Source organism: Callithrix jacchus, chromosome 9 (assembly GCF_049354715.1).
Source record: "Callithrix jacchus isolate 240 chromosome 9, calJac240_pri, whole genome shotgun sequence".
Lineage (NCBI taxonomy): Eukaryota > Metazoa > Chordata > Mammalia > Primates > Cebidae > Callithrix > Callithrix jacchus.
Genome location: NC_133510.1, coordinates 115,107,311 through 115,365,545, shown reverse-complemented (window position 1 = coordinate 115,365,545; position 258,235 = coordinate 115,107,311). Strand labels below are relative to the sequence as shown.

The window sequence follows — 258,235 nt, the reverse complement described above, 5'->3', positions numbered from 1 at the left end:
CTAAACTACTTCTCAAAAATAAATAAAGGGCACAGATTTAGTGAATGGCAGAGCCATAAGTTTAACCCATGTCTACATAGCTCCAGAATCCTCATTTGTTTAATGCTTGTCCATTACATTCACATACAAATAACTCTCATACTGTGTGCTAACTGCTTCAGCACTCATGCTCCTGACAAAGATCACTTTTAATATATGCCAATTTAATTCACATAATAGCCATTCAACAAGCATTGTCCCTCTCCCTGAATCCTGGCCACCTAGATGGCAAGCAACATTTAACTGATCTCAGGCCTGCAGGCCTAAACTTCCTAATCCAATCTCCCCATAGTAGCCGGAGTAATCTAAACTACAAAACAAGGCCGGGCACATTAGCTCCCGCCTGTAGTCCCAGCACTTTGGGAGGCCAAGGTGGGTGGATCATCTGAGGTCAGGAGTTTGAGTCCAGCCTGGCCAACGTGGTGAGTTCCAGTCTCTACTAAAAATACAAAAATTAGCCGGGCTCAGTGGCAGACACCTGTAGTCCCAGTTACTTGGGAGGCTGAGGCGAGAGGATTGTTCGAACCCAGGAGGCGAAGGTTGCAGTGAGCCAAGATTGCACCACTGCACTCCAGCCTGGGTGACAGAGCAAGACTCCATCTAAAAAATAAAAAAATTTTTTAAAAACTGCAAAACTAGTCAATTCCTGCATTGAATTTGTCAATGGCTTCTCCTTGCTTTTACAATGAAGTCCAGAAATAAAAAGGTTTATCCCCTTCCCCGGCCCCCACCCCCATGTGGTGGCTCACATCTGTAATCTCAGTGCTTTGGGACTCCCAGGTGGCAGGATTGCTTGAACCCAAAGAATTCAAGACAAGCCTGAGCAACATTGTAAGACCCCTGTCCCTACAAAAAAAAAAGGGGGGGGTTTTGTTTTGTTTGAGTTGAGTCTCACTCTGTCACCCAGGCTGGAATGCAATGGCCTGATCCCAGCCTACGGCAACCTCCACCTCCCAGATTCAAGTGTTCTCCTGTCTCAGCTTCCCAAGCTGGGGTTACAGGCATGCACAACCACGCCCAGCTAATTGTTTTTGTATTTTTAGTAGAGACAAGGTTTCACCATGTTGGCCAGGCTGATCTCAAACTCGACCTCAAGTGATCCACCCACCTCGGCCTCCCAAAGTGCTGGGATTACAGGTGTGAGCCACCATCCCCAGCCCAAAAAAAAAAAAGTTTAAAAAAAGATTTTTTTTTTTTTTTTTGAGGCAGAGTCTTGCTCTTTTACCCAGCTGGAGTGCGGTGGCACAATCTAGGCTCACTGCAACCTCCGATGCCCAGGTTCAAGGGATTCCCTTGCCTCAGCCTCCCGAATAGCAGGGACTACAGGTATTGTGCCACCATGCCCAGCTAATTTTTTGTATTTTCATAGAGACAGGATTTCACCATGTTGGCCAGGATAGTCTCAATTTCCTGACCTCATGATCAGCCCACGTCAGCCTCAAGTGCTGGGATTACAGGCTTGAGCCTCTTAAAAAAAAAATTTTTTTTTTAAACACAAGGTCTTGCTATGTTGCCTAGGCTGGCCTTGAACTCCTGGCCTCAAGCAGTCCTCCCGCTTTAACCTCCCAAAGCCTTAGATTTACAGGCTTAAGCCATTTTGGCTGGTAAAGCCCAGAGGGGTTTTTGTTTGTTTGTTTGTTTTTGTTTTTTTTGTTTGTTTTTTTGAGACAGAGTTTCACTTTTGTGGCCAGGCTGGAGTGCAACGTCGTGATCTCAGCTCACCACAACCTCCGCCTTCTGGGTGCAAGCAATTCTGCCTCAGCCTCCCAAGTAGCTGGGAGTACAGGAATGTGCCACCACACCTGGCCAATTTTTTTGTATTTTTAGTAGAGACAGGGTTTCTCCATGTTTATCAGGCTGGTCTCAAACTCCTGACCTCAGATGATCCACCCATCTCGGCCTCCCAAAGTGCTGAGATTACAGGTATGAGCCACCTCGTCTGGCCAAGCCCAGAGTTTTTTAACTCTGGTCCCCACTCACTTCACCAGCCCCTCTCCCCACTACTCACTTCATTCTCTGTAACCTAGCCATGCTGAATGACTTTCACCTCCTCTCAGTATGCCATCTTCTTTCACAGCTTAGAGCCTTAAACAATCAGCTCTCTTTCCCCCAGAGGGTTCTTACTGACTCTCCTCCACAGCAACTCTAAGCCTCTGATTTCAGACTGAAAGCCACTTCCTCTGTAATAGAAGCCTCACCTAATTCTCTAGTCCAGGTCTGATGGTCACCAAGATACCTATCCTTAAAACCTAACACACTACACTAGTAAATCTAAGAGCCTATATCATATGGGAAGCATTCAGTTAAGTTCTTTTTCTGGATGAGATGGTTCACACCTGTAATCCCAGCACTTTAGAAGGCCAAGCCGGGCAGATTACCTGAGGTTTGAGACCAGCCTAGCCAACATGGAGAAACCCCATCTCCACTAAAAATGCAAAATTAGCATGTAATCCCAGCTACTCAGGAGGCTGAGGCAGGAGAATCGCATGAACCCGGGAGGCGGAGGTTGCAGTGAGCCGAGATAGTGCCATTGCACCCTAGCCTGGGCAACAAGAACAAAATTCCATGTCAAAAAAAAAAAAAAAGAAAGAGAACTTAATTGTTTTCTGTTTTTTGTTTTATAGCCTGCAAAAAAAAAAAAACAACTTTTTGAAGGTTGCAGGCTCACTTCAACCTTCGCCTCCCGAGTTCAAGCCTCCCAATTCTCTTGCCTCTTTGCCTCAGCCTCCAAAGTAACTGGGACTACAGGCATGCGCCACCAAGCCCAGCTAATTTTTTTGTATTTTTACTAGAGATGGGGTTTCATCATGTTGGTCAGGCTGGTGTTGAACTCCTGACCTCGTAGGATCCACCCACCTTGGCCTTCCAAAGTGCTGGGATTACAGGCGTGAGCCACTGTGCCTGGCTGATCTTCTAAAATACAAATCTAAACATGTTACTCCACTGTTGTATGAAAGAGGTTCAAACCCTCTAGTATTAAGTAGAACTCTTTCCCTTAGCACATCCGTCCCTTCTAGATATGTCCTGTGTCAACACCCTCACATAATCTAGCAGTTTCCAAAGGGTTCTAGCTGTTTCTTGCATCCCTGCCTTCCAAAATGTAGTTCCTACTGCCTGGAATACTCTTCAAACCCTTCTCCATCTGGAAAACAGTCATGCAAGTTCAGTTTCAACTTAAGCAGCTCCTCCAGAAAACATTCTTTCACTTTTTGAGAATAAAAGAGAGACTCCCTTCCTATGCTCCTGGGGCTGCCTGTTCATGCTTCTATCGCACGTAACACACTTCAACATCATTGTTGGTTCTGTGTCTTCCTCTAGATTATGAGCTCCTTTTAAGACAAAGTCATTGTCTTCCCTTTTTGTTTTTTTGAGATGGACTTTCACTCTTGTTGCCCAGGCTGGAATGCAATGGTGCAATCTTGGCTCACTGTAACTTTCGCCTCAAGCAATTCTCCTGCCTTGGCCTCCTGAGTAGCTAGGATTTTAGGCACCTGCCACCATGCTCATCTAATTTTTTTTTCTTGTTTTTTTTTTTTTTTTTTTTTTGTGGTATAAGCAGGATGTTTAGACATATAATTTTTTTTTTTTTTTTTGTATTTTTAGTAGAGACGGGATTTCACTATGTTGGCCAGGCTGGTCTCAAACTCCTGACCTCAGGAGATCCGCCCACCTCAGCCTCCCAAAGTGCTGGAATTACAGGTGGAAGCCACCGCGCCTAACCTTTTTTTTTTTTTTTTGAGACAGAGTTTCACTCTTTTGCCCAGGCTACAGCGCAGTGGTACAATCCCAGCTCACTGCAACCTCCGCCTCCCAGATTCAGGTGATTCTCCTGTCTCAACCTCCTGAGTAGCTGAGATTACAGGCATGTGCCACCATGCCTGGCTAATTCTGTACTTTTAGTAGGGACTGGGTTTCTTCATGTTGGTCAGGCTGGTCTCAAATTCTGAGCTCAGGTGATTGACCCACCTCAACCTCCAAAAGTGCTAGGATTACAGGAGTGAGCCACCACACCTGGCCCATCTTCCCATCTTTATATGCCCAGAGTAGTGCCTGGCATGTTCGTTTATGTGATGGGGCATGGTAGCTAACAGGAGGATCTTTTGAGGCCAGGAGTTTGAGACCAGCCTGGGCAACATAGCAAGAACCTATCTTAATTTTGAAAAGAAATTCAAATGAAGTAATGGCTATTATCTGAATTAATCTCTAAATGAATAATTTAGAGATTACATTATTCTGTAATTTAATAGCAAATTTCTGCGTTCCTTAATGCATACATCCTCCATATCCCAGCCTCCAGCAGTATTAATGGTGTATGTCTTTCCACACTTCTCTATACATATACACACACACTCATCCCACACACAGGCTTACACGCATAACACGTATAAAGTTTTTATTATTACTACTATTTTGAGACAGTCTCACTGTGTGTCCCAGGCTGGAGTGCAGTGGCATGATCTTGGCTCCCTGCAACCTCTCCCTCCCAGATTCAAGTGATTCTCATGCCTCAGTCTCCCAAGTAGCTGGAATTATAGGCATGCACCACCATGCCCGGCTAATTTTTGTATTTTTAGCAAAGACAGAGTTTCACCATGTTGTCCAGGCTTAAAAAGATTTATAGTCTAACAAATAAACAGAAAATATAGCTGAGGCAACATAGTGAGACCCCCATCTCTGCAAAAAATGTAAAAAAAATTAGCCCGGCATGGTGGTGTGCACTATATTACCAGCTACCCAGGGGGCTGAGGTGGGAGGATCGCTTGAACCCAGGAGATCAAGGCTGCAGTGAACCATGATCTCACCTTGCATTCCAGCTTGGGGAACAGAGTGAGACCCTGTTGCAGAAAAAGAAAAAAAGAAAAAATAAATAAAAAGGCCAGGCACAGCAGCTCATGCCTAGTAATCCCAGCACTTTGGGAGGCCAAGATGGGTGAATCAACTGAGATCAGGAGTTTGAGATCAGCCTGGCCAACATGAGGAAAACCCATCTCTACTAAAAAGACGAAAATTAGTCAGGTGTGGTGGTGCAGGCCTGTAATCCCAGCTACTCAGGAGGCTGAGGCAAGAAAATCACTTGAACCCAGGAGGCAGAGGTTGCAATGAGCCAAGATGGTGACACTGCACTACAGCCTGGGCGATAAAGCGAGACTCTGTCTCAAAAAAATATATACTAAAAAAAAAATGAGGCTGGGCAAAGTGGTTCATGCCTGTAATCCCAGCATTTTGGGAGGCCAAAGTGGGCAGATCACCTGACCAGGAGTTCAAAACCAGCCTGGCCAACATGGCGAAACTTCATCTCTACTAAAAATACAAAAAATTAGCCGAGTGTGGTGGCAGGCGCCTGTAGTCCAAGCTACTTGGGAGGCTGAGACGGGAGGATGGCTTGAACCCAGGTGGCAGAGGTTGCAGTGAGCCAAGCTCACACCACTGCCCTCCAGCCTGGGCGACAGAGCAAGACTCCATCTCAGATTAAAAAAAAAAAAAAAGGCCAGGCACAGTGGCTCAAGCCTGTAATCCCAGCACTTTGGGAGGCTGAGGCGGGTGGATCACGAGGTCAAGAAATCGAGACCATCCTGGTCAACATGGTGAAACCCGGTCTCTACTAAAAATACAAAAATTAGTTGGGCATAGTGGCGCATGCCTGTAGTCCCAGCTACTCAGGAGGCTGAGGCAAGAGAATTACTTGAACCCGGGAGGTGGAGATCGCACCACTGCACTCCAGCCTGGGTAACAAGAGCAAAACTCGGTCTCAATTAAAAAAATTTTTTTATATATAAAAAAAAGATTTAGTGTCTGCAAAAATGTCTGCTTTACGATTAAAGTGCACAAATTTCAGAGCATTTTATATATGGCAAAACTAAGCTTAATAAAAATATTTATAACACGATATTTTACCCAACTAATGAATTGTAAATTTTGCAATACCACAACAAAACACAAGAGGGGGTTCATCTATGTTTTTATTTTATTTATTTATTTATTTATTTATTTATTTATTTATTTAAAAAAATTTTTTTTTTTAGGCCAGGCGCGGTGGCTCAAGCCTGTAATCCCAGCACTTTAGGAGGCTGAGGCGGGTGGATCACGAGGTCAAGAGGTCGAGACCATCCTGGCCAACATGGTGAAACCCCGTCTCTACTAAAAATACAAAAAAAAAATTAGCTGTGCATGGTGGCATGTGCCTGTAATCCCAGCTACTCAGGAGGCTGAGGGAGGAGAATTGCCTGAACCCAGGAAGCGGAGGTTGCGGTGAGCCGAGATCGCGCCATTGCACTCCAGCCTGGGTAACAAGAGTGAAACTCTGTCTCAAAAAAAAAAAATTTTTTTTAAAGACAGGGTTTCACCATGTTGGTCAGGCTGGTCTTGACCTCCCGACCTCAGGCCTTGGCCTCTGAAGAGCTTGGATTACAGGTGTGAGCCACCATGCCCAGCCTATGTTTATTTTTATTTTATTTTATTTTATTTTATTTATTTTTTTTTGAGACGGAGTTTCGCTTTTGTTACCCAGGCTGGAGTGCAATGGCGCGATCTCGGCTCACTGCAACCTCCGCCTCCTGGATTCAGGCAATTCTCCTGCCTCACTCAGCCTCCTGGGTAGCTGGGACTACAGGCACGCACCACCATGCCCAGCTAATTTTTGTATTTTTAGTAGAGACGGGGTTTCACCATGTTGACCAGGATGGTCTCGATCTCTTGACCTCGTGATCCACCCGTCTCGGCCTCCCAAAGTGCTGGGATTACAGGCTTGAGTGTTTTTATTTTAATGACAGGTCATTCAACAAATATTTCTGGGCGTTTACTAGGTGAAATTATCTGAGATTGTCAGAATTTTTGAGGGGCCCATCTAAGCAACTGTGCATTTCCTTCACTCATTGTGGTACATTATCTGCAGTTGAAGCTTCATTACGTTCGAGTAGCTGGCATTACAAGCACTTGCCACCACGTCCGGCTAACTTTTGTATTTTTAGTAGAAACGGGATTTCACGATTTGGCTAGACTGGTCTCGAACTGTTAACCTCAGGTGATCCGCCTGCCTCCGTCTCCTAAAGGGCTGGGATTACGGCCTAGGATTTACTACTTTTTTCTTAATGCGGAAAAACTACATTCCCCATGATGCCCCAGATCCGGAAGGAAGTGAGACTCACACTTCCCGTTACTGCTTATAGACCGGAAACTGGGGCCTTAGTTCTCTTTCCCATCTTGCAAGGTAGGAACGGTTGGTTTTTCTGCAAGACTCGAGTTCAGCACTGCCAATCCTTCGCCATCCGAACCTAGAGGGCATCCAGTCGCCACCTACAGGGGTCCGACGTACCCACGGCTAACTGAGAGGCCTTCCCGGCGCTTCATTTTTGCCGTTTGGGTTTGCGGCGGGGCACTGTAGAATGCCATAGTGTCTTCTACCGACTGTTCGCCAGTCTCTTGGGCCGGGAGGAACGAGGACCTTTCGGGGACCCGTAGCGGACTGGTGGGTTAGAGGAAGCGGGACGACGGTGCGTGCACTGAGTTCTCGGCTCCTGGGTTCCAGAAAATGACACTGAGCTAGTCTCAGCCACGTTGGGGTTCCGGAATGAAGCCAAAAAATTTCGCGTCTCCCAGCGTCCGCGACCGGAAGTGGTCTCTTGGTCTTTGAGTTTTTTTTTCTGTTTGCGTTTGATATGGGCTGATGGTGTTTGTGTCCACAATTCCTAAATCAAGTTTCTTGAGAAGAAACGGTCGTGGTAAGGGTTAAGAGGAAAGGTACTGAAAGGAAAGGGTTTCAAGTTTTGGTCTTGCTGCTTTCTACATGTGGACACATTCTGGATTTAAGTTTTCTAATTCGCAAAACCGTAGTAAAAAATAATGACAGTAACTGGCCGCTCAATATTTGGCAAAAACCTAATAGATGTGAGATACCTGTTCCAAAGCCTCAAAAAAAGAGTTTATAGTGTATTGGGGAGACAGCCCCCAGGTGAACCATAGTGAAGACTGGAGTGGAATGGGTAGAATTTGAGAGGAAAGCCTGTATCTTATCGCAGGAGGGGTTGTAGTCTGGGGAGCCCAGCCCATCCATGTGCAGTTTGATTATTGCCTTGTTAAGAGATGATTATAAAGTGCCTTTTTTATCTACAAAAAATATTTGCAGATGGCCGGTGAAAAAGTTGAGAAGCCGGATACTAAAGAGAAGAAACCTGAAGCCAAGAAGGCTGATGCTGGTAGCAAAGTGAAAAAGGCTAGCCTCAAGGCTAAAAAAAAGCCCAAGAAGGGGAAGCCCCATTGCAGCCGCAATCCTGTTCTTGTCAGAGGAATTGGCAGGTATTCCCGATCTGCCATGTATTCCAGAAAAGCCTTGTACAAGAGGAAGTACTCAGCGGCTAAATCCAAGGTAAGGGAAGAGGGGACCACTGATCATTATGTCTTAACCTTAATTGGCATCCTCTAATGGTTGATATATTTGTGTCCTTGTAGGTTGAAAAGAAAAAGAAAGAGAAGGTTCTTGCAACTGTTACAAAACCAGTTGGTGGTGACAAAAACGGCGGCACCCGGGTGGTTAAACTTCGCAAAATGGTAAGATGTGGGGACTGTAAATTGGATTTTCGGTTGATGCTTGAGTACTGTGAAGGTGTTTTTGAATACCTTTTTTTTTTTTTTTGAGACGGAGTTTCGCTCTTGTTACCCAGGCTGGAGTGCAATGGCACGATCTTGGCTCACCGCAACCTCCGCCTCCTGGGTTCAGGCAATTCTCCTGCCTCAGCTTCCTGAGTAGCTGGGATTACAGGCACATGCCACTATGCCCAGCTAATTTTTTTTTTTTTTTTTTTTTTGTATTTTTAGTAGAGACGGGGTTTCAACATGTTGACCAGGATGGTCTCGATCTCTTGACCTCGTGATCCACCCGCCTTGGCCTCCCAAAGTGCTGAGATTACAGGCTTGAGCCACCGCGCCCAGCCTGAATACTTAGGTACTGTAAGTTTCTGCATACCAGAGTTTCTAGCGGAAAGTAAAGGGTTCTGGGTTTGCAACTTGGCTTCAACATTTACTGTTAATCTTAAATAATTTGTTACTCTTCTGTGTTTTGTTTCTTTGCATGTAAAATGAGAATAAGGAGCCTGGGGCAGTGGCTCAGGCCTGTAATCCCAGCACTTTGGGAGGCTGAGGTGGGTGTGGGTGGGATCACCTGAGGTCAGGAGTTGGAGACTAGCCTAGCCATCATAGTGAAACCCTGTTTCTACTAAAAATACCCAAAAAAAATTAGCTGGACATGGTGGCGGGTGCCTATAATTCAAGCTACTCGGGAGGCTGAAACAAGGAGGCAGAGGTTGCGTTGAGCCGAGATTGCACCGTTGTACTCCAGCCTGGGCAACAAAAGCAAAACTCTCTCTCAAAAAATAAAAATAGGCCGGGTGTGGTGGCTCATGCCTATAATCCCAGCACTTTGGGAGGCCGAGGCGGGTGGATCACCAGGTCAAGAGATCCGAGATCATCCTGGTCAACAAGGTGAAACCCCGACTCTACTAAAAATACATAAGTTAGCTGGGCATGGTGATGCACGCCTGTAGTCCCAAGCTACTCGGGAGGCTGAGGCAGGAGAATTGCTTGAACCCAGAAGGCGGAGGTTGCGGTGAGCCGAGATCATGCCATTACACTCCAGTCTGGGTAACAACAGCAAAACTCCATCTCAAAAAAATAAAAATATTATTTTAAAGGATTTTTTTTTTTTTTTTTTTTTTCATAAAAAGAAGAAAGTAATAAATAATTTAAAAATAAAATGGACAGCCAGGCGCAGTGGCTCACGCTTGTAATCCCAGCACTTCGGGAGGCCGAGGCAGGTGGATCACGAGACCAAGAGATCGAGACCATCCTGGTCAACATAGTGAAACCCCATCTCTAGTAAAAATACAAAAAATCAGCTGGGCATGGTTGCGTGTGCCTGTAATCCCACCTACTCAGGAGGCTGAGGCGGGAGAATTGCCTGAACCCAGGAGGTGGAGGTTGTGGTGAGCCAAGATCACGCCATTGCACTCCAGCCTGGGTAACGAAAAATAATAACAATAAAATGGAAATGAGGCTGGGCGTGGTGGCTTATGCTTGTAATCCCAGCACTTGGGAGGCCAAGGCAAGCAGCTCACTTGAGGTCAGGAGTTAAAGACCAGCCTGGCCAACATGGTGAAACCCTGTCTCTACTAAAAATAGACAAATTAGGGCCAGGTGCTGTAGCTCACACCTATAATCCCAGCACTTTGGGAGGCTGAGGGGGTGGATCACAAGGTCAAGACATCAAGACCATCTTGGTCTGCATGGTGAAACCCTGTCCCTACTGAAAATAAAAAATTAGCTGGGCGTGGTGGTGCGCGCCTGTAGTCCCAGCTACTCGGGAGGCTGAGGCAGGAGAATTGCCTGAATCCAGGAAGTGGAGGTTGCGGTGAGCCGAGATAATGCCATTGCACTCCAGCCTGGGTAACGAGCAAAACTCGATCTCAAAAAAAAAAAAAAATAGACAAATTGGCCAGTTGCATGCTTGCAGTCTCAGCTGCTTTAGAGGCTGAGGCAGAAGAATTGCTTGAACCCAGAAAGCAGAGGTTGCACCACTGCACTCCCGCCTGGGCAACAGAGGGAGACTCCATCTCAAAAAATAAGATGGGAATGAGAATTTGCCTCAAAGAGTTACATTTCTCACTAGAGCAGTGTATCTTGGCCCCCTTTACCACACAAAAACCCAAGTCTCAGGACTTGCTCTGTAATTTTAATTATGGGAACATTCCCAAATATGTTACACCATACAGTTTCACAGTTGAAGATGATTGCATGAGAGGGAAGATGACAGTTGCCTTGTGAACTGGTTTTCCTATTAGGTGATCACGTTTGTGGTGAAAGTGAGAGTGCACTAATGATATGGTATAGTAAGAAATAGGTTATTAAAAAAAGAAATAGGTTATTGTGAGATATTTGTAGTCATGTCTTTAATTGCCCTTGCATGGTATCTAATTTTTCCAGTAAATAATCTGCCCGTCCTAGTGTCTGGTTTTGTGCAATTCGTTTTCCTTTGTGGATGAAGTGGGAGTAAGACTTGCTGCTGTGAGAATGGGATGAAGTGGTGAGGATACGAACACACTTTACTCGAATTGGAAAACAAGCCATGTGTCTCTAACCTGCAAAATGTGGCATGTCACACATGTGTAATCTCTGAGGTTTAGTTTTTGCTCAAGATTACAAAGGTGACTTGCTTGATGGTTTCTTTGTTTGAGCATCAGCTCATTCATTAAATGGTTTCGGTAGGGTACGGTAGTGTGCACATGTAATCCCAGCACTTGGGGAGGCCGAGGCGGGCAGATCACAAAGTCAGGAGATAAAGAGCATCCTAGTTAACACAGTAGAACCTTGTCTCCACTAAAAATACAAAAAATTAAAAAGGCATGCTGGCACGTGCCTGTAGTCCCAGCTACTTGGGAGGCTGAGGCAGAATTGAAGGAGCTGGAGGTTGCAGTGAGCCCAGATTGCATCACTGCACTCCAGCATGGTGACAGCAAGATTCCATCTCAAAAAAAAAACAGTTTGTCTTGTTTTGCAGTCAGAGGATGCAGAAGGATTAGATTTTCCAAGTTTAAAATCTAAGCAGAAATGAAAATGGAATAGTATGAATACAGTGTTGTGCTTTCAAATAAATTAAAAGGCTATATCAAAAGTTTGGCTGACATAGCTCGCCTCTACTAATCTGAATGGCTTATTTTAAATAAGTTGGATCTATGGACTCTCCCCAGCCTAGGTATTATCCTACTGAAGATGTGCCTCGAAAGCTGTTGAGCCACGGCAAAAAACCCTTTAGTCAGCACGTGAGAAAACTGCGAGCCAGCATTACCCCCGGTACCATTCTGATCATCCTCACTGGTCGGCACAGGGGCAAGGTAAGAGTGTCTGTGCTTGTCGAGCTTCACTGTAGCTGCCTGGGGTGCCTGATGGCAATGCATTTGCATGCTAGGTGTAGTTTTCTTTTATTTACCTATGTTTGGGGCAAGGGGAAATGATATGCAAGATACAACTTAGTTGTTGAAAATAACAAGTTTAATCCATGGTGATTTATTAGCCATTTTCTGCTGTTGATTATGTTACATGTGTTCATTTGCTCAAAAACGTGTTTATGCCTGAGTGCTACCTTGTAGCTTGCTGTGGTTGCTTCCGGAACTGCCAAGCTGTATAAATATACATGTAGAAATTGCCTGTGATTTGATTAATTCAGAAGTCAATTTTTAATTGCAGAAAATTACTTTGTTTTTAACTTACAGAGGGTGGTTTTCCTGAAGCAGCTGGCTAGTGGCTTGTTACTTGTGACTGGTAAGAAAATCCTTGACACTTCTTAATACCACAAGTTTCTGAGGCCCATTTCATGGCCTTGTGTGCATATGGGTTAAACAGAGGTGGTTGTTTAAATTTAGTTTAGCAGCGTATCAAGAAATGGTTATATATTGTAGGATGATGATTGGTCCTCATTGAAATAATTTTTTCCCCCTTAGGACCTCTGGTCCTCAATCGAGTTCCTCTGCGAAGAACGCACCAGAAATTTGTCATTGCCACCTCAACCAAAATTGATATCAGCAATGTAAAAATCCCAAAACATCTTACTGATGCTTATTTTAAGAAGAAGAAGCTGCGGAAGCCCAGACACCAGGAAGGTGAGATCTTCGACACAGAAAAAGAGGTAAGTTTCTACTTAACATCTCTTATGTTAGCACTGGCCCTTCTACCTGGGAGTGAAAATAAACATGCCTAAGCATTGTTGCACAAAAAGAAGAAAAATGAAAGGTTAAATAATGAGGAATACTGGGAAATACTTAGTATTCCAGATTTTTATTTTTAATTTTTTTAGATGGAGTTTCACTCTTGTTGCCCAGGCTAGAGTGCAATGGTGCAATCTTACTGCATCCTCTGCCTCCTGGGTTCAAGTGATTCTCCTGTCTCAGCTTCCTTGAGTAGGTGGGATTATAGGCTCCCGCCAACACGGCCGGCTGATTTTTGGTATTTGCAGTAAAGACAGGGTTTCACCATGTTGGCCAGGCTGATCTCAAACTCCTGACCTCAGGTGATCTGCCCGCCTCCTTCCCAAAGTGCTGGGATTATATGTGTCAAGCCACCGAGCCCAGCCCCAGATTCTTCTAAATTGAGTAGTTCTTTTAGCAGGCTGGGAGCTCAACTTAGACTCCTGAGGTTTTCGGGGAATTGTGTGGGAATTAACTGCTACCGTTGTATTGAGAATGTATCCTTCCTTATCCTTGATGGGTACTATAAAGCCTACAAAAGCATAAGAGCTGTTTTTATTACATTAAAAACAAGTTGTATTTCACATCATTCCAAGGAAAGGATTGTCAGAATTTACCTTTAATATTTGCTAAATATTCTTGGGGATTAGTACTTGTGAGACAACTCCTTAGTTGACTTAGAAGTAATTTTGTAAGTGCCTGTTTTTAAATGTTTAATTTTCTTTTTATTTAGAAATACGAGATAACAGAGCAGCGCAAGATTGATCAGAAAGCTGTGGACTCACAAGTTCTACCAAAAATCAAAGCTATTCCTCAGCTCCAGGGCTACCTGCGATCTGTGTTTGCCCTGACAAATGGAATTTATCCTCACAAATTGGTGTTTTAAATGTCCTAATAATCTAATTAAATAACTGATTGCCTTTTGTTTGTCTCTTTTTTGAAAATTTCTGGTTTTTAAAAAAAATTCTTACCTGCCTAAAGGTATGATTTGACCATGCCAGCTCACCTGGTGGTTTTCCTTTGTAGAGAATGGTTTGGAAGGGAGTGGTGTCTGCAAGAGAGCTTGTTTGTTGGCTTTGCATCAGTGATCTTGGCTTCAAATTCGTTTTTAGTGCTTAGCTAATAACTTTTTCACCTACCCTCTACCAGTCTAAAGCAGTAGGATTTTTCCACCCATCCCTGAAGAAGTCAGTGCTAAACTGTACAGGGATGAGAGAATACCAACTACTCAGACAACAAACTTCTATTTCTTCCCCATGCGCTTAATTCTCAACTCCTCCCCAATAATTAGGAGGCCATGCTTTGTTTCCCAGGCTGGTGCAGTGGCTATTCATGAACACATTTCCCACATACTACACCCCCAATTCCTCTTGCTCGGCTGGTTCAACTCCTGAGCTCTAGCTGTCCTCTCACTTAGGCCTCTCAAAGTGTGGGGATTATAGATACATGTCACTGTACACTGCCAGATCTGTGCATCTTAATTTTGGCAGATGTCCCAAATGCTCTTCCAAGTGTTAGACCAGTGTATTTGCTCTGGTAATGTATGAGAGTGCCCATGTTCTCGTAAGTGGGTTCTCAAACTTGGGTTTCTGCCAACAGATGAAAAAGTGAGCTGGGTGTGCTGGCTTCCACCTATGACCCCCACGTTTTGGGAGAGGGGGCCAAGAGGCTCACTTTGAGCCTAGGAGGTCCAGGTTGCAGTGATTTACTGCACACCAGCTGGGGTGACAGACCCTGTGGCCAAAAAAAAAGGGTCACAGTTGTTCAAACCTGTAATCCGAGCAACTTTAGAAGGCCGTGGAAGGCCAAAGCTGTCAGATCACCTGAGGTCGGGAATTCAAGACCAGCCTGGCCAACATGGTGAAACCCTATCTCTACTAAAATGCAAAAAAAATTAGCCAGCGGTGATGGTAGGTGTCTATAATACCAGCCAGTCGGTAGGCTGAGGAAGGAGAATCACTTGAACCTGGGCAGCAGAGGTTGCAATGAGCTGACATACTGCCCTCCAGCCTGGGTGACAGAGCCAGACTCAAGAAATATGGAAGATTTTGTTTACATGGGTTATTTACATCTTTACATTCACCATATTGAAACTGAGAGGTTATTAGAACATTTTTATTTTTTTTTATTTTTTGAGACGGAGTTTTGCTGTTGTTACCCAGACTGGAGTGCAATGGCACAATCTTGGCTCACCACAACCTCCGCCTTCTGGGTTCAAGCAATTCTCCTGCCTCAGCCTCCCGAGTAGCTGGGACTACAGGTGCGCACCACCATGCCCAGCTAATTTTTGTATTTTTAGTAGAGACGGGGTTTCACCTTGTTGACCAAGATGGTCTCGATGTCTTGACCTCGTGATCCACCCACCTTGGCCTCCCAAAGTGCTGGGATTATAGGCGTGAGCCACTGCGCCTGGCCTTAGAACATTTTTAAATGACGTGTTTATATAAATACCATTTTTTTAAAAAACAAATTTAGGCCAGACACAGTGGCTCACACCTGTAATCTCAGTGCTTTGGGAGGCTAAGGCAGGAGGATTGTTTGAGCCTAGGAGTTTGAGATTAGCCTGGGCAACAGCAAGACCCTGTCTCTACAAAAAATAAGCCCAGTCTGATGGTATACACCTGTGGTTCTGACTAATTGGGAGGCTGAGGTTGGGGGATGGCTTGAGCCTGGGAGTTCTAGTCTGCAGTAAGCTATGATTGCACCACTGCACTCCAGCCTGGGCAACAGCAAGACCCTGTCTCTCAAAATTTTTCAAAACAAGTTACAAGGACAATGGTTTTACATTCCTGTAAATGTCTGCCATGTTTGGCTTCATAGGAGACAGATTCTCATATCCACTTCTGCATTCAGTCTCTTGCAATATCACATTATATATTACCCCTTGGGAAAACTCCATTCTACAGTTAAGTTAAAGGGACAATGGCTTAACAGTAGTATGACAATTTTGTTTTTTTTTAAATTTGGAATCTTGCTGTCACCCAGGCTGGAGTGCAATCTGCCTCCCGGGTTCAAGCAATTATCCTGCCTCAGCCTCCTAAGTAGCTAGAATTACAGGCGTGTGCCACCATGCCCAGCTAATTTTTGTGTTTTTAGTAGATGTGGGGTTTCACCATGTTGGTCAGACTGGTCCTGACCTTGTGATCCTCCCGCCTTGGCCTCCAGAAGTGCTGGGATTACAGGCGTTAGCCACTGCACCCGGCTGACAAATTGTTTTAACTTCACAGGTCCCTTTTTTAAGGATCTCTGGGACATCTAAGGATCCCTAGATCCTGCTTTGAGACTCATTGCACTAGCCTCTGCATCGTTTCAAAGGTGGAATCAAACCGATTTCACCCATTTTGTTTTGACCAATAAAATTTGGCATAAGAAATGTGGACCAACCAAGCCTAGGCCTTGTGCACCTGCCTTTCTTTCCTAGGACACTGCTGCGGCCATGCATAGAAGCCAGGGCTAGCCTCCCTGAGGGTAGATGAGGCCATGTGGAGAGAAGGGCCCAGACAGGAGTGAGCTCCAACCATCAGCTATGTGAGTGAGGCCAGCCAGTCACAGTCAAACCTCCATACGCCCGCAGCTACGTGAATGACCCCAGGCAGGACCAGCAGAACTGCTCAGCAGAGCCCAACCCAAAATGCTGACCCACAGAATTATAAGCACATAAAACAGTTGCTTTAAGCCACGGTTTTTTGCTTTTTGTTCTGTTTTTTTGAGACAGTCTTGCTCTGTTGCCCAGGCTGGAGTGCAGTGGTGCTCTCTTACTGCTCTTTCACTTTTTTTTTTTTTTTTTGAGATGGAGTTTGCTCTTGTCATCCAGGCTGGAGTGCAATGGCACAATCTTGGCCCACTGCAACCTCCACCTCCCAGGTTCAAGTGATTATTTTGCCTCAGCCTCCTGCATAGCTGGGATTACAGGTGCCTGCCACCACTCCCAGCTAATTTTTTTTTGGATTTTTAATAGAGACAGGGTTTCACCATGTTGGCCAGGCTGGTCTGGAACTCCTGCCTCAAGTGATCCTCCTGCCTCGCCCTCTCAAAGTGCTGGGATTACAGGCATGAGCCACCATGCCCGGCAAGTGTCTTTATTTTCTTTTGCTTAGCCACATGAGCTAACTTTCTAAAAGCACATCTACTGCTTTTATAACAAAAGATTATTGTTATTTTAAAAAGCAAATTGCAGAAATTTATGTAAAATACAACTTCTAAAAAAGTATAGGTGGGAGTGTATATTCAGGGCAACTTGAATCTATGCTCCCAGAGGGAATAAAGAAAAGAAAAAATATGTAAGTTTAGTTTTACAACTATATAAAAATGTGTGTGCATAAATACAAAAGTTAAAAAGGAATACAATGTATGCATATGAATTGAAAACATGTCTACACAAAACCTGCACACAATTGTTTATAGCAGCTTTATTCATTATTGCCAAAATTTGGGAGCAATTAAGATGTCCTTCAACCAGTGAATGGATAACCTGTGGTATATCCAAATAATGGGACATCATTTAGTGACAAAAAGAAATGAGCTATCAAGCAACAACATACATGGAGAACTTTAAATACATATTACATTTTTTTTTTTTTTTTTTTTAGTAGAGACTGGGTTTCACTATGCTGACCAAGCTGGTCTCAAACTCCTGACCTTGTGATCCGCCTGCCTCAGCCTCCCAAAGTACTGGTATTACAGGTGTGAGCCACCACGCCCAGCCTTAAATACCCATCGCTTCTTTTTTTTTTTTTTTCTAAATATGGAACACTCAGTCGGCCGAGGTGGCTCATGCCTGTAATCCCAGCACTTTGGAAGGCCGAGGTGGGTCGATCACCTGAGGTCAGGAGTTTGAAACCAGCCTGACCAATATGGTGAAACCTCAACTCTATTAAAAAATAAATAAATTGGCTGGGCGCGGTGGCTCAAACCTGTAATCCCAGCACTTTGGGAGGCCAACGCGGGTGGATCACGAGGTCAAGACATCGAGACCATCCTGGTCAACATGGTGAAACCCCGTCTCTACTAAAAATACAAAAAATTAGCTGGGCATGGTGGCGCGTGCCTGTAATCCCAGCTACTCAGGAGGCTGAGGCAGGAGAATTGCCTGAACCCAGGAGGCGGAGGTTGCGGTGAGCCGAGATCGAGCCATTGCACTCCAGCCTGGGTAATAAGAGCGAAACTCCGTCTCAGAATTAAATAATTAAATAAATAAATAATTAAAATTTAAATTTAAAAAAATTACGAAAAACGCTTCACGAATTTGCGTGTCATCCTTGAGCAGGGGCCATGCTAATCTTCTCTGTATCGTTCCAATTTTACTATATGTGCTGCCAAAGCGAACACTCTTACTTTTTTTTTTTGAGACAGGGTTTTGCTCCGTCACCCAGGCTGGAGTGCAGTGGTGAGTTCTCAGCTCACAGTAACCTCCGCCTCTCGGGTTCCGAATACCTGGGATTACAGGCGCTCGCCACTGCGCGCAGTCAATTTTTGCATTTTTAGTAGAGACGGGGTTTCACCATCTTGGTCAGGTTGGTCTTGAACGCCTAACCTAATGGTATGCCACCTTCAGCCTCCCAAAGGGCTGGGATTGCAGGCGTGAGCCACCACTTCTGGCTTTCTTTTTTTTTTTTTTTGAGATGAAGTCTCACTCTGTTGCCCAGGCTGGAGTGCAGTGGCAAGTTCTTGGCTCACTGCAACCTCTGCCTCTCAGGTTCAAGAGATTCTACTGCCTTACCCTCCCAAGTAGCTGGGACCACAGGCATATAGGCATGCACCACCACGCCTGGCTAATTTTTGTATTTTTAGTAGAGAGGGAGTTTCAGTATGGTGGGCAGGTTAGTCTCAAACTCCTGACCTCAAGTGATACCTGCCTTGGCTTCCCAAAGTGCTAGGATTGCAGGAGTGAGCCACCGTGACTGGCCCTTACATGTAGTTTCTTTTTTTGGTTTGAGACAGAGTCTCGCTCTTTCGCCAGGCTGGAGTGCAGTGGCATGATCTCAGCTCACTGCAATCTCCAACACCTGGGTTCAAGCCATTCTCCTGCCTCACCCTCCCCAGTAGTTGGGATTAAAGGCATGTGCCATCACACACAGCTAATTTTTTTTTGTTCCCCCTTTTTCTTTCTTTTTTTTTTTTGTCTTTTTTTTTCTTTTCTTTTTTGTTTTTTGTTTTGTTCCCCTTCTTAATGACTTTCTTTTAACAGCATTTTTTGTATTTTTAGTACAGACGGGGTTTCACCATGTTGACCAGGATAATCTCAATCTCCTGACCTCATGATCCACCCTCCTTGGCCTTTCAAAGCGCTAGGGTTACAGACGTGAGCCAACCAGGCCCAGCCTGTTATGGTGTCTTAAAGGGTCAAATAATATTAAATAATATTTGCTAGGTGCAGCGGCTCAAGCCTGTAATCCCAGACCTTTGGGAGGCCAAGGCAGGAGGATCACTTGAACCCAAGAGTTCAAGACCAGTCTGGGCAGCATGGTGAGATCCTGTCTATGCAAAAATATACAGAAATTAGCTGGGCGCCTGTGGTCCCAGCTACTCAGAAAGCTGAAGTTGGAGAATAGCTTGAACCCAGGAGGCAGAGGTTGCAGTGAGCCATGACTGCACCACTGCATCCAGCCTGGGCAACAGAGTGAGACCCTGTCTAAAAAAAAAAAAGAAAGAAAAAAGAAAATTAGTAGCCACTATGAGTTTCAGTCTGTTAAACTCAAGACGTGCCAGACATAATGTTTCAGTTTTTATTTATTTTTATTTTGAGACAGGATCTCGCTCTGTCGCCCAGGGTGGAGAGCAGGGGCATCATCACGGCTGCTCACTGCATCTTTGACTGCCCTGGCTCAAGTGATCCTTCAGCTTTAGCCTCCTGAGTAGCTGGGACTACAGGAGCTTACATGTCCATCTCATTGTTGTTGTTGTTGTTAGTCTGTTTTGTTTTGTTTTTGCAGAGACAGGGTCTCACCATGTTGACCAGGCTGGTCTCGAACTCCTAGGCTCAAAGCAATCCTCCCATCTCAGCCTCTCAAAGTACTGGAATTATAGGCTTGAGTCACTGTGCCTGGCCCGGTTTTTAAAATTCAACTTCTGACTTTTAAAACCCTGTAGATAAAACTTCAGGTATTCTTAATTTTTTTTTTTTTCTGGAGACAGTTACACTCTGTCATCCAGGCTGGAGTGCAGTGGCACCATCTCAGCTCACAACAACCTCCCCCTCCTGGGTTCAAATGATTCTCATGCCTTAGCCTCCCAAGTAGCTGCAACCACAGGCGCCAGCCACCAAGCCTGGCGAATTTGTGTATTTTTATTAGAGATGGGGTTTCTCCATGTTGGCCAGGCTGGTCTGGAGCTCTTGGCCTCAAATGATCTGCCTGCCTCGACCTTCCAAAGTGTTGGGATTACAGGCATTCACCACCACACCCGGCCTACATTGGGTATTCTTAGGGCTTGAGGTAGATCATATTTCTCAAAAGATGGCAACAATATTTCCCATCCTATTTGGTATTTTTTTAATTTTTAATTTTTTTGTTTGTTTGTTTTTGAGACAGAGTTTCGCTGCTGTTACTCAGAGTGGAGTTCAATGGCACAATCTTGGCTCACTGCAACCTCCGCCTTCTGGGTTCAAGCAATTCTCCTGCCTCAGCCTCCTGAGTAGCTGGGACTACAGGCACACACCACCATGCCCAGCTAATTTTTGTATTTTTAGTAGAGACGGGGTTTCACCTTGTTGACCAGGATGGTCTCAATCTCTTGACCTCCTGATCCACCCGCCTCAGCCTCCCAAAGTGCTGGGATTACAGGCATGAAGCACCGCGCCCGGCCCATTTTTAATTTTTATATTTTTTATTAGACTTTAATAATAAAAGTATTATTGTAATAATAAAAGTATTACTCCCCTTGTCCTTAAACCCTGACAGGCCTCCATGTGCAATGCTCCCTTCCCTGTGTCCATGTGTTCTCATTGTTTAACTCCCACTTATGAGTGAGAACATGTGGTATTTGGTTTTCTGTTCCTGTGTTAGTTTGCTGATGGTTTCCAGCTTCATCCATGTCCCTGCAAAGGACATGAATTTCTATGGTTGCATAGTATTCCATGGTGTATATGTGACACATTTTCTTTATCCAGTCTATCACTGATGGGCATTTGGGTTGGTTCCAAATCCCTGCTATTGTAAATAGTGCTGCATTAAATATACGTGTGCATGTATCTTTATAGTAGAATGATTTATAATCCTTTAGATATATACCCAACAGTGGGATTGCTGGGTCAAATGTTATTTCTGGTTCTAGATCCTTGAGGAGTTGCTACACTGTCTTCCACAATCGTTGAACTAATTTACACTCCCACCAACAGTGTAAAAGTGTTCCTGTTTCTCCATGTCCTTTCCAGCACCTGTGGTTTCCTGACTTTTTAATGATCACCATTCTAATTGGCATGAGATGGTAATTCATCATGGTTTTGATTTGCATTTCTTTAATGACCAGTGATGAGGAGCTTTTTAAAATATGTTTGTTGGCCACATAAATGTCTTCTTTTGAGAAGTGTCTGTTCATAATCCTTCACCTACTTTTTGATGGGGTTCTTTATTTTTTTTCTTGTAAACTTAAGTTTCTTGTAGATTCTGGACATTAGACCTTTGTCAGATGGGTGGATTGCAAACATTTTGTCCCATTCTGTAGGTTGCCCATTCACGCTGATGATAGTTTCTTTTGCTGTGAGGAAGGTTTTTAGTTTAATTAGATCCCATTTTTTAATTTTGGCTTTTGTTGCCATTACTTTTGGTGTTTTAGTCATGAAGTCTTTGCCCATGCCTATGTCCTGAATGGTATTGCCTAGGTTTTCTTCTAGGGTTTTTATGGTTTTAAGTCTTATGTTTAAGTCTTTAATCCCTCTTGAGTTAATTTTTGTATAAGGTGCAAGGAAGGGGTCCAGTTGCAGTTTTCTGCTTATGGCCAGCCAGTTTTCCCAATACCATTTATTAAATAGGGAATCCTTTCCCCATTGCTTGTTCTTGTCAGGTTTGTCAAAGATTAGATGGTTGTAGATGTGTGGTGTTATTTCTGAGGACTCTGTTCTGGTCCATATATCTATTTTGGTACCAGTACCATGCTGTTTGATTACTGTAGCCTTGTAGTATAGTTTGAAGTCATGTAGCATGATGCCTCCAGCTTTGTTCTTTTCGTTTAGGATTGTCTTGGCTATACAGGCTCTTTTTTAGTTCCATATGAAATTTAAAGTCTTTTTTTTTTTTTTTTTGAGATGGAGTTTCGCTGTTGTTACCCAGGCTGGAGTACAATGGCATGATCTCGGCTCACCGCAACCTCTGCCTCCTGGGTTCAAGCAATTCTCCTGCTTTAGCCTCCCAAGTAGCTGGGACTACAGGCGTGCACCACCATGCCCAGCTAATTTTTGTATTTTTAGTAGAGATGGGGTTTCGCCTTGTTGACCAGGATGGTCTCGATGTCTTGACCTCGTGATCCACCAGCCTCGGCCTCCCAAAGTGCTGGGATTATAGGCGTGAGCCACCGCGCCCGGCTGAAGTCTTTTTTTCTAATTCCATGAAGAAAGTCAATGGTAGCTTGGTGGGAATAGCATTGAATCTATAAATTACTTTGGGCAGTATCAATATCATAATATTGATATTTCCTATCCATGAGCATGGAATGTTTTTCCATTTGTTCATGTCCTCTCTTATTTGCCTTCACATCCCTTGTAAGTTGTATTCCTAGGTATTTTATTCTCTTTGTAGCAATTGTGAATGGGAGTTTGCTCATAATTTGGCTATTTGTCTATTGTTGGTGTATAAGAATGCTTGTGATTTCTGCACATTGATTTTGTATCATGAAATTTTGCTGAAGTTGCTTATCAGCTTAAGGAGATTTTGGGCTGAGACAATGGGGTTTTCTAAATATACAATCATGTCATCTGCGAACAGAGACAATTTGATTTCCTCATTTTCTATTTGAATACCCTTTATTTCTTTATCTTGCCTGATTGCCCTGGCCAGAACTTCCAATACTATGTTGAATAGGGTGGTGAGAGAGGGCATCCTTTTCCTGTGCCAATTTTCTTTTCTTTTTTGAGATGGAGTCTTGCTCTGTCACCCAGGCTGGAGTGCAATGGCATGATCTCAGCTCACCGCAACCTCTGCCTCCCAAATTAAAGTGATTCTCCTGCCTCAGTCTCCTGAGTAGCTGGGATTACAGACACGTGCCACTACACCTAAGTTTTGTATTTTTAGTAGAGACAGGGTTTCACCATGTTGGCCAGCCTGGTCTCGAACTCCTGACCTCGTGATCCGCCCATCTAGGCCTTCCAAAGTTCTGGGATTACAGGTGGGAGCCACTGCACCCAGCCTTGTCCTGGTTTTCAAAGAGAATGCTTCCAGCTTTTGCCCATTCAGCATGATATTGGCTATGGGTTTTTCAAAAAAGGCTCTTATTATTTTGCGATATGTTCCATTGATAACTAGTTTATTGAGTGTTTTTAGCATGAAGGGGTGTCAAATTTTATTGAAGGCTTTTTCTGAATCTATTGAGATAGTCATGTGTTTTTTGTCATTGGTTCTGTTTAGGTGATGGATTATGTTTATTGATTAGCATATGTTGAACCAGCCTTGTATCCCAGGGATGAAGCTGACTTGATTGTGCTGGATAAGATTTTTCATGTGCTGCTGGATTCAGTTTGCCAGTATTTTGTTGAGGATTTTTGCATCCATGTTCATCAGGGATATTGGCCTGAAATTTTTTTTTTTTTGGTCATGTCTGTGCCACGTTGTGGCATCAGGATGATGCTGGCTTGAAAAAATGAGTTAGGGAGGAGTCCCTCTTTTTCTATTGTTTGTAATAGTTTCAGAAGGAATGGTACCAGCTCCTCTTTGTACCTCTGGTGGAATTCGGCTGTGAATCTGTCTGGTCCTGGGATTTTTTTGGGTTGTAGGCTATTACTGCCTCAATTTGAGAACTTGCTACTGGTCTATTCAGGGGTTCAACTTCTTCCTGGTTTAGTCTTGGAAGGGGGTATGTGTCCAGGAATGTATCCATTTCTTCTAGATTTTCTAGTTTTTTTGTTTGTTTGTTTTTGGTTTTTGAGATGGAGTTTCACTTTTGTTGCCCAGGCTGGAGTGCAATGGTGTGATCTTGGCTCACCACAACCTCTGCCTCCTGGGCTCAAGCAATTCTCCTGCCTCAGTCTCCCAAGTAGCTAGGATTACAGGCATGCACCATGATACCAGCTAATTTTGTATTTTTAGTAGACAGGGTTTCTCCATGTTGGTCAGGCTGGTCTTGAACTCCTGATCTCAGGTGATCTGCCCACCTCGGCTTTCAAAGTGCTGGGATACAGGCATGAGCCCCTTTGCACAGATGATTTTCTAATTTATTTGTGATGAATTTATAGTATTCTCTGATGGTAGTTTGTATTTCTGTGGGATCAGTGGTGACAACCCTTTATCTTTTTTTTTTTTTTTGATACAGAGTTTCACTCTCGTCACCCAGGCTGGAGTGCAATGGCACGGTCTTGGCTCATTGCAACCTTCGTCTCACAAGCAATTCTCCTTACTCAGCCTCCCGAAGTAGCTGAGATTACAGCAGCCCAGCTAATATTTGTATTTTTAGTAGAGACAGGGTTTCACCATGTTGACCAGGCTGGTCTTGAACTCCTGACCTCAGGTGATCCACATGCCTTGGCCTCCCAGAGTGCTGGGATTACAAGCTTAAGCCACTGACTGTTCCCAGCCTCTTTATCATTTTTTATTGTATTTGATTGCTCTCTCTTTTCTTCTTTATTATCCTGGCTAGTGGTCTGTTAATCTTTTCAAAAAACCAGCTCCTGGATTTATTGACTTTTTTTTTTTTTTTTTTTTTTTTTTTTTTTGAGACGGAGTTTCGCTCTTGTTACCCAGGCTGGAGTGCAATGGCGCGATCTCGGCTCACCGCAACCTCCGCCTCCTGGGTTCAGGCAATTCTGCTGCCTCAGCCTCCTGAGTAGCTGGTGTTTGGAAAACTCTGCCCCTACCGCAAAATCTCTCTCTCTTTCCCTCCCCCACAAAGAGGCTCCCTTATCTCTCACTTTACATACCGGCCCTAGCCCTCCCGCCGCCCAGCTTCCCGCCCAGCAGTTCAAACTGACCAACAGTTGCCCACCACCTCGGCTTTTGGCTTCCCCACCCCCCAGCCCTTCAGCCCCCTATAAAACAACCCTGCCCCTCTGAGCAGCGCGGCCATTTTTCCTTTTCGTCCCGGCTGGCCTGCCCGGAGGCTCTTTCCTCTCAATAAAGCCTGAACTTAAGGAATTTCCTCTAGCCTGCGGTCCGGTTTTTTCCGAACGAGCTCAGTCTTCCCGCAGAGGGTAGGTCGGACAAATGGTGCCGGAAACCCGGGACGGGAGCTGAGGCTGTTGGCCCGGCCACGGCCCCCCTCCCCGACCTACCCAACACTGGCCCTGCCACCTCCACATTCCGATTAAGGTAAGCCAAGTTTTTCTTGCTTTGCCTTCCCCCGCTTCCCGTCTCCTCTTCCTACGGCACGGTGCAGTTGCTCCCTCTCCGGTGTTCCGCACGGACTCCTTGCCTAGTCTCGGCCGAGCCAAGGTAGTCTTCCGTTCCGGCTCCAGGAGCCTTCCGAGGGACAGCCGCCAGACGGGGGACGCCCCTCTGACCGCTTCCCTTTCTGTACTTAATTGTACTCCGGGGAATTTGCAACGAACGGGGACGCCTTTTCGTTGCATCTGCCCATCCGCGCTGGAGAGTCTGTAGCTGCGCCTGCCATGGGAAATTCGGAGTCCAAAATACCTCTGAGCACCCCCCTTGGGTGCTTGCTGCGAATTTTACCAAATTGGGATATTCCCAAACCCTCAGAAAGAAAAAGCTTATCTTCCTGTCTCAGGTGGCTTGGCCCCAATACAAACTCAGTAACCAGTCACATTGGCCCCCGACTGGCACTTTTGATTTCAACACCCTCCGAGATCTCGACGATTTTTGTCGCCGCGCGGGCAAGGACAATGAAATTCCTTACGTCCAGGCTTTTTGGGACCTCCGTACCCACCCCGACCTATGTTCTTCCTGCTCCACCTACCAAATCCTCTTATCTCGAACCCCCCGTAAATCTTCCTCCACTACCTCTCCCCCTCCCTACTCCTCACCGGAGGATCTGCCTGAACATCTGTCCTATCCTGCCAATCTCAGCAACCACTCGCCATCAACGGCACGCCCTTCCCCCACTCCCTCTGCACCTCCTACCTCAGAGGCCATGCCTCGCTCTTCCTCTACTCCCTCCGAGCCCCCTCCCTCAGAGGCCTCACTTCCTCTTGCCTCTCTGGTGGCGGCCCACACCCGCTCTCACCAGCCAGCTATCCTGGCCCCACTCCGAGAAGTAGCAGGCGCAGAAGGTTTAATCAGGGTCCATGTTCCTTTCTCACTCCAAGACCTGTCCCAAATTGAGAAACGTTTAGGATCCTTCTCAGCCAACCCATCCACCTATATTAAAGAATTCCAATACCTCACTCAAGTATAAGAAGCCCTAGTTCGGTACACTCAACTAGATCCAGCCTCCCAAAACGGGGCCACTGTATTAGCCTCCCATTTTATCTCCCAATCAGCACCCGACATAAGAAAGAAACTAAAGAAAGCAGAAGAGGGGCCAGAGACTCCCATCCAAGACCTGGTAAAAATGGCCTTTAAAGTATTCAATGCCAGGGAAGATGCGGCTGAGGCTGCCCGCCAAACTCGCATGAAGCAGAAGGCTGCCCTCCAGACCCAAGCCCTAGTGGCGGCTCTAAGGCCGGCAGGGAACCAGAAGCCCAAGGCCGAAACCCATGCCCCTCCAGGGGCATGTTTCAAATGTGGAAAGGAAGGACACTGGTCCCGAGCCTGTCCACAACCATGGCCACCAACTAAGCCTTGCCCTATCTGTCGGCTCCCGGGACACTGGAAGTCAGACTGCCCCAGCTTCCCCAGGGTGCCGGTTCCTCAAAACAGACACACTGGCGTTACGCAGCCAGCGGTCACCCTCAGTAGGGAGGAGCCTGCTTGCCAGGAGCCGACCTCCGAGGGAGCTCCGTTCCCCAGTCTACTAGGGCTGCTAGATGACTAGCGGGGCCCTGGCTTTCCGACTCCGGTTACCCTCGCCGAGCCTAGGGTCACAAGACATGGGGGCTACCTACTCCGCTCTTCCTTCTTATTCTGGCCATCTCACCCCTTCCCAGGTCTTAGTCATGGGAATCGATGGGACCCCAAGTATCCCCTACCAAACCCCACATTCCCTAGGCCGAAACGTCCCTAGCGATGGGACCCCAAGTATCCCCTACCAAACCCCACATTCCCTAGGCCGAAACGTCCCTAGCTGTAACAGAACTATACGGGTAACCACTAATATAACAGCCCCACGAGGAACGTTTTTCGGGTGTAACAAGACCTTAACAAAAACTCTCTACATTGGCCTTTCCTCATCTCTTTTATGCCTCCCAGTAACCCTAGTCCCTCGACTCACTATATATTCCCCAGCCGAATTCCAGATGCTGCAAACTCCCCATCGCTGCACCCGATGAGCTGCCTTCCTACCCATTGCCGTTGGAGTCTCCCTTGCTGGTTCAGCACTTGCAGCAGGATTAGGAGGAGGGGCACTAGTCCACTCTCACCTGGCCATAGCCCGACTGACCTCACAACTCCAAGCGGCTATTAATGACTCTACTGAGTCTTTAGCATCACTCCAATGACAGATCACCTCAGTTGCCCAAGTTGCCTTGCAGAACCGAAGAGCCCTGGACCTGCTCACTGCTGAACGAGGAGGGACCTGTATCTTCCTACAAGAAGAGTGCTGTTACTACATCAGTGAATCCGGCCTAGTAGAAACCCGAATCGAGAGCCTCCAGAAACTCAAAACTAACCTGTAGAGTCAGAAGTTCTCGGCTGAAGCCACAGCGTGGTGGTCTTCCTCTATGTATACCCTCTTGTCACCATTGCTTGGGCCCCTAATAGCCGTTTGCCTAATCTTACTTATTGCTCCTTGCTTTCTCCAGTTCCTACAGCGGCTCTTTCAAGAACTGACTGGAGTCACCATCCACCAGATGCTGCTCCAACCCCACCCTGAACGAGTGCAAGAAACAGACCTCTCCCCAAACCTCCAGGCTCCTTAGGAAAAGAAACCTCTTCAGAACCCCCCGTCGACCCTTGTCAGCAGGAAGTAGCCAGAGAGACAACCGACGCCCCTGACCCCCTCTTTTTCTTTTCTTTAAGGAGTCGGGAATGTTTGGAAAACTCTGCCCCTACCGCAAAATCTCTCTCTCTTTCCCTCCCCCACAAAGAGGCTCCCTTATCTCTCACTTTACATACCGGCCCTAGCCCTCCCGCCGCCCAGCTTCCCGCCCAGCAGTTCAAACTGACCAACAGTTGCCCACCACCTCGGCTTTTGGCTTCCCCACCCCCCAGCCCTTCAGCCCCCTATAAAACAACCCTGCCCCTCTGAGCAGCGCGGCCATTTTTCCTTTTCGTCCCGGCTGGCCTGCCCGGAGGCTCTTTCCTCTCAATAAAGCCTGAACTTAAGGAATTTCCTCTAGCCTGCGGTCCGGTTTTTTCCGAACGAGCTCAGTCTTCCCGCAGAGGGTAGGTCGGACAGCTGGGACTACAGGCACGCACCACCATGCCCAGCTAATTTTTTTTGTATTTTGAGTAGAGACGGGGTTTCACCATGTTGACCAGGATAATCTCGATCTCTCGACCTTGTGATCCACCCGCCTCGGCCTCCCAAAGTGCTGGGATTACAGGCTTGAGCCACCGCGCCCGGCTTTTATTGACTTTTTGAAGGGTTTTTTGGTGTCTCTATCTCCTTCAGTTCTGCTCTGATTTTAGTTATTTCTTGTCTTCTGCTAGTTTTTGAAATGTGTTTGCTCTCGATTCTTTAGCAATTTTATTTTTAATTTTTTATTTTGAGACAGAATCTCATTCTGTTGCCCAGGCTGGAGTACAGTGGAATGATCTTGGCTCACCACAACCTCTGCCTCAGGTTGAGCCATTCTCCTGCCTCAGCCTCCTGAGCAGCTGAGACTACAGGTGTGCACCGTCATGCCCGTCAAATTTTTGTGTTTTTAGTAGAGACGGGGTTTCCTTGTATTGGCCAGGCTGGTCCCAAACTCCTGACCTCACGATCTGCTCACCTTGGCCTCCCAAAGTGCTGGGATTACTGGCGTGAGCCACCACACCTGGCTTTCTAGTTCTTTTTTTTTTTTTTTTTTTGAGACGGAGTTTCGCTCTTGTTACCCAGGCTGGAGTGCAATGGCGTAATCTCGGCTCACCGCAACCTCCGCCTCCTGGGTTCAGGCAATTCTCCTGCCTCAGCCTCCCAAGTACAGGCTCAAGCTACCACACCTGGCTAATTTTTTTGGTATTTTTAGCAGAGTTGGGTTTCACCATGTTGGCCAGGCTGGTCTCAAACTCCTAACCTTATGATCTGCCCGCCTCGGGATCCCAAAGTGCTGGGATTACAGGCATGAGCCACTGCGCCTGGCCAAGAACAACTTTTCTTTTTTCTTTTTTTGAGACAGAGTTTTGCTCTTGTTACCCAGGCTGGAGCGCAATGGCGCGATCTTGGCTCACGGCAACCTTCTGGGTTCAAGCAATTCTCCTGCCTCAGCCTCCCGAGTAGCTGGGACCACAGGCATGCGCCACCATGCCCAGCTAATTTTTGTATTTTTAGTAGAGACAGGGTTTCACCATATTGACCAGGATGGTCTCGATCTCTGACCTCGTGATCCACCCGCCTTGGCCTCCCAAAGTGCTGAGATTACAGGTGTGAGCCACAGCGCCTGGCCTCAAGAACAACTTTTTCTTTTTTATTTTTTTGGGATGGAGTTTCGCTGTCGTTACCCAGACTGGAGTGCAATGGCACGATCTCGGCTCACTGCAACCTCCGCCTCCTGGGTTCAAGCAATTCTCCTGCCTCAGCCTCCCGAGTAGCTGGGACTACAGGCGCGCATCACCATGCCCAGCTAATTTTTGTACTTTTTAGTAGAGACGGGGTTTCACCTTGTTGACCAGATGGTCTCGATGTCTTGACCTCGTGATCCACCCGCCTCGGCCTCCCAAAGTGCTGGGATTATAGGCGTGAGCCACCGCGCCCTGCCCAACTTTTTCTTAATCTAATTTTTTTCGGGAGAGGAAGGTTTGCAAATTTCCAAGTCAGAACTGGAAATCCCAGTGCAACAATGCCTGTGATGCACACAAGGTGGCGCTGGAGGACACAGCATCTTTCAGAACGCCCTGGTACTGATTTTTTTCAAATGAGAAACATTTAATGCTACTTCATCTTCTGGCTTTTCATCAATGTGGAGGCCCACCCTATAGTTTTAGCAATTCAGTGGTGCTCGAAGGAGAATTTCCCCCTCCTCGTTTTCAAATATCTATTTCATCTGATTTCTTTTCCCTGCTGCCTCATAGATCCACCCATGAGCCAAAATAATCTTCTTTGAAATAAAAATATGAACAGAGCCTACCAGAACACTTGGAAAAAAGATTTTGAGTAGGTGTGTGTGTTTCCTCTTTGAGGCTGTAATTAGGAGATGGAAATAATCTCCCCCATAGGTTCTGTGTGTGTGTGTGTGTGTGTGTGTGTGTGTGTGTGTTATTTTTTTCCTTGGTGTTTTGAAAGGCCTTGACATGGATGCCTCATCTAAAACCATCTTTGAGCCCTAATAAAGTCTATCAAGGACCACTTATTTTCACACCACACTTACATATTTTTGGATCCAGGAAGGATTACAGAGTCATTTTAGACAAGTCAGCTGGTATAGAAAAGCCAGAAGGGAGAGATACTGCAAAATCCCACAGGGGCCCCAGCTTGAGCCAGGGCCAGCAAGTATCATGTCAGCAGCTGGGGCAGGAGGGAGATGATCTCCATCAGCAACCCTGCTCCCTCTTGGGAAGATGCCTCCCAGGGGTAACTGAGGTCCAGCCTAGTCATAGCTATTCATCCTGCTTTCCTCATGTTTCTTCTCTGCTTCTAACTTAGGGTTGCCCAGCCAACACTTTCTCTTGCTCCTTTTCCCATCCTGATCCCCCATTCTCAACTAGAAGAGTAGAAAAGACAATTCCAAAGAAAAGAAGTTGGCTGGGCGTGGTGGCTCACTCCTGTAATCCCAGCACTTTGGGAGGCCAAGGCAGGCAGATCATGAGGTTAGGATTCGAGACCAGCATGAACAACATGGTGAAACCCCGTCTCTATTAAAAATACAAAAATTAGCTGGGTGTGGTGGCGCACACCTGTAATCCCAGCTACTCAGGAGGCTGAGGCAGGAGAATCACCTGAACTCTGGAGGCAGAGGTTGCAGTGAGCCGAGATCATGCCACAGCACTTCAGCCTGGGCAACACAGTAAGACTCTGTCTCAAAAAAAAAAAAAGAAAGCGGTGGCTCAAGCCTGTAATCCCAGCACTTTGGGAGTCCGAGGCAGGTGGATCACAAGGTCAAGACATCGAGACCATCCTGGTCAACATGGTGAAACCTCGTCTCTACTAAAAATACAAAAAATTAGCTGGGCATGGTGGTGAGTGCCTGTAATCCCAGCTACTCAGGAGGCTGAGGCAGGAGAATTACCTGAACCCAGGAGGTGGAGGTTGCGGTGAGCCAAGATTGCGCCATTGCACTCCAGCCTGGGTAACAAGAGTGAAACTCTGTCTCAAAAAAAAAAAAAAAAAGTTATAAATCTTTCCTTCCTATATAAATGAATGTCTTGTGTGTGTATTTGTGTGTTGTGTAGACTAGATAGGGATTCTCTGCCTCCTAACTTCCAACCCAAAGTTCTTTTGGCCAGGCATTTTCTTTGTCTTGCTGATCTGTCCTAAAAATCCCTACTAAATGGTATTTTTCCAGAGGGGGTTATGTAAATATTAATTCATCAGCTGTCTCATCATGGTGCAGTGGCAGCCATGCAGTCCTATGACTAATTAATTACTGTTGCTAAAATATTAATAACTATTCATTATGCAGTCTAAAGACTTTAAGCCCTAGATCTGTATTGTTTTCATCTCTTAGGGTGAAGGACAGGAGTTCCTGGGCACCTTGACTCCTGATGTTGAAATATCATTAAGAGTAGAAGAAATAAGATTAAGAGTAGAAGAAATTTTATCTGAGCTATTTAAGATGGCTAGAATCCAGAATCTGAGCATTTAAAAATTGTGATGGGCTGGTTATAGTGGCTCATGCCTGTAATCCCAGTGCTTTGGGAGGCCAAAGTGTGAAGATCACTTGAGGCTAGAGTTGGAGATCAGCCTAGGCAACATAGGGAGAGCCCATCTCTACAAAAAAAAATTTTTTTTAATTAAAAATACCAGCTTGGCCAACATGGCGAAACCCTGTCTCGACTAAAAACAGAAAATAAATTAGCTGGGTGTCTGCGCCTGTAGTTCCAGCTACTCCGGAGGATGAGGCAGAAGAATTGCTTGAACCTGGGAGCCGGAGGTTGCAGTGAGCCAAGATCGTGTCACTGCACTCCAGCCTGGGTGACAGAGCAAGACTCCGTCTCAAAAAAAAAAAAAAAAAAGTTGTCATTAGGTTTGGAAAAGGGAACGAAGGAGTTTCCTTATAGCTAAGGAGGCTGGAGTTGTAAAATCAGACAGACCTGGGTTTACATCTGAGCTTTGCTTTTACTGGCTTTGTGACATTGAGCAAAGTATCTAACTGAGCATTGGTTTCCCAGCTGAAACCAGCTATTATTAGGAATAATAATGCTCCTCTCCCCTTCTCAGACAGTTGGGAGGATTTGATGAAATGGCCATTCCATTACACTTGCCTGTTTTATTGTGTCCATGGTTCTGATCATCTCTGAACTGCTGAACTTACTGTTTTCTTTTTCCTCTTCTCTTTTTTTTTTTTTTTTTTGAGATGGAGTCTCACTCTGTCGCCAGGCTGGAATGCAGTGGCGCAATATTGGCTCACTGCAACCTCTGCCTCTGGGGTTCAAGCAATTCTCCTGCCTCAGCCTCCCAAGTAGCTGGGACTACAGGTGCATGCCACCACGCCCAGCTAATTTTTTGTATTTTTTAGTAGAGATGGGGTTTTACCATGTTGAACAGGATGGTCTCCATCTCTTGACCTTGTAATCCACCCACCTCAGCCTCCCAAAGTGCTGGGATTATAGGCGTGAGCCACTGCACCCGGCCTTCTTTTTTTTTTAAGGCAGGGTCTTGCTCTGTTGCCCAGGCTGGAGTGCCGTGGCATAAACTCTGCCTTCTGGGCTCAAGCGATCTTCCTGCCTTGGCCTCCTGAGTAGCTGGGACTTCAGGTGTGCACCACTACACCCAGCATATTTTAAGGTGTATGTCAATTCGTGTGGAACACTGATGGAATTAACATAGCACTAATTAGAACTGCCACTCACGGAGTACATATTAAGTGCTGGGCATTGTTGACAAACCGCTTTATTTTCACCAGGTTTTGAGTGCTTACTGGGCACTAGACTTTTCAGTAAATATGAATCACCTACTCTGCGATTCTCCCAAGTGCTTATGAACAAGGGTGCAGCGCCGATTCTGCGCCAGCCTTTTGCCTGCATCTCATTTAAACGTGAAAACAAGGCGTGATCTCTATGCTCTGCCCAGGGTAGGGGCGCGGGCCCGAGCAAAGGGTGCACACCTGAGTAGGGACAGGAAGGGGGAGGCGGGGTCCTCTTTCCTGGTGCGCTGCAGAGCCAGGGCGATCCTGAATGGCCTCGGGGAGAAGGGGCCGGCGGAGGTCAGGCTGAGGGCAAGTAGCAGCGAAGGGACAGCCAGAGGTCCAGGCCACTCGGGCGGCGGGGTCCGCGGAACGGTGGGCGGGGCGGCGGGCGGGGCCTGTATTGTCCGCTCCGCGGGGCACGCCGGGAGCCCCGCCCCCAATATGGCGTCTCACTGACAGTTGGCTACCTAGCGGCAGAGGCGGATCCTGCTCTTGAGGGCGGCGGCGGCTGCGGCGGCGGGGCCGGGGTCTCCCGTACTGAGGTCGGGGGGATGGCGGCTCGGACCGCCTAGGGCGGAGCTGCACCGGCGAGACGGCGAGCGGGGCGCCGCTGGCGGGCGCGGAGGCCGCTGCCATGGATTGGTGATCGCGGCAGCTCCTGCTCCGTCTCCCCGGGCCGGGCGTCTGCGCCTCAGCGCCAAGCCCTCGGTTGGGGCCATGGGCTCGTCGGCGGCCGCGGCGGCGGCGGCGGCGGCGGCCGCGGACTCGGCTCAGTGGCTCTCGGTGAAGGAGGAGACCATATTCCTGCACGACGGGCTGATCCGGGTCACCGACCTGGCCGAGCTGCCCAGCGAGATCCTCGGGGCCCCGGAGGCCGCCGACACCGACCTGGAGGTAAGTGTGGCGGCCCCCGGACCCCGCCATCAGACTGGCCTACCGGCCCAGCTCCCCGCGGTCGGGCCCCAGCCGCGGGCCTTACCTCCCGGGGGCTGCCGGGGCAGGTGTGTGGGGGCGCGGGGCGGGCAGGTGGGGGCCGCGGCCGCAGGTCTGCAGACCGCCCGCGCGGCTTTCTCTCCCTTCCTCCCTCCCCCGGGCCTGGTGCTCGCCCGGGGATTTCATTTGTGGTTTCCTTTTGAGCGTTCCGACACCCGGCATTTTATTAGACTAGCTCCTGGCTCGGCCTTCATGCCCCGGAGTAGCCGCCGCCACCACCCGGGCCCTCCCTCCCTTACCCCACGAGCCCCCTGGACCCACTTCCAGGGCACATTCAGGTTGCTTAGCTTTAGGAACATTTTCATTTTCACGCTGTGCACCCTCTCACCCTTTTCTTCCCCAGTTCTGTGTTTTTTTGTTTTTTTTCTGGGAGTGGATAGTGGCAGCTGCGGGTCCGCGATGGGCAATCCAGCAACTTCTCTGTGTAGTGCCTCGGATAGATTGACACGGGGCCTTTGTCAGGGAAGCGGGTGGTATGGACAACGAGAGGGATGCTCCAGCGGCCCTCAGTGCACTCTCGGCGAAGGGTCAAGGGCGTGTTAGGCCGCAGGGCTTGTTTGTGCGCCAGGGGGTCGCCGAGCATCCCGGGTTCAGAGCTGTGGCAGGTGCAACAGCAGATCTCATTTGAGGTGCTTGGCCTTGGGGACAGAAGGGAACCAAAATGCCTGGTTGGTGGGAACTTTCCATCGGCTTCACTTGGGTTCGCGTTTGCCCAGAGGTGGGAATACTGGAGTGTCATTTCATGGAGGCCAGCGGATGCTGACACCGCTCCCCCTCCACTTTGTGGGATGACATTTTGATGTGTAGGTAGCATGGGGTGTCATCAAATTTTTACTGCCTTAAGGAGGGCTTTCTGGGGTAGGGCGCAGAGAGGATGGCCTATCTTCTGGCTACAAACGGAATGAGAGGAATCTTTTGTGTTTGGCGGTTTTGCATGCAGTTTGTCTTTCCGTACAACGAATATTTATAGAAATGAATTAAAAGCCATTACTGTATGTTTCTGGAAACGGCAGTGATCCGGTCGTGGTGGCCGAGACATTTGGACGTGCTTGAGATGCGAATACGTTCCACTGTATTTTTGTGTCTGGATTTGAGGTTGCTTCAGCACTTCCGTTGTGAACTCTTAATTGACTTATTTTACAGTCTAGTCACCAAAAAGAGGAGGATATAGTTGGCAGGGAATTCCTGACATGGAATCATCGTTTTATTGTGTCTCATTTGGGCCTGTTCTATAAAAAGCAAGGTGTGTCTTAGTGTCTTATCTACCTGAAAACTCAAGGGGTATTATGCTATCATAGTGGAATCTTTTGATTTAATTGGCTGTGTTGTGTGTGAAAGGTGGGAAGTGGATGCTCTTTGTTTCTTTTCTTTTTTTTTTTTTTTCCTCAGATGGAGTCTTGCTCTGTCCCCCAGGCTGGAGTGCAGTGGTGCGATCTCAGCTCACTGCAACCTCCACCTCCTGGGTTCAAGTGATTCTCCTGTCTCAGCTTCTGGAGTAGCTGGGATTACAGGTGCGTGCCACCACGCCGGGCCATTTTTTGTATTTTTAATAGAGACGGGTTTTCACCATGTTGGCCAGGCTGGTTTGGAACTCCTGACCTCTTGAACCACCTGCATCAGCCTCCCAAAGGTCTGGGATTACAGGCATGAGCCACCACACCGGGCCTATGCTCTTTGTTTCTTAAAGACTAATCCAAGTTCACGGAACCAATATATATGTCATTTATGTAATTTCTTTTTAGGATTAGAAAGAGTAGGATTAGTTAAAATAACTGTGCTGTTAAGTTGGTTTTCCTAAAATGTTTACTGTATACATGTATTGGCATGAATTTGTCACCTATTTCCACAGAATAGGTGGTTTTAAAAGGAAAGAACCTCTCTGGCCTGCTAGATTTTTTTTTTAATTGCTTTTTAAATTTATGGTCTGATTTCTCAGAAATTAGTGTATGTATGGGTGATAAACATTTATGACTGGTAGTAGTGAATAACTTTTTCATTCTTTCCATGGTATATAGGCTCCATGGTATCAGGAGAAATAGATAGCTAAGAATGTTTTTTGTGGCTATTAGATTTGTATTTGTGTGAGTGTATTCATATATTCATATATCTATATATATAATTTTTAAATTTTTATTTTATTTTATTATTATTATTACTATTTTGAGATGGAGTTTCCCTCTTGTTACCCAGGCTGGAGTGCAATGGCACCATCTTGGCTCACCGCAACCTCCACCTCCTGGGTTCAGGCAATTCTCCTGCCTTAGCCTCCTGAGTAGCTGGGATTACAGGCACGCACCACCATGCCCAGCTAATTTTTTGTATTTTTAGTAGAGACAGGGTTTCACCATGTTGACCAGGATGGTCTCGATGTCTTGACCTCGTGATCCACCCACCTTGGCCTCCCAAAGTGCTGGGATTATAGGCGTGAGCCACCGCGCCCGGCCCCCTAATTTTAATATTTTTATGTTCTGAAAGAGAGTCTCTCTCTGTTGCCCAGGGTAGAATACAATGGCACCATCTCAGCTCACTGTAACCTCCGCCTCCTGGGTTGAAGCAATTCTTCTGCCTCAGCCTCCCAAGTAGCTAGGATTACAGGCATGAGCCACCATACCCAGCTAATTTTTGTATTTTTGGTAGAGACAAAGTTTTATCATATTGGCCAGGCTGGTCTCGAACTCTTGACCTCAGGTGATCCGGCCCCCTTGGCCTCCCAAAGTGCTCATATTTAATTGCTTAATAATGTTCATTAAATGTATCTTACATGTCAGTCATTATCTTATTAAATTCTCAAAAGAGTTTAACAACACACAACAACAACAACAAAAAAGAGTCTAACAATTGGAAATATTGCACTCATTGTACCGATGGAGGAAGTAAAGTGCAGAGTAGGTATTCGACTTGCTCAAGAGCTTGTGCGTTAACCTAGTTCTGTTTACTGCGCATCTGCTCCTCATTGTAATACTTTACTGCCTCCAACAATGTATAGTATTTGTATTTACAATTATTTTAAATTTCATAACTGGCAACAGAAGGAGGAATAAACAGATATCTCTATTTTCTTTTAGTAACTGTTTCTTTTTCAAATTTGAGGAAGATTTGTAGTTTATTAATTTTTTAAAAGCTATCTTTTGAAATACCACCACACCTATGAAGTACAGTTTTCCAAGCCTCTTCTTCCAGTGGACATCTGAATGAATAATGGCCATTTTCCACAGGGTTTTATAATATGTAGAATCCTTCAGTTACCACTTTTGGATTATGAGGGATGGGATTCAAGTTGACTAATTTATGACTGGCAACCTTATTGCAGAAGATTGCAATGGAGAGTCTTAGAATTTTAGAGCAAGAAGAGATTTTAGAGATAGTAACTTCCCTCATTTTAGAAAAAAGTTCTCTGAGATCAGGAGAGGTTATGACTTAGTCACTATAGCATAGCTAGTTGTGGCAGGGCAATGACTAGACCCTGGCTTTCCTGCCTTTGGATTTTAGTGTTCTGTTCACCCTGTAAGCACTGCTCAAAGTCAATCTGAACAAAGAATTCTTTCTAAGAAGTAGATCAACACTGACAGTATTTTAATTTAAGCAGTTGCAAGTATTTCAATTAAAATTTTTCTTCCCAGTAAATTCTTTTTCTTTTTCTTTCTTTCTTTTTTTTTTTGAGACAGTTTCATTCTTGTTGCCCAGGCTGGAGTGCAGTGGCATGATCTCATCTCACTGCAACCTCTACCTCCCGGGTTCACGTGATTCTTCTGCCCCAGCCTTCCAGTTATCTAGGATTAGAGGCATGTGCCACCATGCCCAGCTAATTTTGTTTTTCGTTTGTTTGTTTGTTTGTTTGAGATGGAGTCTCGCTCTATCGTCCAGGCTTGAGTGTAGTGGCATGATCTCGGCTCACTGCAACCTCCAACTCCCTGGTTCAAGCAATTCTCCTCCCTCAGCCTCCTGAGTAGTAACTGGGACTACAGGTGTGCACCACCATTCCTGGCTAAGTTTTTATATTTTTAGTAGAGATGGGGTTTCATTGTGTTAGCCAGGATGGTCTCGATCTCCTGACCTCATGATCCGCCCACCTCAGCCTCCCAAAGTGCTGGGATTATAGGCATGAGCCACTGTGCCCAGCCAATTTTGTATTTTTAGTAGAGAATGGGTTTTACCATGTTGGCCAGGCTGGTCTTCGACTCCTGACCTCAAGTGATCCACCTGCGTCAGCCTCCCAAAGTGCTAGGATTACATGCATGAGCCACTACACCCAGCCTCTGCCCAGTAAATTCTAAACAGGTTATTATTATTATTGTTGTTGTTATTTTAAGATGGAGTCTCTCTCTGTAGCCCAGGCTAGAGTGCAGTGGCACAATCTTGGCTCACTGGAACCTTTGCCTCCTGGGTCCCAGTTCAAGCAATTCTCCTGCCTCAGCCTTCTGAGTAGCTGGGATTACAGGCACAGGCCACCATGCCCAACTAATTTTTGTATTTTTAGTAGAGATGGGGTTTTACCATGTTGGCCAGGCTGATCTTGAACTCCTGACCTTGTGATCCACCCACCTCAGCCTCCCAAAGTGCTGGGATTACAGATATGGGCCACTGAACCTGAACCTGGCCTTTTTTTTTTTTTTAAAGCAATAAATAATGTTTAATCAATGAATTCATTCAACAAATATTGGTGGAATTTAGAAGTAAGCTTGGCAAACCATCCTGGATGCTGGGGATATAGCAGTGGATAAAATAAGATTCTTGTCCTCAAAAAGCTTATAATATAGTGGGATGATATTGACAATGACAAATATATAACATGGCATATAGGCAAATGATAAGTGCTAAAGAGAAAAGTATAGCTCAGTAAAGAGATGGAGAGCATTGGAAAGGGGGCTCTGTTTTTTAAATTTTTTCTTAAATTAGAGATGAGGTCTTGCTATATTGTCCAGGCTGGTCTTGAATTCCTCCTGGCCTCAAGTGATCCTCCCACCCAAGACTCCCAAAGTGTGGAGCATGAGCCACTGCACCTAGCCAACTGTCCTGTTTTATTTTATTTTATTTTTAATTAATTAATTTTTGGGAGGCCGAGGTGGGTGGATCACGAGGTCAAGAGATCGAGACCATCCTGGTCAATATGGTGAAACCCTGTCTCTACTAAAAATACAAAAATTAGCTGGGCATGGTGGCGCACGCCTGTAGTCTCAGCTACTTGGGAGACTGAGGCAGGAGAATTGCTTGAACCCCGGAGGTGGAGGCTGCGGTGAGCCAAGATCGTGCCATTGCACTCCAGCCTGGGTAACAAGAGCAAAACTCCGTCTCAAAAAAAAAAAAAATTAATTAATTTAATTTTGAAACAGAGTCTCTCACTGTTTCTCAGGCTGGAATGCAATGGTGCCATCTCCATTCACTGCAGCCTCCACCTTCTGGGTTCAAGCAACTCTTCAGCCTCAGCCCCCTGAGGAGCTGGAATTACAGGTGCGCACCACCATGCCTGGCTGATTTTTGTATTTTTAGTAGAGATGTTTGTCAGGCTGGTCTTGAACTCCGGACCTCAGGTGATCCTCCCGCCTCCTTGGCCTCCCAAAGTGCTGTGGTTATAGAGCCACTGCACCCAGCCTGCCCTGTTTTATATAGGGTGGGCACGAAAGGAAAGCCCAGGATGGCTTTTGAGCAGAAACCTGAAGGGAGGGAGGGAGTATACCATATGGCTACCCAGGAAAGAACATCCCATACGGAAAGGACAGCAAGAGCCAAGTCCTTGAGAGGGGAGTATCCTCAGCATATTTGGAGCTCTGAGCTCAGTAAGCTAAAGGAGAGAGAAGAGACGGGGAACACGGGATGCAGAAAAAGTAGATCCTTGTTGGTGAGGGCTTTGGATCTTACTATGAATGAATTAAGAATGCAGAGTGGGCCAGGCACAGTAGTGTAATCCTAGCACTTTGGGAGTCCAAGACAGGCGGATCACCCGAGGTCAAGAGTTCGTGATCAGTCTGGCCAGTATGGTGAAATGCCATCTCTACTAAAAATACAAAAATTAGCCGGGCATGGTGGTGGGTGCCTATAATCCCAGCTACTTGGGAGATTGAGGCAGGAGAATCTCTTGAACCCAGGAGATGGAGGTTGCAGTGAGCCAAGATCGCCATTACATTCCAACCTGGGTGACAACAGTGAAACTCTGTCTCAAAAGAAAAAAGAATGCAGAGTGAGGCTTTTTCATGTCCTTTAAAATAGCCATTTGTTAGAATATGTGAAAAAAGTCAAAGAGAAAAAAAATAGCTCTTTGTATTTAATTTTATGTTGCTGGTGGAAAGCAAAGGCATATAGGATTTTTTTTTTTTTTTGACAGGAGTCTTGCTCTGTTGCCCAGTCTGGTGTGCAGTGGTGCAATCTCAGTTCACTACAACCTCTGCCTCTCAGGTTCAAGGGCTTCTCCTGCCTCAGCCTCCTGAGTAGATGGGATGAGAGGTGACCATCACTCCAGATAATTTTTTTTTGTAATTTTAGTAGAGATGGGGTTTCACCAGGTTGGCCAGGCTGGTCTCAAGCTCCTGACCTCAATTGATCCACCTGCCTGTACCTCTCAAAGTTTTGGGATTACAGATGTGAGCCGCCACGACCGGCTTAGGACATTTTTTTAAAACATTGAAATAAATATACATTTAAGAGAAATAAAAAAGCAATAACTCAAAAATGACATCTCAAATGTTATTGCATTTTGCATTGCATTTCATAGAACATTATTCTTTTTAAAATAAAGGGATTTTAAGATGAGAAAAAAAAGCAGTAGCTTACTTGTGGGAATTCCAAAAGCTTTCTGCTTCCTATCCCATTTTTCTTTACAAACTGCAGTTGGGAACAAGCAGGCATTGTATAAAAGGGTGTTGAAAGAGAAGGTGATTGACTTACCCAAGGTGGCTAAGATAGTTCTTACTCCATGGTTGAGGTTCATTTTAAATTTAAGCATTTTGGTTAGTGCTTCTCATATTTCATTGTGTTTGCTTGTAAGTACTCCCCCTCCACCCTGCCTCACACCACACAAAGACTTGAACATTCATGTTCAGGTCAGCTTTATTTGTGACTGCCCAAAGCTGAAAACAATCCAAATGTCCGTCAGCAGGTGAATGGATAAACAAATGTGGTATATCCATACAATGGAGTATTACTCAGCAACAAAAGAAATGAACCGTTGGTACTCACAACATGGATTTATGCTGAGTGGAAGAAACCAGACAAACAGGAGTACATACTGTAAGACTCCATTTATATGACATTCTAGAAAGGCAGACTAATCTATAGTGGCTGCCTGGGGATAGAGGCAGGAAAGGAAGAGAGGGACGAAGTATAAAAGAGCATGAAGAAACTTTTTGGGTGATGGATATTTCTCTATTTTGATTGTTTTACATTTGTATGTGTGTCAAAACTTATTAAATCACACACTTTTAATATGTGCAGTTTACTGTATGCCAATTATATGTTAATTAACAAATGAAACCTAAAAGACGCAAAAGGATTTTTATTATTTTGTTTGTTTTGCCAAATAAGGAAATAAGGAAAGGAGCATTTGGGTTTGAAGTTGATCAGCTGAAATAATCAAGGCTTTAAATACTTATCATACACTCAAGTGGAATCTTCACTCAAGTGGAATCTTTGAGATGATATTCTGGTTTATGTTGAGCTATTCTAAGAGGACACTGCTAGCCTGTGTTTCCTTTGAGCAAAATTTATGTACTTTTATAGAATTCTAGATTTGAAAGAGTTAATGAGTAAGTGAATAAACTACCCTTGTTCACCAGTAGTGTTGATTACCATGCAGTTAATGAGCACTGTAATAGGAGTCACTGAATCTTGGTGCAGTGTTCTGTGAGCTTGGGCAAAAGGCCCAGCAGGCTCTCAGGCTTGTCTAGCTCAAGCTGTAAAATGAGAATAAAGTATTTGAGGGCTGTGGGAGACAGTATTGCCTTGAAGTTACAGTCAGGTTTAAAGAGTCAGACTGGGATTGAAATTCTAGCTCTGCTCCTTGCTTGCTGTGTGACCTTGGGCAAATTCCATACCTTTTTTAAAACATATTTTTCTAGAGACAGGATTTCACTCTGTTGCTGGCTGGAGAGCACTAGTGTGATCATAGTTCACTGCAGCCTCACACTCCTGTGCTTTAAGTGATCTTCCCACCTTAGCCTCCTGAGTAGCTGGGACTACAGATGTACTACTAATTTTTTAATGTTTTATAGAGAGGGAGTCATGCCATGTTGCTCAGGCTGGTTGTGAACTGGCCTTGAGCAATCCTCCTGCCTCAGTCTCCCAAAGTGCTGGGATTACAGGTGTGAGCCATCACACCTGACCAAGTTCCATACCTTCAGAAATCTCAAGTTACTTTTCTTTTTTTTCTTTCTTTTTCTTTTTCTTCTTCTTCTTCTTCTTCTTTTTTTTTTTTTTTTTTGAGACAGAATCTTGTTCTGTGTCACCCAGGCTAGAATGCAATGGCACGACTGCAGCTCACTGAACTTCCACCTCCCAGGTTCAAGTGGTTCCCCTGGCTTAGCCTCCCGAGTAGCTGAGATTACAGGCATACACCATCATGCCCGGCTAATTTTGCATTTTTGGTAGAGACAGTATTTTATCATATTGGCCAGGCTGGTCTCAAACTCCTGACCTCAGGTGACCCGCCTCAGCCTCCCAAAGTGCTGGGATTACAGGCGTGAGCCACCATGCCCAGCCCCTAGTTACTTCTTCTGGTGCATCTTCTTAGTCATCATTGTCACCATCTCTACCACTGCCATGACAACAGTGCCAGCATATTGAGTGGCAGATTCTGTGCTAAATACTTCACATCCATTATTTCATTTAATCCTCACAAAAAACATGAGGTTGATACTAGATTATCTTTATTTTTATTATTTTTTTGTTTGGTTTTGTTCACGATGGAGTCTTACTCTGCCACCCAGGTTGGAGTGCAGTGGTGTGATCTCGGCTCGCTGCAACCTCCACCTCCTGGGTTCAAGCAATTCTCCCGCCTCAGCATCCTGACGCCCATGCCACCACGACCAGCTATCTTTTTTATTTTTAGTAGAAACGTGGTTTCACCATGTTGGCCAGGCTGGTCTCAAACTCCTGACCTCAAGTGATCCACCCTCCTCAGCCCCCAGAGTGGTGGGATTACAGGCCTGAGCCACCATGCCCAGCCAAAGATTATCTTTATTTCATGAATGAGGAAACTGGCACGGACGAAAGTTAAGTAACTTGACAATGGTCAGATAGTTAGTGGCAAAGCTAAGGCTGAAATAGATCTGATTCCAGCCCTGAGTCCATACTCTTGAACTATTATGTTATACTATCATCATCTATAAGAGTGTGATAATGCTAGGGCTAATATCAGAATGAAAAAGATGGATGTGGACAGATGTAGTGTTTCATGCCCGTAATCTTAGCACATTGGGAGGCCAAGGAGTGGATTGGAGTTTAAGACCAACCTGTACAACGTGGCAAAACCCTGTCTCTACAAAAAAATTAGCTGGGCTACTGGTAGCATGCACTTATAGTCCCATCCCAGCTAGTCAGGAGGCTGAGGCTGAAAAATCGCTTGAGCCCAGGAGACAAAGGTTGTAGTGAGCCAAGATTGCATTACTATACTCCAACCTGTCTTAAAAAAAAAAAAAAAAAAAAAAGATGGATGTGGGCTGGGTATGGTGGCTCATGCCTGTAATTCCAGCACTTGGGAGACCAAGGCAGGAGAATTGCTTGAGGCTGGAAGTTCAAGACCAGCTGAGGCACATAGTGAGAACCCATCTCTACAAAACATTTTAAACTTAGCTGGACATGGTTGGCTAATTGGGAGGCTGAGGTGGGAGGATCACTTGAGTCCAGGAGTTGGAAGAGGCAGTAAGCTATGATTGTGCCACTGTACTCCAGCCTGGATGAAAGTGTGAGACCCTGATACCAAAATATTTTAAAAAAAATTATATTTAGAGTATGTTTAAAGTGTATTAACTCTCTTTATTTTTATTTTTTTTCTTGTTATTATTTTTTGCCACCCTCTGGAGACTCTCTTTAAAAGGTGCTGTGTTGTTTGGAAGTTGTTTTATGCATATTCAGTCAGCTGCCCATTGTATATGAAAGCAAAACTATCCCATCAGCATAACTTTTTCTAGAGTAGTGGAATAGTTTTTTGTTTGGTGATCCCTGTGGAATTTTCTTTTTTTTTTTTGAGACAGAGTTTTGCTCTTGTTGACCAGGCTGGAGTGCAATGGTGCGATCTCAGCTCAGCTCACTGCAACCTTCACCTCACGGGTTTAAGCAATTCTCCTGCTTTAGCCTCCTGAGTAGCTGGGATTACAGGCATGTGCCACCACACCTGGCAAATTTTGTATTTTTAGTAGAGATGGGGTTTCTCCATGTTGGTCAGGCTGGTCTGGAACTCCTGACCTCAGGTGATTCTCCCACCTCGGCCTCCCAAAGTACTGGGATTATAGGTGTGAGCCACTGCGCCTGGCCGGAATTTTCTTTACTTTTTTTTTTTTTCCCCTGGAGATGGAGTTTTGCTCTTTTTGCCCAGGCTGAAGTACAATGGTGTGATCTTGCCTCACTACAACCTCCGCCTATTGGGTTTAAGCAATTTTCCTGCCTCGGCCTCTCAAGTAGCTAAGATTACAGGGATGTACCACCATGCCCAGCCAACTTTGTATTTTTAGAAGAGCCTGGCTGGAATTTTCTTCCTTCCCAATTTGTTTGTAATATGGCTAGGCAGATGAGATAATAGTCTCAGTTTCAGTTTTTCTCTAACTGTATAGCTAAGGTCTTGCTAAATAAATCAACTTTGATTATTACCTGTCTTCTTGGCTTCCATTTTGACTACCACCTGTTGTCTAGAGATGCTGGGTGGGTAGGTCTGAAGGTACCTGTGGTGATAATTATTAAAGGACTGTCAATTGCTGAAAGTGCCCCTACTTTCTCCTCCCTGCCTTTCCATCTTGTTTTACAACAGTGGTTGCGGGGTGAACACAAGGAGTGCAGTCTGTTTTATAAGATATGATGTACATAACAGCAGGTGATCAACTATGGGACAAATGCATAGTTATTTCAAAAGGAGAGAAGATTGCAAAAACTATGTAATGATTATTTCGATCCTGTATTTAAGCACAGCTTATGTATCTAATAAATTTTTAAAAACCAAGTATGAGTAGTACCTGAATACATTCTTGGACAAAGTGGAAATAACAGGTAAAACTGAAGTCCCTTTTGAGTACCAGCTCTAATCTGGGTCTCTGTGTCCTTCCTACCGTGGCTAAATTAGTGACAATTTTTTTGTGTGTATTCTTCAATACCATTTTAAAATTTTGGTGTGTATATAACCCATTCTGTTTTTTTCCTTTTTACATAAAGATGTCATGCTACACATATCTTTCTGTAACTTGCTTTTAAAAAAAAAACCTCAAGGATATGTTTTGATCATTCTGTGTCTCCATATATATATCTACCACATTATTTTTAAGTGCTGCACAAGACTCTAGAAATGCCATAGTTTTATTTAGACATTCCCTATTGATGAGTATCTTTTTCTTGTTGCCATGCTAACAGATTATCACAAATTTTGTGGTTTAAGGCTACACAGATTTATTATCTTACATTTTTGGAAGTCAGAAGTTTGAAATGAGTCTCACTGGGTTGAAAGTCGAGCGTTGGTAGGTCTGGTTCCTTCTGCAGGCTCTAGGGGAGAATCGGTTCCCATGTCTTTTTCACAGCTTCTTGTGGCAACTTGTATCCCTTGCCTTGTTGCTATTTCCTCCATCTTCAGAGTACCTCACTGCTGTCTCTGATCTGTCGTCACATGCTTTCTCTGACCCACTCTTCCTGCATCCATTTTGTAAGCATCTTTGTGTGTACATTTAGGGCCCACCCAGGTAATCTAGGATAATCCCCCCCATCTCAAGATCTTTAACTTAATCACATCTGCAAAGTCCCTTTTGCCACCTAAGGTCACATTTACAGGTTCCAAGGATTAGTAGGTGGACATTTTGGTGAGTGCCATTATTTAGTTGAGCATGATGGGTATTTTGGTTGTTTTCAGTTTTTCTTTAAATTTTTTTTTTTTTGAGATGGAATTTCCCTCTTATTGACCAGGCTGGAGTGAATGGTGTGATCTCGGCTCACTGCAACCTCTGCCTCGGGTTCAAGTGATTCTCCTGCCTCAGCCTCCCGAGTAGCTGGGATTACAGGCATCTGCCACCATGCCCGGCTAATTTTGTATTTTTAGTAGAGATGGGTTTCTCCATGTTGGTCAGGCTGGTCTTGAACTCCCAATCTCAGGTGATCTCCCTGCCTCAGCCTCCCAAAGTGCTGGGATTACAGGCGTAAGCCACTGTGCTCGGCCTAGTTTTTCACTCTTAAAAACAGTCCTTCAGTACAGATTCTTGCATACCTGCTTAGGCATACCTGGGATTATTTCTCTAGGGTAAGTGGAATTGCTGGGTGACAAGTTAATTTTAATAGATTCTACCAAATTGTCTTCCCACATGACTACCAATTTATAGTCCTGATATTAGTGTTTGATAGGACCTCTTTTCCACACACCCTTGCAAAGGCCATTTTAGAATTTGTAGGTTTGCTTAATTTGGCTGGGTGCAGTGGCTCACACCTGTAATCCTGGCATTTTGGGAGGCCAAGCCAGGCAGATCACTTGAGGTCAGTAGTTTGAGACCAGCCTGGCCAACATGGCAAAACCCCGTCTCTACAAAAAATACAAAAAAAAAAAAATTATCTGGGCTTGGTGGTGGATGCCTGTAACCCCACCTACTTGGGAGACTGAGGCAGAAGAATTGCTTGCACCTGGGAGGCAGAGGTCACAGTGAACCAAGATCATGTCACTGCACTTCAGCCTAGGTGACAGAGCAAGACCCTGTCTCAAAACAAAACAAAACAAAACAAAAAAACTCATAGGTTTGCTTAATTTATCATTCGTGTAAGCCAATAACTTTCACTCCAAAAGTTGCATCCAATGGATGTAACTGGGTACCTAGAAATGTGTGCTGAACCCTGGTCAGCCAAAAAAAGCCAGAATTTTCTGTCAGTGCCATCCCACTCTTATGACTTCACTTCAGAGAATCTCTCTTGTGGCTTGATCACTTTCTCATCCAGGCATAGGCTCATTTTGGTCAGTAATCCAGTTAATACAGATCATGTCCATATATAGGTAGGAGAGAAATGACGACTTCTTACTCCGTGATGGTTTTTGGATGCCGCCAGAGACCACTAGGGCGAGGGAGTTGCACATACCCGGAAGAGAAGCATCGGCTCCCAAAGTGTGCTCAGAATACACAGCAGTTGTTAGGCCAACTGTTCGGACTCAGATCCGCTGAAAATTTTCTCTCTTACATGCTAATATCATAAGTGATTCCACATTTTTTGACCTATATGAAAAATACTGATAATAAGTGGATTCTATTTTCATGCTATATAAAACCTTTTTGATTATACATAAGTAATACAGGGATGTTGTTGAAAATAGAGAAAACATCTAAAAGTATCAGAGAGACAATAAATACCCTGGGATTATACCATTTCACTGGAACAAAGTTAATTTTTTATGATTTGCTTCTTCAGCTCATATTTTTATATAGATAAAGTTTGGATTATATGCTGTTTGAAGTTTTGGATCCTGTAATTACTTACTGGGAACATTTTGTTGAATAAGATTTAAAGATATAATTTTTAATGTTTGCATAGTAAATTATGCATATACTATAATTTCTGCTGTTTCTTCAAATCTACTATTCTAAAAATCTGCTATTTAAAGATAATTTATAGGAAGCAAAATAATTTTTAGTATTTAAACTGTTATCTGTTTAATAGAGTTTGGTAAATTATAAATTTGTAGTGATTTTTAAAGTGTTTCTGTGACTTCTTACTGCTAATACTTTATAATTTAAAGGGATTTTAATAGTGCTGTATGAATCCTCTCCCAATAATGTTGAATATTTGCATGGAGCTTATAGTTTAAAAAGTGCTATTAAGCACATTTGGTGAATAATTAATGTTCATGATGGGACACATTGGAGTGGACACGTTTGGATCCCTAGAGCTTTTACTGAAACCTGTGGTTGGCTGAATTACTAGGTCAGAGCACATTGTGTAGCATTTTTAGATTAACAATAAGGCATATTGTAGCTTTAGTAATGCTAATAACTACAGGTTCAGCATTCAAGTAGTGGTTTTATACTAACAAAATATTAATGTTCAGTTTGTATTTGTAATGGATCTTTTTTGTGTTTATTATATTTGCTTTGTGTTCTGTAGTTTGTGTTACTGATTTCAAGCATGTAACGTCTAATACAATCGATGTAGCTAGTTATGGGGCAGAGTAGAAAATCTGGACCTTCTATCTCTATGGCATGTTTGCTTTTTTTTTAAACCATTGAAATAATTAAGAATGTTGGCCAGGTGCGGTGGCTCATGCCTATAATCCCACCACTTTGGGAGACTGAGGTGGGAGGATTGCTTGAGCCCAGGAGTTCGAGACCAGCTTGGGTAACATAGGAAGACCCTGTCTCTACAAATAATTTAAATATTAACTGAGCATGGTGGCACAAGCCTGTAGGCCCAGCCAATTGGGAGGCTGAGGTGGGAGGATTGCCTGAGCCCTGGGAGGTTAAGGCTACACTGAGCCTTGATCGTGCAACTGCACTCCAGCCTGGATGACAGTGAGACCTTGTCTCAATTTCAAAAAAAAGAAGAATGTTAAAGGAGAATGTGTGTCTATATATTTGCATTAAAACAGTGGTAGGTAATAGAATTTCCTTCTTTGTTTATTGATACTAATTCTGTTATAAGTAGAATTTTCGGTGCCACAGAAGAAGTAGCACTTGAATATAAATTTCCTCAGCAAGGCAATTTACTTCTATAGAAGGATGTGGCTCATAGATGAAACAATGGCGAGTACATCTGGACAATAGAGAAGGGATACTTATGCCTAATGGGGGTTGCCCTACTGCTGTCATTCTCTTATTGGCTAGGGTTAGACTGCACAAGCTAGACTAATCCCTATTGGCTATTTTAAAGAGAGCAGGGGTTCGAGCTGGAGTGGCAGGGTGGGTGGTTTGGTGGGAAGGATAGTTACAGAAGGGTGAGAGCAGGTAGCCAGGGGTGACCTAGGTCAAAGAAGGTGACCAGAACAGGTGTCTGAAGAAGGTGACTGGGATGAGTCAGGGCAGAGCCAGGGGCCAGGGGAACAGATGTGAACTACTGATTAGAACTGGTGGAGAAGGTTGTTTACTGAAACTACAAGAAAGTTAAACTTTAAAATAGAGAAAGAATAAGAGAGCTGTACATATTGACATTGATTCTTTGAAGAGAAACTTGGGGTTCACTGTATCTAACAATTCCTTCTTAATTATTCAGTTACAAAGTAGCTGAAAAACAACTACTTTTTTTTTTTTTTTAATCTGGAAAGGAGAAAATGAATGAAAGGTAAAAATACAGTTGGGGAACTTAGAAGGAAGCTTTTTTTTTTTAGACAGAGTTTGCCCAGGCTGGAGTGCAATGATGTGATCTCTGAATACTGCAACCTTTGCTTCCCGGGTTCAGGTGATTCTCCTGCCTCAGCCTCCCCAGCAGCTGGGATTACAGGTACCACCACTATGCTTGTCCAAATTCAGATATTTTTACTAGAGACAGGGTTTCACCATGTTGGCCAGGCTGGTCTGGAGCTCCTGACTTCAGGTGATCCACCCGCCTCAGCCTCCCAAAGTGCTGGAATTACAGGCTCGAGGCACTGTGCCCTGCTGGAAGCATTTTTTCAGTTAGTTTATAAGTAAGTTTCCTTTCTCTCAGGGGTTCTGAACCTAAATGGGATTCAGAGGTGCATGGGATCTATGAATAGAATTCACGGCATCTGTGACCTTAGATAGAAAAATCTTTATTTTCATATACCTTTAGCTGAAATTGAGCATTTTGTTTTGTTTTCTTTTTTCTCTCCACCTCTCTGGTTGAAGCAATTCTGCTTCAGCCTCCTAAGTAACTGGGATTACAGGTGTGCACCACGACACCTGGCTAATTTTTGTGTTTTTGGTAGAGATGAGGTTTCACCATGTTGGCCAGGCTGGTCTCGTACTCCTGACCTCAAGTAATCTGCTTGCTTCAGCTTCCCAAAGTGCTGGGATTACATGCATGAGCCACTGCACCCAGCCAGAGTTCACCGTTTTCTTCCCACTGAAGGCAGTCAACAAACCCAAGTAGTATTGGCAGTGTTCCCACATGTACAATACTAAAAAAATAGTAACAAGCAATTTTTTCAAAATAGAAATTTTGAAATTTTTTCAAAATAGAACAATGGTTTTTTTTTTGTTGTTGTTTTAAGTACAAGGTCTCAATCTGTTGCTCAGGCTGAATGCAGTGGTATAATTATAGCTCACTGCAGCCTCAGTTTCTTGGGCTCAAGCGATCCTGCCATCTCAGCTTCCCAAGTAGCTGGGACTATAGTCTCACACTACTGTACCTGACTAACTTTTTATTTTTTAAAAATTTTTGTGGAGATGGGGTCTCACTAAGCTGCCCAGGCTGGTCTTGAACTCCTGAGCTCAAGTTATCCACCCACCTTGGCCTCCCAAAGTGCTGGGATTACAGATGTGAGCCACCGTGCTCTGCCAAAATAGAACAAATTTTTTTGTTCACCGAGTATTTTGGGTTTTTCCCCTCTTGTTTGAGGAGAATGTTGGTCAGCTGAAAGTATGTGAATAAAATTTAATAAAATTTTGTTAACATTGGTATCTAATGCTGCTAATCATTTTAAAGAGGTAACCTCAAACAGTAACCATTGCCTGTAATCCCAGCCCTTTGGGAGGCCAAGGTGGGCAGATTGCCTGAGCCAAGGAGTGTGAGACCAGCTCATGGGAAGCATGATGAAATCCCATCTCTACTAAAAAAAAAAAAAAATTAATTAACTGGGTGTGGTGGTACACACATGTAGTCCCAAGTCCTCAGGAGGCTGAGGTGGGAGGATCAATTGAGCCCAGAAGGCAGAGTTTGCAGTGTATTAGCCAAGATCATGCCACTGCACTCCAGCCTGGGCAACATAGGGAGACCCTATCTCAAAACAACAACAACAAAGAAGATGCACTAAACAGTTGTTATCGCAGGAGAAACATTGTTTTTAGAATCTGAAATGCATTTTTGCTTCTCTCTTCTTTATAGAGTCCAGTTATATGCCTGCAGTTTCTTTTGTTGTTCATATTGTTGTTTTACATTAGTATTGTCAAAGTTTAGGAGTTTTACTTAAGTAGCCTCCAGAACTGCACCGTCCACTTGGTAAACATCACCCACATGTGGCTACTGAGCATTTCAACGTGGCTGGTCAGAATTGAAATGTGCTGAAAGTGGCCGGGCGCGGTGGCTCAAGCCTGTAATCCCAGCACTTTGGGAGGCCGAGGCGGGTGGATCACGAGGTCAAGACATCGAGACCATCCTGGTCAACATGGTGAAACCCCGTCTCTACTAAAAATACAAAAAAATTAGCTGGGCACGGTGGTGCACGCCTGTAGTCCCAGCTACTCAGGAGGCTGAGGCAGGAGAATTGCCTGAACCCAGGAGGCGGAGGTTGCGGTGAGCCGAGATCGCGCCATTGCACTCCAGCCCGGGTAACAAGAACGAAACTCCGTCTCAAAAAAAAAAGAAAGAAAAAGAAATGTGCTGAAAGTATAATGCACACCGGATTTTTGAAGACTTCATGCAAAACAAAAATGGAAAATATCTCAGTAATATTTTTTATTTTAATTTACATTTTTAGAGACAGGGTCTCACTCTGTCCCACACCAGAGTGCAGTGGCACTATCATAGCTCACTGTAACCTTGAACTCCTGGGCTTAGCTTCCCCAGTAGCTAGGACTACAGGCATATGCCACCACACCCAACTAGTAATATTTCATATTGATTAAATGTTGAAATGATGATTTGTATATATAATGGGTTAAGTAAAATATACTATTTAAATTAAAAATACAAAAATTAATTTTATCTATTTTTACCTTTATAACATGGCTTCTAGAAAATATTAAATTAGATATGTGTCTCACATATTTCTATTAGACAGTGCTCTTTAGAGGCCAGTAAACTGTGGCTCTCATGGTCATATCTAGCCAACTATCTATTTTCATAAAGTTTTGGGTTTTTTTTTTGAGACATAGTTTCATTCTTGTTGCCCAGGCTGGAGTACAATGGCAAGGTCTTGGCTCACTGCAACCTCAGTCTCCAGGTTCAAACGATTCTCCTGCCTCAGCCTCCCAAGTAGCTGGGAATACAGGTGCCCACCACCACACCTGGCTAATTTTTATATTTTCATTAGAGATGGGGTTTCACTGTGTTGGCCAGGCTGGTCATGAACTCCTGACCTCCTGACCTCAGGTAATCTACCCACCTTGGCCTCCCAAAGTGCTGGGATTACAGGCATGAGCCACCGTGCTTGGCCTGTAAATAAAGTTCTATTGGAACATAACCAGCCAATTTTTTTTTTTTTTTTTTTTTTTTGAGATGAAGTCTAGCTCTGTCACCCAGGCTGGAGTGCAGTGGCTCCATCTAGGCTCACTGCAACCTCTGCCTCCTGGGTTCAAACCATTCTCCTGCCTCAGCCTTCCAAGTAGCTGGGACTACAGCCACATGCCACTGTGCCTGGCTATTTTGTTTTGTTTTGTTTTCATTTTATTTTATTTTTTATTTTTTTAGAGAGGGTCTCACCATGTTGATCAGGCTGGTCTTGAACTCCCAACCTCAGGTGATCCTCCTGCCTTGGCCTCCAAAGTGCTTGGATTACAGGCGTGAGCCACCAGGCCTGGCCTAATTTTTGTGTGTGTTTTTAATAGAGACGGGATTTCACCATTTTGGCCAGGTTGGTCTCGAACTCCTGACCTCAAATGATCCGCCCACCTTGGTCGCCCAAAGTGCTGAGATTATAGCTGTGAGCCACTGTGCCCGGCCCCTTTTTTGTATTTTTAGTAGAGATTGGGTTTCACCACCTTGGTCAGGGTGGTCTCGAACTCCTGACTTTAAATGATCCACCCACCACGGCCTCCCAAGGTGCTGGGATTACAGGCATGAGCCACCACACCCAGAATTTTATTTGTTTCCCTATTGTCTCCCTTCATACTACAAAGCAGAATTGAGTAGTTGTGACAAGATCTTATGCCCAACAAGCCTTCTAGGGCTCTGTGATCAAATAAGATCATGAGTTGAGAATACATGCCAGGAAAAGTTCACTAATGGAAAATAAATAAGAATAGGTAGTTATTTTTGATGAAATGAAGTAGTTCAGGTGAGACTCTAGGAATTGCAATTACAGTTCCGTAAATTGTAATTTACAGTGTAAATGCAGTTACACTTTGCATTTTTCTTTTTCTTTTTTAAATTTCTATTTTTTTATTGAGACAAGGTCTCACTTTGTTGTCCAAGGCTGGAGGGCAGTGGTGCACAATCATGGCTCACTGCAGTTTGGACCACTCGGGCTCAGTTGATTCAAGCACTTCAGCCTCTTGAGTATCTGGGGCTATAGGCGTGTGCCACCACACCTGGCTAATTTTTATATTTTTGTAGAGATGGGGTTTCATCATGTTGTTCAGGCTGGTCTCAAACTCCTGGGCTCAAGCTATCCACCTGCCTTAGCCTCCCAAAGTGCTTGGATTATAAACTGCATCTGGCATACATTTTGCATTTATTTTATTGTATTTTATTTTATTTTTTTGAGAGAGAGAGTCTTGCTCTGTCACCCAGGCAGCAGTGCAGTGGCGCCATCTTGGCTTGCTGCAAGCTCTGCCTCCTGGGTTCAAGGGATTCTCCTGCCTCAGCCTCCCGAGTAGCTGCGACTACAGGTGCGTGTCACCACGCCCAGCTAATTTTTGTATTTTTAGTAGAGATGGGGTTTCACCATGTTGGCCAGAGTGGTCTATATCTGTTGACCTCGTGATCCGCCTGCCTCGGCCTCCCAAAGTGCTGGGATTACAGGTGTGAGCCACCGCACCCAGCCACCCCTCTTTCTTTTCTTTCTTTCTTGACGAAATCTTGCTCTGTTGCCAGGTTGGAGTGCAGTGGCGCAATCTCAGCTCACTGTAACCTCCACTTCCTGGGTTTAAGTGATTCTCCTGCCTCAGCCTCCTGGGTAGCTGGAATTACAGGCGTATGCCACCATACCCAGCCTGATGTACCCGCTTTCTCCCATCCCTCCACTGCAGCCTCCATAACTACCTTCTGTTCCTACAGAGGAGACCTGCAGATTGTCTTCCTCAGGGCCCTTACTCTTCACTCTGGACAATATTAACTTCCATAAGGCAGCAGTGGTATTTTGGAGAATATTAAAGTATGAAATACTCAGAAACTTAGCATGTTAGAAAAAAAAAAAAAGCAAGGATATTACCCGTGGCAGCTTCAGCTCTGTTAGCAGATCAATGGGGGCAGCTTTGAAACAACTGAAACAGTGAATCTTTTCAAACAAATGTATACAGTTGTGTACATAAACACAGTCCCAGTAAATACAGATAGATACTTAAGTATCACAGCAATAGAGACAGAGGACTTGTAATGAATTCAGGGGCCCTCTGGTTGCAAGTCTGTTTGATAATTTCCATGCACATTGTAATTGGGAACCTACAGTGTTAACTAGAAGAGTGCTCCCAAATTCTGATAATCTTTCTTCAAGTAGTTCATCTTTCTTCAAGTAGTTCTATTTGGTGCTTCAATGTCCTTTCTGCTTCTGGAGTTAAGCAGGTACTTACACGAAAAATAAGTATATGTCTTGCTCATGACTGGCTTTTAAATGTAAAGTACTATATTGTAGAGTTTTTTTGTTGTTTTTGGAATACAAGTTAAGATGCAGGGCCATACAGAATATTGTGCCCTGTGGGATTTAAAGGAGGATGGTCTGTGGAGTCAGTGACAAATAAATAACCTGGGACTTCAAAACGCAGGATCCTTCAGGGGATGCTTATGGACAGAGTAAGCCTAGTGGTTAAGACTGTGAGCTTAGGCATTGACATATCTCGCCAGCTGTTATCTTGGCTCTACTATCTATCAGAGTTTCAATTTCTTGGTTACAAAATGCTCCCCTTCAAGGATAAATAAGGGTTGGGTATGGTGACTCACACCTGAATTCTTAGCATTTGGGAGGCCAGGGTGGGAGGATTGCTTGCGCCCAGGAGTTCAAAACCAGCCTCGGCAACATAGTGAGACCCCAGCTCTACAAAAATAAGATTAGAAAATTAGCCAGGTCTATGCAACAATCTTGTATGCTCTTCACATGTACCCCCAAACCTCAAATACAATAAAAAAAAAAGAAGAAAAGAAAATTAGCCAAGCATGGTGGCATGCACCTGTAGTCCCAGGTACTTGGGAGGCTGAGGTGGGAGGATCACTTGAGGCTAGAGGTTGAGGCTACAGTGATTGCACCACTGCACTCAAGCCTGGGAGACACAGTGAGACTCTTGTCTCAAAAAAAAAAAAAAAAAAAGGGTCAGGCGTGGTGGCTCACGCCTGTAATCCTAGCAATTTGGGAGGCTGAGGCAGGTGTATCATGAGGTCAAGAGATTGAGACCATCCTGGTCAACATGGTGAAACCCCGTCTCTATTAAAAATACAAAAAATTAGCTGGGCATGGTGGTGCGTGCCTGTAATCCCACCTACTCAGGAGGCTGAGGCAGGAGAATTGCCTGTACCCAGGAGGCGGAGGTTGCGGTGAGCCGAGATTGCGCCATTGCACTCCAGCTTGGGTAACAAGAGCGAAACTCCGTCTCAAGAAAAAAATAAAAAATAAAAAAAAGGTAAATCAAAAACACTAAATGAGATAAATGGGGTAACACACCCGGAATAGCAACTAACACATGGCATATAGTAATGAAGAAAATATAGATGGGAGAAGAGCTTTTCTGTTAAAACACCCATTATAATTCAAGTCATGTATTGTTATGAGTGAACGACATTATCCTTCAGGTTCTTTAAAGCCGGAAAAAATTAGATGCTTGTCTTTATTCTATAGTTGAATAATAATACGATCTTGATCTTATTTTTAATTAAAATAATGTTGTTATTTTTGCTAGAGACATATGAAGCCAGTTTAAAACCAAGTAGACTAAGTAGACTTGGACATATGTAGACCAAGTTTAAAACATTTTTGAAAAAGGGCATCTTAATGATATATTTTCTCATATATATTTTAATACTTTCTGTTCTCTGTATTTCTGTTTTATTTTTTCACTTTGTTGGAGATACGAGATCAAGGTACTTAATTCTTGAGAATTGCTACTCAAGGAGAACTGCATTCTTGGGATGATGGACGCTTCCAATGGAACCTCTTTTGATATATAACTTGTTTGATAAAAAAATTTGTGAATGGTAAAAATAGTATTTTGCTACTTTATAAATTTTATTTATTTATTTACTGAGAGATAGAGTCTCACTCTGTTGCCCAGGCTAGAGTGCAGTGGCTAGTCACAGGTGCAGTCATGGCACACTGCAGCCCCAGACTCCTGGGCTCGAGAGATCCTCCTGCCTCAGCCTCCCAAGTAGCTGGGACTATAGATGCATGCCACTGCCCCTGACTATTTTGCTACTTTTATGTGTTTAAACTTACACCTAGATACTTTCTAGAAATACTCCAGCTTTCTTCTAATTAGTAAGAAAGATACTTTCTAGAAAATGGAGGAAAGATCATTGCAGATTCTTGTCCATGTGATTGTCGTCCAAACCATAAGATAACTCTGTTGCATCAGTTGGAAAAAGTCCATTGTTGTGTTGCACCTGTGCATATTACTCCCTCTTAATTCTCTTTGGGCTTTGTAGCCCCTCTTCTTAAACTTTATTTATTTTTTATTTTTAAATTTTTATTTATTTATTTATTTTGAGACAGAGTTTTGCTCTTGTTACCCAGGCTGGAGTGCAATGGCACGATCTCGGCTCACCGCAACCTCCGCCTCCTGGGTTCAGGCAATTCTCCTGCCTCAGCCTCCTGAGCAGCTGGGATTACAGGCATGCGCCACCATGCCCAGCTAATTTTTTGTATTTTTAGTAGAGATGGGGTTTCACCATGTTGACCAGGATGGTCTCGATCTCTTGACCTCGCGATCCACCCGCCTCGGCCTCCCAAAGTGCTGGGATTACAGGCTTGACCCACCGTGCCCGGCTTCTTTAACTTTAATGTGCATACCACCTGAAGGTTTTGTTAAAATGTAGAGTAAGCCTGAATGTGGTGGCTTATGTCTATAGTCCCTGCACTTTAGGAAGCTGAGGCAGAAGGATCAGTTGAGCCTAGAAGTTTAAGGTTGCTGTGAGCTACGATTGTGTTGCTGTACTCCAGCCTGGTGACAGATATCTTGTCTCTTTAAAAAAAAAAAAAGAAAGAAAGAAAGAGAGAGAGAGGGAAGGAAGGAAGGAAGGAGGGAGGGAAGGAGGGAGGGAAGGAGGGAGGGAGGGAAGGAAGGAAGGAAGGAGGGAGGGAGGGAGGGAGGGAGGGGAGGGAGGGAGGGAGGGAGGGAGGGAGGGAGGGAGGAAGGAAGGAAGGAAGGAAGGAAGGAAGGAAGGAAGGAAGGAAGGAAGGAAGGAAAACAAACATGTAGGCCAGGCAAGGTGGCTCATGCCTATAATCCCAGCACTTTGGGAGGCCGAGGTGGGTGAATTGCTGTAGAACAGGAGTTGAAGACCAGCCTGGCTAACATGGTGAAACGCCATGTCTACTAAAAATACAAAAATTAGTCAGGCATGGTGGCCGGCACCTGTAATCCCAGCTACTCGGAAGCTGAGGCAGAGGAATCGCTTGAATCTGGGAGGCAGAGGTTATAATGAGCTGAGATCACGCCCTTGCACTCCAGTCTGGGCAACAGAGTGAAACTCTGTCTCAAAAATAAAATACATAATAAAATAATGTGTAGAGGTAGAGTCTGGTGTAATGGTTGCTGGGGAAGCAGGGAGATCCTCAGAGTTTGCAATTCTTTGTGCATTTCTTGTTTGTTTGTTTATATTATTCTTTTTTTTAAAAAAAGCATGGTTCACATGATAGAGAAGATTCTGCATTTCTAACTGGGTCCCAGGTAATGCCGATGATGCTGAGGGCCCAGGACCACACTTTGAGTGGCAGTTCTTTTACTACAGGATTTAGGATATGTGTTTGTTGAGAGTAAGCTTCTTTCTGTGTTGACAATGACACAAATTTATTTCCTTCCTTCCTTCCTTCCTTCCTTCCTTCCTTCCTTCCTTCCTTCTTTTCTTCCCTTCCTTCCTTCCCTTCCCCTCTCCCTCCCTCCTTCCTCCCTTTCTTCCTCTTTTCCTTCTTTCCTTCCTTCCGAGTTTTATTCTTGTTGCCTAGGCTGGAGTGCAATGGCACAATCTCGACTCACTGCAACCTCCACCACCCAGGTTCAAGCGATTCTCCTGTCTCAGCCTCCTGAATAGCTGGGATTATAGGCAGGCACCACCACGCCTGGCTAATTTTTTATATTTTTAGTAGAGATGGGGTTTCTCCATGTTGGTCAGGCTGGTCTCAAACTCCTGACCTCGGGTGATCCACCTGCCTCGGCCTTCCAAAGTGCTGGGATTACAGGTGCAAGCCACTGTACCTGGCCTTTTTTTTTTTTTTTTAAGACAGGGTCTTGCTCTGTTGCTCAGGCTAGAGTGCAGTGGTGCGATCTTGGCTCACTGCAACCTCTGCCTTCCCAGTTCAAGCGATTCTCCTGCCTCAGCCTCCCAAGAAGCTGGGATTATAGGCGCCTGCCAGTGCACCTGGCTAATTTTTGTATTTTTAGTAGAGACGTGGTTTTGCCATCTTGGCCAGGTTGGTTTTGAACTCCTGACCTCGTGATTCACCCACCTCAGTCTCCCAAAGTGCTGGGATTACAGGTGTGAGCCACCCCAGCCCAGTGACACAAATTTCTTTTTAGCAAATGTAGTTTTGGATCTCTGTCTCTTGTAGCCTTATGAGTTTTTCTGGCATTATTTACAACTGAGAAACAGTATCTCCTCTAAATTTTCTTGATACATGTTTTGAATGAATCTTTTTGATGTCATCAGTTATGATTCAAAATGTTAGTTTAAAGTTCCTTTCTTTGGTCATAATCTGTCATTTTTGCTATGGTCATAGACGGGCACATTTATTACCACCTGAATAATAACTATTCTGTCCTTGAGATCATACTGTATATGCTATTTGTACCTACTACTAAACAATACATATAAGGATATTTTTCATATTGATAACATAAACTTTCCATAATTATTTTTTGGCCTTTTTTTTTTTGAAATGAGGTCTTGCTATGTTGATCAAGCTGGTCTTGAACTCCTGAGCTGAAGTGATCCCCCTGCCTCGGCCTCCTGAATAGCTGGGCTGACAGATGTGTGCCACTGCGCCCAGCTCATAATACTTTTTAATAGGTTATAATATTTTATTTTATGGATCAATCATATTTTGTTTAACTGACAACATTATTTTATTCCTCTAGGAATAAACTTGTGGGATAGATACAATGGGAATTATTATTATTTTTTTGAGACAGAGTCTCACTCTATCACCCAGGCTGAAGTGCAGTGACACGATGTTGGCTCATTGCAACCTACACCTCCTGAGTTCAACCTTCTTGTGCCTCAACCTCTGGAATAGCTGGGATTACAGGTGCCCACCACTACACCTGGCTAATTTTTGTTTTTTTAGTAGAGTAGGGTTTCACCATGTTGACCAGGCTAATCTCAAACTCCTGACCTAGAACTCCTGATCCGCCTGCCTTGGTCTCCCAAAGTGCTGGGGTGACAGGCATGAGCCACTGGGCTCAGCTGGAATTATCTTTTAGATATGAGAACATGGAGGTTTCTGCAATTAAAGAATAAAATACATGGTAGTAGCAGTTTATTGAGCCTAGAAGCCTAGAATTGTATTAATGCCATTCATGCCATACATTAGCATTTTGTAAGTAATATAAAACTAATACTGTGCAATAGAGATGCTGAAAATCGTGAATCTAAGAGTCTTTTTTTTTAATGCTATGTAATCTTTTTGATATGTCTTTCATTTATTACATACTTCTTTGCTTTGGTAAACAAGGTTCTTAAAGATATTTTAACCTGGCCAGCATGGTGGCTCATGCCTGTAATCCCAGCACCTTGGGAGGCAGAGGCGGGTGGATCACCTGACGTTGGGAGTTCAAGACCAGCCCAACCAATATGGAGAAATCTTGTCTCTACTAAAAATACCAAATTAGCCAGGCATGGTGGCATGCGCCTGTAATTCTAGCTACTTGGGAGGTTGAGGCAGGAGAATTGCTTGAACCCAGGAGGCAAAGTTTGCTGTGAGCCGAGATCGTGCCATTGCATTCCAGCCTAAGCAACAAGATGGAGACTTCATCTCAAAAAAAAAAAAAAAAAAAAAAAGATATTTTAACCTTAAACTTAATTGTTAAAATGGCCAATTTTCAGAGACTAATTTGTGAGAGCTTCATCTCCTACCCTGAGTGTTTGGAAGTAATTGCTGTAGGTTTTTTTTTTTATTTTCCCTTCATCCTTCCTCCCACCCTCCCTCCCTCTCTCCTTATCATCACCGCTCACTGTAGCCTCAATCTCCTGGACTCAAGCTTATCTTCCCATCTTAGCCTCCCCAGCCAGTAGCTGGGTAGATGGGGTTTCACTGTGTTGCCCAGCCTATTGGTATTTTATCTGTCTTACTTGAGTTACATCTCCTTACTGTCAGTATCTACGTCACAGTTAAATTCTTGCTCTTCTCTGAGTTTATTTTCCCCCGCTTTTTTTATTCTCACGTTTCCTCTTTCAGCTACTCTGTTGCTATGACAAAAATGTCTATCATTAGGCAATGAGCGTTTTACTCACCAGTCAAATCAGATCTTTAGCTTTAGGATCATAGAACTTGTGGGACTGAAAAGGATCTTGAAATCATTTAATCCTGCATGTTTTTCAGAAGACACCGTGTTCCTTTGGTTTATTGTAGTCATTACTGTGAACTTGGAGGCCATTAAAATTACTCTGGAAAATTAAATAGGTTACGTATAGAACAGTGCCTTTCAAAGTGTGGTCCACATACCATGAACTGTCTATTACTGTAATGACAAGATAAGTACAAAAATAGTAAACATTTAGAGACTTCATAATAGTTTGCTAGTGTAATTTTATATCTGTTGAGCACAGTAATAAAATTGGGACTTGTATTTCATATATCTTATTTTTCACTTTATTTTTGTAATATTGATTTTTGTATTTTCTAAAAATATTGTTCCACAATGCGTTGGAAAAAAACAAAACAAGAAAGTTGGTCTTTCATTACAAATCTTTTGAGAAGCACCAATATGGAATATTTAATGCAATGTCCGTTGCATTGAAGACTTTCAACAACTATGCTGGTTTTCAAATACAAATAACTCCTTTTCTTTTCTTCCCTTTTTGAACTTAGCCTGAACTCAGAAGAGAGATTTGCACACAGTAGAAATTTAATACATATTTCTACTGATTCTTGGAGATACTTCATAATATTTAATGTGCCACTATACCCCCAGCAAGGTTGATGGAACTTTTTATAATTCTTTTTAATCAGGAAGCCTAAAAGGTCAGAAAGACCTTAAACTCTTTTGTAGCTATTCCTATCCATAACTGTTTGAATACATCATGGCAGTTTTTGTATGTTACTTTCTTGGTTAAGAGAAGGAAAGGGGCTTGATGTGATGGCTCATGCCTGTAATTCCAGCACTTTATAAGGCCAAGGCAGGAGGATCACTTGGGCCCAGGAGTTTGAGACCAGCCTGGGCAACATAGCAAAACCCTATCCCTATCAAAAATACAAAAATTAGCTGGGTATGGTGGTGCACGCTGTAGTCCCAGCTACTTGGGAGGCTGACGTGGGTGGATGGTTTGAGCCTAGAAGATGGATGTTGTAGTGAGCCGAGATCACGCCACTGCATTCCAGCCCTGTCTTTCAACAACAACAACAATAAAAAAAAAAACCAGAAAGAAAATGAGAAGAAGATCTAATGAGAAGTACTGGGGATTTTTCAGTTTTCTTTTGTCATTCAGTTTTTGGAAAGTACATAGTTGTAATTATTTAGTGTTCATTCCCATTTTGATACAATTTAGTGCCATTTACAATATCCCCTTTATTGTTAGCAATTATTTGATTTTTTTTTTTTTGGATTAGAGTAGCACTGTACTGTTTTTTAAATCGAATCAAATTGTAGTTGAGCTTATCTGTGACACAATAAATATAGACCTTCAAAGGCTGTTAGCTTACTATGGTGCTTGTATGTTTGAGGGACATATTTTTTATACTATTTGGGGTCATGAAATTGCCACTCTTAATTTAAGGATAAAGGAAGGTCAGTGACTGAGCCAAGTAACTCTCCCCAGATGTCACCCCTTTAGAAATTTTGTTTATAATCCAAGAGTCCTTAGAAATAAGATCCCTTTGACTTGTTAGATTTCATTTTGGCAAATTAAAAACAATTATTTGAATATTAAGAAACATGAAGGGATTGCTTTTTGCTTCCTAATACTGTTCACATCTGTGATAGCATCCACACAATGTGATTGAATAAACCTTTATATAATGAAATTGAATGGCACATTTTATTTATGTATATATTTCTTTTCTTTCTTTTTTTTTTTTTTTGAGGCAGAGTCTTGCACTGTTGCTCAGGCTGCAGTGCAGTGGCACAATCTCAGCTCACTGCAACTTCCACCTCCCGGTTTCAAGCAATTCTCCTGACTCAACCTCCCGAGTAGCTAGCATTACAGGTGCCCACCATCATGCCTGGCTAATTTTTATATTTTTAGTAGAGACAGGTTTTCGCCATGTTGGTCAGGCTGGTCTCAAACTCCTGACCTCAGGTGATTCACCTGCCTCAGCCTCCCAAAGTGCTGGGATTACGGGTGTGAGCCACCGTGCCCGGCCCACATTTAATTTTTTTAAATCCCATTTGGCAGCTGGGCATGGTGGCTCATACCTATAATCTTAGCACTCTGGGAGTCTGAGGTGGGTGGATCACCTGAGGTCAGGAGCTCTGCCCAACATGTCGAAACCCTGTCTCTACTGAAAGATACAAAAGTTAGCTGGGTGTGATAATGGGTGCCTGTAATCCCAGCCACTGGGGAGGCTGAGGCAGGAGAATGGCTTGAACCCGGGAGGCGGAGATAGCAGTGAGCTGAGATTGTGCCACTGTGCTCCAGGCTGGGTGACCAAGTGAGTCTCCGTCTCAAAAAAGAAAAAAAAAGATCCCGTTTAGCAAACCCTTACTTAACCTTATGCTTATTTAAATATAGCATAGAATAAATATTTGATCTGTAGGGGAGCACTCATCTTTGTTTTGAGCCTAGTTTTTATTTGTACAAAGGCTCAAATTCTTAATATTCATCATGTTTGAAATTGAACTAGTATTGGAATAACCATCATAGACCATGGTTGAGAATATAATTTTGTAGTGATGACCCAAAATAATTTGAGATTTGAAGTGTTGCTCTGTGTGTGTATGTGTGTTGTTGTTGTTTTTTAAGACAGTCTTGCCCCATTGTCCAGGCTGGAATACAATGGCGCAGTCTTGGCCCACTGCATTGTCTGCCTTCTGGGCTCAAGCAGTCCTCCTTCCTTAGCCTCCCAAGCAACTGGGACTATAGGTGTGTACCACCCTGCCCAGATAATTTTTTTATCTTTTGTAGAGATCAAGTTTCGCCATGTTTGCCCAGACTAGTCTCAAACTCCTGGGTGCTCCTTGGTATTAATAGAAGCATTCTGAATAGCACACCCAGGTTTTTCCCTCTCTCTGTCTCTTTTAGGAGCCAGAGTGAAGGATTTCAAACCAATGGATTTAAAAAAAAAACAAAAAAACCAGTGTTGGGTGATGGCTCACGCCTGTAATCCCAGCACTTTGGGAGCTGGAGGCAGGAGGATTGCTTGAACCTAGAAGGTCAAGACTAGCCTTGGTAACATAGTGAGATCCTGCCTTTACAAAAAATTTAAAAATTAGCTGCTCATGGTGTTGCATGTCTACTCAAGAGGCTGAGGTAGGAGGATTGCTTAAGCCTGGTAGGTCATAGCTGCAGTGAGCTATGTTCATGCCTCTGCACTCCAGCCTGGAAAACAGAGTGAGACCCTGTCTCAAAAAATTAAAAATTAAAAACTATTGTTATTATTATTATTAGAGATAGCATCTTGCTGTTACCCAGACTGGCCTTGAACTCCTGAGCTCAAGTGACCCTCCCACATCTGCCTCCTGATTAGCTGGGCAACAGGCATGCACCACTGTGCTGGCTAAAAACCACTATTATTAATCCTGTCAAGCACATATTCCATTTTGGCAAATGTTAGCTGATGAGCTTAAAATTACCTTTGACATTAATAAGGTTATATTTCTATAATATTTTTAGCAAGCAGGTGGTTCCTAGGAGGACAGGAAATGATTCTTCTATGCTAACTTTTCTTTCTTTTTTTTTTTTTTCTTTTTTCTGTTGATGTGCTACACATATCCTAACTTTTCAAAGCTGAAGTTTAGAACTTATTTGGGGTTTTTCTTTGATGCATGAAAGGATCTGGTTGTAGTTTCTTAAAATAACTCATTTTATCTCTGTTCAACCAGTCATTGTTGAAACTCAAGAAAGAGCCACATTTTAGAAAATATAAAAGACAGTAAGAAGCTGGCCTTTTTTTTGTTAGTAATATATGTTCTTCTATAAGGGAAATGACAAAAACAAAATAGTCTGTACATGAGTTAATAATTTTAGAGCCTTTTCTCTCAGTAGCATGTTTAGAATTTAGGGAAATGGGACAGGTTTGATAACATATCCATTAGCCTAGAAAGATACTTAGAAAGAATCCCTCACCTGTTCTTTAGGTTGGCCCTTGACTGTATTGAAGCCATATGCTCATTCTTGGAACTGCAGAGCTGTCAAGAAACATCATTAGACATAGTTTTAACCTGGTAATCGTGGCTGCCAGTCAGGTGGCTGTCAGTTAGCTCCTTGGTTCTTATGAAATTCTTCTACTGGTTTCCACAGAGTTGAAGCTCTGTTTTGGTCTGGGCTAGAGCAAGGACTTAGTCCTTTTCACAGATGTTTGCTAACAGGAAATCAGTGATGCTTCTAGCCTTGTAGCCACTGACGTGTAAGAATTCTGAAGTTTTCTTCATTTCATTTCACAAGCCAGAATGATTGTTGTCTTAGTTTAAAACACTTTTGTTGGCTGGGTGTTGTGGTGTCTCATGCGTCCAACCCCAGCACTTTGGGAGGCTGAGGCAAGAGGATCGCTTGAGCCCAGGAGTTTGAGACCAGTCCTGGCAACATAGTGAGACTCTGTCTCTACAAAAATCAAAAAATTAGCTCGGCGTGGTGGCATGTACTTAACGGTTTCAGCTACTTGGGAGGCCAAGGTAGGAAGATTGCTTGAGCCCATGATGTTGAGGCTGCAGTGAGCTATGATGGCGCCACTGCACTTCAGCCTGGGCAATAAAGCAAGATGTTGTCTCCAAAAAAAAGTTATATTTCTATAAATATTTTTTTAAAAAAGGAGACAAAAATAATGTCTTTGGGAGGCTGAGGCGGGTGGATCACCTGAGGTCAGGAGGTCGAGACCAACCTGGTCACCCCGGTATCTACTAAAAATACAAAAATTTGCCAGGTGTGGTGGTGAGTGACTGTAATCCCAGCTACTTGGGAGGCTGAGGCAGGAGAATCACTTGAGCTGGGGAGGTGGAGGTTGCAGTGAGCTGACTTTAGCCTGAGTGACAAGAGCAAGACTCTGTCTCAAAAAAAAGGAAAAAAAAAAGATGCGTAGGCTCCATCCACAGATATTCTGAGATAACCAGACTGGGATGAGATCAACTCATTAGTCTTGTTTAAAAGCTCTCAAAACAATTCTAATATTCATCCAGGGTTGAGAACAGCTGCCCTAACTCATATTCTTCCGATGTCCCTTCCTCACCACCATGTGTATTTTCTTCATCTAATTGAAAGGTTCTTATGTGGAAGAGCAGACTCTTTCTCAAAAAAATAAAAGAACTAACAACCAAAAAATTCTTAATAGGCAGAATTCTTGGTTTCCCTATAACTGTATGTGCATTTATAAGAGAGCTCCTCACCCTTTTCACTACCCATAGTGTGGTAGTTTTGCTGAATATCTGTTAAATTGAATTAAAACATCAAAATAGGAAAGTGAAGGGACATGGTCGGCCTTATTCATTCTTTGTTTTAAAGATTAAGAAACTGAGCTGGGCGCAGCAGCGCATGCCTGTAGTCCCAGCTGTTTGGGAGGCTGAGGCTGGAGGATCTCTTGAGCCCAGGAGTTCTGGGCTGTAGTACACTATGCCGATCAGGTGTCCCCACTAAGTTTGGCATCAATATGGTGACCTCCCAGGAGCGGGGGACCACCAGGTTGCCTAAGGAGGGGTGAACCAGCCCAGGAAAACGGAGCAGGTCAAAACTCCCGTGCTGATCAGTAGTGGGATCACGCCTATGAATAGTCACTGCACTCCAGTCTGGGCAACATAGCGAGACCCCGTCTCTTTAAAAAAAAAAAAGATTAAGAAACTGAGTAACAGAAAAATTAGTGACTGAGATGACTGAGATACTTTGGGTTAGAATTTTTGCCTCTTAAACATGCCGACAGTAATTTTATATATTAAGCTACATTACTAAGTAGGTACTTATGCCATCCTTGGTAGTAAAATCTTTATGTCAGTCAGTGTGGCATAAAAAAAAGTGAAAATAGTCATTTATGATCTTCCAAGATTTATCTGTAGCTTTAATGCAGGAAGACAACTAAACACACTAAATTAACACCTTTCACTTTTACCCCTTGCCTAGAAATTTACATTTATTAAGCATGATATTTAGCCACTATGAATAGTTTATAGACAGACCTGGAAATTTATAGATTTCTCTTTGTTGGAAACTTGCTTAAATAGACCTGTTTCCTCAACCACTGGCCTGGTTTTCTACTATTAAAAGATTATTTAAATTGGTTACCTAGAGAAGATCTCTATGCTCTTATGAACCATACTTTAGGATGGGAGAAGGAAGGCCAGCCGTACTCCCTTATCTGTGTCCTGGCACATGCTAAACCTGCTCTACCCTGCCTTACCCTGGTTAGAGATGATAGTGCCAAACCACCGCTTCTGACGCAATCATGAGGCTGATCTTCATGCACAGGGAACTGCTCATCTTACAGTAAGCTTCTATTTGGAAGCAAGAGATTGGAATTATTTGAAAACATTAATAAAGGAAGTCAGAAGGGGTGTGTAGGGGCTGTCTATTTAATGTACCTACACAGAAAGCTAGGTGCAGATCTTCAGATCTGCAAGATGTAGGAAATAAACCCTTACCCAAACCAAACTGATGTCATCTTCTGTAGCATAGGAAGTGAGGTGGCCGGTGACCAAGCCGACCACACATTTTGAGTGAAGGTGCTGATTTATGTTGCCATTCACACTCCAGTAGCTTTCGGAAATGGAATTAAGCTCTTTCTTAGGGCGACTAATAGGCCCTTAATTTAAATTGAGCCACACTTGTATTTGGTTATAATCAGAGCTAGCCACATTAGCCAAAAGAGTTGACTTAGCCCTGTCACTGAGACCAGTAACCAGGAGAACAAAGGGTATTGTGTTATGTGTCCAAAAGTTCTGACACCACAAATCAGAGCAAGGTATATGTGAAGAATGAACATTGAGGGTGTGTCTTGCTGGCAACCTTAAGCTTTTAAAATTGCATTATTTTTTCTTATGAAGAAATAAAGTCTTACTCACTTGAGGGACACTATGAAGATATTTGATTCTTTGGAGATTAGAAAAATGAATTCACCCAAGAACACTAAGGCATAAAACTTGTTAGATAAAAATATACTGACAGATTGGGGAGGGCCTGTTTTACTTCACTGGCTTCATGTGTAGCATTAGTACATATCCTTAATAAAGAAAAACAACAAAGGCCAGGCACAATGGCTCATGCCTGTAATCCCAGCACTTTGGGAGGCCGAGGCAGGCGGATCACAAGGTTAGGAGATCGATACCATCCTGGCTAACATGGTGAAATGCCGTCTCTACTAAAAATACAAAAAATTAGCTGGGCATGGTGGCACGTGCCTGTAGTCCCAGCTACTCAAAAGGCTGAGGCAGGAGAATCCCTTGAACATGGGAGGCGGAGTCAGGAGAATCACTTGAACCCAGGAGGCAGAGGTTGCAGTGAGCTGAGATCGCACCTCTGCACGCCAGCCAGGGTGACAGAGCAAGATTTTGTCTCAAAAAAAAAAAGAAAAAGAAAAACAACATGGGTACTTTAAACTTCTCAGAAGGAGATTCTTGGGTCTATATTAGAATACTTAAAAGCTTATGAGAACATGATGATGCTGCTCTAAAAATCAATGAAGCCAAAGCAAGAGAAGTTATACAAAATATTATTATTTCTGATAACATATGCTGTTTCCCCAGGAATCATTATTACCTCCTTTTAGCATATCGTGAGAATGGCATGTTTATTTTGAATTTAGAGTTCTAAGAAAACATTTGGTATCTAAAAAAGTATTACATAGCTGGGTGTGGTGGCTCCCAACTGTAATCTCAGCACTTTGGGAGGCCAAGGCAGGAGATGACTTGAGCCCAGGAGATCATCATAGGCCACATGGCAAGACTCCATCTCTACAATAAAATAAATAAATTAGCGAGGCATGGTGGTGCGTGCCTGTGGTTCCAGCTACATGAGAGGCTGAAGTAGGAAGATCACTTGAGCCCAGGAGTTTGGGGCTGCAGTGAGCCATTGTTTGCACCACTGCATGCCAACCTGGGCAACAGAATGAGCCCCATCTCAAAAAAAAAGAAAGAAAATGTAAGAAAGTATCATATTCTTATTATTGATAGCCTTTCCAAAAAATATAAATGTTTATAGAAATATAAAATTATTCAAAGTCTTCCCAGTCTGCTTTATTTCTTTTATAGAATTAAGTAGGCTCCTTTAATCAAACTCGTTTTTCTCCTTTGCCTTCAGCCCTTGCCAAAAATAAAATCCTCCTACACCTGTTCACCCATTTTTACTCCATAACACTCCAGGCACTGTTTCCAGGAAAAGGTTGAAATTAAGAATAATGTATTTCCTGCTGACCACCATATTTGTACTGTCGTAGCTGCATTCTGGGCCAGTTTTGTGTTTTTTTTGCCATCTGTTCTCAGCATGAGACAGGTTCATATAATAAGAGGAAAGCAAAACTAGATGTTTTCATCTGACTTCTTCCCCAGGAGCGTGACTTATCTTTGCCAATTAGACTCTTCACTGGAAAATAACTTGAAAGGAAATAACATGCAACACAATTTAAAAATATTGATTTTGGAGTATTTTCTTCTAGGTTTCCTTTTGTATAATCTAAAAGTAGTAAAAATATTTTTGTTTTATAGCCTGTTTTATTCACCTAATGTATATTTTAAATATTTTTCCAGGATATCATATCCCTCCTCCTCATACAAAGGCAATTTGTGTTTATTGTAAACAACTTGGAAAATAAAGATAACAAAAAAAGATGAAAATCAATAATTCCTCCACTGTTAAGATTTTGAACCTGCTCCTCCTCTTCCTCCCTCTAGATATATAAATGCCCAATATATAAAAATACATAGGTTTATATATAGAACATATGTGTGCACTTTTATTTATTTACATTTTTCTTTCATTTCTTGCAAATGTGCACTTTTTTTTTCAAGAGATGGGGGTTTCACTTTGTTGCTCAAGCTAGCTAGATGACAGTGGTGTGATCATAGCTCACTGCAACCTTGAACACTGGGCTCAAGCAATCCCAAGGAGGTGGGACTATACACATATACCATTACATCTGGCTCATCTTTTAATTTTTTTATAGAGACAGGGTCTAGTTGTGTTGCTAGGGTAGTCTCAAATTCTTGGCCTCAAGCAATGCATCTGCCTAGGCCTCCCAAAGTGCTGGGATTATAGGCATGATTGCCTGGCCCACATATTTTTATAAAAATAGGATTCTGCTCCACATAATGTTTTAGTGAATATAAGTTTTAAGTTTTCCATCCATAGTTCTGTTTGATACAACATTGAGGAGCATTCTAAAACTTATTTCAAGGGCATAGAAGAGTCTGTTTGGTGAGGCTTATTTCTCTTAACTATAAAATTGATTGATTTCTTATGTCTTGCTTTAGAGGTCACTTATAAAAATAGAAAGATGCTAGGGTTACCCAGATAAAGCATATGCTTCTCCTAATGCATTCCCTTATATAACAACTTTTGTGTTAATCTAGTTTATATCTTAATATCAATCATAACTTTTCTCTGTGCTGCAGCTATTTGATTAAACTTTAAAAATTTGTAAGTTTTGTTGGGCACGGTGGCTCACGCCTGTAATCCCAGCACTTTGGGAGGCCGAGGCAGGTGGACCATGAGGTCAAGAGATTGAGACCATCCTGGCTAACATGGTGAAACCCCGTCTCTACTAAAAATACAAAAATTAGCCAGGTGTGGTGGTGCATGCCTGTAGTCCCAGCTACTTGGAAGGCTGAGGCAGGAGAATCACTTGAACCTGGGGTATGGAGGCTGTGGTGAGCCGAGATCATGCCACTGCACTCCAGCCTGGCAACAGAGCAAGATTCCATCTCAAAAAAAAAAAAAAAAAAAAAATTGTAAGTTTTTGCACCTGCAGTTGGAATACTTGATCTTTAATATATTCAACTTAAAAAAGTTCATGGCGTTCTGGTATTGTATGGCAGATCTCTATGGCCTGTCCAGACTGAGAAGTGAACTATTTTTGCTCAAGCCTAGGGCAAAGATAGAGGCAGGGCCCATGAGGTGACAGCCTGAAAGAAGCTCAAACACAGAATTCTGTATATTGTCCTGTTACACATCATCCATATAAATGGAATCTGTGTACAGTTCATCTGGCAAGCAATTGGCATGAGAGCAAACACAGCTTGGGCCAACATACTGTCCTTATGTTCTAAATCAGCAGTTCTTACCACCTGCCATGGGGCCCCCTCTCCTTCTGCCCTGAGATCTTGGCTTTAGGAAACCACTGAGTGTGATGTCTCTCTCAGCTGTGTTGGAATAGAAGAAAGGTTGTGAATCATAGCTCCACTAGGGTTGACATATGATATTTGCATATTAATGGTTAATATTAGGTAATTGAAGTGCAAGTAAATTTCTTAAGTTTCCCTGGCTTTGTATTTCAATTGCTAAATTCTTCCCAATCCTGGAGTCTCCGTTTGCCTTTCCGTTTTTTTTTTTTTTTTTCTGAGACAGGGTCTCACACTGTCGCCCAGGCTGGAGTGCAGTGGTGCAATCTTGGCTCACTGCAACCTCAAGCAGTTCTTATGCCTCAGCTCCCCAAGTTGCTGGGATTACAGGTGTGTGCCAGACGCCTGACTAATTTTTGTACTTTTAGTAGAGATGGGTTTTTGCTGTGTTGACCAAGCTGGTCTTGAACTCCTGGCCTCAAGTGATCCCCCCAGCATGGCCTTTGAAAGTGCTGGGATTCACAGGCTCCTGCTGAGTCTCCTTTTTCAAAGAGCCTGCTTGACAGACACCAACTCATTTATCATCATATATTTTTTATTCAACATTTGCTCCTCCTTCTTGAGATATATAAATATATATTTTATATGATAAATGTATATATTTGTGAAAAAAGAAACATGAAAAATAGAGGCCAGAGGTATTGCAAACTGTAGTTAGAAGGCCAGATTCAACCCACAGATAGATTTTGTTTGATGTGCAGAGGTTTTAAAAAATACTTTGAATGCCTGTAGGAGGGACATTAATTCTCCAATTTGTCTTGGGCACCAACATTTCCATTATATATGGATATATGAAATACTAATCCAAATAATTGATAATCGGTTTCAATTAAGAGCTAGGAAAGCTCTTATTTGGGAATGTGAAATTCTGTCTCCTTTTCTTGTATTTTAAAAAAAGGAGAGCAATCAAATAGGGTGGTCACTCAACATATTGCCCTGCTTCTTTGCCCACCACTGAGTTCTGGCTGGGGAAAATATGACTCTCACAGCAACTGTGGGTGCTGGAGAAATTAAAGAACTATGGCAGCCTCAACACAAAAATCTTTTCTGATTTGTATTATAAAGTAGTCCTTTCCCTCTCTCTGGAAAGCCAAGAGTAGCTTCAGCCATAGATTTTCTAGGTTTTGTTTGTGCTTGTTTCAGAGTGCAGTATCTGGCATTTAAATAGTTTATCCTGCAATGAGCCAGTTTATATGTAGTAATAGGCTTCATCCTAAATAAAAAGTTCGAGTAGCAGTAGAGAGTGGGCAGTTTCTCAAGCTGTACCTGGTAAGGATTGCTGTATGTACCAGAGTTATTGGAGGGGAGAGAAAGAAAAGGAAACAAAAGGAGAGAGAGAAAAGAATTTCTGGGATGCCTATTAAACATGCAGATTCCCAGGATCTCTGTTGGAAGGCACAGGGGGGAATATGATTTTTTTCACTAGTGCTCCAGGTGATTCTTATTAGGTGTGTATAAGAAATATAGGTAGTGTGGTTCACAAAGTGGGCTCAGAGTTTAGAGACTGCCTTTTCAATAGTGCTGAACTATTCTAGTTCAATGAAGTAACCTTGGCCAATGGCTTAACTTTCTAAACCTGCAGTTTTCTCATCTGTGAAATGGGGACATCTATACTCCTTAGCTACTTCATGCTGTGGTTTTCCAGATTAAGGACTGTAGTGAATGGAAGCGTCTTTTTTTTTTTTTTAAGATGGGGTTTCACCATCTTGGCCAGGCTGATCTTGAACTCCCGACCTCAGATGATCCATCTGCCTTGGCCTCCAAAGTGCTTGGATTACAGGCATGAGCCACTACGCCTGGCCGAATGGAAGCTTCTTATTCCATCATGTCATAAACATTTGGTAAATGTTGCTTCTAACTACCAGACTTCCTGTGAGTTCTTGAGCCATAGCTCCAGAACATTCAGGAAAGATAAATGTTTGCTTTCTGTTCTTTCTAAAATAGTGTCTTAGAAAAGCCATACATGTCTACCTGACAAAATTTGAAAAAGCCAAAGGAAGAAAATATAAATTACTTGAACCTCATTATTTCATGAATTTACATCCAGTCTCTGTAACAAATGCTATAATGTAATTAATATATAGTTTTCTCTTGTAAAATAATTAATTTTCCTTAAATTGCTTATTCTGGTATTTACTTTTGTGCATCTTCTATTAAAGTTTGCTTGTTTGATTGGTTGGTTTTGTTTGTTTTTATAGAAAAGAGTTAGAGTCTTGTTTATTGTTTCTATATTGTTTAATTGTTTCTGATTTTTTTCTTCTTTCATTGTTTCTTCTTCTGACCTCGTTCTTCCATCACACTTACTTTGCTTTCTTTTTTTGGTAGGGGACAGGGTCTTGCTCTGTCACCCAGGTTGGAGTGTGCAGTGGGGTCCTCATGGCTTACTGCAGCCTCAGTCTCCCAGTCTCAAGTGATCCTCCTGCCTCAGCCTCCTGAGTAGTTGGGACCACAGGTGCATGCCATCACACCCTACTATTTTTGGCAATTTTTTAGAGACAGGAGTCTTACTATACTGCTGAGGCTGGTCTTGAACCTCCTAGGCTCAAGCGATCCTCTTGCCTTGGCCTCCCAAAGTGCTAGGACAGGCATGAACCACTGCACCTAGCCTGATTTTTTCTTTTCTTTTCTTTTCTTTTGAGACGGAGTTTCACTCTTGTTGCCCAGGCTGGAGTGCAATGGCACGATCTCAGCTCACTGCAACCTATACCTCCTGGGTTCAAGCAATCCTCCTGCCTCAGCCTCCCAAATAGCTGGGATTACAGACCTGCGCCACCATGCCTGGCTAATTTTATATTTTTAGTAGAGATGAGGTTTCACTGTGTTGGTCAGGCTGGTCTCGAACTCCTGACTTCAGGTGATCTACCTGCCTGGGGCTGTCAGTATGCTGGGATTATAGGCATGAGGCACCATGCCTGGCCCTGATTTTGCTTAAATCAAACATTTTATATGTGATAGGAAAAACTCAAGACAGTCCAGAGACCTACTGCCATTTCCTCACCAGTCTACTTTCTTCTCTATTCAGACCTATGTGTCTCTGCTCTGTTGAGCTTTTTGTGAGCTCTGAGTTAAGCTAGTTTTGGAGTTTCTATTTCGAACAGAAGTGTTGGATGGCTTGTTTAGTTTCTTAAAGTGTGGCAGTTTACCAGGCCATGTTCTTTAGGCATAACACTAATTTGAATTGTTACAGAAAGCAGAGGGCCAGTTGTAACACCTCTGCAGTTTTTGGTTTTCAGCTTTAGTGTTTCGCTAAAACAGGAGATTCTAGGATATTTTCATGGTGGTTTTAATTTTTCTCCTTAAAGCCATTAAGAGTTGGAAATACATGGAGTTAAAATTCTAAACGTTGTCCCTTACAGTTTTAAATAAATGGAAATCAAAATTTATTACTAAAAATTGTTAAATGATCTACAGACTTGCCTTAGGAAGCCTTGTGGAGAGAGATTTAGGATTCACATTCAGCCCTATTCCAAGCCCGTTCCATTATCCTCCCTGCCATAGTTGGCTTCCTCCAGGCAATTTCATCTCAACTCTTAGCTTGTTTAGTCACAAAGCCTGAAACTGCTACCCATCAGAGGTATACATACAGTATTGTCTTTTTAAAAACATCAATGTTGTTATATGCATATTTTTGCAACTTTTTTTTTTCCACTAAATATCTGGCCTCAGCTTTATTCACGTGTATGTCACTCAGCCTCATTATTTTTTAACTTTCTCACAGGTGATTTAGCCCTTCTCCTGTTCGTAAATATTTTAGGTTGACTCTATTTTTTTTTCTTCTGAGAGATGGGGTCTTTCTCTGTTGCCCAGGCTGCAATATAGTGGCATGATCATAGCTAGCTGCAGCCTTGAACTTCTGGCCTCCAGAAATCCTTCCACCTTAGCCTTTCATGTAGCTAGGACTATAGGCATGTACCATCATGCACAGCTAATTTAAATTTTTTTTGTAGAGATGGAGTCTTGCTAAATTGCCCAGGCTATTTTCAAACTCCTCACCTCAAGTGATCCTCCCTCCCTGGCTTCCCAAAGTGCCGGGATTACAGACCTGAGCCACCATGCATGGCCTCAGTTTTTTCTCTAATACGAACAATGTTTAATATTTTTGTACCTTCAAATGTTCTTTAATCTTTGAAGTGTTTATTACTGCTTTGTACATCAGAAGCCATGTCATAAATAAAGCTTGTCGAATTGCATTTGGAACCTGTTTAATTTATTTGGAAATGTAATTCAGAGAAGGGCAGGCATGGTAACTCACACCTGTAATCCTAGCACTTTGAGAGGCTGAGGCGGGCGGATTGCCTGAGCTCAGGAGTTAAGAGACCCACCTGGACAACACGGTGAAACCCTGTCTCTACTAACATACAAAAAATTTAGCTGGGCATGGTGGTGTCCTCCTTTAGTCCCAGCTACACAGGAGGCTGAAGAAGTAGAATTGCTTGAACCCATGAGGCAGCGGTTGCAGTGAGCCAAGATTGTGCCACTGCTCTCCAGCCTGGGTGACAGAGTGAGACTCTGTCTCCAGAAAAAGAAAAGAAATAGAATTCAAAGAAATAGAATGTCAAAGAATTTGAAGTATAGTTTTGAAAGAATGCTACCTATGTGCCCTGGGACATCAAGGATGAAGTTTAAACCTTTTACAACGTATTTATGTAACAAAAACATTTTTAAACCTTAGTCATTATACGTTTATTTTCTGTTATATTTGGTATAGCAGATTTCCAGTGTCATAAAAAAAGATTTGACATGTCTTTGGAGGTGATTTTGCTGTAGCTTTAGGAGTTTTTGTGAAATTCTAAAATTGTACAGTTGTATGATTATATGATTTTGAACATTAAAGAAGGAACCTTGTTTCATTTTATTAGTAACCTCTGAGTGTTATAGAGTATTGTAAGTTGCATGTGCATCAGTGTAATAAATTACAGTGTTTTTGAAGGAACTTTCTAAGATGTAAAATTTACTGATTGTGATTTATGCTTCATTTTAACTGTTACATTGCTTACTAGGGAAAGGATTCCTTTGGTGAAAAATCATATTGGAAAGAGAAGTTGAACTTTAGATGTCTTGTGACATCACAGAACATAAGTATAACATGGTATAATTTGGCATACATGGTTTTGGTAGCAAAAATTTAATCAAATCTCACAGAGGCAACTTCTTGCTTAAAATCCATATTGCAGTAGAGTCTTTTTCAGTGTTGTAGAATATTTTCGTGTATTCATCCTGTAATTACTTCTAGGCAAAGACTATAACTCAGATGTGATAGTAAAAGCAGCATTAAGATCAGGCAATTTCATATATTTTGCTTTAATAATTGATACAAGTCTTAGAAGTTTGAAGTTATAGGTTCCAGAGAAAGGTCACAACTTTTTTACATTTACGTGGTGGGCGTCAGTGGGCGTCAGGGTATAACCCTGTCTATTTAAAAACAACAACAACAACAACACTAAGAAATGTAATCTAGTTGTGATTACATTTCTTAGTGTTGTTGTTGTTGTTGTTGTTTTTTCCGAGATGGAGTTTCGCTGTTGTTACCCAGACTGGAGTGCAATGGCACAATCTCGGCTCATCGCAACCTCCGCCTCCTGGGTTCAAGCAATTCTCCTGCCTCAGCCTCCCGAGTAGCTGGGACTACAGGCATTCACCACCATGCCCAGCTAATTTTTGTATTTTTAGTAGAGACAGGGTTTCACTTTGTTGATCAGGATGGTCTCGATCTCTTGATCTCGTGATCCACCCGCCTTGGCCTCCCAAAGTACTGGGATTATAGGCGTGAGCCACCACGCCCGGCCTGTTTTTTTTTTGTTGTTGTTGTTGTTTTTTTTAAATAGACAGGGTCATACTGTGTCGCCCAGGCTGGAGTGCAGTGGTACAGTCATTCCTTACTGCAGCCTCAAACTCAGGCTCAGGTGATCCTCCCACCTCAGCCTCCTAAGCAGGTAGGACTACAGGCATGCATACCACACCTGGCTAATTTTAAATATTTTTGTTGAGAACAGGGTCTTTCTGTGTTGCTCAGACTGGTTTTGAACCCCCAGACTCAAGCGATCTGCTTGCCTTGGCCTCCCAAGGTGTTAGGATTGCAGATGTGAGCCACTGCGCCAGGCTCTTAGTGTTTTTCTGATCATGGAATAAGACCAATAGTTCAACAAAAAATCCTGTGCATTTCAGATATCAAAAAGTGAAGCTATAGTTTATGAGCCAGTTTAGGCTCTTCAAGGTCCAAATGAGAGGAAAATGGAAGAGCAAACCTTTGGAGTCTGGAGTCATATTATTTTGGGTGAGCAATGTTTAACATATATTAGTTTCACCAGATAATTTTGCCTTTGGATATAAATTCATTTCAACCAAGAATTTCTGGATTTGTCCCAGGTCTGCTAAGATGGGAGTTGAGTGACTAAGTACCATCTAATAGGGTTAAGCTTCGTTTTAGCTTCTTTTTAGTGGTTTATCCTTAAATTCCTTGCTCCCAGCCCCCAACTATTAAGTCTTAGCTGGGAAAGGTACATTAATTTTATTTAGTTGGCTAGTTTTTCTGAACATTTGTTCTTTTCAGACTGAGGGAGACAGATGGATTTGAATTCTAAAGTGGAATCTTTTGATTTAGCAGAAGAAATAACCAGTTAAGCGATAGACGAGGTTTCCAGGGAGTTTTAATTAGTCAGGCACAGCTGTGAGCAGGAATTGACGGGAAGGGGAAGATTCAGTGGCATAAAGTAAATAACATTTCTCATGTTTCTTAGAGGGACTTAGCGGTCAGCCATGGTCATTGGGAATTTTTATTGAGTAGTCACTGGGTGCATATTCACATTCAGCCAAACAGTTACAGGCTACAGGTTTACAGGCACAGGTTAATGCTTCTGATCTTATAATCAAACTCTGGTTAACACTGATTTCAGCTCTCTTGTTTGGGTCAGAACCTGACAGCCTAATTAGAGAAAGGTGAAGGATCAGAAGTCTCAGATAGAAGTGCTGACCTGGGAGTGCATTTGGAAGTGGTGCCTTATTGTATCTGTTGCTCCTTCTATAGTTTGTTTGTCTTGTTTGGGAGAGCACGTATGTATGTGCACTAGCAGGTAGCATTTTTATTGTATCTGCACTGACAGGTAGCATTTTTAGTCAATTGCTCATTCAATAAATATTTGTCTAGCATCTATTATGTGACAGATTCTCTGGCGCTTGGGATATATTGGTGAGCAAAGTAGACAAAGCTATAATCTATACTTCCAAGAGTTTAAAGTTAATTTGAACAATATTTTTACAAATAATATTAGTAAATGTCGTTGAATGCTTACTATGTGCAAGGTGTTGTGTTCTGTGCCTTGTTTCAGGAGAAACAATTCAAGACACACTGAGATTTTAATGCAGAATGTATAAAGATGAATGAATATAAATCCCCACCCTTGAGGAGCAGACGTCTATCAGAATTCTTCTGGTACCTAATAATTATCTGTAAATTTGTTAAATTCAGCAGATGAGTAGAATCACTTCTATGCACAATTCTGAGGATTGATAAATTTTGCAAACAGGGGCTTTCTGTATCTTTTGTGGTGAGAGATTGTATTGTAGTTAATGTCAGTTGGCAATAGTTAGCGTTACTGCACACACTCTGTCAATGGGTCACTATAGACTAGGCATTCTCACCCTAAGTACTATAGACATTTTGAGCCAGATCAATCTTTGCGGCAGGGCTGTCCTGTGCATTGTAGGATGTTAGCAGCATCCCTGGCCTCTACCCACTAGATGCCAGTAGCTGGCTCCTCTATACTTGCGAAAACCAAAAATATCTCTAGACCTTGCCCGATGCCTCCTGGAAGACAGTTTCTCCCTCTCACCTCAATGGGAGAGCCTTTGCTGTAGACTTTAGTCTCCCCCAGACAAGTAATAGCTCCTTCCAGAGGCAGAGCTGATTACAGCATCACCTCAAGTGCAGCTTGTGTATTGGCTCACGCTGTTCCTAAAAATATGAAGCACTTGGGCTCTTCACACTTTGCATTGGGAATACTTTCATTTTACGGTGATAGAGCCACATCTCTAGAGAAACCATTTCATGCTTATCAGCAGTGGGAATGGTGATCTTAGTCTGCTTTCCAGTACTAGAATAATAACCAATAGGAATTACAGATTTTTATTATTAATTATATCATATACAGATGTTCCTTGACTTATGATGAATTGCATCCTATAAAACCTATCGTAAATTGAAAATACTATAAGTTGAAAGTGTGCTTTCTTTTCTTTTCTTTTTTTTTTTTGAGACAGAGTCTCACTCTGTCACCCAGGCTGGAGTGCAGTGGCACGATCTTGGCTCACTACAACCATTGTCTCCAGGGTTCAAGCAATTCTCCTGCCTTGTGGTTTCCCAAGTAGCTGGGATCACAGGCATGCACCACCATGCCTGGCTAATTTTTGTATCTTTAGTAGAGATGGGGTTTCACCATGTTGGCCAGGCTGGTCTTGAACTCCTGACCTCAGGTGATCCACCCACCTCGGCCTCCCAAAGTACTGGGATTACAGGCATGAACCACTGTGCCCAGCTGAAAGTGTGTTTTCAGTTTATGATATTTTCCACTTATGATAGATTTATCTAGATGTAGGCACATTGTAAGTCAGGGACTATCTGTATTCAAAAGGTGTGAGTGGATATGTAGGTGCATGTTTGTTTATCTCTATATTTTGGGTAGCCCTTTTGAATACACACACACCCACAAACACACACACACACACACTCACACACATACACACACACCCTTTTATTCCTGTGATCCTGCCATTCAGTTAAGATGTAATTCCAGCTACTTGGGAGGCTGAGTCAGGAGAATTGCTTGAACCCGGGAGGCAGAAGTTGCAGTGAGCCGAGATTGTGCCACTGCACTCCAGCCTGAGTGACACCGAGACTCCATCTCAAAAAAAAAAAAAAAAAGATATAGACCCTTACTAGTACCTTTAAAGCTCTTGGTAAACTGTACCAGATCAACTTTCCCTCTCTCCCACGTAGGAAACTGTTATTCTGTAGTTTGTTTTTCTTTTGCTTTGATTATTTTATCATATTATGCATATAAACCTAACAATATAGGACTTATTTTAGTTTTGTGTGTTCTAAGACTTTATTATATAAATGTAGTATGTCATATGTATTTTTTGTGACTTGCTTTTTCTTGGACCCTGCATGTGTTACATGATTCTTCCATGTTAATATGTGTCACTATACTTCATTTATTTTCACTGCTGTATAATTATGGATTATATAACCATGACACAGTGTACCCATTCTCTTCTTGGTGGATATTTGGATTGTTTCCAGTTTTTGCTATTATAAACAGTGTTTCTATGAATATTCTTCTTCTTGTCATCTGGTGTTAATGTGCAATTTCTATAGTATAGGGAATTACCTAGGAGTGGATTGCTGGATTATAGGCTAGTCCCTGCAGCCTGTAAATGTTATCCTATATGGTGATCTAGTTCCAATATATATCCCCACTAAATCTCACATTGAATTGTAATCCCCAGTGTTGGAGGTGGGGCCTGATGGGAGGTGTTTGGGTCATAGGGGCATATTCTTCATGGGTTGGTGCTGTCCTCACTGGTGAGTTCTCACAATATCTGGCTTTTTTATTTTAAGACAGAGTTTCACTCTTGTTGCCCAGGCTGGAGTGCAATGGTGCAATCTTGGCTCTCTACAACCTCTACCTCCCAGGTTCAAGTGATTCTCCTGCCTCAGCCTCCTGAATAGCTGGGATTACAGGCATGTACCACTACACATAGCTAATTTCGTATTTTTTAGTAGAGACAAGGTTTCTCTATGTTGGTCAGGCTGGTCTCAAACTCCTGACCTCAGGTGATCTGCCTGCTTCAGCCTCCCAAAATGCTAGGATTACAGGCATAAGCCACCACGCCTGGCCAGATCTGGTTTTTTAAAAGTGTGTGGCACCTCCCACTAACTCTCTCTTGCTCCCACTCTGCCACATGAGAGATGCCTGCTGCCGCTTCACCTTCCTCCACAAGTAAAAGCTCCTCAAGGCCTCCCCAGAAGTGAAGCAGATGCCAGCACCATGCTTTCTGTACAGCCTGCAGAACTGTGAGCCAATTAAACTTCTTTTCTTTATAAATTATCCAGTCTCAGATATTTCTTTTTTCTTTTTCTTTTTCTTTTTTTTTTTTTTTGAGACAGGTTGGAGTACAGTGGTACAATCTTGGCTCACTGTAACCTTCACCTGGGTTTGAGCGATTCTCTGTCTCAGCTTCCTGATTAGCTGTGACTACAGGCATGCACCATCATGTCTGGCTAATTTTTGTATTTTTAGTAGAGATGGGGTTTCACCATGTTGGCCAGGCTGGTCTCAAACTCTTGACCTCGTGATCTGCCCACCTTGGTCTCCCAAAGTGCTGGGATTACAGGCATGAGCCACTGTGCCTGGCCATATCTGTTGTTTTAAGACACACAATTCATGGTGATTTGTTACAGTAGGCACAGAAAACTAATATAATACATTTTCAGCATAATCAAATAATGCCACATTGATTTCCAAGGTTTTTGCACTAATTTCTATTTCTACTAGGAGTTTCAAAGAATTGCCTTACATTCTTGTCAACATTTTTCCAACAAGAGATTTTTACTATGCAATTCTGTAAAACTAGTGCAAACTTTAAAAAATTTAGTTTGGAATGCAAAAACAAGAAATAATGGAGTATATTAACAAGAAAGTAAAAGTGTTAATTCTGTAGTTAGTGTTGAAAACTATAGTAATGGGGTTTAGGGATTATGTAGTTCATACATATGTTGTAGATAATGCATTATAACTATTATTTCTCTTGCCTCATCTCCCAACCATTTAATATTTTCTGCACATATTCTTTCTTCTCTCTAAAAAATAATCCAGTGATTCGTTGGTACTCATTGAGTGAATTGGCATGCTCTTTTGTTTCTGTTTGGCTCATTTGTAGTTTTACTCTATGCCATCATACAAAATCTTTTTGGCTAAACATAGATTGGTAAGTTTTTTTTCTGTTTCTCTCTTTCTGATAACTGTAACCTGTCTGCTCAATTAGATATTGCTCAATTTGTGCATATATTTTGAGGGAACAGATGTTAGTTGTTAATCCCAGAAAATGTATCATCCCCTTGTCTCATGAAGTATATCATTTGATGATAAAGATATTGTTCATGCTACTACTTATTGGATCTTAGAGGTGAACTGCATTTGACAAATTTGAAGTGCATTTTTTCATTTGATTAATTTTTACTTCTCTCATTGGTGTGTGCCTTTGAGGTAAGTCCTTTAAACAAATATATTTACTTCTGAGAAAATGGAGTTAATATTAGTTGTTTATAAACAGTTTTGAATCTCAAAGTTTTTATCTGCAAAATTAAGTGATGAATTGGGTTGATTTAGCTAGGTCTGTTTTAAAAGACTGCAGATTTTAATAGCTTCCTAGCATTGGAAGAAAAAAAAAATCCTTGTGTGTCATTTACATTACAAGAACTATCATAAAAGGCTACCAGTTTCTTCTTGATCTCAGCCAGTGATTATAATCTTTCAGTACACCCTATTTTTTAAATATATTCTTTGATCGAGTTATATCAGTATACCCTATGTTGTTTTTGACAAGCTTTTGTTAAAAAACTTATTATAAGAAATTTGGAAAATTGTAAAAATATGTAAGAGTAGGTGAAGTCACATAATAAACTCCTATGTACCCATCACCAAGTTTGACAATTATCAGCTTGTGACCAATCTTACTTCATTTGTACTTCTACTTACTTCTCTCTTTCCCACATTATTCCCATATTACTTAGAAGTAAATCCATTACAGGTTATCTGTCGATTTAAGTATGTATCAAAAGATGAGTACTCCTTTTAAAACATAACCACAATCAGCACTTTGGGAGGCCAAGGTGGGTGGATCACCTGAGGTCAGGAGTTCAAGACCAGCCTGGCCAACATGGTGAAACCCCATCTTTGAAAAAAAAAAAAACATAACCACAGTCATATATTTTACCATTAACAATAATTATTTGATATAATTATTTTGGCAGTGTTCAAATTTCCAATTATTTTATAATCGTGCTAATTTTTTTAAATGGCTGTTTGAATCAGAGTCTAAATAAGACACACACACTGAGTGGTTGATTTTTTGTTTGTTTGTTTTATTTTGTTTTTTTGAGACGGAGTCTCACTCTGTCACCCAGACTGAGTACAGTGGCACGATCTTGGCTCACTGCAACCTTCAACTCCCAGGTTCAAGGTATTTTCCTGCCTCAGCCTCCCAGCCTGTAGCTGGGATTACAGGCATGTGCCACCACACCCAGCTAATTTTTGTATTTTTAGTAGAGATGGAGTTTCACTATGTTGGCTAGGCTGGTCTCGAACTCCTGACCTCAGATGATCTACTGGCCTCGGCCTTCCAAAGTGCTGGAATCACAAGTGTGAGCCACTGCCTGGCCTGGTTGATTTTTTTTTTTTTTTTTTTTTGGAGATGGAGTTTCGCTCTTGTCACCCAGGCTGGAGTGCAATGGTGCAATCTCAGGTCACTGCAACCTTCACCTCCCAGGTTCAAGCGATTCTTCTGCCTCAGCCTCCTGAGTAGCTGGAATTATAGGCATGCACCACCATTCCTGGCTCATTTTTGTATTATTAGTAGAGACGGGGTTTCACAATGTTGGCCAGGCTGGTCTCCATTTCCTGACCTTAGGTGGTCCACCCACCTTGGCCTCCCAAAGTGCTGGGATTACAGGTATAAGCCACCGCACCCAGCCAATGTTTTTAAAACTATAATTCTTTCCCACCACACACAAACTTTCTGCCTTGCAGATTATTTGTCTTAGAAACTTGGTTATTTGTGTTGTTTTCTGCAGTCTAGATTTTGCTTATTTCATTCTCATGATATAGTTTAATATGTTTTTTCTGTGTTTACTATTTCCTGTAAATTTGTATTTGGATCTCTAGACCATGATTTAATATGATTCAGGTTTGATTTTTTTTTTTTTTGCAGGACTTCTTCATGGGTGGTGTATATATTCATCAGTGCACACATAATGTCTTCTTGTCTCTTTTTGTGATGTTTGCAGCTGCTAAAGCTCACTGTCTAAATCTATTAAATCAGTAGAGATTGTGAAACAATGATCGTCTGTCTTTCACTTATTAACTAGAACACTTATTTATTTATTTTTATTTTTTATTTCCATAGGTTATTGGGGAACAGGTCGTGCTTGGTTCCATGAGTAAATTCTTTAGTGGTGATTTGTGAGGTTTTGGTGCACCCATCATCCGAGCAGTATATGCTGTACCCAATTTATAGTCTTTTTTTTTTTTTGAGATGGATTCTCCCTCTGTCACCCAGGCTGGAGTGCAGTGGCACGATCTTAGTCCATTGCAACCTCCACCTCCTGGGTTCAAGCAGTTCTCCTTCCTCAACCTTTTGAGTAGCTGGGACTACAGGTATGCACCACCATGCCTGGCTAATTTTTGTATTTTTAGTAGAGATGGGGTTTCACCGTTTTGGCCAGGCTGGTCTTGGACTCCTGACCTCAGACAGTCCGCCTGCCTTGGCCTCCCAAAGTGTTGAGATTATAGGCGTGAGCCCCAGTTTATAGTCTTTCACACCCCTTTCACACCCTTTTCCCCTTGAGTCCCCAAAGTCCATTGTGTCATTCTTATGCCTTTGCATCCACATAGCTTAGCTCCCACTTATGAGTAAAAACATATGAGTCTGGTTTTCCATTCCTAACTGAGTTACTTTACTTAGAAGAATAGTCTCCAGTCTCTTCCAGGTGCTGCAAATGCCATTGATTGATTTTTTTTTATGGCCAAGTAGTATTTCAGCATATATATATATATATACACCACAGTTTCTTTATCTACTTGTTGATTGCTGAGCATTTGGGTTGGTTCCACATTTTTGCAATTGCAAGTTCTGCTGCTATAAATATGCATGTGCAAGTATTTTTTTTTTTTTTTTTTTTTTTTTTTTGTATAATGACTTCTTTTCCTCTGGGTAGATACCCAGTAGTGGGATTGCTGGATCAAATGTTAGTTCTGCTTTTAGTTCTTTAAGGAATCTCCACACTGTTTTCCATAGTGGTTGTACTAGTTTACATTCCTACCGGCAGTGTAGAAGTGTTCCTTGTTCATCACATCCACACCAACTTCTATTCTTTTCTTGCTTTTTTTTTTTTATGGTCATTCTTGAAGGAGTAAAGTGGTATTGCACTGTGGTTTTGATTTGCATTTCCCTGATCATTAGTGATGCTGAACATTTTTTATATGTTTCTTGGTCATTTGTATATCTTCTTTTGAGAATTGCCTATTCATGTCCTTGGTCCACTTTTTGATGGGACTGTTTGTTTTTTTTGTTTGAGTTTGTTATAGATTCTGGATATTAGTCATTTGTCAGATGTATAGATTGTGAAGATTTTCTCCCACTTTATCTATCTATATATCTGTCTGTCTATCTATCTATCTATCTATCTATGAATGATGGAGTCTAGCTCTGTCACCTGAGCTGGAGTGCAGTGGTGTAATCTTGGCACACTGTAATCTCTGTCTCCTGGGTTCAAGCGATTTTGCCTTAGCCTCCTGAGTAGCTGGGACTATAGGCACGCACCACCACATCCAGCTAATTTTTGTATTTTTTAGTAGAGATGGGGTTTCACCATGTTGGCCAGGCTGGTCTTGAACTCCTAACCTCAGGTAATCCAACCGCCTTTGCCTCCCAAAGTGCTGGGATTACAGACGAGAGCCACCGCACCTGGCCCCACTTATTTAGAGACATTTTCTCTCATCAGCTGTTTGCTTACCTAGGTGTAGAGTACATATGAGAAATCAGGATAAATGTTTGCATTTCTCCTTATATTAAGCAATTTTCAAAATAATGAATTGGTTTGCCAACATTCTCCAATGATAATTTTCCTTTTTGTAAGAGTATGAACTTGTGGATTTAAATATTTGATGTGTTTCTGTCCCTTACATTATTGCGGGTTTTTTGTTTGTTTAATAGATACAGGGATTTTGCTCTGTTGCCCAGGCTGGTCTTGAACTCATGGGCTCAAGCAGTCCTCCCTCCTTGGCCTCCCAAAGTGCTGGAATTTCAGGCATGAGCCACCATGCCTGGCCTCTGTTGTTCATACTAATCTGGCAATATCATTTTTTCTCAAAATGGATAATTTTTTTTCTAAAGAAGGTATACAAATGGCCAGTAAGCCCATTAAAAGATGCAGTGCTCAACATCATTACCAATTAGAGAAATGCAAGTTAAAACTACATGAAGAAAAAAAAAAAACTACATGAAGATACCACTTCTGATGACCGCTATAATCAGAAAGACATAGTAACAAGTGGCACCAATGATGTGGAGAAATTAGAATCCTCATGTGTTGCTGGTAGGAATGTAAAATGGTACAGCCATCTAGGAAAACAGTTTAGCATTTCCTCTAGCTGGTAAACATAGAGTTAACATATGACTCAGCTGTTCCATTCTTAGGTATTTACACAAGAGGGGTGGAAATATGTCTGTATAACCTGTGCATGAATGTTCATAGCAGCATTATTCATAATAGCCAAAAAATAAAAACAGTTAAAATGTCCATCAACTGATGAATGGATAAATCAAATATGGTCTAGCTATACAATGGAATTTTATTCACCAATAAAAGGAATGAAGTATTAACACATGTTAAAATATGGATGACCCTTGAAAACAGTTTACTAAGAGAAAGAGATCAGTTATAAAATACCTCACATAATATTAGTCCATTTATATGAAATGTAAAGAATAGGTAAATCTATAAAGATAGAAAATAGGTTAGTGGTTGCCAAGGGCTGGGAGATTTGGGGAAAATGGAGAGTGACTGCTAATGGGTTCAGGGATTTTTTTGGGGGGTAGGGTGGGGGTGTGTGATGAAAATGTTCTGAAATGTGAATATATTATACTAAAAGTCATTGACTTGTATTTTAGGCGGATTAATTTCATGGTATGTGAATTACGTTACAATAAACCTTTAATAAATATTGTTATTTTTTTAGATAAAAGGACTCCCTAAAGTCACCTAAGGAGCTTGCTTAAATGCAGATTCCAGGTCAATATCCTAGACCGCTGGAAAAATCTTTAGAAATGGATTCCAGGAATTTTTTTTTTTTTTTTAAGACAGAGGACTCTCACTCTGTCACCCAGGCTGGAGTGCAGTGGCTTGATCTTGGCTCACTGCAACCTCCATCTCCTAGGCTCAAGCAATTGATTCTCCTGCTTCAGCCTCCCCAGTAGCTGGGATTACAGGCTCATGCCACCAGGACTGGCTAATTTTTATCTTTTTAGTAGAGACAGGGTTTCACCATATTGGCCAGGCTGGTCTCAAACTCCTTACCTCAGGTGATCTGCCTGCTTCAGCCTTCCAAAGTGCTGGGATTATAGGCATGAGCCACTGTGCCCAGGAATCTTTATATAAAGTAAGCACATCCAGGGATTTTGATGCACACTGTTTAAGTGACATATTAAAGTTCTTTATTATGCTGTGTGGATACCAGGAACTTCCTATTTCTGCTTCTGGTGTAATAGAGAATAGGTCTTCCTCTTCCACATGACAGCCCTTCAGTCTTAGGAAGACAGCTCCCCCTTTCTACCCATCACTTTTGTAGGCCACGTATCCCCAGTTCCTTAACCATTTCTCATGTGACATGATTTCCAGATTAGTCAAATCATTCTCTTCTGGACACTTTCTAGTGTCTTAATGACTTCTTAAAATGAGGTACTCAGAACTGAACAAGCTATTCCAGTTAAAGTTTGACCATTGCAGAACATAAATGGGGTTATTACTTCTCTTGTCCCTGACACTGGATTTCTACCCATGCATTTTAAGATTGCATTGGCCTTTTTAAAACAGTGTTGGCTCAAGTGAAGCTTGTGTTTAATTCAAACCTTTTTTTTTTTTTTTTAATTGAGATGGAGTTTCGCTCTTGTTACCCAGGCTAGAGTGCAATGGCACGATCTTGGCTCACTGCAACCTCTGCCTCCTGGGTTCAGGCAATTCTCCTGCATCAGCCTCCTGAGTAGCTGGGATTACAGGCATGAGCCACCATACCCAGCTAATTTTTTTTGTATTTTTTTAATTAGAGACGGGGTTTTACCATGTTGACCATGATGGTCTCGATCTCTTGACCTCGTGATCCACCCACCTTGGCCTCCCAAAGTGCTGGGATTACAGGTGTGAGCCATCGTGCCCGACCGGAAATAGTATGTTTAATGTCATAACAATTGTTTAGGAGTTTCAGCTTTTTCAGAGCATTGCCTGTACATTATCTCCTTAGATTTTAACAACTGTGTAAAGGGAGGTGCTACCCTTATTTTATAGATGCAGAAATACAGACTGAGAGAGCTGAAGTAAAATGCCTAAAGGGAGGGAGAGTTATTTGTAGAGGCTGGCATAGAAGCTAGTTCCCCCAACTCAGTGGTTTGAAATCTTGACTGCATATTGCATTTGCCTGTGGGGTTTAAAAACTGATGCTGGACTGGGTGTGGTGGCTCATGCCTATAATCTCAGAACTTTGGGAGGCTGAGGCAGGAGGATCACCTGAGGTGAGGAGTTTGAGAGCAGCTTGGCCAATGTGGTGAAACCCCGTATCTACTAAAATTACAAAAAATAGCGGGGCATGGTGGCATGTGCCTGTAATCCCAGCTACTAGGGAACTGAAGCCTGAGAATCGCTTGAACTGGGGAGGCGGCAGTGGCAGTGAGCTGAGATCTCGCCATTACACTCCAGCCGGGGTGACAGAGCGAGACTCCATCTCAAAACAAAACAAAACAAAAACCGATGCCTAGACCCCATCCTCAGATATTCTAAGGTAAACAGACCAGGGTGGGACCAACTCACTAGTCTTATTTAAAAGCTGTTAAAGCAATTCTAACATTCAGCCAGGGATGAGAACAGCTGCCCTAAATCATAGTCTGATGTCCCCTCCCCCTCACCACATGTATTTTCTTCATCTAATTAAAAGGTTCTTATGTGGAGGAGAGAGGATTATTTTTCATCATTCTAGAAGGCAAAAGTAAAATTAGTCCAAGTGGGAGAGGATTACTCAGATGTACAGTGGAAACCAGGTGTAAGTCCTAAGAGGATTATTCTTGGAATTTATTTATCTTCTCATTCCTTAATTTATCAAACATTTGGGCTGGGCACAGGGTCAAGCCTGTAATCCCAGCACTTTGGGAGTCTGAGGCAGGCGGATCATGAGGTCAGGAGTTCGAGACCAGCCTGACCAACGTGGTAAAACCCTGTCTCTACTACAAGTACAAAAATTAGCTGGGCGTGGTGGTGCATGCCTGTAATCCCAGCTACTCAGGAGGTTGAAGCAGGAGAATCACTTGAACCTGGGAGGTAGAGTGAGCCATGACTGCACCACTGCACTCCAGCCTGGGTGACAGAGTGAAACTTTGTCTTAAAATAATAATAATGGCCGGCCATGGTGGCTCACGCCTGTAATACCAGCACTGGGAGGCTGAGGCAGGTGGATCACCTGAGGTCCAGAGTTCAAGACCAACCTGACCAACATGGAGAGACCCCATCTCTACTAAAAATACAAAAACTTAACTGAGTGTGGTGGCGCATGCCTGTAATCCCAGCTACTCAGAAGGCTGAGGTAGGAGAATTGCTTGAACTCAGGAAGCAGAGGTTGCAGTGAGCCGAGATCGCGCCATTGCACCCCGGCTTGGGCAACAAGAGCAAAACTCTGTCTCATAATAATAATAATAATAATAATAATAATTTATTAAACATGTGCCAGACACTGTGCTTAGTTCTGGGGACACAAATATGCGACATGGTCTCCCCCTTTTGGGGCTCACAGTTGGAAGGCAAACTGTAAATAAACAACATCATAGTGGAGTGTGCTGTTACACATATTGGAGCTGTATAATTTTCTTTTTTAATGTGTTATAGTTTTGTATTAAAAATTGTCAACAGTGATTTTCTTACCATATTTATGCTAAGCATTTGGTAAATATGTTGCACTATATTAGTCTTTAAGTATATAATTAAAGCAACTAACTGATAAAGTTAGGCTGTAGACATTTTGTGGAAATATCTTCTTTCTCTAAATAGTCCTAATAATAAAATGTACAATAGTATTCAAACCATTTTGAGGAGTCCAAGTGGGAGAGGATTACTCTGATGTACAATGGAAACCAGGTGTAAGTCCTAAGAGGATTATTCTTGGAATTTATTTATCTTTAATAAATAAAGATAGTCCCACATCTTTCTTTTTGTTTTGTTTTGTTTTTTTGTTTTAGACTTTTTTTTCTGTCGCCCAGGCTGGAGTACAGTGGTGCGATCTCAGCTCACTGCAACTTCCCACCACAACCTCTGCTTCTTAGGTTCAAGCGATTCTCCTGCCTCACCTCCCAAATAGCTGGGATTACGGGTGCATGCCACCACGCCCGGCTAATTTTTGGATTTTTAGTATAGATGGGGTTTCGCCATGTTGACCAGGTTGGTCTGGAACTCCTAACCTCGGGTGATCTGCCCGCTTCAGCCTCCCAAAGTGCTGGGATAACAGGTGTGAGCCACTGCACCCGGCTAGTCCTATGTCTTTCTCCAGATTTTTGATTTTTAAAAAACATTTTTATTTAAAAAAAAAGTAGAGATCGGATCACACTGTTGCCCAGGCTCATCTCGAACTCCTGAGCTCAAGCCTTCGATCCTCCCACCTAGGCCTTCCCAAGTATTGGGATTACAGGTGTGTAATCTCCAAATTCTATTATGTTAATTACTAATCATAAGTATATGATCTGTATTGATTTTGTCAAGATTTTATGTTGATGAAAAAATGATTTTGTAATATGGAGAACATTTTAGAAATAGATTTGATGCTTCAGATCAACTTTCTTTTCTTCTTCTTTAAATTTTTTTTTAATTGAGACAGAGTCTTGCTCTGTCGCCAGGCACCAGGCTGGAGTGCAGTGGCGCAATCTTCAGCTCACTGCAACCTCTGCCTCCCGGGCTCAAGGAATTCTCTTGCCTTAGCCTCCCAAGTAGCTGGGACTACAGGCGCATGCCACAACGCCCAGCTAATTTTAGTATTTTTAGTAGAGACGGGGTTTCACCATGTTGGCCAGGATGGTCTCTATTTGACCTCATGATCCGCCCGCCTCAGCCTCCCAAAGTGCTGGGATTCCAGGCGTGAGCCACCGTGCCCAGCCCAGATCAACTTTCAAAAGACACTCTGTACATCACTCACTATACTTCCTTTATAGACACGATTTATTAAAAGCAATCAATAAGCCAGGTGTGGTGGCTCACGCCTGTAATTCCAGCACTTTGGGATGCTGAGTTGGGCGGATCTCTTCAGGCCAGGAATTCAAGACCAGCCTGGCCATCATGGTGAAACCCTGTCTCTACTAAAAATGCAGAAATTAGTGTAATGTGGTGTTGCACATCTGTAATCCCAGCTACTTGGGAGGCTGAGGCACAAGAATCACTGCACTCCAGCCTCCGCAACAGAGCGAGACTCTGTCTCAACAACAACAAAACCCAAAAACAAATCAATACATTCTTGCTAAAATCGCTAAAACACTTTTCCTTATAGTTTGTAGCTGACCTTCTGATAAGAAATATGTATACAGTACTGTGAAAACTCAGAGAAACTATTTTGGAAAGGGGAAGAGAGAGAGGAAATCAGTGTTTCTCAAAGTAGGTCTCAATGGAGCCGAGCTGAATTTTGAAAAGTAGGATTTACAGTGAGTTGGGTAGGCATTCAGGCAACAAGAGCACGGAGATGGAAGAATAGAACCCTGGTCATAGGGACAGGACAAAAGATCAGAACTGGGCAGGGGCCAGGACAAGATGGAACTTTCATAGTAAAAGGATTTGAACAGCAATTTCTTACGTATCGGAGTCCTCACAATTCTAACAATCCTGCTGTCACCAGCAGTTATATGAAGATCTGGGAAAATCACCATATGTTGGAGAAAGTTTCACAGGGCTTAGCCAAAACTGAAAAATCTAGCAAGAAGTCAGAGTCCATTTCAGTTTTGGTATCCAGTTAGAGGCTGAAACTTACAAATTAAAGTGTGGAATTTAATATCGTGGTTATCAGGTAGGTTTAAGACCCTTTTTACAAATAGGAGATGTTGAAAGTGAGTTTGAATAAACACGTATTTCCAAGTTAGATAAGGTAATGCAGCTTCAGAGTCTAATTTAATTGATCATAGATCCACCCTGAATTTAGGCTTTCTTAAGAGAGAATTCCACCCTCCCATCACAATTCATGTACTTGGCTTGCATGAGATCTTTCACATCCTCCTTGATTGCAACATGCAATTCAATTTGGCTATGATTGCTGTCTTCATTATGTGAAAAATGGTAGAAAAAAAATCTGTAGAAGGGTTTAAGTATCTATTCTAACATTTGAAAGGGTTTTATATTCTGCCTTTACTTAAAAGTTTTGTATTGGCAGGGCATGGTGGCTCATACCTGTAATCCCAGCACTTTGGGAGGCTGAGGCAGAAGGACTGCTTGAGCCCAGAAGTTTGAGATCAGCCTGGACAGCATGGTGAAACATCATCTCTAAAAAAAAAATTAAAAATTAGCCAGGCATGATGATGTGCTCCTGTAGTCTCAGCTACCCAGGAGGCTGAGGTGGGAGGATCATTTGAGCTGGTTGGTGGAGCAGTAAGCCAAGATTGCCCCACTGCACTCCAGCTTGGACAGCAGAGCAAGACCCTGTCTCAAAAAAAAAAAAGTTTTTTATTGAGGTTTTAAGGCTAGCCAGTCGATCTCCTTTGAAATAATCCAAGTATAAATTCCTTTTATGCCGATAGGTTCATATAATGAATTGAATTGGTTAATGTCCTATACTGGGGAGTAGAGTAATATAATTCATTTGCTTACAGCCTGAGTGACCCTGAATTTTAAACATAATTTCCTTTTGGAAATTGAAAGGTTTTATTGTTCATTGATAGTAGTTCCCAATATCTGCAGGGTCTTTCCCTTTTACCACCCTGTCTTCCCTCCTAACCAGGAATATAATTAGCTCTACATTATCTGAAATTAACTGCTGCCAAAGTACAAAAGATGAGACTAATGAACTGATGTAAGGAAAGCATTTCCTGTGGTACTTGTGTCACCATTTTTTTGCCTACCAGTTATTTAAGGATATCGTTTGTGGGTGAAAAATTATCAGCGCTAGTTATGACTGCTTTTCTTTATCTTTTGAAACTCAGACGTTCTTACTAAGCATTTCTTCTTTATAAATGATGTAACTTGTCATCAGTCTGGTTTTTTTTTTAACAGAGAAAAAATAACACCCATGTTTCTATTATCACAAACACTAATTTCAAAATTTAACAAGCGTATTTTACAGAGTCCTAACTAGAGGGCATATGCAATTTTTATACTGCTTTTTGTTGGGGTTTTAATTTTTTTTAATTTAATATAATACAAAATGAATATTCTATTTTGATATGTGATAATTTAATTAAATACTTCCTTTTTTTTTTTCTCTGAGACAGAGTCTTGCTCTGTAGCCCAGGCTGGAGTGCAGTAGCTGGATCTCGACTCACAGCAACCTCTACTTCCCGGGTTCAAGCAGTTCTTTGCCTCAGTCTCCTGAGTAACTGGGATTACAGGCACGTGCCCCCATGCCCAGCGAATTTTTGTATTCTTAGTAGAGGCAGGGTTTCACCATGGTGGCCAGGCTGGTCTCAAACTCTTGACCTTGTTAATCTCCCTGCCTCGGCCTCCCAAAGTGCTGGGATTACAAGCGTGAGCCACTGCACCTGGCCCAACACTTCCCTTTTATACAGTGAGATTGCTTCCCACCTTAACCACTATAATAAATAATACTGCAATGAATATCTGTGTGTATTTCTTATCTGGAATATTGCTTTAGGACAAATTCTTTGAAATATAATTTCTAGGCTGGGCACGGTGGCTCACACCTGTAATCCCACCACTTTGGGAGGCTGAGGTAGGCTGATCATGAGGTCAGGAGATTGAGACCATCCTGGTGAACACAGTGAAATCCCGTCTCTACTAAAAATACAAAAAATTAACTGGGCATGGTGGCATGCGCCTGTAGTCCCAGCTACTTGGGAGGCTGAGGCAGGAGAATCACTTGAATCTGGGAGGTGGAGGTTGTAGTAAGCTGAGATTGCACCACTGCATTCTAGCCTGGGTGACAGAGCAAGAATCTGTCTAAAAATAAAATAAAATAAAATAAAAAGATAGTTTCTGTTTCTTTCAGAAGTATGCTCAAATGTATAAGAGAAGATGATTTCACTTCTTACTTAACCCTTTTCAAAAATTATCTCTCTGCTATTCTGAACAGCAAAGTAGATGGAAATTGATGTTTACCATTACAGGATTATAGTAGTTTATGTTAATGATTAGTCTAGTTAATGTCCTTATGCGTATATGTAATATTCTCTACCACTTCAAAAGAGTCTATAAGGTATCGTTACCCCTATACTTACTTCAAATGGAGGTTGGCATTTCACATTTCACATCATGGCTGGCTGGTATGTATTCTACAGTATTTTCCCAGAAAAAAAATGGAAATAAATTAGTAAATTGGCTAAAATGATTGGATCCTCTGTTGTTGTTGTTGTTTTTTTTTTAAGAGACAGGATCTCACTCTGTCACTCAGGTTGGAGTTCAGTGGTACGATCATAGCTCACTGCAGACTTGAATTCCTGGGCTCAAGCAGTCCTCCTGCCTCAGTCTCTTAGGTAGCTGGGATTATAGGTGCATGCCACACCCAGCTAATTATTTTTCAGTTTGTAGAGACTGGTCTTGCCATGTTGCTCAGGCTGGTCTCAAACTCCTGGCCTCAAGTGATCCTTCCCCCAAGCCTCCCAAAGTGTTAGAATTACAGGTGTGAGCCATCAAACCTGGCCCAGTCCTCTGTTCTATCAAATATTGTAGTCTTGTTTAAAGCCAGATTTGGCCAGCAAAGAATATTTTACCCACATTCTATTAGACAGAATGACCATTGTCTTAGTTTAAAAACACTTATATTGGCCAGGTGTGGTGTCTCGTGCCTGCAATCCCATCACTTTGGGAGGCCGAGGCAGGAGGATTGCTTGAGGCCAGGAGTTTGAGGCTAGCCTGGGCAACATAGCAAGACCCTGTCTCTACAAAAATTTAAAAATTAGCCAGGTGTGGTGGTGCAGGCCTGTGGTCCCAGCTCCTTGAGAGACTCAGGCTGCAGTGAGCCATGATCATGCCACTGCATTCCAGCAGCCTGGCTGACAGAGCAAGGCTACTGGAGTCAGCCTGTCTCAAAAGAAAAAAAACAACTGCAACAAAACACATATGTTATGTATGATTTAAAAAAATACATTAAGGCTGTGAGTTACTTTGGCAGTCACTCCCTTAATTAGGGTAACGTTAGCATTATCACCAAAGTACAGTTAGTGCTTCTGATTAAGGATGGCAGGGATCTTCCCTTTTCCTTAAATAGCTTTCCACTTTTTAAAAGAGAAAACTATTAAATTTCTAATGACATTTTGGTCAAGAGCAGTGGTTTTATGGGAGGATCTGAGACAAGTCATTTAATATTCATAAGTACCAGAATAGATGTGCCATAGCTGACTTAAAAAAAATCCCAAAGGTATGATGTCTTTATAAAATAATTTTAGGCCATGACCTTCAAACTTAAGAATTCTAAAAAAGCAGCAGCATAGCAGACAGTCCTGAGTTTTCATAAGGGGCCACTGAAATGGATAATGCTGAGTAGGCTAATGGATTTCTGCAAGCATAGTGTGCTTTAGATACTGCTAAATCAATAAACACGACAGTCATTTAAGTGTGTATGTTATATAATATTTGCTTAATTATATTATAACTCAAATTCTTTCAGAGTACTTGTCTTTTAAATGGAATGCTAAATATAATTGGAGTACTTGTAAAAATAGAATGGTCAGAAAAATGCACAGTATATTATGTCATTTTTCTAAGCCATATTAATATTTGGAGTTAGCTACAGATTCTACCACATCATTTTATGTACCATGAAATGTCATATTTCAGAAGTACTTATGTTTGATAATAAAAATAAATAGCCCTGTGTTTTATGTTACTGAGTTGTTCATCATTTGAGTTCAAGAAAAGACTGTATTAGATTTTTTTAGTAGTTGCTTCATATAAGAAAGTAGATGATTGATGTACCATAAATAAAAATGTACATTGAGTACATAGGTAGGTATTTTATATACAATAGTTTTATTGGGTGGAAGAAATAGCAATCAATACTGAAAAGCTTTCTTAAAGTGCCAAAAATTATTATTTGTTTAGATGTTTATAACTGGGAAGATGATCAGTTTTAAATTTTTTTGGTTTTTCACGTCATTGAAAAGTATTTCAGTAATCTTTATTGATTATAATAGTGGCAGCTGGTTACTGATTTTTTGGTGGGATGGCACTTAAAAAAATGAAAATCGTATGACTTTCTTGAGTGTGATAACAGCTTCAAGGCAGGTGGTTGCCCTTGAAATGTGATCATTTTTTAAGGAACTTGAGTTATTTCATCTGCGTCCATCTGAAAAATAATCAAAAAGATAATATGTGTTTGGTGAATCTAAATAAAAGGGTGGAGGAATACAGTTTTATGTGACTTGATGGTGAAGGACATTTAATCAATCATTATTTGCTTGATCTGGTTGTATTAAAAACTAAGTAAGTGACTGGGCACAGTGGCTCATTCCTTAATCTTAACACTTCAGGAGGCTGAGGCAGGCAGATTGCTTGGGCCCTGGAGTTCAAGACCAGCCTGGGAAACATAGGGAGACTCCCATCTCTACAAAAAATACAAAGAATTAGCAGCATAGTGGCACATGCCTCTAGTCCCTGCTACTTAGGAGGCTGAGGTGGGATGATCCAACAGCTGAGCCTGGGACGGTTGAGACTGCAGTGAGCTGAGGTGATACCACTGTACTCCAGCCTGGGTGAATGAGACCTGTCTCAAAAAAAAAAAAAAAAAAAAAAAAAAACACATTAAAAAATCTCTAATTTTTATTTTTAATAATATTATTTTCTATATATCTTTACCCAGTGATATCTAGTTGAATACAACTATAGTCCATCTGGAATTTTTCTCTTTTATTTAATCTTTAAAATTATACAATCAAATTGGCCTTTTCTGGGAGGTGTGTAGTTCTATGAATTTTAACATGTTGTCAATTCATGTAACCACCACCACAGCTGGGAACAATTCCTTCACACCCCGCCTCCCGCCTCCACAAAACTCCCTCATACTATTCCTGTGTAGTCAGGCCCTACCCTTACCCCTAAACCTCAGTAACCATTGATCTATTCTCTATTACCATAGTTATCTATTTTCCAGAATATCACGGAAATGAAATCATGCAGAACATAACTTGAAAATTGGCTTCTTTCTCTCAACAAAATGCCATTAGTTTCATTGAAGTAGTTTCTTTCTTTCTTTCTCTTTTTGAGATGGAGTTTCACTCTTGTTGCCCAGGCTGAAGTGCAGGGCACAATCTCAGCTCACAGTAACCTCTGCCTCCCGGATTCAAGCGATTCCTCTGCCTCAGCCTTCCAAGTAGCTGGGATTACAGGCATGCACCACCACGCCCGGCTAATTTTGTATTTTTAGTAGAGACAGGATTTCTCCATATTGGTCAGGCTTGTCTTGAACTCCTGATCTCAGGTGATCTGTCCACCTTGGCCTCCCAAAGTGCTGGGATTACAGGTGTGAGCCACCACATCCAGCCTCAATAGCTTCTTTCTTTGCTAAGTTGTTGGTTGAAATTTTATGGCATCCTGATATTACATCAGATCTGATAGGCTGGCAAATTTTTTTTTTTTAAACTATGAACATTTTTCATATTAGTTAACCGAGATACTTATAGTTAACTTTTTGAATTGGAATTTGTTATTTTGTTTTCTCAGTATTTCCAGTTTTTTTAATAAAAAGTGCATACCCAGTAAAGATTAATTCATTTCTTAACTCTACCTGCATTCAACACTTGTTCTTTTTATTTATTTTATTTTATTTATTCATTTTTAGAGTCAGGGTCTCGCTCTGTTGACCAGGTTGGTCTTGAACTCCTGGTCTCAAGTGATCCTCCCACCTCATCCTCTGTAAGTGCTGGGATAACAGGCATAAGCCACCACGCCCAGCTAACACTTGATCTTGAGCAGCTTTCTTTGCTTTTACCATCTTGACAAGTTCCTTGCATCTTTTCATACAGTCTTTCTTTGTCCTGCCAGGTACCACTTGTACTATTTTCTCTCATCTTTCAGATGTGTTGTCTGGGTATGTATTCAAAGCTTGTTCAAAAAACTTCTGTTTGTTGTCCAAGGGGTGAAGTGGGTACACGGACCTTCCAATCATTCTGAAGGTGTTTCGTTGCTTGAGGCAATGTTCTTTTTAAAGTTTATCAAAAGCCTTTTTTGTTTGTCTTTCTAATGAGGGTCCAATTTTTGGAGGCTCTTTGCTTTGCCAATAACACCTTTGGTGGTTGTCTCGATATCAGTAGAAGAATGTATGTTGATGTAGTTAGCAATAACTTCCCATCTTGAATTCGTTCCGGCAGGGAAGAGATGCATAGCTTTAACTTGTAACTGCACATTGTCTTCTTACCTGTTGTTACTGCCATTCCCATCCCTGCCAGTTTATTTCTCTGCATTCTTAGATGCTTGTCACATACAAGCCCTAGCTTCCTGTTTCTCCTTTGTAATTTGTTTATTTATTTCTTCATTTCCATGCCAGCCATTCCTACTTCTTTTGTAAATGATGTGTTTCATTAAAGTATTGTAAGCTTTCTAGTCCACGCTGATTACAAAGTTTTTCTACTTCTTCCATCATTTCTTTTTTTTTTCTTTTTTGAGACAGGGTCTCCCCCGTCCCTCAGTCTAGAGTGCACTGGTGCCATCATAAATCACTGCAGCCTTGAACTCCTGACCTCAGGCAGGCCTTCCACCTCGGCCTCCCAAAGTTCTAGGATTACTGGCATGAGCCACCACACCTGGCCTTCTGTCATTTTAACCCACCCTGCTTCATTGTTGGAAAAATGATTTCAGATGTTGCATGAGTTTCCAAGTTTTTGCCTTTTTTTTTTTAAGCAGACGAGGTCTTACTGTGCTGCTCAGGCTGGAGTGCAGTGGCTATTCACAGGCACAATCAAAGCCACTACAGCCTCAAACTCCTGGGCTCAAGCAGTCCTTCTGTTTCCACCTTCCAAGTAGCTGAGAGTATAGGCATATGTCATCCACCCAGCTTGCCATTCTTTTGGAATTTTTTTTTTTCCTGGATGTCTTTTTCTTTCTTTGCCAATAATACTTGTCTAATTATTAGTTCTTTCTCCCGTGCTAATTGAGCAGCTTCTAATTCAGCTTGTCTTTGTTTTTCTTTAGCATCTTGCTCCTTTAGTTTTGCTTTTGTGTTGTTTTTAAATTGTGAAACTTTTTTCAGTTCAGTGATTTGCATATGTATCTAAGCAAGGCAATTAAAGTGTTTGCATTACTCTGGAAGTTCCTGTTATTTTATTGGGCTAAAATATAACAACTTTCTAAAGGCAAAATTTGAGATAGAAGAAAGTATTTTTCCAGTTTGTAAGGGCAATAAATTACACTATGACTTTCTTGATGTCAGTGCCAAAGACCTGGCAGAATTTTCTTGGCTTTTGTTCCAAATCTTTTCCCACACTGACTTTCTGTTCTACTGTGAACCAGGCACCTCTGTTGTCTGATCATCTGTTTCAGTGTGCTTGCTCCTAGAGTGCCCTCCTTTGTGGATTATAGTAGTCTGTTCATTTTGACCTAGTCAAATTTATGTGCATAAACTCTTTGCATTATAAATTTAGTTTGAATCTTGAGATTTAGTTTGATATTGAGAGCTGGTTCCTTTCTTAGTTGAAAGAAGATATACAACGGTTTTATTATCCCCAGCTGCTGAAAATTTAGAGGCCTCCTAATAATTCTATGTTTTGGCAAGAAAACAATCTAATATGAATTGGCTAAATCTATACCATGTCACAAATTAAAATAATGGGTTAACACTATTAAGAATGGGGTATGTGGCCAGGCATGGTGGCTCACACCTGTAATCCTAGCACTTTGGGAGGCTGAGGTAGGCAGATCACCTGAGGTCAGGGGTTCGAGACCAGCCCGGCCAACATGATGAAACTTCGTCTCTACTAAAAATACAAAAATTAGCTGAGTGTGGTGGCATGCCCCTGTAATCTTAGGTACTAGGGAGGCTGAGGCAGGAGAATCACCCTAACATGGGAGGTGGAGGTTGCAGTGAGCTTAGATTGTGCTACTGCACTCCAGCCTGGGTGATGGAGCAAGACTCCATCTCAAGAAAAGAATGAGGTATGTTTCTAAACCAAAGAACCATAAAAAATCCATCATTTATTGGTAGATGTATTAGGTTTTGAAGAACAAAGATAAAACTTGGTTCCATTTTTAATAGTACTTTACTTGGTAATAGGAGTTAGAAACAACATTTATAACTCAAGATCATTTAGTAAAGGTCTATACTTCAATTTTCTTTTTTTATTTTGTAGTATTATCTTTTGAGACAGGGTCTTGCTCTGTCACTCAGGTTGTACTGTAGTAGCACCATCATGGCTCACTGTAGCCTCTACTTTCCAGGTTTTAGCAGTCTTCCACCTCAGCCTCGGAGGTTACCATGATGATAGATGTGCACCACCAAGCCTGGCTATTTTTTGTATTTTTGGTAGAGACAGAGTTTTGCCACGTTGCCCAGGCTGGTTTCCAACTGCTAGGCTCAAGCTGTTTGCCCACCTCAGCCTCTCAAAGTGCTGGGATTATAGATGTGAACCATCGTGCTTGGCCTTATACTTCAATTTTCTAAAATAAATTCTGGAGTTAATTTCTGACTTTCACGCTTAACTATATTCTTTTATGGTTTGGGCTCTTTCAATTAAGTCTAATCCCTATTTTAGTAGAGGCATTAACAGAAAAGCCAAAGGGGGAACAACTCTATCAGCAGCGAGCTGGTGTTACAGTATACATTTTCCCTTTGATTTTAATTAAAACAATTTTTGGCATGGTCTGTTTTGGGATATCATTAAACATATTTGCTTCCTTAGATGACTTTGGTGAAAGTAGTATTTACCCACTTCTCCACTGTCTTTTTCCTTAGATTTTAACCTTTGAGACCAAGAACCCATCGGAATTAGCCGAACATTTGCGCTCCGTTTGTGGGAATCAGAGCAATGCCTATGCCCGCCTGCTGGAATACCGCCTGAATGCCTTGCGAGGACTGTGGAATGCCCAGCGCCAGCTGGCCTTGGAAGAACAGCATGAAAGGGAAAGTTCAGGTGATGAGGAAACTTTGGCCCTGCTAAAACGCCAGGGCTTGTTGCAGCAACCTGAGCAAGCACCCTTTACATCGAGGATGGGGCTCCTGCTGGTCTTCCCCCTTATTCAGTCCCAGAGTAGAACAGACCCCTCTCTCTGTAACATAACTGCTGAGGTGCTATTGAACTGCCTTCGTGACTGCCAGCCTTTGAGCTTGACCAAGGAGCCTGCTGACTGTCTCAATGGAATTGAAACTTTGCTGTGCTCTTGGCTAGAGGAGACTTCTGACACAGGCCGACACATCCCACATAAGCAAAAAGAAAATGCTGCTGCTGCCCTGGTGGCTTTGGCTTGTGCCAGGTAAGGAAAATCAAATGTACCACGTGGTGACCTTGTGACTACTGCCACCTGGTTTGGGTGAATGAAGAAGCAGCCAAGTATATTTGATAGAAGTCTTAACATTCAGAAGTCCTTCTTTGTTTTGAATATTGAATTTCACAGCCTTGACAGTGCATAAGATGCTTTCACCAAACTTGGCACCAGGTGCCTGAGCTGGAACCCAAGTTCACATTTTCTGTTTCTGGTATACCATGATAACAGCTTAAACAGCAGAAAATGGAGAATCAACCCTTGCCATATCTAATCATCCCTTAGATGGTTAGTGTTTTACATCAAGTAGTTAGCAGAGGATGTTATCTCTATTTCTCCTAGGAGGATGGTCAGAAATTTGTAGAGCTATTAATTTTTCATGCTTGTCTATAAAGAGTACATCAGCAAGCTAGTAGGCTATTCTTCTCCTGGACTCAGTCACAAAACTGGTCACAAATTATATTTTTGGACCCAATACTTGTTTTCATCAATTTAATTGGAGGGTTTCTTGGTATATTTCTAGATTTAATAGTAGTATGCATGGCCAGGCACAGTGGCTCACGCTTGTAATCCCAGCACTTTGGGAGGCCAAGTTGGGCAGATAACTTGAGGTCAGGAGTTCTAGACTGCCCTGGCCAACACAGTGAAACCCTGTCTCTACAAAAATACAAAAATTAGCCAGGCATAGTGGTGGGTGCCTGTAATCTCAGCTTCTCAGGAGGCTGAAGCAGTTGAATTGCTTAAACCCAGAAGGCAGAGGTTGCAGTGAGCCAAAATGGTGCCATTGTACTCTAGCCTGGGCAACAGATGGAGACTCCATCTCAAAAAAAAGTAGTATGCTGTTCTTCATGTATAAGTTGATTTTACCAACCCACCGTCAACAGAAAATAAGCTTGGAGTTGCTTTTCCTTTCCTTTCTTTTCTTTTTTTTTTTATTGAGACAGAGTCTCACTCTGTCACCCAGACTGGAGTACAGTGGCATGATCTCAGCTTACTATAACCTCCACCTCCTGAATTCAAGCCATTGTCCTGCCTCAGCCTCCCAAGTAGCTGGGCTTACAGGTACCCAACACCATGCCCAGCTATTTATTTATTTATTTTTTTTGAGACTGAGTCTCACTCTGTTGCCCAGGTTAGAATGCAGTGGTGTGATCTCAGCTTACTCCAACCTCTGCCTCCCAGGTTCAAGGGATTCTTCTGCCTCAACCTCCTGACTAACTGGGATTACAGGTGTGTTCCACCAAACCTGGCTAATGTTTTGTATTTTTAGTAGAAATGGAGTTTCACCGTGTTAACCAGGATGGTCTCGATCTCCTGACCTTGTGATTCACCTGCCTTGGCCTCCCAAAGTGTTGAGATTACAGGTGGGCATCACCGTGTCCAGCAAGTTTTTTTGTATTTTTACTAGAGTTGGGGGTTTCACTATGTTTGTCAGACTGGTGTTGAACTCCTGACCTCAGGTGATCTGCCCACCTCAGCCTCCCAAAGTACTGGAATACAGGCATGAGCCGCCACTGTGCCTGGCCTCTGTCTTCATCTTCTTTTTCTTCTTTTTTTTTGAGATGGGGTCTTGCTCTGTTTCCCAGGCTGGAGTGACATGATCTCAGCTCACTGTAATTTCTGCCTCCCTGGCTCAAGTGATTCTCCCACCTCAGCCTCCCAAGTAGCTGGGACTACAGGCACCTGCCACTATGGCCAGCTAATTTTTTGTATCTTTTGTAGAGATGGGGTTTTCTTTTGTTGCCCAGGCTGGTCTCAAACTCCTGAGCTCAAGCAGTCTGCCCATCTCGGCCTCCCAGAGTGCTGGGATTACAGGCATGAGCCACCCCGCCTTGCCTGGAATTGCTTTTCCAGGAATTTTGTACATTCTTCTACCCAGTGACCCATATGATCACTGGCATCTGTTTGTGAGAAAGAAGTTTCACTCCTTTGTTTTCCTCTAAACTAATTGTCTAGAGAACAGTTAGGATCACAACCTGACAGATTAGTGTCACTATTCTGTCCCTCTTCCTTAAAATTTTTTGTTTTTGATCACATCAAAGGAAATTTCAGTGTTACCCTCTTCCTTAGAATTTTTTATTTGATTGGGATTTTCTTTCTTTTCTTTTCTTTTCTTTTTTTTTAATTTATGTTCTGGGATCTTCTTTCTTTTAGCCACACTTAGGTGGGAGAATTCTTCTTGGGTAATTATGATGTTCTTAGCTATAAGTCTTCTTCCTCTGTTTTTCTCTTCATAGTTTCAAAGTTGACTTTCAAATGATTGAATCTTAAGGATTTGTTTTTTAAGGCAAAATGGCACCAGTATTTATTGTAAGTTTCTTTGCCCTGAGCAAGCTGTCATAGCCTAGTTTTAGATCCACTAAAGCTGTAGTTTGTGAATCCTGACATGTGCTGAATTCTAGAGACATTGTGTGGTACTGAAATAAGTTTCCTTGTAAAGGCTTTATATTGGATCGATTTATTTTCTGCATACACAGAGACAATTTCAAGTCCTAGATGTGTTATTGATGTGCAAATTCCATTTGAGAACATTTGCTTTTAGACAGTACTGTCTTTAGAGAAATTTAGGGTGTTAGGAATAATTATCAAGTCTTTAGTTTCAAACAGTTTATTATTCATTGGTTCATAAAACTCACATTTTTATTATGTACTCAATTCAATTTATAACAAAGTTATTGAAATTACTTCCTGTACTTGAGATTCTAAATTTCATTCAGTAGAAATGTTGAAATGGGGCCGGGTGTGGGTGGCTCAAGCCTGTAATCCCAGCACTTTGGGAGGCCGAGGCGGGTGGATCACGAGGTCAAGAGATCGAGACCATCCTGGTCAACATGGTGAAACCCCATCTCTACTAAAAATACAAAAAATTAGCTGGGCATAGTGGCGTGTGCCTGTAATCCCAGCTACTCAGGAGGCTGAGGCAGGAGAATTGCCTGAACCCAGGAGGCGGAGGTTGCGGTGAGCCGAGATCGCGCCATTGCACTCCAGCCTGGGTAACAAGAGCGAAACTCTGTCTCAGAAATGTTGAAATGGGTGTTTTTATTTTTTTTCTTCTTGGGTTTTTTTTTTTTTTAACATGGTTCCTACATTTTATTGCTAATATGTTGTTCTGGACTTCAGAAGTCATGTGCTTTTCAGTGTTAGATCATCTTCCTAAAGTTATTAGTGAATTTTTGAGGTTGATGCTCTCAAAGACAAAGCAACCCCTTCCCCCACATTATTATGAGGATGTTTATTCATTCAACCAGCTAACATTTATCGAACATTTCTGATGTACATGAATCTTGCTTGGTCTTAGGGATATAGTGATTCTAGATTTCTTACCTCACAGAGCTTACAGTTGAATGGACTCAGGGTGATTCATTCTGCAAAACCTCATTACTCATTTACTGCATGGAAGGTATTTTGTTGGTGGTATAAAGTAGAGAGGTAGTCTCTAAAATTGCAGAGTTTACATGAGAGTGAGGGAGGCAGACAGTTAGCAGCAAATATAGGTAAATGATCATTCCAGAGAAGACTAGTCACTATAGAAAAGGCAGAGAGAGATTTTGATAGAGAATGACTGTGGAGGTGGGGAGCACCATTAGCAGAGATGCCAGGGAATGCCTTATTGAAGAGTTGACACGAGCTGGCACTGGATGATGACAAAGAGAAAGTGGCAGAGAGTTCTACATAAATGGAGTGGCGAGTGACAAAACTAACATTCTTTTTGTGCTTGAGGTGTCTGAAGGGATAGCACAGTGGGCAGGGTTTCTGGAACATGATGGTAGAAGGAGAGGCAGGAGATGAGGTTGGCAGGGCCCAGATCATGTAAGGGCTTGTGAGCCACGGAAGGACTTTACATTTTACTCTTAAAATCTGATTGAGGGCTGGGTATGGTGGCTCACATCTATAATTTCAGCACTTTGGGAGGCTAAAGCAGGAGGATCGCTTGAGGCCAGGAGTTCAAGACCAACCTAGGCAACATATTAGAGACCCTGTCTCTCTCTCTCTCTCTTTTTTTTTAAAGACATAGTCTCATTCTGTTGCCCAGGATGGAGTGCAGTGGTGTGATCATAGCTCACTGCAAACTTGAACTACTGGGTGCAAGCAATTCTCCTGCCTCAGCCTCCCAAAGTGCTGGGATTACAGGTATGACCCACTGCACCCAGCCAGACCCTGTCTCTTTAAAAAAAGAAAAAAATCTAATTGAATCTGGCAGGTAATAATAATTCCTTAGAGTTGGTTAATGGTTCTGAATTTTTCAAATGTTAAAGGTTTTGCTTCTTTATTTTAAACCTCACCGTTCCCCAGGGAAGTGTCCCTGTTGGGCAGATGAAGAAGCAAAAATCCATAGGAGTTAGGTGACGGGACTGAGATTGTATAGCTGGTGATTGGCAGAGCCATGTTTTAGAACCCATGTGTCCCAATTCCAACTTGTGCTTTTATACTCTATCAGCTGCCTCCTTGCCTTCTATTTATGCTATTCTTTGGTTTTTATTCTCTGAAACTAGAGATAGTGAAAGGGGCAATTAAGAGGAGGACTCTAGGCTTACTTTGTTCTGCGTTAGGTATTCCATTTCTTTCGGCATTTAGGCATATGATACCCAGCAATTAAAGCCTTGGCTAAGAGACTAAGGCAGCAAGTCAGTCAGCCCATCTGATACAGGTGATCATTTAGTTCAGGAAGTGTTCTTGGGGTGATTTGTACTTGGGATGCGGCCAGGTAAGTCTTATGCATCTTAAAAGCGCCTTCTTTTAGATCTTGCTGACCATATGACAGACTTCCCAGAGCCATGAGTCTTGTAAACCACAAGGAATTCAGGTAATGGTGAGCCCTGCTGCAAGTATTACAACCATGTGCAGTCAGAGGGATACAGAAGGAGCATCTCTCAGCACAAAGCATTGTTTATTTGAATATATTCCTTTTGGTCTTATTTAATGTGATGGAGTTTAGTGAATTGTTTATCAAAATGAATGAACTTAGCGAAAGTTTTTAAAATCAAGCCTGGAAATATTGTTAGACTCTAATTAGAGTTTCATCCTGTGATCCTCCGGAGGGTGACTTGGTGATGAAAATGGTAACCAAGTATAATAGCCACAAGTTCTTTGTGCTGGAGCCTTAAGTTTTGAACTTTTATGTTCTGGGAAAATTGTTTACTTTTCCAAATACAAGGAGACATCTTCATAATTAGCATGGTGTTGTTTTCATTGTAACTTTGTGTATGACCCAATGGTGATAGTTAATAATCAGGTATATTTTGTACAACAGATCATCTGACCAGCAGAAGTAGAGACACATTTTAGGACTTTTGCATGTGGTTAATAAAATTAGCATTAATGACCTAAATTGTTTAACTTTAAATTTTGATGATTTACTGTTCCTTCCTTTTATTTTTAGGGGATCATTGAAAACTTTTGTCCATACAGTCCATCTCCTACAGAAACAGACTGATCTAGGGTCCCTACCTGTAGCTGATGTGCTATATAGGTAAGTTGTTGCTTTGTATCCTTACCCTCCTTCCAAACAAGGAAGATTTGTGCCAAATGCCTCCTTTATTAAGTAGATTGCTAAACTCTTATCAATTCATGATTCATTTTCAAATAAGTACAGATCCATATTTACCTTCTTAAATAAGATTTTTTTTAACTTTCCTTCTTGGAAAGTGTTCTTAGAGCATGTTATTTTTCGTTCTTTTTTATTTCTATGCCTTTAAAAATGCAATAGCTGGAGGGGCATGGTGACTCATGAGTGTGGTGGTACCTGCCTGTGGTCCAAAGTACTAGGGAGGCTAGGGCAGGAGGATTGCTTGAGCCTGGGAGGTGGGGGTTGCAGTGAGCCAAGATTGGCCACTGTACTCAGCTTGGGTGACAGATTGAGACTTTGTCTCAAAAAACAACAACAAAAAATTTTTTAATGCAGTAGCTTATAATGAATTCTGATTGTAAATTTTGAGATGATAATATATTAAGGTATAAAGAAGAAAGTGAAAATCATTTATAATCTAATTACCCAAAGATAGCTACTCATAACATTTTGATAGATAGGCTTCCTAAATCATAACCCACTCTGTGTCTCTCTCACACGCTAAAGTACACATAAAATAGATAAATATTATACACAGATATAATTTTATTGTAACATTTTTATAAACACAGCTTTGTAATTTTTAAATTTAAAAATACTGTAGCCTGCCATGTAATCCCAGCACTTTGGGAGACTGAGGCAAGAGGATCAGAGGAGGTCAGGCGTTCAAGACCAGCCTGGCCAACATGGCAAAACCACATCTTTACTAAAAATACAAAAATTAGCTGGGTGTGGTGGCAGGCGCCTGTAGTCCCAGCTACTCAGGAGGCTGAGGCAGGAGAATCACTTGAACCCAGGAGGCAGAGGTCACAGTGAGCTAAGATCGCACCACTGCACTCCAGCCTGGGCGACAGAGTGAGACTGTCTCTCTAAATAAATAAATAAATAAATAAAATACTGTGAATATCTTTGTGAGTAATACTTACATAAAATATTATACATCTAGTTTAAAGATTTTGGTTTTTACTCTTTGAGGTGGCAGGTATACTTCTTGATGAAATGGATTGTCTCAGTGTCTTTGTGATTTTCTTTCTCTCCCATGTAGGCTATTGCTTTTGGAAGGGGGGCCTGGATCTCCCTCCTGTTTGCTTGGGGGCAAACACATAGTATCATGGGGTTATGAAGACATGTTGCCTGCACCAGATAGCAACACTGGCTCCAGTTCTGAAAATAAAGGTAATGTAAGAGTTTTTGTCCTGCGATTAATGCTAAGATGTAAATAAAGTGGTTTTAGATCATTGTAGCAAGTAATTTGGATATAACTCTGTGTGTTCCTTTTAATTAAGAGCTCAGGATTTCTATACGGTATGTTCATTGTCTGCTTTATCATAAAAGTCTAAAAGCTGATACTGGTGAGGTAAGAAAATAAATCCATTTTCTTACCTCACCAGTATCAGCTTTTAGACTTTTATTAGAGGTTTTATTATCACAAGAAAAATGTATCATCCATAGACTCTTGCCAAGGAGGCATGAATTACTTAAAGTGGCTTCTGGATATTTAAGTTTGTGTATGATAGCCTTAAGTTGAATTTTTTTGTCTGCCAATAGAATATCAGGTCCTACTGCTTGATAATATTTCTTTTAGTAATTTGTTGTGTGTGTTAATGAGCTCTCTTGTCCTAAAAGCAAAAAACGAAGCAGTTCAAGGGAGCATGAATTGTTAACATCTCCTTTAAACAAACAGACTAGGTTAAAATGTTTTTACAGAGCTTTACAGTATTATGTGTCAGTTTCTTACATTATCTCAACAAAAATGGTAGAAGCTCTCTTAACTGACTTGCCAGATGGATTAGACCTCTCCATTCACTCAATAAAATGTCCAGGCTGCTGCCATGGCCCACTGAACCTACAGGGCTGGTTAGCTCTGCTCCCGCCAGCTGAGTTGCAGGCTTGCCAAGAGGCAGGCTTGCTCCCAAACCAGTTTGTTAATTGTAACTGTTACTTATTATTGTGATAATATCATTAAATCTTACATAACTGATGAAATAGGAATAAAAAAAAAAACCAGGAAATAGTCTCCATTAAGAAGTTGAATGCTCAGGGCCAGGCGCGGTGGCTCAAGCCTGTAATCCCAGCACTTTGGGAGGCCGAGGCGGGTGGATCACGAGGTCAAGAGATCGAGACCATCTTGGTCAACATGGTGAAACCCCGTCTCTACTAAAAATACAAAAAATTAGCTGGGCATGGTGGCGCATGCCTGTAATCCCAGCTACTCAGGAGGCTGAGGCAGGAGAATTGCCTGAACCCAGGAGGCAGAGGTTGCGGTGAGCCGAGATCGCGCCATTGCACTCCAGCCTGGGCAACAAGAGCGAAACTCCGTCTCAAAAAAAAAAGAAGTTGAATGCTCTAGAAAGACTCAACGAAGTAAGTCTCTAAGAAACTGGTGTTCATCAGGTATGGGATTGAGAGTCTGTTCCTCCCTCCCTTTCATTTCCCACCTTCCATGGGGCAGCCTTCCTGGGCAACCCTATGAGCCTGGAGGAGAATCTAGGCTGCAGGCCCCCTCGCATCTCTCAGCCCAGGGTCTGTGCCTTTCCACAGTCTAAACAGGCATTCGAATGTGTGGAGAGAAAGAGGCAAGGCTTTTAAATATTATTTGTTTCCTTCACTGACTCAACCAGAGACAGCAGACAAGGCAGGATGCCTGCAGTACCCAAGAAGTTCTCAGACATTATAGACTCCAACTTATATCCTACCATACAACTAAAACTTCTTTCTTGATTCTCTCTTTTTACTTCATTTGGTATTTCCCTTGGGGTAGTTTCTCACTGAGGAGGATGGTACTAAGCTGATCTGTTTGCTTTCATTCTCCTGAACCTTTGGTTTTACATCTAGGGAAAGGATGTTTTTCTTTTTTTTCTCTTTTCTTTTTTTTTTTTTTTTTTTTTTTTGAGGCAGGGGTCTTGTTCCTTTGCCCAAGCTGGAGTGCAGTGGTGCAATCACAGCTGCAGCCTCGCAGCCTCCTGAGTAGCTGGGACCACAGGCATGCACTACCATACTACCATGCCCAGATAATTAGTTAATTTAATTTTTTCTTTTCTTTTTTTTTTTTGTAGAGACAGGGATCTCGTTTTGTTGCCCAAGCTGGTCTTTAAATCCTAGGCTCACGCCATCCTCCCACCACCTCTGCTTTCCAAAGTGCCAGGATTACAGGTGCGAGCCATTGCACCTGGCCTGTTTTTCTTGTAATAGTTTTTTTTTTTTGAAATGGAGTCTCTCTCTGTCACCCAGGCTGGAGTGCAGTGGCGCTATCTCGGCTCACTGCAACCTCAGCCTCCCAGTTTTGAGCAATTCTGCCTGCATACCACCACGCCTGGCTAATTTTTTGTATTTTTAGTAGAGACAGGGTTTCACCGTGTTAGCCAGAAGGGTCTCGACCTCTTGACCTCGTGCTCTGCCAGCCTCAGCCTCCCAAAGTGCTGGGATTATAGATGTGAGTCACCATGCCTGGCCTTTTTTTTTTTTTTGAGATTGAGTTTTGCTCTTGTCGTCCAGGCTGGAGTGCAATGGCATGATCTCTGCTCACTGCAGCCTCCACCTCCCAGGTTTAAGTGATTTTCCTGCCTCAGCCTCCCTAGTAGCTGGGATTACAAGTGCCCACCACCATGCCTGGCTAATTTTTGTATTTTTAGTAGAGATGGGATTTCACCATGTTGGCCAGGCTGGTCTCGAATTCCTGACTTCAAATGATCCATCCGCCTCAGCCTCCCAAGGCACTGGGATTACAGAAGTGAGCCACCGTGCCCAGCCACAATGTAACTTTTAATATTGAAAACATTCCACATTTGACTGACTTTGAGAGAATACTGTAATAAGCCCTGTGTACTCATCACTCAGCTTCAACAAATATCCACTCCTGGCTAATCTTGTTTTGTTTGTCCTTTTCATTTCTGCCCCTAGATAGAGCCATACTCAAAAGGCCTTGGGCCTTAATCTAAAGATTGGTGAATAAATATAATCTATAAGTTTTAAATTAAAATGTTTAAGGTATGAAATTAATGTTTTAAAAATGGTTACTCACTTTAACGAATTTTTTTACTGAAGGAAACAATAGGTACAGGTCCCAGTTGTCTCAGATTAGTAGACTGAATTTTAAAGTCAACAGCATTTTTAATACTAATTTGATGGTGTGATTCTGCATTTCCTCCAGCTAATATGGCATGCTTCAGGTAGAAAGATTCCACTTAAACATAGTGAGCGGAATGATTATGAAAATAAACCCTGAAAGTTTTATCCATAAGCTCCATTTTAAGGCAAAATCTTTGGAGTATAAGTTACTAAACCAATTACTATCATTTAGAGAGATACTGTTTATTTTAGATTGAGGAAGACAGAGCTAAGGGGAAACATATTGCTATTTTAAAATAGAAAAGACGTTAAACTTCTATGCTGTGTCCCTCCAGAGACTAAAATTAGGATCTCTAAATGGAAAATCTACAGAAGCAGAGTTTAGTTTAATGTATATTAACACAATTTCATTTGCCATTTATGGAATACTGGCTTTGCAGTAGAGAGCAATATAGATGTATTTACTTACCTCTGTTATCTCATCTGGCCATCAGTGTAACCCTTGAGGTACATATTATTATCTTCATCTTACAGAAGAAACTGACGTTTCAAAGAGGTTCAGGGTCACTTACTGAGCTCATAAGAGCTCACGCCTCTCTTACTGTGCAATTACTAATAAAAGTGTTGTACTATACTCTTAGTCATTTCAAATTAGAATTAGGAATGTTTAAACTTGACTCATTACAAGCTTTTCAAAAAAAAGAAAAACATTTGGCAGGCTAAACCACATTCCCCTGCTGATAACTATCTGATCTTACCTTGGTTCCTGGTCCACATGTATTTTGGATGTTTGATTTGGGGGTTCAAGCCATCTTCCCTGAAAGTCATAATGAAGCTCTTATTTTAGAAGTGGGAGATTATCTTTCACTCAACATCCTAATGGCTTTTTCATTAGAGAAAGCATGTTTATAATTTCAATAGAAAAAACATATATATTATTTACCTGTGAAAAAACGATTTCAGATGCTGACTTGGGACGCTGTCTCACGGCAGACGGTCTTTACCTGTATACTACTAACTCAGTTGGAAGAGGAGTAAGCAAATTGGGGTCTGGATTACATGGTACTCTCAGGTCAGTTGCATGGCACTTGCTGAATGATTTGGCTGGAACATTTTCCTCCTTACATAAATCTCTGTGAAGAAGACACTGGGGGTACATTCCAACTCCCCATAGGCTAGTAACTAAATAACAAGTCGGAACTAATTCAAATAATTGGAATCTTCTCTTATTGCCACTTCTCTCCATCTTGTTCTGTTAGTGCATTTTAGCTTTATTTTGGCCCTGAAGAGTTTGGTAGCCCCAAGATAATTGTTGCCAGCCAGAAAGTCCTCTGTGATCAGTAGTTTTGTAACAATGTCAGTGACTTCTCCATGTTGATAAGTGGACATTTTTCTACTTAAGTCTCTGAACTTGCGTTTGACGTTGGATTACCAAGTGATTTTCAGTTGTGATATAAGACCTGTAAACTGCTGCCGAAATAATCTGCAGTTTGAGAACCTTGTATACATTTAGATCTTTTCCCCAACCTTTTCTCTCCTCTAATTTATTATGGAAAGAAGTCAATATTTGCTATAGTTTGTCAGTACTGAAGTATATGTAATACATTCACTTTCCTTCAGATGTTTTACATACTTAATCATTTTTAAAAATTAGGTTGAAAATGTTGTTTGTGTCTGTTTTAGCTTGTGTGGGTTTCCGACATAGTCAGGTGATGTGCTCCGTTTTCTTCCACAGAGGTTTTGTGTACTGCCGAAATGAGGAGTTGGAACCAGGATGGGTGGCTTTTGGCAGCGGCAGTCTTCTCCACCGGCCTGTCTCTTTCGATAATAAACCTCATTCCCTTTTCCAGGTCATTGACCAGAACACCCTTCAGGTAAACAAAAAACCAAGGCCATATATATATATATATATTTTTTTTTTTTTTAGAGGCAGTAAGGGAAGTTACTGACATCATCAGAATTAATAATATATTTTCCTCCCAGAGTGGCATCCTTTTAATTGTTATAGTTTGGACATTCTGTTTTTTCTTTAATGTCTTACTTAGACTTTTCCCATATGAGCTGAGTGAATGTGCTCTTTAAGTTTCTACAGCCTACAACAAACTTTTTTTTATGATTAAGAAAAAAATTCTAGACAGTCAAAGATGGTATAAATACTAGCTGTTTTTTTTTTCTTTTTTGAACCAGATCTATTTTGTGAAGGCATCATTTCCTTATTCAATTTGTTCTAAACAGCCTCTCTGTGGGAAAGGGAGCTTTGAAATGAGTGTAGAGTAAAATCATTGTGTGCTAGGGATTGAGAGTTTGGCTTTAGTACTCTCATAAGCACTCTGCCTTGGCACTTGGTATATTAAACTGCAGTTACCTGCTTTTCTGCCTGACTTCACCGATCACGCACACCTTTTGGCCTGGACTCTGTCCTACTCATCTAGGTATTCCTACGATGTAACATAGTGCTTGACATTTGACTGATAATAACAACAATGATGATAACTACCATTCCTCACTATCTCCTATGTTCTAGGCCCTGGCCTAGGCAATTTGCATATGTTTCCTCTTCCTACCTGTGAGGCATAACTATGGTAGGTCTATCTTACAGATAAGGCAACTGAGGCTAGGCTCCTAATAAGCATTCAGTAAGTGTTTATTGTTGAGTGAAAGAATGCAGCTCAGAGAGGTTAAGTAACTTGCCTAAGGTCACACAGCCAATAGTAGCACCACCAGAACTTGAACCTTTGGTTCTCTGCTCTGGAGTTTGAACTATTTACACTGCAACTTTCTGTCTTTCAACCAAAGTTGGATTAAATGATTAGAGTTGGCATCTGTGGAGTGAGTGCCCCGAGAGTAGTCACATTTAGAAATTAAGTGGAATGTTACATTTCTTCCTGTCTGTCACTCAGCTGCCTGTCCTAGAGAACAGGGACTGAGTCTCGTTCACCACTGTCATCTTCAGAGCACATAGTAGGTGCTCAATAATTATTGGATGAATAAAATGAACAAATTAACAAATAGATGCCCAGTTGACCTAATTGCTTGTCACAAGTGCAGACAGATGAGGATGTCACATATTCATTTGAAACAGAAGTTATAAGACTGGAAGTTAAACAGATGTTAAATCTTGGAACATGGTTTGCATCTGAAGTAATGCCAAGTTCCTCGGTGTCGTTGCAGAAACTTTGACACTGTCCAAGAAAGCAGGGCTGTAGGTCATGAACTAGATGTGTGCATTGGGAACACTTTGGGGATAGCACAGGCCAATTAGTAGCTGTTAACTTTCTAGTCTTCCTGGTACTGTAGGTTCAAAGTATGGTTACATCAACTAAATGAGTTTTTACTTTTGAGCTAGACAAAACAGGTCTGGAGAAAAGTTCATATGAAATCACTTGAGGGGTCAGAGATAGCCTTGGGAAGACTAGTGCCCCCTCCCAAAGTAATGGGGAATTGAGGGGTCAGAGATAGCCTTGGGAAAACTAGTGCCCCCTCCCAAAGTAATGGGGAGTTGAGCACTGTTCTTACTGTTGTTGTCGGAAGGGATCCGACCCTCTTTAATTATTTTTATTTTGAGTTTCTCAACTCTTCTATTTCTGAATTTTTTTCTTAAACCTAGCCAGCAGACTTTTGTGGTTCTAATGTTCCCTCATTTTAAGCACTTATCTTTGGGAGTAAAAATTAGTATGTAGCTACACATTTAATGTGAAATGATGCAAAGCTTATTCATTATGCTCAAACAGAAGGATGTTTAGTATTAGAAACACGTGCCTTCATGTCTAATATACAGAATTGTTGTTTGTCTTTTCCTCCTGATGGACTTGGTGAATTTTAATAAGCCTTCATGTTCTAAGTTAGGGTCTGTCATGGGCCTTTATATTTTTTACCTTGTTTCTCCTTCTCCCTCTTCTCAGCTTTCCCTCTTGGCTTTCTTTTGCTGTCTCTTTTTTCCTTCCTTCCATATTCATTGAACAACTTTGAGTTAGGCTTTGCATTAGGTACTGGAGATACAAAGGTAAATAAAACACAGTTCTTGTCCTTTAAATAAAATTATTTTAAATTCATTTACTAAAGAAATTTCAGAAAGTGCTGCTTCTCTAAAACTTTGTTTTTAATAAGTGTTAGATAGAACACATATGCATAATAGATTCAAAGTGTTTGGTAAATACTTTTTCTTATTAAAATGTAATTTGAATCAATCCTAAGAACCTTTTCATCTGTTGCATGGCTATTCATATTTATTCTATTGCCTATTGTATTAACTTCTATATTTTTGCCATATAATTTGCATATATTATTCTTAGAGATAAATATCCATTTTATTTTGATCAGGAAGCCTAGTGAATTCTCATCTTGGACATAATAGCATTAATGATGAGCTGATAGGATTAATCAGAATTTATATGTGGCTCTAATGGAGATTTCCTCCCTTTCATGCCCAGGTGTGCCAGGTGGTACCAATGCCAGCCAATCACCTCCCCATTGGCAGCACCATGAGCACTGTGCACCTGTCTTCAGATGGCACTTACTTCTATTGGATCTGGTCTCCTGCCAGCCTGAACGAGAAAACACCGAAAGGACATTCTGTCTTCATGGACATTTTTGAACTTTTGGTAAGTTTTAACTTTCTCGCTTGTATCTTTGAGAAACATTTCTGTTTGCTTTATTTTTATATTGGTGTACAAAAGACCTAAGGACCTTGTAGCATGTATAGTGTGTTCAGTGTTTCCTTAAAATTGATTTTTCTCTTGGCTGTCTTTGAAGGTTTCTTTGTTTGGAGTTGTATGACATAAATAGAGCCAAGCTTTCTGAAGGTTAATCTGGTGGACAGGAGATAACATTATTTAATGTGTATACAGTAGGATATTTAAGTAGAAGTGTGCACAGGCTGTTGGCAATGTGGGACAAAATTACAGCAGCAAGAATGAGACTACAGATAGTAATTGAGAGTCTCAGAGAGATGACAAAATTGTGACAAGTCATTTACCTTTTAGATATTAGCCAAATGCTGACAGAGAGCCAAGCATGTTCTATCTAGGTGGTGGGAGTACAGAGATGGGCAGATGGGCAGAGTTCTTGCCCAAATGGGACATGTATTCAGGCCCCAGAGTTGGGTGGGTTGGAGTGATGGTGGTGGAGAGACATAAAGATTAACTGCAAACAAGTACGCAAATAAGTGCACAAGATAATCTAGGTAGTGTAGAAAAAGTAGTAGTGTATCAGATGAAGAATTTGGGGAGTAGGTGAGGGAAGAACATTCCAGGAAGAGGAGACCACACATGCAAAGTGTCTGTGGCAGGAGCCAGCATGTTTTAGGGAGAAAAAATGGGCCAGAGTGGCTGGAATGCAGAGAAGGCAGGGCTTGGGGTAAGAAGCAGCTGGGAACCACTGTGCTCTAGATACGTATTGTCCTGCATGGTGGCTGCTAACCATATGTTGCTATTTAAATTTCACTTGAAATTTAATAAAATTAAAACTAATTGCTTAGCTCTATTAGCCATAGGTCAGGTGCTCAGTAGCCGTGTGGCTAGTGGCTTCTTTGTTGAACAGCAAAGATATAGAACACTTCCATCATGAATAATGTTCTATTGGACAGAGATGGTCTAGGTAGTATTTGTAGAAACTTAGAAAAGAACAAATTGCTCCAAGCCAGGTCTATGACAAAACCTTTTTTCATGAGTTCATTTACAGTCTCCTTCTGGGAAGAAATTAACATTCCTGTTAATAAAAAACAAACTGAAGCAATTTTCTAATAAATTTTAACAGGATTAAAACATGTTCTGGGAAATCAATTATCCAACCCATCAGCAGACTATCAGTAGTTAGGAGTCTCATAACCTTTAACTGTGCATGTTCTTTTTCTATCGAGTCTCACAGTGTCTTCTAGCTATTGTTTTATAAAATTTCCCTGCCAGAGTGAATCTTTGAATTAGTCTGCTAGAGATTGAACATGTGTTCATAATTGTCAGAAAAACTTTTTTTTTTTATTGGTTTTTAAAGAGATTTACCAGCTGTTTAAGGAATTTTCATTTAAGTCTTGGCTGAGCACAGTGGCTCACACCTGTAATCCCAGTGCTTGGAAGGCTGAAGTGGGAGGATCTGTTGAGCCCAGGAGTTTTAAAAAGGAAGCTGGAACTTGAAGTGGCAGTGTTTGTCTGAGATGATGGTGCTCCTGCTCTGTCAGAGACCAACCTGGGTAACATAATGAGTTACCCGTCTCTGCAAAAAAAAACAAAAATTAGCTGGGTGTTGTGGCATGTGTCTGTAGTCCTAGCTACTAAGGAGGCTGAGGCAGTAGGCTCACTTGAGCCTAGGAGGTCCACCAGGAGGTTGATCAGGGTGGTAGTGAGGCCTGATTGTGCCAGTGCACTCTAGCCTGAGTGACAGACAGACCCTGTCTCAAAAAACAACAAAAAATTAGGTATTTAGCCTAAGAATAATAGGAACATTGAAGAATTCCCTGTTTCTCTGACATGCTTTTGTTAAATTAGAAGAAAAAGTTATATCAAAGAAATCCACACACTTTTTTTTTTTTATATAGGCTTATAATGGAAAACAGGAAACCCTTGCCCCACTCCTCCATTCCCAGCATGCTCTTCAGGCAGTCACATCCTTCTGGTGGTAATTCATATCCCTAAGTAAAATACTTATATTGCTGTTTTTTGATTTATGAATGCCAGCTATAAACCAAGTCGATTTTTCTTTCTTTTTTGCTGTAATAGCTGAGGGTTTGTCTCAATTAATTTTCCCTCTTTCTTTTCTTTCCTTCTATTTTTTTTTTTTTTTTAGAGAGAGAAAGAGAGGGTCTCACTTTATTACCCAAGCTGGAATGCATTGACACAGTCATGGCTCACTGTGGCTTCAACCTCCTGGGCTCAGGTGATCCTCCCACCTCAGCCCCCCAAGTAGCTGGGACTCAGGTGTGCATGACCACACTCAGCTAATTTTTATGTTTTTTTGTAGAGACAGAGTTTCGCCGTCTTTCCCAGGCTGGTTTCGAACTCCTGAGCTCAAGAGATCAGGGTGCCTCAGCCTCCCAAAGTGCTGGGATAACAGGCCTGTGCCACCGCACCTAGCCTCCCTCTTTCATTTTTGATTCTGCCTAGCCTATTGACTTCTTTTGTTTTAGTTTTTCTTTTAGTTATCTTTGTACTTTATAGTTAAACCTTCTTGTTCATGAACTCCAGGCAGTATCTCTTGTCTACTTTAGGAGATCAGATGGAGAGTATAATGTTCTTTCCCATACTTCCATGTGGAGAAAGCCAAGTATACATGTAGGGGAATACCCAGAGGAAGAGAGATGACTCACTCCCACCAGCCTTAGAGCATCTGAGCAACGGGGACATGAGATGTGGTGCAGAGCCATTGTGAGACAAGGTGGTAGACTGAAAGTTTACGTAAGGGCCTGCAGGCCCCCTTCCTGCTCACACATTTGCATTCAGATGCTGGCTGTCCAGGCCCAAGACTTAGTTATTTCCTGAAGAAACTGAATGACTCTCGAAAAAAGACCTCTCTTACTGATGTTGGGTTCATCTAAGGGAAAAGACTTGCCTTCCTGGTGAATCACTCACAAGTGATGTCTTCCAGCAAGCAAGCCTCGACCCTGTCCTCAGAATTCCTGATTAGTACTGAATTGTTTGAAAAGAACAGACAAAATTTAAAACCCAGAAAAACAAAACTCGAAACGTTGGAGAGGTATGTGTGTGGAGGGGAGGCAAATAGGTTAAAAAAAATAGTGATAATAATTTGAAGCCAGGGGTTCAGCACATAGGAAGCTCATTATTCTGTTCTTTCCTTTTGTGTTTGTTGAAATTTTCCCCAATACAAAGTTTTTTTCTTTGTTTTTTTTGTTTTAATTCTTTTTTTTTTTTTTTATTTTTATTTTTTATTGCATTTTAGGTTTTGGGGTACATGTGCAGAGCATGCAATACAGTTGCATAGGTACACACATGGCAGTGTGTTTTGTTTGCTTTCTCCCCTTCACCCACATTTGGCATTTCTCCCCAGGCTATCCCTCCCCACCTCCCCCTCCCACTGGCCCTCCCCTTTTCCCTCCAATAGACCCCAGTGTTTAGTACTCCCCTCTCTGTGTCCATGTGTTCTCATTTTTCATCACCCGCCTATGAGTGAGAATATGCGGTGTTTCATTTTCTGTTCTTGTGTCAGTTTGCTGAGAATGATGTTCTCCAGATTCATCCATGTCCCTACAAACGACACGAACTCATCATTTCTGATTGCTGCATAATATCCATGGTGTGTATGTGCCACATTTTCCCAATCCAGTCTATCATCAATGGGCATTTGGGTTGATTCCAGGTCTTTGCTATTGTAAACAGTGCTGCAATGAACATTCGTGTGCATGTGTCCTTATAGTAGAACGATTTATAGTCCTTTGGGTATATACCCAGTAATGGGATTGCTGGGTCAAATGGAATTTCTATTTCTAAGGCCTTGAGGAATCACCACACTGTCTTCCACAATGGTTGGACTAATTTACACTCCCACCAACAGTGTAAAAGTGTTCCTTTTTCTCCACATCCTCTCCAGCATCTGTTGCAAAGTTTTAAAATTAAACAAAAAGAGCAGACTACCAAGTATCACTAGAAAAGTGAAGAAGGCTTCTAATATGAAGATTAAAAATTAGAAAAAGTTAACAAACAGCTAACAGTAAAACTTCACATAAGCACTAACTGCTTTGTGAGATATGAGAAGATACTGCATTCATATTATAAAACAGGACAGGATGCCTCAAAAAAGGAATTATCAGGGAATGAGAAAATTAAAACTATGACTATCAAAATTTAAAAATTAGTAAAAGAGTTAAGAAACATTTCACAAAGTACAAATAGATAAAGAATAATAAATATGAGAGAAAAGATAAAAGGTGTAGTGGAGCCATCCATCTAAAGTTCTAAAAAGAGAACAGAAAATAAAGAGGATGATATGATCAAGAAATAATACAGGCTGGGTGTGGTGGCTCATGCCTATATGCTAGTACTTTGGGAGGCCAAGGAGTACAAGACCAGCCTGAGCAACATAGCGGGATACCATCTCTACAAACATTTTTTTTAAGATTATGCAGGCATGGTGACACACTCCTCTAGTTTTCGCTACTTGGGAGGCTGAGGCAGGAGGATCGCTTGAGCCCTGGAGGTCAAGACTGCAGTGAGCTGTGATCTCTTCACTGCATTCCAGTCTGAGTGACAGACTGAAAACCTGTTTCAGGAAAAAAGAAAGAAAGAAAGAAATAATACAAGAAAGATTTCAGACTGATGGACGTTGGTATCTGGATTAAAAGCTATCTGACAGAGTGAATGCAAAATGCCCACACCATCATGAAATTTCAGATTACCAAGGATAAAAGAGGATTCCAAAACTTCCAGAAATGTCAAAAAATTATATATAAATGTTGAGCAATTAGAAAGCACCAGGCTATCCAATAGCATTCCTGAAGGTCAAAATGGAGCAGCGCTTTCAAAATTCTGAGGGAAATTATTTCTTTTTCCTTTTCTTTTCTTTCTTTCTTTCTTTTTTTTTTTTTTTTTTTTTTTTTGAGATGGCGTCTTGCTCTGTCACCAAGGCTGGAGTGCCGTGGCGTGATCTCGGCACACTGCAACCTCTGTCTCCTGGGCTCAAGCGATTTTCCTGCTTCAGCCTCCCAAGTATCTGGGACTACCGGCCACCATACCCAGCTAATTTTTGTGTTTTTAGTAGAGATGGGGTTTCATCATGTTGGCCAGGCTGGTCTAGAACTTCCGACCTGAAGTGATCCACCAACCTTGGCCTTCCAAAGTACCCGATAGGGGTGAGCCACTTTGCCTGGCTTTGGATCTTCCTTTTCAATAGTTCAGCATCCCCTGCCTCCTGCCAGAAATTGTTTTTCAACCCAGAAGAATGCATTCAACCAAAGTATCAATCAACTGTGAAGAAAACATAAAGATATATTTAGATATACAGTTATATAATCAAAGCTGATACCTGCCTTGGATGAAATAGAACAGTTAAAACAGTCCTTGCCTGTGGCATGAAATAAAAAATTGGGGAGGAAGGAACCTGCTCTAGATTAAAAGAACAACTTTTGAATAATTTTCAGAGTCTGAATAAAACAAACCAACTGTAAAATAAATATTTTTGGAGTGAATTTGAATATGAAAGTATTAGGGGCTGGGTGCACTGTCTCATGCCTGTAATCCCAGCACTTTCGGAGGCCAAGGGGGGTGGATCATAAGGTCAAGAGATCGAGGCCATCCTGATGAATTCCCGTCTCTACTAAAAATACAAAAATTAGCAGAGGGTGGTGGTGGGTACCTGTAATCCCAGCTACTCGGGAGGCTGAGGCAGGAGAATCGCTTGAATTCCGGAGACTCAGGTTGCAATGAGCTGAGATCACGCCGCTGCACTCCAGCCTGGGCAACAGAGTGAGACTCTGTCTCAAAAAAAGAAGAGAAAGTATTAGGAATATTAGATGAAACCAAGGGGGTTAGTCTTAGTTTACTTGTTTGTTTTTTGAGACAGATTCTCTCTGTCACCCAGCCTGGAGTGCAGTGGCTAGATCTCAGCTCACTGCAGCCTCAGAATCCTGGGCTCAAGTGATCTTCCCACCTCAGCCTCCCAAGTAGCTGGGACTACAGGCATGTACCACAATGCCTGGCTAATTTTTGTATTTTTTGTAGAGCCAGGGTGGGAGGTTTCTCCATGTTGTCCAGGCTGGTCTTGAACACCTGGGCTCATTGGATCCTCCTGCCTCAGTCTCCCAAAGTGTTGGGATTACAGATATGAGTTCCCGCACCTGACCTTAATCTAATTTTTAAGTATGATGGTGAAATACATGAGAAAGTGTTTGTATTTTTAGAGATGCCTAGTGAAGTATTCAGAATATTCAGAAATGGAATTGTGTGATGTCTGGGATACACCTTAAAATAGTTGAGCCAAAAAAAAAAATATGAGGATAAGTTAAACAGGTGTGGCAATAGTTGAATCTGAATCGTGGGTATATGGAGGTTCATTATACTATTCTCTGTTTTTTGCATATGTTTGAAATTTTTCATCATTAAAAAACTTTCCAAGTGTCACCCAGCCACTAATTTAGCAACTTTGCTAAAATGCTAACTTGGGAAGCTAAACATAGATATCTGACTTACTGCCTATGGTACTTTAACAGAGTGGAACATTGTGTAGTCATTAAAAGTATATGGCAGCCGGGCATGGTAGCTCATGCCTGTAATCCCAGCACTTTTTTTTTTTTTTTTTTTGAGATGAAGTCTTGCTGTCACCCAGGCTGGAGTGTAGTGGCACAATCTTGGCTCACTGCAATCTCTGCTTCCCAGGTTCGAGCAATTCTCCTCCCTCAGCCTCCCGAGTAGCTAACATTATGGATGTCCACCACCACACCGGCTAATTTTTGTATGTTTAGTAGAGACAGGATTTCACCATGTTGACCAGGCTGGTCTTAAACTCCTGACCTCAGATGATCCATCTACCTTGGGCTCCCAAAGTGCTGCAATTACAGGCACGAGCCACCCACTTTGGGAGGCTAGAGGCGGGAGGATCACTTGAGTCCGGGATTTTGAGACCAGCCTGGGCAACATGCAACAAAGCGAGACCCTGTCACTACAAAAAAAAAAAATTAATATAATTAAAAAAAATTTTTTTTAAAGTATGAGGCAGATCTACCTTGAATGAAGTAGATTAAGTTCTATGAGATATTATTTAGTACAGAAAGCTAAGCTCAGAACACTATGTGTATTCACTACCTGCTATATAATAAAAGGGGTTAGGGGACAGAATTTTTCTGCAATTGTCTTTTTTCTATGTTAACAACTTTTCCTCTCTGTTGATTGTCCACCACAGTATACCAATACATTAGAGTATATCCCATCTTGAGAAAACCAAGCCAATTCTCCTGATTTGTACCCACCTACCTCAAGGCACTCTATTTTTTGACTCCTCTTTATAGCAAAATTCTTGAAAGCATTTGTTCTCATTGTCTTTGCCTCCTCTCCTTTCATTTACTCTTGAACCCATCGCTCTTGATGTATCCTCATCATGCGACCTAACGGTTCTTCTCAAGTTCACCAGTGGCTCCCACAATGCTGAATTCAGTGGTCAACTATTACGTGACATGGTTGATCGCTTCTCCATTCCTGAAACTGTTTTCACTTGGCTTGTGGACACCCCATGATACTTCTACTTGCTGATTGTTTCTTCTGAGTTTTATCTCTAAGACCTCTTCTCTCTGCTCTGTCTGCTTCTGTCTGCTGTCTTAACATCTTAGTTGATGCTCAAATTTTCTTCTCAGCCAAAACCTGTTACCAAAACTCTAGGTGCATATTGATGTGGCTGTTTGCTTGTATGTGCACAGAATATTATACTTCTCCAGCTGGAAATCCAATGGTCACCTCAAGCTTAATATGCCCCCAACTAAACTCCTGAGGTTATCTCAGATCTGCTCCTTCTAAAATCTTTCCCATTTTAGGTAATGGCATCTATGTCTTTCCAGTGCTGGCCAGAGACCTTTGGTGTCAATTTAGACTTGGCCTTCTCCCCCTACCCTTACCAAATTCTGTATCTAGTCAGCAAATACCGTCTGCTCTGTCTTCAAAATATATCCCATGTCCCATTACTTCTATAGAGGTGCTGAATGATTGGGTCCACACTGCACATACGCCCTCTGTACTGCCATCCACTGCACATACCATGTGTTGCACCTACACCACTGACCTACATACTCTCCACTTACCACTTGCTGTACCTACACCCTCTGCACCTACACTCTCTGCACCTACATCCACTGCACCTATACATTCTGCACTTACCACCTGCTGCACCTCCGCCCTCTGTACCTACACCCTCTGCACCTACATCCACTGCACCTATACTCTCTGCACCTACATCCACTGCACCTATACATTCTGCACTTACTGCCTGCTGCACCTCCGCCCTCTATACCTACACCCTCTGCACCTACAGCCTCTGCACCTACACACTCTGCACTTACTGCCTGCTGCATCTACACCCTCTGTACCTACACCCTCTGCACCTACACATTCTGCACTTACCACTTGCTGCACCTACACCCTCTGCACCTACATCCATTGCACCTACACATTCTGCACTTACCACCAGCTGCACCTGTACCCTCTGTACCTATACCCTCTGCACCTACACATTCTTTACTTACCACCTGCTGCACCTACATGCTCTGTACCTACACCCTCTGCACCTACAGCCTCTGCACCTGCACACTCTACACTTATTGCCTGCTGCACCTACAGCTTCTGCACCTACACACTCTGCACTTATTGCCTGCTGCACCTACAGCCTCTGCACCTACACATTCTGCACTTACCACCTACTGCACCTACACCCTCTGCACCTACATCCATTGCAACTACACATTCTGTACTTACCACCAGCTACACCTGTACCCTCTGTACCTACACCCTCTGTACCTATACCCTCTGCACCTACACATTCTGCACTTACCACTGGCTGCACCTGTACCCTCTGTACCTATACTCTCTACACCTGCATCCACTGCACCTAAACATTCAGCACTTACCATCTGCTGTACCTACACCCTGTGTACCTACATCCACTGCACCTATACTCTCTGTACCTACATCTGCTGCACCTATACAGTCTGCATTTACCACTTGCTACACCTCCACCCTCTGCACCTACATCCACTGCACCTACACTCTCTGTGCCTACATCCACTGCACCTACACTCTCTGTACCTACATCCACTGCACCTACACTCTCTGTACCTACGTCCACTGTACCTACAGCCTCTGCACCTACCACTTGCTGCACCTACACCCTCTGTATCTACCACACCTTCTTGTTCATGTCACTTAGCTATAGCTGGCTTCCTCCATGTTACTCACAGACACCAAATATATTCTCCCTCAGTCCCTTGTGCTGGAATATTAGATTGCAGACAACCACATGGCTGCTTCTCTCACTTTTTAAATATCTCAGCTCAAATATCACCTGATCAGGCCAGGCACGGTGGCTCACACCTGTAATCCCAGCACTTTGGGAGGTCAAGGTGGGCAGATACCTTGAGGCCAAGAATTTGAGACCAGCCTGGGCAACAGAGTGAAACCACATTGCTACAATTTTTTTAAAAATTAGCCAGGCATAATGGTGCATGTCCGTAGTCCCAGCTATTTGGAGGGTTAAGGTGGGAGGATTACTTGAGCCCAGGAGTTTAAGGCTGCAGTGAACTATGATCATACCACTGCACTGCAGCCTGGGCAGTGGAGTGAGACAGGCCCTGTCTCAAAAAAAGAGCCAGGTACCGTGGCTCATGCCTATAATCCCAGTACTTTGGGAGGTTGAAGCAGGAGGATCACCTGAAGCCCAGAGTTCAAGACCAGCCTGGGCAAGAAAGTAAGGCCCTGTCTCTACTAAACAAAATTAAAAGTAACTAGTTGCTGAGGTTGAAGGATCACTTCAGCCCAGGAGTCTAGGGTATAGTGAGCTAGAATTGCACCACTGCATCCCAGCCTGGATGACAGACCAAGACCCTTTCTCTTAAAAAAAAAAAAAAATCATCTTACTGGCCAGGCACAGTGGCTCACACCTGTAATCCCAGTACTTTGGGAGGCCGAGGCAAGTGGATCATGAGGTCAAGACCATCCTGGCCAATATGGTGAAACCCCGTCTCTACTAAAATACAAAAATTAGCCAGGAGTGATGGCACATGCCTGTAGTCCCAGCTACTCTGGAGGCTGAGGCAGGGGAATCACTTGAATCCAAGAGGTGGAGGTTGCAGTGAGCCGAGATTGTGCCACTGCACTGTAGCCTGGGCGACAGAGCAAGACTCTGTCTCAAAAAAAAAAAAAATCACCTTACCAGAAAGACTTTTCTATATGAGGTATTTTATGTAAAACAAAAGACCATTCTATATGAAATATTTTTTATAAAATAAAATCCTGTTCCTCCCTATCCTCTGCCTGCTTTAGTTTTCTTCTTACTATCCATTTATTGACTGTCTCCCTTGCTTAAAATGTCAGCTCCAGCAGGCCAGGGATTTTTGTTTTTCTCTCTCTCTCTTTTCTTGTCTTTTTTTTTTTTTTGAGATGAGATTTCACTGTGTTGTCTCGACTAGCCTCAAACTCCTGGGCTCAAGTAGTCTGTCTGCCTGTCTTGGCTTCCCAAAGTGCTGTGATTATAGATGTGAGCCACCGTGCCCTGCTGGTGCTAAACCGGTACCAGCACACAGTAGATGCTTATTAAATACATTTGCTAAATGAAGGAATGAATGAAAGAAACATCACAAAAAACTGGAAGCATTGGTTCCCCTGGGGAAGGGAACTGGTTGGGGCAGGACTTACTTTCCACCATTGATCTTTTCATATGTTTTTAAAGTTTAACAATGGGCTTTTAAGAAAAATTAACTTTTAAAAAAGGAAATTTTTATAAAAAGGAGAATTTGTTTAACAGCATTGAATTTTGCTGGAGAAGTCAAGGTCAGACTTAAGGAGGTCTTTGAATGTAAAATGTGGAGGCCATTGCAGCGCTAACAAGCTGTTTTGGGGAATAATAGGAGTGGCAGCCAGATGGAGTTGGTTGAGGGTAAGGTAGGGAGGATAAGATGGAGAAGAATACATCATTCTCAGCCAGGTGTGGTGGCTCACACCTGAAATCCTAGCATTTAGAGAGGCCAAGGTGGGCAGATAACTAAGTCAGGAGTTTGAGACCAGCCTGTTAAACATGGCGAAACCCCGTCTCTACTAAACATACAAAAATTAGCCAGGTATGGTGGCAAGTACCTGTATGTAGTCCCAGCTACTTGGAAAGTTGAGTCAGGAGAATTTCTTGAACCTGGGAGGTGGAGGTTGCAGTGAGCCAAGATCACACCATTGCACTCCAGCCTGGACGACAGAGTGAGACTCTGTCTCAAAACAACAACAACAAAAAGAATAGATAATTCTCTCAAGCGGTTTGTTATGAAAGTAGGAGAGGAATTGGGAGATGATGGAATGGACTGTGGAGACATTGAAATATTTTAATTTTATTTCTTAAAATTTAAGTTATAGAATAGATTTTTCTTTTTAAGTCACCTGTTTATAAATTCACAAACGATAGGGCTTTGCCATAGACATCTGTGATTTGCCTGAGCCAAACCAGGCAAAAAACTTTATGAAATAATGCTTTAGATAAAAGGACGCATAGAGTCCTAGCCCTGAAATTCTGTACTGAGTTGATGATTAATTTTGGTTTCTAAATAGTATAGCTACTTGTCACATAGATGTGGCTAATAATAATTATTGGAAGGAATTAGATTTGCTAGAAATTATGGTTTCACTCCGATATTTAGGAGTATTGATAAGTGCTCACTTTAGCAGCACAGTCATCAAAATTGGAATGATACAGAAAAGATTAGCATGACCTCTAAGAAAAGAATAAAGGAGACCAGCCTGGGCAATAAAGTGAGATCTCATCTCTCCAACAAATAAAAAAAGTAGCCAGGTGTGGTGGTACATGCCTATAGTCCCAGCTACTTGTCGGGGCTGAGGCGGGGGATTGCTTGAGCCCAGGAGGTCAAGGTTCTAGTGAGCTATGATTGTGCCACTGCACTCCAACCTGGGTGACAGAGTGAGACCCTGCCTCCCTCCTGAATTAAAAAAAAAAAAGAAGTAAGTACTGATAATTTTCTCTTCAAATTTAGTAATAGCTATGTTGTTTTAATTAAAAATATTTTTAACATGGTATATTCACATAGTTATACAACTCAGAAGGTACAAAAGTCTCTCATCTACCCTGCTTCTTAGCCCAGTTTCCCTCCTCAGGGGCAAGTGAGGTTAATATTTTCTTGCTGTATCCTTCCACAGACTGAGCACATACAAATAAATGCATGTGTGTATTTTGTTTTTCCTTTTCTGTGTTGTACACAAATGGTGATTTATTATACACATTCTTCTGTACCTTGCTCTATTATTGAAGTAAAATTCTACCTTAAAGCAAGAAATTTTTTTTGAGATGGAATCTTGCTCTGTTGGTCAGGCTGGAGTACAGCGGTGAAATCTCAGTCACTGAACCTCCCAGGTTCAACCAATCCTCCTGCCTCAGCCTCCGAGTAGCTGGGATTACAGGTGCAAGCCACCACACCTGGATAATTTTTCTATTTTTATTTTTTTGAGGCGGAGTCTGTCTCTGTTGCCTAGGGTGGAGCACAATGGTGCGATCTTGGCTCACTGCAACCTCTACCTCCTGGGTTCAAGCAATTCTCCTGCCTCAGCCTCCTGAGTAGCTGGGATTATAGGTGCTGCCACCACACCCGGCTAATTTTTGTATTTTTAGTAGAGACGGGTTTTCACCATGTTGGTCAGACTGGTCTCAAACTCCTGACCTCAGGTGATCCACCCGCCTTGGCCTCCTGAAGTGCTGGGATTACAGGTGTGAGCCACCGTGCCCGGCCAGCAACTTGCTTTCTAATGTGGGGGGAAAAAGTCATATGACTAGTCCAGACTCAGTGTGGGACAAGGACTAAACAAGGGCATGAATACAAGGATGCATCATTCATTAGGGACCACCAATGTGGCAGTCTACCCACATGAAGCAACAGGCCTTCTGAAACTCCACAGAATTCTGGCCTTTAAGACTACAGAAGAGCTGAGGTTTGGAATCTTTCTGCGTGATTTGGCTACTTCTACACTGGATACATTCCTGCTTGAGAATCTTCTATAACTCCTTTTGTCTTTTTTTAGAGAATGGGGTCTCACTGTGGTCTCTAACTTGTTTCTGACTCCTGGGCTCAAGATGTTCTGCCTCTGCCTTTCTACCTACTGGGATTACAGGCATGAGCCACAGCACCTGGCCTATAAATTTTTTTACCTTTTCAAGCCTCTTTTGAAAAAATATCCTCACTTCTGTTTTGTTCTGAGAGGTCTTCTGCTCCCATGTGCTCTGTATAAACTGCAGTTTTTGAAGTGGTTAGATTCAGTGACAATTTTATTGCCATTTTTCCCTCTTTATGTTACTTCCTAAAGATATTGTCAGTGTAGTAATGGACACACTAGGTGTCTTTCCCCTCTTCTCCCTAAGGGTTTATTATTTCTTCCAGTTGTGATCCAGATAACTAAGCTACCCTTCCTTCATTATGTATTAATTGAGGGCCTACTATATTGCCTTACCTGGGTAATAGAGGAAATCAGCTTTTGTTTTCGTGAAGTTTATATTAGAGTATGGGAAGTTGGACAATACGGAAGTAAACAACAAGAACAAAATAATTTCAGTTACTGATAAATGCTGGGGAGAAAATGTAACAGGATAAAGTGATAGGGAGTGCACAGGGTGGAGGTGGGGAGTTCCTTTAGCTTGCGGGGCACATAAGGCCTTTCTAAGGAAAGACCCTTGAGCTGAGACTCGAATGATAAGAAGCCATCCATCCTGACAGACAGGGTGACCAACGATCCCAGTTTACTTGAGACTGAGGGATTGCTCAGGACATGGAATTTTCGGTGCTAAAACCTGCACAGTTCCAAGCAAACTGCAATGGATGGGTAGTCCAAGAAGATGGAATAGCAGGTACCAAGGCCCAGCATTAGGAGGAAGCGTGGTATTTTGGAGGTCTAACAGAAGGCCAGTGTGGCTAAAAAGGTAGTGAGAGAGGGCTGAGTTGAGGAAGATGATGCTGAGGAGGTCAGCAGACATTGGCCCTTGTGAAGCCCTGTCAGTAATTGGGATTTTATCTTAAGTGTGTTGGAAAGCCACTGCAGGGTTTTAAATGGGGGAAGACATGCTTTTACTTTTTTTTTTTTTGGTGGGATGGCGTGGGATAGGATCTCCCTCTGTTGCCCAGGCTAGAGTGCAGTGGTGCAATCATGGCTCACTATAGCCTTGACTTCCTGGGCTCAAGTGATCCTCCTGTTTCAGCCTCCCTTGTAGCAGGGACTACAGACGTGTGCCACTGAACTTGGATAAGAGTGTGTGTGTGTGTGTGTGTGTGTGTGTGTGTGTGTGTGTGTGTGTGTATAGAGACAGGCTGGTCTCAAACTATGTTGCCCAGGCTGGTCTTGAACTCCTGGGCTCAAGTGATCTTCCCTTCTTGGCCTCCCAAAGTTCTGGGATTACAGGTGTGAGCCACTGTGCCTGGCTTTATTTATATTTTAAAATGATCACTGGCTATGCAGAGAGTAAACCACGTGCTTTGGAATTGGGAAGACAGGTTGGGAGGCTGGTCCAGTCATTTGTCTTGAGATGATGTTGACTTGGACCAGAAAGTCCAAGTTGCCAGGTTTTATTGCCAGGTTTTATTTATTGCTTGCCAGGAAGGAAGCCCCTTGTTACAACAAACTCTGGGCTGCTTCTCACTCCTCCCAGCTCTTCCTCTCCTTCCTAACTTCACAGCTTCTTACCTTGAAGAGCATCTTTGCTGAAGTAGGGATTCCCAGAAGATTTACCATTTTGTAGCAAACTTCAGCCATATTTGGGTCACAGAGGTGCTTTATCAGTTTTTCTTTGCAGTATTTTTAAAGTACTCAAATACAATAATAGAGTGTTTTGTTTGTCTTTAAGGTATCCATTGATTTTCTCATAGGGCCAGATTGGGTAATGCTTTTGAATGCCAAGCTTAAAGTGATTGATTTTTATCTTGGATGCTTTTGAAGGGATATATTTAGAATTGTGCGATGTAAATAGAGCTATGTTTGCTAAAGGTTAATCTAGCAGGAGGGTTCGGGTAAGATAGTGAAGTAAGAGATGGACATGTTGAATTTTAGGTGACAGGAGGCTGTTCAAGTAGAAATGTTGGTGGGGAGGGTCAGGGGCAGTTAGAGAAGTGGAACTAGATCTTAGTAGCAAGGATGGGTCTATAAATAGAAATGTGGGGGTTGCCATAGAGAGGTGGAGTTGGATTTAGGGGAGGGCCCTGATCTGTTTATTCAGCAAGCCATCGAGTATTCATTGAATGCCTCCTAGTGCTGGGGATGTTATGGTGAACAAGGCAGTCAGGATCCCTGTTCTCAGGGAGTTGGCATTCAGTCGGGGCATGGAGAGGTAGCAGGGCAAACAAATGACTTCATGAATAAAATAATTTCAGAGAATAGTAAGTGCTGTGCAGATAATAAAACAGCATGATGTGCTCTGGCTTGGGGGTGCTGGGGAAGATTCTTTTTTTGATTGGCCACTAGGGAAGGCCTCTTTGAATAGGTGACATTTAACGGAGACCTGGATGATAGGAAAGAGCCTGCCTCTGGAAGGTCTAGGGTTGGAGCATTCCAGGTGGAGATCTTGAACACCAGGGCCTGGGTCTAATCTTGGGCAAGGTTCCATTTAAGCAAGTAAAGATGTTGATCAGCAAAGAGAGAGACAGGAAGGAGGGCAGGGACTGTGCTGGTGTCACTAACCAGCACAGTGAGTACTTTATGGAGCAGTAAGTGTTCATGTTAAAAACAAACAAACCAGGCCAGGCATGGTGGTTCACCATGGTGAGCTCAAAGTGCTGTAATCCTAGCACTTTGAGAGGCTGAGGCAAGCAGATTGCTTGAGCCCAGGAGTTCAAGACCAGCCTGGGCAACATGGCAAAACCCCATCTCTAAAAAAAGTGTTAATACAAAAATTAGCCAAGTGTGATGACACATGCCTGTGGTCCCAGCTACTTGGGAGGCTGAGGTGGGAGGATCATCTGAGCTGGGAGGTTGAGGCTTCAGTGAGCTGTGATAACACCGCTGCACTCTAGCCTGAATGACAGAGTAAGACTCTGTCTCAGGAAAACAAACAAACCAGGATTGTGTTCTGTTACCAAGACTGAGGAATCAGAATCCCAAGAAAGATGGCAGTGACTGCGTGACCTGCAAAGAAGTCAAGGAAAAGGTCAATGTTTTTGGTTATAGGTTACCGGTGGATCATTGAGATTGTCCACTCATTAGAGGGTGTTGAATTCAGAGATCCCAACTGCAAAGGGTTAAACACCATGGGATAGGGACATAGAAACAGCATTTTTGGACTCTCTAACAAATCTTTTCTTTTATCATTTGTGAATATGTCGTGAAAGACTCCTCCACTATGTACACCCACCTTTGGGAATTCTTCCTGGCCGTGCTCCTGAATTTACTCACTTTCTCTTGCCCCTTCTGTGTTACCAACCTTTCCCTGTGTACGCCTCTTTTGCTTTCCCTTTGCTTCTGAAAACTTGTCACTTTGTACTCCCATTTCCTCTAATTTCCACACCCTACAGCTGCAGGTCAGTCCTGCCTGTCTTTGCTGCTGGGGACCACGTTCTTGGATCTAGAAAGGGGACATGAGAGATTTGACAAAAGGGATGATATCTTAATGGGCCACCAAGGTTTTGTTTAAGACCTGTGAATATCTGAAAACAAAGAGAAGGAGGTCAATAGAGAAGGAGACACTAATGATGAAGAGGCAGAGGGGAGCACAGGACTTGAGGCAGAAGTGGAGGGCTTCAACTTAAATAATAGGTGAAATCCTTCTTCCTCTGAATTAAGAGGAAAGAAATAATATATGAGGCTGGGTCCCAAGAGTCTTGAGTTGGAAGAGGCATGAATGGGAGAAGCTTATGGTAAGTTGTCTGGATCTTTTTAGCAATACTGAAAGCCAGGTGGAAAAAAAAAAAAAAAGAAAGAAAGAAAGCCAGGTGATCTGCTGAAAGTCAAGCTCAAAACTGGTGAAGGAATTTTGGAGTCACCACTCCAAAGAGTTTTCTGGGGAATAACCAAGTGGTGAATGAATTGCAAAGCACCAGCAAAGATCCACTTGAAGTTGATGTGTATTTTTAGCAAAATCTGCCTTTGTCCAGGCTTGCTCTGCCAGGGCCTGAGCAGCTGGTGCTAATGTTAACTGCTGTTAATATAGAATTTGGATTTTAGCCACAGATGATATTTCGAGAAGACATTATCCTCATAGTTGTCCTTAACAGTAAATCAAAGACTGATTGATTTGTTTTCCTCTCATTTGACTTCAACCTGTCAGAGGCATGTAATTAGTAAGCGCTGACTGTGGAATCCAGTATAATGAATTTTAATCAACAACTTTTCATAGACCTATTAAATGTTACAGCTATTATGAAAAATGAAAGCTCTCAAACTTAGCATGGTCTCTTTTATTTGTAGTAGTTTCCATAGGACATTTAAGTTTTATGGTTTACATCTACTCAGGTGCAGTTTTTGAAATATTTTTTGTTTACTCACAGTAATATCCTCAATAAGAAATTTGCTAACTAAATTGAAACAGATATCATTTTAGGACCTCCCTTTTTTTTTTATATATTAGGTTGAAAATGATGTATTTGTAGCCAACCCGCTTCAGGAACGCACAATTCTAATGAGAAAAGAGGGCGAGTCTGCAAAAAGCATTAATGAGATGCTTCTAAGTAGACTTTCTCGGTACAGAGCCTCCCCGTCAGCAACGCTGGCTGCCCTGACTGGTTCCACCATATCCAACACACTGAAAGAGGATCAAGCAGGTATGTTGCTCTGCACTTCCCAGACCTGTTTCCTTGTATGGCTTCGTTCAGCTGTGTTTTATTGAGCACTTCCTTCGTGCTGTACAAAGCCCTTTCCTTTGCATAGTTGACCTTATTTGGTCTTCTGGTCATTGTCCAGCTTTTTATTCCAAGCCAATACATGTTGTAGGCTATGAACATAAATTCGCATGAACCTGTACAAATGCAAAACAGCCCCATCTTAAACTGTAAATGCCTTATCATCATCACCGTTTGTATAAATTAGTTGATTTCATATTTTGCATATGCTCTGTGAATGTGAAAACCTAATTTTTAGCATCATCTTCCCTAAATATGGTCTTGACCAAGCAAGTAAGAGAAAAGCCTTCTACAGTAGCTATTTCGTTTTTTAGAATTCATCATTTAGTTTTTATAATTTTTTATTTATTTTTAATTTTTTTAGCTTTTGTAATTTAATGTTTTAAAATAGATAATACATGTACAGAATTTGAAAGTCAAAACAATGTAAAAAGGTATATGCAGAGAAGTCTTATTCCCACCACATTGGTGAATTTTATATTCTGCCCCCACTCTACCCCACCCCAGGTAACTATATTTGTTAGTTTTCATTTATCTTTTCCAGGTTTCTTCATGTAAATATAATTAAAGATAAATTTATATGTTCATAATTTCTGCCTTTTCTTAATAAAAGGTAGCATATTATATACAGTGTTCTGCACTTTACTTTTCTTCTTGAGACGGAGTCTCACTTTGTTACTAGGGCTGGAGTGCAGTGGCGCAGTCTCGGCTCACTGCTACCTCTGCTTACCAGTTTCAAGCGATTCTCCTGCCTCAGCCTCCCAAGTAGCTGGGATTACAGGCACCCACCACTACCCCCAGCTAATTTTTGGTGTTTTTAGTAGAGACAGGTTTTCACCATGTTGACCAGGCTGGTCTTGAACTCCTGACCTCATGATTCGCCTGCCTCAGCTTCCCAAAGTGCTGGGATTATAGGTGTGAGCCACTGTACCCGACCTGTTCTGCACTTTTAAAGTAGGAGTTCATAACGAGGATACATCTTTAAGGGAGTATGTTATTAAACGTGCTCCTCAAAATTTTTAAATACCATTTTATATGTATCTGTCATAACTGTCATCAGATTTTCAAAGTCATCTATGACCCCCAAAAACATAAGAACCGTTATTCCATAGAGTTTACAGATTACATACTAAATACCTGGATTTATAACAAACTGTGAACTGTAGTAAAAGATAAGGCTAGAAAAAGATGCCATATGTGGAAATCTGCATTTGAATTAATATGCATTTAATGAATTCAGTGTAATTTTATGCCTTATTTTTATAGTTGGAAATGCTAAGAAGAAAAACTATGGTCAATTCACTATGAGACTACTAAATCAAATACTTATTAGTCCATATTAGAATTTAAGGACAGGCCTCTATTGTATCAAAGATAAGTGGCAAAATTGTTAATAGTTGTTATTATTTGAGTAAGTTGATAATTCTAGCTATAGATATTTTCCAGAGGACAGTTTTTTTTTGTTTGTTTTAACCTAAATAAACATTTTCATGACAAGCTGAAGGCTTGATCTGGTATTGTCCCTTGGGAGAAAATGAAATCTTACCCTAAACAATGGAAATACTAAAGGAATTCTTATTGAAAATATATATAATATAAAAAAATAAAACCTCAGAAGGCAAGGGTATATTTAGAATTTGGTAGAAATGTGCTCTCTTTGGCAGCACATATACTAGAATTTGGTAGAAACTGGTATCTGTATTCTTAACATGTGGTCTCAATGTACTTTTTTTTTTTTTTTTAAGAGATGGGGTCTTGCTATGTTTCCCAGGCTGGTCTCAAACTCCTGGGCTCAAGCAATCATTGTACTTTTATATGCATTCTCTATATATTCATTTAACATGATGTTGTTCCATTAAAAATTCATCAGTTATGAACTAAGAAACTTTTGAAAATTAAGCAAACATTCAAGGGGTCTGTAAGTTTTTATTCCATTATAAACTAATACCTATTACCAATGTTAATAAGTTTATGTCTATTAAAAACATCTTGGTGAAAATGTTATGCTCACAAAGTTACTAATTTTCCAATTATTGCTGTCTTGGTGTTTCTTACCAGTGGAAATTTATCTTCTTGAATTTATGTCCTTAATGAAGAATATACCTGGTGGGGTCTTGCCACTTAAAAGAAATAAAGCTTTTTAGAAGTACAAGCATTCAAAACAAGTATCCAATAGATTAGGTTTCACTTTACTCACTTTTCTAATCTAAACCATTCAAAAATGATTTTCATTTATCTAGGCTATAGATAATAAGTTAGATTTTATAGCCTGACACATTTCTAAGTAAAGCACTCTGATTGATTTTCTGTTGACATCATCAATCCTCTCTAGGCTTGAATATAGAAGATCCGTAAATTCACTCCATGTTTCAGATATGCCAGTAAGGGAGATTAAAGTACATTTTATACAGCTTGATTAGAAACAATAATTATTTTCCTAATGACAGTTTTTGTCATTGACCCTTTAAAAAGAGAAAAATGTATATAAGGGGTTATAATAAACTATAATAAATTATAGTTATAGCTATAAAATTGTTTTGTGATAGATATTGTGAAAGCTTTCATTAGTTTGAAATTTTTGGTTGATTTCATGTTGAAAGCTGTTTATGAGTACAGTATCACAAACTGTCAAGAATTTGTTCTATATATAATGGAAAAAAGAAAAAGAACCCCAAGATCTTGATTAGAATATAGGTTGTTCATCCCAAATCTAAAAATCCAAAATGCTCCCGATTCTGAAACTTTTTGAGTGCCTATGTGATGCCCAAAGGAAATGCTCTCACTAACCTCAGACTTAATGAGTAAAGATAAATAAAGGAAATGTTCATTGGAATATTTTGGATTTGGGATTTTTCAATTAGGAAGGCTCAACCCTTAAGTATAATGCAAACATTTCAAAATCTGAAAAAATCTGAAATCTAAAACACTTCTGGTCCCAAGGATTTCAGGTACATGTACGCAACCTGTATCAGTTTTCTAGGGAAAACACAAACAAACAGAATTCTTTTTTTTTTTTTTGAGATTTAGTCCATGTGAAGATTTATTTTTCTGGAATAATTTGTAGAGGCATGAGGGCAGACTGAGGACTGGGAACACCTTCAAGAAATGTTCAGAACGTGTAATAGGAGGCCAGGGATCAGGCTATGGAGCCGGAATATAATTATCTTCTTTCTTAGCGATTACTTCTTATCTGTTTTCCTAATTTGGAAATCTGTTTTCCAAATCTTAGTTTGAGTTTGGGGCTCTCTCATTATATCCTAATCTGTTTTGGTAAACAAATTTATTTCTGTGTCAAATATTTTGACTTGGCATTTTCATTCCTTTCTCCAGCAAATACTAGCTGTGGGCTGCCTCTAAAAATGCTGCGGAAGACACCCATATATACCTGTGGCACCTACTTGGTGATGCTAGTGCCTCCTCCAGGGGGATCAGGCAGCTCTGCCACCCGCTCTCTTTTTGGTGGAACAAGTGGTTTGTCATCTTTAAAAAGTAAGTGAATTTTGCTTGTGGCATTTCCCTGATTTATCTCAGACTCTGAAATTTAAGGCTCTCCTATTATTTAAAACTTACTTTGTTGAATAGTTGTTTGCAATAGCTCTCTGATAACAACAAAAAATACCAGTTATCAATGTAGGTTAGGAAGATTTAAAAATATAACTTTTTGTGGATGATATAATAGTATACTTTTGAAAACTATTGTCCTGTAAAATTACTAGAAGTAATAATCAGTTCAACAAAGTTTTAGGAAGTAAAATAATATTTTGTCACATTATTTACTGATGACACAGTAAGAACTCTACTCACTATGATAGGATTTCTTTTTCTTTTTTTAGACAGAGTCTTGCTCTGTCACCCGTAGGGTACAGAGGCACGATCTCGACTCACTGCAACTTCTGCTTCCTGTGTTGAAGTGATTCTTCTGCCTCAGCCTCCCTAGTAGCTGGGATTACAGGCACATGCCACCATGCCCAGCTAATTTTTTAATTTTTAGTAGAGACCATGTTTTGCCATGTTGGCCAGGCTGGTCTCGAACTCCTGGCCTCAGGTGACCCACCCAAAGTGCTAGAATTACAGGCATGAGTTATGATGCCCCGCTGATAGAATTTCAAAGCTATTAAAATATGTATGTAAAATACTTCCATTTTAGGACACGTAGAAAATACTAAGCATAAGACATAGAAAAGAAAATGTGTAAAAATGTATAACATTTTTTTTTGAGCCAGAGTCTTGCTCTGTCGCCCAGACTGGAGTACAGTGGCGCTGTCTCGGCTCACTGCAACCTCCACCTCCCATTCAAGCAGGAATCAGTACTTTATTACTTTTTCCTGCCTCAGCTTCCTGAGTAGCTGGGATTACAGATGTGCACCACTATGCCCAGCTAAGTTTTCGGATTTTTAATAGAGATGGGATTTCACCTTGTTGGTCAGGCTGTTCTGGAACTCCTGATCTCATGATCCGCCTGCCTCGGCTTCCCAAAGTGCTGTGATTACAGGCCTGAGCCACCATGCCTGGCTGTATTAATACTTTTAAATATACATATATTTTTATAGGGAGGCACACTTCAGTCATTAAAGCAGTGCAATTTTGCCTTCAGAATGGACACATAGTTAAATGGAATAAAGTATAGAATAAAAAAAGTGTTCCTTGGGTTGGGCGTGGTGGCTTTATTGAGATATAACTCACACACCATAAATTTCACCCCTTTAAAATATACAATTCAGTGGTTTTTAATATGTTCACAGAGTTGTGTAATCGTTACCATTAATCTATCCATTACCCCAAAAAGAAACTCATACTCATCAACAGTTGCTGTCCTACTCCCTGACCCCTGGCATCTACCAATTGACTTTCTGTCTCTGTGGAGTTACCTATACTCTACTTTTCATGTGAATGGAATTAGACAACATATGGCCTTTTGTGAATGCTTTCTTGTTTGTTTGTTTGCTTGCTTGATTTTTAATTTTTGGTTTTATTTGATAGTAGCAAAATACCACTTATTGTTTTGTCTCATTCTGTGCATATTATCATGGCTGAGCTAAAAATAAAATCAGGAGGAGCTATAAAAATAGATGTAGACAGACATGTAAAAATCTTGTTTCTTCCTTTTAGTAACTATTATCTTGGGAAAATTTGTCATTCAAAGCTTCCACTTTCCCATTTAAAAAAATGTACAGATAATTATATCTACCACAGAAGATAGTGTGAGGATACTTGATACATTATGGAGAGTTCTATGTAAATATAGAATCATTTTTCCCTCTATGTAAATATAGTTATAGATTGTATCAACTGGAGAGCTGTGTGATGTGAGAAGAGATGGAGAGTGTTCTCCACTTATGGACAGTTCCACCCTTGCTTAAAGATACTCCTTGCTGTGGTGGGCTTGGTCTCTAGGAATAAAGTACATGGAATGAGGTCTTCTCCTTATTGCTTGCAAATGTGCATTTATTACTGGACACCAGTGATCCTACATCTTTCTCAGTCTTGAGTGATAGGATCACTATGTGGTTATTGAGGCTCAGACAGGTGAAGTGATGTGGTCCAAGTCTCCTGACACCAGTCCCAGCTCTTTTTCATTGGTTCCAAGTTTTTTTATCCATCAGTTTTGCATTGCTGCAGAGGCTTCAGGAAACTTACAATCATGGTGGAAGGCAAAGGAGAAGCAGGCACCTTCTTCACAGAGTGGCAGGATGGAGTGAGTCTGTGACTGCTTTTTAAACTTAACATAATGTTTTCAAGGTTCATTCATGTTGCAGCATGAATCAGTACTTCATTACTTTTTGTGGTTGAATTCTATTTCATTGTGTGGATAATACCTCATTTTGTTTATTCATAATGTGATGGACACTTGAGTTGTTTCTACTTTTTGGCTACTTTGAATAATGCTGATGTGAACATTAGTATATAAGTTTTATGTGGATAATTTTTCATATACTTGGGCACATATATAGGAGTGGGATTGCTGGGTCATATGGTAACCATATGTTTACCCTTGGAGGGACTGCTAAACTGTTTCTCAAAGTTGCTGCACCATTTTATGTTCTCATCTCCAAAGTATAATGGTTCTATTTTTTTCTACATCCTCACCAACATTTGCTATTTTCCATTTTTCTGATTATAGCCATCTTTGTGGATATGAAGTGGTACCTCATTGTGATTTTGTGCATTTCCTTAATGACTAATGATGCTTAGCATCTTTTCATGTGCTTATTTGCCATTTGTCTATCTTCTTTGGAGGAATATCTATTCACATCTTTTGTCCATTTAAAAATTGGGTTTTTATTTTATTGACCATCAGTTTTTTCTTTTTTTTTTCCTACGATTACCACATATTATGACCATTAGTCTTATTAAATTGTGTTTAGTCTCCTTGGCATGGCTTTTTTGCTCAATTGAAATTGACCCCATTTAATTAAAGTGGGTCTTCATGGTACCATTCTTTCATGAGGATATAGCTTACACAATGATCCTACGTTAGCCCAACAAATCAGTAAATGCTTAAATTCCTTCTGTGTCCTGTTCTTCTTTGGCTACTTGTGGGCTGCTCAGAAAGTGGAAGAATTGGTGCTTGCCTTTAAAGAGCTCATAGTTTAGTTGGGAGAGATGACATACATGTATGAGACAATGAGAAAATGATAGACAGTGCTGCATCCCTGCTGGAAGGAACCATGTGGAGCAGATTTGTGAGTTGCAGAATCTGAGAAAGAAAGGCTTATTGTGGAGTGGGGTAGAAAGGAGAGACTTCATGAGGTTTTGAGTTTACGCCATAAAGAACGGATTTTATTCATATAAGTGGCCAAGTGGGGAGAAAGCATATGTATGGTAAGTACCATGAAAAAAGAGATTTGGAGATCAATTTTCTACTGTCCTTTTTGTTTAATGGGAAAACAAAATAGAAAAAAAGAGTATCATTTATGTTATAATTCAAGTCAGGCATGATGAGGATCTGGGCTACTAGGGTGATGAGAATATGATAAAGAAACTCAAGAGACACAGTGCTGAAGTTTTGTTTGAAAGTGGGGAAGAAAAAAAATAAAAATAAAAGATAAAAAAAAATTTTTTTAAGTGGGGAAGAAAATAAAGTCAATTATAGCAACACACACACACACACACACACACACACGCACGCATGCTGATATGGATCCTTGACATATTTTAACTCATTTTATCTTCACAATAACTGTATAAGGTAGGTACTTTTTATTACTTCCACTCTACAAATGAGGAAACAGACGTTCAGTGACTTTCCCAGGGCCACCTGCAGTGTCAGAGTTGGAATTCAAACTCCAAAGTCCATGCTCTTTACCACTGCACTATCCTGTGTTAAGGGAAAAAGCCAGGGTTTCTCCAAGTTTTAGAGCCAGTATTAGGAAGGATTGTAGCTGAGCTGTGTTTGAGTGTTCATCAAGCTTTACTGAACACTGACTAACTGCTCAGGGTTTCTTGTAAACATTTTTATCTTGTGATGTTAGTGATCATAACCCCTCTTGCAGTTAGCCTTTTGATAATGTATATCAGAAGGAACCTTCATGCAAAAGTCACCATTTTAAAAACACTTTCTAAACTATGGTTCAGTATTAAATTTAGGAAGATGTCTGGTTACAGTTTTCTTTCTGTGGTCTTATGCATATATTCTCTGTCTCTTTACCACCAATTACCACCAATATGCAACAACAAGAAAAGGGTGTGATTTTTATAAAAGTCTCGTTAATAGCCTGAAATTTAAACCTTAAAAATAATCTTCAGGATCATTAAACAGCTTAATGTTTCTTTCCAAAGTCCTAGCCTCCAGCTTGGTGTATAATATTTCGGATGGTCAGTTTACAAGTCGTGCAGATCTCATAGATGCTGCTGGAAGCTCATTGGGGCGTGGTGCTCTTGTACCAGGATTGGGTAAGAAATAAACGCACATATTTCTTTGGAAAATTTAAAGTTTTAGCAAATTTGTCTTGAAATATCTTGCAATCCCCTGTGACATTCTAGTTTCCTTGAAAAGAAAGATGTTTTTTGTTTTTAATTTTTTTTTTTTAAAGACAGGCTTTCAACAAATTGGTCAGGCTGGTCTTGAACTCCGAACCTCAGGTGATCCACCCACCTTGGCCTCCAAAGTGCTTGGAATACAGGCGTGAGCCACCACGACCAACCTGTTTTGTTTTGTTTTGTTTGAGACAGAGTCTATTCTGTCACCTAGGCTGGAGTGAAGTGGCATGATCTTGGCTCACTGCAGCTTCCACCTCCCGGGCTCAAGCAGTCCTCCCACCTTAGCCTTCCGAGTAACTGGGACTACAGGAGCATACCACCGTGCCCAGATAACTTTGTTTATTTTTTTGTAGAGCCAAGGTCTCACTGTGTCACCCAGGCTGGTCTCGAACTCCTGGGCTCAAGCAATCCTCCTGCCTTCGCCTCCCTAAGTGCTGGGATACAGGCATGAGCCATTGTGCCCAGGCAGAAATAATTTTTTTATACTAAATTTTAATTTTGGGAATCAGTATAAGAAATTGCCATATGCAAAATTCCTCTGAATAAACTGCATTTGAAGATAATGTTTATTAGATTGTGTGATGATGCCCATAAGAAATTTTCAAGGTTTATGCCATAAAAAAGTTTATTTCCTGTTTATTAATTGGTATACTTGTTATTGTTAGAAAATGAATGTTAAGTAATCCCATTGGATTTTTTCTTTGTCCTGGCTGGTAGGAAGCTTATTTCTAAGTTTTGGGCTCAGTTACTAGGGCTTTTTATTGTGTATTAATGTTAATTGGTTCTGTTATACCTGGATTTTTAATGTAAGCCACTTAAATACTTTTTGGAAGTAGGTCACACATAAGTCAGTTACTAAGAGCTATCTATTTTGTGAGACTTATTCTTTCTTACACAGGAGTTAAGCAAAATTAAAAATTAAATCCTGGCTTCTTGCTGAGTCCCAGCCTAGTGCCTTGCCAAGTTAATCTATGGGAACAGGGATGTGGGTTGTTAACATTAGAGAGCATCCTTGCCCTTCCACTTTGTAGCAGTGATTGTGAGAAATATGTATACAGGTAGCTGGTGGCATGATGACTGAATACAGTATGCTGTTTTTGCAGGTGCGTGTTATGACACAGTGAACAACATGCTATGGACATGCTCTAATGACTATATCGATCAGTGGTGTAACCCTGGGAATCAAGCCTTCCATTATGTCTGCCAGAGACTTGGAGTCAGTCACATTATCACTGAGCCCAAAGGTGAGGTGGGCTCAGGGTCTTATAGGAAAAGATTTCCCTCTGAAATGTGAGAGAATACCACAGCATTGGTAGGTGAAAACATAGCCCAACCCCAAAATGTGTCACCAGTTTTCCCTCTTTGAACTTTTGAAATCTAAAGTCGTCCTTTGTTACCTTTAACCATGAAAGATGAGTTATGATTAAGCAAATAAGTATGTAAATAGAGCTTTTGAGGTGGTCCATAGATGTTTTTAAAGGAATATTGTTATGTCCTTCCTGAAACTGTTGGAATTTTGGTGCAAAAATTGATTATTTGTGTTTGGCATGGGATTATATGCTGTCATAGTGTTTTGCATTGATAATGACTTGTTTATATACAAACTTATAGTTAGGTGGCCGCGCGGTGGCTCACGCCTGTAATCCCAGCACTTTGGGAAGCAGAGGTGGGTGGATTCCCTGAGGTCGGGAGTTTGAGACAAACTTAGATAGAATTACCAATGAGGACCTTTGTACTTTTTAATATTAATATGAACATTCTTAATATTGTTAATATTAACTTAAAATCTTGTTGCTTTAAAGTCAACTATACTAATATGGAGGAATGAATCACTCAGCAAGTCCTCACCCCATAAAGCAATACTAAAACAGGCAAAATTATCAAAAACAACTGTTTCCTGGCTCTGGAAATTGCCAATGCATACACCAAATTGAGAGTGGTTGTTCATTAGAAAAAACCCTGAACTTTGGGTAAGAATGGTGGCAGTCTGTGGTGTTCCTAGCTAAAGCTGCTCCTATCCTCCACCTCAGTCTGCTCTGAGATGGTTACTTTGCTGAGCACCTCAAGCTTGGTCCGCACAATAATTCAGGGTGGGGAAGATTGTGAAAAGCAGCAGCTTTGCTGTTAGGAGCAAAGCATGGAAAAACCTCAAGTCTATTAGCATTGTCAGTAACAGTAGTCATCTTGGTGGCAAACAACAGAAACCAGTGGCTCATCTGGCCTTAGATCATGATCCCATTTAGGGCAAGCAGTGGCCCAGCTGACTAGCTAGAAGTTTACTAGTGAGATCTGGATAGTGAGAAAGCTGTGGGGACCACTCACCTACACAGAAAAGGCCTAAGGCAGCCTAAGCTACTCACATAACCCTGGCTCAACATGAGTCTGCATACACATGCAAAGCTGTGACAGGGCCTAACAGGAAGTAAAAACCAGGGCAGAGTTTAAAACTGCCTGAACTTTGCTGGAGTTCCTTCAAAACACACAGATTCATCCAGGGTGAAAGTGTTACTGGCTCAAGGTGTTTGAGCACAATCATTGGTTGACAACCACTAAGGGATACAAATAGGGGTGACCCCCTAGGAAGCCAGGCTGAAAAAAGAAAAACAAGAATAATAATAAAAAATGAGGCCAGGCATAGCGGCTCATGCCTGTAATCCAAATTCTTTGGGAGACTGAAATGGGCAGAAGATCACCTGAGGTCAGGAATTTGAGACCAGCCTGGCCAACATGGTCAAACCCTGTCTCAACTAAAAATACAAAAATATTAGCTGGGCATCTTGGTAGGTTCCTGTAATCTCAGCTACTTGGGAGGGTGAGGCAGGAGAATCGCTTGAACCTGGGAGGTGGAGGTTGCAGTGAGCTGAGATCATGCCATTGCACTCCAGCCTGGGCAACAAGAGTAAAACTCCATCTCAAATGAATGAATGAAAGAAAGAAACAAGGATTTGAAAAAATAAATAAATAAACTGAGCAGAGAACCCAGTAACCACGAAATGCAGGAGAAACTCAGGTTTGGACTGATGACTTTAAAATCAGATGAAGACTTAAAGCAGCCATTATAAATACATTTAAAGAACGAAAGGAATTCAAGTTTAAAAAGTTAAAGGAAAGTATGATGACTATGATTAAGCAAATTGAGAATTTCAGTAAAGAAATTGTTTTTTAAAAAAATCAAATGGAAATTCCGGATTTGAAAAGAAAAATTCATTAGAGTGGCTTTACTACAGATTTGAGCTGCTGGGAGAAGAAAGAAGCAAACTTGGGCCATAGATTGGTAGAGTTGTTCTGTCTGAAGAGCAAAACAGGACCCTTGGGGAGTACTGGTCAGGCATTTGTAGACTGGAATGTCCTTCTCTGTGGGTTCATTTAATGCTTTCTCACGGTTTAACTTATGTTATGGATTGAGGGAAGAATACCATAGAAGCAATATCCCCTTTATATTAATTATATCATATTCTAGGATACATGATATTGACATGACTTATTACTAGTGATATTAAAAACTGATCACTTGGTTTAAATAGCATCTGCCAGGTTTCTCCACTATAAAGTTGTGACTTTTCCCTTTCCATACTCTATTAGTCTTGACCACACTGAAGGGAAGGGGAATTAAGCTCCACTTCCTGGAAGAAGCGTATCAGAGAACTCATAGACAAATGTTAATCACCACAGTAATTAATATCTCTAGGGTCAGTGTATTTTCTCAGCTTTCATTCTTGATTATGGTATTACTAAAAGTGAGTTGTGCATGTAGAGTGGTGAGTTTTATGGAATGTAAATTATATCTTGATAAAGCTTTTTTTTTTTTTTTTTTTTAAAAGGAAAAAGTAGAAAAGAAAGTCCACATTATATTAGTGACTCCCAAACCTTTTGCCTGAACTCCATACTATGTATTCACTTCCACTTGGTTATCTAATGGACATTTACAGCTTAACATGTCAAAACATGAGGAGCCATATATAGATGGGAACCATTTATATGGGTTCTAATGTGGAGCAGCTATAGGACCTGGAGAGGTTTTACTGAAGAGGTTTTACTAGAATGGTTACCAACAGGAGCTGTGGACTGAATCCAAATCACACACTTCTTAGCTGTGTGACCTAGGGCAAGTTCCTTAACTTCTCTGACTCTTGGTTTATTGATCTACAACGGGGCTAAAATAGTCGAAGTTGAGAACCATGTAAAGCATTCAGCCCATTCTTCAGCATATAGAAAGGGCACAGTAAGTGGTAGCTACTTATGTTCCAAACAAATGAACTCCCCAAGTGTTTTCACCCTAGCACCTGTGGCAGGGAGAAGGGTTATCTGACAGCAGTAGAAGAGATTATAGCCAAAGTACCCTTTCCTAGTGCACATGAACCTTTTATAAATCAGAGGTCTGTTCTTTGGGGACCACCCATAGAGACGTCTTTCCTCACTCAGTTTCCTTTTCATCTTTTAGAAGAGGCTATAACCACGAATGAGGTTATAAACCAGTTATTGCACCATGTTGGTGCGATGTGCATACACCAACTCAATCTTCTTGCTACCAACCCCAATCTTCCAATCACAAGTGTCTTGGGCAAGCAGCATCCAATTGAAGCACATCATCTTAGCAGTATTTGTGACATTATGGAGAAGGCCATGGTTAATGGAGATACCTGTATTATACGCTGCATTCTCGTTGTCTTTCAGGTAAATACACTGTTTGGAGATAAATAAGATGGTAGAGAAAAGGAAATGCAAACCTGTGCTTCAGCCAGTTCATTTTTACCAGAATAAAAATTTAAGAACTTTCCTGTTCTGCATCTTACCCACCTTCTAATCCTGTAATTAGAATTACATTCATTGCACTGTAATTAATGGAGTATTGCTATACATAGCTCATTGCAGTTAATATATGCAAAATATTTACTATAATTATACTATTACACAATAGAAGAGATTGTGGTTAAAAAAATTCACCTGGTTATTTGTTCATAGGATATCTACCATGTACTTTCTTTGTAGGGATAATTTTATCCCCAGTAGAATTAGCATTTTGAGATAAACTCCTTATGTTTCTGTAGGTGGTATTTAAATTTTTCTTCAGCCCACAAACTGAAAGGAATCGAGACATCATTCGACGATCGGGATTGCTTCTTTGGCAGTTGTTGATGGCACCAAAAGATCAAATTTGCCCTGAAATTCAGAAGGAAGTCTGCCTTGCCATCAGGTAAACAGCTAATGATTTTCGTAGTGCTCTCTGCAAAATGATTCTTCTGCAAGGCGTTGTAATCGTCCCTGAAAGCTGGTAGTACAAATGTCACTTACCCTGTCCCACAGTCAGGACTTCATGGATTGGGAATAATTTCACTGGAGAGAGGTTTGTGGCCCCACCTGCAGAGCACCAAAGCCAACTATGTACCTACATTTCCTTATCTCACTGTTTGGATTAAAAAAAATTCTTTAAGTGGATATTTTCATTGTTTGCAAGCTGATGTTCTCATTTTGCAGAGTGTGGCAGGGTAGTTAAGAAGCAGGCTTTGGTAGCAGGCAGACCTGGGTTCTAGACTTTGCCACTCACTAGTGTGATCTTGGTTTAAGGTTCACATTTCCTTAGCTGTAAGATGGGCATAAAAATAGCACCTGTTTTATGGGTTTGTGAGGTTTTCCTAAGGTAAGACCTGATGCAAAGTAAGCGCACAACAATGTGAGCCTTTATTAATCTGTTTTAAACCTTTTGAGACAAGAGAGCAGAATTTACAGGCCATTTTCTATTTATTGTCAATCTTTTTTTTTTTTTTAGTTCAGTAAACTTTTTTTTTTTGAGATAGAGTTTCACTCTTGTCATCCAGGCTTAAGTTTAGTTGGTACAATCTCGGCTCACCCCAACCTCCATCTCCCAGGTTCAAGCGATTCTCCTGCCTCAGGCTCCCGAGTAGCTGGGATTACTAGTGCCCAACACCACATCCAGCTAATTTTTTTGTATTTTTAGTAGAGATGGAGTTTCACCATGTTGGCCAGGCTGGTCTCAAACTCCTGACCTCAGGTAATCCATCCACCTCGGCCTCCCAAAGTGCTGGGATTACAGATGGGAGCCACTGCACCTGGCCACAGTGAACTTTTTTTCAGGAATACAGCCTTAAAGTGACTAAGTATAATTTAGTGACTGAGAGAGCTGGGTGGTTGGTCTGAAAGATCCATATGGCAGGGGTGAGCATAGATGACAGGGTATTGTTTTCCTTCCACAGTACATTATGCTTCAAATCTCTTTCTGTGGAGCATTAAGGCAATGATTGAAATCTGCTATTCTGAGGAAACTTTTGGAGGAGATAGGTATATTCACTATCTTGATTGTGGTAATGGTTTTATTGGTGTATACATATGTCAGACTTATCAGATTGTATACTTTAGAATTGATTGAATGTTAAAACTCAGTTGAAAAAGAAAACAGTCTAAGTGTGGTAACTCATGCCTGCAATCCCAGTACTTTGAGAGGCCACGTTTGAGACCAGTCTGGGCAACATAGTAAGACCTCATCTCTACAAAAATATTTAAATTAACCAGGTGTCCTGGCATGCACTTGTAGTCCCAGCTATTCAGGAGGCTGAGATGAGAGGATCACTTGAGCCCGGGAGGTCAAGGCTGCAGTGAGCCAATATTGCACCACTGCATTCCATGCACTCCAACCTGGGCGACAGAGTGAGATCCTGTCTAAAACACACACACACAAAGAAAAGAAAAGAAAAAGATTCTGATGCTGTTTGCAATACTGTTCTTCCCTCCTTTTTGGAAAAACTGAGAATTAGAAATTCACTTTCTTAAGTGATTTTTTGGAGAGGCACAATTGGTATATGTAGGCTTGACTACATTGACTTTTCATAGCTTACCAATGCTCTTTAACCAGTTCTGCATCTGGCCCTAAGTAACTTATCATTTTGGTAATTCAGAGGAGGAGGAGGAGGAAGAGAGGGATGCCGTTTATCAGGGAAGTGATTGGACTGGATCGCGACAGTGAATTTCAATTCAAATACATTTTTGGGCCAGGTGCAGTGGCTCACACCTGTAATCCCAGCACTTTGGGAGGCCAAGGCAGGTAGATCGCTTGAGCTCAGGAGTTTAAGACTAACCTGGGCAACATATTGAGACGCTGTCTCAATTTTTTTTAAATAAAAGGTATTTCACAGTTTTATGTAATCCAATTGGCATCTTTAATAAAAATAAGAATTTAAATATTTAGAGTTTTGATTTTTAGAATATTCAATTAAATGTTTTTGACTTTTTTGTCATTTCAGCTCTGGTTTAAATATCTTGTACCCAGGTGAAACTGAAATCAATAACTTACTTAAGCTGGTCTTAACAGAAGGTAAGAAGTATCCTTTAAATTATCTTTGAACAGCTGTCCTTTTTTTGTCCTCAAGAAAACAACTTCGTATTAAGATAATTGATACTTCTTTATATGTGTTAGTCAGCATATTTAAAAAATGTATCAGCAGGCCAGGCATGGTGGCTTACACCTGTAATCCCAGCACTTTGGTAGGCCAAGTCAGAAGGATCACTTGACCCAGGAGCTCAATACCAGCCTGGGCAATATAGCAAGACCCTGACTCTACAAAAAATAAAAAAAATTAGCTGGGTATGGTGGCCCATACCTTGTTGTCCCAGCTACTCAGAAGTCTGAGGCAGGAGTATTGCTTTAGCCCAGGAGGTTCAGACTGCAGTGAGCTGTGAAGACGTGACTACAGTTAGCCTGGGCAACAGAGCGAGAAGACATCTCAAAAAAAAAGAAAGAATGTATCTCCCTATGCATATATGCTTAAAAAGCAAAAACTGTGTTTTATATATCTGCAAGCTTTATAAACTTTCTGTCTCCACTGCTTAGCATAATGTATGTGACTATAGATGTGTAACAAATAAAATAATGACACTGGTGATTTCTGAGCCAGTTGTCTTCACACATTGGAGCCTAACTTTTTAAGTTAGACAAAACAATAACAGAAGTTACTTCATTAAAGACAGTTGGCATTTAGAAGCAACACTAAGGGACTGAAAATCACACTTAATGATATATCAAGAAGGTAATTACACTTTGATCAGAATGCTAGTTAAAAAATCAGATTTGTTGTGATGTCATTTTTGCTGCTTTTATTTTTATCGGTCTGTATGTCTAGTACCCCTAGCTTGCCAACTATCTATTTGTTTAAACACTTTTTTAAATAGCATCAGTTTTCTAATAGTAATTACCAAGGTAGTTTATGAAACTTTGTTCTGTGTTAGGAGAGAGAAACAGTGGACTCTCCCAGCTACGGGATGTGATCCTAACCAACCTGGCTGAACAGCTCCAAAACAACCGATTTGGCAGCGATGAGGATGATCATTACAGGTGACACCAGTTATATTATTCACTCCTAAACTTTGTGTTCACAGTCAATTTACATTTAAATGTGTTTGATCGACTTCAACCTCCTGTTAAAATGCATATGATCGTTAGCATCTTAAACCTAAAACATGGACCAGGTAATTCCACAATTACCCTCAGAACTGATAATTGCACATTTCAGTTTTATCAGTAAAGTAAGTTGGGCCTGGGGAAAGGGTCTGTAGCAGAAATAACAGATGGAACTTATTTAGGAGATCTTGGCTCAGAGTACTGTCCAAATTGCTAGTCTATGAGAAAGGCTGAGTATGTGTGTTAGAGCTGGTGAAAGGGATGAAGGTGTTTTTCTGTGATATTTATAAAATACATTGATTTGGTAGTTGGGTGCCATTTGATTTCTATTAGTTTGGTTTAAATAATATACCTAGTTGTTAGCATTATTACTAAGGTGATTTGCTTACAGAATCAATTAATTACATATCTTCTATTTGTCATCTTACACCAATTATATAAAATTTATCCTTTTATGAATAAACCATCGATATTTTATTGTCACATTTTTCCTGCATTTTTAAGACTAAATGATGAACTTTTACACTACATTCTGAAGATTGTTGTACGAGAATCCTGTATCTTAATCACCAAGTGCCAAACTGTCTCTAAAGATGATTTTCAAAAGCTCCTTTCAACTGTGCCTGTAAGTAAAAATGTGTTTAATGAAAGAAAAATTATGTCAAGCATCCCTGTTTTCATTTTATTATATTGACAGGTGTGAGTATACATATAGACTTAAAATAATTTATGAAAGGTCAGGCACAGTGGCTCATGCCTGTAATCCCAGCACTTTGGGAGGCCAAGGCGGGTGGATCACCTGAGGTCAGGAGTTCAAGACCAGTTTGGCCAACATGGTGAAACTCTGTCTCTACTAAAAATACAAAAATTAGCCAGATGTGGTGTACATACCTGTAATCTCAGCTACTCAGGAAGCTAAGGCAGGATAATCATGTGAACCCAAGAGGCAGAGGTTGCAATGAGCTGAGACCATGCTACCGCACTGCAGCCTGGATGATAGAGCAAGACTTTATCTCTAATAAGAATAATAAGAATAATTTGTGAAAGTCAGTGGATTACTACTTAATCCAGAAATGTAGAACTAGACAAATCCACTTGAAAAACTTTTTCCAGAGACTGTTCCCCCTGCTTAAAATTACTTGATGCAATAAATTGATCAGATTTGGGTGTTTTTATCTAGTGAAAGTTTATTCCCTTATTAATTTTTAATTTTACATTGTTTTCTAAACCATGAGTAAAGTTTTATAGAGACCAATAGGAATCAAAAGATTCTTTTAAGGGTTTGGGTATTCTTCTATAAGGTAGATGTGTGTGAGAGGGAGGGGGAAGAATAAATTATTGAGGCAAAAATTCAAGTAAGTGTTCTGATTAGTGAGGATTGTGTAGCAAAAGGCAGAAAGTTATAGTAAATGTGTCAAAGTATGTATGGTAAGCCATTTGGAAATAAGTCACCTGAAAAACTAACTTGGTCTGTTTTCTGTACTTTCTCTTTTTGTTTTATTTGTCAAAATCTTTTAAAAACATGAGGATTACATGATCGCTCTTTCAGTAGGGTTTAGATCATTTAAATGCCCTTATTTGTATTAAAGGCTGCATCCTCCTGCCTGCGCTATCTGATGGCAGTTCAGAATCATCTTCTCAGTAACACTATTTTGATTAAACCTGATGAGAATGATGACAGTGACAGCTCCTTGCAGGGAGAGACATTGAAGGTACAGGTAAACACCAAGCTTTATTTTAACGATGTGTTCTACCCAGTGTGTAAAGCAGTTAATTGGCTAAATTTCTGTGTATTATGACGTCAGAATTCACCTTGTGGCTTATATTCTTGTGAGAGATAACATTAGGCCACTCATTCCACAGATTTTTTATGTCATTGCACAGTGGTCACCATATTTGTGACACTCATAATGTGTCATCCATGTGCTCCTGTCAACCTTTTTGTGCCTTTGTTTACTTCCATCTTCTTTTAAAAACTATATAATATGGCACTTACAAGTGATCTTATATGTACCTGAAAGTTATATCTATATAGACATACATATATCTATAAATCTTGGAGCATTAAATAATTTAAAATTTTTGGATGGTTTATTCTCTTGATTAAAATAACTTTCAAAAGATGATAGTTTTCTCTCAGTCTTCATACGGAATAATCTCGTTTCTAAACCTATAAGTCAATTTCATTTTCTGTAATTATTTTAAAATTAGCTTCTGTATAAACTCACTAACTTGTTCCCAAATGACAATTTATAGTAGTCCAAATATTTTTTTTATAGTTATGGTTGTCATAATTTTGACAGATGCTCAAGGCTGTTGTTTGCATTGTTCTTCAGAATTTCGTCTTTGTGGGAGAATCAGAGAAATCAACAAGAACTTTATTCTTTCTTAGAATGTTAAACACACTGAAAAATCAACCAAGGAAGTCATGGTTAAAGATAAAAGCCATTACAGTTTGCCCTTTTCTTACTCCTTTATGTGTATATACTATTTTTTTTTTTTTTTGAGGTGGAGTTTTGCTCTTGTTACCCAGGCTGGAGTGCAATGGTGCGATCTTGGCTCACCGCAACCTCCACCTCCTGGGTTCAGGCAATTCTCCTGCCTCAGCCTCCTGAGTAGCTGGGATTACAGGCATGCGCCACCATGCCCAGCTAAATTTTTGTATCTTTAGTAGAGATGGGGTTTCACCATGTTGACCAGTATGGTCTCGATCTCTTGACCTCGTGATCCACCCGCCTCGGCCTCCCAAAGTGCTGGGATTACAGGCTTGAGCCACCGTGCCCAGCCCACATGCAGTTTTAATTTAAGTTGTTGATAATATTTAACTTCTCTTGCCTTAGTTTCCTCATCAGTAAAAAAGGACAATAATATATTCTTTGTAAAGTTCCTGTATTAGCAACAAGCCCTGTAATACCTGGCACTTTGCTGCTATGTGGTATGGAGTCAGTAGATGATCATGCATGTCATTAGTGTGACTTAAAATATGATTTGGCTCATCATTAGTTCAGAGTTCCTACTCTGTTAACGATTAAAAAAAAAAATCTCAATAATACTAAAAACAGTCGCTGAGTGTGGTGGCTCACACCTGTAATCCTAGCATTTGGGAGGCTGAAGCAGGCAGATCACTTGAGGCCAAGATTTCGAGACCAACCTTGCCTACATGGTGAAACCCTGTCTCTACTGAAAAATATAAGAATTAGTGGGACATGGTGGCACCTGCCTGTAATTCCAGCTACTTGGGAGGCTGAGGCAGGAGAATCTCTTGAACCCAGGAGGCGGAGGTTGCAGGGAGCCCTGATTGCACTACTGCACTTCAGCCTGGGCAACAGAGTGAGACTCTGTCTCAATCAATCAATCAACCAAAATAGTAAAAAAGACCCCAGAAAATTCCAGCAATGAGAAAGTTTTGTCTATTTGAAGGCACAATTTTAATCTTAGTAAATTTTTTCTTTTTTTTGTGCAGTGGCTCAATCTCAGCTCACTGCAACCTCTACCTCCCGGGTTCAAGTAATTCTCCTGCCTCAGCCACCTGAGTATCTTGGATTACAGACGTGCGCCACCATGCCCAGCTAATTTTTGTATTTTTAGTAGAGATGGGGTTTGTACCATGTTGGCCAGGCTGGTCTTGAACTCCTGACCTCAAGCGATCCACCCGCCTCGGCCTCCCAAAATGCTGGAATTGTAGGCATGAGCCACTGCACCCGGCCTAGCCTTAGCACATTCTTAATTAAACCATAGAGAGAAATATAAAGACTCTTAGGAAAGGGTGAATAGGCTCAGTTGTCTAGGATTCTTGGGAAAAGTTAAAAAACACATACATGTCCCCTTAAAGAGTTTGTATTTTTTTTAATTGAAAATAACTGTATTTTGTTTTTGTTTTTGTTTTTTTGAGACGGAATTTCGCTCTTGTTACCCAGGCTGGAGTGCAATGGCACGATCTCGGCTCACCGCAACCTCCGCCTCCTGGGTTCAGGCAATTCTCCTGCCTCAGCCTCCTGAGTAGCTAGGATTACAGGCACGCGCCACCATGCCCAGCTAATTTTTTTTTATTTTTAGTAGAGATGGGGTTTCACCATGTTGACCAGGATGGTCTCGATCTCTTGACCTCATGATCCACCCGCCTCGGCCTCCCAAAGTGCTGGGATTACAGGCTTGAGCCACCGCGCCCGGCCGAAAATAACTGTAAACTAAACATTTATATGATATTAGCTAGTCTTTTTTAATACATTATTTAGTATTTGTACTCCCATGAACTCTTTAATAGTAATTTTAATGTTTATTAGCCTGTAACTGCCTGCTACTTTAATTGAATTTTTTTAACTGCCTGTTTTCAAGTGTGATGGGTTTAAGGCATTAAGTAAAAGGTCACTTGTACTGTTTCAGAATGTTGTGTTTTTGTCTCATTTTATTCACCGCCTCTACATGTGCCTTTTACTGTTCTGTTTTTCTCTTTAGCTATCCTCATACCACCCAAGGCAGTCTTCCACCTGGACAGTTTCTGGGCTGGCCACAAGGAGCTCTCTTGTGCTGGATGGGATGGGAGATAGGCCTTTTCTCCTAGGGACTCAGAGTGATCCCTCTGAAATACTGCGTATTTCTGTCAGCTTTCCAGACCCTGGTCTCCCAGATTGCTACTTGCCATCCTAGCAGAATTTACTGCTTTGGGCTTATTCTGGCCACCTCATTATTTCATTTGGAAATGCATCATTAAATACATCATTTCATGTTGTCATTGTGAACTTACGTTCATCACAAAGCTTAAAAATAATACGATGATATTTTCTGCCTAGGAGCTAAAAGTCAGTATTTTGGCTCTTGCCACCCAAATCCTGACTGGATGTGATGAAGTGTTGGAAATGCTACAGCAGGTCACAACTGCCCTCATAAATAGTGACATAGCAGACCGTGAGCAGAGGTGAGGAACGGATTTGTGGGCTGTGACCAACTGCCCTTTGGGAAGAAAAATTTGTTTATTAAAACTAAATCTTTTTAGAACAGAATATAGAAGGATTAGTTTTATATAGATAGATTTTTGTGAGAATAGGCTGAAAGGGCAAGTGTTTGAAAGCCAAGTGTAGTCACACTCTTTCATCTGCTTTCAGGTGAGACTGGACCAACAGCCATGATCTAAGGGTAGCAAGGTTATGGAGGGCACAGCCTGATCTCTGCCACTTGGGACTTCTACTGTCATCACTCCCAAATTGGCCTTTCCTTTAATTATTGAGGTTAGCACCATGCACACTTAGTTTCCTCATGATAAAGACTTTGGGAGGAAGAAGTGACTTATCTACTGCTACTCAAAAGATGACACTGATGTGATATCTCAAGATTTTACTGTAATTTTACTTCTCCAAATACATGACTGATGGGGCAAACTTCTCTTTCACAGTAATAAAGCCCTTTCTCAGCCCTTCACATTAAAACTTCTGCTGTGGTTTGCTTTTAGAAATGCATTGCCCACTATGTTTTTTGACGATTTGAATATTAAATCTAAAAGAATCCTACAGTGTAATTTTTGCTTCTGTAACCCTGTCTGTTACTATGGTCTTGGTTCTTGCCCACTCCTAGGGAGTAGATAGGAGGTTTGGATTGAGAACAGTATAACCCAGATAGGCATTGCATTGAGGCTTAGTAATACATAATTCAATCTAATGGGAGAGCCTGAGTTTCTGGTTCCCATACCAATATCCCAAGTAGCCTTAAGGAATTTACATAATCCATTTCTTTTTGCATTCCTTAATTCTTCTAGCAGGGGACAGGGATATTAAGAATGTGATTTTAAAGATAAATTTAAAATTTGCCTACTTAGATTAGTCAAAGTCTTAGAGACTGAAAGTAGAATGGTGGTTGCCAGGGGCTGGGGAAAGGGGAAAATGAGGAGTTACTGCTTAATGGGTATAGAGTTTTGGTTTTATAACACAAAAGAGTTGTGGAGATGGATGGTGGTGATAGTTGCACATTATTTAATAATGTTGAAATGTACACTTAAAATGGTTAAGATGGTAAATGTTATGCTATGTTTATTTTACTATAATAAGAGAAAATTGGGAGAAAAAATTTGCTTGCTTCTGCATGTCCCAGACAAGCCTCAATTTCTCTAGACCAGTAATGGATGTCATGGCTATGGGCAGGTGAATCAATGTTGTAGCCATTCACTTCCTCCTTTTTAGAGTGCCCAGTGTAACATAGCGACCAGCAGCCCCAGAGGCAAGGGAGCTTTACAGGTAGTAGCTATTGGCATTTGAGAACCCATTTGTAAAGTGCTTCAAAGGTGCCATGTAGGTTGGCTCCATGGTTCACGCCTGTAATTGCAGCAGTTTGGGAGGCTAAGGTGGGAGGATCACTTCTGCCCAGGAGATCAAGGCTGCAATGAGCTGAGATGGTACCAATGCACTCCAGCCTGGGTGACAGAGTGAGACCCTGTCTCTAAAACAACAAAAAAAGGCGCTTTATAAACTTTTTGGCAAAAATCACAGATTGAAGGTGAAACCCATTAATAACTTTCTGCTCTTCCCCTCTTCTTCAGTGACAGAAGGTGGAAAATTTGTGGACTGTCACTGAAAGTGCTTAACTAGTTTAAGGAGATGCAGTTTAAGAGAATTTGTCAGATAAAGATGACATTAGTTGCTTCTTCACATGTTTGGGCATTGCTTAGGCTGTGTGTTTTTCTTCACCTTTTTGTAGGTTAAAAGGCTTGGAACAAGTTACTAAGGCTACTATGCTTGGTCACCTTCTTCCAGTGTTACTGACCTCCCTGATGCATCCAAATTTGCAGACTCTGATCATGGCCGATGCCCTGATGCCTCAGCTAGTGCAGCTGGTACTCTATACCAGCCAGGTATGATCCTTGGTGTGCCAAATGAACTGCTTTTTGGCCAAGCTGCTTCACAGGGTGGCTATTTGCTTTCACTGAAGACAGAATAAACATAATCCTGTCTTTCAGAAACTAAGGGTAATAATGATGGAATGAAGAAAAATATGTCATAAAAATAAATATTAAGGGAAAATATTTTGTTTGTTTGGCTAAATTACTAAGTGCAATCTTTTAGTGAGTGTTCATAGCAAATCAGCTGTAAAAATACCAATATACAATGCTACTAAAACCCTACCATTATAGTTTGTCTCCTGAGTTCTTGCCAGCTAATAGTAGCTAATGTAAATGATGTGTTCCATTCCAGCATTAAGTAAAATAATGTTAAGTGGTCTAAGTAGCACAGCATTTCTTAGTGAAGGATTGTAAAAAGGTAATTTAAGAGAGACTTCTAAGTTTGGCTCTTATACCATTCAGATAACTGACAGTAGCACTCAAAGACTTAATGATGGTTTTGTGTTTCAGACGGCTTTGCTGCTTAAAACCCAGTGTCCGGTTTTTGCTGAGGTGGGCTGTTCCCCATGTGGTGCACCAGACCAGAAGTGTAGGCTGTTCCCTGATGAGAGGTAATGGATGCTGCTTCCTTGCAGGAACTCTTTTCTTGTTTTCTTCTGGTGAAAGCCTAGTACTCTTTATGAAAATGATTTTTAGAAAGGATTATCTAACTGTAAAGAGAGACTTTGGAATAAAATTTTAGGTAACTGTAGAATTGCTTTGTAGATTTATAGCAACTGGTTAGAATAAATTTCCCTATGGATCAAGAGATTAGTTCAAAATTGATCTGAAATTCTCATATGCTAATAGTGAGGATATAAAATATTATGACTTTGGCAGGCAGTTTGACTGTTTCTTTTCTTTTTTCTTTTTTTCCTGAGATGGAGTTTTGCTCTGTCACCCAGGTTGAGGTGCAGTGGCATGATCTCAGCTCACTGCAACCCCAGCCTCCCAGGTTCAAGCAATTCTCCTCCCTCAGCCTCCTGAGTAGCTAGGATTACAGGCATGGGTTACCATGCCCAGCTAATTTTTGTATTTTTAGTAAAGACAGAGTTTTACCATGTTGGCCAGGTTGGTTTCAAACTCCTGACCTTGTGATTCGCCCACCTCGGCCTCCCAAAGTGCTGGGATTACAGGCATAAACCACCACGCCCAGCTGGCTGTTTTTTAAAAAGTTAAACATATATCTACTATATGACTCAACTACTTCACTTTTACGTGAAGTAAAAGAAAGAAAGAAAGCAAGGTTCTTACAAAGGCTTTTACATTAAGGTTCACAACAGTTTTGGTTAGAAGAGCCCAAAACTGGAAACAACTTAAATGTCCATCAGTAAGTGAATGGATAAATAAATTGTGATAATAGTCATACAACGGACTCTAATCAGCAATAAAAAGGAATGAACTCTTGTTATATATAACAGCATGTATATAATCTCAAAATACTAAACCCTGAGGGAAAGAATCTGCATCCCCTTAGGTCATGTACTGTATGATTTCATGTATATCAAACTCTAGAAAATGCAAACTAATCTCTAGTGACAGACAGCAAGTAAGTGTTCACCTAGGGGAGAAATGGAGTGGTTACAAAGAGGAAGAAGGAAACTTAATAGATATAACAAATGTCCAAACTTATCAAGTTGTATGCTTTAAATATGTCCAATTTATTATATCAATTATGTTGCATTAAAGCTGTCCTTAAAAAACATTGTTCAGAAAGGAAAGATTTCCTGAGTTTCTCTAGAACAGAAGGATATGAAATTGAGCTTTTTGCAGTGATGAAAACTTCTATCTGTGCTGTCTAGTGCCATAGCGACAGGTTGTTATTGAGCACCTGCAAGATAGCTAATGTGACTGAGGGACTAAATTTTAAATTGTATTTCATTTAAATTCAATTTAATTGAAATAGCCACATGTGACTAGTAGCTACCATATTGGACAGTGAGACTCTGCAGCTCAAGTTTCAGAGTTGAAAGAATAAGAGAATTTCATGGCAGCTAAGTTTAAGTTTCAGGAGTTTGTATTCCACAACCTCAGGCACCATGAAATCCTTGAGAGTTCAATTATAGTAGTTAAGAGAACCTTTGAAGGCACCTTACTTTAGCAAAAATCATAGTAAAAAGTAGTTATGTAGACTTTTGGAGTTTTCAACAATTAGCATGTAGATATCAACAACAGGAAATTTTTACAGGATGCTAATTCTGTGGGATTTGGAAAGGGGCCAATCTTAAGGATCCTTTACAGTATCCTTTTTTTTTTTCTGAGTACCTTTAAATGAGAGTTAATCAGGTCTTCTCCTCAATATCAACTGGGCTTCTCCCTTGAAAAAAGTGGGAAAAATGAAAATATGTTTCTGTTTTTTGTCCTGGAAAAAGGCAAAAAAGAAAAAAAAAAGCAAATATAATATATAACAACAAAGAAAAAAAAAAACCCTTAAATGGAGAAAATTTTTAAATGTTTCTGATTGCCACTGAGATCAAGCATTTAAAAGCCCCAGTATTATACTGCAAGCTGTGGAAAATTAAAGAGCAATTTAATGTTTACATTGTTTTTCCTTAACTTGCCTGCTAAGCTGAATCATTTTCTCTTTTTCTGTTTAGAATGTTAGAAGAGAAGGAGGAGCCAGGATTTCTCACTGGTTTAAAGATTCCTGCCCCATGGGCTGCTGGGAAGACTGTGGAAACAGTCCACCCTGTCAGAGACAACTATAAATTTAAAGAAACGGTCCATATCCCAGGAGCTCGCTGCCTGTACCTTAGATTTGATAGCAGATGCTCTTCACAATATGACTATGACAAAGTAAGTAAGAATTGGGTTGTTACTGGTTCCACCTTGAGTAAGCTGATTCTTAGATGCTTCTTCTTTTTCTTTGCTGCTGGTCACCATTCTTGACTGATTTCTGTCTGCAGATATCTCTAAGGAGAACTTTTTTAAGATAAAGTTCTTTATCTTTGAAGGGTAGTGATTGAGGGAGTTAGAGAAACACCACCTCTGAGGTCTAAGAACAATGTTTTAATGATGTGTTGAAAGTGTACTTTGTAAGCTTTCAGATGCTTAGATCTGAGTGGAATGAAATGTTCCTTTTCGTTCTGCTTACCCCCTGCCCTCCCTGTGTGCTTGAAGTTCCTCCAGATGTGTGATGTCCATTCATCTAGAAAGGTCTCACTGCCCAATTCTTGGAGCTTCTCATGTATCTTTTGGGAAAAGGTGGCTTTTTAGAAGAGTTTCAGAGGTGCTAGGATCTGGTTTATATTTATTTAAACATTCGTTCTTCCTTTTTCGAGGAAGAGTAGTTTCCAACCTGGTGGCTTAACAGTTAAATGAAAGGAAGCATCTTAGGGATTGGAGCATTTTCTTCTACTTAGAATTATTGAATTGTAACCTGTCATGTTAGTCTTAGGAGGAAAGGCTAATGAAATATGTAACATATGAAAGAACAGCTAGAGGATTATCTAATAGCTTCATGAATATTCCTTTTATGTAGCTTGTTAGTAATCTGTTGGCTCTCTCTCCTATGAACTATGTGAGGGCAAATGGGCTTAAATCCTAGTAGGGGATTCTGACTTCTGAGGCTGGCTTTAAAAAAACTTCTATCTGGGGAGGTTTTTAGGTTAAAAATAAAGGACTTCTTAACTCTATACACTATGAGATGGGGAAACACATTTCTGGGCAAGTTATAAAATCCTCTTCCTATCTTTTAGGATAGTGAAGATTCCCAGGTGCCCCCAAAGACTTGTCCTCATAACTCACCTTAGCTGGAAGCAAGAAAATGTATGAGTTGATCTTTTAGTAGGCCTTTCAGAAACGTGTCTCCTAGCATCAGTCCACCCTACTTCATAGCTCCTGGCATTGACTGCTCCCATTTCCTAGGTTCAGGTGAAGTGACTTTTAATATAGAAATGGGAGAGGCTGCCATTTTAGTTGGTGTCTTTTTGTTTCTCTTTTAAAAACCGTAATTTGCATTTCTGATATGCGCTAACTTATGCCTGCAGTAGATATTAGTGTAAAGTGATGAAGCACAAAGAGGCTTATTACATGGATAAAAGTACATTTACTTTTCCAGTGGTCCCTGGCTGGTGTCAGCAAAAGGCCCCAAAGGGTAAGAAATCACAAAATAATAAGCATTCAGGGCTGAAGATGGAGCTTCTAAATCTGAACTTAGACACAGTGAGAAGCAGTCAAAGTGTACATTAGAAGACAGAGTTTGGTATTTACAGAAGCCAGAGCTTTATTTTTCCTATGGAAGTCTTTGAATGCCAAATGAGCTATAAATGTTTCTTCTGCCTATTAGAAAGTCAGCCAGCTGGTTATAAATGAATTAGAGACATACTGATACATGAAAACTGACCCAAGAAGCAGCAGCCCCCTTTCTGGCCCAAATTTGTATCATTTTCTTTTTCTACCATGAAGCAACATTCTAAGAATATATGGCTTATTTTCAATTTGTTGCATTTTTAAAAATTCTTATTTATTCATTGATTTTGCTTTTTGGTGCTTTTATTTTGTTGTTGTGCTAGATATAACCATATTTCCATCTGTATTTGCTCACTTTATTAATTTTGGGGAGGACTTAAGGGGCCAAACTGTTATTAATGAGTTGTATGTTATTAATTAGCATTAAAACAGCTATTTCAAAAATACTGATGTACAGTAGCTGAGTATAACTATTTAATGTGAGATCCCCAAGCCAATTAAAGCATGGTAATATAAAAAGTATACTTCTTTTAATTAATAATTGTTATTACTCTGTGGCTTCCCTGTAAATACCAATGACTGATTGCATCCAAACTAGTATCAGTTATACCTAAAAAATGAGGGAATATTAGTTATACTATAATGACACCAATGCCTGGTTATAATTGTACTTTAAACAAAATTTTTTGCAGCCTTTTTATTTGTAGATGTTGTTTTTGTTTTTCTTTTACAGTCTAACAGTATATTTTCTGTTTTGAAGTTGGTGATATATGCGGGGCCTAACACAAACAGTAGGAAGGTTGCTGAATATGGAGGCAACACACTGGGATATGGCAGCCGTAGTGTCTTAGGAACTGGTTGGCCGAAAGACTTGGTGAAGGTATGGTATCCAGTCATAATTGCTTCCTAGAAAAGAAAATGAACTTGCAGCCCTCACAGGTCCAAGTACTAACTGTAATCCCAGAAAAACATTTGCCATGGGGCCTTTCGTTGAGGTGGAGCCACCTTTCCAGGCCCATCAACTCACTATTTCTATTCAGAATGACCCTCCTTTCACTTGTAGAACATGATATCCCTGTTACTGCCTTTCACAAGTTATTCCATGGATAGAAGTTGTCACAGCATTTTCTTCCTTGTTGATTAAAAGGGTTGCTAGTTCTTCCAGCTTAGTTCTCCTCCACACTTCCTGTTGAGAAGTACCCTAGAACCACAAGGCCATTGCAGTGTGAAAGTGTTGAATTAATGTGTTCAGAGGAATTTGGGCCTCTGGAGCAAAACCAATTATCCATTCTCAAACTGATGAAATTAGGGCCATGCTTTGTAATCTGGGCCTTAAACTACTTACTATGTATCTGTCTGGAATATGAATATAAACTGAAATGTCTGTTAAAACCCAAAAATGTCTCCAAAGTCTGTTCCTAGGGCCTTTATTTCATATACATTACGGACCCTCTTTAATTCAGCCGTAGATGACAAGCCATTTGTTAGAAATTATGACTGGACATGGCTGCTCATGCCTGTAATCCCAGCACTTTGGGAGGCCGAAGTGGGAGGATCACCTGAGGTCAGGAGTTCGAGACCAGCCTGACCAACATGGTGAAACCCTGTCTCTACTGAAAATACAAAAATTAGCTGGACGTGGTGGCACGTGCTTGTCATGCCAGCTACTCAGGAGGCTAAGGCAGGAGAATCACTTGAATCTAGGAAGCGGAGATTGCAGTGAGCTGAGATTGGGCCATTGCACTCTAGTCTAGGCAACAGAGCAAAACTCCATCTCAATAAAAGAGAAATTATGCTCAAGGCCGAGTGCAGTGGCTCATACCTATAATCCCAGCACTTTGGGCGGCTGAGGTAGGCAGACTGGTTGAGCCCAAGAATTTGAGACCAGCCTGGGCAACATAGTAAGACCTTGTCTCTACCAAAAAAAAAAAAAAAAAAAATTAGCTGGGAATGGTGCTGCATACTTGTAGTTCCAGCTACTCAGGAGACTGAAGTGGGAGCATCTTTTTAGTCCAGGAGGTCAAGGCTTCAGTAAGCCATGATCATGCCACTGCACTCCAGCCTGGGTGACAGAGTAAGACCTTGTCTCAAAAAAAAAGAAAATGATTTGATTAACCTTTGCCTTGATCTTGCTAATGGGCAACTGTGGCCCATTTCACAGATGCCTCATCCCAAAGGCCACCTGGTCAGGAGAGACACTTAAAGGACTGGGAGTCTAAATGAGAGGGAATGGAATTTGAATCAAAAAGCAAGTGAGAAAAGGAGTGAAATATTGCTGTGGTCCTTTTTGAAAGTAAATCTCTGAAATTAATTGCTCTTTTGAAAATTGTGTATCTTGTTTTTAAAGTGCATTTCCCCCCCCCTCCTTAAATTTTAAGGTGGAAGGAGATACAGTCACCTTCTCCTTTGAAATGAGAAGTGGCCGTGAACACAACACTCCTGATAAAGCCATGTGGGGCTTTGCTTGCACAGTTCGCGCTCAGGTACTTGAATCTAACCACTGCCATGGACAAAATATACTATCTGCTATGTGCCTTGATTACATACATCATATTTGCCTTGGAAACAGGGCAGAATATGAGTCACCGTTTCATCTGTCTCTTCTATTTGGCACTAGTCAACTACTAGCAGTTAGTAGTACTTTTACAGAATAAAACCTACCATGACCTAAAATCAGCTCAGCAGCACAGAAATAAATCTATTGATTGGGGCTCCTTCTTCAAAGCTTGGGGAGGTGACCTTACCCCAGCATCTTTCCACAGGGCAAAGAGGACTCAATAGAACTTAGTAGAAATAAGCACTTGGATCCTGGGTTTTAAGAGTAGTTAAGCATCCCGCTGGGCATGGTGGCTCACACCTGTAATCCCAGCACTTTGGGAGACTGAGGTGGCCAGATCACCTGAGGTCAGGAGTTCTAGACCAGTCTGGCCAACTTGGTGAAACCCCATCTCTACTAAAAATACAAAAATTATCTGGGTATGGTGGTGCGTGCCCATAGTCTTACCTACTCGGGAGGCTGAGGCAGGAGAATTGCTTGAACCCAGGAGGCAGAGATTGCAGTGAGCTGAGATTGTGCCACTGTACTTCAGCCTGGGCGACGGAGTGAGACTCTGTCTCAAAGAAAAAAAAAGAGGACTTAAGCATACTACTGACCCCTCCAGTTGCCGGATTCTAAAAATATGTTTTAGATTTTGAGGTTTCTTAAGCTTAACCAAGCTAAGACTCTCCAGAGTGGCATTAACTGCTAGAATGTAAACTCCATGAGAGCAGAGATCTTCGTTTCATCCTCCGATATATCTCAGGCACCTAGAACGGTGGCTGGCATACAGAGGGCACTCAGTAAATATTTCTTGAATGAATTCAGTGCAGCCATTGACAACATCACGGTTTGAGCACAGGATGGAAGTGAGAAAACAAAATAGTGGTTTATACTTAGGCACAACAGAAAGGAAGCTATCAAAGAATCGGATTTCTTTATTTGATTTGTGCTATTTCTAATATGGGGTCTGGTCAGCTATTTTCTCTGCAGAATTGTGTTGCAACTTCATTCTGGTCATTCCAGTGCCACCATCTAGTCATGATTTAGGTGCTGTACCTGTGTCCCCTAGCAGTGATAACTTGATGCTGCTCTGTAGAACCCTGTGCTTGGGGACAGTGCAGTGTGGGGCAGCACAAGTAGCTGCCTCTGCCAGTGTGCTCTGACCAGTGTGGTTTACCCCTGTCTGCATTGTAGGAGTCTTCGGAGGATGTCTCAGGAGGCTTGCCCTTTCTGGTAGACCTGGCTTTAGGTCTGTCTGTGTTAGCTTGTTCCATGTTAAGAATCCTGTACAATGGACCAGAAATTACCAAAGAAGAAGAAGCCTGTCAGGATCTATTGCGGTCCAAACTTTTACAAAGGTAACAAAAAGGTTAAAGTTTAGCTAGTGTTGCCTGCAAAGGAAAAAGGACTTTATATGGAAAACTCCTTTCGGTACATTTCCCAGGTGATAGTGCCTACTGCTTGGCAATCTCATGGGTGTTTTTGTGTCTAAGAAATAAGATGAAAATTACACCATAGTGCTTTCTGGCCCTTACTTTACTAAATTTAAAATTACGTCTTTGAACTGCATAAGCTTTTCTGCAACACAATTATTGTCTAGTTAAACTGAATGATCCCCAAGAGGATAGGTGATTGTATGATAAAACAAACACAGCAAATGTTTATTGTACAATCTATACAAGTGGGTCTGTGAACATCAACCATGTCATTCTTTCAGCTTTTCTATACATTTCAAAGTTTTAATGATTAAATATTGGGGAGGAGCTAGATCTCCAAAGATGGGCTTTCATACAGTGCTCATTTTTCTTTAGCTTCTGGAGAAGTTTTGATGAGTAACACAGAATGTGATCCTTCATATGTTTGATGTATCTGCAAACATCCAATAGCTTTCCAATAATCTTGATGAGAGAAGAAGTGAAGAGCCTCTTTTCTGTCTGCTCAGGTGCCAGTGGCAGGTGGAGGCCAATGGCGTGATCTCCCCTGCCCTTACTCCGAGCCCCTCTCCACTGCCTCTGACCATAGAGGAAGACAGAGAATTCACCTACCCCTCTGATGTCCTCGTGCCTCCTGTTGGAAACTACTTTGATCTGCCTCGGATCAGGCTGCCTCCAGGAATCATGATAAAGCTCAGGGAAATTTCTGGGCGTGCTAGACCTCAATTTAGACCAAGTATAAAGTATGTTGCTGTGTAGTGTTTTACTTTTCGCAGTGGAAAAAAGTTTCAACCATTGAAATGGATGTATTTCTTCTGTGGTCTAGGAAATGAACCTTTAATTTTATGTTTACTGCATGAATGTTAAAATTAACTGAGTCTGGAGGGCCCACCAGGTGGTATTCCAGATTAGGGGTTCTCAAAATTTGGTCCTCAAATCAGCAGCTTTGGCATCACCTGGGAACTTGTTAGTTCTTGAACCCCATTTGATACCTGTTGAATCAGAAGCTCTGAGGATGGGGCTCAGTTTAGCAAGTTTCCCATGTGACTGATGCATGCTAAAGTGTGACCGAGTTCTAGGTTTATGTTCAGTATGTTGACCTTCTGCTAGCAATCAGCCTCTACTTTAGTTTCCAGAGTTTATTTAGAGACATGTGTTTATTTTTGATGCCTAGAGAAATGGTGAGGAGTTCTCTAATCCAGAATGTACAAACTTACAGTTACAAATGTCTGTAGTATTCTTGCTTAAAGTCAAATCTGTTTTGCAGGCCTCTGCCCTGCCTCCTGAGGCAGGATTTCAGAGAGAAAACTTTAGAGAATGTATGAAATTTAAAATGAAAAAAAAAAAAGAGAAAACACCATTGTTTTCAGCCCAACATCTATTTGGACCGAATACTGCAGGCTATAACACTACATAAAATTAATTAGTGGATAGATGCTGCTGAAGATCTTTTCTTAGCCTTAGCCCTTTTCCAGCTCTAGTATGACTCTAACTCAAAATGTAGCAATCATAGAAAATGAAGTCTCTTTACTCTTGTTTGTTCGTTGGTTTGTTTGGAGAGGGAGTCTCACTCTGTCACCCAGGCTGGAGTGCAGTGGCACAATCTTGGCTCACTACAACCTCCGCCTCCTGGGTTCAAGTGATTCTCCTGCCTCAGCCTCCCGAGTAACTGGGATTACAGGCGTGCACCACCACGCCTGACTAATTTTTGTATTTTTAGTAGAGACAGGGTTTCTCCATGTTGGCCAGGCTGGTCTTGAACTCCTGACCTTAAGTGATTCACTCACCTCAGTCTCCCAAAGTGCTGGGATTCCAGGCTGAAGTCTCTTTACTCTTGATTTTCAGCTTTATCAGCCAAATTCAGTTTTATCAGTTAATATACTAAATTATCTGCCAACGTAAGACTCCTACAATGCCATTATACTATTCATACCTCTTACTCTATTGTAATAAAGGAGGTGTGGTGAATATTTAATATCTTTAGATTAACGCCTAAGTTCCCCAACCTATAAAATATAGTATTAGGCCTGGGACACAGTGGCTCATGCCTGTAATTCCAATACTTTGGGAGGCCAAGTCAGGAGGATCACTTGAGCCCAGGAGTTCAAGACCAGCCTGAGCAACATAGTGAGAAATTCCCCTAAAAGTGTTTTTCTTAAATTAGCTAAGCATGGCAGCATGCATCTATAGTCTCAGCTACTCAGGAGGCTGAGGCAGGAGGATCCCTTGAGCCCAGGAGTTTGAGGCTGCATTGAGCCATGACTGCTTCACTGAACTGCAGCCTGGGTGAGAGGGAGACCCTGTCTCTAAAAAATTAAAAATGAAAATAAAATACAGTATTGAGAAGCTGAGAGCATGGCATATACCTGACTGATTTCCATTGTGATCACAGAGAAGTGATTCAGCCAGACGTGATGGAGGAAATGGTGGTATCTTGTGTTATTAAGCACTTGAACTTAGTTGATGCACTGCAGTCTCTAATAAATTTTCAATATCAAGAAGAACATGCTGAAGAATATGATTTATTATGTAAAATTATGGGAGAGACCTTTAAGAAGCTCAATGCCATGGAGAGACAGCTGCAGGTAAATGTCTGATAACTGTTGGAAATAATTTCTTTCCTGGAAATTTAAAGAAATTTAGAATGTGATCTAAGCTTTAAAAATTACTATTGTGACTAAAATTTTGAATTTTCAAACAGATTATACTTGTTTTTATTTTGCATCTATTTTAATGTATCTAATAGAGTGTTGCAGAACTGGAACAAAAATGGCAAAGTGAAGTAGACGATGCCATACAGGGGAAACTGGAGAACAACATGCCTTTCTTTTATGATTACCATTTTAATGAGGTGAGCAAGGTGTATGATTTGTCACTGGGGCATAGCCATTTAGACAGCAAACATATATACTGTGTGTGTGTGTGTGTGTGTGTGTGTGTGAGTGAGTGTGTGTGTGTGTGTGTGTTTGTAGAGGTAAAATGTCATTTCCTCAAAAGTTGCACACTCTAAAAACATACCCATTCTTTAAAAGAGGTTAAATGAAAATTGATTAGCTCAACATGCAATATATAAATAAATACTCATTACGTTTTTCTTTTTTTTTTTTTTTTTTGAGACAGAGTCTTGCTCTGTCACCCAGTGCAAGAATGCAGTGGCATGATCTCTGCCTCCTGGGTCCAAGCAATTCTCCTGCCTCAGCCTCCTGAGTAGCTGGGATTACAGGCACACGCCACCACATTGGCCAATTTTACTTATTTATTTATTTCTCCAGACGGAGTCTTGCTCTGTCACCCAGGCTGGAGTACAATGGTATGATCTTGGCTCACTGTAACCTCTGCCTCCTGGGTTCAACCGATTCTCCTGCCTCACCCTCCCAAATAGCTGGGATTACAGGTGTGCAGTACCACACCTGGCTAATTTTTGTACTTTTAGTAGAGATGGTGTTTCACCATGTTGACCAGGCTGGTCTCGAACTCCTGACCTCAGTGCTGGGATTACAAGCATGAGCCACTGCACTCGGCCTTAAGTTGTTTTTCTTTAACTGGTTAATAGTTTTATAAAGATATATTAAGAAGTTGTCATCATGGTCAAATTTTGCTTTCAAGCCTTAAAAAACAAAAAGTAGGTAAAATTATAACCCTGAAAGAATCCCCAGAAAGTAGTCAGTGCCATTTTTAATCATTAAAATATCAAATAAGAACTTACAAATGGGTTTCAAGCATAGAAATATGGACCAAAGGTGGTGGTTTTTCTCTGAAATTTTCTGTTCATTTTAATATATGTATAGTAAAACTTGGTTCTTACAGATCCTGCATACCAACTTTTTTTTAATTTTTTTCTTCTTTAGAACAAAATGAAAGAACTAGAACTTCTGTGTTCAATGAAGGAAGTCTCCTTTGATGGAAATGATCTTGAAAACATGGTCCTATCACTGAGGTTAGTGGTATTAATAACTATTAAGGCTATTATCACCTTGATGCTCAAAACACATTGTAAAGGTCTAGTCTCTTAATAGATATATTTTTAAATGTTGTGAATTTACTAAATATTTTAGAGTTGGAACTAATTTGGTAAATTGGAAGTTTGAGTTTTAGCCTTCAAAAGTTAGCACAGGCATTTGAAACAGAAAAAGGAACAAGAAGTGGCCAAAGTTTCTAACACTGTTCCCCTTGGATGAGGAAACAGGGAACTAAGCAATGTTGATTAGGTTACTTTTGCTTGGTTTCCCCTGTGTCTTCCCTGACTCTTTGTAATTTTTTTTAATACTGTTTTTGGTTAGCTAGAGTACAACTCAATGCACATCAGTCTTTCTTTATAGGGAGAAGTTCCTACAAGAAGTGAATTCTCTTATTCAGAAACCCTTACACCCACTGGCTAAAACAAAGACGTTAGTGAAAAGTTTAATGAACCGAGCTGAGCTGTTGCTGCATGTCACCATCGCAGCCCAGTCGGGCCTCACGAGAAGCATCTCTGGGACTCCTGCTGAAACGCCAGGTATCTTTGAAACTCCTGCTCAAAGATAGCCCCTAATCGACTTCTGGTCCTAGTCTGTTCATATAAGATACATCAGCTGTTTTTTGAAAAACTCACTCTTGGGTACACCTAGAAAGGAAAATAAAAGGAACTTTTAACATACTTAATTTTGCCTGTACTTTCTGTACAAAGCAATTGAGTGACAAAAGAAAAACAAAGAAATACTTATATGTCATTAAATTCCTGTGGTCAACTTCTTGTTTTCTTTATTTTATTATTATTATTTTTTTGAGATTGAGTCTTGCTCTGTGTCACCCAGGCTGGAGTGCAGTAGCGCAGTCTCAGCTCACCGGAACCTCTGCCCCCCCCCAGGTTCCAGCAATTCTCCTGCCTCAGCCTCCCTAGTAGCTGGGACTACAGGCATGTGCCACCATTCCTGGCTAATTTTTATATTTCTAGTAGAGATGGGGTTTCACTATGTTGACCAGATTGGTCTCAAACTCCTGACCTCAGGTGATCCACCTGCCTCGGCCTTTCAAAGTACTAGGATTATAGGTGTGAGCCATTGCACCTGGCCCTATTTTTGTTTTCATACTAACGTATATAATTAGATTTCATAGTAACATATATAATTAGTTAACATTGTGAATCTTGCAATATCATTTTTTCCTCTTTACTTGAAGCTGAGTTTGCATTTCATCTTTAGTAATTATGTGGTATGACTTCCTGGGAATTAACGTTTTCTAGGTCACATTTTATTTATTGTTGTGAGACAGAGTCTCACTCTGTTGCCCGGGTTGGATCTCAGCTCACTGCAATATCTGCCTCCTAGTTTCAAGCAATTCTCCTGCCTCAGCTTCCCAAGTAGGTGGGAATACAGGCACCCACCATCACACCCAGCTAATTTTTGTATTTGTAGTAGAGACAGGGTTTTGCCATGTTGGCCAGGTTGGTCTTGAACTCCTAGCCTTAAGTGATCCACCCACCTCAGCCTCCCAAAGTGCTGGGATTACAGGCATGAGCCACCACACCTTGTCTAGGTCACATTTTAATTGTTAGCCTAAAAATGCATCTCTCAGGAAAATCATTGAGTCTTCTTACTTAAGACAGGATCTGTTAACACGGCACAGCCCACAAGCATTCATTCTTAACTTGAGAGATAAAGTTAAATAAACTGTTCTTAATTGAAAGAGTCCATGTTACATAGCCTCATTGCCCAATGGGCAGTAAGGAGCAGGCAAACTTGTTTTCATCCCAGCTGGTCATTTAAGGCTCTTCTTACTTGGGACTTGAAGTCTAGGAGGACTCCCAGAATCTCACTGTCTAACACAGGTTCTCCCTGAGAACTTCAGGGGAAGACACAGGTTTGGCAGAGACACATGTGCTGAGTGTGTGGTATAATCACATGCCAGGATGGTCTGCTATACACATAAGCCCTTGTTAAAGGTCATATATATAGACTTGACCACTTGGTAAGGCTGTCTACTGTCCCAGAGGCTCTTGACCTCAGAGATAACAGTATCCTCAGAAATTATACTTTTTTTATATTTAAGCTGTGTAACCACTCTTAAAACAGATTAAAAAATGGTTTTCTCGGGCCGGGTGTGGTGGCTCAAGCCTGTAATCCCAGCACTTTGGAAGACCAAGGCAGGAGGATCATTTAAGCCAGAAGTTCAAGACGAGGCTTTGTCACATAGCAGGACCTGGTCTCTACAAAAAATCACAAAAATCAACCAGGCATGGTGGCATGTGCCTGTAATTCCAGCTACTTGAGAGGCTGAGTTGGGAGGATTGCTTGAATCTAGGAGTTCAAAGCTGCAGTGAGCCATGATTGTAGCACTTCACTTCAGCCTGGGCAGCAGAGCAAGACCCTGTCCCTAAATAAATAAATAAATGAAAGTTTTAGAATAATAAAAGAAAATGGTTTTTTTCCTTACTTTCTCAACATCTTTTTTTCTTAGCTAGTCTTGATGTATAGTTTTATCTTCTTCCATTTAAGGATTGTTTTATAAAACAGCTATTTCCCTGGACAAGGTTAAGGAGTGTATCTTATAGAAAGACCCATTCAGATTCCAACTCAAATGTGATATTTATTCCCACTAACTATGATCAAAGCAGAGGTATCATCAAATGACAATAAGTCAGCTAAATACATCTGGGGTTAAAGCGGGAAAAAGTCCATCTCTGAATAAAATGGATTTGGATTTATTTGAATTAAGAAATTTGGGCCAGATGTGGTGGCTCACACCTGTAATTCCAGCACTTTGGGAGGCCAGGGTGGGCAGATCACTTCAAGTCAGTAGTTTGAGACCAGCCTGGCCAACATGGTGATACCCCGTCTCTACTAAAAAAATGCAAAAATTAGCTGGGTGTGGTGGCTCACACCTGTAATTGCAGCTACTTGGGAGGCTGAAGCAGGAGAATCACTTGAACCCAGCAGATGAAGGTTGTAGTGAGCTGAGATCATACCACTGCAATCCAGCCTGGGAGACAGAGCGAGACTCATCTCAAAAAAATAAGAAATTGAAAAATTAAGAAAAATTTTTGTTTTCTGGAAATTATTTTCTGTGTCCTCCCTTGTTTTTTAGACTGCTTACATTAAAGTGAACATTGATAGCTATGAAATTAAATGAATTTTTCAGTTTTTCTACAGAAAACCAATTTAATATTTTAATTTTTTAAGTTAAAATAATTTTAAACCTAATATTTAGGTTTAAAAATTGACAGTATGCTACGCTAGCTAGATTGGTGGCTGAACTCTGATAGAAAGCAAAGATACACTTAGATGATTTGGTAGTGCTGTGTTGCATTTGGCTGTTGTTGTACAGATAGCAGAAATTTCGGCCTTTTTATTCCTTTTTTTTCCAGCTTGTAAATCAGCTTCTGAAACAAAAGTGATATCTCCCGCTGTCAGGCAGCCTGTTTTTCTTCGCAGCATGTCAGCTCCTTCTGATCTGGAAATGATTGGTAATGAAGATTTGGAATTTACTAGAGCAAATCAGAGGTAAATGGCTAATGACCAGGGTTGGGTTTCCACATGCAGCTGAATGCATTCATCAAAACAAGCTCCCTAAGTGTGTTTCTTGTCTTGCCAGTCTGTTCTATGTTCCCTGTAGGCGTCGCCACGTGACCAGCCACCGCAGCAGCTCCTTTACTCTCCTGCAGTCACTGGCCATTGAGGACAGCAGGGACAAGCCCACCTACAGCGTCCTGCTAGGGCAGCTATTTGCTTTCATCGGCACCAACCCTGACCAAGCTGTATGTCATGTTTTGCGTGCTCTAGATGAATAGCACCTAACAGTATGCCGGGGCTTGCGGCAGTTAGCAGGAGTCAGGTGCCCCTCTTTCTTGTGCATTTCAGGTGTCCAGCAGCAGTTTTCTTTTGGCTGCACAGACAAGGTGGCGCCGGGGAAACACTCGCAAGCAGGCACTGGTGCACATGCGGGAATTGCTGACAGCTGCCGTGAGGGTTGGGGGAGTGACGCATCTTGTGGGTCCGGTGACAATGGTCCTTCAGGGAGGACCCAGGTTAGTTGTTTGTCTTAGTTTATGCTGTCCTGTCTAGAATGGTCAGAGCCATTCCAAAGATTATTCCTGTGGCCCAAACATAGGTGGTAGTATTTGCTAATGTTTTCCCTCTAAAGTATTTATATAAAAGTGGCATATGATCTTGCAAAGAAAATCAACATATTAATAGAATATAAAACTCTCGGTATTCACCTTCTAAATTCCTCTCTGTTCATTAAGAGCTCGTTACAGCAGTCATATAGGCATAAGCAGCTGTATAATTCTCTTTGTACACATAAATGTGTATGTGTGTTAATTTTTTCAACTCAATTCAGATTATATTATACATGCCTTTCTATGACAATGACTGTTTTGCTGAGTATGTCTTAGATATCTTGGATATCTGTGTTTTTATGTCAATACATATAGGTGTGGTCTGCTCTATCTTTTTTTTTTTTTTTTTAATTTGAGACAGAGTCTTACTCTTGTCACCCAGGCTGGAGTGCAGTGGCACGATCTTGGCTCATGGCAACTTCCATCTCCTGGTTCAAGTAATTCTCATGTCTCAGCCTCCTGAATAGCTGGGATTACAGGCACATGCCACCACACCTGGCTAATTTTTTTATTTCTAATAGAGACAGGGTTTCACCATGTTGGCCAGGCTGGTCTCAAACTCCTGACCTCAGGTGATCTGTCCACCTCAGCCTCCCTAAGTGCTGGGATTCCAGGCATGAGCCGCCACGCACAGCCTTTTTTTTTTTCCCCCAAAGAAAAACAGGTTCTCGTTCTGTCACCCAGGCTGGCATGCAGTGACGTGATCATGGCTCACTGCAGCCTTGACCTCGCCAGCCTTAAGCAATCCTCCCAGCTCAGCCTCCTGAGTAGCTGGAACTACAGGTGCATACCACCATGCTCAGCTAATGTATTTATTTTTTGTGGAGGTGGGATCTTCCATGTTGCCCAGGCTGGTCTCGAACTTCAGCCTCAGCCTTCCAGACTGCTGGGATTAAAGGCATGAGCCACCACATTTGGCTACTTTATCATTTTTAAGAGCTCATAGATATACATTGTATAGATGACCTTTTCTTAAAAATTTAACTCATTTTCTACTGATGGACACACAGGTTCATTTGTCTTTATTTCTTTTGTTTTTATTTTTGCACCAACAACAGTGCTTCCATCACAACCTCCTTCTACCTATATTTTTATATATTTCTGTGACTATTATTACTGAACCAATTTCTATAAATGTAATTGTAGATACTAACTTTGAAGATTGTTTTATAAATCATGTGTGAGAAGTTTTCCTATGTGAATTTCCTATTGGGCTTCAAAGATCTTCAAGAAGAAATTGAAAATGCATTTCTCTACAAGCCCCGGACTGGAGCTGCTGTGGCTCCTGGCACTTCTTTAAGGAATTCTGGCCAATAGGCAGAGAGTGTCCAGTGGCTGGAGGAAAATGGGTTAATTAAGTGCTGAAGTGAGTATCTTGAGAAATCTTGAGATCCTCCCACCTCAGCCTTCCAAGTAGCTGGGGCTGCAGGGTAGGTCAGACTATTCTTTGGAAACAAGCTCAAAATTTCAATGGCTTAAAAGACAAAATTTTGTGGGGTGCAGTGGCTCACATCTATAATCCCAGCACTTAGGGAGGCCAAGGCAGGAGGATCACTGGAGGCCAGGAGTTCAAGACCAGCCTGGGCAATATAGTGAGACCCTGTCTCTACAAAAAAGAAAAAATTAGCTGGGCGTGGTGACACATGCCTGTGATCCCAGCTACTGGGGAAGCTCAGGCAGGAAGATCGCCTGAGGCCAGGAGATTGAGGCTGCAGTGAGCTGTGATTGCACCACCCTGCACTTTAGCCTGGGCAACAGAGCAAGACTTTGCACAAAAAAATAAAAAGAAGAAAACAAAACTTTAGGTCTTGCTTCTGTTCATGTTGGGTTCATGCTGGCTGGTGGTAATCACAGAGGAGGAAACTACCACCTTGAGTGCTGCCAGGCTCCTTGTCAGAACTCTGGCTCATTGGCCAGACTTTTCATTGCCCAGCCAACCACATGGTGCCCAGAAAGATACAGTGAAAAGCCCTCATGATTACCACAGCCTATTTGCACAATTTAATTTCTCCATAAAACTGGCAACACTATTCCTTTTTCCCTTGATTATTAAGTCATTTGTCAGAAACTTGAAAAAAAATGTAGAACATGCCAAAGAATAAAATGAAAATCAACTACAAGTACAACCTCTTAAGGTAACATCTGTTAACACTTTAGTATCTGTGTTCTAACCATAGACGTCTCCTGTAGTGCTTTTAGTAGTTATGTAGCCCTGCATTATATGCTTGAAACTTTAACAAATTCCCTCTTTTTGAACATTAGGTTAGTTTTGCTTATTTGTTTTTGCTATTATAAACAATATTATGTTGCATGTCTTTGTAGATAAATCCTGATAGTTTCAGTTCTAAACTAATATTAATTGGTATAAAATCGGCCCTATTTGTGTTTTACATTGGGAAAGTCTTTATATCAACTAGGCTTTCATCTTCTGCTAATAACTGAAGTGTGAACTCAAAAACAGACACTTAACTAATCCATTTGAACCTTAGTTATCTTATTAATAAAACTGCCTTGACTAGGCACAGTGGCTCAGGCCTGTAATTCCAGCACTTAGGGAGGCTGAGGTGGGAGGATTGCTTGAGCTCAGGAGTTTGAGACCAGCCTGGACAACATAGTGAAACATCATCTCTACTAAAAGTCAAAAAAATTAGCTGGATATGGTGGTGTGCATCTGTGGTCCCAGCTACTTGGGAGGCAGAGGTGGGAGGATCACCTGAGTCCAAGTGGCCAAGGCTGCGGTGAGCTGTGATTGTACCACTGTACTCCAGCCTGGGTAACAGAGCAAGACCCTGTCTCAAAAAAAATTTTTAAGAAAAGCACTTACAGTATTCAGTGCTACTTGGGTTATTGTACTGGTTTCATGATCAGATAAGTTTGGGAAGTGTTGAATGTTCTCTGCTTGTAGAGAGAGGCCATTCACTTTACCCTTATTAAAGGCTCTGAAAAGTCCTATAGTAGTCTTTTTGTAATTTCCTTAACCCAGGATTTCTCAGACTTTTCTGGAGTGTGAACCACTGTTTTGGAGGCACACCTCGGTCTTACATAGTTTGGGAAACACTAAGTTGAATATTCTCTAAGATCCCTTCAGTTCTGGATTCGTCCAGATATGCTAGAGTTTCTCAAGAGGCCTCGCCTGCTCACATGGTCACATCCACTGTTCTTGATGTGGTTCCAGAAGCCTGAGCTTTGGTTTCTCTTTCACAGAATTGAAGAACTCACATGTGGTGGGATGGTCGAGCAGGTCCAGGAAGCCTTTGGCGAGACCATGACCTCTGTTGTGTCTTTGTGTGCTCGTTACCCCATCGCTTGTGCAAATAGCATTGGACTTTTATGTACCATACCTTACACAAGGTAAGTACAGAAAGGCCTTTTGTTGTATGTAAGTTACACTGCAGTATAGTCGATTAAGTGAAAGTATTTTTAATTTTAAAAACTGGATTTTTGCTTTCATTATTTGGGAACTAACTAAACAAAACTTTTCTCCTGAAAGACACCTAAGGTTCCTATGTAAATTTCTCATTATTGAGAGTCTACATGACTAAATGCAGCCATTAGGATTATATTACATTGTGAAGATATGGAGGTTCAAAGAAAAATAAAAGGTCCCTAGGAAATTACTTACATATTTGGCAGAAATATTTTGCATATGCACATTTATTTTCTCTCTTGGGTCACTTAGTTACTAATTTGAAGATGTCAAGCATTAATTGAATTCCCTTAGGACAAATATATTATTTTTTTTCCAACATGGCAACAATGAGTTGATTCCATCCATTCATTTTTTTGCTTTGGTGTTGTAATAAACCAGAATTTGAAGTTCTTTGTTAATGAATGGAATCATCATTATAAGAAAATCATTTTGTGTTTGATTGCACACGGCAGTATCCTAAGTTGTAGGGAAAGAACTACACCAGCATGTTTTATGCCCCTTTGATGCTTTGAACCTCAATGAGAGTTTCAGGAGTGTTGGTCAGTTATGTTTATCTAGTGCAATCCATGACCCTTTGTCAGGAGTGAAGAGAAGTGCTTGGTACGCAGTGGCCTTGTGCAGCTCATGGATCGCCTGTGTAGCTTGAGCAGTCAGACCGAGTCCAGCTCCAGTGAGAAACAGACCAAGAAGCAGAAGGTGGCCACCATGGCCTGGGCTGCCTTCCAAGTGCTTGCCAACCGCTGTGTTGAGTGGGAAAAAGAAGAAGGTGAGACGCCGGACTCCTTTCTAGAGCTCACTGATTTCTTTGGTTGGTGTGTTAGTTTATTAGGTTGTCTGTGCTAAATAAGAGAAAGAAAGCCTCTATTAAATGACATGATCAGATAAGTTAAATCAGTGGATGATTTCATGAGTGACTTATCCTCAGTGTGGTTCTTTGAAAACTTACAGCTTTACGATAAGACTAAGTGATATCCCCGTACCCTGAAGGAGTACATTAACCAGGAAATTGAGAAAATATTTTTATTCTCTCCCTGTCGATACTGCTAACAACCTCCAAATAGATTTTTTTTAATTTAAAAAAATTATGAGACATAAAGTCTGTCACCCAGGCTAGGGTACAGTGGTACAATCATAGCTCACTGTAACCTCTACCTCCCTGGCTCAAGCAGTAAGCAATCCCCCAACTTCAGCCTCCCAAGTAGGACTATAGGTGCACTCTACCATGCCCAGCTAGTGTTTTTTGTTGTTGTTGTTTGTTTTTAGAGACAAGATCTTGCTATGTTGCCCAGGTTGGTCTCAAACTCCTGGCCTCAAGCAGTCCTTGCACCTTGGCATTCAAAAAAAAAAATAATATTTTTTGAAGTGGCCTCTCAGTTGCATTTTCAAGGTGATGTTTCCAAATTTTATTTTTAGTGACCAATTCAAATAAAAAGTAAACTTGAGCTGGGTACAGTAACACATGCCTATAGTCCCAGCTACTCAGAAGGCTGAAGTGGGAAGATCGCTTGAGCCAAGGAGGTCAAGGCTGCAGTGAGCTGTGATCATTCCACTGTACTCCCTGGGCAACAGAACAAGATCTTGTTTAAAAAAAAAAAAGTAGGGATTTCCAGCTCTCTGGAATCCCCTCCCACATGGTGGGAGCTCTTTTTCCCCTCCTGGGTTTCCCCCCTGGAATCCCCTTCCACACTCTTTGTGGAAGTCTTTCTCTCCTTTTCCTCTCTTTTCACTACCTAAATTTAAAAAAAAAAGTAAACTTGAAGAATAAATTTCCCCTTCCCCTTTCAGGCCTGTTTGTATAACTTGCTTATTTATCTATTTATTTGTTCATGATGCATTTTAATGTCTTGAGAGTTTGTTGTATGCCAGGCAAAAAATGAATAAGGTATTGTTTCTCCCTTTAAAAATATGGTCTAAGGTGTGCAGTGGCTCACACCTGTAATCCCAGCACTTTGGGAGGCCAAGGCAGGTGGATCACAAGGTCAAGAGTTCAAGACCAACCTGGCCAACATGGTGAAACCCCGTCTCTACTAAAAATACAAAAATTAGCTGGACATGGTGGTGCACGTCTGTAATCCAAGCTACTCAGGAGGCTGAGGCAGGGGAATCACTTGAACCCGGGAGGTGGAGGTTGTAGTGAGCGAAGATCATGCCCCTGCATTCCAGCTTGGGCGACAAAGGGAGACTCTGTCTCAAAAAAAAAAAAAAAAAAAAAGTTCTGGCAGGGAAATAGACCAATAAGCAAATAATTGTAGTGTAATCAGTGCCAAAACTGAGGTAGATAGGAAGTGCAGTAGAGTGTAGAGGTGTCAGAGACCAGTTGTGCTAGGGAGCTGGCAAAGCTTCCCAGAGAACGTGACACAGGAGTTATTCTTGAAGGATGGAGAAGACTTTCAAGCAGAACAAACAGCATGTTTAGACTCAGGGATCTAAAAGAGCATGGAAAGTTCAGGAAATGACAAATATTTTTTCATAACTTTTAGAAGGGATGCTTGGGAGGTTCTGGAACTGTGGTGGATGTGGAATAGTCCAGAAAGGTTTTTTATTGTGTTTGGGAAAGTATGAGTTAAAACATCAAGATGTTTTCATCACCAGTGAAATAGTGATTTTTTTCCCTATCAGTTAAGTATGTCGTTTGGTTATGTATGGATTAATCATACTCAATTTTCATTAATAGTAATGTCTACCCCCAGCATTGAGTTATTTTTAACTATTATCCTTTTTATATAAGGATATTATCTAATAAGGAGACAGTAATTGAATGGTTCATGAAACATTGAGCAAGATAAAGAAAAATTAGTCAAGGACAGGGCTCACCACCCTGCAGGCTCACCATGGCACCCTTAGGTTTTTACCAAGCTCTTTTTTTCTCTTTTTAACTGTGAAGGTGGCTCTACAGAGGCTGTGCACTCAGGTCTGGCCCGGCAGGTGTCCAGCCTTCTCACCAACCACCTTGCCCGAGCCACAGAGTGCTGTGGCAACCAGGCTGCTGGGAACGACGCACTCCAGGATGTCCTTAGTCTTCTCAATGATCTCTCAAGGTATGCATGGTCCAGCCTGGAGCTCTGGGAGAAGCTGGCTTTCCTCTTGAATGATTGGGGTTTCTTTTGGTGATGGTTGTCTTTTGAAATAGCTAAATTACTAGGTCATTTTGACACATTCCTGCCTCAAAAAAAAAAAAAATAATAATAGAGAATAAAGTCATTGAAACATAGTATTTAGTTCCAAAATGTAAAGATGATTTAGGCGAATAGCTAAACCATAAAATAATATATTATCATTTGCTTTAATAGCTTACTGACAGCAGCTGCTAACCTTTCCCATAGATGCAGTTGTATTCATTAACCAAAAAATCTTACCCTCATTATAGCAAGATTAAAAAGTAATGAGTCAGGGCCTGTAATTAACTCACTTTCTCATACTGTGTCTTTAAAAGAAGATATTCTTTGCTGGTTGTATACCCTCTGTGTGAGCCATGGGGCCCTTAAAATGTCCACATATGACTGACTGCAGATTATTTAGCTTTCTTGGAATGCAGCAGTTTTAGCTGTGGCAGATTCCAGAATGTTGAAGCCTGTCCAACACTGTGTGATGGCTTTGGTCTTGAGGTACTCATTAAGAAAGAATAAATGACATAAATTCCAAAGAGAACTATTTACAAGTTAATCTCTGTTCCCAGATCCAGTCATTCTTCCCAGCAATCATTTATTGCCCCTCAATACAATACTTCTCCTCCCCTCTCCCATAACCTGATTTACCAGGATCCAAGCTCCCATTCTTTCTGTAACCTCAAGATAGTATATAAGCTTCTGTAACTCATGGGAAATTTGGTCTTCACTCCGAAGGCTCCTGTGTATACATGCTAAATAAACTTGTATATCTTTTTTTCCTATTAAAAAAAATGAAAGAATAAATGACAAATGGGAAAGCTCTTCCTTTGAGTTTCTAAGTCTCAGTGCTCCATGAAGCACTCTGAATTTAGGATCTCAAGTAGGTAAACATCAGAGATCAGAAAATATTTTAAAATCTTTCTTTTTAAGTATTAGTGGTCATTTGGTTTCCTCAAATGTTTCCAAAATTCTTAATTCTTCACAGAAGCATAGTGCCAAATTCATGTCTTCTTCCTAAAATCATATTTTATTGGTTTATTTCATTTAGAGAACTCTTGCTTCTGAATGTCTATAGATCAACATTTCCAGCACAGTTTACCTTTCTTCCTTTTTTTGCAGGAGCCACATAGGTAAAGCCATCCTAAGCCAGCCAGCTTGTGTTTCCAAACTCCTCTCCCTGCTGCTTGACCAACGCCCGTCTCCAAAGCTGGTCCTTATTATTCTCCAGCTGTGCCGGGCAGCCCTGCCACTGATGAGCGTAGAAGACTGTGGAAACGTGGAGCTCCCACCCTGGAGCTACTCTGTCCCATCCTTAAACAGTGAGCAGGAGGATCCCAGCGACCCAGCTTCCAAGATTGCCTCCTTGCTCTTAGCAAAGCTGGCAGATTACGTGGTTCCAGGTGAGATGCTCCTGAACAGGAGAGTGGCATGGCAGTGCATCCTTTCTGTGCCCAGTCAGGTCCCCACTTGCATCTATGCTTCCTGTGATGAAACAGAGAGTGACAGAGAAGGGAGCAGACACAGAGGAATAGAGAAGGGGGAAGAGAGATTCCAAACCCAAACCATTGTTTTTCATTTTAGTAGAGCCGCCAAAACAACACAGCAGTTTACCTGAATGAGCTTTGTTTTTTGCTTAAAGGATGTCAGACAGTTCTTTCTCCAACCGCTTCTGAACCGGACACCACATTGACAAAAACCAGTCCCAAGAGTTCCTTGAAAGGAGATAAAGATCCTGGAGAAGAGAGTGAAGCTGTGGATGGCAAGCTCTCGATATTTATCCACAAGCGGGAAGATCAGTCATCCCATGAAGTCCTCCAACCATTGCTAAGGTGACGGTAATGATTGTGATAGCTACACATCCTCAAGCACCACCCATGTCACAGGCACTGTGCTAAGTAAGCCCTGTACATGTATCATCTGCCTCGGCCCTCTTTACAACTTTTCCAGATAGACACTGTTACTGTGATTCCTGTGGTGACATAGAAAGAAACTGAGGCAGAGCTGAAATGTAAATGTAGTCCTCTCTGACCACAGAACCCAAACTCTGAATCATGACTTGGTACTGTCTCTCTATAACCAACTGAGAGCTAAAGCCGTGTGGACAATGTATTATTGTTTTTGGGAAGTCTCCAGTGTGACTTGGGCTTTGAGAAGGAATAATGCAGTTGATTTTCAGTTGTTGGCATCTTTCAGCTGTTGGTAAATTTAGGTAAACTCCAACTCATTGAATGTGAGTTGGAGAAACAAGAGACACTTTTTTAAAGCTTTGATTAGTTGAAGTATGAAATGGTATGATAACTCAAGAAGGAAGTAAAAATATAATCATTGCTCAAAACATTACAAACCTTCAGGGCTTTATTAGTGGGATTCAGGACAACAGGAAGGCTTGCCACATAGCACAAGGGAATTCAGAGCAGGTGTTTATGTCTCAGATGGAAGAGGCCTCTCTTTACTTCACTGACACTGTTGTTATCCTCATAACTGAATCCCTCATCTGCCTTTATGGCAATCAAAAACACTAATGGGACCATGGTGTAAACTAAGCAGGATTATGACAGGTCAGGGCTTACATGAGGAAATCTCCAAGAAACATTCCTGGACATTGCAGTGTTTCATAGCACAAATTTGGTCAAAGATTTTTTGGAGAGCCAGTTCAGGAGGCAGGGAAAGCTGAACTATTAGAAAGGACAATCCAAACATTCACCAAAGCATCATATCCATGCTGTCGTTAAAGTTCCCTCCCCTTGGGGTTTAGATGATGTCCTTAGGCCCTGCTTTTGTTCTGGGTTCATGTCAGTTTTTTATTTTGTACGTTATTTTCATGTGGATTTCTAGATAACCTTACAGCTCTAAAACACTGTTGTTTTAGGCCCTCACGTGATATGATTAAGCAGTAATAAATTATTTCCTTTTGAAAAATTGAATCTTAGTGGATTTTAAAAGCTAGTGTCAGAGGGCCAGGCATGGTGGCTCATGCCTGTAATCCCAGTGCTTTGGGAGTCCAAGGCAGGAGGATGGCTTGAGCCCAAGAGTTTGAGACCAGCCTGAGCAACATAGTGAGACCCCGTGTCTACAAAATATGCAAAAATTAGCCAGGCATGGTAGCATGCACCTGTGGTCCCAGCTACTTGGGAGGCTGAGGTGGAAGAATCACTTGAGCCTGGGGAGGTCAAGGCTGCAATGAGCTGTGATCATGCCACTACACTCCAGCCTGGGCAACAGACCAGTACCCTGTCTCAAAAAAACAAAAAAAAAACCTAATGTTCGTGTATAATGGGGCCTGACGGTGGGTGGCCCCATGGCATGCAGCCCACTTTTGGCAGTGCCTGTAAGGTGTGCTCTGCTCTCTGCCTGCCTTTTTTTAGTAGTTCAGAAGGACGACCCTTCCGACTTGGTACTGGCGCCAACATGGAGAAAGTTGTGAAGATGGATCGAGACATGACCAAGGTAATCTCATGAAGGGAAACCTGCCCCAATTAAACCCATGATTGAAGAGTACTTGTCATGCTTTAGATTTTCAGAACAAATTGAGAAAAGGCAAAATTAGTTCAAGTTGCAACAAGGAGGCAAGGCGAGAATTGAAGTCAGTGGCACAACTGAGCCGTTTTAAAGAGAACTAGTCAAAATCAGTTTGTCAAGATCAGAACTTTTAGTTTTGACCTAGAAGTTTGTTCTTAGCTCTTTTAAGAAAGTTTAATAGTTTGAAGTTGGAAATAGTTTAATAGCCTAAAAATAGTTTGAGATAGGTGACGTAGTTGAAAATCAGTGAAAGGTTGCTAAGTGAATAGCAGATAATAAGAATTACAAACACTTATTAAAAATATACAAATATGCCCAGGCTCACAAATAATTAAAGGAATAAAAACAATAGTAATGTGTCATTTTTCATCTGTCAGACAAGTAAAATTAAGAAAGATTAAGAATACCCATTATTGTCAAAGTGAGGGTAAATAAAGTCTAAAGTGTCCAGAGATAAATGCAGTGTGTTCTTCACAGTTTTGTTTGAAAAAACAAACAAAATAGGCCAGGCGCAGTGGCTCACGCCTATAATCCCAGCACTTTGCGGGGAGGCCGAGGCAGGTAGATTACCTGAGGTCAGGAGTTCAAGGCTAGCCTAGCCAACATGGCAAAACCCTGTCTCTACTAAAAAATACAAAAATTAGCCAGGCATGGTGGTGGGCGCCTGTAATCCCAGCTATTTGGAGGCTGAGGCAGGAGAGTCGCTTCAACCCAGGAGGCAGAGGTTACAGTGAGCCAAGATTGCACCACTGCACTCCAGCCCGGGTGACAGAGCAAGACTCTGTCTCAAAAAAAAAAAAACAAAAACAAAAAATAGGATCCACATACTCATAAATAGGGGATTGGTTAAAGAAATTATTACAGTCATATAATGAAATACTGTGCAACTATGAAAATGAGGTAGATCTCCATGTATTGATATGAAAGAGCCTCTGTGATACACTGATAACTGATTAAAGCAAAATGACGTGCAGCCTGTGTGTCGGAGCCCTGTGATACGTATGCCAGAATTTGTACAGAAGTAATCTAGATGACTAACCATTATCTCAGCCTGGATGAAGCCTGGGATGTCTATGGAAATTTTACTCTCTATGTATAATATTTTATGTTTGAATTTTTAAAAACTGAGCCTGGATTGCTTTGGTAATTGAGGGGAAAGAGACTTGAAAAATACAGTGCTGGGAAGAGTGAAATAAATATTCTCAGTGTCTTCAACCTTACCCCCAGGGTGGCTATTGTGAAGTGATTACAGAAGAGGCTGCAGCTGCCCTGAGGAAAGCCACCAAGTGGGCACAGTCGGGCCTCATCGTCAGCATTGGGCCACCAGTAGAGTCCATCAACCCAGAGACTGTGAGTGGACTATCCACAGGCGACAAAAAGAAAACTGCCCAAACTTCAATTTGCCGAGAGAGAAACTCCGAACTTGCGAGGTAAACCTTCCACAAGAAGCTGTCCACACCCATTACTTTATAATGGGTTTGTTTTTGGCTTTTTATTTTTCTACCATCCCCTTGACCTCTCGGTAATGAGGCCCCATCTGCTATAATAGTTGTACTCAAGGTGCAGCCTGGGAGTACACTGGAGAATAATGACCATCCAGGTAGGTCTGAGATTGTCATGAAGGAATAGAGGGATGCTCCCACCAGGCTATAAATCCTCTGCATTTATAGCCAGAGGATTCTTTTGAGTAGTATTAGTAAACTCTGTTCTTGCTACCTTTATTTCTTGCAAATGGTACATTCCCACTGACCCAGGTGAACACAAACTTCTTTCTAGGAGCAGAAGCAACAGTTAAGTGTTGCCTCTGTGAAGTTCATTCAAGGTGTTTTGTGCTTGAAAGCCAGGAATAGTTGCAATGCAGTGTTTTTCCTTGATCCTTATAGCTTATAAATAAAGTTTGAGGTCCATTGTTGGAGACAGTTATTCAGATACCACAAAGAATGTGACACAGTGATTTCTTCATAAAGATAACGTAGCGTCTTGTTTTCTCAGTCAACAGAATCCAGTTTTTCTTGTATAAAAATAGAAATGGTTTCTCTCTGATGTTAACCCAGAAAGCCACTTCCCTGCAGTCTTACTCTTCACTGGGCACTGACACTTTTCCTTGTTGACATTTGCAGGACTGATCCCGTGCGTCCCTTCATCAGTGGGCACGTGGCAAACAGCATGGCTGCAGAAGTGATCGCCTTGCTACATAGCTTGCTCATGGCACCCGAATCAAATGCTGCTCAAATATGGACCACAACAGCAGAGAAGGTTAGCGTGGTGTTGCTACTTAACTGAAAAAGTAAGAAGTAAGCTAATTAGAATTATACCCAGCAAGGGGCATTTTAGTAAAGAGAAATTTTCCAAATTTGTCAGATACACCTGTTAACCAACTTTCCTCTGGAATTTGCTTTGCTACAGTAGTTTCAACTCTGTTAAACTACGTCTCCTGTCACTGCTGATTCTCATTTTGCAGAAGATAGGACAGTATTCTCAGGGAAAGAATGGCAGGACTTGTTTCTCTTCTTCTTGCTTATGTTAGATTGGTACTGACATTAGGAGATCATGCAGCCTTGGTTTATTGGATTTGTTTAAGTATACTCACTAAGTCCAAGGAGGCCTCTGCGTGATTTATACTGCCTGAGCGCCCTGTCAGTAAGTGATTCATCATTACAAACAGTAGACTGGTTGCCTGAAACTAGAGATCTGTAATCAGTTCCCCCTTTCCACAGCCACTCTTAAATGAACCCCTTATGACATGTCCTGAAGGTAATCGAGTGTTGATAAGTGGACAATATGCTGGGATGGTTTTTCTTCAGATAGGTGATGGCTTTATTTTAGAGGTTTTAGTAACATGATGTTTGATTCTCCCAGTTGTATATTTCCAGTTTTGTCCAATTACATAGACAAATATGGGCAAATGTCACTGGCAATACCTGATAGTTTTTTGGTGCCTCACATGTCCAGAGTTCCTTCAATACATAGGACCCAGGCACTGTTGTAGACACTTTATCACCCTTGGTATCAAAATAACCAAAGCTTTAACTCCTAGTGCGTGGCTCCTTCTTATATTTAGGTTCTGTCTCGGGCACTGATGTACATTCCACAATTGGGGAAATACGCAGAGAGCATTCTGGAAAATGGCAGCAGCAGTGGGAGGAAACTTGCGAAACTTCAGAGAATTGCCCGCCAGGCTGTTGCCGCTCTGTGTGCACTTGGAGGCTTCAAAGAGACAATCAAGATAGGATCCGAGGTTCAGGTACCAACCACCATTTTCCCCAAATAATTGCTTCCCTTATATATGTAAGCATCATTGATTAATCGATCATCTGTAAGACAAGTATCCAACCAGTTAGACCAAAAAAAACTTGTTTCTTCAAGCTAAATAAGGAATCCGAGAAACTCTCTAATTCAAATCCACACTGTACCATACATTAGTCATATATTAATGCAATACTGTCTCAAGTTAACTGCAATACTTGTTTCCTGTAGTGTGATCAATATCAGTCTTAGAATTGAAGGTAGAATTAGCATGGAAGGAAAACAGTCTTTTCCTGCAAATCCTTATTTACCATTAAACAGCAGTAATAATTTTTTTTTTTTTCTTAGACAGAGTCTTGCTCTGTCACCCACGCTGGAGTGCAATGATGCGATGTCGGCTCACTGCAACCTCTGCCTCCCAGGTTCAAACAATTCTCCTGCCTCAGCCTTCTGAGTAGCTGGGATTACAGGTGCCCACCTCCTCTCCCGGCTAGTTTCTATAATTTTAACAGAGATGGGGTTTCACCATGCTGGCCAGGCTGGTCCAAAACTCCTGACCTCAAGGGATCCACCTGCCTCAGCCTCCCAAAGTGCTGGGATTACAGGTGTGAGCCCCACTGCACCCAGCCTAACAGTAATAAATTTCTGTTTGAGATGATAGCTCGTTGTGACCACCTTGAAGTTAGGTTTTAGGGCATATTATAGTTCATGTCTAGGGCTTGGTATCTGCTATCCTAGTAGTATAAACTACTGTAATGCCAACAATGACAGCTTTAAATTTACTCTTTCCTCTTGTCTTATGAGACAGCTGCCCACACATCAGAGCTGGTCTGTAGGGCTAATCTATCTCTGTCTCCAGGTTTTAGGTAGAGGAATCTCAGGAAGCATTGGAGTGGTGGCTTCTATCAATGAACAGGAAGGTATAGCTACAGTCAGATTCCCACCCATAGACTGTAGAAAGACTTCGCAAGCATCAGACACATTGACTATTCCATTGTCTAGACTTTGTGTTCCAAGATCAGAGGTAAGGTGATTTTTTTAAATGCTTCATAAAATGTCACTGCCAATGGTAATTGTACTGTAATGAGTCTGTGCACATGCTCAGTGCAGAAACACAAATGCTTGGTTATCTTAAATTGTACTTGTGATGTACATTTATATATCAGTTATAATTTTTCAATAGTAATGGTTGTGTGAAAATTTTCATCTAGATGACCAAATTCATTTCTTTGTTGTTTAGGGCTTTTCTACAGTATATTTTTAATTGTTTTGATGTGGTTTGCAATTTTCCGTATGGTGATTTTATTTTCTTAACTGGAAATTTAAGAATTAACTCCAGGTAATAATAACACCCTCATTTCTTATAAACTAACTACTTGAATTTAACTTTTTGCCATGCCCCCCCACCGCCATCAGGCATTGCCTCTTCATAAACTGTCCATTACTGAGAAGGTAGTACAGGCAGTCCAGTCCATGTTGCTTCCTCAGGAGGGAAGTCTCTCTATTCACACCTCACTTCCTGCAACAGGAGATGGGTCAGCTCCTGTGATGGCAGTCGTTCGGCTCCTTGCTGAAATAAGGACAAGGTGAGTACCCTCCCCACATTGCCTGATGTGCTGAGGTGGTGCAAGCTGACAGAAGGAGGAGACTTTGGTGGGCCCCTTCACTCCCAACTTAGTGAGTCCACAGCTTGAAGCCCACGCTCAGCTGAGCAACAGTAACCATTCTTTTACACTGTGTTTACCACAGTTCCTTGCATTGCTTTATTTCTGCATTTTTTGTTGTGTTCCCCAGTGTCTACACTTCAAAATAAAGATTAGCTGTTCACCTAAGAAAAAGAAACAAATAAATTGTGATGTATGAAATACATACGTAAGGCTCCACTGACTTGCTTTGTTAAAAGAATGTTCCATCACAGGAATAACTCTGCTACCTTGAGGCAGGAAAATCGCTTGAACCCAAGGAGGCGGAGGTTGCAGTGAGCCGACATCGCACCACTGCACTCCAGCCTGGGCAACAAGAGCGAAACTTTGTCTCAAATTATTAAATAAATAAATAAACAAAATGGTTCAGGCTACATTGATACATATCTGGTCTATCACTTTACAAACTTATGATGGGAAAACTAGGGCATGCACAGAAGGGTTGATGTTGGTCTTTTCCTGCAAATACATTTTATTTATCATTAAACAGCACTAAGAAGTAACTTTTTGACAATGGAACTTCTTATTTATTTATTATTTTTTGAGACAGAGTCTCACTCTGTCGACCAGGCTGGAGTCTGGAGTGCAGTGGTTTGATCTCGGCTCAGTGCAATCTCCACATCCCTAGTTCAAGTGATTCTCCTACCTCAGCCTCCTGAGTAGCTTGGATTACAGGCACATGCCACCTCACCCAGCTAATTTTTTTTTTTTTTTGAAACAGAGTTTCGCTCTTGTTACCCAGGCTGGAGTGCAATGGCGCAATCTCGGCTCACCGCAACCTCCACCCCCTGGATTCAGGCAATTCTCCTGCCTCAGCCTCCTGAGTAGCTGGGATTACAGGCACGCGCCACCATGCCCAGCTAATTTTTTGTAATTTTTAGTAGAGTCGGGGTTTCACCATGTTGACCAGGATGGTCTCGATCTGTTGACCTCGTGATCCACCCGCCTCGGCCTCCCAAAGTGCTGGGATTACAGGCTTGAGCCACCGCGCCTGGCCACCCAGCTAATTTTTATGTTTTTAGTAGAGACGGAGTTTCACCATGTTGGCCAGGCAGGTCTCAAACTCCTGAACTCTGGTGATCCACCTGTCTCAACCTCCCACAGTGCTGGCATTATAGGTGTGAGCCACCATGCCCAGCCAACAATGGAACTTCTTAGAAACTTCCAGTATGTATTTTGAATCAGGTGAGATCTGTCACCATACAGATTTTCCCAGTTTTTTAATCCCTCTTGCTTCCAGAGCTCTAAATGCCCCTAGGGCACAGTATAGGAAAAGCTTTTAAGAGACAGGACTGATTTCTCACCTGGAACTTTGTGTCTTCATTTAGTGGTTATGGCACCCATTTTTTCCTTTTCCAATTCTTCATGCAGTGTCAGCAGTTACTGTGTGGCAAAAGATAAGTTATTTATATATTTCCAAGACAGCCCGGCTCAGAAAAAAGCAAGAGGAGTGGGGAGTTTGAATCTTGTTATAAATCGGGGGACAAAATTGATTGAAATGTTTTTCACAGTTGACTTTTTTAGACAATGAACACTGATGTCTTTGAAATATTGTAAATCTTTTAACATTAAGAGCATGCCTGGTCATGGCCCAGCTTTTAGAAGACAGCTTATTTTGTGAAGAATTCATACAACAATGTCCAGCAGCTGTTGAAGTTCTTAACCTAGTAGCCCAGGAGTGCAGTGCTGGTGAGTACCTGAACTTTCCTTACCACCCTGTGTCATTGAATTCTCAGCACATTTGCAATTTGATAATGGCGTGTTAAGTGTTTTCATACACACATGTCAAACAGCTGAGCTGTGAGGACAGCACCTGTCACAACTCACGTGTGTCACAGACCTAGAAATGTAAATAAAAAGCTTTCAGTCTATACCAGCTAGGAAATCAGCATATTTTAATGTAGCTTTAGGACCATGTCAAAGTGTTTTCTTTTCTTCATTCCTATTGGTTTGTTGCCTTTATTTGCCAATTAGAACTATGATATTTAGGAGCAGTCCTTAGGGCTGGTGTGGACATTTTGACTGTTGTCATTGGCAACATTTGAATTTCCAGTCAGGAGTTTGCACTAACATACCAAAATTGGGAGACTAGTATAAGGAACCTTCAGGATTCCATTATCAGTTTCAACAGTTGTCAGCTCATAACTGATCCTGTTTTATCTGTGCTGTAACCCCTGGAAATACTTTTAATCCTAGATATTATTTTATTCATAAATGTGTTCGTATATGTCTCTGAAAGATAAAGACTCTTAAATAACTACAACACCATTATCACATATCTAAATTATTAACAGTAATTAAAAAAATATTATTAAGTATCTAAGACAGGCATGGCAGCACATGCCTGTAATCCCAGCTACTTGGGAAGCTGAGGCAGGAGGATCGCTTGAGCCCAGGAGTTTGAGTGCAGCCTGGGCGACATAGTGAGACCCCATCTCTAAAAATATGTGTATATGTATCTAGTCAGTGTTCAGCTTCCTAATTTTCTCATAAAGATAATTCTTGTTTTTATGTTTATTTATTTGAATGGGGATCAAATAAAGTTTACAAATTGTTGCTTTGTTGCTGTTTTTTAAATCTATTTTAAAATATAGACTCCTCGGCCGGGCACGGTGGCTCAAGCCTGTAATCCCAGCACTTTGGGAGGCCGAGGCAGGTGGATCACGAGGTCGAGAGATCGAGACCAACCTGGTCAGCATGGTGAAACCCCGTCTCTACTAAAATACAAAAAATTAGCTGGGCATGGTGGCGCGTGCCTGTAATCCTGGATACTCAGGAGGCTGAGGCAGGAGAATTGCCTGAACCCAGGAGGCAGAGGTTGTGGTGAGCCGAGATCACGCCATTGCACTCCAGCCTGGGTAACAAGAGCGAAACTCAGTCTCAAAAAAAAAAAAAAAAATAGACTCCTCTTAGTCTTTTTTTTTTGCCTTACAATTTGTTTGTGGAAGGTTTTCCCAGTCTGGATTTAGATGACTGTATCCCTGTGGCATCATTTACCAATGTCATTTGCCCTTCTGTTTTCTGTAAATTGTAGTTGGCCTTAGTGTTTGTAATTGAAAATTTACCCTTTGTCTCCAAGGATGTAACTGGACCACCCTAAGTGAAGTTGTGTACAATTCAGTTAGCATTCCTGCAACATTCTAGTGCTAACATTTTCACAAACTATGTGTTAGAAATGAACAGCTTTAACTCCCTTAGGCTTGTAGGTTCATACTCTTTTTTTTTTTTTTTGGTCATTTAAAAAAATTAATATTACTTTTTCTTATGCCACTTAACTTTGTCAGTAACTCTCATATTTTTTCTCTTTGTAATTTTTGTTACTCTTTCACATTGTGGTCATTTCTGTTGTTGTCTTTTTCTTTTTAAATTTGTCTATATCTGTTTTACTTCTCATATCTCTTTTGATAAGGGTAGTGCCTTGGATTCAGCAGAAGCTCCAGCTGGGAGATCCAGGAATCATTAATAAACCTCAGAGAGATCCTAAGAATAGAGAACAGCAACAGAAGCAAAGGGTGTGCTAGGCTTCAAGGGTGAAATTACTTGTGACTTCGTTTTGTACTCTTAGTAGGTCCTTAGTTCACTGCCTCTGACTTTTTTATACTGTTGGCTTAGATGGCATTCGAAGATATATTTTGACTGATTATAGCAGCATATAGCATGCTGAATTAATCACTTGCTTTTCTACTGGACTGTTTCTGGGTATCCTTTTTTATATATTTTACAGAATAAAGAGGTCTTAAGTTGGGAAGTTTACATTAATACTTAATGCACAAGCTAGGATTTGTAATAATTTCGAGCAGTGATCTCACACAGTTTTGATCATGGTCCACCTAACCTGTTTTTCTTAGTGAAAGAGAACTTTGTGGTACCAAAGAATTGAAATGTTTGAGAAGTGCTTGTAAATTACTACAAAAGAGAAGACTGTGAGCGTATGCACATTGGTTTATATTCTAAATAGTATCCTATGGAAAGAATCCTTAATAACTCAGTTATTAGGTTACCAGAAATGGTTCTGACATTTAAAGCAAATAGCAAAGTTTACTGACTCCAGTGTCAGTCAGTGATGAAAACCAAAGAAAACAACCTGTGTTTGAGGTTACTTTGCAGAACAGTGGTAGATTCTTAGGCCTACCAGGGGGCCATAGACTGTGCTCAGGAGGAAAGCTGTTTAATAAACAAGATTCAAGGTGAGGAGTAGGTGGAGGATAGAGAGTTACTTGATATTCATTTTTTTAAGGTATTAAAATTTTTTATTTTATGTATGAAAATGTCATGAAATTTATAAGCAATAATTTATCGATAGATTTTTAAAAATATTTTGATCAGTTTCTATTATTTTTCTTCTCCTGGGATGAATTAAGTAGCAATATCAAAGAAGTGCCAAAGAATTGGTACCACTTGGCCATTCCAATATTTACTCACTAATAGCTTAATTTCATAGCTTCTCTATCTAAAGAAGGCAGTACCAGATTCCATTTGGTCTAGGGAGATAGCACTACAGAACTATTTCCTTGAAAAAATATTCCTGAAGGCCGGGTGCGGTGGCTCATGCCTGTAATCCCAGCACTTTGGGAGGCCAAGATGGGCAGATCACTTGAGGTCAGCAGTTCAAGAATAGCCTGGCCAACATGGTGAAGCCTTGTCTCTACCAAAAATAGAAAAATTAGCCAGGCTTGGTGGGGTGTGCCTGTAATCCCAGCTACTCAGGTGGCTGAGGCATAAGAATCACTTGAATCTGGGAGGTGGAGGTTGCAGTGAGCTGAGATCATGCTATTGCACTTCAGCCTGGGCGACAGAGCAAGACTCCTTCTAAAAAATAAAAAAAATTAAAAGAAAAAGAAATATTCCTGAGACATTAAGCAGATCCCTTGGTTGAAATAGCAGAGGAAGCAAATTTTTGAACCTGAAGAAAAGACACATAGAAACCAAAAAAGTTCTCAACATTATTTTACCCCCTTGTAGAAGCTAGAATCTCCCAGTTTCAGCTGTTTCCTCTTCTCCCAGCTTCCTAACGTACTTACTCCCTGAGCCACATGTTCTCCAACTTTGAAAGTTTCTCAGGACCCCCAGGAAGCATAATTACAAAGTCAGAATTGTAAATAGAGGGTGATCCCAGACAGCAGGCTAAAGGGACCATGAGACCTCACTAGAAGAAACAGGGCTCCAGGTTTCACCCTGACCCTCCCTTCCTGAGCTTGCCTGCCTTCTACACTGAGCAATCCCTCTGCTTAGATCCAGGCCTAGCAGCTACTTCTCTAAAAATATCCCCCTCCCCTGCCTCATGAATGCACCAAATTGATAACCAAAGTCATTCCTTACTCTGGAATCAGCTCTCCTTCCCAAATTCCCTGCTTTAGTTAATATTCAGGCTAGTTTTTCTTTGTTTGTTTTTCTTTTTTGAGACAGGGTTTCACTTTGTTACCCAGGGTGGAGTGCAGTGTTGCGATCAAGACTCACTGCAGCCACAACCACCTGTGCTCAGGTAGTCCTGTTGCTTCAGCCTCCCAAATAGCTGGGACCACGGGTGCACACTACCATGTCCAGCTAACTTTTTTTTAAAGACAGTCTCACTCTGTCGCCCAGGCTGAGGTACAGTGGCACAATCTTAGCTTGCTACAACCTCTGCCTCCCGGGTTCAGGTGATTCTTCTGGCTCAGTCTCCTGAGTAGCTTGGATTACAAGCACCCACCACCATGCCTGGCTAATTTTGTAATTTTAATAGAGATGGGGTTTTACTATGTTGGTCAAGCTGATCTCAAACTCCTGACCTCAAGTGATCTGTCCACCTCAGTCTCCCAAAGTGGTGGGATTACAGGCATGAGCCACCATGCCCAGCCTAATTTTTTTAATTGTTAGAAAAATGAGAGCCGGGCGCGGTGGCTCACGGCTATAATCCCAGCACTTTGGGAGGTCGAGACGAGTGGATCACCTGGGGTCAGGAGTTTGAGACCAGCCTGATCAACATGGCAAAACCCCATCTCTACTAAAAATACAAAAATTCACTGGGTGTGTTAGTAAGTGCCTGTAGTCCCAGCTACTCAGGAGACTGAGGCAGGAGAATCACTTGAACCCAGGAGGTGAAGGTTGCAGTCAGCCGAGATTACACCATTGCAGTCCAGCCTGGGCGACAGAGTGAGATTCCATCTCAAAAAAGAAGAAGAAAAAAAAAGAAAAATGAGAGACAGGGTCTCACTATGTTGCTCAGGCTGGTCTCAAACTCCTGGGCTCAAGTAATTTTTCCCTCCTTAGCCTCCCAGAGTACTAGGATTACAGGCCTGAGATGCCATGCCAGGCTAGTTTTGATGCCCAGATACTTAGTCAAATGTAATGTTTCTTCTTTGTCCCTTCATATCCAGTCACTTGCCATATCCAGTTCTTCCTTGAAAATGCTCCTGAGGTTGGGCACAGTGACTCACACCTGTAATCTCAGCACTTTGGGAGGCTGAGGTGGGAGGAATGCTTGAGCCCAGAAATTTGAGACCAGTCTGGGCTAAATGGGAGAAACTCAGCATCTACAAAAAAGCCAGGCATGGGATAGATACCTGTAGTCCTAGCTACTCTGGAAGCTGAGGTGGGAGGATCACCTGAGTCCAGGAAGTCAAGGTTGCAGAGAGCTGCAATTTCACCATTCCCCTCCAGCCTGAGAGACAGAGTGAGACCCTGTCTCAATAAAATAAAATAAAATAAAATGCTCCTGAAATGTATCCCTTTCCTGTGCATTTTCTCTCTCTTTTTTTAATTTTTTCAGTTTTTTAGCCCTACAGTCTGGCATGTGACCTGTCCATTTTCTCTACCAACTCTTTAAAACTGGTGCTTTTTTTTTTTAATTGTAAGTTTTGTAGCCTGGGCAACATAGCAAGACCTTGTCTCCACAAAAAAAATTTTTTAATTAGCTAGGTGTGGTGGCTCACAACTGTGGTCCCATCTACTTGGAAGGCTGAGGTGGGCGGATAATTTGAGCCTGGGAAGCAGAGGTTGCAACGAGCTGAGATTGCACCACTGCACTCCAACCTAGGCAACAGAGTGAGAGACCTTGTCTCAAAAAAAAAACTGTAGAGACAGGGTCTCACTCTGTCCCCTAGGCTGGTCTTAAACTCCTAGGCTCAAGCAGTCTTCCTGCTTCAGCCTGCCAAAGCGCTGGGATTATAGACATGCACCACCATGCAGGGCCAAGGCAGGTGCTTCATATCTCTTATTTATCTATTTAGAGACAGTTTCACTCTGTCACCCATGCAGTGGCGTGATCTCATCTCACTGCAACCTCTGCCTCCTGGGTTCAAGTTATTCTCATGCCTCACCCTCCCGAGTAGGTGGGATTACAAGCATATGCCACCATGCCTGGCTAATTTTTGTATTTTTTATAGAGATGGTGTTTTACTATGTTGGCCAGGCTAGACTTTTTTTTTTTTTTGAGACGGAGTCTCCTCTGTAGCCCAGGCTAGAGTGCAATAGTGCAATCTTGGTTCACTGCAACCTCTGATTCCTGAATTTAAGCAATTCTCCTGCCTCAGCCTCCCAAGTAGCTGGGACTGCAGGTGGTCGCTGCTACTCCCTGCTAATTTTTTGTATTTTAGTAGAGACAGGGTTTCACCGTGTTGCCCAGGCTGGTCTTAAACTCCTGAGCTCAAGCAATCCACCTACCTTGGTTGGCCTCCTAAAGTGCTGAGATAACAGGCTTGAGCCACTGCCCCTGGCCTGCCAGAATGGTCTTGAACTTCTGGCCTCAAGTGATCCACCTGCTTTGGCCTCCCAAAGTACTGAGTTTACAGGTGTCAGCCACCACACTTGGCCTTCTAACATCTAACTTAATAATGTTTTCATTAAGCCTTTCAGATGTGTGATTGAAATCACTGCTCATTCACCTGTGCCTGTGCTTGTGCCTTATATTACATATTCACATACTGCAGCCTTGCACTTTACTGTGTGTGTGTGTGTGTGTGTGTGTGTGCGCACGCGTGCCTTATTTTCCCACCATAGGGGCTTTGGCTCATATATCTTTGTATTCTCCAACACCTCTCAGTGTTTCTTGCTCCTAGGAGGTGCTCCGTAGGTATTAGATTTTTAAAAATCAATTTAGATGATAAGAATAGTCTTCAATTATTAGATGATGAGAATAATAACATATTTATTGAGTACCTGTGCCAGGGACTTAGCCAAGGGCTTAAGTTATTTCATCACATCTTCATAACAACCCCGTGAGACACAGGTGCTACTGTTACCCAGTATTGCAAGTGAGATGGTAAATACCGAGTACTGGGGCCAGGTTCTGAATCCAGGAGTTGGACTGCACCAGAGGCCGAACACTTGCTCTCATTGTTGTGCTGCTGGGCTACGTATGGAAGACAAAGATGTCTTGGGGTATTTGTTCTTCTGTAAGGATTTCAGGCTGGGCATGGTGTCTCACACCTGTAATCCCAGCACTTTCGGAGGCTGAGGCAGGTGGATCACCTGAGGTCAGGAGTTCAAGATCAGCCTGGCCGAAATGGTGAAACCCAATCTCTACTAAAAATACAAAAATTAGCCAGGTGTGGTGGCGGGCCTCTGTAATCCTAGCTACTCAGGAGGCTGAGCCAGGAGAATTGCTTGAACCCGAGAGGCAGAGGTTGTAGTGAGCCAAGATCCCGCCACTGCACTCCAGCCTGGGTGACAGAGTGACACTCCATCTCAAAAAAAAAAAGAATTTAAGTGAGCTCTATAAGTGCATTTTATTGTTTTGATGCTGCTCCAAAAGAGTCAGTACCCTCTTGGGAGTTGCAGGAGTTGTTTTCACAGATTCAACGTGTGCCCTCTACAGGAGAACGACTTGCAGTTGTGGAGGTACAGTGTGAACGGCTGAGGATGCTCTACCGGGACTGTGCTCGGCCCCCACCTCCTCCTTTGCAGGCTGACCGCAGACAGGTGAGCCCTCTGCAGAGGTTTGTGCCTTCTACAGCCACAACTCACATCACTGAGTAAGGCCAGCAGCAAGTTAAGGACATTCAGAGTGAGTCTAAATGTTAAGGACATTCACTCTGAATGTCCTTAAAGCTGTTTACAGGTGCATTCTTTTGCAGCAACATGCTCTCCTTTGTGGTGACATGCTTTCATCTTTGAATGTCAAAGCAAATAGAGGTGACATTCTAAATACTGGAAAATCATAGCAGGGAAGCAAAACTTAGTAATTTATAAATCGTTTCTTTGTGTTATCAATAACAAAAAAAGCCTTTTTTTTTTAAGTTTAGAGATACAGTCCATTTCATAATACAGAACATGAGCAAGTAATTAAAAAACAAAAGTGGGCCAGGTTACAGGGTCAGTGGCTCAAACCTGTAATCCCAACAATATGGGAGGCTGAGGTGGGCAGATCACATGAGGCCAAAGTTTGAGACCAGCCTGGCCAACATGCTGATACCCCATCTCTACGAAAAATAGAAAAATTAGCTGGACATGGTGGTGCACATCTGTATTCCCAACTACTTGGGAGGCTGAGGCAGGAGAATCGCTTGAACCCAGGAGTTAGAGGTTGCAGTGAGCTGAGATTGTGCCACTGCACTCCAGCCTGGGTGACAAAGCGAGATTCTGTCTCCAAAAAGGGGGGGGGGGGGGCAAAAGGTTAAATATGGATACATCTATGAATGTTCTTAGCAGCATTATTTACAATAGCCAAAAAGTGGAAACTACAAATATCTATCAGCTGATAAATAAATAAATAAAATATCCTGTAGCATTACATTAATGGAGTATCATTTGTTCATAAAAAGGAATGAGGTATTGATATATGCTACAACATGAATGAACTTGAAATTACACTAGGTGAAAGAAGCCAGACACAAAAGACCACATCTTACATAATTCCATTTATATGAAATGTCTCGTGCAGGTAAAGCCATAGAAAACAGATTAGTGATTGCCAAGAGCTGGGGGCAGAGGAGAATTAAGGGAAGAGAGGGATCGGGATTGACTACTAAAGGATATGGAATTTTTTTGATAGGGGCAAAAATATTCTAAAATTAGGTCATAGTAACGGTTGCACAACTCCGTGAATATACTAAAAACCACTGACTTACCCATAAATATATACACCTACCATGTACCCATAAATATATTTTAAAAATTGACTTATACACTTCAAATGGGTGAATTGTGTGTTACATGAATTTTTTTTTTTCCTGAGATTCTGAGATGGAGTCTCACTCTGTCACCCATTCTGGAGTGCAGTGGCATGATCTTGGCTCACTGCAATCTCCACCTCCTGGATTCAAGTGATTCTCCTACCTCAGCCTCCCAAGTAGCTGGGATTCTGCAGCCTGGGCGACTGAATGAGACTGTCTCAAAAAAACGAAAAAGGTGCTTTTATCTAATAGAGAAGCTTGAGATTTTTATGATTAGAATGGTTAAAAATAAAAGTGAGAAAGCAAGACAACTAACCTTTAAAAAAAAGAAAAAAGAAGTGTCACCATTGTATCCCTCCTTAGCTTTGAGTTGAATATTAATTAAGTCATGCATATGTAACTTGAACTAAAATTTGTCCTTTAACTACATGGGGACTATAAGAGGATGGGACCCAGACCTTGGAATTGATGATAATGGAAGATAAATAATGTCTTAAAGAGATAGTAAGGATCAAAGTTTAATTTGGAAAAAAGATGCTTTTTAAAAAATATATGTGTGCTTGGTTGGGCATAGTGGCTCACGCCTGTAATCCTAGCACTTTGGAAGGCTGATGCAGACAGACAGCTTGAGCCCAGGAGTTTAAGATCAGCCTAGGCAACATAGTAAGACCCTGTCTCTACAAAAAAAATACAAAAATTACTTGGGTATGGCAATGCATACCTGTAGTGCCAGCTACTTGGGAGGCTGAAGCAATAGGATCACGAGCCCAGGAGTTTGATTACTGCACTGAGCTGTGATCGTACCACTGCACTCCAGCCTCGGTGATGGGAGTGAGACTCTGTCTCTAGATTAATAAATGTGTGTGTGTATGTATGCATACACATTTTATCTGATGGTATTGAAATACAGGCAAATACACATGTATTTCTTTTTCTTCTTTGAGAGAGTAAAGGCATTGGTGTCTGCAGTTCTACTGAATATGGGTTTTTCTCCCCGATGTATTTGCCTATATTTCAGTACCATCAGATAAAATTTCTTTTTCTTCTTTGAGAGAGTAAAGGGATTGGTGTTTGCAGTTCTACTGAATATGGATTTTTCTCCCCAATGTAGCCCAAAGAGATTACTTGGAGCCCCTCTCGAGTGTTTCCACCTGTTCGAGCCTGCATGTTCTCATCTCACCTTACCTCAGTCACCTTCCTGGCTGACCCCAGTGCTGGGGGAGGCCTGCCCCGGGGTACTTTTATCTATGCCACGTCACCACTGCCAGTTCAGGTGAGACATCACATGACACACTGTGTTTTGCGTCTTTTCTTCAAATTTGAAAGAAAAGGTTTCAGGCCCAGGCTTAGCCCTCTGATTGCTGCTCTCTTCTGGTATTTCCTCAGGCCCCATCTTTTTACTGGGAAATTGAAATAGTTTCCTATGGAGATACTGATGATGACACCGGGCCCATAGTTTCCTTTGGCTTCACTACAGAAGCAGAGAAGCGAGATGGGGCTTGGACTAATCCAGTGGGCACTTGTCTTTTTCATAAGTAAGTAAAAGAAGTAGCTCAGTATGGCAGAGAACAGTAGCTTCCTACAAGGTGTGTATAGGTGTTTAGGAAGTCAAAATAGAGCTCTGTCTTCAATAAGTTTGGGGAAAGGAGAGCATTATTTTTCCTTTCTGGAGATTTCCAGTGTACATTAATAAGATTCCTTTCTAATTGTCCTGTAATTTTTAAAAAACTTGTTTATTTCCCAAATTCTAGGAATACAGCTTGGGAAATACTGGTGCAGATATTTTAATACTGAAGTGATATTATAATAATCTCACAATGCTGACACCCCCCCTCCCCCCACTTCACCACTTCCCTGCTTGTGTGTTGGCCAGTGAGGCTTCTCTTTCTTGTCTTTGACCTCCCTTCTTTGTATTTTTCATAGCAATGGTCGAGCCGTGCACTACAATGGCTCCAGTTTGTTACAGTGGAAGAGCGTTCGCTTAGACGTGACTCTCTCCCCCGGTGAGTGCAGTGGGAGTTTTTTCACCCTGTGTGATTCTGTTGGCGTCAGGTTTGGGTCTAAATAGGTTAAAGTTAAATAAATTTAGCAACTGGAAATGGGCCGTTTGTCATCATTTAGTGAAAACCAAACTTGCTGCCCTCTAGTTTACACCAAATCCCTGGCTTTATGAGCCCTCACTATTAGAGCCTCCATTTGGTAACTCCAGAGTTATGTGTACTTTTGTTCTTTCATTATTAGATAATTCAGAGATTTTCCTTCTCTCTCTGAAGTTTAGTCTTCACTTATTCATTAATGAGCAGATAAATAGCTTCAAAAAAATGGAACTCCACCACTAACCATGAGGCACTCAAGAAATGCCTTATTGGGTTAGGCGCAGTGACTCATCCCTATAATTCCAGCATTTTGGGTGTGGACTTTGGGCACACAGACTGCCCTCTTCCTAGAGAAATATGTCTGCAAAGGAATAGGGATTAGAACCTAATCTTTCTAACAGAATCTCACCCCCTGTACCAATACCTGGGCTTCCATTCATCAACAGATACGTGCTGAGCATCTCCTACCTGCTAGGCCCTCTTCTGGGCCCTGGGGATGCTGTGGCGAACAATGACAAGTCCCCAGCCAGTGGGAAGCTCCCATTCCTGTGGTACTTAAGCAATAGGAAACTCTGTGATTAAAACAGAACCTTAGAACTTCATGCACTTATTGGAGAGTTTACAACAGATAAAGTATAGGCCACATGTGCTAGCAGCTTGCCTGAGGCAGCCGATATTAAGTGCTGATGCGACATACAGGCTCCTCTTGGTTCTGTAAGGCCTACCTCGGTGTCCAGTCATCTTATTAGATAGCAGCCTGAATTATGTTATTTACCTTAATGTTTTGCAAAATGCCTTAAATACTTACAAATAGGGAACACAATGGAATTTAATGGTCTTATCTTTAGCTTACATTGTGGGTGGAGTTTAAAATATATATGTATTTTTCTTTTTCTTTTTTTTTTTTTTTTTTTTTTTGAGTCTGGGTCTCACTCTGTTACCTAGGCTAGAGTGCAATAGTGCAGTCACAGCTCGCTGCAGCCTCAACCTGCTGGGCTCAAATGATCCTCCCACCTCAGCCTTCCTGAGTAACTGGGACTACAGGCACACACCACTATGCCTGACTAATTTTTATGTTTTTTGTAGAGATGAGGTCTCATTGTGTTGCCGCGGCTGGTCTTCAACTCCTATCTGCAAGCAGTCTTCCCTCCTTGGTCTCCCAAAATGCTGGATACAGGTGTGAACCATCATGTCGTCTGGCCTTAAATTATATATTTTGAGGCCATTTCTGAATATTCCACCAGAGGTGGAATTACTATTACCTTTTTACTTATTTGTCATAAGTAATCCTCCACATGTCAAAAGAGAAAAACTTACATTTTTCTGTTTTAAAAATGATGCCCCCTTTTTTTTTTTTTGTCTTGACTGCCAGGAAAATAAAGGCTAAATTTAATATGTAATTGTGGTAACAAATTTAACACTGACACTAGGCATTTTCTAAAAAAAATTCTGAAAGTTTTTTTAAAATGGTTTGCTTCTGTTATGTTACTTTATATCTAAATACAATAACTTCTGCCAGTCGCGGTGGCTCATGCCTGTAATTCCAACACTTTGGGAGGCTGAGGTGGTGAGCAAATTGCCTGAGGTTCAAGACCAGCCTGGCCAACATGGTAAAATCCCATCTATACTAAAAATACAAAAATTAATCATGCATGGTGGTGGGTGCCTGTAATCCCAGCTACTTGGGAGGCTGAGGCAGGAGAATTGCTTGAACCTGGGAAGCAGAGGTTGCAGTGAGCTGAGACCATACCACTGCACTCCAAATAAATAAATAAATACAACAACTTCATGTCCTTTTCAGAAGTAAATGAGGGCATAAACAGTGATTTGTAGTGTGTCACTCTGGTTGCAAATTTAAAATTTACTTAATAAAAGGGAGAAAATTTGTTTTCCTTCCCATTCTCTGCTGTAGGTGATGTGGCAGGAATTGGCTGGGAGAGAACCGAGGGCACTCCACCTCCTCCAGGACAGCCAGCCAAGGGCCGGGTATACTTCACATACTGTGGGCAGCGCCTCTCACCTCATCTTGAAGACGTCTCTGGTGGCATGTGGCCAGTGGTTCACATTCAGAAAAAGGCAGGTTATCTTGTTGGGAAAGGAAAACAAATTCTCCTTCATCATGTGTTCCTGTTAGAAATGGAAAAATGAAAGGAACCAAATGTGCCCTCATCGTACATGGTGTTGGTACACAAAAGACAGAGGAAGGGCAGAGCCAGCCTGAGCCAGTGTGTGCCTTCCTTTGTGTTGACCCCACAATCTTAGATTGAAGGATACTGTATCAGGAACCTAGTGTTTCATTGCTTTGGCATCCTTTTAGCAACCTTTCCCAGACAACAATGCAAGGAACACTAGAGTTCTTTCAAATGTCAGTAAAATGATTCTGTGATCACGTAAATTTTGAAAATGATTCTCTTTGGTTGCTCAGTATATCAAAAATTTGGAGAGATCCTTCAGTAAAGATTTGTAAGTTCAACTTAGTTAACTGGCATCCCCACACGTATTTAATGATGGAACTCTTGTTTCTTAAGGAGCATCTATTAATAATATCCAGTGTTATGGAATGTTACTACATGCTGGTAGCTCCCAAATCCATTATCTCTATCCCAGACTTTTCCCTAAACTATGCTCACATACCCAGCAACCTGGGCAGCATCTCCAAAGAGATTGCCTTATTGGCATGTCAAAGTTAACATGACCAAGACTGAGGCTACCTCTGCCCCAAACACAAAGCTGCCACTTCCCCAGTCTTCTTCATCTCAGGGAATGGCAGCTACATGCTCATAGTTGCTAAGGCCAAAAACCTTAATATTCTTGACTCCTCTGTTTTCTCCTGCTCCACATTCAACCTGTCAGCATATCTTGGTTCTAACCCTCAAAATGTATCTAGAATCTGACCACTTCTCCCATTCCTCCCTCAACAACTGGGCTCTGCCACCATCCTCCCTTGAGTAGCTCATTACAGTGTTCTTACTCCTCTCCCAGCCCCCATTCTTGCCCGTTCACACATCTTGTCTTTTTTTTTTTCTTCAGGACATCTCTAAGGTAATACATGTGTGTTTTTTTTTTTTTTGATGTGGAGTCCTGCTCTGTCGCCCAGTCTGGAGTGCAATGGTGCAATCTCAGTTCATTGCAACCTCCGACTTCCAGGTTTAAGCAATTCTCTTGCCTCAGCCTCCCGAGTAGCTGGGATTATAGGCGACCACCACAACGGCTGGCTAATATTTTTGTATTTTTCGTAGAGACGGGGTTTCTCCATGTTGGCCAGGCTGGTCTCAAACTTCTGACCTCAGGTGATATACCCGCCTCAGCGTCCCAAAGTGCTGGGATTACAGGTGTGAGCCACCACGCCCTACCAGTACATGTCTTTTCAACCCAGTAATCACAGTGATCTTTTTAAAATGTTGGTTAGAATGTCACTATCCAATCAATGGCTTCTCATGTCATGCATTTTAAAAGACCAAGTCTTTATAATGGCTTACAAGATGCCAGGTGTGGTGGTGCCAGGGTAGTCTCTGCTACTCTGGAGGCTGAGGTGGGAGTATCACTTGAGCCCAGGAGCTCTAGGCCACAGTGCATTATGATTGCACCCCTATGAATAGTCATTCCACTCCAGCCTAGGCAACATAGTGAGACTCCATCTTTTAAAAAAATAACCTACAAGGTCCTGTAGGATCTGGCCCTGTACCATGTCTCTGATACCATCTTTTATCTCTGTATTTGTTGAATGAATTAATGATGCCAGTAATTTAAAGCAGCATTTCTCAGCCTATTCCATTCATTCATTCAACAAATATCTATTGAACAATTAACTGTCAAGCACTGTGCTAAGCTCTGGGTATGTAGCAGTGAGCAAAACAGATATGGTCTCTGTCTTCATCGGGCTATGATCAGTTGGAGGAATCAGGCATCAAATAATCACATAAATATACATGTGTATGTATGTAATCACAGACTAATAAATGCTGTGAATGAGAATCATAGACTTCCTGGAAGCAAGTAGCAGGCACATCTGATTTTGTGTCTCTTAATCCGAAGAAGTGCTGCTTGAGCCAGGTCTGGAATATTAACTGGTCTTAACTAGACAGAGTTGGACAAAAGAATGTTCCAGGTGGAAGAAACAGCATGGGTGCTGGTGTCGGGTAGAGAGGAACAGTGTTGGAAACAAGAGAGGTCAATGTGTTTGAGCAGCAAAGAGCATGAGAGTGTGAAGTGAGGGCAGGGAGGCAGGGCTGGTTGTGCAGGGCTCTGAGCACAGGTATGCTCAGTTACTCCAGCCCCTGCCTGGTTTCTCTTGCCAGCACACACTTCGGGCTATTCTTCCAATAAGATGTTTAGTGAGCTGCACCTTGGGCTCTTGCAAAAATAAAAATAAACCTAAGTCTTTCCAAATTCTTCGTTTTGTCTCCTTTCCAGAACACCAAAACCCGAGCTAACTTTGGCTCCCGGCCATTTGCCTACGCGGAAGGGCAGGCTCACCGCAATGCTGCCGACCTGTGCACCGACCTAGCAGAAGAGATCAGCGCTAACTTTGAGGCCCTACCTTTCGCTATGGCATCTGACAGTGACAATGATGCTGGCACCAGTATTGCTTCAGACCCAGGCACTCATGGGCCACCATGCCGGATTGCTGCCGTGGCCACTGCTCAGCAACGTAAGTCATTTCCTGGGACTTACTGCCTCCCATGTCTTCCTGGGACCATAAATGCTATGAATTCCATAAACCCACTGCACTGGGTCATCCTCATTACAATCAGCAGTTGCAAACCCAAGTGCCCATTAGTAATGAGGTCACAGGCCTGGTGAAAGAAGGAGGGGAGCAGGAGGAAGCATAGCAGACCAAAGTGCATCCCCATTTCCAGGAAGCCTGCCGTGCCCCAGGGTAGCCATCGCAAGACCACTGGAACCCCAGCACTTTGTATGAAGTCTCCTCATGAGTCACAGTGTTACTTATTTTCAAAAATTATCCTAAAACCAAGGTCATTACAGAATAATAAAATGCTAAGTGGTGGGTATATAGGTGGGCACTGAAACTTTTATGATTACTTGAACAATTTTTTCATAAAATTAAATAAAACAGCTCAGCAAATTAAGGATGTCTGCAAGCCATATTTGGCCTGTGGGATACTGGTTTGCAAACTGTTTTAAGATTCTATTTAGGGCCAGCTACAGTGGCTCACATATTTAATCCCAACAATGGGAGGTTGAGGAAGGAAGATTGCTTGAGCCCAGGAATTTGAGACCAACCTGAGCAACATAAATTTTCTGAGACCCTGTCTCTACAGAAAATTTTAAAAATATTGGGAGGCTGAGGTGGTCAGATCACGAGGTCAAGAGATCGAGACCATCCTGACCAACATGGTGAAACCCCATCTCTACTAAAAATACAAAAAAATTAGCCAGGTGTGGTGGTGCGTGCCTGTAGTCCCAGCTACTCGGGAGGCTGAGGGAGGAGAATTTCTTGAAACCAGAAAATGGAAGTTGCAGTGAGCCGGAATCGCACCACTGCACTCCAGCCTGACAACAGACCAAGACTCTGTCTTAAAAAAAAAAAAAAAAAAAGCCAGGTATGGTGGCGCACACGCCTGTAGTCCCAGCCACTCAGGAGATTGAGGTGAGAGGATCACTGGAGTCCAGGAGGTTTAGCTTCAGTGAATTGTCTTTGTACCACTGCATGCCAGCCTAGGCAACACAGTGATCTCCTGTCTCAAAAAATAAAAAATAAAAAAATAAAGAGTCTATTTGGTTCTATCTCGTAGTGAAGGACTTCCTAAATTCTTCTCTGAATTGAATGAATTATACTCACAAAAACTATTTTAGGATTCAGGGTAATTATAGGTAATTAGTTATTCCTAGAGTCTGTGTTTTAAAATTCCTCAGCGTACTAGGAGTCATCCTGTCATGCAAATTAAGATAATCTAGTTTGTCTGAGGGTGAGAAGTTAAGGGTTGTTCCAGCCTGCTCTTGTTTATAATTTGCTGTCCTTGTGCTCTGTTACAGAATACGATAGTGACACCTCCTGTCATTATAAAGTTGAGCTAAGCTATGAGAATTTCATCACCTCTGGCCCAGACCCTCACCCGCCTCCGATTGCAGATGATGAAAGCGATGATGATGACGATGATGATATCCCACAGGTAAGAGACCGAAGGTCTAGTTCATGATTCAGCAGTATTTGCTTAGCTCCCTGGTGACTAAGACAAACCTTGAGGAGTGATTTTTTTTTTTTTTTGAGACGGAGTTTCGCTCTTGTTACCCAGGCTGGAGTACAATGGCGCGATCTCGGCTCACCACAACCTCCGCCTCCTGAGTTCAGGCAATTCTCCTGCCTCAGCCTCCTGAGTAGCTGGGATTACAGGCACGCGCCACCATGCCCAGCTAATTTTTTATATTTTTAGTAGAGACGGGGTTTCACCATGTTGACCAGGATGGTCTCGATCTCTTGACCTCGTGATCCACCCGCCTCGGCCTCCCAAAGTGCTGGGATTACAGGCTTGAGCCACCGCGCCTGGCCCGAGGAGTAATTTTAATGGAAGAGTGCAAAGCTGGTGTTGTTACTCTCAGTGACATCATTGTGCTTGAACAGTGACCTTAGAGTGTTCATTTTTCTAAACCCCTATCAGTAGCGATATCTGCTGAGCCGTTTTGCCCAGTGAAGATCTAGATACTAGAGAATGAAGTGCTTTGCAATAGCTCAGAATCCTGTGAAAGGACCTAGCATGGTGGCCCATGAGTGTCTGGGTCTGATGCAATACTGGTGCTAGCATCATTGTCACTGTCAGATGCCATGGCGAAGGGCAGGGCCTCGAAGTTAATGCTGATCTCTTCTATGGCTTCTTCAGAGGAAAAGGAAGAGCTTGCCCTAGTCTAGCTGTTCTCTCCCCTGGCATCTGGGGTTGTATCTAGTACAGGGGTCCATGCCTGATCTTTCTATTACTGGCATTTAAATGGGGTGAAGACCTCAGGGTGAGGGCTAAAAGTTAGGGAAGCAGTGATGCCTGTACCAGATGTTCCTTCTCCTCCATTCATAAGGTTCCTTCTCCTTCCAGGAGGACCACTATGCCCTGCTGGTGAAAGCTTGGGAGACCAAGGTTTTTCCTACCATCCGAAGACGTTTCCGCAATGAAGCAGAGCGGAAATCAGGCCTGGATCAGATAAAAGGGGCCTTACAACTAGGTCTGGTACTTTTTGTTCTGCTAAGGAGCTTACTTCATGACTTGAAGTGAGGAGTTAGATGAAAATCAGAACATAAATCAGGAGAGACTCATCTAATGTTACACCAGACTTAACAGTGTCTTCAACCTTACCTTTAGTGGACTCTGATCTTTTGTTTTCATTGCTGGACTTTTATTTGCTTGTCAATTTAGCCGAATATTTTGGGTTGATGGACTGCTGCAATGCAGCTGGAGTGGTTGTAATGGGAAACTCTGTGGTCTGGTGGTTAACAGTCACATCTGAAGCCACACTGTTTACCAGCTGTGTGGACTTGAGAAAATTACTTAACATCTGTGGGCTTTCCTCATCTTTAAAATGGAATCTGCTTTGCAAGGTTGACTTGGCAGTCTCTCACTGTTCCCTGATTCCTGCTTATTAAACATTTTTGGCCAGGTGCTGTGGTTCACGCCTGTAATCCCAGCACTTTCAGAGGCTGAGGTGGTGGATCACCTGAGGTTAGGAGTTTGAGACCAACCTAACCAACATGGTGAAATCCTGTCTCTACTAAAAGTACAAAATTAGCTGGGTGTGGTGGCGCACACCTGGAATTCAAGCTACTCCCGAGGCTGAGATAGGAAAATCACTTGAACCCGGGATGTGGAGGTTTCACTGAGCAGAGATCATACCACTACACTCCAGCCACTCTGTCTCCAAAAAAATAATTAATAAGCAGACAAACATTTTTTGTTATACCCACTGTTCCTTTTGAAAACATTGCCAAGATTGTTGTTCTATAATCTTATAATATTAGGTCACAATTTCTTGTTTATTCTAACACTTTTATCCAAAAGCATCTGTCTCTAATCACAGCCCCCTTTTAAACTCTGCTCAGAAAATTGCCATGCCTTTTCCTTGCAGCAAGACTAGTGAATAAAAGAATGGTAGAGGCTGGGCGTAGTGGCTCACACCTGTAATCTTAGCACTTTGGGAGGCCGAAGTGGGTGGATCACGAGGTCAGGATATCGAGACCATCCTGGTTAACACGGCAAAACCCTGTCTCTAGTAAAGAGGCTCACTGCAGCCTCAAACTTTTGGGCTCAAGAGATCCTCCTGCGTCAGCTTCCTGAGTACCTGGGACTATAGGCACTCACCACCATGCCTGGCTAATTTTTTAATTTTTTGTAGAGACAGGGTCTTGCTGTGTTGCTTGGGCTGGTCTTGAACTCCTGACTTCCAGCAGTCTTCCCACCCCAAAGTGGGATTACAGGCATGAGCCACCGCCCCGACCAACACCTACCTTTTCACCCACAATGTCCTGAGCACTGTGGGGTCTAAGGCAACAACAGGACGTGGAGGAATTGTGCCCACCTTGCTGTCCTTCTACAATGCTTTTCCCCCAGGTCTATGGACATTTCTTTAATTGGTTTATTAATTAATAGTAACTGTTGCTATCAAACATAACCATATGTTCTTTCTCTGGGAAGAAAGAGCAATCTCAATAAGTGGATAGAAGAAACTCATATAGCCCTCTTTTTCTCCTAAATAAGCAACATGTGTTTATTGAAGTAAAAAGTACATAAATAAATAAACATGGCCTGGCACGGTGGCTCATACCTGTAATCCCAGCACTTTGGGAGGCCAAGGTGGGTGGATCACTTGAGGTCGGGTGTTTGAAACCAGCCTAGGCAACATGGTGAAACCCCATCTCAACTAAAAATACAAAAATATTAGCTGAGTGTGGTGGTGTGCACCTGTAATCCCACCTACTTAGAAGGCTGAGGTGCAAGAATCGCCTAAGCCTGGGAGACGGAAATTGCAGTGAGTCGAGATTGTGCCACTGTACTCCAGCCTGGGTGACAGAGCAAGATCCCGTCTAAAACAAAAGAAAGAAAAGAAATAACCATTACTCTCACTTTCTTTTTTTTTTTTTTTTTTTTTTTGAGACGGAGTTTCGCTCTTGTTACCCAGGCTGGAGTGCAATGAGGCGATCTCGGCTCACCACAACCTCCGCCTCCTGGATTCAAGCAATTCTCCCACCTCAGCCTCCTGAGTAGCTGGGATTACAGGCACGTGCCACCATGCCCAGCTAATTTTTTGTATTTTTAGTAGAGACAGGGTTTCATCATGTTGACCAGGATGGTCTCGATCTCTTGACCTCGTGATCCACCCGCCTCGGCCTCCCAAAGTGCTGGGTTTACAGGCTTGAGCCACCGCGCCCGGCCTACTCTCACTTTCTTCTTCCTCTCCATTTGTCCTGTAATTTGTTATTTTGAGTTAATGAAAATGAAATAACTGCATTATTTAATGGACCGTTTTTAGCCATTTTATACTGATGAACACTTTGGTTTTTTTCACTTTTTTGTTACTATCTCCCAGCAGTGCTACAGTGAGTGTTCTTATACCTTTGCACAGTAGTGCTTCTATTTTTTTTTTTTTTTTTTTTTTTTTTTTTTTTTTTTTGAGACTGAGTCTCGCTCTGTTGCTTAGGCTGGAGTACAGTGGTGCCATCTTGGCTCACTGCAACCTCTGTCTCCTGGGTTTAAGTGATTCTCTTGCTTCAGCCTCCTGAGTAGCTAGGATTACAGGCACCCACCATCATACCTGGCTAATGTTTGTATTTTTAGTAGAGACGGTGTTTCACCATGTTGGCAAGGCTGGTCTTGAACTCCTGGCCACAAGTGATCTACACACCTCAGCCTCCTAAAGTGCTGGGATTACAGGTGTGAGCCACTGCACCCGGCCTTAGTGCTTGTATTAATATGGAAGAGATTTGAGACATTCCTAAAAGTAGTGCATTTAGTATTCTAAACATGGTAGATAACTGCATAATTTCCTTCTCCAAAGGGTTATGTACTGCCATAAACATCGTTTGAAAGATTCGCTTATCATTTCACTCTAGGTGTAATTCAGTGTCATGGTTGATCTGTGTGTACTCTTTGGAGAGTTACAAGGTGCTGTTATATTTTTTAGGTATGGTGGATATTGCCCGACAGACGGTTGAATTTCTCTATGAAGAGAATGGTGGCATCCCAAGAGACCTTTATCTTCCTACCATTGAAGACATTAAAGATGAAGCAAACAAGTTCACAATTGATAAAGTTCGAAAAGGTTTTGCTTTCCTCCTTACTCTATCTATGAAATGAGAAGTTGAATTTTCCTTAATGTGCACAAGCAGCTGGTGGCCCTCTTAGGGTGACTCTTCTTACTCTGACTAAGCTGACCCCTTCCACACCGCCCCATGCGAAGCCCTAGAGCAACCTTGGTGGTGCCCTTCCCACTTCCCAGAGCTCAGTAGCATGAGCTGAGGGAGGCAGGCAGCTGCACAAGAAGAGGGGTAGGGCCTGGGCTAAAGATTGCAGATGGGCCTCTCAGGCTTAGTCCTGGATTCTGAGATGATAAACTACATGCACGTGGCTAAATTGAGCTTTTTAGAATTTTAATGGGATGTGTTATCTTTGGTTAAAAATCTATTGCATATTTTAAGGAAATGAGGAAAATACAGAAAAGCACAAAAAAGACAATTGAAAACCACTATTTTTAGAATTACCAGAAGACCTTCATAAAAATACCAGAACATTACAGTCAGGACAGGTATATATATTTACTTTTTGTGTCTCTTTTTTGTGGTGTGATATAATTCACATATCATAAAATACCTTTTTAAAATATACAGTTTACACTGGGAATGGTGGCTCACACCTGTAATCCCAGCGTTTTGGGAGATTGAAGTGGGTGGATCATGAAGTCAGGAGTTCAAGACCAGCCTAGCCAAGATGGTGAAACCCTGTCTCTCTCTCTCTCTCTTTTTTTTTTTTTTTGGCCAATGGAACCTTGAAGCAGAAACCCTGTCTCTATTAAAATAAAAATAAATAAATAAATAAAAATTAGCCAGGCATGGTCAGTGGTGCCTGTAATCCCAGCTACTTGGGAAGCTGAGGCAGAGAATTGTTTGAACCCAGGAGGTGGAGGTTGCAGTGAGCCAAGATTGCCCCACTGCACTCTAGCCTGGCTGAAGAAGTGAGATTCTGTCTCAAAAATAATAATAATACTAATAATAATAAAATGTAAAGTAAACAGTTTAGTGGTTTTAGTATATTCACAAAGCTGTGCAACCGACAAAGCATCGCCTTCAATTAATTCCAGAACATTTTTATCCCCACAAAAAGAAATTATGTGCCTTTATCACTTATTCTTTCCTCCCCACTGGCCTCTGGGAACCACTAGTCTGCTACTACTAATACTGCTATGAACACTTGTGTGTACATTTTTGTATAGATGCTTGTTTTCATTTCTCTCAGGTATATATGTGACAGTAGAATTACTGTATCACATGGTAACTTTATGTTTAACTTTTTGAAGAACGACCAAACTAGTTTCCAAAGTGATTACACCATTTTACATTCCCATCAGCAATATAGGAGGGCTCCAGCTTCTCCACATCCTTGCCAACAAAAAAAGACTTGTTATTTATTGTCTTTTTTTATTTTGGCTGTTTTAGTGGACATGACGTAGTATCTCATTATGGCTTTCACTTGAATTTCCCTAATGACTAATGATGTTGAACATCTTTTCATTTGTATCTTTTCATTTCTGTTTTGAGGAATGTTTATTTAAATTCTTTACCCACTGTCTGGGCCCAGTGGCTCACGCCTGGAATCCCAGCACTTAGGGAGCCCAAGGCAGGATCACCTGAGGTTAGGAGTTCGAGACCAGCCTGACCAATGTGGTGAAACCCCATTTCTATTAAAAATATAGAAATTAGCTGCACGTGGTGATGTACGCCTGTAAACCCAGCTACTCCAGAGGCTGAGGCAGGAGAATCCCTGAACCTGGGAGGAGGAGGTTACAGTGAGCTGAGATCACAGCACTGCACTCCAGCCTGAGTGACAGAGCAACACTCTGTCCCAAAAAACAAACAAAATTCTTTGCCCATTTTAAACTGGCTTATTTGTCCTTTTATTCTTGAACTGTAAGAGCTTTTACAACATTCTGTTATGCTACCTTCCAGTCTGAGTTGTGTTCTTGCTTGGTTATAAAAAAACTGGGGATTCTTTTAAAGCCTATAGAGCTATTTTATTTTATTGTATTTATTCTATTTTATTTTATTATATTTATTCTATTGTATTTTATTTTTATCTAGAAAGCTATTTTAGATGCAAAATATAGGGACCCAGATGCAGTGGTATTTTTCCTGAAAAACTTCTCCCTTTTTACTTCTCAGGTCTCACAGTAGTAACCCGCTCTCCAGACAGCAATAATGTAGCCAATAGTGCTGTTGGAACTGCTCTGCCGAAATTTGCCATCCGAGGAATGCTAAAAACCTTTGGGCTTCATGGAGTCGTCTTAGATGTTGATTCAGTGAGTGAACAGCCATTCCGATTAATAAGCTCTTTTATGTATACTTAGGCTTTCATGCCCAGACTCCCAAGTACCTTAACAAGTGATTATACAAGCCAAGTGTGGTGGCTCGCGCCTGTAATCCCAGCACTTTAGGAGGTGGAGGTGGGCAGATCACAAGGTCAGGAGTTTGAGACCAGCCTGACCAACATGGTGAAACCCCATCTCTACTAAAAATACAAAAAGTAGCCGAGTGTGGTGGCATGTGCCTGTAATCCCAGCTACTCAGAAGGCTGAGGCAGGAAAACTGCTTGAACCCTGGAGGTGGAGGTTACAGTGAGCCAAGACCATGCCACTGCACTCCAGCCTGGGCAATATAGAGTGAGACTCTGTCACACACACACACACACACACACACACACACAGAAGTGATTATACAGATGAGTTTCTCTTCAAATCAGGGACAAAGACACAAAGCAAAAATGCTCTAATACCAATTGACCTGCCTGAGCTTTCCTCACAGACTCAGGTCCAGGCTGGCAATAGATGACAGGCTGTCCAGTCTCAAAGCTGTCAGCGCCTTTAGCCCACACTACTTCTACCATTATTTTGTGTCCAACATGTTCATACTGTTCCTGCATTGTATCTACCCAAGTTCCCAGGGAAAATTCCTGATTGTCCTTGATGAATGGATGATCTGTCATTGTCATAATGGTCATACAGACACAAATCAAAGAAATAGGCTAGGCATAGTGGCTCACACCTATAATCCCAGCACTTTGGGAGGCCAAGGAGGGAGGATCACTTGAGTCCAGGAGTTTAAGACAAGCCTGGGCAACATGGCGAGACCCTGTCTCTACAAAAAATTAGTCAGTCATGGTGGGCATACCTGTAGTCCCAGCTATGTGGGAGGCTAAGGTGGGAGGAATGTTTGAGCCTGGGACCTCAAGGCTGCAGTGAGCTGTGATGGTGTCGCTGTCCTCTAGCCTTGTCAACAGAGCGAGTTCCTGTCTCTGTCATTTTGTTCCCGTCATCTTACTGATTCTCTCAGCCTTAACTTCCCTATCTGTAAAATGAGTGTATTAAACTGAATCAGTAGTTTCCTCCTCCATTTTGCAAAGCTCTCTCCTAGGGCATAGCAAGGACTTTTAGGGATGGGGGCAGAGAAGAGAAGAGAGTGAGAGAGGGCAAGGCCAAAGCTTTCTTTTGAAAAGAGACTCCTGTTTGAAAGCCATGACTATGTGATTCTAAGGTTGCATGCATATCCTTGCATTTGAGAAGCTTCCTATTCAGGAAAATCTGGTGTAATAATATATAGATCAAGCCTGAGAGTCTCTGATAAAATATTAATATTATCAGGCTGTGGGTGGTGGCTCACGCCTATAATCCCAGCACTTTGGGAGGCTAGGATCATGAGGTTAGGAGTTCAAGACCAGCCTGGCCAATATGGTGAAACCCTGTCTCTACTAAAAATGCAAAAATTAGCCAGGCATGGTGGCTCACGCCTATAATTCCAGCTACTCGGGAGGCTGATGCAGGAGAATCACTTGAACCCAGGAGGTGGAGATTGCAGTGAGCCAAGATCACACCACTGCATTATAGCCTGGGCAACAGAGCGAGACTCCATCTCAAAATATATATATATATATATATATATATATATATATATATATAAAATCAACGACTGTACAGATATAAACTTTGGTATCTATCTAGAGAGATACAGATGATATTAGATTCCATTAATGCTTTGTTACCTTTAAAAAATTTATATCTTCAGGCCAGGTGCAGTGGCTCACGCCTATAATCACAGCACTTTTGGTAGGCCCAGGCAGGTGGATCATTTGAGGTCAGGAGTTTGAGACCAGCCTGGCCAATGTGACAAAACCTCATCTCTACTAAAAATACAAAAATTAGCTGGGCATGGTGGCTGAAACCTGTAATCCTAACTACTTAGTAGGCTGAAGTAGAGAATCACTTGAACCCCAGAGGCAGAGGTTGCAGTGAGCCACGATCATGCCATTGCACTCTAGCCTGGGCAACAGAGAGAGACTCTGTCTCAAACAGAAAAAATTACATCATCTTATTCTATTTTGTAATTTATTTAACTCATTAAACTTTTTTAGAGAAGCTACTGACTGGTGGTCACTGAGGTGAACTTTCAAATGGAAAATTCCATCAATAATACTTTTAATCTCCCACTGCCTTCTGATGCAAACTTCTGACCCTGATTTATAAGAAAATACATTACTGACAATATTTTTGACCAATGGAAATGTGTGAAAATAAAAATTCAAAATATAAAAATGTCCTTAATTGTAATCATTCTGTTATTTCTTAGGTAATTTGATTCTCTCCATTTTAATAATTCCTAAAAGAAAATTGCATTGGTATTTGCATCCAGAATGCATATGTATGAGCTTTTTATTTCCCTAGAAATAAAAGAGAGCTATCAGACAGATCCCTGCTTTTAAGATATTATTAACATAAAAACAATAAACATAAATTTTACCTAGCAACAGTGTGTGCTGGAAATATCTCTTTAAATTTCTAATTTAAATAGTGCTTTAAAGCACTATTCTCTTTAAATTGCTAACTCATGATTACACTGAAAATCTTTAATTTATTGTATTAATTAAAATTTTCCATCTGGTATGGAAAAACTAAACCACTCAGTACTAAGCAGATGTCTTTGAACTTGGACTAAATCAATGGCATGAAACTAGCATTTATTGCTATAGTCTGATTATATATATATATAAATATATTTTATATATGTATATATATGTCTGGTTTGTGTGTGTGTGTGTGTGTGTGTGTGTGTGTGTGTGTATTATCCTGTACTTTTAAAAATTTTTGATTGAAGTTTTTTTTAAAAAAATAAATGGCTTTTAGCCTTTCTAGTACGTAGATAATTCACATTTGCATTTAAGAATTCATTTAAAAATCTCTGATTCTGGCTGGGCGTGGTGGCTCATGCCTATAATCCCAGCACTTTGGAAGGCCGAGGCAGGTGGATCACGAGGTCAAGAGATCGAGACTGTCCTGGTCAACATGGTGAAACCTCATCTCTACTAAAAATACAAAAATTAGCTGGGCATGGTGGTGCATGCCTGTAGTCCCAGCTACTCGGGAGGCTGAGGCAGGAGAATTGCTTGAACCCAGAAGGCGGAGGTTGCGGTGAGCCGAGATCGTGCCATTGCACTCCAGTCTGGGTAACAACAGCAAAACTCCGTCTCAAAAAAAAATCTCTGATTCCTAGCCGGGCATGGTGGCTCACATCTATAACCCCAGCACTTTGGGAGGCCAAAGCCGGTGGATCACTTGAGGTGGGGAGTTCAATACCAGCCTGGCCAATATGATAAAACCCCATCTCCACTAAAAATACAAAAAGTAGCTGGGCACAGTGGTGGTACCTGTAGTCCTAGCTACTCAGGAGGCTGAGGCAGGCGAATCTTTTGGCCAAGCTAATGCCACTGCACTCCAGCCTGGACGACACAGTGAGACTCCATCTCAAAAAAATAAAATCTCCCTGATTTCTGATGTTTGTAATTTTGTTATTTTCTTAGAAAAGCATGTAGCAAGTTTATATAGTAATAAGATTACTTATAATATGTGTTTCAGAAATGTACTGTGAATTCTCTTTTGTTTTGTCCATGAAATAGCAATGATTATAAATTATAATACCTAAAAACCTGGACTAAAAATACATACACACATACACACACACACACACACACACAGAGAAAGCAAAAGCAAGCAGCACAAACAGGCATTTTATTTTCCTATTGTAGGTGAATGAATTGGTGCAGGTAGAAACGTACCTCCGCAGTGAAGGTGTGCTGGTGCGATACTGGTATCCTATTGATATGTTGGAAAGGCCCCCAGCAGGCTACCGAAGGACTGCCACCAATGGGCTGGTCACACTGGACAATACCAACCTTCAAATTCACAGGTACAGTTGGGCCCTTCTTCTACTTGGTCACAGAAATCCACCAACTTCGCTCTACCACATGTACCATTTATCCTCTGCAAGAAAGCTTCTCCTTCAAAGCTAACACTTAGAGGGTGCAGCTAATAAAAATAACAGCAAAATTGCAGGAGGTACAAAGAAAAGTTGGGGGATCTAGAGGCCAGGCCTGGTGGCTCATGCCTGTAATCCCAGCACTTTGGGAGGCCAAGTGGGCAGATCACTTGAGATCATGAGTTCAAGACCATCCTGGCCAAGCTGGTAAAATCGCATCTCTACTGAAAATACAAAAAGTAGCCGGTCTTGGTGGTGGGCGCCTGTAATACCAGCTACTCTGGAGGCTGAGGCAGGAGAATCTATTGAACCCGGGAGATGGAGTTTGCAGTGAGCCGAGATTGTGCCACTGCACTCCAACTTGGGTGACAAAGCGAGACTCCATCTCACACACACACACACACAAAAGTTGGGGGATCTAGAATCACCTGGCTTATGCAACATGCACCCTGCTGTGATTTGGGAGGACTGATGGGTAGCTAGAGATTAGAAAAGCATGGGGAAAGTTAAGAAGAGTAACATGAGTCAAGAAAAGGTAAGAAGATATTCAGGTACAGTGTAAGCTCCTTTCCCTATAAAGCTAATCAGGTCTTGCTTGAGTGCTTGCTATGTACCTAGCACTGTGCAGGCTTCCAGAAAAGGAGAGAAGGTGTTCGAGGCATGTGCCTACCCTCAGTGGGCTGAAACCTAGAGATCTGGCAAAGCTCCCTCATGTTCACCATTGCCAGTTCCCCTGAGAATTACTCCTTTCCATCTTAAAACTTTTGTGATAATTCAGAGGAAAATATAATAATAAATGGAGTTCTTTTCTAATAAAAATTTCCAGAAACTGTTTTTCATGCTATTCATCCATTAGCCATCACAAGTTCTCATGATGTTGACAATTTTGTACCAAGTTAAGTGTATCTCCAGCTCTCATCTCCCACTGGAACTCCAGATACACTTATCTATCTACATGGCACGACCTCTTGAGATTGCACTGTAGCATTTGTGGTCTCAAGTTGAATGAGTCAGTCAAATTCACAAGACCAAATAGGTCACACATGACCTTAGCTTTACTTAGCGAGATACAGGACAGGAAGTAGGCATACCACAGGGCAACATCACAAATGTTTATTCAACAGTCGTCCACATAGAAGTTCAGGGGCTAGTCACTCACCCCACCTACACACCCACGCACATGTCAACTCAGGTGTGGAGAAATGTTCCACAGCAGGGTTCCTGCGGTCGGTGGCTGAACAACCCCGTGTCCTAATCCGAGCTAATATCTCTTGTGAATGCTCCACAGGCAGGGAATCCAGGGATTCCAGCAAGAGGCATGCCCAGTTACAAGCATTACCATGCTCCAGAAGCCTCGAAGCTGTGGCTTCTTACCAAGAATGTCCTTCTTCACAATCCTCCCCATTTAGACACAGCTTGCCTGTGATGGGTCCACTAGTATCATAAGCGGTGCCTCGTGATGTTGCTGACATTCTTTGTCAGGTTTTCAGAAGAACTGACTTTAAAACAGCTTACCCGGGCTGAGCGCAGTGTCTCACACCTTTAATCCCAGCACTTTGGGAGGCCAAGGCGGGTGAATCACGCGGTCAAGAGATTGAGACCATCCTGGCCATGGTGAAACCCCGTCTCCATTAAAATACAAAAAATTAGCTGGGCATGGTGGCATGCACCTGTAGTCCCAGCTACTCAGGAGGCTGAGTCAGGGGAATTGCTTGAACCCTGGAGAAGGTGGTTGCATTGAGCCGAGATCGTGCCCTGGCAATAGAGCAAGACTCCGTCTCAGAAAAAAGAAAAAAAAGCTTAAACAAGGGCAGTTCTGAGGTAGACAAGGATAGAGTTTTGTTGACCCTTAACTCACAAATCATCTTATAACCCCCTAAAATCTAGCATGTGAGATAGAATCTGAATTTTTCCCCAAAATTCTCCTCTGCCACTGGCCTCCCCATATCTGGAAGAGCACCACGAGCCATCCTTTTTGCTCAGGAAAGCTATCAGCAAGTGCTGTTGACAATTGCAAAATATGTCCCCACCTGCACAAGTTTCCATTCCCACCTCCACCACAACAGCCTAGGCCTCAGCTCTCCTCTCCACAACAGCCGGAGCAATCTTGTAGACACAGAAATCAGCTCTCCCTCCTCTAATGCAGATCTTCTCATGAAGTAGATTCAAACCCTAACCTGCCTCACAAAACCCATGGGAGCCTCTGAGCCTGGCGGCCTCTCTTTAGTGCTCGCACAGCAAGTATGCTTCTTCTTTAGGGATGGCCCGGAGATCCCCTGGCTGTCTTTCTGTAATTTAGATCTCAGTGAATAGTCACCTCTTCAAAAAGCTCTGCCTTTGCTCTTTGTTGTGAAATTACATTATTTTAATGCTCTCCCAGAACCTGACATTTTTACTGCTGTTATTTCACTTGTTTGTTAAAATTTGTTCCTGTGGGCTGGGCTTGGTGGCTTATACCTGTAATCCCAGCACTTTGAAAGGCTCAGGTGGGCGGATCACTTGAGGCCAGGAGTTCAAGACCAGCCTGGCCAACATGGTGAAACCCCATCTCTGCTAAAAATACAAAGATTAGCCAGGTCTGGTGACATGTGCCTATGCTCCCAGCTACTCGGAAGGGTGAGGCATGAGAATCACTTGAGGCAGAGGTTACAGTGAGCTGAGCACTCCAGCCAAAAAAAAAAAAGTTCATGTATCCCTTCCTTCTAGAATATAAACTTCCTAAAAACAGAGGTTTTGTTTTATTCTTTGCTAGAGTCCCCATTGCCTAAGCTAGGCCCTGACACACAGTGTAGACTCAAACTAGGTGCTGAAAAGGGTCCCCAAACATACATGTCTAAATATCAACATGGTATTATTAAAAGCTTTTAAAGCTTTATTTAATAAGTCTTTTGGTCATATTTTTTAGCAAACATCTTTGATAGATGAAACCTGTTGACTGCTGACTAACAACTGAGAGAGAAGGCAAGAAAGTCCTTGTATTACAATCAGCTTACAAGTGTGGGACATTTACTCTCAGTGTTAATGCAGTTGTCTTGGTATTGGAGAACGTAGGAAGCATGCCATGCAGATCTGTGTGTTCATTCAGTGGTTGGATTTCTGGTCCTAGCATAGATTTTCATCAAGGTTGTATTCTGTGCTAAAGGGCTCACAGTGGTTTTAAAGAAGACTTTGGTTTGCTGTGCTTGGTGGTACACACCTATAGTCCCAGCTACTTGGGAGGCTGAGGCGAGAGCATTGCTTGAACCCAGGAGTTCAAGGATGTCCTCCAACCTGGGCAACAGAGCAAGACCTTGTTTAAAATATTGTTTTTACATAAGCCCTAACACCATAAAGACCCTAGAAGATCTAGGCAAAACCATTCAGGACATAGACGTAGGCAAGAACATCATGACCAAAACACCAAAAGCATTGGCAACAAAAGCCAAAATAGACAAATGGGACCTAATCAAACTCCACAGCTTCTGCACAGCAAAAGAAACAGTCATTAGAGTGAATCGGCAACCAACAGAATGGGAAAAAATTTTTGCAGTCTACCCATCTGACAAAGGGCTGATATCCAGAATTTACAAAGAACTAAAACAGATTTACAAGAAAAAAACAAACCCATTCCCAAATGCCCATCAATGATAGACTGGACAGGGAAAATGTGGCACATATACACCATGGAATATTATGCAGCCATCAAAAATGATGAGTTCGTGTAGGGACATGGATGAACCTGGAAACCATCATTCTCAGCAAACTGACAGAAAAACAGAAAATCAAACACCACATGTTCTCACTCATAGGTGGGTGTTGAACAATGAGAACACATGGACACAGGGAGGGGAACATCACACACTGGGGTCTGTCGGAGGGAAATAGGGGATGGACAGCAGGGGCTGAGGAGTTGTGGAGAGATAGCATGGGGAGAAATGCCAGATATAGGTGATGGGGAGGAAGGCAGCAAATCATACTGCCATGTGTGTACCTATGCAACAGTCTTGCATGTTCTTCACATGTACCCCAAAACCTAAAATGCCATTTAAAAAATAAATAAATAAAAATGAATATATTTAACACTACTGAACTGTACACTTAAAAATTATTAAGATGGCAAATTTAATGTTTTTAAAAAATTTTTATTGCTGGCCAGGTATAGGGGCTCATACTTGTAATCCCAACATTTTGGGACTCTGAGGTGGGAGGATTTCTTGAGCCCAGGAGTTCAAGGCCAGTCTGGGCATCATATTAAGACTCTGTCTTTATAGAAAAAATAAAAATAATAAAAACAAAAAATATTATTATTAAATAAATAAATAGGACTTTGGAGAACAGGCTAAAGGGCCTCTCAGCAGTGGCTTCAGAGGCATTAGCAGTGTACATTGTCCAAACAGGGGCTACAAGTCAGACCCAAAACAAGCTCATAGCCAGGCGTGGCTTGTGGCTATAATCCCAGCACTTTGAGAGGCCAAGGCAGGAGGATCATTTGAGTCTAGGAGTTTAAGACTAACCTGGGCAACAGAGAGAGACCCTGTCTCAGCTGGGCACAATGGCTCACACCTGTAATCCCAGCACTTTGGGAAGCTGAAGTGGGTGGATCACTTGAGGTTAGAAGCTTGAGACCAGCCTAGCCAACATGGTAAAACCCTGTCTCTACTAAAAATACAAAAATCAGCCAGGCATGGTGGCACATGCCTGTAATGCCAGCAACTTGGGAGGCCAAAGCAGGAGAATTGCTTGAACCTGGGAGGTGGAGGTTGCAGTGAGCTGGCATCAGGCCACTGAACTCCAGCCTTAGTGACAGAGCGAGACTCCATCTCAAAAAAAAAAAAAAAGGAGAGAGAGAGAGATAGGGGAGAGGGGAGAGGGGAGAGAGACCCCTGTCTCTACAAAAATAAGAAAAAATCAGCTAGGAGCAATGGCACATACCTGTAGTCCCAGCTACTCAAGAAGCTAAAGTGGGAGGATGATTGAGCCCAGGAGGTCAAGGCTGCAGTGAGCTGTGATCATACCACTGCACTCCAGTCTGGGCAACGGGACCCCATCTCAAAAAAGCCCAAGAAAACAAACAGCTCCGTCCCTGGTAACTTTGGCCTATAAAGTCTGAGGTGAAAGCCATGGGGAGAACCGTGGGGTTCTCAGCTTTCCCATTGAATCCTCACAAGTTTTGCTGTCGTAGTCTTCATTGCTTAGTTAATGCAGTAACACACGGGCTTCCAAGGAGGGAGGAGACAGGAGAAGTGAGTTTATTGTGCATCCTGGCATGAGAACCACACAGACTGGTGTTGATAAGGAAGAAACCAGCTATGATGTTGTTTCTTAGCTGTCTTCTTTTTATCTTCACTTCACACATACACTCATCAAGTGTTCCATGTTGGGTTGTTTCTTTAATTTGAATTATGATACACCAGCATTAAATTTGATTAGGGTCATGAGGAATATCAAATGGCCCCATTTGGTTCAGAGTGCGTTTGGGTCCTAGGTTGTTTGTTGTTGTTGTTGTTGTTGTTGTTTTCATTCAAGAAGTTTCTTCCTAGACCAGGTTGTTTGTTTTTTTAGAAACAGAGTCTTGCTGTGTCACCCAGACTGGCTTGTGGTGGCACAGTTATAGTCCACTGTAGCCTCCAATTCCTGGGCTCAGCAGTCCTCCCACCTCAGCCTCCTGAGTAGCTGAGACTACAGGGCAATTTTTATTTTTTGTAGAGCGGGAGTCTCACTGTGTTGCCCTGGCTGGTCTCAAACTCCTGGCCTCAGTGATCCTCCTGCCTTGGCCTCCCAAAGTGCTGGAATTATAGGTATAAGCCATTGCAGCTGGCCCCTAAGACCTGCTTAGGCACTAACTTATTCAAATTGAATGACAATCACCTTACAAATTCTTCACGTAAAAAAATGCCCACAATGGTATTTTTATAATAGCTTCATTGAGATATAATTTACATACCATACAATTCACCCATTTAAAATACACAAGTCAGTGGTTTTTATTATATTCACACAGTTTTCCAACCATCACCACAATCAATTATAGAACATTTTTATCACCCATACCCACAGCAGTTATTTCCCATCCTCCTTTCCCACGGTCTTCTAACAACCACCAGTCTATTTTTTGTTTCTATGCATTGTCCTCTGGACAATTTATAGAAATGGAATTCAATATATGGACCTTTGTATCTGGTGTCTTTCAGTGAACATGATGTTTCAAGGTTTATTCCTGTTGTGACATGTATCAATCTTTCATCTGTTTGATGGCTGAATAATACTCCATTATATAGACTTACCATTGAGTTAATGGACACTTGAGTTCTCTCCACTATTGGGCTATTGTGAATAATGTTACGATGAACATACATGAACAAGTTTTTGTGTGGACATGTATTTTTACTTTTTTCCCTACAGTGCTTTTTTGAGCTGGGAAAAACCAAACAACAATATAACTAAATGTGACTTTTGTTTAAAATTCAAGTGACTCCCTTGGAATTTGCAACATTGGGCTGGAAGAGAAGCATGACACGGGATCCTTTCCCTTCAGAACCTGCGATGTGGGGGCCGGAGCATCAGGGATTTGAGCATCTCACCTACCTTTTCCTTTGCAGGGAGCTGCTGCGCTGCGAGGCTGCGCTGGCCAGGCTGTACTGCCGCATGGCCCTACTCAATATCTTCGCCCCCAAGCTGCCTCACTTGTTCACCCGCCTCTTCCACATTCCTGCCATCCGGGACATTACACTGGAGCACCTGCAGCTGCTGTCCAGTCAGCTCCTTGCACCTCCCCTCCCAGGTAAAACTCAGCTTTGCTGCTGTCACTCTGGAACTCAGCACCAGGCAGGCGCTATACATAGTGTAATCATTCCCCACGTGAGGACAAGAAGTGCCTCATGGTGCGCATAGGCTCACGTGAGAAATTGCATCCAGGAACTGGGATTCTCCTGGCAGGGCTTTTTCACTCTTAGATAAATGTAATGGATTACTCACTTGAGTCATTACTCTGTTAAGCATTCATCGAGCTTCCCAAGATAATTGTGGACCAAGGAAAATTAACTATTATTTATGAAACCAGGTCACTGTATTGTTGCCACAGACATTCTATTTGACATTAGAAAGCGAATGTTCCTGTCATCAGTGTCTTCCAAAGCAGACCTATTTGGTTCATCATGAGTTCTGGTGGAGCTGTTTCCCAAAGCCAGCCTGTGTGCCCCTTGGCATGAGAGCTATGTCTGCTCCCCAGTGAATGCCAGGTGATAAGCCCAGTCCAGGACTGAGGGGCCCTTTCTGTCTTCTTCTGGCATCTCAGCCTCCAGCCTGCCCCCTTGATCTCCCAGCAACTCAGATGGGAACAAGAGGTGAGGCCAGCAGGGGCACCCCTCAAAGCTCACTGCAGATCACGTTCCAAGTTCAGTCAGCATCCTGGGTAGCTGCCCTCCAACTCACAGCTGTGGGGTCTGACCCAGCCAGGGCATATGTGCACTACATCTCTACTGGCCCATTTGAGTACCTGGGGTCCACAGCCCACCCCAAGAACTTAGATACCTGGAAAGCATCAAGTGTGGTGGCAGAAGCTTTGCCACGATGATCTAACAAACTTCTCTACAGGCTCTGCCCTGTGGTACCCTGCAGGCGCCAGGGTGGTCACACAGGTCAGGCTCTGAGAACCACTGGACCCAAGCAGCCCCATTTGATCTATTTCATAGATCGGGGCCTCTGTGTGAGGTTTTATTTTAGGAAGCAGTTTCATAGCTGAAAAGAAAGCAGAAGTCTGAAGCCCATTGATCTCCTGGGTCCCCCTCTGCCATCCTGGTGCAGAGGATCTGGTTGCTGGCTTCTGTTATCCAGGATATCGTATCCGGGATAACACTCCCATGTGGAGTATCTGAATGGGTTGTTCATTGTCTGTTACTTAGACTCACAGCTACTGGCTGCTTTGATTCTTGTCAACTTCTATTTCCTTTCTGTCCCCAGATGGCACCATTAGCTCCAGCTCAATCCTCCTGGCACAGTCTCTGCAGCATTGCATCCATTCCCAGAACTGCTCCGCCACGGACCTCTTTTACCAGGGCAACTCCCAGACAGTGAGAGAGTGGCTCAATGTGGCCATCACCCGGACCCTGCACCAGGGCGAGGAGAGCCTTTTAGAGCTGACAAAACAGATCTGCTCTTTCCTGCAGGTAGAAGTCTAAAGCTAATGTCCCTTCACTGTGGTTACCGTTTTTAACTGGGAGTCTCACTGGCTTGCTGAAAATGACTCTCCTTTCCCCTCCAGATCCCCATTTCTCTCGATTTCCTTTTCGTAGAAAGTCTTCTGCTTTATCTCAACTGTAGCTTGCTTCCTTCCAGAGGACTAGTTAGTTGTTTGGCTGATTTCCTGGGCCTTGTGAGATGAGAAGATGAGATACTGTCCCTGTGTTTAGCCCATGGCTCTCCTTATTCAGTGTCTCTTTGCAGACAGCACCAGAGCAGTTCCCCTCTGAAGAGTTCCCAATTTCCGAGTCCAAAGTCAACATGGACGTGAATTTTCCCGGGGCAGCTTTTGTTGTTGTGTCTTGTAAAGAAAGTCAATCTGGATTCCGCAAAGAGTAAGTTGTCTGTTCTTAAGAAGATGGTGATGGGGAGAGGAAAACTAAATGAATTCTGGTTAAACTTCCCAAGGAAAACAATTCAAATCACTTTGATTCTTTAATGCAAATGACCTACAGTTCTTTCCGTATTTCTGTGTGTGGGGAATTAGTCTATAAAGAATGAACTTCTAAAGTATGGTGGAAATGACTTGGGCCCAGTTCTCATCTAACATCCCCTGGTGAGAAGCCAGTGCTGCCTGTCCCCGTGTGTGTGCCTGGACCCTGTATTAACACCCATCCCTCCTTCTCAGCTCCTCTTTATACAAGGCACCATGGGCACGGGTGCTCGTATATGGCCTTGGCCACAAAGTGAAGCGAAATGGCCAGCTGAACCTCATCGAGGCCGCCTGTTACCCACGGGATGCGTCCCCGGCCAACACTGGGCTCGCACCTCCCCCCACCGCCGACCAGTACCCCTCTGTGGTTCTTTCCACAGACAGAGTCCACATCAAATTGGGTGAGTCTCCAGGAGCTCGTGGTGATGAGAACAGCTAGAGTCATTCTCTGCTTGCCTTCTTTTTGAAGCTACAATGAATTTTGTACCTTGCATGTTCTAATTCCTATTGATAAAGAATAGGACTTCTTGAGACTTCTTCTAAAAGAAACTGCTGCTTCTTTTAGAGGCAGTAAATTAAAAGACTTGTCTTTCCTGCTTAGGGAAGGCCTGGCAGCTGCTGTCCAGACTACAGTGCTTTCCTTTCTTTCCACAAGTGTGTGCTGAGATATGCCTGTTTAAAATGATATAACCAGGGCAATCATATCCTTACAGCAGGCTCAGGCTGTTATAATACCAGTTGCCGTTCCTTGAATTCTCATTAACCCAATTCTCAACATGGTTCCCTGTGAGCGTCTGCTCCTCATCTAACTGGGAGCTCGATTGCTCTCATCTCCTGGGCATTTTTTGAAGCCTCCAAGGTTTTAGAGTTAGATGAGGGCTCTGGCTCTGCATGCCTTGAAGCTGTCACTGCCTGTCCTTTGTATGCACCAAGGCCTGCTGGCTCTGTGTCTGAGTCAACACAGAAAGGAAAGGAAATCCTCATCACAGGCCTCCACTGCTCCTCCTCAGCATGCTTGACAGGAAAAGACTGACACGTGTTTGGCAGAGACAGAAAACACATGAACTTTTAGCCAAAGTGATGGGCCTGGGCTTCTCTGCAGCCCCGGTCCTTGAGACACTGCATCTTAGGGAATAAAATGAAAGGACATTTCTTAAGTGATCTGATCATTGCTAAACAACTTTATAGCCTTTTTTTTCAGTTTGTTTTTCATAGTATCTTGCCTATACTCGCTACTTTTCAAACTTTACATTTAAAACAGGATCTCTGTCATTCCACTATTATCACCATGTAAACATTCACCCCAAAGTACACAAGCTAACATGGTTTGCTCCTGACTTGTCCAAAGCCTCTGTTCAACTGGTTTTTATAGAGGGGTTTGGGGTACAGGGCTGGATGAGAGGGGGATCAAGCCTTGGGACCGTCTTCCTTTCACTGTAGACAGTTTAGGTCACACGTAGTTCACGGCAGTGACAAAAGGTGATAAAAGAGAATCAAATCCGAGGTGCCAGTAGTCTTAAGTCTTGGGGGCCCCTTGCTGGTCCACTGTATAAGCATAATGGTCTTAGTGATATTGCAGCCATACTAAAGGACTGATTTTTTTTTTTGCCAAGCTGGGAATATCCCAGTGAGGCATCTTTTAAAGTATGACTTACTGTCCCCATTTTGGTTGGTATCTAACTGAATGACAAGTGTGTGTCTTCCTCTGTTCCCATCATGCCCTTCATCCCACTGCCAAATCCACCTTAGTAAGTGGACTCCCTGGAAGGATGGCTTCCATCACCTCGTGTCCCTGCAGCCCACTGTCCAGGGTGTCAGGAGTTATGTGTCCTCCTCCTGGAGCAGATGAGTGGGTGGGCTCTCTAGCCCTGTTTCTACCTACACACCCAGCAGGTCCTTTTGTGGGTATTATTTGGATCAGCTGCTGCCAATCACCTGCTTTCTTCCTGGGTGTTTCTTGCAGGGGTGTCTCCACCTCCTGGAGCGGTCCTGGTGTTACATTCCCTGCCCCTGGAATTCCCACTGGCTATGGCCTTCGCAGAGCAGCTGCTTTCCTGGAAATCAGAGGACAGTGAAGGGAAATCCGAAGATGAGCCTGACACCATTCCGACATCTGTCCTCCTGCAGGTGGTGGAACTATTAGGTGAGGCTGCCTTCCCTGGGGATTGGAATCTAGGGTTGGGGTGCAGCTGGCATGGTATCTCAGTAAGCTTGCCAGGTGGCATAGGGAGTGGCCTCAGGTAGCCCAGGCAACTGTAGCCTCCTTCAGATTGCTGTCATTTGAAGTGGGCTTGGGGAATGGATCTTAAGGTACAGCCTATACTCCCAAATCCATGATTTGGCAGATATTTTCATTATTTTGAGGAGTGGCAACTAACCACAAAAATAAGATTAATTTTATCCACTTTACTTTAAAACAGAAGTATAGGTCATTATTATAACTTTAGGTGTGAAGGGTGCTGTGGAAGTAAACAACGTTGCAAAATCAAAGGTTATAACTGCATAGTTCCTCAAAGGGTCAGAAAGGTTGCAGAACTCATGGAATGATAAACATAAAATTGTGCATTTTACCATATGCAAATTTACCTCAACAAATTCTAAATAAATATTAAACTTTAATCAATGATATGCCTGCTTAAGTGTTCAGGGATGAAGCATACTGATGTCCACAACTTACTTTGAAATAATAAAAAACTAAGATGGGTTTGTGGATGAATAGAGGGGTGGATAGATGTGTGGTAGAGTAAATATAGCAACATGCTTATGGTGTAATCTAGGTGACAAGTACACAGGTATTTGCTGTATAATTTCATCAGGTTTTCTATATTTTTGGACTTTTTCATAATGTTGCAGGGAAGAAAACATTGCACACTCAGATGCCTTCAGGGTTCAAACAGATCAGCTAAATGAGGGAAATAAAGAGGAAAGTTGGCGGGGGAGGGGGAGGGACTTTGGTGAGCTGGAGGCACCAGGGACACATGCCCTGTCACCTGCTACTATAGGAGAACGTGGCCCTGCTCCTGCAGAACTGTAATTTCTTATTTCAAGAAAATCCAGGAATCCAAATGTTGATGTAAATTTCCCAATTTTTAAGTGTTGGCAACCAAGTCAAATTCTTTAATATACCCTAGGAGGGCCAAGCACAGTGGCTCACACCTGTAATCCAGCACTTCGAGAAGCTGAGGCAAGATGATTGCTTGAGTTCAGGATATGGAGCAACATAGCCAGACCCCATCTCTGCAAAAAATAAAAAATACCCAGGGAGTGGATAAGAGGAACGTAAGCAGGGAACACTGTCTGGGAATGAGTTTTAGCTCATAGGCTGCCATGTGCAATTTTGGTTAAGAATTCTCTCCAAGGTCATCTTACATGAATGTTAAATGGTAAAGCAAAGACAACCGAGGTGACATGAATAGTTCTGGCATCTGAGACCCTTCACTGTGCCCCAGCAGAGAGAGGAGCATGGACATCTGTCCTCTGTGAAGGTTCTATGAGAGCCCATGTTCCAGGACAGTCACAAACTTATTTCCAACCAGATTTCGCAGGCAGTGTCAGTCCTGAGAGAACAGGAAGCTTGGTCCCCTCGTTGATAGGTGCTGGACTTAGTAAGTCAGCTTCAGCAGGCCCTTGGGATTCCCCTGGCCAGTGATCTTTTATCCCGTACGATAGCCATATGGATGTAGTGAACTGCAGGCTTTCTTGCAGGATGAGGGCTCAGCTGGCTCTGTGGGATGCAGGCTTTAAATGTTCATGATCCCTAATCAGGTCTGACATACATGAGCTTTCTCTCTTTCTACTGAGATCCAGGTCACATGAATATGTGAATGTGAGATATGCATCTGGTACAAAGGAGACCTTGGCACAAATGTGTGGTCCATCTTGTGGTTCTAGACGGTGTTTCCCAAACTTTAGTCATTATCATGCCACCATTATATGATTGTTGCCACATCCACAAATTGTGCCTATCAGCATTTATTTACTTATTTTATTTTTTCGAAATGGAGTCTCGCTCTGTCACCCAGGCTGGAGTGTAGTAGCTCGATCTCGACTCACTGCAACCTCTGTCTCCGGGTTCAAGTAATTCTCCTGCCCCAACCTCCCAAGTAGCTGGGATTACAGGCGTCTGCCACCACACTTGGCTAATTTTTTTTCTATTTAGTAGAAGCAGGGTTTCACCATGTTAACCAGGCTGGTCTCAATCTCCTGACCTCAGGTGACCCACCTGCCTTGGCCTCCCATAGTGCTGGGATTACAGGCGTGATTGAGCCACTGCACCCAGCAGCATTTATTTAACAGTTTCTATTGCAATCAACGCCTCCTTTTTTAAAATTTAAATTTAGTTTTAAAGAAGCCTTTACAGGGGAGAAGAAAAGCAAAGCACACTGCCATATGTGTACCTACGCAACTGTCTTGCATGCTCTGCTCATGTACCCCAAAACCTATAATCCAATAAAAAATAAAAAATAAATAAATAAATAAAAGAAGCCTTTACATCACTTCTCTAAATACAAAATTAGTATCCCTTGGCATAATTAAAAGGCATCAGTAAAAAGAAATACAGGCCAGGCCTGGTGTCCCACGCCTGTAATCCCAGCACTTTGGGAGGCTGAGGTAGAAGGATGGCTTGAGGCCAGGAGTTCGAGACCAGCCAAGGCAACACAATGAGACCCTGTCTCAATCAATTTATCAATCCAGCTATCCATCCATTCATACATACATATATTCAAAGAAAATAGTTGCTGTCACAAAAATCTAGCTGAATGCTGTTCACTGTCAAAGGCACTGGGACTCTGGCCCACTCTTTGTTAGGAATATGCCAGCTTTGGCTGTGTCCCCACCCCCCAAAAAAAAAAAGAATATGCCAGCTGGCAGGGTGCTGTTGCCTCATGCCTGTAATCCCAGCACTTTGGGAGGCCAAGGTGGGTGGATCACCTGAGGTCAGGAGTTCAAGACCACCCTGACCAACATGGAGAAATCCCATCTCTACTAAAAATAGAAAATTAGTCAGGCGTGGTAGTACATGCCTATAATCCCAGCTACTTGGGAAGTTGGGGCAGGAGAATCGCTTGAACCTGGGAGGCAGAGGTTATGGTGAGCCAAGATCGTGCCACTGCACTCAAGCCTGGGCAACGAGTGAAACTCTATCTTCAAAAAAAAAAGAATATGCCAGCCTTGGCCAGGTGCAGTGGCTCAGGCCTGTAATCCCAGCACTTTGGGAAGCTGAGGCACGTGGACCACTTAAGGCCAGAAGTTCAAAACCAGCCTGGCCAACATTATGAAACCCATCTCTGCTAAAAATACAAAAATTAACTGGGTGTCGTGGCACACGCCTATAATCCAAGTTACTCTGGAGTCTGAAGCACAAGAATTACTTCAGGTTTTAACTGGGAGGCAGAGGTTGCACTGAGCCAAGATTGCCCCACTGCACTCCAGCCTGGGCGATAGAGACAGACTCCGTCTCAAGAAACAAAAAAACAAAGCAGCTTTAAAAATTATTAAAGAAAAAAATTTTATCAAAAAAACAAAAAGAATATGCCAGCCTCATGGCCAGGCACAGTGGGTCACACCTACAAACCCCGTACTTTGAGAGGCTGAGGTGGGAGGATCACTTGAGCCCAGGAGTTCTAGACCAGCCTGGATAACGTGGCGAATCATGAAAACTATCTCTATGAAAGAAAAATATAATACAAAAATCAGCTGGGCATGGTCTCACACACCTGTAATCCCAGCTATTCAGGAGGCTGAGGTATCGCTTGAGCATAGGAGGTTGAGACTGCAGTGAGCTGTGATTGTACCACTGCACTCCAGCCTGGGTGACAGATCAAGATCTTGTTTCAAAAAAAAGAAAAAAGAATATGCCAGCCTCAAAGTAAGACTTTCGTATTGGCAAAAATGGACTAAAAGAGGAGTTTAAAAGGAGTACCATTTCAGTGTGCTGTCACCTCTGGAGCCACCTGCCAGCTCCGAATCCCAGCTCTCTGTCTGGTAGCTGTGTGACCTCCAGCCAGGCCTCCATCTCCGAGCCTCTGTTTCTCCAACTGTAAGAAGGAACTGAATTGCATAGTCACTGTTCACAGGGTTGTTATGGGGGTTGAATCCAGGCTCAGAACAGTGCCTAGAACATAGGGAGTGCTGCATAGTAATTGCTGTTATTTTCATTTGCCTTAGGAAACTTCCTGTGGACCACAGACATGGCAGCCTGCGTGAAGGAGCTTGTTTTCCATCTCCTGGCGGAGCTCCTGCGCACAGTGCATGCCCTGGAGCAGAGGCGGCATCCTGCTGGCCTGTCCTCTTCCATCGCCCTCCAGCTGAACCCCTGCCTGGCTATGCTGATGGCCTTGCAGTCAGAGCTCCACAAGCTATACGATGAGGAGACGCAGAACTGGGTCTCAGGCAGCGCTTGTGGGGGCTCTGGAGGGGCAGTGGCTGGTGATCAGGGCAGATTCTCTACATATTTTCATGCACTTATGGAAGGGTGCCTGGCAGTGGCTGAAGTGACCCTGCCTACTAACATGAGTGTCACAGCCAGCGGGGTGACCTCAGCAACTGCCCCAAATCTCAGCGACTCATCCTCCTCCTCCTCGTCCTCCCCAGGACAGACCCCACAAAGTCCCAGCCTCCTCTCCAAGAGGAAGAAAGTCAAGATGAAGCGGGAAAAGGCCTCCTCGTCGGGCAAGCGGCAGTCCTCCCGCACGGTGGACTCGGACCCCACTGTGCTCAGCATCGGAGGCAGCAAGCCCGAGGACATGCTGTGGTTCCACCGTGCACTCACCCTGCTCATCATCCTCCGCCACCTCACCAGGAAGGACCCACAGGGGCTGGGCGTGACGAGTGATGCCATTGCTGATGCCTGCCAGGCCCTGGTGGGCCCCACCGCCCACAGCCGCTTGCTGGTGATCTCCGGGATCCCCACCCACCTGGATGAGGGTGTGGTCAGAGGTGCCATCCGCAAGGCCTGCAACGCCCATGGCGGGGTCTTCAAAGATGAGATCTACATCCCACTGCAGGAAGAAGACCCCAAGAAGCCGAAAGACAAGGCCGAGGGCGGGGAAGGGAAAGCTGAGCCTGAGAAGACGTTGGCCTTCCCCAGCACAGACAGCATGGAGGTCAGCACATCCAGCAGCCTGACTCCCGCCATGAGCATCAGCGCCTCTGCCTCCACCAGCCAGGCCTCCATCTGCAGCTCCCAGGGCATCTCGCAGACCATCAGTGACCTCTCTGCGGATCCGCTGCCCGCCGGCCTCGAGCTGCCCATTCCTCCAGGCCTATTGGAGCCCCACGTGGTGTCCAGCCAGGAGAGCCTAGATATTTCCCTGTGCAGCACTGGCAGCCTGGGCAGCCTGGGCAGCCTGGGTGAGCCCTTGGACAATGCAGAGACGGCCTCGGTGTCAGACATGGGCTCCATGTACACAGTCACTTCCCTGGACAACCAGCCCCTTGTGGCACGCCCCATCAAAGGCTTTGCAGTTGTGGAGGTAACAGCTCTCAGGCATGCACAACCACTAAATCATGACTGATTTCAATCCCCCAAGCCTCTTTAAACCTTCCGAAGTTATTTTCTAGTAGATAATGGTGGAGCACTTGGAGGCTCCCTGGGGCAACCCTTAGAATGAACCAGTGAGTCTGCTTAGGATGACATCTCTGAGAGTGATACCAAGTTCCATGTCACAAAGTAAAGGAGGCAGAGGGCTCAGGGCCTGGCCTTCCATGGTAGGTGGGTGAATGCCATCAGTGCATTCTGACTCAGCCCCATCATATCATCTTGAGTGGCCTTCAGTTCTTTTGGGTGCTGCCATTGGCAGAAGGGATGTTCACTGAGCACTGTGAGAATAGACTCCTGCCATTCTGAGTTTCAGATGACCTAAGTGCTGGCAAGTCATACTTCCACTTTCCAGGTGTTTCCTAGGTCTCGCAGTTTAGAAATCCTGCATCAAAGCCTTTCTGTACTGTTGTATAATAGTACACATAGGGAACTGGCATGCGTTACTCTCCCAGCAGGTTCTGCAAGGAGGGTTCAGGGATCAAGCAGTTGGTTTCTTTCCTAGAATCACTTCTTTGAATCCATCATCCTCCTTTGTGGGGACTTCCTTAGAGCCAGGCATGGATTTTTACTCCCTGGGAATCAGAGTAAAGCCACAGACCTGGGCGGGGTTTAGCGGCAGACATTTCAGGTTGAGTTGTTTGCTAAAAGTCGCTGTTGTTGGCCTGTGGGAGAAAGTTCCCCAGGAGGTCCAGCTCACCCAAGTCGGGCAGCTCTTGCATCTCTCCAGACCAATAGACAGTTGCCAGGAAAAGGTGGGAGGGAGAAGTTCAATCATACTGAATGACTGGTCATGCTACTCAAATCCTGACCCTGTTCTCTATTCACACAGATAAGATCCCGAGCCAAAGTTGAAAAAATTCGAGCAAGTTTATTTAACAATAATGATTTGATTGGTTTGTCAAGTTTGGATGGTGAAGATGAATTGATGGAAATGTCAACGGAAGAGATTCTAACCGTGTCTGTAGTAAATCAGAGTCTCTTTGATACTCAGGGGAGTCCAGGGTTAGAAGATTATTTCAATGATAAGTCAATTAAAGGTGGGTTCTGGATTTTTTTTTTATCTGTAGACTTTTTGTGGAGCAATTTCAGGCTTACAGAAAAGAAATTGTATTAAAATTCCTTCCCTCCCCAGTGTCCCCCCCCCCCGCTTTTTTTTTTTAACAGTCCAGAGGTCTTTTATTTTTTTCCCCACCTATCATGCCATGAATTCATAGGGAATAGGTTCTGGCAGCTCGGGCTCCTTCCCATTGGTTCTCACACGGTGCACTTCTCTGGGTGGAGCAGGCTGGCGCTTCAGCTGAACCCAGGTACCTTTCTCTTTGGCTTCTTTCTTTTTCTGACCATTTTCCTTCACACGTTTTAGGAAGCTATCTCGGCTCTTAGAGTGCTCGATGTGCTCAATATGCACATTAATTGTCTTGGCAAGAATCTTGTCCTTAACTTGTTTGTTTACAACAATGCCAACAGCACGCTGGGTAACATTGTAGACTCTTCCAGTTTTGCCATGATAACATTTGTGGGGCATTCCTTTTTGAACAGTACCCATGCCCTTGATGTCCACAACATCGCCTTTCTTATAGATTCGCATATACGTGGCCAAAGGAACAACTCCATGTTTTCTAAAAGGCCTAGAGAACATGTATCGAGTGCCTCTCCTCTTTCCCTTTGTGTTCGTCATTTTGGCCAATTACTGGAAGATGGTGGTTCCGGCCAAAAGGCCAGTGTCCCCTATTTTTAACATCTTGCATTAAAGAGGATCTTGGCAGCTACTCCTGGGTTGCAGATTTTGAAAATGATTCAGAGAGTGCTGGGGAGACGGGATAAGAGACTCCATTGTTGGCCAGTGGGAGTTGATTGTATGCATCTTTGTATGATATGAAAAGAATGTTCCTACCCTCTCCCAGCTGTCAGGACACTGAAGGCCATGGGGGCAGCCCCTGCCTGCTGCATTCCAGCTGGAGAGGCTACCAGGGGTGGCTTTGCGCCACCTGCAACAGGCTTGAATGTGGGCTTGTATTCAAGTCATTTTTTCCTTTTTGTGTAGCCAGGCTTCCCCTGGTTCAAGTGCAAGTGTATTTATCTGGTTCTGTCCTATGCAGCTAGAATGAATATTGCTGGTTTATTTGGTCATATGCTTAAGAACAGCTCATGCCTCTCCCTTATAAAACTGACTCTTGGGGAAGAAACAGTTTCAGCCCTTTTCTCTCCAAAGTCCCATTTGCTAGCTTTTGCCATTTTGGTGGCTCTTTTGTGGAGCAGACTGTCTGTTTCCTCAGTAATTGTTTTTAATTCCTCTTTTCTTTTCTGCTTTTATTCCTTTTTTCTTTTTAAAATGTTTTCCTTTTATAAAAAAGTTTTATTTATTATTCATACAGAGAGGGTCTTCCTATGTTGCCCAGGCTGGTCTCAAACTCCTAGGCTCAAGCAGTCCTCCAGCCTTGGCCTCCCAAAGTTTTGGGACTACAGGCGTGAGCCACCACACGGGCCTTAATCTAATTCTTTAATGTTTGAAATTTTATCATAGAGTTGGTATGTTGTTCTGTGTTTATGAAGTAGAAAAATGTAATTGTTTTGGGGGGTGGGGACAGTCTCTCTCTGTCATCCAGGCAGGAGCGCAGTGGTGCGATCTCAGCTCATTGCAACCTCCATCTCCCAGGTTCAAGCAATTATCCAGCCTCAGCATCCCCTATAGCTGGGATTACAGGTGCATGCCACCATACCCAGCTAATTTTTGTATTTTTCGTAGAAGTGGGATTTCATTACGTTGGCCAGGCTGGTCTCAAACTACTGACCTCAAGTGATCTGCCCACCTCGGGCTCCCAAAGTGCTGGAATTACAGGTATGAACCATTGCACCAAGCCCAAAAATGTAATACTGAGTAGAGGTTTTGTTGTTTAAAAGTATTGCCCCAGGCTAGGTACAGTGGCTCATGCCTGTAATTCCAGCACTTTGGGAGGCCAAGGCAAAAGGATTGCTTGAGCTGAGGAATTTGAGACCAGACTGGGCAGCATAGAGAGACTTTGTCGCTACAAAAATTAAAATAAGCCGGGCATGGTGGCACGTGCCTGTAGTCCTAGCTACTCAGGAGGCTAAGGTGGGAAGATCACCTGAGCCCAGGAATCGGAGGCTGTGGTGAGCTGTGATCACGCCACTGCACTCCAACTTGGGTAACAGAGCAATATCCTGTCTTAAAAAAAAAAAAATTACCCAATCATGAAATCTGGAAATGTTCCCTCAGAGATGGAATCAGGGTGAGGTAAATGAGGTCTTAGGTATGCAATTTAATGGAGCTCCAAAAAACTCAGTCAGTAAGATAAATAATATTCTAGTGCAGTTTTTTTTAAAGTCATAATTAATGTAAAGTATTCATGATCAGCAGTGTTAACATTTTAAATAAAGATAGGATCAGCATTACTAATCTTTTCTCTTCCTCAGGCTCCGAAATGGGTCAGCACAGCACTGTAAATATTTTGCTCATCATGAAGGGTTTTTTAATATTTATTTTATTTTATTTTATTTATTTATTTCTTAGACAGAGTCTTGCTCAGAGTCCAGTCTCCCAGGCTAGAGTACAGTGGCACTATCTCAGCTCACTGCAACCTCCACCTCCTGGGTTCAAGTTCTCCTACATCAGCCTCCTGAGTAGCTGGGACTACAGTCGCACACCACCATGCTTGGCAAATTTTTGTATTTTTTTGTAGAGAGGGGTTTTCACTATGTTGGCCAGGCTGGACTTGAACTCCTGACCTCAAGTAAGCCACCTGCTTCAGCCTCCCAAAGTGCTGGGATTACAGGTGTGAGCTACTGAACCTGGCTTCATGTGAGGGTTTTTAACTGTGTCAGCTGAGGGCTCAGCCCCTCTCTTCCACACACCTGCCTGTCCCACCTTCAGCCCAGATGTGCTGGAGTTTCCACAGCTGGGCCTGACCTCGGCCAGACTCCCCAAGAGAAGGAGTGGCCAGAGGGAATGAGGGGCCTAGGCTGCCAAGAGAAGGGAGTAATTCCTGAGACCATGCAGATGGGTTCATGATTGGCCCTTAGGAAAGGCAAGAGCAGCTTCTGGAGTGCTTGTTTGGGGACAAAAAAATATTTTTTTCTGGTGCTCCTGGACAGTTTTCTTGTATCTCAGAAAACTTTCACCAGCTTGTCATACCAATTTTGAAGCACATTTCCTAAGAACACAATCACTGTAATTCCCACTAAAAATACTTGCTGGCTATCTATTCTCTGGGATTATTCTAGGCTAAACTGCTATGATAAATAGCCCCAAGAGGACAATGGCTCAAGTCCAGTGGAAGTCAATTCCCTGCAGATGTCAGAGTTGGGGTGAACACTGAGGTACACCCACCCTCAGGGAGGGGCCTGTCCTCCCTGAGCAGCCAGGCAGGGGCCAAGTACAGAGGAGAGCAGCCTGGCCCCTGGGTAGCTCACATCCCACAGTGACCATGGTTGCAGGGCCGCCCCTGATGGCAAGAAAGGCTGGGCATGTGCTGGTAGTGTGCCCAGAGAGGGAGCCAGGCTTTGGTGGGCAGCTCACCATTCCACTAGTGTCCATCCACTGCCCCTTTCAGTGTTTAGAAACAGAATGCTTGCAGGGCTTATCCCGATGCATGTTCACAGCAGAATTGTTTTGCCCCCTCTCCGTCCAACAGGGGAGAAGCTGGTGCCGGGGGCCAGAGAGGTTCTGACGGAAATATTTAAGAGCTGTGCCCATTCAGAGCAGACGCTGAGCCTGACACCAGCGAAGCCCATCAGAGTCTCTGACATTTATCTTAGCAAAGAGCAGATCAACTCCCAGACCCCAGGCAACCTCCTCCACCTCTTCTTCACCAATGTCCGGCCTCCAAAAAAGGTGCTGGAGGATCAGCTCACCCAGGTAGCTGCCCATCCCAACCGTGCCCAGGCCAGGCCTCAGGTGCTCCGCAAGGTGAACCTGAGAGCCTCCTCCCTGCCTCTGTGCTCCACAGATCCTGAGGAAGTACGGCGTGCCAAAGCCCAAGTTTGACAAGAGCAAGTACAGCAAGGCCGGGAAGGAGCAGCACCCCGTAAAGGTGGTGAGCACCAAGCGGCCCATCACCAAACCGCCTGCCAAGGACAAGGCTGTGCTCAACAGCGTCAGGTACGTGCCCCAAGGAGCCCAGGCAGCCTGGCTGTGGGCAGATGTGGAGGCAGCCTCCAAGCAGGAGCCTGGGGGGCGGCAGCTCCTCTGGAAGAGCCTGGTTTCGGGCTTTTTTTATCATAGTTTGTCACCCAGGCTGGAGTGCAGTGGCCCAATCATAGCTCACCTCAGCTTAACCTCCCAGGCTCAAGCAATCCTCCCCCCTCAGCCCGCCTCCTGAGTAGCTGGGACTACAGGCACATGACCCTTCACCTGGGTAATTTTTAAAAATTTTTCTGTACCGGTGAGGTTTCTTTTTTTTTTTTTTTCATTTATATTGTGTCAGATGGGGTTTCACCATGTTGGCCAGGTTGGTCTTGAACTCCTGGGCTCAAGCGATGGGCCTGCATTGGCCTCCCAAAATGCCGAGGTTACAGGTGGGAGCCACTGCGCCTGATGGGTGTCTGGGCCTCTTCTGCTGAGTGCCTTTCTCAGTCCTTAGCTCCATCAGCTGAGCATCAGAGTTTCATTTTATCCACAGGTGTGGTCAAATCCTGACCATGCAGGCTAGAAAGCCAACCCATATAAATGAAGACAACATCTAAAATGTACAGAATTTTTTTAAAATCCTACTTGTTTTTGCCACACAAATAATGCATAGTTATTGTAGGAAGATTAGAAAATGCCTAACGCCTTAAGCCTAGGAGTTCAAGACTAACCTGGGCAACATGGCCAGCCCTACAAAACAATATAAAAAAAAATTGCCGACTGTGGTGGCGTGCACCTGTGGTCCCAGCTACTCAAGAAGCTGAAGCAGGAGGATGGCTTGAGCCCCAGAGGTCAAGGCTGCAATGAGTCATGATCATACCGCTGCTCTCCAGTCCAGCCTGGGTGATGGAATGAGACTCTGCCTCAAAAAAAAAAAAAAAAATGCGTAGGGCCTATTGGAAAAAATTAAATTGCCCCATGCATAACAACTACTTTTAAGTACCATGACCTTTGATTTATGCCTATGTATTATTTTCTTAAGTTTTGAATGACTAAAATGGTAGAAAATGTGAAAGCATATGCAGTGAAAAGCCACTCAACCATTCTTAAGCCTTGAAGTTCCCTCCCTGAGCCTGCAAGGTTGCTTCTCCAGCCTTTGAGAAGAACCCTTTCTGTAAATACACAAGCAATTCTACTCATATGCCCAGTGCTGGGTACCATATACCATGTCTACACCTTGCCATTTTTATTTAATACTAATTTTGGTGATTATTTCAGATTAGTACAAAAAGAATTCCCCATTCCTTTAAAAAATAGCTACATAACATTCCACATATGGATATGTATATAAATTTTATAAAATATTCTTTAGAAAATGGCTCGGGCCATTTTCTATGACTCTCAAGTACTCAGAGTTGAAACCTTGATAGCAAAGTATTACCCAGTAAGAGTCTCTAGAGGAATTGTTTAACCAGAAAAACAAAGGATTTTAAAAATTAATTCATTGGGTAGAAATGGCGTTCTTCACTCAGCACTGTCCTGTAGTACTTTCTGTGCTGGTGGAAATCAGTGCTGTGTCTATGTCTGTGCATTGTGGCAAGGGTGAACAGGAACTGAATTTCTGATTGTATTTCATTTTAATTAATTTAACCTTAGGTAGCTACATCTGGCTAGTGACTGCCTTATTGAACAATGTAGCTCTAAAATATGTAGAGTGTTTGAAAAGAGTCTCTACAAGATTTGTCACAATTTAAGGCAGGAATTTGTTCTTGTAATCTGCTCAGTAAACTTTTCTCACTCTGAACAAAGGTGGTCTTGAACCCAGTCCTGTCTAAGCCCTCAGTTGGAGGAGGGGGCAAGAATGAATGCCTGCACTAGACTGTGTATTTCCTGTCGGGAGGAGGTGTGAACGTGCATTAGTCTAATTCCAGTGCTTTGGTCTACAGCAGGACTGCCTTAAGTGAGAAGAAGCCAACTGTGAAGCCAAAGTCACCAGAAAAGAGCAAACCAGATGAAAAGGACCCAGAAAAGTCACCTACCAAAAAACAAGAAGGTGAATGAGCAGGTGGGGCCTGGAGCGGGCGGGGACCTGCTTCCACCCTGGAGACTGGGCAGCCTCCCAGGAGCAGGCCTCTGCTTTTCCCCACTGGCTACTCTCCCACTGGGATGGCCCCTGCTCTGGGCTATGGGTTCCCTGGGGTATCAGGCAGGGCAGCATTTCTAGAGATGCTGGGAAATATTCCTGGCTAGGGATCGCCCCTGGGCGCCATCATTGATGACCGTGAACTTGAGGAGGTAAAATAGCAGTTCCAGAAACACTGCACACCAAGGGTGAAGAATAGATGATCATGACTGAAAAGTGAAGATTGGGAAATCTGGGTGGACACTTTCTTCTAGAGGGGACTGGCCTAAGCTAGTGGCCCATGCTGGGGCAGTAGAATATAAGCCTCCAGAAAGACCAGGCAGCATTAGAGAAAGCTATTCTGTTGTTTGGAAAATCGCTTTGTCAGTCGGGGATGTTTCTGAGATTCATAGGAAGAGGGGACGTGGGGAAACTACAGCCAGTTGAGGGGGTACGGTTGGGGGCCTGGGCACATGAGGGCTTATGAGTATCCTGTGCACAGTGGGTTGCAATGGCAAATGACAGTCTCCAGAGTTACGGGAGAGAGAGGGGAGTTAGGTGGTTTGGGCTGTGAGGGAGAGGCTGTGGCGAGAGCATACGCACTGGAGGTACGTGATGTGCATAGGCCTTGCCAGATTCCTCACACTGAACCCTTTCCACCAGTCCCAGAGGAAAAATACCTGACGCTGGAAGGATTTCACAAATTTGTTATTGACCGAGCCAAGCAAGACATCCGCAGTGTCTGGAGGGCGATCTTGTCCTGTGGTTATGATCTTCATTTTGAGAGGTAAGAGGGTTCACTCAACCCAGTTGTCACCTTGCACAGAAATTGTTTCAGCCAAAAGCGTAATTTCTGGGGAGCTGGTCCATCTTCCCTGTTGGTAATGCTTTCTGCGTTATTAATCTCTGTTTTTTTCCTAAGTGCTAAATGGGTTTCCAACCCATTGTTAAACAGACCGGTTCTTTTTCTCCACATGCCTGACTTGGGGACTGTGCTGGTCAGCTCGGGCTGCCGTGACAGGACACCACACACTGGGTGGCTTCAACAACAGAAACATGTTCTCTGTCAGTTCTGGAGGCTGGAAGGCCCAGATCAAGGTGTCAGCAGCGCTGGTTTCTCCTGGGGCTGCTCTCCTTGGCTCCCGGACTGCCACCTTCTCAAGGTCCCTTCATAGGGTCTTCCCTCAGTACCTATTTGTCCTACTCTCCACTTCGTACAAAGACACCAGTCCTGTCTGATTAGGGACCCATGCTAATGACCTCTTTACCCTTAATCACCTCTTTAAAGGCCCTATCTCCAAATACAGTCACTCTGGGGATTAGGGCTTCAACATATGTATCTGCTGGGGGACTGGGAGGACACAGTTCAGTCCCATAACAGATAGTTTCTTACCCCAAAGAACCTTGTCCTCAAAGTCACACTTTGCCTCGAGTCTCCATTGCCCTCCCTCCTTCCCAGGCAGGGGCACAGCTAGGCCACAGCTCACCAGGACTCCAGGGCTAAATATTGTTTCCCCTTTCTAGCTGTAAGTGCATCCCACGCAGTCCAGAAATCACCCTGCCCTGCCCTCCCTCTGACTTGCGAGCATGCACGCACGCACATACACCCCTACCCTACTCAGCCTTGTCCACAGGAAGTACACCTGGCATCAATCAATGAAAATGGCTACCAGGCCAGGTACGGTGGCTCACACCTGTGATCGCAGCACTTTGGGAAGCTGAGGCAGGCAGATCATGAGGTCAGGAATTCGAGACCAGCCTGGACAACATAGTGAAACCCCATCTCTTAAAAAAAAAATACAGAAATCAGCTAGGCCTGGTGGTGTGCGCTTGGAGTCCCAGGTATTCAGGAGGCTGAGGCAGGAGCTTGAACCTGGGAAGTGGAGGTTGCAGTGAGTCGAGGTCACACCACTGCACTCTAGCCTGGGTGACAGAGCAAGACTCCATCTCGAAAAAAAGGAAGTGGCTACCAAGCTCAGGTGCGGTAGCTCATGCCTGTAAACCAGTACTTTGGGAGGCCGAGGCAGGTGTATCACCTGAGGTCAGGAGTTCAAGACCAACCTGACCAACACAGCGAAACCCCATCTCTACTAAAAATACAAAAATTAGCCAAGTGTGGTGACGCATGCCTGTAATCCCAGCTACTCGGGAGGCTGAGGCAGGAGAATTGCTTGAACTCGGGAGGTGGAAGTTACAGTGAGCCAAGCTGAGACTTCGCCATTGTACTCCAGCCTGGGCAACAAGAGTGAAACTTCCACTGAAAAAAAAACAAAGGCCAGGTGAAGTGGCTCACACTTATAATCCCAGCACTTTGGGAGGCTGAGGCGGGCAGATAACCTGAGGTTGGGAGTTTGAGACAAGCCTGACCAACATGGAGAAGTCCCGTCGCTACTAAAAATATAAAATTAGCTGGGTGTGGTGGCACATGACTGTAATCCCAGCTACTTAGGAGGCTGAGGCAGGAGAATCACTTGAACCCAGGAGGTGGAGGTTGTGATGGGTCAAGATAGCGCCACTGCACTCCAGCCTGGGCAACAAGAGCGAAACTCCATCTCAAAAAAAAAGAAAAAGAAAATGGCTACCAAAACATTTGGTATGCTCTTCTGCTTGGTGCCAGGATTTATACCATCGTTGAAGGCTCAGGATCAGTCCGTGAATGGATCTTGCACTATGGTGGCAGGGACAAGTTTTCTGAATTTGTTTTAGAAATCAGGAACCGGGATGACTTTGGAGGTTTTGTTGAAAAGTAGAATCACCTATTTTGGACTAGAAGCTGCATTCTAAGTGGAAAGGGGACAAATTGGACTGCAAATTGATTCTGAAGTGATGCATTTGTAATCTCTAGAAGGGCACACTCAGGCTGAGTGCAGTGGCTCACACCTGTAATCCCAGCACTATGGGAGGCCAAAGTGGGTGGATCACTTGAGTCCAGGAGTTCAAGACCTGCCTGGGCAGCATGGCAAAACCCTGTCTCTGTTAAAAATACAAAAATTAGCCGGGCATGGTGACATGCACCTGTAATCCCAGCTACTTGGAGGGTTGAGGAGGGAAGATCACTTGAGCCCGGGGGGCCAAGGCTTCAGTCAGCCGAGATCATGCCACTGCACTCCAGCTTGGGTGACAGAGTGAGACCCTGTCTCAAAAAACAAAAAAATACCCAATAAGGCTGGACGCGGGGTTAATCCTAGCACTTTGGGAGGCCGAGGTGGGTGGATCACAACGTCAAGAGATTGAGACCATCCTAGCCAACATTGTGAAACCCCCTCTCTACGAAAAATACAAAAATTAGCTGGTGTGGTGGCACACACCTGTGGTCCCAGCTACTCGGGAGGCTGAGGCAGAAGAATTGTTTGAACCCAGGAGGCGGAGGTTGCAGTGAGCTGAGATTGCGCTACTGCACTCCAGCCTGGCGACAGAGCAAGACTCCGTCTCAAAAAAAAAATACCCAATTAAGGGCCACATTCATAGGGGCCTTCTGGGGCGGTGGTAATGGCCTGACACATCCTGCCTCACCATGGACTTTTCTTTTTGTTTTTTTTTTTGAGACGGAGTTTCGCTCTTGTTACCCAGGCTGGAGTGCAATGGCGCGATCTCGTCTCACTGCAACCTCCGCCTCCTGGGTTCAGGCAATTCTCCTGCCTCAGCCTCCTGAGTAGCTGGGATTACAGGCACGCGCCACCATGCCCAGCTAATTTTTTGCATTTTTAGTAGAGACGGGGTTTCACCAAATTGACCAGGATGGTCTCAATCTCTTGACCTCTTGAGCCACCGCGCCCGGCCGGTACCATGGACTTTTCTAAAGGAAGCCAAAGGCTTCTGCTTGGATCATTCAGCCTAGAGAGCCATGGGGGACCCCCTTGTGAAAGAGGCTTAGATCTGTCTTCAAGCACTCCTTGGATGGGACAGAGGTGGCCTGAAGGAAGGAAACACCTGATGCTGCCCCCTTCCCCCCAGCCCCCAGGGTAATGTTCTCAATATGACAGGTGGCCCACTCAGGGTGCCACAGTCTCTGGAATTAGTGGCTCTGCCAGGCATCTGCCCACCTGCATGCCTTTCTTGGGTTAATAGCCCAATATTTGTGGACTAAGGACATGCACCCTTTCTGAAAACCTCACACAGTGTGTGCAGACCCAGAAGGCCATGTCCGGTATTCTGTGCCCACAGCATTACTGTGTGATGCTTCAGTGAATATTTCACCCAATGTTTTTCTGGAAGTAGATTTGTTCAGTCCCACTGATGTGGGATTAGACAAGATACACTATTCTGCAATCTGCTTTTTATCTTTTGAGACACGGTCTGACTCTGTCATCCAGGCTGAAGCGCAGTGGCACAGTCACAGCTCACTGCAGCCTCAACCTCCTGGGTTTGGGTCATTCTCTCACCTCAGCTCCCCTGGTAGCTGGGACCACAGGCACACAACACTGTGCCCAGCTAATTTTTGTGACTGGTTGGTTGGTTGGTTGGTTGTTTTTGTTTTTGTAGAAATGAGTTTTACTGGAGTCTCAAATTCTTAGCCTCAAGGGATCTGCCCGCCGCAGCCTCCCAAAGTGCTGGGATTACAGGCATGAGCCACTTTGACTGGCCTGCAGTCTGCTTCTTAAAAATCGTCCACATCCTCCCATATTAGTCAACTTGATCATTTTCATGGCTTTCTAGCATCGCATTGTTAGGTGCAGTGTAATTGATTCAGCTAATCCCCTATCGATGGACAGCTGGGTTGTCTGACACTGCTGTGGTAACTCACCCCTGCAGCAGTGCCCTCAGAAGCATATGTTGGCCCGTCTGTTCTAAGAGCTCCACAGGTGAATTCTGGAATGGGCTTGCTGGGAAAAGACTAATGACATCAGTGATACCAGCAGCTGACAATTCTTATGGATTTGGAATGTGCTGGGCACCATGCTGTGTGCTTCACAGGCATCCTCACTGAATTCTTGTGACTGGCCAGGCGCAGTGGCTCGCGCCTATAATACTAGCACTTGGGGAGCTGAGGCAGAAGGATGGCTTGAGCCCAGGATCTCAAGAACAGCCTGAGCAACACAACAAGACCCCATCTCTGCAAAATTTTAAAAAATTAGGCAAGCGTAGTGGCTCACACTGGTGGTCCCAGCTACTGGGGAAGCTGAGGCGGGAAGATCACTTGAGTCCAGGAGTTCAAGGCTGCAGTGAGTTATGATTGCCCTTCTGCACTCCAGCCCAGGCAACAGAGCAAGATTTTTCTCTCTAAGGGAAAAAAAGCAAGTCTTGTGACACACTGCAGGCAGATGCTATTTGTGAACTGCCCATGCACAGTAGCGAAGCATGGGTGGGTGCCTAGCGCCACTTCCCAGAAGTGTGCACCATTCCCACTCCCGCCAGCGTGCTTGGCGTGCTTCTTTTGAAAGCGCATTCCCCATGAGGAGCTGTCCAGGCACCAAGAAACACCTGGGAGGCGAGGCCATCTTCTGAATGTGCTGCAGGAGCTGAGGACATGGCTATGTTAGAGAAATCCAACAGTCACCCAGTGTGCCCCACCTTACCTTGCCCTTCTCCCCGGTCCCCACCCCCAGGTGTGCCTGCATTGATGTCCGACATGCACAGAAGGCCTCAAGAAAGTGGACTCTGGAGATGGATGTGGCACTTGTGCAGTACATCAACCAGCTATGCCGCCACCTTGCCATCACACCCGCACGGCTCCATCCCCATGAGGTGTACCTGGACCCCGCGGATGCTGCTGATCCCAGAGTGGCCTGTCTCCTGAGTATGTAGCCCTGTGCCTGTGCCCTCCCTGTTGCCTGCTGCCAGCATGCCCCATGACGGGGTGTTTAGAAGGACTAGATTCATTTAGATGTCCATTGAACAAACACTTATGAACACCTGCTACATGCCAGGTGTGCAAGGAAGAGGGGGCTGATGAAGCAGGAAGAGAAAGGCAGGGAGCCGGGGCTGTGGCCTAATTAGTCTGGGGCCTTTTTTAATGCCCATGACAACAAAGCCAGGTAGCAGATAAGGAAATGCACAGGCTTGGGGAGAATGCCCAGGCCCCACTGAGGCCAGGCTCCCATGGGGCATGAAAAGTGTTATAGTCTGATAACTCGTAGTAGAGTTGTTAGCCTTCATAACAGGGAACACCATGTTTTTATTAAAAACTAGGATTGCATACAAAAAATAAACTGTTAGTTCCCAGATGTTCCCCACTTACAATAAGGTGTTGGCAAGCAGCTCAGTACACTCGTACCAGGCCCTTGCTCTCTCCTGGGTGCCAAGGAGGTAAAGGTGGGTAAGAGGTTGTCCCTGACTTCTGTCTGCCACAGCAGTGTGAAGAGTGAAGGGTTGAAGGGCAGCATGCCAGTGGCAGTTTCCTGGTTTTGATATGATGTTGCCTTTGGGGACACTGGGTGAAATGTACACAGGATTCTTTGTGCCATTTTTGCAACCTCCTGTATCATTATTTTTTGAAATAATGATACAGGAGGTTGCAAAAATGGCACAAAGAATGATATCATGCACAGCCCTGGCATGGCCCTCAAGGTAGATGAGGGGGCCTTGGACTCCTTAAGAGCCAGCACCTCCGTCTGGCCAGCCAGGGCCTTGCCCTTTGTGTCTGCTTGGCACAGGCACAGGCACATCAGGGGCTGCTCACTCACTGACAGCATCCCCAGGGTCCCAAGTAAAAAATCATCCAATCCCGGTCCCAGTGATAGGGACCCCCTGTGTTGCCTATGAGTTAGGCATCTCAGCCAGTCTGGGCCGAGATCTCAGCCTCACTGCTCCCGTGCCCTGCAGATGTGCCCATCGAGAGCCTGCGCCTGCGCTTTGCCCTGCTGCAGTCCCTCAACACCACACTGGAGACCTTCTTCCTGCCCCTGGTGGAGCTGCGCCAGACACCCATGTACACCCACAGCATCGCTGCCCTCCTGAAGGAGGCCAAAGGTCAGTGCCTGCGCCCACCCTAGCCCTGCTGGAAGAGAGAGGTGACCCAGGGCCAGAAACCATGGGCAGGATCCTTGGGCAGCACCCCAGGAGACACTTCCCCCCAATCTTTCATCTAGCAGGCAGGGCTCCTCTGGAGCAACAGGTCCACCCAAGGGAAGTTACTTTAATTATAAAAGTAGCATATGCTCTGAAAAATCACATTATTTTAAGGTTTTTAAATTAATTCAAAATATATGGTCTGTTCACTATCTCGCCTGCAAATCCCTACATGCCAGAGAACATTATTAACAGATGAGTATCTATCCTTCCAGGCTTTTCTCTTCACATACAAATAGATGCATGTGCACACAAAGAGATTTTTGTCTTTTTTTTAAATTAAAAATAGGTATCATTTTCTACATTCTGTTTTGTAACTCTAGCTTGTTGTATTGTTTCTAGAAATCGGGTGTCTCCTGGGAATGACAAAGGGTAAATGCACCTAGCTGCTGGGTGGAGGCCGACACACCGCCCTCCACCATCAGGACCCGGCTGTGCTGCCACCAGGGACCCTGAGAGTGCCACACCTAGGGACTGAAGCGAGTTCTAGGGGGACTGGGAGGGAAGCGATGCAGCCCCACCCAGTTCTCTCCCATGTCCCTCTCCTTAGGGCTGATCTTCTATGACACGAAGGTGACAGTGATGAATCGAGTGCTGAATGCTACCGTGCAGCGGACAGCGGACCATGCAGCCCCTGAGATCACCTTGGACCCGCTGGAAATTGTGGGAGGTGGGGTTGGCTGCAGATACCAAAAAATGCAAAATAGCAGTGCCTAAACACACTAGCAGATTTCTGGAACCCAAAAGAAGCTTCTAGAAGCAGGGGGTCCAGGGCGGTGCCACGGTTCTTCCTGTTGTTCTGCTGGAACATCCCAGTGTGTGGCTTCCTGCTGGAAGGTCCCCTCAGGAGCTCATTCCAGGCAGCAGAGGAAGGGGCATAGCAGAAGGAGCTTGGCTTCCTGGGGCCTGCCAGCTGCACAGGGTCAGGCGGGGCAGGCTTTGCTCTGATCAGCCATGTGCCTGCCAAAAATGGGGATTCCGGCCTCAAAGAAAAGGGGGAAAAGGGCATTGGGGAGGCTCCCCAGAGTCTCTGCCACAGCATATAGACAGACAGAAGGAACACATGCAGAAGAAATGAGAGAGGAGTTGGGCGGCAGGTTGGGGGCAGCGAGGACCTCCCTGAGAGGCAGACGGAAGCCTCTAGAAGATGAGAAGGGGCCAAGCACTGGGAGCCTAGGGGAGTGGGTCCAGCAGAGGGAGCCACAAGTGCTAAGACACAAAAAGCTCTAAGGTGTTCTAAGGGCAGAGAAGGTACAGAGGACCAAGCAAGGGAGTGGGGCTCCCAGGACAGGCACAGGCCTGGTAGGCCTGGAGTCTGTCTTCAGGGGAAGGGCAGAGGGTAGCCACGGAGGGGTGCTTTGATCAACTCATCTCACTTTCCAGGGGAAATCAGAGCTTCTGAAAACTCCTACTTCTGCCAGGCTGCCCGGCAGTTGGCCTCGGTGCCGTCATCTCAGCTCTGCGTCAAACTGGCCAGCGGCGGCGACCCCACATATGCCTTTAACATCCGCTTCACTGGGGAGGAGGTCCACGGCACCAGTAAGTGGTGGCCTGCTGGGCTCCCCGCTGGAGGAGCTGTGTTTAGTGTCCAGCCTTAGCCCCAGCTGCCCGAGACCTCAATTTCCAAGAGTAAAAGCCACATCCTCAGCACCTGCTCTGCAGAAGCCAGGTCTGCACCCAGAGTGGCCTCACGCCCATGTCCTCCAGACCAGCCCCGTGGGAGCCTCAGCCAGTCCCTCTTGGGCTTGGGGATGGCACTTCTGCTCAGGGCACCCTCCGTGCTGATTGGCAGGGTGTTGGGGAGCCCTTGGTTAAGATGGCACCTGGTATCATCATACTCTGCAGGGATGAGGACTGGCAGCTGAGCGTGTGCTCCCTCACGACCCTCTCCTGCTTTGCCCCAGACATTCAGGACATGTTTCCACTGCAGATGGAGAAGAAACCTCATTTCTCCGCAGCTGGCACACTGCAGGAAAGGCTATCTGGGCAGGAGGGAGCCCCCACCCAGCTCCCTCTCCGCTTTCCTCTTATCTACCCCATGGGAATGCAGCTGCCTCCCACACAAGGGACCTGGCATTCTATGGGCAGGCCTCCCAGGCCTCTCTGAGAACAGCTCTGGTTCACTGAAAACCCAGACTCACGCTCAACACCTTATCCTCCCCACAGCAGCAAACGTGCCCACAGCGCCAGCCCTGACTCATCCTACACATAGGGAGACTGGGACTCCACAAAGCCAAGTCACTTCCCAAGGTCAGGCAGCCAACTGGGGTTCCAGGGTCCAGCCAGCCCCCTGGCCTTCCAGGAGTCAGCAGTCAGGACTCGCCTGCTTCTCCTTGAAGCAGAGGTGAGGGCCAGGCCTGCCATCTGCCCCTGCACTGGGCCCCCACACTGGGTTTTCACATGGTTCTGACCAAGCAGGGTATGGGCACAGGGTATGGGCACAGCTGTGCTCAGAGCTCCCTGAACTTAGGGTACCGATAGAACACACAGGGAAGGGCAGGGGAGAAGATTTGCAGGGAAACCAAAGGCCCATCTTGAATGGCAACAGGAGAGGAATTAAGCAGTTACCATTGCCCTTCGCACGTTCACACAGTTGTCCATTCCTTACGCATCCATTGGACAAACATGAGCCTGGGCAGTTGGGGAGGCAGTGCTGAGTGAAACAGGTGGCCCTGCCCTCAGCCTGGCCTAGGGGGACAGACATGGACCAAACAAGTCCACAACTCAGGCAGGCTTGCAGCTGTGAGAGGTGGCCTGCGTGAGGACCTGCAGTGACCTCACTGAATCCTCTAATGGCCTGCTGGTTAGGTACAGTCACTCTCCCATTTGAGCCTCTGGGACATCTTTCCCTCTGTGGTATCCCTGGGTGGCCCTGCTCGTGAGTGAAGAGCAGGATTGGACTGAGGCCTCCCAAGCCTGGGGCAGCTTCTTCCCAACCCCCACAGCAGCAGACAGGCTGTGGAAGGAGTGGCTGCTCTGGCCAGCAAGTGAGAGGGAGGGAACGGTGCCGCCTCCCCCTGGGACGCCCAAGGTGTCCATGTATCTTGTCTATCCTGCAGGCGGCTCTTTCCGGCACTTCCTGTGGCAGGTGTGTAAGGAGCTGCAGAGCTCCTCACTGTCGCTGCTGCTGCTGTGCCCCAGCTCGGCTGTCAATAAGAACAAGGTAGGCGGAGCCTGGGCAGAGGCCCCATGCCCCTGAGCTGAGGTCCCGGCATAGTGGCAGGGTAGTGTGTGTCTCATCAGAGCTAAACATTTTCAGAAACCCTCCCAGTCTGTGGGGACAGGTTCTTGCCACACTGGCTGGGCAAGCTCTGGGAGCTTGCAGTGACTTCTCTCCTGTCTGCCACAGGGTATGGTGGCCTAAAACGCATGTTTCCTGGTGGGCACAGTACCCACGCCCAGGTCACCTCATGTTCACCTCCACTTCCAGGGCAAGTATATCCTGACCCCAAGCCCCATCACCTATGGGGAGGAGCAGCTGCTGCACTTCCTGGGGCAGCTGCTGGGAATTGCGATTCGGGCAGATGTCCCACTGCCCCTGGACCTCCTGCCCTCCTTCTGGAAGACACTGGTGGGTGAGCCCCTGGACCCTGAGCAAGACCTGCAGGAAGCAGACATCCTCACCTACAATTACGTCAAGAAGTTTGAGAGTGTGAGTGAAAGGCGCAATTCTCCTGGGGGGCCTCCCCCTCACCTCGCTTAGGCCTCCATGCAGACCTGAGCTCCCTGCTAAGGCTGGGTTAGGATTCTGCCAGAGGACCTTAGCGGTGTGAGCCATCTGCCGGGGAGATGTGTCTCATGAGGACAGAGGCCTCTGGCCTTCCTCCATGCTGGCAGCAGAGACTGGAGGTGACATGACCAGCCCTGCTGGCCCTCCCACATTGGTGCCCGTCGCCTGGCCATGGGCAGGGGCTCCTGGATCTGAGTGAACAGGCCCTGGGGGAACGGCAGTAGTGTGCAGGCCTTAAATTGTTTCAGGCCGGGCGCGGTGGCTCAAGCCTGTAATCCCAGCACTTTGGGAGGCCAAGGCGGGTGGATCACGAGGTCAAGAGATCGAGACCATCCTGGTCAACATGGTGAAACCCCATCTCTACTAAAAATTACAGAAAATTAGTTGGGCATGGTGGCGTGTGCCTGTAATCCCAGCTACTCAGGAGGCTGAGGCAGGAGAATTGCCTGAACCCAGGGGGCGGAGGTTGCGGTGAGCCGAGATTGCGCCATTGCACTCCAGCCTGGGTAACAAGAGCGAAACTCCGTCTCAAAAAAAAAAAAAAAGTTGTTTCAGAGCGCAGGAGTCACCCTAGGACCATCTGGGGTCAACCAAATGGGAGGCATCAGGATGGAGCCCTTCCTGCCTGTCCAGGGCATGCTTAGGCCATGCACAGATGTTGAGCGCATGGTGCTGTCTGCCCAGTGCCCCCCTAGAGGGGAATGGGGTCCACAGTCCCTCTGTTCACTCAGTGGCCATCACTGAGGCCCTGTCACAGGCCAGCCAGGCTCTGGACTCTCACCCTGTCCTCGGGGAGTGCCCAGGCTTGTCTCCTGCGTGGTGGAGGGCGAGGGCTTTATTCCATCATCACAAGGCCAGGAGGAAAGTGAGGCTAGTAAGGGACGTGACTTGCCCCAGCCCTCAGAGCTAGCAGGGAGCAGAGCCACCAGGAGCCCAGGGCTGCCTGCTCTGACTCCCAGGCTCCCCAGCACCACGCACCCGCAGCTGAAAGAGCCATTCTGGCTGAATGTGGAGAGCGACCTTCCACCCAGTGCCCCTCAAGGCCACGAGAGTGGACATCGTGCTTGAGGCCTGGCAAAGGCTGCTCTCTCCTGGGCCTCAGGTGAAGGAGGTGCCAGCTGCTTCTGCCTTTGCTGGCAGAATACTCCATGGCCGACTGAGGCACTGCCTGTTCAGGTCTCTACCGTTGTCCCTGGCATCACTCAGGACAGCCAGTGCAAGACAATAGCAGAGCAAGAGTCCTGGATGCCAGTGGCTTCTCAATAGAAACCGGGATGACGAGGCATTATCTAAAGGATGGAAGGACACCCACAGTGGACTGGGGGTTTATGCGTCTCCTGCACTCCTCCCATGAGACCTCCTGGGGCTCTGGGGGGCAGTGCGGGCTGGGGCAGCAGGGGGTGTGATCAGGGTCCTAGCGGACAGGCCAGCTGAGGCTTCTGGTTACAGGGATGGCCAGGGTCCCAAAGGGTGTGGGGTGCAGAACCACATGGTGTAGGGGGTGTGTACCAGGAAGAAAAATGCTCTCAACTTGTGTCAGTGGAGTGTCTGTGGTGGAGAGGTAGGGAGGTTGCTACAAAGGAGAGTCCAGGCTTAGATCCAGACACCCACCTGTCACTGTCCCCAGGCTGCAGACTCCTCTGGGTCCGACTCTGTCATCTCCCCGGTAGCCCAACAAGCACAGTGCGAATCAGTTTCCCCTAGACCCTGATCCTGGTTGCCAGATGAGAGGGAGTACCCTGTACATCTCTACAGACAGAACAGAGGGCTGTCTGGTGGCAAAGGACAGAAATCCCAACTCCAATCAGCTTTAGAAAAAGTTGTTTAAAATTATTTGCTCTTAAAAACCATGATGGGTTTGACTTCAGGCAGGGCCAAATCCAGGTGTCATCTGGTATTGGTATTCAAACCAATATTGCTGTTCAAACAGTATCATCTGTTGCTAGATTGCTAAAAAAAAAAAAAAAAAAGAAAGAAAGAAAAAAGTCCAGGCATTGAGGCTCACACCTGTTAACTCCAGCACTTTGGGAGACCAAGATGGGCGGATAATCTGAAGTCAGGAGTTCAAGAACAGCCTGGCCAACATGGTGAAACCCCATCCCTACTACAAAAATACAAAAAGTAGCTGGTGTGGTGGCACACACTTGTAGTCCCAGCTGCTCGGGAGGCTGAGGCAGGAGAATCACTTGAACCCGAGAGGCAGAGTGAGCGAAGATCACACCACTGCACTCTAGTCTGGGCAAATAGAGTGAAACTCCATCCCCCAAAAAAACAAACAAACAAAGCATAATTAGTCTTAGGCAGTCCTTCCAAGCACGTGGGCAGAGGTGGCCTCCAGCAGTAAAGGGTTTCCCATCATACAGTCGGTCCATTCCAGTGAGAGGGGACTGCTGCCTCCAAACAGTCATGGGAAAAGGCCTGGAATTTGGGTCTCATTAGCCCGGTCTAGGTCACACACATCCTGGCTCTGAACTGATGGCAGGTTCTGATTGGCCAAACCTGTGTCACATGCCCATCCACACAACCAATGGTAGACCCCACCAGCTGTGCTTGGGGTTTGCCCAGCCACCTCTGGAGATCAGGGTTCCACCTCCCAGCACCTTATAATGAGCCTCTCTCTGCCTCCACCCTCCAGATCAATGACGAGACTGAGCTGGAGGCCCTGTGCGCCGAGATTGCCTCCCAGCACCTGGCCACCGAGAGCCCAGACAGTCCCAACAAGCCCTGCTGCAGGTTCACCTACCTGACCATGACGGGCGAGGAGGTGGAACTGTGCAGCCGGGGACGGCACATCCTTGTGGCGTGAGTGTGTGCGCATGGCGGGAGCTGGCCCGGCCAGCCAGCCAGGGTGTGACAGCAGCATCTGTTCCTGGGCAATGGCACAAGGACCTAGGTCAGGTGACAGGTGGATTTCACCAGAGGGAGATGAGGCAGGATGGTGGGTGCCAAGGAAGAGGGTCCTTAGCAAAAGGAGCTTACTATGAAAACAGCAGCTCTGAGGTGGCAACACCAGAGGCAGGAGAGGACTGGGACGACCAGGGTGGCTGGGCCTAGGCCTCTCCTGAGGGAATCCGGGACCTCTGGCTGAGTGGGTGTGGCCCCCCAGACCCAGCCTCTTTGGCAGCATTCTCCCTCACCTGTGCCTCTCACCTGGGCAGGTGGGAAAACAAGGACATCTACGCGGCAGCCATCCGGAGCCTGCGGCTTCGGGAGCTGCAGAACGTGGAGTGCGTGACAGCTGTGCGGGCTGGCCTGGGCTCCATCATCCCCCTGCAGCTGCTAACCACGCTTAGCCCGCTGGAGATGGAGCTGCGCACCTGCGGCCTCCCCTATATCAACCTCGAGTTCCTCAAGGTAGGTGCCCCAGGCCTGCCTCCCTGTCACCCTCAGCTCCTGCAGCAGACATCAGCAGTGGCTGGTCTCAGCTCTGACCTTGCCACAGACCTGTATCGTCATCTCCCTCTGCTCACAGCTCACACGCTGCACTCTGCCCCGGGATTGGGCCCGGCCTGCAGACCCCAGGGCTGGGGAGGCACTGGGTAGGCGGGGCTCTGGGGCTCCTGACACCTGGGCCTCTCCTCCCCAGGCCCACACCATGTACCAGGTGGGGCTGATGGAGACTGACCAACACATCGAGTTCTTCTGGGGGGCCCTGGAGATGTTCACTCAGGAGGAGCTGTGCAAGTTCATCAAGTTCGCCTGCAACCAGGAGCGCATCCCGTTCACCTGCCCCTGCAAAGACGGGGGCCCTGACACCGCCCACGTGCCCCCGTACCCCATGAAGATCGCCCCCCCAGATGGCACAGCAGGTACTGCCCTCCCCTGGCCATCTCCTAAGTGGGAACACACTAGCCCTTCTCTGTTTGGAACTGGGGCTGCCACACCCTGCGTGAAGGGAGAACAGTGAACAGGAGCCCCACATGCCAAACCCACACCTCAGTGAGGATTTGGGCCAGGCAGGACCCAGCTATCCAAGCCTGCAGTTAGGTACCTTCTCATATCCTAAAACAAGCTGAAAATCCAGAATGCTTCAAATCTTCCAACTTTTAAATGCAGAAAAATGGTGGAAAACAAAACAAAACAAAATCATTTGCTGGGCAGACAAACCCATCAGCAGTTTGGCACACGTGCTGTCCAGCAGCTATCTCCCCTTTTCCCCTCCAAGAACTTCTCCCAGGTTCCCAGGCCCTCATCCCCCTCCTGCTGGGCCCCAGGAGTGGCTTGAAGCTACTCAAGGAGGCAAACCTGGAAATGGGGCCAGCCCAGCCTCCCTGGGAGCCTCCCAGCCGTGGTCCCAGCCCTCTGACCTTGGCTCCGTTTCTTGTAGGTTCCCCAGACTCTCGCTACATCCGCGTGGAGACCTGCATGTTCATGATCAAGCTTCCCCAGTACTCCTCTCTGGAAATCATGCTGGAGAAACTTCGTTGTGCCATTCACTACCGCGAAGACCCCCTCAGTGGCTGACGGGAGGGAGCCCCAGAATTAGGCTGTCACTGAGGCATCCACTCTGTCGGCTTGGGAAGCCCGCCACTGCAGCCCGTCCCTCCAGGGCCCTGCGTGAGGAGGTGGCAACATTTTGCTTTTCCGAACTTTCGTCCACATTCCAGGTCCTCCTGGAAGACTTAACCTTTTGTCTTTGTACGTTTTGTGATGGGTTGGTTCTTTTGCTGCCTGTTTGTGGTCTATTTGTAGGATAGTTTAGTTCCCAGACAGTTTGTGTCTAATTTGATCTTCCTGGACATTGTCCCTCGTGACCACCAGATACTGATGCCATAAGGCCCCAGCTGGTTCCTTATCACAGAACCACCCAGCAGGAAGCCAGGGGTGCAATGGCCTCAGCCACACAGAGTGTCCGTGCTTTTAGCAGAACATCTCCACAGATAAGTCTGTGGCCAGCCCTGCTCTCCGGCCTCAAGCTGGAGTTACTCCTGAGGCAGCCCCAGCAGGCCTCCCTCCACCTAGAGGTGACTGGGCCAGTTGCCCAAACACACGAGACACACAGGGAGCTTTATGTGTTCATCTTACTGCTTTAGAACTTGCTCCCAATCTTGGTTTTTCTGAGGAAAAGCCCACGTGGTTCTCCCCTGCCCCTCCCACACACTCCCCTATCTGCCGTCTGTCTCTTCTGGGCCCTGCCTGGTCTGATAGTTTTCATCTGAGGCCTCCTCGGGAACAGGAGACTCAAGGGTTCATCCCAACCTTAGTTCACAGAACCTGGCTGGGTGCATCCCAGCTGCAGGGGGTGAGAAGACACCCAGAGGTGGGGGACAGTGCTCAGGTGGGGGCCTCCTCCGAGACTCTGGTTGAAGAGGAAAAACATGATTCAAGCCTAGCCCACGAAAAAGGAGCACAAAACACTCAGAAATGCCCCTTCCTTCCTGCAGTGACTTGGGAACAAGGGAAAGGGCTGCATCCCCATTTTCAAAAGTGTGGCCTGAGGTGCTCTGCTCAATTCAGGGTCTGCTTTAGTGACCCAGACACTCAAGTCCAGATGGAGACTCCAGTGGGGTCCTTCCATCCCTCTGGCCAGTCCCGTCCAGCACCCCCATCACCCCGTGTGTGTGTGTGTGTGCCAGGGCTGAGCTGTCCCCAGGCTCACCCACTGCCCCAGTGCATCTGTGCCCCCAATAGGTCTTTGTCCAGTGGTACTCTGTTCCTGAGCAGCACAGGCCATCTTGTTGGACACTGTCTCTTTGGACCTTGCCAGGTCTCACAGAATCGCATCGCTGTATTTATTGTATAAATTGTGAATATTGGAAGTTATGAGTGAGTGCTGTCTAGAAGGTTTTGCAGTGTGGATGCTGGTCCAAGAAAGATGTGCCCTGGCTTGCTGGAAAGATTGAGTTCTAGAGATAGAGCCGTTAGCATCCATCTCCTCTTTGTAACTCTTAGGAAATGCATCAAGGACCATTATAGAAAGGATCCCCTGATCTAAGGACAAGATAGACCTAGAGTGACAGCTGCATCAGTTATATTTGATGCAAGTCACCTCTGGAGGTGAGCACCCGCAAGCAGTCCCCCTGCTTTGAAAGATGGTCAGCCCGCTGCCCCTCCAGCAGCCACAGCTCCCTTGAGTGTGGGGGTCATATCCAGGATGTATTCCTGACAAGGATCCTCTTGTTTTCATTTCTGCTTACATGAAAGAGCCTTTGGATTTATTAGAAGTGGTTTTTCCTCCCTGTATCTTTAAATTCTTGGTTCCCTCCAGTCCTCATCCCTTGAATGGACTTGTTAGCTACCTCCCCAGGAGGAGTTCAGAAGCTTCTGTTGGCCATCACTTGAGTAGATGACAGCTGTGAGGTATCTGCTGCTAACATGGCTGCTTCTCTGAGAGCACATTGAGGTCCAGACAGATCCAAACCTTGGCCCTAAAAAATGTGTGCTGTAAAGTTACTTGATGTATATTTATTATAATTATTTATGGTTGCATTTAACAAACTTTTCATTCAATCTGATGCTATTTACACCATGCTGTGTAAAAGAAGCTCACTAAAGGAAAAAGTCACACCAATAAATAACCTACATCTAATTTTGATTTACCTTGAGTTGTGTGATCATCTACTCTTGCTGAGCAAGTTCAAAGGCTGGCATGCTTGGATGGCTCTGATATTTAAGTGCTGCCAAGTGGCTAGGAATTAAAGTGTTTCTAATTATTATGGTCTCTTGGCATTTGACGTGATTCTTAATCTGTGAGGCTTTTAAACTACCCTTCCCCCAACCTGACTCCTGAGTCTGTGCATTCCACGTAGAAATTACGAAGACAGAAGAATCCAAGGTCAAAGCTAAACCTAACCCCGCATGCCCTGCCACTTTTTGTCCTGGCAGCTCGTCTATGCATTTGGGCCTGGTTTGGCCATTTTCCTCAAGCAGATTGTTACCCTGGCAGAGTCTGGGCCCATATTAAACACATCTCCTTTTGGGAGCAGGCATTGGATGTAGACCCACCTTGTGCAGAAGGGAAATAC

The 258,235-nt window shown here is 42.9% G+C and overlaps 2 protein-coding genes, 1 long non-coding RNA gene, 1 other non-coding gene and 2 pseudogenes across 30 annotated transcripts; 3 read left to right on the top strand and 3 right to left on the bottom strand.

The window, feature by feature from the left end:
* Window positions 1-7,194: 7,194 nt before the first annotated feature.
* Window positions 7,195-13,698, top strand: RPL6 (ribosomal protein L6). Of its 6 annotated transcripts, none has more exons than XM_002753026.7 (7): window positions 7,195-7,246; window positions 8,162-8,401; window positions 8,485-8,583; window positions 11,775-11,918; window positions 12,297-12,345; window positions 12,525-12,709; window positions 13,501-13,698. In XM_002753026.7, exons 2-7 carry the CDS (start codon window positions 8,162-8,164, stop codon window positions 13,651-13,653), a joined length of 870 nt encoding a protein of 289 aa, XP_002753072.1. In that variant the 5' UTR covers window positions 7,195-7,246; the 3' UTR covers window positions 13,654-13,698. The 6 variants fall into 6 exon arrangements, with proteins under 6 accessions (XP_002753072.1, XP_009002938.1, XP_009002937.1 ...); XM_009004690.5 differs by having other exon boundaries at window positions 7,195-7,504; XM_009004689.5 differs by having other exon boundaries at window positions 7,195-7,529.
* A 4,290-nt stretch (window positions 13,699-17,988) lies between these two features.
* On the bottom strand, window positions 17,989-18,095 carry LOC118144571 (U6 spliceosomal RNA). Its single transcript, XR_004729339.1, has one exon. It is a non-coding gene; the product is annotated as a U6 spliceosomal RNA (small nuclear RNA).
* A 6,871-nt stretch (window positions 18,096-24,966) lies between these two features.
* On the top strand, window positions 24,967-28,292 carry LOC144577679 (uncharacterized). Its single transcript, XR_013522121.1, has 2 exons — window positions 24,967-25,216; window positions 27,251-28,292. It is a non-coding gene; the product is annotated as an uncharacterized LOC144577679 (long non-coding RNA).
* Window positions 28,293-33,646: 5,354 nt separating this feature from the next.
* On the top strand, window positions 33,647-257,799 carry HECTD4 (HECT domain E3 ubiquitin protein ligase 4). Of its 21 annotated transcripts, XR_013522116.1 has the most exons (78): window positions 33,647-34,065; window positions 101,252-101,769; window positions 107,159-107,248; window positions 108,390-108,520; window positions 112,376-112,484; window positions 113,148-113,286; window positions 115,843-116,013; window positions 133,643-133,835; window positions 137,244-137,402; window positions 141,693-141,806; window positions 142,997-143,137; window positions 146,335-146,567; window positions 146,942-147,087; window positions 149,150-149,220; window positions 150,132-150,237; window positions 150,808-150,928; window positions 151,893-152,021; window positions 155,094-155,218; window positions 156,988-157,141; window positions 157,640-157,740; window positions 159,766-159,964; window positions 162,093-162,239; window positions 163,738-163,842; window positions 165,093-165,256; window positions 165,841-166,074; window positions 167,724-167,916; window positions 168,078-168,182; window positions 169,180-169,268; window positions 169,651-169,826; window positions 172,674-172,809; window positions 172,901-173,063; window positions 173,167-173,333; window positions 176,631-176,777; window positions 177,438-177,622; window positions 179,741-179,894; window positions 181,083-181,363; window positions 181,603-181,792; window positions 183,329-183,410; window positions 184,710-184,912; window positions 185,603-185,738; window positions 186,544-186,726; window positions 187,588-187,752; window positions 188,145-188,314; window positions 190,005-190,120; window positions 197,226-197,329; window positions 199,634-199,795; window positions 199,909-200,057; window positions 200,446-200,525; window positions 202,531-202,694; window positions 205,032-205,269; window positions 206,616-206,752; window positions 207,665-207,791; window positions 210,741-210,878; window positions 212,992-213,128; window positions 216,902-217,062; window positions 223,710-223,891; window positions 225,070-225,275; window positions 225,553-225,683; window positions 225,977-226,182; window positions 227,745-227,924; window positions 231,950-233,256; window positions 234,154-234,361; window positions 236,071-236,163; window positions 237,977-238,200; window positions 238,292-238,443; window positions 240,357-240,463; window positions 241,196-241,319; window positions 246,079-246,269; window positions 247,295-247,441; window positions 248,091-248,210; window positions 248,924-249,079; window positions 249,707-249,884; window positions 250,600-250,703; window positions 250,971-251,192; window positions 253,906-254,072; window positions 254,429-254,624; window positions 254,857-255,079; window positions 255,598-257,799. XR_013522116.1 is itself a non-coding variant. In XM_078337353.1 (77 exons), the coding sequence occupies exons 1-77, from the start codon at window positions 33,889-33,891 to the stop codon at window positions 255,732-255,734; spliced, it is 13,344 nt and encodes a 4,447-aa protein (XP_078193479.1). In that variant the 5' UTR covers window positions 33,647-33,888; the 3' UTR covers window positions 255,735-257,799. The 21 variants fall into 21 exon arrangements, 18 of the variants coding, with proteins under 18 accessions (XP_078193479.1, XP_054094882.2, XP_078193477.1 ...); XR_013522118.1 differs by lacking the exon at window positions 236,071-236,163 and having other exon boundaries at window positions 240,360-240,463; XR_013522117.1 differs by lacking the exon at window positions 236,071-236,163.
* Window positions 34,988-98,947, bottom strand: LOC144577735 (dnaJ homolog subfamily C member 2 pseudogene; annotated as a pseudogene).
* LOC108593226 (large ribosomal subunit protein eL21 pseudogene) lies at window positions 234,497-235,008 on the bottom strand (annotated as a pseudogene). Its single transcript, XR_013522120.1, has one exon. The product of XR_013522120.1 is annotated as a large ribosomal subunit protein eL21 pseudogene (transcript).
* Window positions 257,800-258,235: the final 436 nt, after the last annotated feature.

What these genes read in the sequence shown, in the direction of transcription:
- HECTD4 (XM_054238902.2), top strand. Translation starts at nt 33,889, where the DNA reads ATGGGCTCGTCGGCGGCCGCGGCGGCGGCGGCGGCGGCGGCCGCGGAC. An exon ending in CTTGCTGAAATAAGGACAAG is followed by an intron (nt 188,315 to 190,004) that starts GTGAGTACCCTC and finishes TTTAACATTAAG; the next exon opens with AGCATGCCTGGTCATGGCCC. An exon ending in TATGATCTTCATTTTGAGAG is followed by an intron (nt 241,320 to 246,078) that starts GTAAGAGGGTTC and finishes CCCCACCCCCAG; the next exon opens with GTGTGCCTGCATTGATGTCC.
- RPL6 (XM_002753026.7), top strand. Translation starts at nt 8,162, where the DNA reads ATGGCCGGTGAAAAAGTTGAGAAGCCGGATACTAAAGAGAAGAAACCT. An exon ending in ACTCAGCGGCTAAATCCAAG is followed by an intron (nt 8,402 to 8,484) that starts GTAAGGGAAGAG and finishes GTGTCCTTGTAG; the next exon opens with GTTGAAAAGAAAAAGAAAGA. An exon ending in TGGCTTGTTACTTGTGACTG is followed by an intron (nt 12,346 to 12,524) that starts GTAAGAAAATCC and finishes TTTCCCCCTTAG; the next exon opens with GACCTCTGGTCCTCAATCGA.